The sequence below is a fragment of the Talpa europaea genome, assembly GCF_964194135.1.
Source record: "Talpa europaea genome assembly, chromosome: 14".
Classification (NCBI taxonomy): Eukaryota; Metazoa; Chordata; class Mammalia; order Eulipotyphla; family Talpidae; genus Talpa; species Talpa europaea.
Genome location: NC_140082.1, coordinates 18,881,667 through 19,170,024, shown reverse-complemented (window position 1 = coordinate 19,170,024; position 288,358 = coordinate 18,881,667). Strand labels below are relative to the sequence as shown.

The following is a 288,358-nucleotide window of genomic DNA, read 5'->3' as shown; positions in this document are numbered from 1 at the left end:
TTCTGCCCAAACCTTCGCAGAGAGGGTCACCCCTGCAATCCCCGCGCTGACGCTTCTCCCGCCAGGTGCGTGGCGCGGAGGCAGCCCAGGCCCGACCCCGCCGCCGGCCAGCCCGCAGCCGCTCACCCAGGTTCTGCCCACGCAGCACCGCGTACGGCCGACTCCGCTCCGGCGGCCCCCCGGGGCTCGGGGCCTGCGCCTGCCCCAGCAGGAGGCCGCACAGACCGAGGCGCAGCCACAGCCTCACGAGCGGGCGCATCTTCCCGGGCCCGCAGCGGCCGAAGACCACTTCCGCCCGACGCCCCGCCCGTGCCCGCCGGCGCCACGCCTTCCGCCGCTGCCTCCGCCCCCGGGCGCGCGCGGTTGCCGGGGTAACGGTACCCCCCCCCCCCCGTCGGGGTTCCTGTAGGACCCAAGGTCCTCCGCGACCACCGTTTCCGCCCGGGCAGTTTTCAGCAGACTCTTCCTTCCGCCCGGAGCAGTGTCCCCCGGGGTCACCGTCCCCCCGTGAGCGGCGTTTCCCCCTCTTCTGAGCTCTACGCGGGCTTCTTCCTCTAGCGATTTCGTAGGGCCTTTTTTTTTTTTTTTAAACAAAACAGTGATTTTTCTTTTTAACCTTTCTTTTTCTTTTTTTTTTAAAAGATTTATTTATTTATGCATACAAGAACTGGGGTACAGGCCAGAGATTGGGGGGTGTGTGTGTGAGAGGATTCACCAGAGACAGAGTGGGGAACAGAACAGGCAGAGTGACTGAAACACACTGCTGAGGGTGTTAGGGGGAGAGGATGTCCTGAGCTAATCCCATACAGGCTTTGTGGACTCCACCCCCACTCCAGACTAAAGCCATCAAGACATTAAAAAAAACAAATCCCGTCACCACCAAAGGGAGGGTGGCTGGGACCTGAGGGTGGAGTTAAGCAGTCAGGTTAGGTATAAAAACCAAACACGTGGGCCTTGAGCTGGTTCGCTATTGCTCGCCTCCTGGCTTTAGGGCTCCTGGCTCGAGGCCAGCTCTCAGAGCGCCATTTTGGGATTCCTAATTGGAGGATGGGGTAAAACTCATTTAAAACTTTGTCTCCCACTATGCTCCGTAAGCTGTACATTTCCTCATTTCCCCTTCCCCTATAAATAAACCTTTTATTAACCTTTCAGGTGTGCCTACAGTAAAACATTGATAAGTCCTTTTAAGCACACAAGTGAGGACCCACAGTCAGGCACCCCGTTTTGTATCGGGGTTGCTCTACAACAGTTTGGCGCCCAGCGGATGAGGCAGGAGAGGTCTGCTGCGCCGTGGGGGTATCTCCCTCGCCGGGGATGGAACTCGTGCTGCAGTGGCTGTGGACATCTTAACTTTTTAATCACAGGCCTGAGACATAAACGCTGTATTCCCATTTTACAAATCCCATCCTTCCAAGAAGCACTTAGCTGGAAATATTTTTCAAAAATTGCAACCCGTTCCCCCCTCAACATAAACAGTGACTGCCTTTGTTCCTGCCTTCTATCCCCCCACCTAACTCATCACTGTTTACCTTGTACATTTTTTAATTTTTATTTTGTATATTTTTGACATCGTTTTTCTTTCATTTTTGCACAATGTATGCGTTTTCATTTTGGTTATAGTCCCCATACAATTCCCACCCCCCCTTATTTTGACCGTCATCCCTCAGGAATTAGGCGTAATTCTTTTTCTTAGAGATTTTTCTCATGGTGGGTCAGTCAGGCCACCCTGAGATTCATGCTTCCTGATGTCTTTTAAAATACAGCTAGTAAAGCAAAGTGACAAAGCTTCCAGTCTCAGTCTTGGTTGGGTCAACTCTCTGAATCTCAGTGTCTGAATCCATAAAATGGAGATGGTAATGAGAATTCTGAGTTAGTAAAGGATTGAAGGAGATAACAAATGTAAATGACATCATATATTGAGATGTTAACTATTATTTTTCCTGGAAAATATAGTCTTAGAAACTTGGGTTTGAAATGGTTCCTAGAAATCATGTAGTCTAATTGTTTGTGGACTATTGAAATGTCCAGTTTTGTCTCCTTTTTTCTGTTACCCATCATTTACCCATTTTCCATTGAAACTCCCTTCAATTAAAGAGTGAGAGGACCTCCCCTGGTGGCGCAGGTGGTTGAGCACTGTGCTGTGAAGCTGTCCGCAGCCTCTGCAGCGCAGGTTCGATCCCGGCTGGCGAGGGTCGCACATAACGGGGCAGACCTCTCCTGTCTCCCCCGCTGCCCTCAGCAGTGTAATTTCGTCAGTCTGCCTGTTCTGTTCCCCGCTCTGTCTCTGGTGAATCCTCTCAACTTCCCACGCATCTGGCCTGTACCCCGGTTCTTGTATAAACAAACAAACATAATAAATAAATAAGAGTGAGAAAAAGAAGCAAAAGGAGAGTAAACAACTGTCTAAAGACAATGCACTGTGTGTAATTATACTCCATGCGCTTTCACCTACTTTCTGTTCCTGCCTCAAGATCTTTACTGTCCCTTTGCCTGCTATTCCCTGACGTTAACTGAAGCTTTAAGCTGAATGTCTGTTTCTCAATGTCCTTTCTTGATACCCTAACACAGCCTCCACAATCACTCATCTTCACAGCCCTTGGTTTCCCTTCTGCATCATTCTTACCACTGTCCTAAGTTCTTTTGTTCTATTTTTTCCACTGTTTTCTGCTGTCTAAACTGTGAACCCCATGAAAACAAAACAGGGTCTGGTTCATTACTCTGACCCTGAAACAAAACAGTGTTTATCAGCTACATATGGAACAATAATATACTGAGTAAGCAACAGAGAAACGTGTTTGTCAAAAAATGGGTGAGGGAGGAAGAAAAACAATAAAAATAAGAAAAATATCCCGTTTTCTCTGCTTAATAACTTCATATATATTTCTACCAAATTCTCACAGCCCTTCTGATGCATGATTCATTGTTCTTTGCATTATGTGGCTGCTGAATATCTCTTACCTCCTTCTGTGCTGTGAAGTTGTCCACAGCCTCTGCAGCGCTGGTTCGATTCCCGAGTGGCCAGGGAGATTCCCACATGGTGAGGCAGACCTCTCCTGCCTCACCTGCTGCTCTCCTCAGCAGTGTACTTTTGTTCTTCTGCCTGTTTGTTCTGCTCCTTGCTCTGTCTCTGGTGAATTCTCTCACCCCACCCCCACCGCGCCTCTGGCCTGTACCCCAGTGCTTGTATAAATAAATAAATCTTAAAAAAAAAATTAGTAAAAGTACATCCCAGGGGCCTCCCCGGTGGCGCAGCGGTTGAGCGCTGGGTTGCGAAGCTGCCCGCGGCCTCTGCGGCGCCGGTTCGATCCCCGGCTGCTCCCAGGCCACTGGAGGAGGGTCCCACATGGTGCGCAGACCTCTCCTGCCGCCCACTGCTCCCCTCAGCAGTGTACTTCGGTCCTTCTGTCTGCTCTGCTCCCCGCTCTGGCTCTGGTGAATTCTCTCACCCTCCCGCGCTTCTGACTGTACCCAGTGCATGTATAAACAAAACAAACAAACAAACCAGCAAACAAATAAAGCATGCCTCTATAAAAAAAAAAAATTAAAAAAAAAATTTAAAAAAAAAAAAAGTACATCCCAAATACTGCATGGGATATTCTATTTGTTATTTATCTGAAATTCAAATGTAATTGGACATCCTGTATTTTTATTTGCTAATCTGCCATCTCTATCTTCAGAATACAATCTGAAAATCATCCCTTTTTTAATGCTTCAAGCCCCAGGTTATAGCATAATGTATAATGTATATAGATGATCACTATATAGTGAATAGTTGCATGATCATAGACTGTAGTATTTATCTGTGCATATCCACGTCCCTATATTTCAGATTATAATTTACATTTATAATTTTCTACAAAAACATAAAAATGGCAAAATTTGGGAGATGCCAATTAATCGATTAGCTAATTCATCAATATTGTACAAAATATGTATAACATGTATCATTTCTAATATTCACAAATATGCAATCCCGTGCCATTAAATGTATTCACAATGTCATGTGACCATTACCACTAACTATATTCAAAACATTTTCACCAGCCCTAATAAAACTCTACCTATTAAATAATAACATTCCCTTCCTACCTCCCTCAGTCACCGGAGGCCTGTATTCTATGTTGTTTCTATAAACTTGATTATTGTAGGTATCCCATGAAAGTGAGGGTCCCTTGGAGGGTCTTGTCTTTTCCTTAAGATCATGACATATCAACTCATTCACTGAATTGGTGAGTGAAGGACACACCAAATTTTAGATTTGAAGGAGTTAAATGAGACATTTGCACTGCAAGAGAATTGACAGCAATTCCATCACCCTAGAATTATGTGACTCAAATCCACAGTTTTTCTTAGAACATTCTAAGGTCTGGAAGGTTGCCACAACCCTATAATTTTCCTTACCACATGTTCCTAACTTTCCTTTTGGAAAGTCTGTTTATTTTCCTCTCTTCTCAGAGCTGCTCCATGTAAAAGTAGCATGAGTTACTTCACAAGCATGGAAACTAGAGTCAAGGACTTTGGTTCAGGTACTCACTTTGCTTCTTTTTAGCTATGTTGCTTAAACTCTAGATGGCCTCAGGTGTCTTTTCTGTAAAATGGATGTGGTAACAGATTCTGTTTTGTTGGATCCAAAGGCATAGAGGTGCTGTCTTTTTGAATGATCTGGACATATACAAAGTGTGAGAGACAGCACCAAGGGGCACCTAGGGACACCAAGCTTTTAAGGGATGCATACGCTAAAGCAATTCTGCCATCTGCTGTATGAAGATGAAGGAAGCATACTCTCAGTGTGATAGATCTTTAATAGAATTAGTGGGCACATAAAAAGAAGAAAGGATATTCCTAATAATAGTTTCCTAATAAAACTCCCTAAATTTGCCCACATCCTTATGTGGGCAAATGCTCAGCTGAACAGAGTACCTGGAAGCAGGGACACTGAGGCCTGAAAGTTTACCCCAAATCCAAGGCACCCTCTGGCAGGGAATTGTAGGAATGGGGCAAAATCACAGGAATGGGACAATAGGGACCAGGCAAATATGGGACAAAAGGAGAGATGCAAAACTTCAGATCAAAAGAATGGGTGCCGTTATCTCTGCCAAGGACAGTCTCTCCATGTGTCTCTCACTCACATGTCTCTGTTCCCCACATCTTCGTCCAAGTCCCCTAAAGTCCCTGGGTGCAAGTCAAAGCCAGAGAAGCACCCAGAGCCCACCTGCTTTCTGTGTTTTATAGATTCACCTGGCAGCTCAGCTCTGCCCTTAGCTCCCTGTAGCTTCCCCACGTGGAAGTCTTCTCTGGCTTCTCTCTCTCCTGGCACACTGGGACTTGTAACCCAAGGTGGCTGCATGCAAGTGGGGGTGAGAAAAATGGTGCAAGATGCATTCCATCTAACAGGCAAGAGTCCTTCCTGTTCTCTGCCTCTGTGAGTTCTGTAGCCCCCAAAATATTGATACATTTCTTCACTAGGGTCCAGGAGTTCCACAACTGACTCAGGTCCTGAGCCCTGATGGGTCATTGCAGTGGCAGGACGGGCACTGAACAGGTTCTCTATGATCTGGTGGAGGGGTAAAGGAGAGTCCTGGAGCCCTCGGTGGGTTTCTCAGGCTTTTATTGCTCTTTATATGCATTGCAGCAACCCGGTACACCACACACAAGGCAGGCCTCCAGGCCCCAGGTAAGTCTTCAGTCTGGGCTTCTCTGGCTTTCTCCCCTGCCTCTGCTTCACTCCCTGACTATATCAACACTCCTCCTTGTTTACAGAAGTAAACAAGACAGTTTGCAATAATATAACAACTGCAGGTACCCCCCCATCAGGCAGGGCAATCCTAATGGTCGGAGGGAAGAAAAGCCTGAAAAACCATTTACCCTACAATCCATCCCCTCAGGGTTTTCTGCTATATAATCTATATACACGCATATACAATTTTCCCTTAACAAACATAAATACTGCAGGCACGGCCCACCAAAAGAAAATACAATTGAGTAATGAAACAATACAACAGAAGATAAATAATTCCAGGCAGGGCACCAACCTAGTGGCAAAAGACGACTATTGGCACCAGCAGATGATCCACCACTTCTGCCACGGAAGGCACTGCTCATACAAGGGAGGGGAACCACCCAGATGTAGTCTCGGCCACAAGACACAAACAGCATCCACCCCCAGGACGCACTCATTCTTGGATTGGCGATTCTATACTTTGGGGATAATCAATCGCCCAACCCCTCAGGGTTTTCTGTCTACGGTGGCTCCAACACTCGGCTTTCACAGCCACCAATGCGACATGCAGACCCCTGCACTCAGGCCAACCCACTGCACAAGCACATGGGTCAGGGATCCAAACTTCTACATGTGGCCTCTCCTGGGTCCCCTCCTTGGCTTGGGCTCCACCCCAAGCCACGTTCCCCACCTGTCCCCCAAGGACGGGTTCTTCAGTTCTTCACCCTCACTCAAGAACCAGCAGGGCTTTACCCACAGGTGATTTTAAGAGACTCACTGGTCTTCAGCATACTCAGGCTGCTTAACAGCCGCTCAGGGCTTCTCAACTTAGCACCAGCTTTTGCCTTCTCAAAATTGGCTTTTTTTTCTCTGCCTAGCTGCTAGGCAATACACAGGCTGCTTTTGGCCATCAAGGCCCACTGGCCACCCTCAGATTCCCATCTCCTGGGGTGTACAAACAATACCATTCTCCCCCAGAGTCCCCAAAACAAAGTATTACCCTGCCAAAGTTCCTCCACCTTTTGGTGGGACTGTCAGTCCATCAGTCTTTTCCTGCATCAGCACTGGCGAGCTCTGAATCATGGTCCTTTCTTTCCCAACGGTTCTGCCGCCTCAGGGGTCCTGGGCTGGTTCTCTCAGGCCAACCACTCCTCCAGGCGAGGTCTCCTCCCATAGCTCCCGGGCCTTGTCCACCTCCTGTGCTTCTGCAGTGTCTCCAGCTCTTCCCACGGCTCCTGGACTCTGGTCACCACCTGTGCTGCCATGGCACGTCCAGCATTGTCACAGGCAAACACAGTCTACTAATCAGTCCCTCCTGACATCTTCGGAGGGTTCCATACCTGTCTGCATCGGAACATCCTGTGGACTTATGCCAATTGTCGTGGCAGGAATGGCACAGAGCAAGTTTTCTGATCCAGCAGATGGGTAAAGGAGAGTCCTGGAACCCTCAGTGGGTTTCTCAGGATTTTATTGAGCTGTTACATATAGAGCAGCAATCAGGTACATGGCAGGCAGGGGTTCTGGAGGACCAGGAGGCCAGTAGGCCTCCAGGCCCCCAGCAAATCTTCACTCTGGGCTTCTCTGGCTTCTCTCTCTCCTTCTTCTCTCCTGCTTTTCTCCTGCTTCTTCTCCTGCTTCTGCTTCTCTCTGTGACTATCTCAAATACCCTCCCATGGCCCACAAAAGTAGACAGTTTACAACAATGTAACAACTGCAGGTGCCCCATCAGGCAGGGCAATCCTGATGGTGGGAGGGCAGAAAAGTCTGAAAACCATTTACCCTGCAGTCAGCTTCTCTGACTGTGGATACACATCTAGACACTTGCAGTGAAGGATATAAGTTGTAGTTGGATTTACTCTTGTTAAAGATTCCTAACTTAGACATCTCTCTTTACAATTTTAATTCTTTTTTACATTATCAAGACAATGATAAATTTGAAATCTTTCTTTCTGCAAATATTTCTGAGCACTAGTGTAAAGTAGGAATTAGGCAGTCCATAACGCATATTACACTTCTTAAAACCTATTCACTCTGCATCTCATTAGAAAAGTTCATAGGGCCTCCCTAGTGGAGCAGGCAGTTTAGCACAGCGCTGTGAAGCTGTCCGCAGCCTCTGCAGCGCCGGCTGGATCCCAGCGGCCTTGGAGCAACCCACATGGCGAGCAGACCTCTCCTGTCTTGCCCACTGCTCCCCTCAGCATTGTATTTCATCAGTCTACCTATTCTGCTCCCAGCTCTGTCTCTGGTGAATCCTCTCACCCTCCCTCGCCTCTGGCCTGTACCCAGGTTCTTGTATAAATAAATCTTTAAGAAAAAAAAAAGTGCATAGATAATAAAATGAACAAAATGGTCATTTTCCAGCATTATTTTCCATAACCACATTATAAATGGTGACTCACATTCGGTGAATGAAAAGTTAGTTATTGGTTAGGCCTGAGCATATCTCCACAGAGTCATCTAATGCAAGGAGGGTAGGATGAGAGACCAGAGTCATGAATCCTAATCCAGAACTGCCCTTACAATGGTCTCCCTAACCACTCCCCCAAAGCTGTCCTGCTTATTTTCTCTCTAGCATTTACCACCATTACAAATAGTCTTTTCTGCCTGTTTGTTTGCTTTATGACCTGACTTCCAAATAGCACCTCAGCTCCAAAGAGAAGACCTTGAGTGTTTTGCTTCTCCCCCAGTCCTCTGCATGTAGATGAACATAGCAGGCACCTAATAAATATCTGGGAATGTATGAATTAATGCACCCACGTGTCCCCTTGCCTTGCCAACATCACACCACCACGCATTCCCTTCCTCTTAATTCTCCACCTGTTTTAGTTTGCCCACATCACTTCACGATTGTCTAGCAATCAGCTTTCTATTTTCTGTTTCAGATTAAATAGACTTAAATGCATGGCACACCAAGTGTACTTAAACTTTCTGTTTTCCTCTTCAAGTTCTTCAGAAAATTTAGGGGATATTACCATACTCAATCTGTTCAGAACATCTGAAGGTGAAAGTTCAGTGCCTCACAGTGTAAATGATTACCTAAGGCACTGCATCCCCTCTGGTCATGAAATGCCCCTTTCTCGGTGACTCCAGCAAGGCCCGGAATTCAAGTTAACATAGAAAAGTGACATCTTTATTTTGATCAGTGATGGACTGATCTAAAGATAGCTCATCTGTATATTGTAATACAGACATTTCCAACCCTGAGTATTTATGGTGCTACCTAAACATGTATTGTACCTAAAATGTGTGTGCTTTTCCCCCTTCCCCTTCTTGTAAACCACTGTCAGGATACTGAACATGGAGTCATCAAGTAATAACTGGAGCCATCGGGCAGTGGAGGGTTGGGTCCTGGGCACATCCAGGCATGTGCCGTGTTGGGGCATGCACGGATGTGTAGAAAACGAAACCACACCAGTAAGTCATGCCCAGGATTTGAAATTCCATCAATCCCCAGTTGACAAACTTTCCACCAGCATCACACTGACTGAAAACCTTGTTTGCATAAAGCCAACATGCCCCGCCTCTTTGGTCTATACAAGCAGGCTTTCCGTGGTGCTCCTTGGTATTCAGTTCAAGTGCTCCTTGAGTTTGTGTTTCAAGGACTACAGTACTAAAGCCCCAATAAGTGTTTGCTGTAACACTTCTGTGGTAATACTAGAGCTGTGAGCAAGAGTTGTAACACTACTGCTGGAGTGGCTTGGCTTAGAGGCATGGCCAGGTGCAGCTGAGCCCTGTGCTGCCCCCCACCCTGTGTCCTCAAGACAGAGCCAGGCAATGCTGTGTGCCTCACACAGCAGGACAGGGGGAAGAATTCTGTCGCCTGATGTCTAGATACAGCCCCAAGGAGCAATGCTCACGCTCGCGCTCTCTCTCTCTCCTCTCTCCTCTGTAATGGTAGATGATTGATGCCAGACCCTGCAGGTCTCTGATTTCCACTTCAGAAGCCACCCAAGCTCCTGAGGTTTGCCAGCTCCTGTCATGTGCCCTCAGGTCTCATCAGGCAAACCTCTCCACATTCCATAGGGTTCTTCCTCCACATGTGTCTGTTTTCAGTCTCTCCTCGTGGGCCAGCTGCCATCTTGACATGACTGGCTGCTGTTTGGACTCTTGACTCTAAACCACAGGTGCAATCTGTGGTTTTCACCTCTCTTTTAGCTCTCTTTTTTCTTATTCCCTGTTCATGAACCCAGCTATTTCTTCTCTCCATGTATCTGTTTTTGATTCATGTCCTGGAGTCATAAGCATTTGGATGAGGACCTACCAACCAAAAGTTTGCTTGATTTCACTACTGCTAAAGGTCAAGAGCTATTACACTACTGTTCTGTTACAGGAGCTATAAAGTGTGAACAGTAACTCCATTGCTATAACTCAACAGAATTCAGTATCATGGTTGACAATTTCTAGCTTATGTTTTTCTCTACATTTATCTAAATACATTTCCTGAACTATTAGTCCAGGAGAAGCAGAAATTAAGCTTTTGGTGTTTATTGCTCCCTCCCTTATGAGTATCTTCTTGTTTAATACAAGAGTGATCAGAAGTTTTGTCAGGTCACAGTGATATGTTGATAGAAGGCCCCTGCTGGAAGTTGATGCTGCACTGGCTACCCCGCAATGATGGCTCCTGTTCCTATGAATGTGTCTGCTTTGTCCTGATTTTTTTCTTACATTTATTTTTGTTTCCATATGTGCACATGTTCCACTCGCTCTCCACCAAACTACCGTTGTCCAGACTCCATTTGTCTCCCTCACTCACTTCTTCCCCACCCCTTGGCTCCCTTCTGTAACCATTCTATTTTTTCACTGAGTTCAAGATTTATTCCTACTGTAATTTGCCTGTGTACTTTTTTCGGTTATTTATATTCCCAAGATGAGTGAAATGATCAGAGATATGTCTTTTACTTTTTGACTTATTTCACTTGATCACCTCAAGGTCCATCTGTTGTGTCCCAAGTGCCACTATTTCATCTTTTTTCCTGCAGCTGTGTTGTACTTCATAGATTATATATTTCACAATTTCTTTATCCACTCATGTGTTTCAGGGGACTTGAGCTGATTCCATGACTTGACATTCGTTGTCTGTACTGATTCCTGATGCTGAGGCCATTCTTGGTGTGAAGATAAACCGAATGAAGTAGTTGGCATTCCATTTGCCAGCACTGACATCAGATGTATGACTATGCTGACCGTACTAATATGCTGCCTTCCGTGGGGACCAGGAGCTCCAACACTGTCCAAATCCTCTAGGTGTGAGAATAGGGCAGGCTTACACTCTTGGGTGACCTGGGCAGCAATACTATCTGTAAACCATGTATATGGGGCTGCAGGTGGTTGAGGAGCTGTTATTGGAATCTCCAGTGGAACTGCTCCTCACTGAGGAGCCGCAATGGGGACTGGTCAGGGGTAGACGTTTTACAATCCAGCAGCCCAATGTAAAAAATGTCATGGGTGCCCAGAGAATCACTGGAAATCTAAATATCATCTCCTCCCTGAAGTTTAGAATGTCTCACAGTTGACCTTTCACATGAGGTAAGATGAAGGATTTGGCTTGACATTTCTTCACAATGACTTTAAAACATCCTACTGGGCCTCCCCTGGTGGCGCAGCAGTTGAGCACTGGGCTGCAAGGCTTCCCGCAGCCTCTGCAGCGAGTGTTCATTCCCCGGCCACCGGCAAGGGTCCCACAAAAAAAAAAAAAAAATCCTACTTCATTTTTTTTTTAATGGGCTCCATAAATGGACTACAGTAGTACACAAAATGAAAATTATGTTGTCTCTGCAGTTCAAAGAGGCCCACTAGGCATTGTGCCTCATTTTTTATTGTTGGGGGGACCAGATATAAACACTTATTTTTCACTTTCGATGAGATGTGGGGGTCCTGGGTCACCTCAAGCACACCCATTCTCAAGCTGTGGTTCTATAGACTTTTCACATACACCAAAAAATCACACACAACACAAAATCTTGAAGAAAATTCAAAGCAATACTCTCCTGGGGTATGTTAAAGTATTATGGTAGCAAGTTACTTACATTTCTTTCCTATCTCAATTTTATTAATAAAACAAATATAACTGTTATATTTTTTAAAATGTTGTCTTCTGTGACCTTTACTTGCTGGAATAGACTAAAGCCATAAAATGTCTTATTTTAATAGTCAAGCATAATGATTTTCTTTTCATTCAAAGGCATAGGCAAAGTTTGATAGGATTTTTTTTAAAGATCTATTTATTTATGTATGCAAGAGCTGGGTACAGGCCAGAGGTGTGGGGGGTGAGAGGATTCACCAGAGACAGAGTGGGGAGCAGAACAGGCAGACTGACTGAAATACACTGCTGAGGGGAGCAGCGGGCGAGACAGGAGAGGTCTGCTGGGCCATATGGGTTGTTCCCCGACTGGCTGGGGATCGAACTTGTGCTGCAGAGGCTGCAGACAGCTTCACAGGTTGTATCTTAACCCCTTGCACCACCAGGGAGGCCATGATAGGGTTTTAGAAATAAAAGGAACATTACGAGAAAAGGGAAGAGCTCCAAGTGAACTAACACCCCTCCACTTTAATTTTATTTTCTTACATTATTGTGAAATAGGGGCAGACAGAGGCAACAGAGCAACAAGGCAGGAGGCCAGATGAAGGGATTCAACAGCTACCCACCTGCCCAGGCTCTGAGACCAGAGAGCCATCAAAAAAGGCCCAAAAGGCCAAAGGGCCCAAAACCAAAGCCAAGGGCTAAAGCAATACAGCACCCACACAATAGGGTCCTGTGGACTCTAGCCTAACAAAGGACAGTGCCCAATGAGAGGACAGGTCACTGTCTGAGGGTTCTCACCTTAGCACTCAATTGCGAGAGACCTCAGGTTCTAGGAACAACAACCATGGGGTTTATTTTACAAACAGGGGAAACAAAGAACTTACTATATCCCCAAGTGGTTGGCCATCTCACCCAGATAGCATCAATGATGGTCGCCATTGGTCACCAGGAGTGCTGGACAGCACTGGCCAGTAGTGATGGTCACTACTGGTCCAGCAGAGGCGGTGTCAGAGACACCTAGTGCTAACAGCTCTTTGTGAGTTGTTGGGTTATACCAATAACAAACAGCTTTTTGAGACAATAGGCCTAGGGCCTTTGGTGCTCCTTTCAGGCAATGTCAGAGACAGGATCAGAGGCCCAGTCTCTGACAGACGTATTTGGCTTTTCTTCCCTACTTCTGGATGCTTCTTTTCTTCTTTCTTCTTCAGAGGTCAAGAATGGAGTCTTCCCCTTCTTTCTTCTTCCTTTGGAGGCTGGAACCATCTTCTTCATGGGCTGGTGTTGTCTCCCTCTGATCTCTCTGACCCTGGCTTATATCCTCTTTAAGGTGCCCCATTCACTAGTCTGATTGAAGCATTTTTCAATCACCTTATAGCACCTGATGGTTCATTCCACAATCCAAAAGTACACTGTTACATGAAAGTCATACAGGGGCAGCAAGGGGCACTAAAACTGCCTGAGGACACTGCCCAAATAGTTTACCAGTCACTGAGTTCTTTACCTGTGCACAAAATTGCAAGACTACTCAGGCTCAGGGAACAACGATGGGATTTATTTAACATACCAGGGAAAACAAAGAGTTACTGAGGCCACAAATAGTCATTTACCTCATCCAAAGCAGTGTTCGGTGTTTTCCAGTCCTAAACAAAAGCAGCTAAAATGGCATCTTACCGCCACTGAGGATGCAGAGTTCCTCTCCCGAACAATAGGCCACGTGTCCATGATGGTGTCTTACTACCTCTGCTGACCTGGAGCATGCAGCAGCCAGACTCTAGGCCAGGTTCCAACTCACAAAGACAACAGAAGACGCAACAGGAGACACTCACAGAGCTGCTGGGACACCCCAGTCAGCACCAGACCGGCAACACTCAAGACAGCAGCTGCAGTGGCTGAATGACCCAACCAATGGCCACACTCACAGCTCAGGAGACACCTGGGCCTCCATCTTTCTGCCAGGCTGTAACTAGCAAAACTGGGAACAGTTTCAGTAGCTTGGCTACTTGCAAGGAGAACTTTTTCTTTCTGAGGTTGGCTTCTGGAGGCCTCCACCTTCAGAGGCCTGCAACAGCCTGCTTTAAGATCAGTACAATGGGGCCTGGAATCTGCTGACCTCAAATGCTGAAGATCCAGAAACTTGGAATCCTCAAGACTGAATCTGTGTCCCCTTCTGCAGTCACTTATATTTTTTTTTAATTTAATTTTATATATTTTTACATCATTTTTCATTTTTGCACAGTGTATGCATTTTCCTCTTGGTTATAGTCCCCATACAATTCCCACCCCCCTTGTTTTGATCCTATTCCCTTCTACCCCCCTGTAGTGTGTCTCCAGTTCACAGTTGCTTGTTGATTTCAATTTTTCTTTGTTATAATTAGTCTTTTTCCTGGTCCCTTATTTAGGTTTTCTAAATTCCTGCTACAAGTGACAGCATCTGGTATTTTTCTTTTTCATTCTGGCTTATTTCGCTGAGCATGATCCCTTCCACCTCCATCCATGTTGCTGCAAATGGCATGTGTTTATCTTTTTTGATTGCTGAGTAATATTCCATTGTGTACATATACCGCATCTTGATCCAGTCATCTATTTTGGGGCATAAGCTATGGAAACAACCCCAAATGCACTTATATTTCTTATCACTCGCCCCACCCCAAAATGGGATACTTTTTACCATTTTCCCTGGGGCTATCTATCCTCACCAACAACCCCTTCCAGGAGGCACCACCTGTAACAATCTATGGCTTCAGTCACCGGTTACAAAAGGACTCTGAAGAGCAACTGCCACGACAGACTTGCGGTGGAGCAGTTGGGTGAAAGAACGCCCCTGCTCCTGCGGGCTCCCACTGCTGGGGCGGCTAAGTCCTGATAACAAAAGTCTGATTGGACTGTTTTTCAATCCTGTGGCTGCTTGGACCATTTAGCACCAATCAGCTCATAGTTTGCACCTGACAGGTCTATGCCATGATCCAGGGAGTACACTGTTACATAAAAGGTCTGGGGGGCAACTACCCACAACTGACAAAATGGCAGTTACTGGGCTCTGAGGGGCAGGTGCCACTATTGACTTGTGTGGAGCGGCAGGTTGAAAGAACACCACTGCTCCCGCAGGCTCCCACAGCTGAAGCAGCTGGCTTTCCCTAACAGTGACTTGTTTTTGAAAACAATTGGTTTCTCTCTTCAGGTGTAATCCCCATAGTTCTCCCACCATATCGTCCATAAAACGTATGGATGTGCTCTTCCCTCCCCAGTTTTACCCCCCTTCCTTGCCGCACACCCCAGACGCACGGTCAGCCAGCAAGCTTTGTGCTTTTGCTGAATGAGGATCTGCGTTTCTGGACTGCAGCAGACAAGGCTGCTCAGATCACCAGGAACAACTGGGAGACAGGCCGTTGGGTAAAGCAGTTCAGGAACCTCTTAGAGGGCAGGTTTGTGATATGGCCAACTCAGACTCCCTGATTCCAGAACTTTCTAAGGAATAGGACATTGTCCCAGATTCCCCAGGCTGGTTGCTGGGTTTTGTGCTTCCTCTTCCAAACAAATTGTCCTGTCCATTCTGAGGATGGTCACATGAAGCTGCTTCAGGGTCTTATAATTCTGGTGATGGGAACCCACTTCCCAGCAAACGTCCGAGGGGAAGTTCCCTGAAGAGGACAAAATCCAGTAGGTTGTTTGCCCAGCCCCTCTCATCTCCTTTCTTGACAGTTCTGGAAACTTCCATGTTGTCCAGGATGAGGGGATGACGTTAGGACTTCATGGGCTAACTCCTCTAGCTCTCACAAGGTGTTTTCTCTTCCCACCAGAGGAAGAGGCGGATGCCTCACTCAAGCTGCAATCTGAATCGGGGACTTGATTCTTCAGACCCTGGGGGGTTGTGTAGATGGAACCCCTGGGGGAGATAACCCACATGATGAACTATCCTTTCTTTTTTTTTTTTTTTAATTTTTTTTTATAAATTTTATTGTTATATTCCCCATACAATTGCAGCCCCCCCATTCTGACCCCAGTCCCTCCCCTCCCGCCCCCGACCCCTAAAAGTGTCTCTGGTTCATAGTTTTTTGTTGATTTTGATTTTCACTTTCTTATATTCATTTTCCTGGTCCCTTATTTAAGTTTTCTAGATTCCTGCTATGAGTGAGACCATCCGGTATTTTTCTTTTTCTTTTTGGCTTATTTCGCTGAGCATGATCCCTTCCAGCACCATCCATGTTGCTGCCAATTGCATGTGTTTATCTTTTTTGAATGCTGAGTAATATTCCATGGTATATATGTACCACATCTTCTTGATCCAGTCATCTATTTTTGGGCATTTGGGTTGTTTCCAAAGCTTAGCTATTGTAAACAGTGCTGCTATAAACATAGGGGTGCAGGTGTTCTTTGGAATTGATGTTTCTGTGTCCTTTGGGTAAATACCTAGGAGTGGAATTGCTGGATCATATGGAAGTTCTATGTTTAGTAGGTCCAGAAATCTCCACACAGCTTTCCACAGTGGTTGGACCAGTTTGCACTCCCACCAACAGTGCAGAAGAGTTCCTTTTTCTCCACACTCTCGCCAACATTTGTTGTTGCTAGTTTTTTTAATATGTGCCATTCTCACTGGTGTAAGATGGTATCTCATGGTAGTTTTGATTTGCATTTCCCTGATGACAAGTGATGTTGAACATTTTTTCATATGCCTGTTGGCCATTTGCATTTCCTCTTCAGAGAAGTTTCTTTTTAGCTCTTCTGCCCATTTTTTGACTGGATTATTTTCTTTGTTGTTGTTGAGTCTCATCAGCTCTTTGCAGATTTTTGTGATCAGTCCTTTATCATTAGTGTTGGGTGCAAAAATGTTCTCCCAGTTGGTGGGGTTTCTCTTTGTTTTTGTTATTGTCTCTTTTGCTGTGCAGAAGCTCTTTAATTTGATGTAGTCCCAGCTGTTTATCTTTACCTTCACTATCACTGCTTTGGGTGATGTGTCTGTAAAGATGTCTTTGATGTGCAAAACACGTGCAGATTGCAACAACAATAACTTGGAAGAATTTCTGAGCCTTCCAGAAAGAGAATTTAAAATTGCCATGATTAAAAAACTGACAGAAGTCATAAAGGAAAACAATGATAAGGGAAAAATAATCAACGATCAGAAGAATGCAATTGAGTCCCTAGAGAGGGAAAACAATGGTCAGAAGAAAGAAATTGAGTCCCTAAAGAGGGAAGTAAAAGAAATGCAGGAGATCAAAGAATTAATGGAAGAACTAAAGAATTCTGGGAAAAGCAATGAAAGCAGAATAGATGAAATGGAAGAACGAATAAGTAATCTTGAAGACACAGAAATAAAAAGAACCAAAACAGAAAAGGAAAGAGAGGTACGAATGAACTATCCTTTCTTAATGGACATGACAGGTCCTGTCATGATGGGTCAGACTGAGTGGAGGGTCACCACCCCCACTATGTGTCATCAGACCTCCTGCTCCTCACCCGCTCAAGTAGGAGGGACTTGGTCTCCTTCCTCTGCACCAACTTCACTGTCCAGGAGACCGTTCATTTGAAAGCTGCCCGGCCAAACACCCAGGTGAAATCACTGTAGAGGACATTTCTAGACACTCTCATGTAACAGAGAATACCCTCAAAACAACAATCAGGTTGCACTGCCCTGTGCATCTGACCCTGGGGCATGGTGGCTCACAGTAACCTTCTAGGGTCCAAGGAGACTTTTGGGTTCTGCACACCCACCACAGGGAACCCTCACACTCTGTGTCTCCGCAGGGATTTCAGCACCTGTGTTTGTGTTGTAGATTCAGCTTTGACACCTGTGAAGGCCACTGTGCTTGCAATTGAATTGGCCTTGACAATGCTTGCTGTGTTAATATTCCATTCCCCAGATTTTGCTCTCTCATAGTTGCCTTTAGTAGAAATCTTAAGACTAAATTACATTAGATTGGACTCTCTTTAATATTACTTTATATATGTGGGGGGAAAAAACCCCATACATAATCTGTGAACTATACAATGTTAGGTCAAACTCTCATTTTAATTTGACTGTACTACTTTCTTAAGACCCCACACCTCTGTTTAATTAGTTTTTACAGTTAACTAATACCTGATTTAAGTTATTGATCATTTTGGCTCAACTCTTCAGGATGTGTGGGTCCAGGCGGATGGACACACATCTATTTGCTAGGCATCATGTGGTGTGAGGTGAGGGGTGATGGAATGTGACCTTGCTTAAATCACATTATGAGATAGATTTTCACTGCCACTCAATGCATAAAAATATCTTACAGTCATTACTTTGAATGCATAGTGAGATATAAAAATAAAGGTGTATGAAAATCATGAGGTTTAGTTAAGAAATTTTTGCAGATTCAAAATAGGGGAAGGTCCTAATGACAGTTAAAATATGTAGAAATTATATTCTTAAACTTCTCACTGAACACTCAAAGAAATTTGAGGGGTTTCTGTTGTTGTGTCCTAGTTAACTTAGCCTTTATTCTTCAAATAAAAAAAAATCCCAGTTTTAGGATTTTAGTTTTTGTTAATTAAAAAAAATTTTTTTAAATGTATTTATTTTTATACAAGAGCTGGGGTATAGGCCAGAGGTAGCAGGGCTGGGGGGAAGGGGGACAGGGTGAGAGGATTCACCAGAGACAGAGTGGGGAACAGAACAGCAGACTGACTGAAATACACTGCTGAGGGGAGCAGCCGGTGTGACAGGAGAGGTCTGCCATGCCATGTGGGTATCTCCCTGACTGGCTGGGAATTGAACCCACACTGCAGAGGCTGCTGACAGCTTCACAGTGCTGTGCTCAACCCGCTGCGCCACTGGGGAGTCAGTTTTTGAATGACTGTTGCAGACATATGGAGAGTTTGGTGAGTGATGTAATAATAAAAGTGCTCCAGGCCATCTCTCTGGTGCCCCACTAGGTGGAGTGTGTCTCATATTTAGATCAAAAAATGAGTGGAGATGTGTTCTTCAAAATCTCATCCTGTGGATACAAATCACTTCTCCCAAAATTTTTCCCACCATGATTGCAAAGATGTATTTAAAAAAACGGTTAAACAAATGGAAAGTGTCCTAGGGCAAACTGAAGCTGGACAGTAATCTGTTTCTTAAAATTTTTGGTAGAGAAGAATAGTAGAAATAAAATATAAAATATAATTATTCGTCCAACCTGGAATTTATTAGGTTATAAGCTGTCTTTATAACCTAATACTCAACCCTCTTCCATCACAGAGGGCATGTGGGTAGGGGTGAAATTTCAGACCTTGAATGGGGTGTTAGGTCTGTCTGGTGACCTCCCCCATCCTGATGTTATCTAAAATCTTAATCCCAAGTCACCTCATTAGCACTATAATTTGGTAGATGCAGTCCCCAGGAGATCTTTTTATAAATAACCAAATGTAACAGGGGGCTGAAGCCCAAGACTATTATAAGTGGCATCCCCTGGAAAGGGGTGCTGGTGAGGAATGATAGCCCCAAGTGAAACAGAAACAAAGTATCAGTGGGTGTGGCAACTTGATAAGAAATATAAGAGACTGCAGAAGCAGCCGCCAGGATTCAGCAGAGGGGATTTCAGCGTTTTAGGATCTTCATATATTCTGGGGTCAGCCATTTCTGCCTCCACCATGCCGATCTTCCAGAAAGCTGTTGCAGGCCTCTGAAGGATGTGGGGAGGCTTCCAGCAGCCAACCTCAGAGAAGAAATGTTCGGAGCCTGAAACTGTTCCCAGCTTTGCTGCTGTTGCAGCCTGGAAGGGAAGGTGAAGACCTGGAGCCAGGCTACTCGCTAATATGCGTGAATGTTGGCCACTGTAGCGGCTGTTTTCAAGTGTTGCTTGTCTGGTGCTGTGCTGGGGCATCTCGGCAGCTAGAGTGAGCATCTCCTGTTCTGTTGCTGAAGCCCGTGTGCGCAGTTAATTTAGCCCTTGAACCACCACAGATTCTTGTCCCACCAAGTCGAATAAAGGGATTTGCAGACTTTTTAGATAAGTAAGCAGAAACAAACTATTCAAGAATGTCAGAAAAAGTTTATTGAGAGGAAAAAGAACAAGAACAAAGACTCCAAGGCAGCGATCCCGAGGAGGGGCAAAAATCACAGTTATGGGCCATTTTTTTCTCTATTCTAAAATCTCATCATCCTGCTTTGTGACTGCTCTTTCTCCTAGTGGCTATATTCCTCCGGACAGATGTGCCCATTTTCCCAGCTCTTATCTTAGAGTTTCTCTTTTTACTTCTCCAGGCTAAGGTCTCTTAAAATTTACTGTCCCAGTTAGCCTTAAATTTTAGCCTTAAAATTTATTGCCCACATTAGCCATCCTGAATTTCTCTGCCCTTATCTCAGAAACTTCTTTTAACTCTCCCCAGGTCCCTGCCTGCACTGTGCCTGAAGCTGCCTAATTAACCCTAACTTGCCCTGGGACTCATCTCCTGCTGCCTCCATGAGTTGGATCCTGGCCTATAGTCTGGCTGCCATGTGCTCCAGGGCCACAGTGGTGGGAAGACAATATCTTGGGATCGTTTGTGTTTAGAACTTTAAGTCTGGACACTGCTTTGGGTGAGGTAAACAGCCATTTTTGGCCTCAGTAATAATAAAGGCCGCTCAGGCCTTGCAGGGTTTTGATCCCACCCATTCCTGTGAGGTAGACGAGCATGTCACTTAGGAAGGGTTTGGCTGGGCAATCTGGCAGCAATCAGAGTGGCTGCAATAGCCCATTGGGTTCTGGTCCCAAGTCTGGAAAGGGGTAGAATTTAGGTCGTCCTTAGTTGATTTTGTTTTTTGTTTTTTCTAATAGTTTTTTTTTTTTATATAGAGGCATGTTTTTATTTATTTATTTGTTTGTTTGTTTTTGTTTATACAAGCACTGGGTACAGTCAGAAGCGCGGGAGGGTGAGAGAATTCACCAGAGCCAGAGCGGGGAGCAGAGCAGACAGAAGGACCGAAGTACACTGCTGAGGGGAGCAGCGGGCGGCAGGAGCGGTCTGCGCGCCATGTGGGACCCTCCTCCTGTGGCAGGGGAGCAGCCGGGGATAGAACCGGTGCCGCAGAGGCCGCCGGCAGCTTTGCAACCCAGAGCTCAACTGCTGTGCCACCGGGGAGGCCCTAGGTCTTCCTTAGTTGAAAAGCAGCTAGCTGCAGTGTATGCTGCTTTACTAGCTAACTGAAAACATAACCGCCACAGCTCCTGTCCCAGTGTGGACCACCTACCCGATAGCCAGATGGGTATGGGATTGGGCATCAAAAGCCCCACAGCGGTACTGCTCAGACACCCACTTTGGTGAAATGGGTGGAACAGCACAGGTCTCTGTCAACTATCCCCTCACAGATGGAGTTGCAAGAGGTCCTTGTTTCAGTAACATGGAACCCACTTCAGATGCCTGAGTGGAAGCTGAGACTGAGGCCAGTCCCAACAAGAAGGGATCCCAGCAGAGGCCTGGTACATGGGCAGCCAGCATCATGGACAGCTGTGGCTCTACACCTGGAAACAGACACCATTTGGCTTGAAACAGGGACAGGACAGAGCAGCCAACGGGTGAACTATGAGTGGTATGGATGGTGGTAGCCCCTGAGCCTTCCTCTCTGGCGGTCTGTACTGGTAGTTGGGCATTGTGCAGGGGCCCAACACTGTGAGTCTCCCTGTGGAGCTTAAATGACTGGAGAGCTATGTATCAGTCACTGTGGGGCCAGGCCCTATGGAAAGATCTGTGGAAACTGGGACATGAGAAGCAGGTGACTGTTTACCATGTCATAGGGCACGCCCTGTTGGCCTCAGCAGGCAGCAATGGAGCAGATACCCTCGCCCGAGTGCAGTGCCTTGAAGCAGCTCCGGGCCAGGATGCTGCACAGTGGCTGTGCAGACGCTCCATGCAGGGCAAAAGACAGTGGGGCAACTGTGTGTGCCTGGGCCTACCTATGACTTTAGAGGTTCAGACTTACTTTTAGGTTCAGACTGACTCTGAACAATGTGTGGTCTGTTCTAGGATTCACCCATGGCAAACTTTGGCTACTACAAGCCAGGTGTTATGGGAGCAGGTGCCCTGACATGCTGGCAGATTGACATTACTGGACGGCTACCTGGCTCTGGTGGACAGCAGTATGCGGTCACCTCTGTGGATTCTGCTGCTGGTTTATTAGCAGCTTATCCTGCTCCACATGCAGACCAAAAGGCAGTTTGGGCAGCACTGGCACGCCTGCATACGGATATCCTCTGATGGTGGAACCCATTTTACAGTGGGCCAAGCACAGGGGTGTTGAATGGAAATTCCACGCACCCTACAATCCCAAGTCCGCAGGGATCAAAGGGCCCTACACAGGCCTGCAGAAGCAAGGACTGAGAGCTAAGTCCTCAACTGTGATGCTGGCTGGGTTGAGCCAACATCTGTGGGATGTGCTGTGGACACTAAACAAGAGGAGCAGGACAGGGGGCCTGGCTCCTGTGGAGGTGCTGCTGCATTGCACCGCTGTTCCCATGCAGCTGCAGATACAGACGTCAGTCATTTTGTTTAAGTCTGGGTTTGGGCAGTAGGGCAACATTTTATTGTCAGCCCCGACCAGGTTGGATCAAGGACACACTATGAACTGACAGTAAAGACTTCCCACCTGTTTTGGGTGGCCCTGCTCACCCCTTGGGGATGCGACCTGGTGGCCTACAAATAACACCTTGGGTAGCTGGGTGATGGCTACCCAAGTGTGTACATGTTACCCACCCTGGGATGGCAGATCAGAGAGCAATATTTTTTTTCATTTTTATTTATATATTTTTATTTTTATTATTTTTTTTAATAGAGGCATGTTTTATTTATTTATTTGTTTGTTTGTTTGTTTGTTTATACAAGCACTGGGTACAGTCAGAAGCGCGGTAGGGTGAGAGAATTCACCAGAGCCAGAGAGGGGAGCAGAGCAGGCAGAGTAACGAAGTACACTGCTGAGGGGAGCAGTGGGCGGCAGGAGAGGGCTGCGCGCCATGTGGGACCCTCCTCCTGTGGCCGGGGAGCAGCTGGGGATCAAGATGGAACCGGTGCCGCAGAGGCCGCGGGCAGCTTCGCAACCCAGCGCTCAACCGCTGCGCCACCGGGGAGGCCCTATTTATATATTTTTACATCATTGTTTTTATACAATGTTTGATTTCTTTTCTTTTTTTAAAAGATTTATTTATTTATGCATACAAGAGCTGGGGTGCAGACCAGAGATGTGGTAGGGTGAAAGGGTTCACCAGAGATAGTGTGGGGAGCAGAACAGGCAGACTGACTGAAATACACTGCTGAGGGGAGCAGTGGGTGAGATAGGAGAGGTTTGCTGTGCCATGTGGGCTGCTCCCTGGCCATCTGGGGATTGAACTTGTGTGGCAGAGGCTGCGGATTGTTTCATAGTGTGGTGCTTAACCCCTTGCACTAGCAGGGAGGCCCCCATTGTTTGATTTCTCCTCTCAGGTGTTGTCCCCCTAAAGTTGCCACTATCAAGGCACCCGTGAACCATTACTATAGACTCTTGTGCTCTTCCCCTCAAGGGCAATCTTTTTTTTTTAATAAATTATTTTATTTTATGTAATTCTTACATCATTTTTCATGTTTGCATAATGTATGCATTTTCATTTTGGTTATATTCCCCATGTAATTTCCCACCCCCCTCTTCTGACCCCAATCCCTCTTCTCCCCCCCACACCGTCCCCCACTATAGTGTGTCTCTGGTCTATAGTTGCTTGTTGATTTTGATTTTTACTTTATTGCAATTAGTCTTTTTCCTGGTCCCTTATTTAGGTTTTCTAAATTCCTCCTATGAGTGAGACCATCCGATATTTTTCTTTTTCTTTCTGGCTTATTTCGCTGAGTTTGATCCCTTCCAGCTCCATCCATGTTGCTGCAAATTGCATGTGTTTATCTTTTTGAATGCTGAGTAATATTCCATGGTGTATATGTTCCACATCTTCTTGATCCAGTCATCTATTTTTGGGCATTTGGGTTGTTTCCAAAGCTTAGCTATTGTAAATAGTGCTGCTATAAACATAGGGGTGCAGGTGCTCTTTGGAATTAATGTTTCTGTGTCCTTTGGGTAAATATCTAGGAGTGGAGTTGCTGGATCATATGGAATCTCCACACAGCTTTCCATAGTGATTGTGTAACAGGGTGGTCCCCAGGAAAGGGGGAGGTTCCAGGTTCCCTGCCTCACCCAAGGAAGGGTGGAGCTGAGCAGGAAGAGGAGAAGCAGCAGAAGAGACTGAGGAAGGAAGCAGGATGGAACCAGGAGACCTGGAGGAGGCACATGGAGCCTAGAGACATGTGAAGAAACTGCGCTTGTCTTTTGGTCGTGGACTGGGTGACACAGATGTGGGTGAGACCCATGGGGAGGTGACAATGGCAGCTTTTATCTTGATGTTGATTTTGCTCTTTTCCTTCCGGACTTGTCTGGTTGTTTCTGACCCTTTTCTGTGGGTCCCCACTGGAAGATGCTTTAGACTTGTGGCAGGCTTTGGGGCCTTGCTCTGGACCATTCCCATATGGATGGACTTTTACCCACGAGGGGACGGGTAACTTTGGGTGCTTCATTTAGAAACTAGACTCTTTGCCTTTCCTGTATTGTTTCCTAGTTTTATTAAAGTTCCTTCCCATTAAAGTCTCATATGTTTTGTGTTGATGCGGCGGATGGCAGAACCCATTTAGAATAGGCAGGTTTGCGGGGTTTGGGCTACCCCTCTCCCTGTCCTGTAACAATTGGACCAGTTTACACTCCCACCAGCAGTGCAGAAGAATTCCTTTTTCTCTACATCCTCGCTAACATTTGTTGTTGCTAGTTTTTTTTTTTTGTTTGTTTGTTTTTAAAGGAAATTTTTTTTTATTTATTTTGATTTATTTATATAAGCACTGGGTACAGTCAGAAGCGTGGGAGGGTAAGAGAATTCACCAGAGTCAGATCAGGGAACAGAGCAGGCAGAAGGACCAAAGTACACTGCTGAGGGGAGCAGCGGGCGGCAGGAGAGGTCTGTGCGCCATGTGGGACCCTCCTCTGGTGGCCGGGGAGCAGCCAGGAATCGAACTGGCGCTGCAAAGGCTGCGGGCAGCTTTGCAACCCAGCACTCAACCGCTGCGCCACCGGGGAGGCCCAGTTGCTAGTTTTTTTAATATGTGCCATTTTCACTGGTGTAAAATGGTATCTCATTGTAGTTTTGATTTGCATTTCCCTCAAGGGCAATCTTAAAGGGATCATTTGTGTTAACTCTGTGGCCTATTATTGATACTGGAACTGAATCACCTCAATGGCAGCCGTTGGCAGCTCCCAGTGGTGTTCTCTCACCCTGCTGCTCCACCACAAGCCAGTTCTGGCTGTGGCACCTCAGAGGCCAGCAACTGCCCTTTTACGTGTACTTTTTGAATCATGGAGTGGACCAATCAGGTGCAAACTATGAGATGATTGGCGCTAAATCATCCAGTCAGTTACAGGATTGAAAAACAGTCCAATCAGGCTTGTAGAGGCTGTAAGCCAGGGTTGGAGGGAGCTGAAGAACAATGTTCCAGCCTCCGAAGAAAGAAAAAAGATGACTCTGTTCCTGGCCTCTGAAGGAAGAAGAAAGAAGAAGGACCAGAAGCTGAAAGAAGAAAGAAGCAGCATCCAGTAACTGACCTCTGAGGAGGGAAGAGAAGCCGAAGACCTCTGTCAGAGGCTGGGCCTCTGGTCCTGTCTCTGACATCTTCTGAAGGGAGCATCAAAGGCCCTGGGCCTGGTGCCTCAAAGATCTGTTTGTTGTTGGTATAACTCAGCAACTCACAAAGAGCTGTTAACACTTGGTGTCTCTGACATCATCTGAGGGACCAGTAGAGACCGTCTGGCCATTGCTGTCCAGAACTCCTGGTGACCAGCAGTAACCATCATTACTGGCTAGTGTGGTCCAGCTCTGTTGACTAGTGTCCAGTGCTCTGCTTGTACTTCTGGCAAACACTATCTGTGTGAGATAGCCAGTAAGCTTTTTGTTTCCCCTGTTTGTAAAATAAACCCCTGAGTCTGTGATCTCTTGCAATTGTGCCTGGGGGTAAAAACCCATCAACAGTGATCTGTTCTCTATTGGGCACTGCCCTTTGATTTGGCTATAGCCCATAGGCCTCTATTGTATGGGTGTTCTATTGCTATAGCCCTTGGTTTGGTTTTCCGCCTTTTGGCCTTTTGGGGCTTTTTGGCTGCTCTCTTGTCTAGGGCCGGGGTGGATGGGCATTCTGACCTTTCCAGCATCTATCCTACCATCCAGCCTATCACCCTGTCCACTGGTTTCATTATGAACTTGCCTCTCTTGTAGAACCATTTGATACCTCTTTGCTGGCAAAGTGTGTGTGCACTCACCACCTGGGAGGCCACTGTTGCTGGCTATGGTGTTGTCTTATGACAAAAAATTGGCTGTATATAAAATTGGCTGTATAGATCTCTCCAGATGGGAGAGATCTCCCATTGCTGGTGCCAATAACTTGTCTTTTTGCCCTTAGGTCAGTATGCGCTAACACCTTAGTGTACTGGCCTCATACCCATGAGAGTAGTGGTAATCAATCAAGAATGGTGGGGTCTCCTCCTACGTCTGGCTGGCAGACCACCTTAGCTTTTATAGGAAGAATAACCTGCCTCCTAGTAGCATTCTGTTTACTTTTGCATGTTATGGGTACAGTGTTCCACACTCCTTGCCAAGGGAAACTTGCGGAAGAATGAAGAGTATATTGTATTGTTAAAAAAAAAAAAAGCCCTGAGAGGTGCAGTGTAAGGAACACAGGGTAATTCAGGCTCTTTTCACCTCCTGCTGCCAGCTTCTGTGGCTGCCACCTGCAGCTTTGTTTTCTTTCCAGGCTTCATTACCCACATGTGAAACTGCATTATTGCAAAAAAGCTGAGAAGCAAGAGCACAGGACATGTGCACCTGTAACTCAAAGCCACTTAGGCAACTCTTAGAACCATTTCTACTTTCTAGAGTGATGGCAATAATGACAGTAGAAGCCCAGGCAAAAAGATATAACATGAAAGCTGGAGAAGTGCCCTAGGAGGTCCAGCTGCCAAACAGGTCACTTTAACGCAGTTAATTCTCCTAGTTAAACCCTTCAAGGACAAATCTCTGAAAGGAGTCAAAGAGGTCATATAAAAATATCAGCATTTACCCTGGATTTTAAAAAGGAAAAATCTGATTGTAACCATCACTAGGATACTCTGTGCCTCTCTCACAACAGTAACGTGGCAGCACCAGATGATTTCAAGTAAATATTAGCTTAGTTCCATGAAACTCCCCATTATGTAATAGACAAGCTGTTTAGTATATTGAATCAACAGAGATGGGAAACCATTAAAAAGAAAGAAGAGGTTATTTGGGGAGCACATGTACGTGATCCTTTGGAACAAGCTAATGATGATGGATATGAGACAACACCAGCCAACATATTGGACGAAGAACTTCATTTGGTTTCTGTAGGGACAGGAACAGGGCATAGAGCAGGTTTTCTGATCCAGCAGACTGGGTAAAGGAGGAATCAGAGTCCTCAGTGGCTTTTGCAGGTCTTTTATTTTGATCTACCAGGCATCCGGCAGGCAGGGGTGCTGGGGGGCCTGGAGGATGGTAGGCCTCCCAGCCCCCAGCAAGTCTTCACTCTATCTGGGCTCTCAGGCCTTCTCTCGTGTTCTCTCTGCTTCTCTGCTCTCCTGCATCTGTTCGTTCTTGGCTTCTGCTGGCGCCCCCATGACGCCACCCTTATAAACTCAGTCTCTCAGCCCAGGTGTACGCACTCCAGGTGCCTGCCATCAGGCATGCATTCAGGACCACAGGGCTCCCTCATCTATCCTAATGGCGGGAGGGCAGAAAAGCCTGATACAGAAAAGCCCTATAGTTTCTTTGCTTTTTTTTCCTATGTAGAATAATTCTCATTTTCTATTGACTCCTTGTTACCACCCACCAATCAGAACCAAGTAACTCCATTCTACCTTCATATTTATCATTAGCGGAGAACATCATCAAGCAGCTGTCACTGCTCTCAGTCTTACTGACTGCTTGGTATGCCACCCATTACCAGACTCTTTATAAAAGAATGAGAAATTGGGGGCCCCCTGGTGGCATAGGGGTTAGTCTCAGCACGATCACTACTGGGGCCTGAGTCCAACCCAGCCATGGAGCTAATGCACATATCGAGCAGCAGACCTCTCCTGTCTAGCCTGCTGCTGCCCTTAGCAGTATATTTCAGTAGATACACCTGTTCTGCTCCCCACTCTGTCTCTGGTGAATTTCTCACCTTTGCACCTCTGGCCTATATCCCAGTTCTTCTATGCAAAAATCTTAAAAAAAAAAAAAAACAATGAGAAATTCTGGTTTTATCATTGAGACCGTAGGCAATCACAGCTAACTGCATTATTACTTCTACCTCCATGATCAATTAACTCTAAGCACCTCATTCTGTGATTTTACTTGACTAAACATTGTTTTGCAACATTTTATTTATTTAAGGGAACGGGTTCATACTTCACCAGATGAATGTTACCATGCCACCATTTAAGTACGCGTAGCCAATCTGTGACATTTCTACACTCTCACCCAGAAAAACACACACATACACACTGCATTCTTTTAATAAGTTTCTAGATAATGACAAATTTTAATTAATAATATTTTTAAGAAAATGGATCAAATGTGTGTCACTTAGGAGTAACAGAGATCTGAATATTTATAGTTAGGTTCTTGCCTAGTTTTATTTCTGTTATTTATTTTTTACATCATTGTTCATTTTTAAATGATATTTGCTTTCCCCCAGGTGTAGTTCAGGTAGTTCCTATAGAATTTCCTTCACCAATGTACTCCCTCCCTCTCTCCTTCCCTCCCTCCCTCTGATCCCTCTCCCTCCTCCTTCCCTGCAGGATGTCTCTGATTTATAATTGCCTGCTTTTGATTTGTTGTGTTTTGTATTATTATTTTTTTACACTGATGTCTTATTTGGTTCCCCTATATTCCTCCTATAAGTGAAAACATCCGATATTTTTTCTTTTTCCTTCTGACTTATTTCACTGAGCATAATTCCTTCTAGCTCCACCCATGTTGCTGCAAATGTCTTTTTTATTAATATTTATTTATTTATTTATACAAGAACTGAGGTACAGGCCAGATGCGCGGGAGGGTGAGAGGATTCACCAGAGACAGAGTGGGAACAGAACAGGCAGATTGACGAAATACACTGCTGAGGGGAGCAGCAGGTGCGACAGGAGAGGTCTGCTGCACCATGTGGGACCCTCGCCGGCCTGTGGGGATCGAACTGGCATTGCAGAGTCTGTGGACAGTTTCACAGTGCTGCGCTCAACTGCCTGCACCACCAGGGGAGGCCCTGCAAATGTCTTGACTTGTTTTATGAACAACTCTTTTCTCCCATATTTTCTTGCTGGATACTACTTCCTTAGTGGCCAGGATGCTACTTCATGTTTGTTCAGAATAACATTCATGCACTTATGAATATTATTTTAAGACTTTTATTGACAAGACTTTTCCCCTCAATTTATGCATGATGCCTAAAATGAAGCTATTTTTGATTATTCAGGCACACAGATTCATTGTTAATACAGACAATTAAACCAGTATTCCTTTTGGTAAAAATAACAAAAGGGCTATCAAACATATTGTTAATTCTGACAAAAGTTGCTGTCATATAGTATCTGTCCTACATGGAAAACAGATTTGGCTCAGCTCATTGGCATGAGTATTGCTAGGCAATCACTTGGTTGTATGATTTTGTTGTTGGCTAGTCAGTATGGCAGATGTGCCATTGCTAATAACTATTGTCCTTGGACCAACAGAGCAGGGTAGATGAGACAGACTGTAACTTGCTTAAGTAAAAAGATATCTGACTCTCCCAATGCTGACTTTCAGGGCTTATTGCATTTGTTGTATTGTCCCTGGTTGGACAATTGTGCTTCCTGGTTTTGAGCCACTGTACATGGAGTACTAATTGCTCTTTGTTTTTAATTTTGGACACAATACTGGTCTATTTTATTCTGTGCATTCTTTTTTTTTTAAAGATTTATTTATGCATACAAGAATTGGGGTTCAGGTGTGAGGGGTGAGAGGATTCATCAGAGATGGACTGGGGAACAGAACAGGCAGGTGTACTGAAATACTTCTAAGGGGAGCAGCAGGCAAGACAGGTGAGGTCTGCTGCACCATGAGGGTCAGCTCCCTGGCCGGGCATGGAACTCATGCTGCAATAGCTGCAGATAGCTTCATAGCGCTGACACTAAACCCCTTATGCCATTCTTAAATGCTGACTTATGCAGCCTCTCTTATCAGCTGACTGCCATGACAGCAACAAAAATGTCAAGATGATCTTTCAATGCAGTTGACTGTGAAGATGATAGGACAAAGTCCAGCAGTGGACTTTGACTGAGATCTTCAGGGTTTTGTTGTGGGGTTTTTTTTTTTTTTTTTGGTTTATTTTTGCATTTGTCAAATTTTCACAAGTGAGATAATGACAATAATGGGGGACTGAGAATGGAAGATACAGATGGACATTGGCCAGACCACATTTGTAAATGGGACTCTGATGCTCACTCTGCAGCAAGCAGCTGTGGAAGCCAAACCATTATCTGCAGATTCTAGTCTATAGCTCTAAGTGAGATATATAGCAAGTCAATCCAAAATCTTGAACAACCACCCCAAGAAGCTAAGCTATATCTTTTGCAATAATCACCCCAAAATGACTAGGGCTTGAATGAAAATTGAAAGTGTCCTTAATATTTGTCTTGCTTATAACATAGGACAAGCAAAAAGCAAATATGCACCCCTCAATCAAATCGGGATACTCCTCCTTCTGAAAACCTGCTTATAGCTTCCTTTTGGCATCAACCTCCAATCAAAGGATGCCTGACTAAAGTCTTTGCTTTTACCCCTACAAGGTTTCCCCACTCCTCTGCCTCCCTTTAAGTCTCTAGTTATATGTTAATGGTGGTGACTCCCATACTCCAGCAAATTCTCAATCACCTTCAATTATTATCACCAGGTTGGCCTTCTTTTATTTCTACAGCAACAAGGACTTATGCTGAGCAACCCTGAATGGCCCAGGCAGAGAGCTCAGCTGGAAGTCAGAAGTGCTGGATCCACCATGCTGGAGGGCCCAACGAAGTCTGGTTCTGATCCAAAACCATGTAGCTCGGCACATGCACACTTGCTCATTCCCCTTCCCCTCAACTCTCTAGACTGCCCCAGCAGGAGTCTGGCTCAGAAATTGTCTTGGTTTCAAGAGAAGTTAAGGAAGTTAGCAAAGAGAAAGAATAAGACGATATAAGTATGTAAAACACACAAGAAGAAAGAGGCAAGCAAAAAAGCTTACAAAACCCCCAATATTCTCGGTAATTCTTTTGGCACTTCAGTAAAAGGCAACAAAATGGAGCAACAAAAACCAAGGTCATGGCTGCATGAGATCATGTGAGTGGAGACAAGAGGATGGTTAAAAGCAGTGCAGGCAAGTGCAGGATACCCCAAGAACACCTACCCTGAAAATGGAGAGCTCTAGTCCATAAAAACTCCTAAGTTGCTTTATCAAGCCCTCCAATGGCTCCTTAATTTGGAGAAGAGGGATATATGTTCTGAGGTCACCATCTGTGTGACTTCAGGGGATAGAGTTTATGTTGTTTTCTCTATGAAAGTCCCCTGGATTAGTAGAACATGTTGACCTTCAGACCTGAAGTTCTCTCTCCCAATATCCTTAATATCAAGGAGAAGTGCTCTTGAATGAGATCTAGTGCTAACTTCCCTATCACTGGGTGTGGGAGTCAGTGTGTAATGACAACCTCTTCCTCTTCAGGCCTCCTGAGAAAAGGGTGAAGAGGGCAGGAACTCGGACAACTCACCTAACCAGCTTTGCATCCTTCCTTGAGCCAAGAAATGGGGTCCTCAATGGCAAGCTGGGAGGTGGGATGCCACTCCCCATGACCCACCATTTTCCATACACTGCAATGACCCACATTATCCATGCCCAGAACCTACTACCTGAGGCTCTGGCAGAGATGAGGAGACAGGGCCAAGGGAGGCCCCCGGTGCTGGGACAAGTGAACTTGCACATACAAAAATGAAAATGAACCTCTACCTGCCACTATGCACAAAGGTTAATTCAAAACAGCTTAGAGATTTAATTAAATATAAGTGCTAAAGCATCAAAATCTTAGCATAAAAAAGGGGTAAACCATTAATGACAGTGGATTTGGCAATGAACTGTCAGATGTAACACCAGAAGTGTAAGAAGCAGAAAGGAAAACAGGCAAAATTCCATTGGAATGAAAAACTTTTGTGCTTCACCAAATGGAGGGAAATATTTGCAAATCATGTATTTGCTAGTCTGTTATTTTGAAAATACAAAGAATACTGGTGACTCAACACTGAATTGTAAAATCACCAAATTTATAAAGTAAAAAAATGTTTTCTACAGACATTGCTCAAAAAAAGACACACTAATTGCCAATAAGCACACTTTCAAAATAAAGACACTTTCAAAATCTAGTCTTTAGGGAAATACAATTCAAAAATGCTATGGATACCACTTCATACTCACAGGACAGCTTTACTGAAAAAGAAAAACCTAACAGGTGTTGACAGTGATGGGGAAAAACTGGAACATCATATATTCCTGCAAATATAAAGAAGAAAAGATTTTGGAAATGCCTAGAAAATTTACACAGACTTATCATGTAAATACTTATCATGTATTTACACAGACTACATGATACTCCTAGGTATATACCAGGATAAAAATTTTTAGTACATTTTTTTCACACAATAACTTGTATTTGAATGTTCATAGCAACACTATTCATCATTCCAAAAAGTGGAAACAACCCAACTGTCCATTAACTGATGAATGGAAAGACAAAATGTGTTATAGCCATAGAATAGATGCTAATCAACCACGAAAACCTTAAAGTACTGATATATTCTCAACATGGAGAAGACTTGAAAATATTTTGCTTATTGAAAGTCAGGTGCAAAGGGCAAAATTTTTTTAATTCTATTTCTATAAAATATCCAGAACAAGAAAATGTGTTGATACAGACAGTAGGTTAGGGATTGCCAGTACTGGGGGTAGAGGGAGAATGGGGTTGAGTGATAATGTGTCTGGGTTTCTTTTCAGGATGATGATAGTGTACTGGAATTAAGCAGTGGTGAAGCGTATGGATACGGGTGCCTGATGACTGGGAATCAAATCCCAGTTGAAATCCCCATCTAACGACGGTCGCTTAGTGCCCTGTTCCTTAGTTCACTGTGGAAATACTAATAGGACCTGCTGAATACTTTAATGAGGCTAAAAATAATATAGTGAAGCCAGAGCAACCATGATCTCTACTTCAACACTACCTCAATGTTTGCTTATTACATGTAAGGATGAATGAGCAGGAAGATCACACCAGTTGCTCCAGAGAAGACATCTGGGAAGTGACATGATTGAAGGAGGGAACTTGTCCATATTGGCCTAAGATGTCTCAGAGCTCATGGGGAAAAAAATGTGTTCTTTCTTGTGATGCTTATATCAGCATTGTGTTTTGGGCAGAGCAGGGGCTGTGACCATATTTCATGCCGCAGGGCACTGAAGTATAGGAATGAAGAGATGTTCCCAGAGTCACGATACCGAGGAGTGATGATCCGAGGGAGGGGTGGAGTTCCTGGTTCCTGAGGACAGCGGTCCCTGACATCTGAACATGAGATTAAGCCCTGGACACCCAGACAAAGGCCTTTTCTCACTGCCTTGCCCACATCCTACTGCCCCAAGGTTTCTACACGGAGACAGTTGAGGCCGTTGAGGACCTGCCTGACCCAAGAGAATGACTCAAGACTAGACCCAACTCCTTAATCCCTGGCCCAAAATACAATGCCTTTACTCCAAATGAAGACCCCCCCATAGAAGATGGGGATTCAAACGTGTCCATCTCCCCTCACTAGCCCTCCTTGATTCTATCAGCTGCTTCGCAGTGTGACTTCCTGGTGGTCAGGTGAGCCCCTGGATGACCAGTAGTCTGCCTAACTCCTTAACTGCCTTAGAACCCAGAACATTCCAGACCAACCATCCGTATAACAGATCCACACAGAATTAGCTTCACCTTAACTGGCAAACTCTTGATGAGCAGTTAAGGGTAAAACTAACTGGCATAACAGTCTGCTGGACTGGAGCTTGGATGACTTAATGAATCAATCCCACTGGCCCCCACTGTCTCACTGACTAAAGCTCTGACTGATAGTCTGAGCATCAGGGCTGAGACTGAGCACAGACAGTGGTTCAAAATATGTACTGCTCAAGCCCTTCCTCAGCAAAATCCAGTCTCTGCTGTGCTCTTGACTCAGCATTACTCTTGACTCTCCTAATTGATGTTCTTTCCACAGTACCTTGCTTCAGTGGAGTGGTTGGGTATGGGGGGATGATAATTTGTGGCTCAGATGCCCCATTTGCTGCTGCTGAATTGTCAGTAGGTTTTTTTGGAACAGCAGATACCTTCATTGTAAAGACTGTGTTTGAACCCCTTAAGAACATATCTTTTTGTAATGAGTCATGATCCTGGAAAATACATTTAAATAGAACTGCTGACCTGTTGCTAGCAGAAGACAATGGAAAGTGTTAATTTATTCCCAGGTGTGCTTCTGTTCTTCTTGTTCAGCAGCTGCTGAGGAGAGCCAACTGGTCCAAAGTTGGGCTGAGGAAGATCCCAGCATGTTGATTGAGTGGGGGAATGTACTTGACACAGATGAGACTATATAGAAACTCTGCCCAGCCCAGTGACTGAGAGAATGGGGGCTGGTGTCTAATGACCTGTAGCAAATCACACTAGAAGTCAGGAATTTGAAAAAGTTACTTACCCATCTGTCTTCAATTCTCTATTCTAGGAACTTACAGATAATTCTGGAGGGAAAAAGTGGACTTCCTAAGTGCTACATAAATGTTCCTATATTAAATATCTGGAGCATAAGCAAGAAATGTAGAGATACTCCCTCCAGGGAGGAAACTTGGGTGGTTTCAGGGAAGGGGAGAGTATAAAAGGTTACTTCCAGCCTTTACATGAATACAATGCTTTATACCTCCTGGCGAGGATCTGTTATCTCCTGTTGTTGCTGGAGGTGGGTGTCTGACTGCTTGCTTCCAGAGAGTCAGTACAGGGCCGAAGTTTGGCATGAGGAAAAGCAGCTTTGACCAGGGGCCGGCTGCCTGAAAAGTGGTGGACTTAAATGTTCCAAAAAACCATCTTGCCTTCTCAGTCTCAGCGAGGTGATTATATGGGGAGGTGGGGTTCACGTAGGCTGTCTCGCTGGCATCTGTGGCTACTTTTCTCTCAGAGTGTGCCTTGTCAAGAGCTTTAGATAACACCAGGTTTTTAGGGACTTTGGTGTGCTTATGAGTGCCAGACCAGCTAGTCCCCCCTGCTAATTCCTCCAATGAGGCATTTATCATTAAGATGTGAGAAGCAGTCCTCAGTTTCTGAGTCCCCTGGAACCTGAAAAACACAAGAGAGGGATGAGGGGTCTTGGATGGGTGGAGAAAGAATATGCAGTAGAAATGCACCCTTACAACCCCTACCCCATTGTCAATGTCTTCTTCCCTATCTTTGGGAGTGGGATCTGCCATTCTCCTTCAGCAATTCCTTTTGAATGGAAGAGATGAATTTGGCCTAAGAAATGATGCCCTGTCTCCTTGCTGTTCCCCTCTACGGCATGGAGTGTGTTCCACCCAACTTGAGTCACCTGGCAATTTGAGCACAGGCCACCATACGCAGGCCCCCCTGCACTGCCTGGCAGATGGTGCTAGTGTTACGGAGCAGCCCCGATATAAAACGAGTTGCCTGGCTGTGGGTCCTCACCCGCGCGCTTGAAAGGGACTTATTAATACTCCATTACAGGCACACACAAAAGGTTAATAAAAGGTTTATTTACAAGGGAAAGGGAAATGAGGAAATGTACAACTCAGGAAGAAAACAGGGAAATAAAGTCTTTAATGCGTCCTACCCGATCCGCCGACCTGGAATCCCAAAGGCACTCTCAGAGCTGGCCGCGCTGCGAGCTGGCGGAGAGCCAAAGAGGGAACCCCCCAAAGCCCACGTGTCTGGTTTTATACCAAACATGGCTTCTTAACTTCACTCTCAGGTTCCAGCAACCTTCCCTTTGGTGGTGATGGGATTTGTCTTTCCCAATGTCCTGATGGCTTTGGTCTGGAGTGGGGGTGGAGTCCACAAAGCCTGTAAGGGATTAGCTTTAGGACATCCTTTTCCCCCTAACACTAGGTGCAAGCTGTATCTCTTGACCATGGCCTCCACTCGCAGGATAGGGCCAGGGCTGCCAGGCACTGAGGAACACTCCCTTTTTCCCTTTTTGCAGGGGTTGGGGAGATTTCTCGTCCAACTGCTGCACCCACTGTCCAACTCTCTGTGATTGAGCCTGAGTTGGCTCCAGGTCAGCTTCCCAAGGGTGGCACAGGAGCCAAGATTCTCTTATCCCTGCCACCAATTCCCCACAGGGGCCAGCACTCAACACATGTTTTTCCTCCTCTAATTCAAAGTCGAGATTTGCCTCCTCAGCTGTCAGAACGTTAAACTATTCTTTATATTGGGATATTGTTTTAATGTTTCCTCATTCTATTTTATTGCTTTTTGAAGATCATCAGTCTTTCTGTTTATAATTTCAGTGGACTCAAAATATTTTTTTCCTTTCCTGGTTCTGATTTTGTATCTATTTCCAGTTTTTGCATGACAATTTCCCCTGCAAGCAGTGCTTTTTATGCAACAAGTCTTTTTCCCTTTCATGACTCTCTGCAACTGCAGACTTTCTTATCCTCTGAGCCATTTCTATCTCCTTTCATTTGCAAAGGTAACCTGGTCAGAACTCTATCTTGTTATGCTCTGGCTTTCTGTTTTTGAGAAAGTTGCCTCTGAATATTCGTTCTTTCTACAACTGAAGCTGGAAACTAAAGGTCCAGCCACTCCTCTCATGAAAACCAAAACGTAGGAGCCAAGATTGGGTTGACATAAGGAAAGCAATTTTTAAACAGGTGCCAGATACCTAAGATGATGCACTTAAAATGTCCCAAACAACTATCTTGCTTTTTCAGGTTCAAGGAGGTGATTATGGGGCGTAAGGGTGAGAGAGGAGAGGGGATGGGTTGGGAGGTGGGGGTGGGAGAAAATGCAAAAGCTGGGTAGGCAAGGGGGAAGAAGAGGGGCTTGATCAGGTACGCTGGCTTCCCCTGCCTTTCTCTTAGTGTTTCCTGTCATGGTCTAAACAACACCAGATTTGCAGTGTTTGATGTTCAACTGGGTGCTGGAACCAGCTAGTCCCTCCTGCTAGTTCCTCCAGATTTTAACAATAAGATATCTGAGAGCTAGTCCCAAGAGTCAGAGGGGAGGGCAGGGTGGGGTCAAAGCAGGGGAAAGAAACACACAGAGAAACTTACTCTCTCACAGCCTGATGCTTTTTCTCCTTACAGTCCTCAATTCCATGCATTACTGGTGTTTGAAGAGTAAGGTCCAGTTGCTTCACTTCAGTTTCTTTCCTGTTGCTGTTCTTTATTTTTTAACTGTTTCCTAATTCTTCAGGTACTATCTCAGCATGTTTTCTTGTTTCAAGACAAATCCGAGACTGCATTCTTGTTTCCATTGCACTGTTCAATGCTCTGTGATCTTACTTCTTTTTTTTTTTTTCTGATTGCTCCTTTGTGGTCCATTAACCTTGGTTTTCATTTAAAAAATTTTTCCTGTAAGCAGTTCATAGAGATTTTTTTCAAGTTCTCTCCATCTTTCACAATATAGGACTGTATCTTAGCTAAAAGAATCTTTACAGTTCACAGCTTGCTGTTCTGATCATTAGAGGAAAGCAATTTACAATCCTTGGAAGCTCTTTCAGATGGCTGATGTCATCATCAGGATCACCCATAGAATTAACTTGCATTTTGACCTTGTTCTTTTCACTGGCTGTTTTCTTCCCAGGGAGCCGTCTTCTGAGCTCTCATCTTCAAATCTTAGCAGATTTGAAGCTCAGCTAACTAGCGACTGAAAGGGAAGGCAGGTAGCCATGTCACATCACCATGGTGACAGTGAGGGTCCATGATTCCTTCTCATGAATATAGGATTTTTGAAATCAGATTCCAGATGAAAAAAATCTTTTTTTCTTTCCTGAACTGTGTAATCTTGATGACTTAAGACAGAATCCAATAATCAAGTCCCGTCGAGAGCAGGAAAACACTCATGGAGAAGGCTACGGGATGTGTTTTCCAACTCAACTTTCCAGAAGGACCCAGGGACATGTGGAAACACTGAGAGGAAACACTCCCGGGACATCCTTAGCCAGGAGTAAACATGAGCACATGACCGGTGCTGAGGGAACAGGGACCGCGTCTGCTTCTCCTCAGCACATAGCACATCTAGAGCTCTAGAGGCTCAAGTGCGTGTGAGAAAGCTGTGCCCACTAGATGGCCCCCATCACAGGTCAACACAAAAACCTCACAGGGAAACTCTGTGCTCTGTTCCCAAGGCTTTGATGATCAGCTATAGCAAAGGTAGTAAGAACTGGTCTTCTGGCAAAGATCATCTTTAATTAGCAAAGCAAGAGAACATGATTGCAAACTTAGCATACTCAAAGCCCAGAGGCTCAGTTGTTCTCTCTATTATGTCACTAAAATATAAGAGAAATAAAACAATCTCCACAGGCCTTTCCTTTGTCTCTGAAGTCATCCTACCTTCTACCCTCAGTCTCCCTAGCAACAGGTGTAAACTAGCACTCCTCTCCCCTTGGACCTGAAGTTCTTTTCTGGAGTCTCTTCATTGTCACTCTCCAGGCCGTCCAGGATCAGTGGAATCCAACCTTTAAATGAACACACGTGAATTATTCAAGAGAGGGACCCACCCATGCCTCCCCTGCTTCAGCGGTTAAGGACATATGGCGCACACAGCCATACCTGCTGTTTGTTCTGGACTCTTCGATCTTCTCTGAGATGTGGAGTCAGAGATTTTCAACAAGACAATACACTTGCAGGTTGATCCTCCAACTTCTAGACCCTCCTGTTCCTAGAAAGGAAGCCATGGGCCCACCCTGACACTCAGTCCTGAAGGAAATTTCTTATTTCTCTTCTCACTTACATAATATTCTCACCTAGAACTCAGAAATCGTGACTGGCATAAGTAATGATTGACTGGCTTTCTACATGAGAATGACATTTCCTACTCTGGAAACATTATCTGAAGCAAGATATTAGAACTTATTTGATAGATGTTGGGATGAAATTGCCCCAGCTCGATCTGAAAGTTCCTCCTTTCTGATTTCTCCAGAATTGGCTGTTGGCAGTGGCTATACCAGCTGGCTTCCTGTATAAGGAAGAACCTCATCCAGCACTCCAGCTAAGATGGGGAGGATTAATTCTGAGACCCCTTTTGTCAAAGGCCTTGGGATTGAGGAAAAGGCAGGAGAGAAGCAGCACTGGGGGAAATATCCATTTAATGCTAAAGTGTCTGAGGGATCAAGCACTGGGATGGTGGCAGTCTCAGGCTTGGCAAGCAACCACGCGAGGAGGAGCAGGATCATAATCATAATTGATGCCAAAACACAGCAGAAGTTTAGAATCTCCCCTAAGTAGCAGAGATATGAATAATGTGCTTGGGGTTTAGGGTCAAACAGTTGATCTTCAGGGCCTGGGCCCACGTTCTCTGTGTGCACAGCTCTGCATAATTCAACCACATTCTCAAGGCTCCCTTTTTTCATAAATCACATACACTTGTTGACTCTTTCTTGTTTATGGCCAATGCAAATGCCATGAGGGGGACATGAAGACCTATTCAAAGTTGGTCATTAACCCAATATGAGGGATTGGGAAGCATGGTTTTGTTCATTTGGAGCTCTGTGAGTTTGTCCCTGTGCAGGGACAGAATCTCCTCACCACCACCCGTACTTGCCCCCGGCTTACTGAGTTGCACTTAGCCTATACTGTACTGCACGTATGTAAGGTTTGCATTTCTTTATATATGGCCCTTGTCCCTGATTCCTTGTATAGAGCTTCAATGATCCTCAGAACTCTCTAAGTGTCAAGGTTGCCCTTGTTTTGCCAATGACGTAGCTTACTGTCAGGTCCTAGACAGATTTAGTATGGCAGTGAAAGACCAACCCTATGACTTAAGGTTGTAACTCAGCCAAGCTGACCTCCAGGGTCAGGAGAGGGCTGGAGGGTGACCTCACTCAGAGGGTCAGTGATTAAATTGACTTGTATAATGAAGCCCAATAAAATCTCTGGACACTGGCGCTCAGTGGAACTTCTTGTGAACACATTGACATGATGGGCAGTTGATGTGCTAGGACCCCTGGGGGAGAAGCATAGGAGTTCCATGTCTGCAAGCCTCTCAACCCTCACCTATGTCTATCCTGGATAATAAAGCTGTAGCTGTAAGTGTTTTCCTTAGTTCTATGAATCATTCCCAGAGAATTATTGAACCTGAGGAATTGTGGGTATGCTTGAATATATAAGCAGTGTGTCAGAGTGCAGGTGGCCTGGGTACTCCTGAATTGGATCTGGAGTCTGATATGAGGGCAGCCTTGTGCTGGACTTGTTCTTTACTTCTGGGACCTGAGGCTAACTCTGGGAGGTCAGTGTCAGAGTCGTGCTGCAGGGCATCCAGTTGGGGAAAAATACTTTCTGTCAGAAATGTGAGATTCACTAAAGGAATTCTGACTCACTGAGCCTTGGGATTTAGGAAGAGAAAGGATGAAAGTGTGGGGGATGAGGATCCTTTGATTTTTGAGTGGTAAAATATCACCCTGGCATAGAATGGTAGCTGTGCCTTAATCATTCACTCAAAAGTGAACAATAGAATTTAGAGGGGATGGGTCCAATTCTAGGGAGTTGGCTCACTGGATGCATAAGGAAGTGTAAAATAATAAAAAAAGGTGAACTATGCAATTTCTTGCTTATTTTCTGTAATTGCTAAAATGAATTTAAAAGAGAATGCTGGGTCAGACCTGGATGATGACCGTGGTCCGATTTCAGTGGCTCTGAGTTATGTCTTCTAGCCTCAAAGCTGCCCCCAAAGGGGTTAATTATACTTGGACAACCAAGAGTACCTCTGAGATCTCTTGTCACATAGAAGCTATTCTAGAGTAGGGGAGGACAAAATCAAGAAAGCATTGAGACCAGGGGAGTAGAGTGTGAGGAGTTGTCACATCTTGTGTCCCCCTACCATCAGCTTCCTGAAGAGCCTTTGCTACAGTGGAATATCAAAGTAATTTGATGACTGTGTCTTTAGATTTTATTGCATCTGAGATTAAGAGCATGTTTGAGTCACTCACAAGACCCACAGCTAACTATGGAACGGTCAAAGATGATCTGGCAAGCCCAGCCATACCAGCTCTCCCTGAGAGAAAAGTTAGCCTGAAGAATTGGATAAAAGCCACTATAAAGATTGCTTACCCTGAGACAGAGGGCTGTCTGACTCCCCCTATAATTGCCAAATACATCTCAGACAAAGTAGCTGATATGCTTTTTATGCAATTCATGCTGGACTGGCTATATGATCATTGAAATGTTAGTCCATCCAGGGTAGGGTAAATGCTACGATTCAAGATCCCCTTTTGCCTGGGAGACAGGTATCACACTGTGGAACCTTACCCATGCAAAATTGAGCAATTGCCCCAAACAATTTAGTGGATTTTTCTGTCTCTTTCCTCTTGAGTTTTATACATGCTAACAATGTAGAATAACTAACAAAAAAATGGGTAAAGGCAGAAGGGAAAATAAAGGGGCTCATCCCAGGAGAATGAAATGTCCACCTCTTTCTTAAGGGATGAAATGAATTAAGTAGACATTTTGTGGTTGAAATCCAAGTTTTAATGAAGCACTATCAAGGGACAAGTGCACTCATGGGACTTCCTGGGGGCTGCCCAATGTTAAGTTCCCTCCAAAAGTCTGTCTATTTTATTTGACCCAGTTTTGAGGATGTTTTAAAAAGTAGAAGTGAAAGGTTACAATGAGAAACCCAACCAGGAATCACCTGGAACAGTCAAGCAAATTTATCAAGATAAAGGTTGTTGGGAGGGAAAAAGGGGCGGAGCAGCATGGCGGCGAGGAGACGCTGCGAGTAAGATCTCCCATTAAAAAAAGTTAATAGGGAGGAAAAGCGGCAGGTCCCAGTGAGAACTGGGACACGGAAGATAAACGGACGACTCCAGCAAACTACCCGAAGAAGAAAGTTGCCACAAAAGAGGACCAGAAGGGAGGGAAGCGCAGAACCCTGCTCCCCTCCCCCGCCCACAAAGTCGGCAAAGTCGGCACTCTCCGACCGGCAGAGAGGAAGGAAACAACAAACCAAAACGGCCAACAAGAAAAACGGACGCAGCAAGTGGGACTGTGAGTGGAAAGGAACTATTTCAGCCACCACACCCCGTGAACGGGAGCTGTGGAGAACCCTGCAGGATCCGCCGCGGAGGTGAGCTCCAGGCGCCATTAAAGAGAGCCCCGCCCCCCAGGAGGAGACCAGCACCAGCACACAGCCCCGGCCGCCCGGTAAGCTTGCGCGGAAAGTGGCGCGGATCCGGACCGGATTGCAGCTGCCCAGGTCCCCGCGCCTGCGACCTAGGCTTGCGGGGAGACCGCGGAGGCCCTCCCTGAGTGAGCAGGAACCAGGCGCCCAGGCAGGGAAGCGGGATTCAAAAGGCGCCATTCCCGCGCCACTGATCTGGACTAGAGCCAGCGTCCTGGAACTGAGGGCTTTGGAACTGAGACCCGGGGCACGAAATTAGGGGTGTGGGTTCCCCACGACGGTGGGGCACAAGGCAGACACAGCACCCCAAAGCCGTTGAGGTGTACCCTACCATCCCCGCTCTGCTCCCTGTCCCACGGGGTGGAAAATCAGCTCCCCAAGGGCTCTAGGAGAGATCTCTGGCGCCACCTAGCGACTTGAAGCCAGCAGAGGCTCCTGAAGGAGCTAGTGGCCAGCTGGGGAGTTAGCCCACACCGGGCCCCTTCCGAACAAGTAGCCTGAGCCCACAGAGAGAGCGAGCACCCACAGCCGGGGCAGACCAGGCGCGCAGAAGAGTGTGCCTGAGACCAGACGCGCAGGGAGTGTGTCCCACATCACCATTTTAGAACAGGGACATTTCTTCAGTAAAGACTACCTGCAGAAGGCTTCCTCAGGAGCCAGAGGTGAGCGGGGGAAGTTCGCCCACGCCAGACCCCCTCTGGCCTGCAGTCCAAGCCCAGAGGGGGAGCAGGAACCCACCGCCGGGGCAGACCAGGCGCACAGGGGAGTGTGTCCCCACATCGGCATTTTAGAACAGGGACCTTTCTCCAGTAAAGACTGCTTGAAACTGACAGATGACTCCTGGAGGAACCAGAGGGGAGCAGAGAAGCCCACCCAAGATGCCGGCCAGTCCCAACAACACAGTGTCCCAACGCATACGGCAAATTAGAAAACAGACAGCAGGGAGGAGAAGAACCACACGGAACCTAGCAACTCTCCAGAGAAAAAGCACACCACAAAAAGAAAACCAGCCCCCAGATTGCAACGACAATAACTTGGAAGAATTTCTGAGCCTTCCAGAAAGAGAATTTAAAATTGCCGTGATTAAAAAACTGACAGAAGTCATAAAGGAAAACAATGATAAGGGAAAAATAATCAACGATCAGAAGAATGCAATTGAGTCCCTAGAGAGGGAAAACAATGGTCAGAAGAAAGAAATTGAGTCCCTAAAGAGGGAAGTAAAAGAAATGCAGGAGATCAAAGAATTAATGGAAGAACTAAAGAATTCTGGGAAAAGCAATGAAAGCAGAATAGATGAAATGGAAGAACGAATAAGTAATCTTGAAGACACAGAAATAAAAAGAACCAAAACAGAAAAGGAAAGAGAAGTACGAAGGAAAAAGAACGAGGAAAGACTTCGGGAACTATCTGACTCCATGAGGAAAGGAAATATAAGAGTTATAGGAATACCAGAAGGAGAGGAGAGAGATGTAGGAACAGAGAAAATATTCAAAGAGATAATTGAAGAGAACTTCCCAAATGTGAAGAAGGAGCTGAAAATTGATATACAAGAAGCAAGAAGAACACCAAACTTCCACGACGAAAGGAAAAATACAGCAAGACACATAATAGTAAAGCTCCCAAGAATCCAGGACAAGGAAAAAATAATGAAGCTGGCAAGAGGGAAGAAACAGATAACATTCAAAGGAAAACCAATCAGGCTGACATCAGACTTCTCCGAAGAAACACTACGGGCAAGGAGAGAGTGGAGGGACATAGTCAACAGACTCCAAGAAAACAGATGCCAACCAAGAATACTCTATCCCGCAAAGCTCTCCTTCCTCTTTGAAGAAAGAATATGGACCTTCCCAGACAAACAGAAACTCCGGAATTTCATTGCAACTAAACCCTCACTCCAAAAAATACTACAAGGAGTCCTAAAGCCAGAACCTCAGAGGGATGAATAACAATGAAAGAAGGCCAAAAAAAAAAGTTATTAAAAGAATAAATAAATAAAATCAAAGGAAAGACAAACACAATGGCAAATACAGATGTTAACATATCAATATTAACTCTAAATGTAAATGGACTAAACTCTTCAATAAAAAGACACAGAGTTGCAGCCTGGATTAAGAAACAAAACCCAACCTTTTGCTGTCTCCAGGAAACACATTTAGCTACAAAAGATAAAAATAGGCTCAAAGTTAAAGGATGGAAAACAATCCAAGAAGCAAATGGACCAAAAAAGAAAGCAGGAACAGCTATACTTATATCAGATAAAACAGATTTCAAACTCAAAAAGATAAAAAGAGACCCCAATGGTCACTACATTATGATCAAGGGGACAATACTTCAAGAAGAAATAACACTCATTAACATATACTCACCAAACGAAGGAGCACCAAAATATATCAGACAACTATTGTCCTCTCTGAAAACAGACATCAGAGAAAACACATACGTAGTGGGAGACTTCAACACACCACTATCAACAATGGATAGATCAACAAGACAAAAAATAAGTAAAGAAACCAAAGCTCTAAATAAGGACCTAGAGCAATTGGGCTTAACAGACATCTATAGAACACTAAACCCCAAAAAAACGGAGTACACATTTTTCTCAAGCGCACATGGATCATTCTCCAGGATCGATCACATACTGGGGCACAAGACAAACATCAACAGATACACCAAGATTGAAATCATATCAACCATCTTTTCTGACCATGAAGGCATCAAACTAGAAATAAACCATAAAAAGAAGGCAAGGAACTTTCCTACCTCATGGAGATTAAAAACCACACTACTGGAAGACCATTGGACTAATGAGGAGATCAAAGAAGAAATTAAAAAATTTTTTGAATTGAACGACAAGGAGGACACCAATATCCTAAATGTATGGGATGCAGCAAAAGCAGTAATAAGAGGAAAATATATAGCAATAGAAGCTCACATCAAGAAACAAGAAAGAACGCAAAGAAACAACCTAATCTCGAAGCTCAAAGATCTAGAAAAAGAACAACAAAAAACCCCAAAACCAGTAGAAGAAGAAAAATAATAAAAACCAAAGCAGAAATAAATGAAATTGAAACTAAAAAAACAATCCAAAAGATCAATGAAACCAAGAGCTGGTTCTTTGAAAAAATCAATAAAATAGACAAACCCCTAGCCAGGCTCACAAAGGAAAAAAGGGAGAAAGCACAAATAAACAGGATCATCAATGAAAGAGGAGAAATCACAACGAACACAGCAGAAATCAAAAGAATAATCAGTAACTACTATGAACAGTTATATGGAAACAAGTTTAACAATCTAGAGGAGATGGACAAATTCCTACAACTCTACAATCACCCAAAGCTAGATAAAGAAGAAATAGAACACCTAAACAGACCAATTACAATTAGCGAAATTGAAATGGTAATCAAAAACCTCCCCAAAAACAAAAGCCCAGGACCTGATGGATTTACAAATGAATTCTACCAAACATTCAGAGACGAATTAGTGCCTATCCTTCACAAACTCTTCCAAAAAATTGAGAAGGAAGGGACAATACCAAACACGTTTTATGAAGCCAACATTACACTAATACCAAAACCGAACAAGGACAACACAAAAAAGGAAAACTACAGGCCAATCTCCTTAATGAACACTGATGCAAAAATCCTCAATAAAATTTTAGCTATCAGAATCCAACAATGTATCCATAAGATAATTCACCACGACCAAGTAGGATTCATTCCAGGGACACAAGGATGGTTTAACATCCGAAAATCAATCAACGTTATCCAACACATCAACAAAAAGAAATATAAAAACCATCTGATAATATCAATAGATGCTGAGAAAGCTTTTGACAAAGTGCAACACCCATTCATGATAAAAGCCCTTGAAATTCTTGGGATACAAGGAACATACCTCAACATCATAAAGGCCATCTATGACAAGCCAACAGCCAGTATCATTCTCAATGGTGAAAAGCTGAAAGCAATTCCATTAAGATCTGGAACAAGACAAGGATGTCCACTCTCACCACTGCTTTTCAATATAATACTGGAAGTCCTAGCCAGGGCAATAAGACAAGAGAAAGACATCCAAGGAATCCAAATAGGAAAAGAAGAAGTCAAACTATCACTATTTGCAGACGATCTGATATTATACATAGAGAACCCCAAAAACTCCACAGAAAAGCTAATTCAACTCATCAATCAGTTCAGTAAAGTGGCAGGATACAAAATCAACACGCAAAAGTCAGTAGCCTTCCTATACACAAACAATAAATCTGAAGAAGAAGAAATCAAAAAAACCATCCCTTTTGTTATTGAAACAAAAAAAATCAAATATTTGGGAATAAATCCAACAAAAGAGGTAAAGGACCTATACAAAGAAAACTATAAAACACTGTTAAAAGAAATAGAAGAAGACACAAAGAAATGGAGAGACATCCCCTGCTCTTGGATTGGAAGAATAAACATTATTAAAATGGCCATCCTTCCAAAAGCAATATACAGATTCAATGCTATTCCAATCAAAATTTCAATGTCATTCTTCAAAGAAATAGAACAATTATTGATGAAATTCATATGGAATCACAAAAAACCCCGAATAGCCAAAGCTCTCCTGAAAAAAAAAGAAGGGAATGGAGGCATCACACTCCCAGACTTCAAAGTATACTACAAAGCCATAATCATCAAAACTGCATGGTACTGGAACAAGAACAGACATACAGACCAATGGAATCAAATAGAAAATCCAGAAATAAACCCACAGATTTATGGTCAACTAATCTTTGACAAAGGAGCAAAGAATATGCATTGGAGCAAAGAAAGTTTGTTCAATAAATGGTGCTGGGAAAACTGGGTCGCTACATGCAAAAGAATGAAACTTGACCACTACCTCACACCATACACAAAAATCAACTCAAAATGGATTAAAGAACTAGACATAAGACCTGAAACCATAAAATATATAGAAGGAAATATAGGCAAAACACTACGTGATTTGCACATCAAAGACATCTTTACAGACACATCACCCAAAGCAGTGATAGTGAAGGCAAAGATAAACAGCTGGGACTACATCAAATTAAAGAGCTTTTGCACAGCAAAAGAGACAATAACAAAAACAAAGAGAAACCCCACCAACTGGGAGAACATTTTTGCACCCAACACTAATGATAAAGGACTGATCACAAAAATCTGCAGAGCTGATGAGACTCAACAACAACAAAGAAAATAATCCAGTCAAAAAATGGGCAGAAGAGCTAAAAAGAAACTTCTCTGAAGAGGAAATGCAAATGGCCAACAGGCATATGAAAAAATGTTCAACATCACTTGTCATCAGGGAAATGCAAATCAAAACTACCATGAGATACCATCTCACACCAGTGAGAATGGCACATATTAAAAAAACTAGCAACAACAAATGTTGGTGAGGGTGTGGAGAAAAAGGAACTCTTCTGCACTGTTGGTGGGAGTGCAAACTGGTCCAACCACTGTGGAAAGCTGTGTGGAGATTTCTGGACCTACTAAACATAGAGCTTCCATATGATCCAGCAATTCCACTCCTAGGTATTTACCCAAAGGACACAGAAACATCAATTCCAAAGAACCCCTCACCCCTATGTTTATAGCAGCACTGTTTACAATAGCTAAGCTTTGGAAACAACCCAAATGCCCAAAAATAGATGACTGGATCAAGAAGATGTGGTACATATATACCATGGAATATTACTCAGCATTCAAAAAAGATAAACACATGCAATTGGCAGCAACATGGATGGCGCTGGAAGGGATCATGCTCAGCGAAATAAGCCAAAAAGAAAAAGAAAAATACCGGATGGTCTCACTCATAGCAGGAATCTAGAAAACTTAAATAAGGGACCAGGAAAATGAATAACTCTAAGAAAGTGAAAATCAAAATCAACTAAAAACTTTGAACCAGAGACACTTTTAGGGGGGCGGGGGTGGGAGGGGAGGGATTGGGGTCAGAATGGGGGGGCTGCAATTGTATGGGGAATATAACAATAAAATTTATAAAAAAAAATAAAAGAAAAAAAAAGATTTATTTACGCATACAAGAGCTAGAGTTTAAGTCAGAGTGCAGTGGGGGTGGGGGAAGCTGAGAGGATTCACCAGAGACAGTGTGGGGAGCAGAACAGGCAAATCTACTGAAAGACACTGCTGAGGGGAACAGTGGGTGAGCTGGCCAGGGGTCAAATTTGTGCTGCAGTGGCTGGTGATAGTTTGATAGCACCCAAAAAAAAAAAAAAAAAAAAAAGGTTGTTGGGAGGGCCAGTGCATCTTGGCTCATCGCCCCACTGGAGACTCAAAACCTTGTATCCAGCAGTGGGTGGAATAGTTGGGGAGCAGAAGAGAGAAGTTTGTCATATACCTTGACAAGGGAAACCCAGGAACTGTGTAGTACCCACAATCTTTAGGTGAGACCCTAATGGAGCCTACAATTACATCACTAAGTCATTGAAGTGCAAGAGTGGATGGGATTAAGGTAAAGGTTTGTTTACTCAGACTTTGTGTGAAGTTGATACCAAACTCAGGTCCTTTAACTATCACTTGCAAATAAAATGCAAGAGACAAGAGCTGGCATTAGGAAAGCAGACTTCCTAAGGGCCTGATTGAGTGGACTGTGCTTTCATTCCACCCAGTGAAAGTGGGGTTAATGATGAATGTACCCTCTATCACCTAATGATTGGTAGAGTCCATTATTTCTGTATAAATGGAAAGGCAAGATAATACCTGAGGGTAAAGGCATGAATGCATGGGTTGTGCAATTAGGGGGATCCAATATTCTTTCCAAAAGCTCTTTGCTCAATTATGCCAGATACTAAAAAGTTGAAGCCATATGTAACTGCGATTACTCTTACTTTTGGAAATATTAAATGGAAACCTGCAAGACTTAGAGGTCTCTCTCTGGCAGGCATTCTGGTCATACAAGATGATGATGGAGTAGACTAAGGACTGAACAGAAGGACTAAGACTAAGGACTAAACGGAACTTTAGTAATATGCCTTTGACTTTAATTTTCAGGTTACATTTGCCATTTTGCAATGTGGTCTAACACTAGCATTGGTGATAAGGTTATAATGCCAATATTGACAGTAAATGTATTGGAACATTGAGCTAAAAGCCTATTATTTGGACCCCACACTCACTGCTCCAGATATTAGGTATATTCCCGTTGGCACTGCGGCTTCATCTTATTTAATGCTATACCGGTTCATTTTGCTAAAAAATGAAAGACCAAGAGAAGGGAGGGTAGATAGAAGCTGCCTTTCAATCATGTGCCGCAGTGCTCTTAAACAGAAAATGGAAGGTGGCATCAAAGAATTCAAGCCCCCTGAGCAACTCATGCCAAGCAGATTCATTAGGAAAAATAGCTCTGTTCCAGCCGGTGCCTGGAAACCAGAAGACCACAGATGCACCAGACATTCCTGGGTCTAGAACAGTGTGCATGGCCTCTCCTGCCTGCGTAAACTGGCATCACAGCCAGTGGTCAAGACCACTCCCCCCAAAAAAGAATGGGCTCACACCTTTCACATGTATGTCCCCCCATTGCACCCACCACCAGAGCACTATAATCCTGTAAACCCATAACCTATCATTAGATCACTGAGTTTAATTTTCAATTAGCTCTTCTGTTTTTCTTTCCTTTGGTCTGTTTAGCTCTTTTGCCTATTTTTTTATTTTTTGTTGTTTTCTTGTTGAGTTGTATAACTCCATTGTAGATCTAGGATATTGGCCCCTTGTTGGATGTATGATGTGCAAATACTTTCTTCCATTCAATAGAATCTTTTTTTTTTAAAGATTTATTTATTCATGCATATAAGAACTGGGGTACAGGCCAGAGGTGTGTGGGGGGAGCAGTGAGTGGATTCACCAGAGACAGAGTGGGGAGCAGAACAGGCAGACTGACTGAAATACACTGCTAAGGGGAGCAGCAAAAAAGACAGGAGAGGTCTGCTGCACCATGTGGGTTGCTCCCTGGCCAGCTGGGAATCGAACTCATGTTGAAGAGGCTGAGGATAGCTTCATAGTGCTGTGCTTAACCCCTTGCACCCCCAGGGAGGCCATAGAATGTCTGTGTTTTAATCTGTGCCTTTCACCACGAGTGCTTTTTAATGTGATGTAGTCACATTTAGTTTTTACTTTTGTTTCTCTTGCCTTTGTACTCAAGTCCCCAAAAACATTCCTGAAGCAATGTAGAGTATTTTGCCTCTGTTTTCTTCTATGCATTTTATAGTTTCAGGTCTTACATGCAAGTACTTGAGACATTTTGAATTAATTTTTGTGTTTGGTGTTTCTCTTGAATTTTTAATTTGATGTAGTCTCATTTGGTTATTTTTGTGTTTGTTTCCCTTGCCTTTGTACTCAAATACTGTTCAATGTTTCCCCAACAGTTTATTGAAGAGACTTTCCTTTTTTCATTGTATCTTTTTAGCTTCTTTGTTGTAGATTAACTGTTCATATGTGGGTTTGTTTCTGGGTTCTCGTCAGTGTATCTATTTTTAGTCCAATACCATACTGTTTTGATTACTATTGCTTTGCAATATTGTTTGAAGTCTGGGTGATTCATACCTCCTTCTTTCTTTTTCTTTTTTTCTTTTTTTTTTTTTGGTCAGAATTGCCTAGGCTATTCTATATCTTTTTATGATTCCATACAAATTCCAGTAATGTTTGATCTATTTCCTTGAAGAAAACTATTGTAATTTTGTTAGGGATTGCATTGAATCTATATATCACTTTGGGTAACATGGTCATTTTAACAATGTTAATTCTTTTTTTTAACATTTATCATTTTTTTACATTTTTTAGACAATATTTGCTTCCCTCCACCCCCTCAGATTGAGTCCCCCTAGAATTTCCTTCCCCAAGGCACCCATGCACCATCACCACAGTCCCCTGTGCTCCTCACTCCCTCCCTCTCACCTCTTTCCCTCCTCCTTCCCTGCAGGATGTCTCTGGTTTATAATTGTGTTTTTGCTTTGTTGTGGTTTTTACTGTTACTGTTTTTTTACACTGATGTCTTATTTGGTTCCCCTATATTCCTAAAAATGTTGATTTTATTACTCCAAGAGCATAATTACCTTTGTTAATTCTTAGGAACTTAATTCTTTTGGTTATAAATGGGATTGTTTTATTTCTTAGTTTGTTTGCATAGAGGGATGCAGAGACTTTTATATATTGATTTTGTAGTTTGTGACTTTACTGATTTATTGTTTAAAGAGTTTAGTGGAGTCTTTAGGATTACCTATGTTTATTATGTGATCTGTAAGTAGTGGTATTTTTACTTTTCTAATTTGGATTCCTTTTATATCTTTCTCTTGTCTCACTGCTCTAGGTAGGACTTCCAATACTATGCTGAACAACAGTGATAATAATGTTCTGTTCTCCGCTCTGGCTCTGGTGAATTCCCTCACCCTCCCATGCTTCTGGCTGTGCCCAGTGCTTGTATAAATAGATAAATAAATCTTAAAAGGACAAAGATTTTAAAAAAACAACAACCCTGTTTTAGTTAATTGTTTCCCAAGGTGTTATGTCTTAGGAAGTGTGATAACTGCTATTTGTTTCTAATGGAGTTGAACGTGGCTGACAGGTGGTAGGAGCCAGGTACATGGCAAATGAGGGAGTAAGTCCCTTTGTGGGGTCTTTAAGTATCAGAGATGTGATATTATATTTTTAACAATTAAAGAGCATGCTGTACACATTGTTTTATAATGTTTGCTTTTTACTCAACCATCTTGGTTTTTACCAATCAATAAACTTGATCTCATCTAATACCTGAAACACAATAAAATACTTTCCAAGTGTCAAAAAAAAACAAAAAACTAATGGGCATCCTTTTCTTGTTATCTGATCTTAGAGGAAAAGCCTTCAGTTTTTCACCAGTTAGTATGATATCAGCAGTTGGTTTGTCACCTAGCAGTCTAAGAAAAATCAAGTGCCCTAGTCCCCTAGTCATAACATATGGTCATTTATCTTAGGAAAAAGAACATTTTTTCCCTAATCAGTGGAGTAAGAAGACTAAGGCCAACATAGATTTTTAAATGAAACAATTCAATGAGTTTAACATGAATGCCTTTATTGAATCACATTTTAAATCTACAGAACTAGAAGTGTTATGAATAAATGATGTTTGTATTTATAGGACACATCCAGGAAAGTCTTTGATAACTACTTTGAATTTGTTCCTTCCAAGTTTTTATATATCTCTTACAAATGTATTATCATAAATCAAATTCTAGCTCCACAAAAGAACACGCTGCCTTAACTTGTTGTTAATTATAGAACCATCTTCTACATTTATCATTATTGGTTATGTATCATTATTTTGATGACTTTTTGCATCTTATAAGACAGTTCAAATTACAAATGTAAATTGATTAACTTATAATCAAGATAATTATATTGTCTTAAAAAATAAGAAAGGGTATGTTTAAGGTTAATCTTATTCTCCCCACTTCCATACCATTCTATTGAGTATAAGAGGATGGAAAGGCTTTACATATTATTTCTTAAGTACATTGAAAGAAAGCTTTAAGTGGAGAGGAGAAAAATATGTCTCATTTTCAGGAAAAACATAATAGCTGTCTTTAACACCTTACTCAAGACACTTCTGATTATGACACTCTTGGATTTGTCAAGAGAATGAATTAAACAGAAATGTTAATAGAGTTCTTAATTTCCCTTCTTTGTGGAAAGAGTGACAAAACATTTTAATGTTCCTAAGCCACCAACTTTTTAATCACATAGCTCTCATTACAGTTCCACCAAAAATACACTCAAATTCCTACCTTAGCAGAGAACAAGCATATTTCACACATAGTTTTTTTTTCATTCAAAATAAAAATTGCTATTTTTAATATTTGCTATCCCTGAAAACAAAATAAATGTTTCAAAAATAAATATAATTTTCCAAGGAATTTACTTGTTCACAGATGTAGTCTCTCTTCATCTGACTAATGTTCAACATTTGCCCCCCAAAAAATACAGTAGTATGGCTTTGAGTGTAAAGTGTTAAGGCATTTTTAGTGATAAAATGGTCATAATAATTTGAAAGGTCAACTGCAAAACAAAAGCCCCACACTCAGTTCTCCAGTCTGGAGAATAGAAGTCTCCCATTAGTGGGACTATGGAAAATAGCAATCGTCACTGTAAATCTTCTCCAAGTCCAATCAAGAATAATTAGTGTTTAAAATTATGCATCTAGGAAAATTAGATGTACAGCTTCAAAAGGAATAAAAAATTTACAAATTGTGGTTTTCAACATCCCATCAGGCTTTTTTTCTGTCGGTCAAAGGTAAAATAGACGGTCTGTCAGGGAAAGATGTGGCTCTTGGTGAATGCTCTGACCCACAAGGTAAGCCAGTTTGTGGGCATAGTGGCAAGGAGCAGGAACTCTGATGATACCCTTGAGGAGAAATAAGAAACACCCCCACCACCACACACACAAATTTAAGTTTGTATCCATTTTCCATAAATTTAAATTCGCAGATAGTAATTCAAAGATTCAAAAAGTATAGATTCAATCTTGAACAATTTTATACATCTGAAAAAAACCCAGTATCAAAAGATACTTACTGACATATTATAATACATGTGGCATAGTTTGTAAGTTAGACACTGTATTTTATCTGGGCTGAACTCAAATGTGTCGTAGATGATATTGTAATGAGTGGGGGTGACAGTACCATCTTTCACATGCTGACTTATGATAAAAAAGTCATACCTGGAATTACAGAATAGGAGAGTATCACTTATTTAAGAAGAAAAAGAACACAGCAAAGCCTATTATCTGAAGTGACATTATAGAAACCCATCTCCTAGAAAATTTTCTTCGTACTTAAGAAGGCTGGCTATTAAGCAGTCGTTTCATAAAGCAATTCTACAAAGGACAGTGAAATCATTGACCCAGGTAAACACTCCTAGGATGGAGACTTAAAAGCACATGTACTAATCAAAATCAACAAGCAACTATAAACCAGAGACACACTATGGGGGCCAGAGTAGAGGAGGGATTAGGGTCAAAACAAGGGGGGTGAGATTGTATGGGGAATATAACCAAGATGAAAATGCATACATTGTGAAAAAATGATGTAAAAATATATAAAATAAAAATGTAAAATATAATAATAATAATAAAGCTTATGTACTAATGCCTAGAGGAAGAAACATAAAATGGGCACATCTGATCTGTTCATAAGTAACTGGATTCAGAGATCCAGGGGTGGACAATTCCTGCCTCTCCCTAAGAATCACCAGAATACAGTCAAGCTTCCTACCTGGTAGAACTGCAAGGGTTTATAACTTATTATAAATACTGGATTTATTTTTATGTGTATCTTAATGTTCTTGATGTTTGTCATGCCTGTCATTTGTTTTCATTAATCTTTCTCTGCCTCCCTGTAATTTGACTTCATTTCTCCCTATCTGCTGATATAAATGTCCTATTTTGTATCCAATTGTAGTTTGCAAAGTTTTCATAATTGACAAGTCTAAAGTGTGCCAGAAGTTCAGCCATACTTCCTAACAGCTGAAGAATCTTAGACTGATATATTTTTTTCTAATTTTATGAGAAAGTGATTGAAAACAGAAAAATCTATAACCCAACTTATCAGTCACATAATTATTAACCTTTAGATCAGCTCTTCAACTCATGCAAATCTTAAAAATTCCTGTTACTGTTTAAATAAAGGAAATTTTTAAACAGAAAGATGGCTTACCATTCCCTATGTGTCAACTCTACATCAATCACTGTTCCTGGAGGTGGATTTCCAAATCTTCCTCGAGTCTCAATAAAAAATCTGGTATTTATTCGTTTCTTCACCACAATAAAAGTTAGTGCGAAACTTAAAAAAATTATGATCAGTGTCACTATGTTTCTACTCAGTCCTTCTCAGCAGCATTCAGCTGAAACATCACCTATGGGGGATACACTAAAAAGGCTGCAGGTGGCAGCTCTCTGCACATCCCAATTTTACTGTTTTAGCATCATGTGCCTGGCTCAAGGAGGAGGTTTCTACTCATCTGCCTATGTACTAGGGGAAGCCTCTCTTCCTCACAAGGTCAGGGGCTCTTCTCTCTATGCTGGACACTAGGCTTCTCTACAAACAGATGACGCCTGAGGGCTTCCCAGTCCTGGTACCTACAATACTCCAGGATAAAAATGTTGAATAAGTGCAAACCATTCATAGCTTATAGGATTTAATGTATTTCTGAGATGAGCAGGCCCTCCAATATCAAGTCTTGAAGGGATATTAGAAAAAAAGGATTCAAAAGGGTTCTGTGGGGATAAGCAAACTGCCACTGCATGTTCCAGTTCTGCCTTTTTCTCTGACATGGAAGGTGGAGCACAGAGTCCCAGGGGGAAGTGCTTATTTTCTCCCCCACCCACACACAGAGGCCCTCTGTACCAAGATCTGGCTCTTATCATTCCCATGTCAAAATTGATGCGGATATGTCTCAGAGACTGAAATGTAGAGCTTACACAATTTACACTTTACATTTTATATACCTACGGTAGTGACTTGAAAATCTCCTCTAAGGCAGACTCAAACTGTGGTATTTCATGGTCAATCAATGCTTGAAGCTGACCATCTCCCACTCCATCCCGATACACAATAACACCATGTGGCAGAGATGCATTATGTTTATACCAGAGTCTCAAGGCAGCTGAAAGGAAACATTAAAATAAGAGGTAATTTGGGATAACAGACCAATGCCATTTTCAATGAAATCTAGGTTCATTTTTCAACACCTTAGCATTCAAGAGTTTTATTGCTTCAGTCTTCAGCCTAGTCCAAGAATTTTCAACACTATTGAAATATTGAGCCAGAGAGTATTTTGTGGTGATGAGGAGGAGGTTGCTGTCCTGTGCAGGGTAAGCACAGGATGTTTAGCAGCATCCCTGGTCCCCACCCACAAACAGAAGTGTCTTCAGTCATTGCCAAGGGTCCCCTGGGGATCAACATCTCCACTCTTGGAGAACTACTGGTATAGAGGGTCAGGTTCTCCAGTCTCCCCAGGGTACTGACCTTGCAAGCAAGCTCTCAGTCCACTCACAAGTTCCTGCCCTGTTTCCTGGAGAACACATTGGGAGAACCACCTGTTTGGAGTAAAATTAATCATCAGTCTGGAAAAGAGGACTCTTGAGGTATCTTAATTTTAATTTAAAACTAATCTATTACCTCAAAAAAAATCACTCTAGCTGAGGATCCACTTAATTTTCATTTCCCTGCAGAGATCAAAGTATCGGTCTTTTCTGATAACTTACAACATTTTCTACAATTTTGAGTATACGGAACTATAGAGTAGAAACATGCACCGACATTACTGGAAGTCATGTGCTTTCAGGGTAAAATGAGTGATATCCTTTCACCTAATGGAGGAAGCCACAAAATGAAAACTTGGTATTCCTGGGGATCTTCCTTGTGGACTGATGTCTTAAACAGTGGCCCATTCATCATAATGTGCTTTGAGGAAGCAATTTGCTCTGGAAGAGTAATAGCTACTCTGACTGTGTCTCAACATATCACATAAAAATGACCTTTGTGTCAAGTTTCCATCTCCTTAGTGCATTTCAGTTTACTTCAGAGTATTAGGACAACCTGGCATGATGTGCTGTACTTGTCTGCCTTTTCACCAGAATGTACACTACAGGGCCTCCCCTGGTGGCTCAGCGGTTGAGCGCTGGGCTGTGAAGCTGCCCACAGCCTCTGCAGCGCGGTTCAATCTCCGGCCTCCTGGGAGGGTCCCAAATGATGCGCAGACCTCTCCTGTCGCGCCCGCTGCTCCCTCAGCAGTGTACTTCGTCCGTCTGCCTGCTCTGTTCCCCACTCTGGCTCTGGTGAATTCTCTCGCCTTCCCATGTTTCTGACTGTACCCAGTGCTTGTATAAATAAATAAATAAATCTTTAAAAAAAGGATTAAAAAAAAAGAATGTACACTACGTGGGATAGGCACTTTGGCTCTAATTTTCACTGTTGCCCTCTCTGCATTTGAACAGAGCAAGCACTCAAAAAATCTACTAAATAAATGAAAGCTTAATTCTTCCCTATGCTTACAACATTAGTTTCTAAATCTAAAACAAACAAACAACAACAACAACAACAAAAACCAGAGCAAGACAATGTAACTCTATTGACACAGAGTACAGCCGGGGAAAAAAATGTCATTTGTGAAATAAAGATGGGTCTTCCTTAAGATTACATTGGAATTATACTTTGTGGGCCACACACATCACTAAATATCCGGCTGACTTGTGTTGGTCAGATGTGTGGTAATACACAAGGAATGACAAACTCAAGAGTGTACAAACCTCTTGAAGGTGGTTTTTATTTAAGCTCAGAAAATGAAAGGAGCCCAGGAAAAAAGGAGCAGCATGAGACAGAGAAATGTGCCTCCTTTTACAGGCTTATTAGACATAAATGTATGAGAAGGTCTATCCTTCTAGGCCACTGGTAATGTTCCCATGTCCTGTCTTCATCCATGTACAGCCTAATTGTTCCCCCATGTGCTTGTGATCCCTGTGGAAAGACTCACTAAATGAGCCCATGGTGGGCAGAATTCTACCTGTCCTAATCCCTTCCCCTGGCAATAAGGTGAGATATTGCTCCAGGGAATATGTTACATGGCACAGCTCACTTTGATAATGAGGTTTTCCAAATGGGGCTTATCTACTTCATGAGTCCCTTTAAAAAGTAGGGGGTTTTCTCTAGCTTCTAAAAATTAAAAAAAAAAAAAGGAAAAAAAAGAAAAGCAGGGAGTTTTCTATGGCTAATGGCAGAAGAGGGAGTTGGAGATCTTGTAAGCAGAACAAAAACTCAGTGTGCCCTGGGGTGTGGGAGTGGGGAGTGCCAGAAGGACTGTAGATGAAAGTCTAGGAGTGGAGACTGACCCATCACTGACAGCGAGAAAACGGGGACCTCTGTCCTACAGCCGGAAGGAAATGGATTCTGCCACGACTATGGGTGCTTGGAAGAGGATCTCATGCCTCCAGATGACAACACGGCCCACTTTCTTTCTGACACTTTCTTCTCTGTCTTGTCAGACTCCAAGAACCATGCAGAGACAGATGCCTGACCCACAGGACAGTGCATGGGCACTGGGTATTGTTTTCAGCTGCCATATTTGTAGTACTTTTTAAGGCAGCAATAGAAAATGATGTAGAAACTTCACATAAAATGTCCTGGGAGAATAACTTTGCCAGAAGATCAGGAAAGCACATTGTTAATATGGACAACTTGTTAATATGGAGCTTGTCAACCAACATTCGTTAGGTCCACTTCTCCTATCTGGCTTATAGATAGCGACTGACCAAACAATAACCACCAAAGTTTACTCACTGTGTTAAGTCTTCATTGCAACTTGCCACAAATGCTGCAATTGACTTCCGTCGATTGACAATATCATGGAAACAATCAATACCAATGAACATTGCGTTCTTCACCTTAAATTTTAAAATAGATAGTAAATTGAGTTAGGGAAGAATACAAGCAAAAATTAATAATCAAACTTTAAAAAAACAGCTAAATAGGATCTCACATTCCACTAAACACATACAAAATAAAGGGGAGGCAACCAAACCCAACGTACTCCAGTGTCCACTTTCCAGAGGGCTCCCCCCATCTTGCAGTTCATCTGCTGGGCAATTTTTGTAGCAATGGTCTTTTCCACTTGGGGTCTTTCTAAGGTCCGTGCCACCACACACTGGCTTGGAATTGGGCAGCTGACACACAGGTATTTTTTTATGCCATCATACACTTCTTTCTTGTCACTGGACAGCACACAAACAACCTTGAAAGAAAGTAAACATGAAATTCACCAAGATGCAGTAATAGTGATAGAGAAATGCACACCATGTTGAGGAAGCTATTTAGGTATTACTGACAAAGTACGGTCTAGATTCACATTAAACAATGATGAGAGAACTTGGAAGAACCAGACTGCAAAACAGCTTATTGAGCAATATGCATCAGCTGCTAAAACTTGAAAAATCCTTTGCTCTGGTTTATTTAAATTCCAGGAGTTTATCATGAAGTTAAGGATGGGTTAAAACAGAGACTAAACTATGCTGTCAGGATAGTCACCATTTATGGGATGATTGTTATGTGTGGGATGATTGTTATGTGTGCGATTATTTGCCTTGGTTCATTCTTTCAACCTACTGAGATAAATACAATTATCCCCATTTTACCACTGAACAAACAAGCTTGAGAGTTCTGGAATCTGCCTGCTTTAAAAGAAGCAGAACATGTTTTGAAATATTCACCAGGATATCCAGTAGGGCACTGAGCACTTAGAAAAGGTACTACTTGGTTTGATCCTGACTCTCATGGAAAAATGATCCATACTATTTTTAGAAGATGTTTTGGGAAGACATCTTTTATCAGCCACCTAAGCAAAGTGTCTCATTCTAGGCTGAGTTTCTCTTTGACATGGAGAGGTGCAGATTTTACCAAATGCTTAACCAACATAGAAACATTTTCCCCATAATTCACCACACATCGACCATTTAATCATTTATCTAAAATTTATCCAAATTTACTGGTACACCCTAGACCATGGTGTTCTAATATCTTTAATCTCCAGTGAATCTACACTGCTGATATCTGCCCCTGCTGGTGCTGAGACTTACCTTCTTATCTTCACTCTCAACATTAGATTTTATTATGTCAGCTTTAGGTTTGTTGGATGTTTTCTGTTTAGTTTCTGCTTTTTTTGTTTGTTCCATTCTTCTTTATTTCAATTTACTGTGTTCTCAGTAAATTAAAATTCAGACTTTATTCCCAATGCCTTCATCAGGCGTTGTGGGTCCTGGGATGCTGTTTCTTTTCATGTAGGTTTTGTTTGGTATATAGGACTTATGTGATCTCCCAGTTCTAAGAGGTTGTCTGTTTTAAATTTCTATTGGTGTTATTCTCTTTCACATATTGTTACTAGAAATAATTATTTGGTTCTTGAATGTGTATGATTTAATGATTTCTAGCTGTAAAGTACTATGGTTAGTTTATGGTCTATAGGATACCAATCCTTCATTGTTTTCCTGGGAATTCTCCAACCCCATCATGACCAGTTAAATACAAAGACAAATCAAACCCCCAGACTTATTTTAAAGAAGCACAGATTTCACACACCCACACACACACACACACACACACACACAGAGAGAGAGAGAGAGAGAGAGAGAGAGAGAGAGAGAGAGAGAGATTTATATATGTATGCTTTAGTAGGTTAGTTGCTCAAACTTTTAAATTTGAGTTTTAAATCACATAGACTCTATTTGTCTATGGATCTGTGTTTTCTGAGAGTGGTTAGCTAACATTGTTTACTAATATTTCAGCTTCTGGAATATCATGGACGTGTCTCTTCCTGAGAAGATTCCTGAGAAGAGCTAAGCTATTCAAGGTATCCTTCAGAACAGCCTAAAAAGTTCCTTAGGGAAACTAAAAGAAAGAAAGAAAATCTGGCCTTTATGTTTCGTGATCAAGAAACCAAAGATCCCTTTTAAAAAAGAAAGACTCCAAGATGAATTAGGGGGAAGGAATCAAGAAGGAAGAAAAGAGACACTGCTTCAGTAATTAAAACACCACATAATAATAATGATCTAAGCCATAGAGTGGGAGAAAAGAAAGGGAAAATCCCAAGAACAATACAAAGCAAAGGTACAAACACATGCTAGAAGAGACAGCTCACAGATGGTCATAAACATGGTAGGTGACAACTGGGGAGGAAGATGGTGAATGGCATGATTACCAGAATCTACATGTGTAGAGTATTTTAGCTTACGAGACTTTTTATAATTCCAACTCCTCAAACCAAAAGAATTAGCACAACATGTGACAGTTAGTAGCTAAAAACCAAAAGTCTGCATTAGCTATCTTATAGACGTAAACTTCTATTTGTTGGCTAGTTTCAGAAACCAACGACAACATTCTAAATGCTAACATTTTTACAAATGCAGTTTCAGACAATCACTTAGGGTCTGTTCATAAAGCAGACACTTACCATCTGTGTTCTTTCAGCATTTTTTTCTATGGTGCTAACATAAGAATCAACTGAATCATTCACTTCAAACCTAGAAAATAATTGATCATCTATATTCAAAAAGTAATGAATAGTAAAATATATAACAGATATTTTATCAGCTAATGAAACATGATACCAAGACAAGATAAAATATCATACTAGACCATTTCAATTAAAAGACATTGGAGTTGAAAGCTCTCTTTTAAACAAAATAAGTTTAATTTGGGGAACATGACTGGGAACAAGTCTTTAGCACCAACCCCCCACCCTATGTCCATAAACATCATATTGCTTATTCTCAAGTCTTTGTCTCCATCTATCCCAATAGCCACAAAGCATAAAGCACAGAAACCTGTTAATATTTGTTGACTAGAGTAGATTTTACTTTTTTTAAAAAAGATTTATTTATTTATGCATACAAGAGCTGGGGTACAGGCCAGAGATGTGGGTGATAAGAGGATTCACCAGAGACAGAGTGGGGAACAGAATAGGCAGATAGACTGAAATACACTGCTGAGGGGAACAGCAGGCAAGACAGGAGAGGTCTGCTGCACCGTGTGGGCTGCTCCCCAGCCGGCTGGGGATCAAACTCGTGCTGCAGAGGCTGTGGACTGCCCCATAGCGCAGTGCTCAACCTCTTGCGCCACCAGGGAGGCCCGATTTTACTTTTTTGTTTACAAACTTTCAGTTTGGTAAGGTGACTGGTTCCTAGAATTTAATATTTTCAGTTATCCCAATTTCAGTTTGCTAACAACTGATTTTTTAAATCAGAAACAATTTCTACTCACATGGTTGGGCGCCTCATAGTTATATTCATGGTGGGTGTCACTTTATATAGATTCCTCTCCAAGGATAGGGCGGCATCACGACTTCTCTTAGTATAGAGCAGTAACCAATTATCCAGTGACTTTGCATTAATTAAATGTGTAGCTCTAACATCTCTGGACCACTCTGCATGTTGTGGATGGGGCACGAACTGGAGGAGAATTCCAAGACATGGTGTACAGCATCATTGTAAAATTACCTAAGATCCTTCCCACTGAAAAACTACTTCCTATTGAAATAGTACAATTTTAAACTGTAGTCATGATTGAATTAGGTCTTTTTTCCTTCAGCTATAGGCTAGTAACACCGGAATTCTATCGTGGGTCACTCTGGATTATTCTGATTCTAGGTTTTTTGACTCTTAGGATTTGCCCTGATAAAATAACCACAATACTAATAGATAATGGCACGTGGGGCATTTACTATATGCTAAGCAATTAATGTGTTCTTTTTTTTAATTTTATAGAGGCATGTTTTTATTTTATTTGTTTGTTTGTTTTGTTTATACATGCACTGGGTACAGTCAGAAGCGCGGGAGGGTGAGAGAACTCACCAGAGCCAGAGGGGGGAGCAGAAAAGGCAGACTGATGAAGCACACTGCTGAGGGGAGCAGCGGGTGGCAGGAGAGGTCTGCACGCCATGTGGGACCCTCCTCTAGTGGCCGGGGAGCAGCTGGGGATCGAACTGGCGCCGCAGAGGCCGTGGGCAGCTTTGCAACCCAGCGCTCAACTGCTGCGCCATCAGGGAGGCCCTAATGTGTTCTTTTTGAGTGCTTACTTATTCTCTCATGCAGAAAGAACAGGCACTCTGAGAACAGAGGTTACCGAGATGCATGCTTTAGTTCCTTTTTGTGTTATTCGTCATTTGACCAGAACACAACATGACAATTTTGAAACTGTCTTACTTTTACACTTCCTTGGGAAATCGTTACTTCTTTCAAAACTCTTCCTGAGAGGGACAAAAAGTTGGTATCAAAATTCAAATTCCAGCGCTGAAACTCCGTTTGCGTAATCTCATGTCTAAAAGTTAAAGTATTTCCCAACAATCAAACCAAACAAAATAAGCAAAACAATCATCCATTTGCAAAACATGGACATTTTCCTCTAATCTGAGGTTCCCTTTTGCTTGTTCTCAGATAAACTCCCTTAAACTGTGGAAATAGTCTTGTCCTTTTTCTCCTGCTTGTGCAGGTACTCAGAACCTCTTTACTTCATTCCCCCCCTGGAGGCCTCCTCTAATACTGCAATAGAGGAAAAAATAGAGTTATCCCTCAACACGGTGTTTTCTTCACAGTCATTTCTCCATTGAAAGTTCTGAGATACCAAGGGACCTACATAGGCCTCAGCTTCAGTGCGTGCACACAGTCCAAAAAGTAGCACTTACTTAAGTATTTTATTGATGAAATGTTGTAATTCACACCGTCTTTCTTCTGGATCCAACCTCATCTTTTCAGCTAATTCTCTCATCAAAATGTTGTTTTTACGAATTTTATCTGATAGACCTTTAAAGGAAATAAAAAAATAAAGCTGAACAAGCAAGAATAGGTTTATATTAGAGAAGACCTCCTTGTCACCTCTGGGAGAGGAAAAACCAAGAGGCCACAGGCCTGGTCTGTGGAGTACTGTGAAAAGCCTGCAATGCAGCATTATACCTGGCCCTTTTTTTATTGATTAAACTTTTTTCTTACATTGTTCATTTTTTTTTTCAAAGATTCATTTATTTATTTATTTATTCAAGCACTGGGTACAGTCAGAAGCGTGGGAGGGTGAGAGAATTCACCAGTCAGAGCGGAGAGCAGAGCAGGCAGACTGACGAAGTACACTGCTGAGGGGAGCAGTGGGTGCTGCAGGAGAGGTCTGAGCACCATGTGGGACCCTCGCCCGGTGGCTGGGGATCAAACTGGTGTTGCAGAGACTGCAGGCAGCTTCGCAACCCAGGGCTCAACTGCTGCGCCACTGGGGTGGCCCTACATTGTTCATTTTTATATAATATTTGATTTCTCCTTTCAGGTGTACTCCCACCAAATCTCCCAACACCACATTCCCATGAACTGTCACTATAGTCCCTTGTGCTTTTCCCTCCTGTTTTGACCCTTCTCCCTCCCACTCCCCTGCCGTGTGCCTCATAACTATAGTTTGCCTGCAAGTTTTGTGGGTTTTTATTTTTACCCTTTTTTCAGTTTCCGTATATTCCTCCTATAAGTAAAACCACCCAATTTTTTTCCCTTCTGACTTATTTCACTGAGCATTATCCCTTTCAGTTCCATTCATCTTGTTGCAAATGGCACAAATTCATCTTTTGATTGCTGAATAGTATTCCATTGTGTGTACAGACCACATCTTCTTGCTCCAGTCATCTGTTTTGGGGTATTCAACACCCATCCCTTTTAAGAGGGGTTGTCTTCTCTAGAAACTGCATAGATCCACAGTACCTGTCAATTTGCACAACTGAGGAATCAACTGTATAGGTTGATGGGCTATCCCCTGTAGGCTTTTTTTCCATTTTCCTTTGCTGATCAAAAGTGGCTGAGACACGTCAGTGATCTCTGTATTGTATTTCTGCTCAACAAAAGAAAAAACGCTGGCATGATTTATCAGCAAAACCATAGTAACATTATGTAAATATGTATTAAGTATATTTTAGGATCACAAAGGAGCCCATAGGTATGCAGGTGATACTGTTTCCTTAAGCTTAAGAATGCATTAAATATTCTCTTAATTTTGATGTGCCAGGGATTCACATCTCTCTTATAAATATTCCTGGGCAAGGGGAGTAGGACACCTGCACAACATATTGGAGTCATTGGGCTACCCTAACTCATATATGTAGATGAGAGAAGGACCCTTAGAGTGTCTATTTCTCACCACAATATTGCCTTAAAATTTCCTTAAACACAATAAAAAAATTTTCAAGAGGATTCCTGCACATGAAACAAAATACATGGCTACTTTTTACAGTTGTGATTCCAAATCTCTTCCCAACAGTTTTCCTGCCTCTGTCCCCCAAGATCTTACTCTCTGCTTCCAGCAGAGAGAGGTATTGTCAAAGCACATACAGAATGCTGCCATTCTCATACCACGGGGCTGCCTTTACTCTTCACAGAGGCTTCTCTGCTATTTATTAGCAAGGTCCTCATCAATGACAGTTAAGCTACATGAATTCTAGTTTCACCTGTTTTCAAACCATCAGGAAACTTCTCAAGGAGACCCCAATTTGGAAAGAAGACAGCTCAGTGGTCATAGCTCTTTTCACCCTGAGCTTAGCTACTATTGTCACTTCAGGTGACATTGTTACAGTTTTTTTTTTTTTTTAAATTTTTCAACTGGTCTATAGTCATCTGAAAGACAGTTGGGATTCACCTCCAATCCTCTGTCCCAGAGCATTCTCAAGGTGGGAGCTTGTGTATATTATACATGTATGTGTAGAATCATGGATAAGTTACAACAAGAAAATGTTACACATAACTCTACCAATCCTAAAAAGAGTCTCAATTTCAGTGTATATCCAGACATATAGCCTTTCAGATCTTTTCTCTCTACGCACAGCTCTGCTTAACCCTTCGAAATGCACTTATATCACAATTGACTAGAGTATGAGTTAGGGACCATGACTACTTTAAAAACCCATTAGTGTGGGTTTCTGATAAGTCTACTCACCATTAATGAAGGTGGGGCTGCTAGCAGCTATGGTGTGCAGAGCTTCTGGATGCCCCTTTGATCTTAGCATACCTCCTCCTCAGGATGCTGCCCTCCTCAGGGTTCAGCATGACTTTTCTCATTCATATCCAGGAGCAGAAATGGGGTGACAACAAGGAGGACGTGCCCTCTCCTTTGAGGCCACTATGTCCAGCACCATTGCACACTCCAGTTTTGCAACACATCATGGTAATATATCTCATTCCCATGCAGTTCCCAAGCCAGCACCTCCCACAGACTCCCACTCTGGTAAATGATGCCAACATTCACCTACTTCCTTAAAGAGTTATGTTGCAGACTCCTCTTTCCATCACATTACTACATATGAATTGTCAACAAATCCTGTCCATTCTTCACCATCTACCCCAATCCAGGCCACTATCATTTACCCAAGCCAACTGAACAGTCTCTTTACTGGTATCCCCATCTCCATTTTAATCTCCATTTTATCTCCATACAGCTCATGCTCTGCACATTATACAAAATCATATTTAGAATAAAATATATCACTTCAATCATTTACATATGACCATTCAACAATAAAATCCAATCATCTTTCCTAGAAGATAAACTGGCCTGTTTCTTCTCTAAAGAACATACTGTGATCTGCATCTATCTAGAGTTTTATACTTTTAGCTCTAACATTTAGGTCTAAAAATGTACCTTTGCACTATTCTCTTCTTATCTGCATACAGCTCACGCCTTTTTGGCATTTACATAACAGCATCTCAGAAATTTTCCATGACCACCCAGTCTAATTAGCCACCATGCATTCTCCATAATACACCCCCCCCACTTTAATTATCTGCATATCTGCACATCCCTTATAACTTTCAGAATAGTTTTCTTCTTGTTTACCCACACTCTGTCTGTCAGGAGAATAAAAGTTCCTAGAAAGCAGAGAATTCAATTGCCTTTCCAATGTGTATTCAAGATATGTGATACTCACTAAATGTTTTTCAGATTGAATGAACAAGTATTAACTGTGGAGGTTAAATGAGGAAAATGTTAAATAGAACCATTTCCTTAAGAGATGTCAGAGGGTTGTGTTTTCAGTGGTTCTGAGTAACTATGCTTCAGGTTCCAATATGAAAAATGCAAGCTGTTCTTTTTCAAATGATCCATTTACAAGTTCTTTCTATTTGCATCAAACAGTTGCAATCCCTTTGCTTCTTTCTCTTTTGGCTGCCAAAGCTAGAAAACCAGCCTCTGTAACTGGTGTGTTTTAGTCTCCTAAGTTTAATTGGAGTTTTCATGAAGAAATGAGTAATATCAAGAGATATATGAATTATGACATTTAGCATATAATTGACATTTCAGGTGGTAATTGGTCATTCTTTTTGATCTAAGCTCCATAGATTGAAATTTATATAAAAGGTTTTTTCTTATCTGAACCTGTAACATATTTTATTTTTTACCTAGTAACCATCTACATGTTTAAAACTACCATACCCATTTTTAAGACTGACAGGAGTGGCCATATGGAACCCATTCCAATTATGTGACATTACCTCATATACAAGGCACTTTTAATGCACAAAAAAAGATCTACATAGATACGTTAAGCTATAATACCCAGAAGGGAGAATATACAAATATGCACATGACTTCAGAGAAACACAGCTATGTAATATGAAAAAATATAAGATTTAAATATATTGAAAGAAATAAAATTTCAAACCTGTTTGCAGTATTCTTGATAGCTAATTAGCGTGCCCCTTGATGTTGTAAATTTAGATGTAGGATGCTCCTTCCAATTAACAGCATCCACCCTGTAGGTTTTGTTGTTGTAACTATAAATTAAATCACAACATGTATTATTTCTGGTTTTTTGATTGCCTGGGTTTTACATGATGCAAGTAATTGCAGGATATATTTGTTTTAAGATTTATTCACGTAACTATTCAACCACGTAAGTTTTCAGTACATTCACAGAGTTGTGTAACCATTAACACAATCAATTTTAGAACATTTTGTCACCCAAAGAAGAAACATCACAAACATGAACGGTCACTCCCCATTTCCAACCAACTCCTTAGGCAACCTCTAAATTACTTTTTGACCCTATATACTTGCTTACTCATCACATTTAACATAAATTGGATAAAATACAATACTGATATTTCCTGACTGGCTTCTTTCACTTACCATAATATTTTCAACGTTCAAGTTTGAAGCTGCAGCATGTATTGGTACTTAATTCCTTTTTAGTGCCAGATAATATTCCATTTTATGATAGACTACATTTTTGTTCATCCATTCTCTAGCTGATGAAAATTTGGGTTGTTTGCACTCTTGAGCTATGATGAATAATGATGTTATGGACATTCATGAGACTATTTTGGTGGACATTTTCATTTTTCTTGGGAATACAGCAGGGTAAGAATTGCTGGGTCATGCAGTAATACTATATTTAGCATATTGAGGAAACACCAGACTATTTCTCAAAGAGGCCATTTTTTTTACAGCAGCGGTGCATAAGGGATGGTTTCAAATTTTCTACTTCCTTGTCAACACCTATTGATACCTTCCTTTCTAGTTTTAGCCATTCCAGTGGGTATGAAGTGGTATTTATCTCACTGTAGTTTTAATCTGCATTTCCTTAATGGCTTATGATGTTGAACATCTTTTCAAGACATCACTGGGCATTTGTATATTTTCTTTGGAAAAATGTCTATTCAGATCATTTGCTGATTTTTTTTAAACTTGGGTTACCTTTCCATTACTAAGTTGTATCCATATACATAAAGAAAACTTACAAGTTATTTATGAGATGGGAGGTACAATATATCTATATTTTTCTTTTATCATCATTTGTGCTTTGGGTGTCTTATCTAATAAGATTTGTTTGCCTTATCCAAAGTCTAGAAGATTTAATCCTATATATTCTAAGAGTTTTATACTTTTAGCTCTAACATTTAGTTCTAGTTAATTTTGTATATGTGAAGTGCAGATGGATATCCAGTTGATACAGTAATATTTGTTGAAAAGACTATTCTTTCCCCAAATAGTCTCAACACCCTTGTTGAAAATCAACTGACTATAAATGTGAGGGTAAACTTCTATATTCTCAGTTCTCTTCAAAATCTATATGTCTACTCTTATACAAGTACCATGCTGTCTTTATTATTGCAGCTTTGTAGAAGTTTTGAAACTAGGTATGAGTCCTCCAACTTTACACTTACAATTATTTTGGCAAGTAACTTTAAATCTATTCTCTATCAACTTAAAGTTTCTGGTGAAAGGAGATTAAAAATAAAAACTTCCTTCAAATGGAAATTTGTTAAAAGGATTATATAATTAAGTACTGACTTTTAAAGCAGCTAAATGCAAAGAGAAGGGAAAGAAGAAATTCAGAAGGAGTAAACTATTACTATTCAGAAGGAGCAAACTAAACTGTGAGAGATCACAGCAAGTGACTAAATTAACATTAGGAACTTCACAAATAGCAAAGTCTACAACTGACACACATTCCTCTCCCGAATTTATTTATATATGTAGATATGTAGATGTATATGTACACATTATATATACACACACATATATACACACACACACACACATACACCAAATGAGAAAAAGTGTCCAATGATTCTTGCCATTTTCATACTCTTTCCACTCCTAAACCTCGATGTTTATTGCTTAGAAAATTACAGGATCATCCCTTATAGAAAAAAGTTATCAAAGTGATTGGATAGGTTTCCAAAGTCAACTTACGTGGTAAAAACAATTGATCCAACTAATTCCTTATCAACTAACTCTTGAGTCTCTTTTGTTGCTTCTCCTTCTCCAACAAGCTTTCTTATTATATCGAAGGCAGTTTCTATTCGAATCAGTTTATGGATCACATCAGCACAGAGGGTAATACTGTTCTCATATTGAAGAACAGAAGTAATATAACCACACCAGATTTTCAGACTGCAAATAGAAGAAGTTAGATGTAGTTATCAAAGTTCAAGCTTTGAACATAAAAGCAAGTGTTATGGAGCCTAACTCATGGTCCAAAATTGATACTTAATTTCTTATTTTTAGTAATAATTAGTCTTTAGAAGGGCCTGCAAATGGAGATTTACTAGATGTGCTAGTTATAAGTACTACATCACCTTTGTTAAGTCATTTTTATTATCACCCAGATAAATGTATGAGAAAATATATATGATGTAATCATATACATATGTGCCAATAAGTAATATATATATACACACACATATGTAGCTATAATAGTTATGATTAAAAATATTTTCCAAGAGAAGTGCCCCAAATTGGGGTGATTATTTAGGTTTCCTATGAGGTTTACATACTAAGTGAATATCTTAAGGGTTATGTTTTTCATGCTAGGATTTTAAGAATAAATCTTTCACTTTAAATATAAATTAAACTGTAACTTAATTGTTCACAGCCTTGGGTGCCACTGAAAAGGTCATCATTTATAAATAATGTCACTTCAATGAGAATAACTTTCTCAAAAACACTTTCATGATTATGTCTACAGAACATGTAACTTTCCATTTATACAAACTTTTCTGTTCGGAAGTCAATTTTTTTATCATTCCTGTAATAGTTGCGACCAAGTTGTTTCATTTTCATTTTCTTCAAAATTCTAGAAATTGAAAAACAAAGTTTAGTTGAACTAGCATTGAATATTCAGCAGGCTGCAACACAATGGACACATTACAAGGGTAAAAAATCTGTTACTTTATGTTAACAATTAACACAAAGTACCTGACATAACAAGTAAATTATATTATAAGGTAGATATTAAAGTTCTTTTAACTTCAACAATGTCTCCTTTACATAATATAAAATATTGTACAAAGACCATCAGAATATCCTTCAGTACCAGATATGGACCAAAACCTCTTTTTTACATTAAATATGTCTCAGATGTTTATTTTGAAAATTTGTTCATCATAGTGAGTGCAAAATTTAAAGTATTTGCCTCAAAAAGGAATGTTGCTTTGCATATCTGACATCTGCTACTCCTCCTAGATGAATACCAGATATGGGCAGTGGGGAACATAGGGAGAAAAAAAATCTAAGAGAATGTACCACATTAGTACAAGACTAGTGAGTCTCAAGTGTCATCTTCAAATCCATTACTCTCTCCGTGCATAAGGACTAAGAGCACAAAATGCTACAAACAAATGGCTATGTTCACCACCCGTACCACATAGTAGCACACAATCAAACCTCATGCAAGCTAATCTCATTAACATACCTTCTCAAGAGAATGTTGTAATAGCGTAGGAGATCAGGGTCAGAGGGCTGGAGTTCTTTGGAGAATTCTATTGTGATCACATACATCTGATTATTGAATTTTCTAGACAATGTCATATCCTGAAATAAAGCAAAACAAAGGTCCAAATTTTCTTTCAGGGAAACTAAACTACATTCTCTACAAGTCAGTATCACTTAGTCATCCAGAACCCCAACATGGCAACAGCAATCCTTTTTCCCACATGTAGAAAACGTGATTTATAAGACAACAGTGAAGAATCAGAATTATATAAGTCACAACAATTTTTTTTTTACCCAAACAAGTTCCTACACACTTATTTGGTTAATTAATATAGAAGTTGAAGAAAATAACATGTCCTTTCCCCATTTTTTTTTTTAATTTTTGCTAAAGCTTTGGAGGAAACAATAAAAAAGTAAATTATCCAAAACTTCATGATCAGCATATTTGTGACGCACTGTGCTATTAAAAAGTAAATGATTTTTTTTAAAGATTTATTTATTTATACAAGAACTGGGGTACATGTCAGATGCGTGGGAGGGTGAGAGGATTCACCAGAGACAGAGCGGGGAACAGAACAGGCAGACTGACGAAATACACTGCTGAGGGGAGCAGGAGGCGAGACTGGAGAGGTCTGCTGCCCCATGTGGGACCCTCGCCAGCCAGCCGGGATTGAACCGGCGCTGCAGAGGCTGCAGACAGATTCACAGCACTGTGCTCAACCGCCTGCGCCACCAGGGGAGGCCCGGTAAATGATTTTTTGACTCCATTATTAAATAAAGCTTAAACCCCAAAAGTTGGGACATTAGATATCAATGATAAACATAGCACATGGGTTTCATTACAAGACAAATGGGTAAGAGATCTTCAGAATGGCTCCACAAATTGTTGTACAGAATCATTGAAAGTTTTGCTGTAATGAAATGAACATGCAGGAGAATGAACAAAGTCAGGGAAATGTTAAATAATGTCACTTAACCCCTTCATCCAGCTTGTGAGGTAATAATAAAGAGTTTCCATCAAATATCTGGTGATTTCCAAATAATTTTTCAAGTTCTACACGTAAATGTTCCTGTAACATTTCATCACCTTCATCTGGCTGGTAGTTAACGTTGTACTTATACGTGGCAGTCTGGAGGCGAGATCTCATTTGGAAATGATTGGAAAATAGCTTTACCATTCTGCCTTCGGAGCCTGAAAAACAAGCCACATGTCAATAATGAAATGAGTTTGGACCCCTCAAATATTTTTTTCTGTAGAAGAACTGGGGTGAAGGCCAGAGGTGCAAGGAGGGGGGTGACGAGAGGATTCATTAGAGACAGAGTGGGGAGCAGAACAGGCGGATCCATTGAAATACACTATTGAGGGGAGCAGCAGGCAAGACAGGAGAGGTCTGCTGCACCATGTGGGTTAGCTCCCTAGAGGGGGATCAAACTCAGGCCAGAGGTGATAGCACTGAGACTTAACCCCTAGGCCACCCGGGAGTCCCCTGAAGCCCAAACAATTGAGACAGCACAATATTGAGAGGTAAAGTTAAGTCAAAGAAGGAGATTAACAACACAGAAACATGTCCATCTGACATACAGAATGCCAACATCAATATAGATGAATTCTTATGTAATTATAACTTAGGAAGTTAAAAATATAAGAAAGATATATTAAACAAAAAGAGGTCAAAATAAAACCTCTGCAACACCAGGCTTTCAAAAGAGGGCCTGGTTGGGGGAAGCAGATGCCACTGCATGCAATGATTTTTAGGTTTCTTTAAAAAACAACAATAACAAAAAACTCAGCGCAACCAAAGAACTAGGTCACTCTAAGCAGCTATAAGAGGAAAAGAGAAAAACAGACAATACTTGAGGATCTTAAAATGACTCTTCATTCCTGCAAAAGTGAATGTTGCTACAAAGAGGTGAGCTGGTGAGGGGATCCCTCCACTTAGAGGGATGTATGACATTTCATAGGCTCACACACAAACATGGATCTTACCAAACATTTAAAATGAACAAGTCCTTAAAACTGGATTGCCAGTGGCCCGCATACCTGTTTTCGACTCTCTAACATGTTCCATGTACTGCCGCGTATTCACCACCAGGTCTCCAAAAACTCCTCTGCGAACCCTCCTCTCGCTCAGTGATGCCTTCTGCAATCTGGCTGAGAGTTGCTCTTCTTCTACATTTAAATGTGAAAGACGTGGGATTATATAGTTAAAAGGGGAAAGTTTTAGAAAGGATAAGATTAATGGCAGGTACTAACTACAATAGCCAGGGTTGTTTAAAGTATTTAAAGTCCAAGCCATGACGTGAATGAATACATACATTTTAGTCGTGGGTCACCAGCGAAGGGGAGTGTTACCCAGAAGACTCTCCCAAAGAGCCCCAAGTCCCCTTCCTTGCTTGGCTTCACCTCTCATTCATCCCTGCTGTGCTATTTCATTAGGTGTTTGCCCAACATGTTACAAGACAGGGAGAGGGGCAGCCCAAACCCTGCAAACCTGCCTATTCTAAATGGGTTCTGCCATCCGCCGCATCAACACAAAACATATGAGACTTTAATGGGAAGGAACTTTAATAAAACTAGGAAACAATACAGGAAAGGCAAAGAGTCTAGTTTCTAAATGAAGCACCCAAAGTTACCCGTCCCCTTGTGGGTAAAAGTCCATCCATATGGGATTGGCCCAGAGCAAGGCCCCAAAGCCTGCCACAAGTCTAAAGCACCTTCCAGTGGAGACCCACAGAAAAGGTTCAGAAACAACCAGACAAGCCCAGAGGAAAAGAGCAAAATCAACATCAAGATAAAAGCTGCCATTGTCACCTCCCCATGGGTCTCACCCACATCTGTGTCACCCAGTCCACGACCAAAGGACAAGCGCAGTTTCTTCACATGTCTCTAGGCTCCATGTGCCTCCTCCAGGTCTCTTTCTGGCTCCATCCTGCTTCCTTCCTCAGTCTCTTCTGCAGCCTCTCCTCTCCCTGCTCAGCTCCACCCTCCCTTGGGTGGGGCAGGGAACCTCCCCCTTTCCTGGGGACCACCCTGTTACAAAAGTACAAGATTCTTCAGGGCAGAACCATCCCTCTCTATACCTTGCTAGACCTAGCACCACGCTGCCCTCTACTGGGCAGGGCGTCAGAAAACACTGACAATGAACAACCCATTCAAAAAAAGTGGGGACCTATCTACTTTTTCTGAACAGCATCTGGGAAAGCCTCTCACACTATTTTTATTACATTCTAATGTTCGTACAGATTTAAATATTTCTTTTACAGGGTCAATATTTGAATAACAGTACAAAGCTCTCTCTCAATGAGAGCTTAGAGCGCTGTGAAAAATAGACTCACAGTATTCATGAACCCTTCTCCCCTGAATGGCGAATACACTATACCATGGGGTACAAAAAATGTTACTTTGAGAAGCTATTGTCCCTATTTATGATGATCTCATAAAGTATTAGTCCGAATATTTTTATAGAAAAACTCATACATTTTCTACATAAAAAATGTCTACATGATTTTATCAAAATAACTCTCAACTCATTCCAGACACATCCAGCAGTCAGTCACATCAGTGAAAGGTAACAGCAGCTAGCATTTGCTCTGTAGAGCACTTTACATACAATATTTAATCACAACTACTCAGCTATGTCCTATATGTGATAAAGATAGGTGTTTTAATTTTTGTATGTAAATTTATAACTTCATTTTATGGAATTGAGATTTTGCATCAGCTTACTATAAAATATTTACCTGCATTTTTCTTTTTTTACTGTTAAAGCTTTGACCCCCTGATAATATATTTTGCCATAAGAAACAAGTGAAGGATATTGGTATCAGCAGGATGGCAGAGCAGGAACCCTGGACATGCCTTCTCCCAATGAAAACACTAATTCTGTACCATTACAAAGGATCAGTCTCTTTGTATAAATACAGAACTCGGTTGAGAAACTCCTATACTCTGAGCAAGTGTAAAACTTGCCACAGATATCTTGCTCTAATTCCCACCCACATTGTACCATGTGATAAGCAGCTTCTCTCTGCTAAGGAATAGTTAGCCACACATTCAATGTCCCAACTTTTCCAAGTGCTGCCCAAAGGGCTGGCTTCCATCTTGCTGGTCTCTATGCAGTGATGGGACCCAGCCTACGCAGACCCCAAGAACTAAGGAAAACAAAGGCACTGCTTTGAACTGGTGTTCTGTTCCTCATAGCTCCTCTCCACCCTGACTCAGTGCAGAGAGAATGGAATCACAGGAGACTGTTAATAAACAACTCTGTGCTAACTAGATAACCAGGAATTCCTATACAACCTACTGAGATGAAATCATAAATATAAAGTCCAAGTGGACCAATAACTAGAAAGAATACTGAATCAGTAATTCAAAATATCCCAAGAAAAACCCAAGAGAAAAACTCAGACCAGATGACCTCATTGCTGAATTCTACTAAACATTTAAGAAGACCACATATGAATAAGATGAACAATCTAAACTCTGCCCCAAATTCGAGAAGGGAGAACACTCCCTAATTCATGCTATGAGGCCATTATTATCCTAATTCCATTATTATCCTAATTAGTCCTCCAACAATGGACTATTATTCAGTCATAAAAAGAAGGAAATCCTACAAGAAAACTGTATAGCAGTTTTGGTACTGCAAGAAAACTATAGCAATACCCCCAATGAATACAGTGCTAAAATACTCAACAAAATACTAACAAACTGAATCAAACATATCACATACAACAGCACAGTGAAGAGATTATATGCTATGACCAAGGAGATTTGTCCTTGGGATGCAAGGATGAGTCAACATATTTAAGGATAAAAAATATACAATTGTCTCAATAGAAGCAAAAAAAAGAGGGGGGGTTGACATTTAACAGAACTACAAAACACTGATGAAAGAATTTAAATAAGATACACGCAGAAATATAGCTTATGTTCATGGATTGGAAGAATTAGCATTGTTAATAAGTCCATACTACCAAAGGTGATCTATAGATTCAGTGCAATCCTTATGAAAGTCCCAGTGGCTTTTTTTAAAAGAAAAATAGAATCAGAAAAACAGGTTTAAAATTTGTAGGGAATAATGGCCTCCACTAAACACCAGAACAATCTTGAGAAAGAACGAAGCTAGAAAACCACACTTCCCAATTTCAAAATACACCTCAAAACTTTAGTATTTAAAAGGTATGGTAGTGGCTTAAAGGCAATACCATATTGCACCAATGGAGCAGAATAGAAAGCTCAGAAATAAGCACATATAGTCAGTCTTCAGCCAGAATACACAATATGCAACAAATAGTGATGGCAAAATTGAATATCGCACGCCAAAGAATAAAATTGTGCCCTTATCTTACACCATACACAAAAAACACTAAATGACTAAAGGACTTAAATATAATACTTCAAACTGTGTTGCTCCTAGAAGTAAACAGGGGGAAATCCTCAGGACTTTGCTCTTGGTGATCATGTAATGGAAATGACACCAAAAGCTTAGGTAGCAAAAGCAAAAATAGACAAGTAAGAATTCATCAAATTGAAAAACTTCTACACAGCTAGAGAAACGTTCAACAGAATGAGAAGGCCACTCACAGAAATAGTAGAAAAAATATTTGCAAACTATGTATCTGATAATTTCAAATGCATAAGAAACACCTAAAACTCAACAACAAAGAAAGCTAATAAACCAATTCTTAAGCAAGGAAAGGACTTGCATATTTCTCCAAAGACATCACATGGGTACATGAAATAGCCAACAGGTACATGAAAAGATGTTTGAGGTCACTAATTAGAGAAACGCAAGCCCAAGCCATAATGAGCTATGACTTCACAACTGTAAGAATGGCTTTATTAAAAACAAAAGCAAAAAAGCAAAAGGCAAGTACTGGTGAAAAATAGAGAAATTGGAATCTTTGCATACTGGGGTAGGAATGAATATGGCCCAGCAGCTATGCAAAACAGAATAGAAATCCCTTTAAAAATGGAAAATAAAAGTACCATACAGTCTAGAAATCCTTCTTCTGGGTATTTAAATAAAAGGTTTGAAATTAGGATCCTGAAGAGATATCAGCACTCCCATGTTCATTGTAAATATGGATTTTTAAAGTACTAGAAATATTTTTTTTAAAAATCAAGTCACGGATGCAACCTTAAAATCCATTAATAGGTAAATGGATGAAGTTAATGTGGTATACATACAATGGACTATTATTCAGTCATAAAAAGAAGGAAATCCTACAATATATAACATGAATCTTGAGGACATTCAGCGAAGTGAAATAAGTCAGTCACAGAAAGAAATACTGAGTAATTCCACTTATGAGGTATCTAAACTACTCAAACTGATAGAAGTAGAAAGTAGAATGGTGATTTTCAGGGGATGTGGGGAGAACATGGGGAGTTGCTGATGAAGAGGTGTAAGATTTGTTATGTAAGGTAAGTTCTGGAGGTCTGGTGTGCAAAACTGTGCTTATAGCGAGCAGTGCTGCATCGCACACTTAAAACAGCTAAAGAGGATAGTTTCATGTTAACGTTATAAATATTCCAAAGTTTAAAAAAAAAAGAAACTGGGGAATCAGATCTGAGTTTTAATTGAATCAGTCAAATCCTTGGCAAATCACAACAGCTGAGCTGTGTGCTCACCTATACACAATAATCCTCCATCTATGAGGATAATCTCAGGTAAACACTGAGAAATTCAAGAAGCTGCTCAATCTTTCAGTGCAGTGATTTACAAGCCCAAGGACTGATGTTCTAAGAAATCCTAGTTAACTCAGAATTACTGAATACACAGGCATTATCTAAATGTGAAAAGCAATTACAATGAATTGGCTACTGAATAATGATCTCCGTTTATTTTCCATAAGCCTTAAAACACCGAGGGAATAAAACACGGATAGCCAATAATTCGTTACAGGCTAGGAAATAGTGACAAACTAGCTGCACCTCCTTCTCATCCTGCCAAACCATGAAAATACCAAGACTTCTGTCTAGAATCTTATCATCACGCTGTATTCTTATGTATCAAGTGCACCCCACCCCCACCACATTCTTTCTTCCCTCTTTTTTTTTTTTTAAGATTTATTTGTTATGCATACAAGAACTAGGGTACAGGTCAGAGGTGTGGGAGGTGAGAGAACTCACCAGAGACAGAGTGGGGAGCAGAACAGGCGGATCTACTGAAATACACTGCTGAGGGGAGCAGCGGGCAAGACAGGAGAGGTCTGCTGCGCCATGTGGGTAGCTCCCTAGCCAGGGATCGAACTCATGCTGCAGAGGCTGTGGACAGCTTCACAGTGCTGTGCTCAACCCCTTGTGCCACCAGGGAGGTCCCCTTTCTTCCCTCTCTTTACCTGAAAGTGGAGCTGCTACTTCTGTTCCCTTTGGTTGTCCAGTTTGAACCACTTGCCTCCTCCCTTGCCGCGACTGACGCCTAGGTGGAATATGACGAGGTTGCTGAGCCTGTATATTTTCAGAGAGAGAAATGAAGAGTGATGCTCTCTATATGTTCTCATCAGCCAAAAATTATTGTATGCCTGCCATGGGCGAGGCACTAGCAGGGCATGTAGCAAAGGATCTTCTCTTGAAAAATTCACATCCCAGGGACGAAAAAAAAAAAAAAGTATATAATTGCTAGGGAAATGAAGAAAAATAGAAGAGAGCCAAGAAAATTTGGAGCTAATGGGAAGATAGGGCTGGTTGCATTAGTTGATGGGGGACAAAGCAGGTCTCTGAGCAGTCGACACTGAACAAAAGACTTGAAGGAGGTGAGTGAGTTAAGGTCACACAAGCCATTGGTGGAGGCAGAACAGAGTCCCTAAGCTTGGGCCATTCAGTGAGAACAAGGCCGGAGTGGCTGATGCCAAGTGAATAAGGGGAAGAGAAGCAGAAGGCAGAGAGGAAGGAAGGCCATTTGAAGGAATTTCCCTCTGACTCTGAGAAAATGGGGATCCTTACAAGGTCTTGGAGCAGGAGTTAGGTGACATGATTTATCTGGTTCTGCGCTGGGGACAGACTGAAGTGAAGACCAGGGCAAAAGCAAGAAGACCAGCTAGGAGGCCACTTGCTTTGGACCAGAGGGTAACAATAAAGGTGGTGAGATCCATTTTCAAGATATCCAGAAGCTGACAGAAAACAGTATTTCCCGGTTGTTCATGTGAAGGTTCTGGTGTCAATCACTGCAGGAGAAAAGGCAAGTGGTTGAGCCTGGAAAACCAAGAGGAGCAGAAAAAAACATCTTAACCTCCAGGTAGAAGAGGAAAGAAAGGGGATGAGGAACAGAGTCTAGGATGAAGCCAAAGACTTTGACCTGAAAAACCGGAAGAATGTGATTTCCTCAAAGGTGAGTATGAGTTGGTGGGGAAAGCAAATCAGGAGTGAGAGACACCTGCATAGTTCAGGGGGGCGATAGGCAGAGTGCAGGGGAGGGATCTGTTAGCCATTAAAGCAAGGACACCAACAAGGTGACCAGGACACTGATAAGATGAGAAGGGGATCAAATTCATGCAGCAAAGAGAACATGTTTAAGGACAAGGTCCTGGGCCTATCAACAGGGCAGGAGAGAACTCAGCAAAGGAAATTTAGAATCACTGGACACAAATGCCCTATCTAAATTTGAAAAGCAATTACATTGAATTGACTAGTGAATAATCTCCTTTTCTTTTCCATAAACCTTAAAATACAGAGGGAATAAAGCATGGATAGCCAGATGAAACATGACAGGAAAGGAAATAGAAGCAAACTACTTTCTTTCCATCCTGCGAATGTCATGGAAATGCCAAGGATAGTTTATGAATGAATTCTCTCACTATGGTGTAACCTTATGTATTAAGCATGCCCTGTTCAGCGGGCAAGCGTCCTAGGCCAGTGCATGGTTGATTTGGGCAAATGGAAAAAGAACCTTGGATAGACATGACAGGCCTTTAATGCTGAAGTGGGGAGCCAGGTACGCAGGCACACCAGCAGGGAGGGAGGCAGTCAGGAGGGAGGCCAGGAGGCTAGCAGCAACCGAGTCTCCCAGCCTCCTGCCCCTGACGATCTCCATCTCCGTGCTTTCTCTGGCTCCTCTCTCTTCCAAAATCTCTTTTTCTCTCAATCTCTCTCTCTCAATCTCCCTTTTTATCCCTTGCTCCTTGGACCAGGTAATCATATATACCCCGTGTTAACGCTCCCAAGCGGCTTTTTGCATTAGCATGCTATCAGGTGCAGGTAATGCATCCTGGGAGGAGAGCAAGTCTGCAGGTAGTGGTTGTAGAGGCTAGTGGCAGGCAGAAAAAGCCTGAGTAACTCCATTATCCTTACGCCCTGCTTCTCGGGGGACCAGTGAAGAGGCAGGCAAACCAGAAGTGTGCGGTGACCTGAATACCACAAGGACAGAGTTTATCAAAGTGAAGAAGACTCACCTGTTCCAAGCATGAGGAGAACCAAGAACTAGCCTGTGGTTCTGCTGCTTGGACACAAAAATGGATATGGGATAAGAGAAGACAAAAAATGTATGCAGAGAGCAGGGATGACAAGTGTTAAACTGAAAATTCTATGCAATTTAGGCTGTCTGCATACTTTAAGGAAGTTGTACTTTTTGAAGTCACTCCCGAAGAGGAGTTATTGGTTGAGGCCAAGAAACTTAGAAACCCATCTACTGGGAGTTGAAAGTAAATCTGTTTGCATTTGTGAAAACAAGAAAGGGAAGCAGAGGATAGCAGGTAGATAAAGGTCACCTATTTGGACACCTGGAGAATCTAACTTTAATGATTTGTGTTATAACAGCACTACACTGGTTCAAACACCAATTCTCCATCTTTCCAACAGAGGCAGATCTTTGCATACAAAAAACAAACATTACTGAACTCACAGCTGCAACTGCTCCAGATGCTCCCCAGGCTCCAGATGCAGCAGGTTGGGGGTATGCTGCTGAGACTCCAGGCTCAGCAAGTTGGGGCTGTGCTGCTGATACTCCTGGTGCAGTAGGTTCGGGGGGGGTCCCCCAGGCTTCTGATGCAGCAGGTTGGGGGCTTGCTCCCCAGGCTCCAGGTGCAGCAAGTTGGGGGTGTGCTGCTGAAACTCCAAGAGCAGCATGTTGGGGGAGGGTCCCCCAGGCTCCAGTTGCAGCATGTTGGGGGCGGGCCCCCCAAGTTGCAGGTACAGCAGGTTGTGGGGGCGCCTCCCAGGCTCTAGGTGCAGCATGTTGGGGGCGGGGCCCCCAGACTCCAGGTGCAGCTGGTTGGGGGTGTACTGCTGAGACTCCAGGTGTAACAGGTTGGGGGCTTGTTCCCCAGGCTCCAGATGCAGCAGGTTGGGGGTGTGCTGCTGGAGTTCCAGGTGCCACAAGTTGGGGTCGGGTCCCCCAGGCTCCAGGTGCAGCAGGTTGGGGGCGGGTCCCCCAGGCGCCAGGTGCAGCAGGTTGGGGGTGCTCTGCTGAGACTCCAAGTGCAGCAGGTTGTGGGCTTGCTCCCCAGGCTCCAGGTGCAGCAGGTTGGGTGCGGGTCCCCCAGGCTCCAGGTGCAGCAGGTTGGGGGTGCTCTGCTGAGACTCCAGGTGCAGCAGGTTGTGGGCTTGCTCCCCAGGCTCCAGATGCAGCAGGTTGGGGCTGTGCTGCTGAAGCTCCAGGTGTAGCAGTTTGGGAGGTTACTGGTCGTTGTCCTCTGCCTCTGGCTCTAACCCTGGCCCTGCCAGTCATTGCTGTGCTGAAGATAATGACCCTGGAGGAGAGAGGCCTCTAAAGAACACAGTTATATTTGACATCTCTGTATAGTTGCCTGGTAACTTTCTTTTAACTATGACTTCAAAGGAAGCAGTTACTAAGTAACTACACACCAATCACACCAAGAAATTGATCCTAAGTTGTAAAAGAAGTGCCCTGTTGTAAAAGACAGGGAACCTGATGAAATATTCATAGAAATTGAAATGTTCATTGTGATTTTATTCCCTGGCTTCACAAGACACTGTGGATTACAATGCTGCCTTGGATGACTCCGGTTTGTGTACTGGGTTCTTCTCACCAACCAGGTATCCCCACAGCACCACAGTGCAAAGCCCAGGAATCCCCTGGAATCTCCACCCGCTTTACATCCCCCAACCACTCACACATGAGCTACTGCAAACGGAGCTGGTCCTCTGCCCCCACTGGGCCTTGATAGTCAGGACTCCACTCTGAGGACCCACCTACCTTCTTCCCTTCTCTGCAGTTTGGCTGATCTGTGTGTGATGCACCTTGCTCTGTAGACTCAGGTTCCTTTCCTCAAGCCCCAGGTATCTGAGTGCTCATCTCCCAGGGGCTAGAGGCACAAAGCTCCTTTCCAAGAGGAAGAGCGCTGGGGGCCAAGCTCAGCCCCTGGGGCACACAGCCCTGTGCCCTGCAGCAGTCACCAGGTAAGGGTGGGGAGTGGAGGAAGCCAGCCTGACCCCCAGGCAGAATGGGCTGCAGTCAGCAGGGCACTGCTGGGCTCTGCGCCCACCCTGATTTCAATTTCATCCCTGCTGGCCAGGCCCCTTCCGGCAACGCCTCCATCCTGGCCTAAATGAGGCAGCCCCTGAGCTGCACCTGGCAGTTCAGCGAAGCTCCCAGTCTTAGTGGGATGAAAGCAGGGGCGGCTCTGCCTGATCTCTTGCCCACCCGCTTATTTCCCCCATTTATCACCCCAGGATTAACCTGCCACCTGACCTTACAAAATGAGGTGCATTTGGAAATCCAGAAACTTACATCTTTACCAGTTAATACTTTTAGCCAAATGCCTGCTGTTGCCAATATAACTAAATTGTAGCCGCTGGCACTGTCCTTGGGATCACGCCTAGGCTCATCCGTGATCATCTCCTTGGCACCTCCCTGACAAGTGGATTCACAGTGATTTGCAAGTTTTTCAGTTTTTTTTTTTGGGGGGGGGGTTATTTTTTAAATGTTATTTGTTATAGTCTTTTCCTTGGTTGCTTTCAGGTTTCTATGATTGACTTTGTAACCTGAATTTTTTTTAATCAACAATCTTTTAATGTTTAATAGTTGTGTGCCTTTGCATTTGAATTTTGAGGTATACCCTGAATGCTGATTTTAATAAACGGAGTTATTTGACACTTTTTCCTTGAATAATTTTTGGAAATTCCACTATTATTCCATACAAACCTGGGTGCACCCTCATCTCTAAATTTAAACTCATTTTGCATTGTCCCTGGTGCACCTGTAACACTGGTTTACTTCCTATATCTTGAAGTTATTCTAGTGTCCAGAAGAGCTGACATCTGCTAAGTGCTCAAAAACTCCTGGCTATTCTTTCAGATGAATTTTGAAATCACCACATTGAGTTCTAGAATATAACAAAATCTGTTATCCTAGTAGTTGGAGGTTTGTTGAATTGAGACACTGATTTATTTCTTCAAGATTTGCATCCATGTTATGGGCCAGTTGGAAGTGTGACCTGCCCTGGGTTGAATGTCAGCATGACCATTTAGCATCCTTCAGCCGCCAGCAACATACTACAGGAAGGAATGGGGGTAACATGAACTTACCCCAGTGGATCTCCAACTTGAACCTGTGCCAGAATTATCCTACAGTCTTGCTCAAACATATATTTCTGGGACCTTACATCCTCTAGTTTCCAATTCAGAGCTTGAGTTCTGGCTAAGAGCAACCAGGATGAAAGCTGCAGCAACTTTTATCCCTAGTGTCAGAAGTGGTGCCTGTCACTTCTCCCATACTGCTCAGATCTCCCAGACTACCCTGTAGACAGTGGAGAGGATACCAGCACATGGAAGGCATTGACGCTATTTGGGAATATGGTTACCCCTCTACCCATATCCCTGTTCCTCAGACAGGGATGCTCAGATTTCATTTTGAAAACAGCTGCCAGAATAAGGCAGAAATTGGGCCTTTTGAGATGTCCTTTGAATACTATCTTGTGTCTGGAATACCTGCCAAAGTGTCCCTGAGCTGGAGAAAATTAAGAAACATGCACCCTTAAGAAAGATAAATCCTGAATCAGGATCCATAGATGGCAGCACTGCAGGACCAGAAGGCCCCTCTGGGACTGCCTGCTGTAGTTGAGTCAACAGAGTCCCCAGTGATGGGGACCCTTGATTGCTCCATGATGGGACAAATACAAGGTCATAGGACTTCCTCTGTCCCACACTGCCCCTCCAACTCAGTGAAAAAAGTCACCAGACACAAGTGCTAATTGTATGGTCTGCAGCAATTCATTTGCTTATCGAGCCTTCACTGAGGCCTTACTATGTGCCATGCTCTGTGAAAGGTGCTAGACATGTGAGTGCTGCCCTTAAGTTTCCCAAGAGAGGGCACAGGATAAACCATCCACAGAACAGCTGTGTCTCATTCACCTCTGTGTTCCCAGTGGCTCACCCAGTGCCCAGCACATCACAGGCAACTGCCTTGCACAGTCAGACAGCGTAGTGGTCAAGCCTCTGCATTTGGAATGTGGGAAGCTGGGTTCAAACCTCAACTCATCCATTTCTGTGTTGGGTGGCTCAGGGCAGAATGCATCCTCTCTCTGAGGCTCAATTACCTCATGTGCAGGATGGGAACTCATATCACAGAGCCCATGGTACTTCAGGAACTGGTCTGTGAAAAGGACACACCGAGTCCTCTTGAGTTATAGCATCTGGAGTTAACACTGTCACCATAATTTCAAAGGTCCTAGTAAATGCTCCCATTCCGAATCACCTCCTGAAAACAAGGGCAACTGACCAGGTCACCCCTCTGTCCTGCGTACACGGGGACCCTAGGAATCAGACATGGTAATTGTTTTATGTGGGTGTAGAGCAGCATCTAGTGGAGAAGAAAACTGACAAAGTGGCACAAGGACATTTGGAAGAGAAAGTTTTTTTTTAAAGATTATTTATTTATACAAGCACTGGGTACAGTCAGAAGCACGGGAGTGTGAGAGAATTCACCAGAGCCAGAGCGGGGAGTAGAACAGGCAGACTGACGAAATACACTGCTGAGGGGAGCAACAGGTGGCAGGAGAGGTCTGTGCGCCTTGTGGGACCCTCGCCAGTGGCCAGGGATTGAACCGGCGCTGCAGAGGCTACGGGCAGCTTTGCAGCCCAGCGTTCAACCACTGTGCCACCGGGGAGGCCCTGGAAGAGAAAGTTTTAAAGGCTGGGACAAAGGTAGGTAGAGAAGCCAGAAGGCCAGAAGGGTGCCTGCCTATGCTGGTGTCCCCAGCAGGGGAGGTGAGTCAAGTTTGCCTTCACAGGGCCCAGGACCCCTCATGTCCCAGCCCTGAGAATGAATGAACCAGGAAGCTCTCTCATTACCCCACCCTCTACTTCCTCTTCCCCACTTCTACTTCTTCCCTGGGTGCTGGGTCTTCATGTTCTGCTCTATGTGCGCATGTCCAGCAATTGGCTCTGCTGCCATCTCCCCAAGTCTTCAATGCCCGGGGCCAGGGCAGAAGAGGGCTCTGGGCCAGTGCATAGCCAGGGCACCTGCAGTGCCCTGGGCATCACCTCCCTCTGGTATCAGATCCCTGGGTTTCTGGCTCTGCTGGTCTCTGCTGAGCAGGGCTGGACACCATGCTATCCCCTCTCTTCTCAATCCTTCCTCTGTCTTTCGTTGAGCGCTGTCTACTGCCTCCTTCTGTCATAAGAATTCAGAACAAACCATTCTTGCTGGTCCTTATCTGCCCTGATGGACACAGTTCAGAGCTGTCAGGGGCATGAAGAAGTGGAGCGAGCACCAAACACACAGTGAGTGCCCAGGACTGGAGGCCTCTGCTGAGTCCTCATCATCATCAATGAGAGGAGCAAAGAGCTTGCTTTTCCTAAGAACATTTGATAGAATGTTCCTTTGCTATTTATCTTTTCCAGTTTTAAGGATATAGATGGATGTACATATAAACATAGTAGTATGTTTTAAATGTAAGGAATAAAAAGTAGATTGTTAAAGAATATCTACAAGATACTCCAGATTTCTTTAATGTCCAGATGCAAGCTGAATCCATTGCTGTCACTTTCCAATGTTGTAAGAAATAAGTATTTTCCAGTGAGAAGATAAAAATTGGGGGTTTGTCTCAATGATAGAAACTTTAAGGGAAATCAAATATATTCAGTAATTTTGATGTGATTAAATATTTACATTATATATCGTGAGAGTAATATATAAGCAGAATTGTTTTCCACATTCACATTTGGTTAACAATCCTTTTACTTAAATTCTTTATAGGTATCTCTACTGTCAGTGTGTTTTGCTCATTTCTGAGGTGATTTTTAAATCTTCTACCCTAGTTTTCCATGTCCAATCATCTTTACTTGCATCTATGTGGTATGAGAGACAGGATTTTTTGAAAAAAAGAGTTACTGAGGCCACAAATGGCCATTTACCTCATCCAAAGTAGTATTCAGTGTTTTAAAGTCCTAAACACAAAAGCTCCCAAGATGGTGTCTTCCTTCCATTGAGGGCCTGGAGCACATGGCAGTCAGAATATAGGCCAGGATCCAACTCACAGCAGAAGACACAACAGGAGATGTTCACCGGAGCTGCCCAGATGTGCCAGCACAGCACCAGACAAGTAACACTCAAAACAGCAGCTGCAGCAGCCAAACGATCCGACAAACGGCCACACTCACACAGTTCAGCGAGTAGCCCAGCTCCAGGTCTTCGCCTTTCCTTCCATGCTGCAAATCTGGGGACTGTTTCAGTTGCTCAGCTACCTGCAAAGCCTCTGAAACCTTCCTCTCTGAGGTTAGCTGTTGGAAGCCTCCTCATATCGTTCAAAGACACACAACAGTCTTCTGGAAGATCACCACGGTGGGGGGCAGAAATGGCTGATCACGGATTCTCTAAATATCTAAAAACGCTGAAATCCCAAATGCTGAATCCCTTATATTTCTTATCATAGTCTCCACCCCCACCAATACTTTGTATTTCACCTGAGGCTATCCATCTTCACCAGCACCCCCACCCCACCCCAAGGTGTGCCACCTGTAACAGTCTTTGGCTTCAGCCATTGGTTACAGTCTCACTTAAACCAATCATTGACAAATGGAACTGGAACTCTGTGATTGGCTTAAACCAATCAGGACCTGTCCAGAATGAGAAGGGAGTACCTCTTCCCAGGACTGTGAACAGATACCTGAACAATTTCAGTTTCATTAGGAGGTGGAGAAGGGGAATGAATATTGATGTGACAACAGTATTAGTGGGAACTCTCTAGTAAAACAGAAACAACATGGTATACATTTACATATCTATATCAACAGATGTAGAGAATTATTTTAGAGAATTGGCTCTAGCAATCATGAAAACCGAGGAGTCTCAAGACCTGTGGTCAACAAACTGAAAGCCTAAGAAAGCTAATGGTTTATTTCCAGTCTACATCTAAGGTCTGAGATGCAAGAAAAGCTGAGATTTCCATTTGAGTGCAAAGTACAGAAAAGGCTGATGTCCCAACCCAGCAGCCAAGCAGGAAGAGTTTTCTCCTACTCAGCCTTCTTCGTTCTATTCAGGTTATTAATTGATTGGATAAGGCCCATCCACATTAGGGAGGACAATTAACTTTATTCAAAAGTTAATCGAATCCAGTGTCATCAGAACATGCCCAGAATGTCATTAGAACATGCCCAGAACAATACTTTACCAAATGTCTGGGCACCAAGACCCAGTCAAGTGGACACATACAATTAACCACCCCAGCAGTATACAGCATCTGCTGTCCAGGACACACAACACAATGCAATCTAAGACCTCTCCCTTAAGTTGGTTAAGAGTGCCTTGGCTAAGAGAGTTGGATCCAGCTCGCTTACATTCTAGCCACACATCTTTGGTTAAGCAATTTAACTTCTCTGGGTCTCTAATAGAAAAGGCAGATGACAGGAGGAAGTTACTTCATGAAGTTATTTAGTGAATTAAATGTTTGTGGGAAGTTCAAGACACAGTACCAAACACATCAAGTGCTCAACAAATTGCAGCCATTATTACCATTATAATTATAGTATGGATCGTGAGGTTATGCATCGTGCCTCTTAGTGTATTACCTCTCAGCATTAAATCCTTTCTTCAATGCTTGCCCCTCCATAATATTATTATAGGCAGGATTTTATTATATAAGCTTTTCTCATTTATGCTGAGCACTGAGCACAATGGTGACTTTTCTCAGTAGAGGGCATTGAAGGGACAGTGCAGGAGAAAGCTTTTTCTTACTGATGTTAGCTGCTGCACCTGAGGTCAGTGGTGTGGACATAAGGTGTAGCCTGGGTAGCATGGGTCAGGCGGTGGAACTCTCAGATCCTGGGGAAGACTTTGGGACGCAGTTTTCCCCACTGTGGGGGGATTCTCAGAGGAGTCCCATTCAGTTCCAAGCAGATTGTAGGTGATGGCGCCCCTAGTGGCGAGTGTTCCAACTACAACATGGAGCCAAGCTCCCACTAGAAACAGACTTCAGATTCCATTCATGCCCCATTTCCTATAGCTATTAAACTAAACACCACAAACCTTTACCTTGGAATAAAAGCTCGAGGTTTTAAGGAAGCACAAGACATCTTCTCAGTCTCATTGTTTGTCAGGGAAAGTAAAAACGTTGGTCAGTAAATGGTTTCCTAGAGTGAGACTTAGGTATCCTACTTTTCTAAAGCACTCCAGTTAACTTTGGGGTGCAGCCAAGGGGGGAAACCACAGATGACGGCTTGGGCCCTGCATTCTCACCACCCACTCACTTGCTGTGTGAACTTGGACAAAACCCTTTCTAGTCTTGACTTTCTTACTATGATATAAAATCATAGGGTAATAGAGGGGAGGTCAGTAAGATGATGCAAGCAAAGCCCAACGTCCTGAGCACTCTGCCTGGCATATAAAAGTCCTGTATAAATATGTGTATATCCACATATTTATGTGTAAATATATGTGTACATATGTGTGCACACACACGTATATAATATTGCTATCAGCCATTTTGCATTCTCTGAGGAACTAGGGTGGGTAGTGGGCTATGACTGAAAATTTCCTCTCTCAACAAGGGCAGGTGTGTGTACAGGTGGGGTATATCAGAAGGTCCCCTCCCTGGAATGGGAACCTCAGACAGATGGCCTCCTTTCACCTAAGCAGTGGTGTCCGAAAAGCACTCTTTGCAGGTTATTGTTCTCAAGAGTCTCCCCTTCCAATCTTCTGGAGTTACTATGGTTTCACCCCATTTTCCAGTTTCCCAGGCTCCATGAACTTTGGGAATGCCCATTATCCTTCTAGTTTATTCCCTTAGCCTATCTTGGCCAAAGTTGGCTTCTATAGCTTATGACTAAAGATCCCTGTTACTGACAAATGAAAATGGGTCACAGGATCCACCACTGCAAGGACAGCACGCAGTCTGAGCTGTCCCCTAGTGCTTCTGAAAGCAGGACTGAATAGTGGGGGACCATTGGGGACAGATGTAAATCCTTAACATGACCTCAAGGTCATACAGAATCTTGGACCATGACTCGTGCTTCTTGCTCATGCCACCCCAGCCCCGCAGGCCTCCTTGCTGTTTGTCACACTCATGGGCACTCTCCCACTTCAGGACCTTTGCATTTGCTGTTTCCTTTGCCTGGAACGTCCTTTTCCCAGAAATCCCCATATCCTACTTCTTTTCCTCTTTGCTCAAATGTCATCTTGCCTGTGGGGCCTACTTCATACACCCTACTTCAAAATACAAACTCTACCTAGTCTGGGCACCCCCTGTCTCCTTTGCCTACTTAATTTTTCTCCATAAACTTCCAACTTACTATACGATCTGCTTATTTATTTTGTTGCAACCCTCCTAAGTTTCACCAGGGTGGGCCTTTTGGCCTGTTTCACTCACTTCAGTAACCCTAGCACAGTAACCTGGCTCATAGTAGGTGTTCAATTAATATTTGTTGACCTGTGTTGCAATCTAAGTGGACTTCTTGGTGGAGCAAACCTTGGTCCCACAAGCGCACGGCCTGCCTAGCCCTGCAGCTCTTGGCTGACAGGTGCTCCCATTTCCAGGCAAGCTCCTGGAAGAACCCCACTTTCCCAACGACTGCATGTGGGGGGAGGATCCATTTACATTCTGGTCTCTCCTGGCCTGCAAGGCAGTCTTGGAAGCCTCTTTAATAATGGTGATAACGACGGTGGCAGTGACAGCAGCAGTCACAGGAGAAGCAGCAGCAGCCGGCTTTCAGGGAAGCTACCCCGGGTCTGTGCTAAGTGCTTACGTTCAACCTCTAAGTCTCCTCACATTCCTAAGAAGGTGATCCCATTATACCCATTTGACAGACAAGAAACCTGGCACTCGGAGGGTGTCAGTCGCAGCATCATCACCTTCTGCCATCAGGTTCTGGGGTCTGGCACCTCACAGAATTGCACACTCACGCTGTCCTTCCTGCCCCATATAGGGGGGCGGGAGGGTGGACAGGCGACCCTGGGCCAGGAGCAGGGGCGTCTTCGGAGGTCGGGGTGCGCCTGTGCGGAGGCGCAGGTGTGTGTCGCGCGGGAGGAGCCTCCCGCGGAACCTGGGGGGCCGGGGGCGGGGCGGCCGGGGGCGGGCCCTGACGTCACGCGCCCCCGCGGTCCGTCCCCCCCCACCGCGCTCGCCCCGCCCCGCCCCGCCCCGCCCGGCCGCGAAGCTGCCGCCACCCGGCCGAGCCCCGAGGAGCCGCAGCCGCCCGCGCGCGGAACGCAGCGCCCAGCTATGGCTTCGGGCCCCGCGGGTAAGGGGCGCGGGGCGCGGGGCGCGGGGGAGGCAGGGGGCAGTCCGGGGGCGCCCCCACCCCTGGGCTGACCGGCCGCCCTCCCGTCTTGTCCCACAGAGGCGGAGACCCGGCAGAGGCTGCTGCGCACGGTCAAGAAGGAGGTAGGTGCCCGGGCTGGGGCGGGGGGCGCCGACCCCCGGGGGGCGAGGCCGCTGTCGCCGCTCGGGAAAGCGTCTCCGAAGCCGGGGTGGCCCTGGCGGCCGGGAGCGGCCACCCCAGCTATGCGGCTCACCTGGGTGGGAATTTACCTTCCAGGGCTGGAGGCTGGTGATCGGGGTGGGGGGTGGGGCGCTCGGGGATGAAGGGGTCTGGATGTTTTCTGCCTGGTGCAGAGCGGGGGCCCGTGCTGAGAGGACCCTCCAGGTGTGGGGCACACCTCGGTGTGTCTAGGTGGGACTCCCTCTTGTGGAGGAGCAGGAGGGTCGTCTTAGGCAGGGGTCTTCAAGGTGAGACAGTGGGGGTCTGCGGTGCTGGGGGTGCGAGGCGCTGCTGGAGTCTGTAGAAGGAGGACCAGACTTCAAGAAAGGGAAACCCCCAAATTCTTGGTCTTTGGAGGCACCCCAGGGAACTCCCTCCTTCTGAGTCTGGAGTCAGCCAGCTGCTCCCCTGTAGGCCTGATCCTGTGCTCTCCTGTCCCCTCACATCACCCCACACCAGTCCCCAATTACAGGAGAGTGAGCGTCAGACAGGGTTCAGCTGCCCCTTCACTTCACTGCCCCAGAGGCCCTGTCTGTCTAGCTTTTAGAGTTAATAGCTGATGACTTCCTGCAGTGGGGAAGAATTTACAGTGATGAGAGCCTGGGGAAGCATTAGGTGTCTGCGTTCTGTGTGTGTGTGTGTACACGTGTGTACATGTATGTGAACATGCCTGTGGACCGGGTCAGAACATGTGTCTCTGACTGTATGTATTTGGGAATGTGTTTGCATCTGTCTGGAGATAAGTATATCTATTGTGTGTGCATGTACCTGTGTTAATATGTTTTGTAAGAGAGAGTCTATATATGTTTCTGTGATGCAGGAATCGTGCCAACGAGTGAGGCTGTGACTGTGTGTGGGTGACATGCCAGGCATGAGTTTGTGTGTGAATGAGTAAGGCTGTGATCATGTATGTGTTTGCGTGTGTCTCTGTGTCAGGCCCTCCTCACGTCACCCCATAAATCTCAGCCTGGGACACCATCTCTGCCAGCCTGCACCATCTCAGCTAAACCTTGGGGCCCCAGCTTGAGCGCTGTGTGTCAGGGGAATTGGCCTCTGGTGTCAGTGCCTCCGAGCACGAGGACGGTAGCCATCAATGGCAACTTGGGGACAGGGTCCTGTGTGGCCCTTCCTCGGGAAGCGTGGCGTGTCTTTCTCTGTGTGTGGCGTGTCCCATATTGTCTAAAGAATTGGCCCCAGAGCTGGTTCCATGTTCTAGCATATCTGAGTATGGAGACTTACGAGATGCATTGAGTCCCTCAGAAAGGCGCTGAAGTTTTCAGCTCAGCTCCCATAGAGCACCCTGTGGGACTCTGAAGAAACCTGTCTAGAATGTGTGCAACAAAACACACACATTCTGGTGACTGTTTCAGGGGAAGGTATGTATGGACCCCACCTCCCAAATGTCTTCAGGTGAAAAACCTGCTGTGTTTCTCTCGCTCATTGTTTAACCAAACCTAGATGTAATATATGCAGATGTTTTCCCCTGAAATAACTGTTTTTAAGGAGATGGTTGGTCAGTTGGGAGGGGGCTTCAGGCAGAAGAGTGAGTCAGCAATGCCTCTAGAGAGGGCAGCGCTTCCTGCGCTGGGCAGGGCTTTGCCTGGGGCCAGGTCCCCAGCTCTGCCACCAGCTCCCTCAGTGCTGGACAAGTGCCTTCCCCTCTCGAGGACTTCATTTCGCCATCTGGAGAAGGAAGCATTGGTCCAGATGCCCTAGGTGGGCCTGTCCATGTCATTCTCCCCTGGGTTTCTGTGCAGGCTGTGGGAGTCACGTTGCCCTGGTGGCCAGCTCTCGGGGCCTGCATTCCTGTCCCTAGTTTGGAGCTGGTTCAAGGGCAAGGCCATCTTCTGGTTAGAGTGATCTCTTGGCATCCTGCTTGGTGCCTATATAGGGCAGAGACACATCTTATAAGTTTGGACAAAGGGCCTCAAGTGCCCATGGACCCCAGATCTGCAATCAGAAAGCTGGAGTTACACATTGATGGCTGTTTCTAAATTCTGCATTTCTTGGGGCAAATCATGTTAGCAACCAGAGCTTCCGCGTGCAGGGGCTACTTCGCGCCACATCCTGTGCGCACAGTAATTTTATGAGGTGAATGAGGTTCCCATTTTACAGATAAGGAAACTGAGGCATGGAGAGGTGGAGGGAGTTATTCATGAGCACAGAGCCAAGAAGGGGCAGAGCCAGGGACTTACTCTCCAAGTGCATAGCCAGGCTCTTAGCCCTACACCACAGACATGCCCATGTACTGCACAGCACCACAATCTCAGCGTGTGTGAGTGGGTCACTTCATTGTACAGATGAGAAAACTGTGGCCCTGAAAGGAAGTGAAGTTTCACGGGCACAGGACATGTGAGGGGGAGCAGGTTCAAGTCTTCTATCTGTGAGCTCTTATTCAGCATGGGTGCCTGAAGGGCACGGTGACAAGTCCATGCCCCCTCCCCTTTCCTTCCTCCTCCTTCCCCTTTTGGCAGGTGTTGCCCTCCAGTAGCAGAGAGCCAGTCTTCAGTAGAATGATGGAGGGAAGTTCTATGCTTAGAAACCTGGAGGTCATGTCAGGTCTTCCCTCTCCCCGCATCGCTGCCTGCCACAGTCCCACCCATAGGCTTCTTCTGTCCTTTCTGGAAGCAGTGTCTTAACCACCAGCTTCAGTAGATAAGCCAGGCAGAGCTGCAAGCATTGCAGTAGCCCCTGCAGAGGCTGAAGGTCTGGGAGCTCTGTCCAGTGCTGACTGGGCAGCTAAAATGCCCCAGGGCTGACAAGGCAGTTCAGGAAAGAGCTGTGGGCTCAGCCACAGCAGGGTTCAAATCCCAGTGCATGCACTTACTGAGCTGTGTCTGTGTGCCAGACACTGGGCTGGGCTCTCTGGATACAGCAATTAAAAAGACCCTCCCTTCCTGAGGCTGACATTCCAGTACAGTAGGTCGAGGCTGAGAGACTTTGTGAATGTAATTAAAAGTACAATTACAGGCTGTGTGCAGAGGTCTGAAGGAGAGGCACTTGGCGCCATGAGAACATGTGACAGGGAGAAGTAACCATGTGCAGGGGGCCCAGAAGGCTCCCTACAGGACGTGATGTTTAAGAAGCTATGTGAATGATGAGTAGGCCTTTCAGGTGAAGATGTGGGATGGGAAGAGACAGGGAAATCAGTACAAGCAGAGGAACCCCATATGCAGGATGTGTGGCTGGGGGGAGCAGAGAGGAGGAGAAGGGGAGCGTGCATGATCTTCTGAAAACAAGGGGAAGAGAGGGGAGAACAGGAATATGGAAGGAAAGGCTGAGCTGGGTTGCGTATTAACTAGACAACTTGGTGCATGTGCATCTGTCTTTACCTCCACAGGTGTCCGAGTTTCAGCTTATTCATAATGGGCGTGAAAATTTCTTACCGGCTAGAATAACACGTGTGAATCACGCACCACGTTAGCCTGAGCTTCCCCACAACAGGCATCGTTTTCTTTTCTTTTTCTTTCTTTTTTTTTTTTTTTTCAGTCTCCCCAGTGCTACCCATCCAGGGAAAGCTGAAGACAGCTTGACCTCAGCGTGATTTCCGTCAGCAAAATCCAGCCAGCTCTCCTGGCTCCTTCCTGGCTCTCCTTACCCTCCCCTCCTTTTCCCTCTCCACTGCCACCCTTTAATTTTGTTTTGGTTCCCAGAGCCAGCAGGGACTGGCTTCCCGTTGCCATGACAACTGCCATTAAAGGAGCCATCCACGTGACTCAAGTTGATAACGGAAGCAAAGTGACTAACTGCCTTGTTTTCCTGTCTCCAGGCTGGGTCTGGAAGGTCTCTTAATTGGAGGCAAGAAGGCAGGGGCTTATAGGGTAGAAGAGAGACCTGGGGATGGAGGCAAGGAAGGGAGGCAGGTCCTGGAGAAGAAGCTACATTTAGCTCTGCAAACTAGAGCTGGTATAAGAGCCACAGTGGGGAGCCATTTTTATAGCAGCTGAACTGCGTGTGTTTGGGAAGCTGAGCCTCCCTGGGTGAGAGCAGTGGGTTGGGGGAGGAGGGCAGAGCTTGCTAAGAAGGTCGAGGGAACTGAAGTTACTACAGGGACCCTGTGGTAGTTTTGTTATAGGACAGCCCCGATATTGAATGGGTTGCCTGGCTGTGGGTCCTCACCTGCGCACTTAAAAGGGGCTTATTAATACTCCACTACAGGCACACACAAAAGGTTAATAAAAGGTTTATTTACAAGGGAAAAGGAAATAAGGAAAATGGACAACTCAGGGAGAAAATAGGGAAATAAAGTCTTTAATGCGTCCTACCCGATCCGACGACCTGGAAACCCAAAGTCACTCTCAGAGCTGGCCGGATGCTGCGAGCTGGCGGAGAGTCAAAATGGAGGACCCCTCCAAAGCCCACGTGTCTGCCTTTTATATCCACCTGGCTGCTTAACCCCACCCTCAGGTCCCAGCCACCTTCCCTTTGGTGGTGATGGGATTTGGAGTTCCCAGTGTCTTTGGCTTTGACCTGGGGTGGGGGTGGAGTCCACAAAGCCTGTATGGAATTAGCTTTAGGACATTCTTTCCCCCCTAACAGTTTCACTCTAACCCAGTGGTTCTTAATGAAAGAGAGGGCACAGTCTTGGCCCACACAAATCAAATTTGAATTACAGATGAGCAATCAATAATTTTTAGTAGAAGTATGTATTGCTAAATCTGCAGCCTTACCCCAGGGCCTATGTCTGGAGACATTTTTGGTTGTCACAACTGGCGCTGTTACTGGCATCTAGAGGAAGAAGTCAGGCATGCTGCTCCCTTCCCTGCAGTGCACAGGATGGCCCTCCACAGAGGTATCCAGCTCAGAAGGCACTCATGACCTTGGCTGGCAGAGGTAGTGTTAGGGAGCCATGAGCTTCTGCAGAGGCCCTGGATATATACTTGGGGTCAGGTGTGTGAGCAGGGAGAAAGGAGGCAGGAACATCCCTCAGCCCCAGCTTGGGCAGCACAGGCTGCAGCACTTGCTCTGTCAGATAGTGGGGCGCTGTAGAGGGTTTGTTACTAAGAATGGGTCTTGCTTGGAGTTGAACTTCAGGAAGTTTCTTTCAGTGTCGCAGAGGCCAGATGTTCCCTTTCTCCCAGTTCTTAGAAGAAAACGTGCTACCTCCTTTCCTCTTTTCTCCCCTCTCCCTTTATTCTGTCCTCCTTTCTTTTACAAATATTTATTGAGCACCTACTCTATGCCAGACTAAGGGTTCTGCTTTCAGGGGTGCAGAGTGTGCCCACACTAAAAAGCACCTGCTGGGTGGCCTACGTTTCTACAGCCCAAAGGTTAAGGGCTTAGCCCCAAGAGACTTTCTACTCCCCCCAACTCCAGATGCCAATGAGCTACCTCAGGTTGATTCCTGAACATCTCATCTTCCACTCTAAATATGAGGTTCCAAACATCCTCTCTTCAGGTTCGATTGTCTTGGTGGAGTGACTCACAGAACTCAGAGAAACATTTGACTTACTGTAGCACCGATTTATTACCAGGTGTGTAACTCAGACACAGGCAGGCAAAGGAGATGCGTAGGGCAAGGTATGGGGAGGGAACGTGGAACTCCCATGTCCTCTCTGGGCACACCATGCACCTAGCTGTTCTCCAACCCAGAGGCTCTCCAAAGCGGTCCTTTTGGGTTTTTATGGAGGTTTCAGTACAGAGTCATGAGTAATGAAGTCACTGGCCATTGGTGAGTGATTCCGCCTCCGTGCCCTGTCACCTCCCTAGAGGTGGAAATAGGAGTAGGTGGGACTGAAAGTTCCAACTCTAGTCACAAAGTTAGTTCTCTTGGCAACCAGGCCATAACCCCACCCATAGCTGGGGTGTGGGGGGGTGTCCAAAGTCACCTAATTGGCATGACAGAAGACATCTTTCTCACCATTAGGGCTTCAGAAGCTCTGTGCTAGAGACTAGAATGAAGACCAAATACATATTTATTGTAATTCACAATATCACACGGACACTGTCCTAGAATGTGCAGATTAAGAAGTGAGCAAGTAACACCCCTGCTCACCTGCTCTTGTGAAGCATGCATCTCCTGGGGGACAGGTAGATAAACCATAAATATACATCAGAAGGGATCATTGCTATGGGGAAAATAGAGCTGGAAAGGACTGGAGAGTAGTGGGAAGGGCTTTCCAGGGGAAGTGGTCAGGGACGACCTCTCTAATGGGGTGACATTTGAGGAGAGACTGTCATGAAGGGTGTTTGTGATGGAGGGAACAGAATATGCAAAGTCCTTGAGTCAGAAATAATGAGGCTGGAGCAGAGTGAACAGGAATGGAGGAGATGAGGGCCAAGAAGGAATAGGAGGCCCACCTGCAGGGCTTGTGGTCCTTGGGAACTTTGGCTTTTACATTGAGTGAGGTGGGAATTGGGGGAGGAGAGTGAACTCACCTATGTAGTAGGCTGCTCAGGCTGCCAGGTCAGCAGTGATGTGTAGGCGTCAAGTGTTGGGGGCTCAAGTCATTAGGCAAGTCAGGAAACTTCTGTCTTGTTTTTTGCTAAGCTGTCAATGCTTGGGCTGCATATCACAGCCCCCTTTCCTCCCCAACACACACAAACACACACACACGCGCACGCACACATACTTGCGTGCCCGCTCGTGCTTGCACACTCCTTCACCCTGCCAACTCCGGGTTCCAGAAATGCTTGCCAGTGAATGAATGCAGGGATTCTGGTTGGGATATTTTTGGAGACTCTGAGGCGTGCAGCGTTGACTCAAACTTTGACTCAAACCAGTTCGTGTGTGTCGTGTTTTCAGACTTCAGAAGCAGAAATCCTCTTCATGAATAATGCAGCCATAGCCACTCCATGTGCTTTGCACTTTTTTCAGGCTTCTGGCAAAGTGGCTTCTGGGAACTTTTGATAGTGATGGGTTTGGGTGTCCTGGGTAGACTGGCTTTCTCATTAATTATATCTCCTGTGCAGCCAGGCCGGGGCGGGGGGTCTCCCCTGCAGTGTCTTCATGAGGGTCCCTGGGAGATGGTAGTAGCACTTGTTGCTGGTTGGCAGATAGGAAAGGACATTTTTGTCACCCCACTGCCCACCAGTGGGCCCAAGGTTGCTGGTTGTGGACCCCAGAATACAGGGAAGTCAGGGCCCCTGAGTTCTTGTCCCAACTCTGCCCCCAACAACACATGGCAGCCTCTCCTCCCTGTTTCATTCTCCTGCTTTCTAAGTGGATGAGGTTGGACAGCTCCAGGATTCGAAGAACCTCAAGTCATCTGATTTGGCTGGTGATCACTTTGTAAGAGCCAAGCCAGCCGTGTTCTCTCGACCCCAAATTTGCCAGGCCCGGATTTAAGACTTATTAAAACTCAGTAGCTGATAAGAATTTCTGAGAGCCTTCATTCTGCTCAAGAAAAACAAGGGCTCAACAAAGCCTCTCTAATGGAATAAAGGGTTGTTTTTTTTTTTAATGACTTTTTTTTTTTTTTGTAAAATAGCGTTTTATATGAATGGCTTCATTTAATTAGCCCAGTACCTCAGGAAGCATATTAAGCCATTCTTCCTTAGAAGTAAGGAAAATGAGGCACAGAGACGGCAAGTAGCTTACCCAGTGTCACAGAGATTGTCAGCGGCACAGCTTGGAGAACCCTGTGCTGGAGCCAAACCAGTCACCCACCTGTAATTAGTAACCACCTTGGGGAAGGACCAGATTTTGAAACAGGACAACCCCAAGTTCAAGTTACGATTCTCCCCTTAGTAGCTGCATGAGCCTCTATGGCTTCAGCTTCTTGTGTATCAAATGGCGAAAGCATCATCTGTGGCGTGTTATGCTGTCATCCCGGGCATACACAGCTGTATTTTTGGAGGGCCAGGTGCCGTGCTGGCTTACCCGCCTGGCTCACTAGCCCAGCAAGATGGACTCAGTTGCAGATGGACATTTTGCTGCCCTTCCTGATCACAAAGGGCCTTGCAGATCTCTTAGCTTGGAATCTTGTTCCCCAGGGTAAGCTCTGGGCTGCAGTTGCTGGGGCCACAGGAGCAGTGTTAGACTGGGAAGGGGTACTTCTTGGGGTCCAAAGGGATGAAGTCTTGAATGGGAGTCAGGAAAGCTGAATCTTGACTGGCTACATTCACTCCTGGATCATCCTTCTGGGTCTGGTTGCTCCTAGCCCCATGGAGATAATCCTGCAGCCTAAGGAGGTAAGAAGCTCCAGAGAGCTTGCTGGCCCAGCCTCCTAGCGTTCTAGGCTGAGTACCAGTGGGCAGCAGCATTTCTTAGAATTACAAGAACATAGGAGAGGAGTAGACTTGTGCTTGCTTTCTTTTTTTTTAAATGATTTATTTTATTTATTTATGCATACAAGAACTGGGGTATAGGCCCAGAGGTGTGGGAGGCGGGGAAAGGATTCACCAGAGACAGAGTGGGGAACAGAACAGGCAGATTGACTGAAATACACTGCTGAGGGGAGCAGCAGGTGAGTCAGGAGAGGTCTGCTGTGCCAGGTGGGTAGCTCCCTGGCTGGGGATCAAACTCATGCTGCATTGGCTGTCGATATCTTCATAGTGCTGGGACTTAACCCCTTGGACCACCTGGGAGGCCGTTGTGCTTTGTTCTTACAAGATCTTGAAGAAACTGAGATTGTGGGTTTTGATAAAGGATATAACAGGTCCTTTTGCAGAAAGACCCATTTAGAAATCAGATAGCCACAGGTCCATTTAGAAAGCCAGATAACTGACGCCCCAAAAGTTCAAGAGACTTGGTACTACTTGGGGTGGTTAAATTATTCTTCTTTAATTATTTAGTAAATTATTACTCCTTCTTTTATAATTATGTATTATATAATGTGTAATATAACACATTGTGTATCATAATTGCTTTAATTATCATTTAGTAAATTTCATCTAATTAGCTAAGAAGTATAGCAGCTACCATTTATCAACCACTGCTCTCAGTGCCTTACTTTACCTCGTTTAATAATCAGAATAGTATCCCTAAAGTGTAAGTACAGACAGAACTGCTCTTCACTGATGACAAAATTGAAGATCAGAAGTTAAATAATTGGTGGAAGGTCATACAGCTGAGAATGAGCAGAGCAGGGTATTTTAACTAGCTCCATCTATTTCAAATATGATAATAGCTTGCTAATAAAACTAACTAGAATAATAAATAGGTAAATATAAGGTGAAAAGGGAAAGAGAGGTGAAACGGGATTTATTGGTTTAAGGATTTGGAAAGGTTTGGGGTAAATACAGTTTCAGGTTCAGTTGTATCCAGGGGTTTTTGTGAAGCCATCAAGACCCTGTCTCTCCCCACCTGTCTGTGCTGCCTTTCTCTGTGTTGGCTTTTTGCTCAGCCTCTCTCTCTGGGAAGGTCAGTGTTGTCTAGCAGCCCTGGGGCACAATTGCCAGCTTGGCATCACAACACAATGAGGCTTTGCCTTCCCATGTTTCTACCAGAAAGCTTAGGATTAGGTCTCATTGGACCAGTCTGGGTCATGTGCCCCATTTGTGCCCATGTCTGTGGATTGATTACCAAGCCTGAGGGGGTGAAGTACGGGTTTAGGTCTGTGAGAGTGAAGGAGGGGGACCCATAGAAGAGTCAAGGTGAAATTACCATTTGGGGGGGTGCAGGCGGGAGCAGGGAAACAGACAGATAAACCATCCTCCATCTGGAAAGGGTGGGGGCACCTGGATGTGGATGTGCACTTGTCTGCTCTTATGCTGGGTGCTGGCGGTGATCCCAGGTGCTGCCAGGGGGCCCAGGCCCTCTGTGTGCCATGTGTCTGCTGAATCAGGATGTAAACCTCTGAAATTGTGCAAACACTTTGTACCTGTTGCATGGAGAGAGTACCCTCAGCTCTCGTCAGTGTCTGAGGGGACCACAACCCAAACATCCAAATGTGGTTCAGAATCACCCTGCAAGATTGCAGTTTCCCGGTCTCACCATACTCAGAAATGCAACGGTACTTCCTGTTTCTACCTTAGTGAGCTGCTTCTAATAGTCACTGAGGTCCTGAGGATAACCACAGACCCCTTTTGCTGGGGTCCTGCTGTGTTCCAGACCCTCGCTCTCAGGACATGAGCCACTGGTCACGTGCGCCGGTTTACATTTACATTTAAATCAGTTATAATTAAATTCAAAGTAGAATTCCTCAATTACACTAGCCAGGTTTCAGGAGCTCAATAAAAACCACATGTGCTCATGATCCTATATTGGACAACACAGAGACAGAGCATTTCTAGAAAGTTCCAACCTGTTTTAGACATTGTGCTTCATCCTAAACATGCATTAGTATATTTGATCTTAAAAGAGCCTTCAGAGGGGTAGGTCAGATTTATTATCCTATTTCATAGATGAGTAAATGGAAGCAGAGGGGAAGTGCAGTGGCTTGTCCAAGGTCACACAGCTGGTAAGAGGTGAAGCCAGGATTCTAACCCAACCCTTTGTCACAGTATGCATCTGTTTCTTCCTTAGGTTGCCTCAAAGTGGTTATTCCATTTTCTGACTCTCCCTGTGTGTGTGTTTTAAGTGACCATCTGGGAATTCTGTTTCTTACTTTCCTGCGACTGGCCAACCCCTGTGGTCTGGACAGCTTTTCAGAGAGACTGGCACACTCTGGAGTCTGTGTGCACCCCCTTTATCCGGGAGGCCTGTGGGTGTGTGGAAGTGGGGCACGTTGCCAGGGGAGTCGCCAATGCAGTCAGCCAGGCACCCAAGAGAAAACTGGCCGGTGTCCAGGGTGTAGGCTGGGAATGTGAGACACGCAGGCTTTCTCTGGGTGTGGGGTGAGGGGGTGTCTTCATGGATACATCATCTCCCTTGGAGCCTGTGCCTGGGAGTGTTGGCTGGAAGGACCTTTTTGCCAAGATGACCCAAGTGAATATTTCAGAATCAGGTTCTTGGGCACCGGAGGCACCTTTGTGGGGTATGACAGGAGGCCTGTTTATGGGATCCCCATTTTCAGCCTTCGAACACCACCCCTTCCAGATGTTGGCAGGTGGGCAGGCCCTCATACTGTTAGGAAACAATGCCTGGCACCTATTTATAGCACACCGGTGAACGATTAACAAGAGCCAGGATGGCAGCAGCCCAGTGAGAGGCATTTGCTTCTCCTGAAGCCAAACAGCCATGTCTAGGGCAGGTTAAGAGGATGGGGAGAAGGAGGGTTTTCCAACCATCTGAAGGTTATTATGCCACTGCTTTATCATTTATGTCCCCCTCACCCCGCCACCCACCCTCATCACAGGAGTGGTACTACAGAAGGACAATTCTATGGCTTCGCTTTCCTTGTCTTTCTGCATTGGTGGGCAGCAGTGTGCAGCTGGTCTGTCCTGAAGCCCTTTGAAAAGGACGTTTCCAGCCTTTTCACCCATGTTCGTGAGTTCCTCCTTTGTGCCAGTCACTTTAAAACAGCGTCTCTCTCAATACCTGATGGGCAGAATCCTAATCCTACCACAATTAAAAGAATAAACTATTATTAAAAAAAAGACAATATCTCTGTACAGCTAAGCCCACTGTGGGCCATGATGGACAAACTCAGACGAGCCCATTAGGAAGGAGGCCTTAAACCTGCTAATAGGCTGAGCTCCCTGCTGACAGCCTCCATTAGTGGCAGAGTAAGCGAAGGACATTTCTTTCTTCTTAAATAGACTTTGTGTTTCAGAGCAGTTTTAGGTTCACAGTAGAATTGGATGAAAGTACAAGGCTTACCCATATATCCCTGCCCCCACACAGGTATAACCTTCCCCACTAGGGACATCCCTCCCCACCCCAAGACTGTGACATGTGTTAGAACCCACAAACCTATGTTAACTAACCATAGTTTAATTTTTGGCTCACACATGGTGTCGCACATTCTCTGGGATTAGACAAATGCATGATGACCTGCATCCACCACTGTAGTGTCACGTCCATGCCCTAAAATTCCCCTATGCTCCTCCTGTTCATCTCAACCTCTGGCAGCCACCGATTCTTTTACTGTCTCCATAGCTTTGGTACTGAATGCCAGTCTCCCTCAGCCAGTAAAAGGAAACAGAGTTTGAGGAGAAGGGAAGTACTTTGTCAACCAACCAAGGAAGGCAGCAGGCTTATGTCTGAAAGACCACCATCTTCCTCTTTGGCAGAGTGCAGAGTTATTTATACAAAGGAGTACAAAAAAGGCGGGGTGGGAGGAGATGGGCAAGAGTCTTCAAAGGGGAGACAGGCAGGGTTGACCTGTCCTTATGATGCAGGCATATGGAGATTTCAGGTGGGCGCCAGCTTGCTTTGTTAACATCTGCTTTAGCTTCCTTGTTATGTTCTTGGGGATATCCTCCCTTTTCCTTAGACTGCAAGAAGACAAACTTGTTTTTTTTTTTTTAATAATAAAAAAAGTTTATTGAAACAAATAGGATGCAGATGTTTTTAGTGATTTAGCCCTCAGAACATATTGTCTTTTTATGGCCTGTAAAAAAGAAAATCTAGAAACTTTTTTGTATGACCTGATGTATATTTTTCTTGGTCAATATAAGTATATATAGATTAGGTTTAAATGTATTACTCAATTGACAATTGTCTCTTTATAATCTTTATATATCTTTTATTTAAGCTCTTTTTATGCAAAATACTGTAAATAATGAAACTTCTCACTGAATTATATTTTCATTTTTGGAGATTAAGAGAATGTACAAAACAGAATCTCAGTGCATATGCTAAAATCTTATACCAGCCCCTCTCTTTAGTTTTAAAATTAGTAATTCTTGACTCAGTCAATGGTAACTGTAAGAAATGTCTATTAAGAAGTTAAGTTTAAGTCAGCAATTTAAAAGTTAACACTTACTGTTTTATAAAATTAAAAAAAAGTTTTGCCATATAAAATTAAAAAATGATCTAAATTTCTTGCTGACATTAACAAATACAGTGAAAACTCACACCGGTGAGTTTTCCCACTTCTATAAGTGAATGATTTGGACTCTTAGAGTTCATGTATATAAGAAACTCTGGAGCAACATTTCCAAATTTGACAATTCTAAACATTTACATGTTACCAATGGTGTGTTGCAAGACTAAAAGTAACTATTCCTAACTTATTTCAATCAACCATGCAAGAAAAAAGGCTGACTTATGTTCTTCTATTTTCTCTATAAATACTGGTTTTTCAAATGTACTGTCATATGACAAGTCAAAGAAGCCCCCAAGAAATTTGGAGGAAAAAAACCTGTTAAAAAGATTTGTTAGCCAATTAAATATCAATAATTGTGTTTTCTTGCATTTTATGTTTGGGTATTTTGAAGAAGACAAACTTGTGAAATGCAGTGGATGGGAATGCTTATCTGATGGGGCAGGAAAGAGAGACCTGTCCTGTTTCACTACATCAGTTTTGCCATCTCCAGAATGATGCAGTTGGAATTATACAGCAGGTATCCTTTTCAGATTGGCTTCTTTCACTTAGTAATAAACACTTACGTTTGGTAACTTCATTTTGTTACCACCATTTGCCTTTGGGACCAACATGTGGCAGGGCAGTAGCTGTGAGGCACCAGGGGTGCTGGGATAGGTAGGGGAGGAAGATGATGGCTGGGGTGGAGGTTTAGCGGGCCAGTACTGCGTGACCCTGGCTTTGGGGCCAGACAGTGAACTCTGGCTCTTGCCCTACCTGGCTGGCGTGGCCACTTGGCTGTGGGGGTCCCCACCATGGCTTGGGACTCCTGACAGGAGACCTTGATTCAAATACCAGCCTCTTCACAGATGATCTGTGCTCCTCCCAGGTGAATTGCTGAGTTGGGAAAACAGAAATTAGAGAATGACACCTATCTGTAATCCCAATTCTAGATTGACTCTTTGGGCTTATGTATGTGAAGCACCCACTCAGCTTGTGACGAGCACCTGCAGGTGTGTGTTGAATGAACAGATGAATGGATGAACCTTCTATGTTCCAGGCTGGATGCAGGGCATGCAGTCATGGGTTTGAAGCCCCCTTCTGTCCTTTGAAAGTTGTGTGAAGTTGTGTGCTCCAGGGCAAGTCATTTACCCTTAGTTTTCTCCTCTGTAAAATAAGGAGGGTAATTGTACACATCCCACCATATTACCATGAAGGTTAAGTAACATAATGCTGCTAGCCACAGTGGTAGTCACACAGCAGACACTTAATAAATAAATGCTGTTCTTATTACATGAAACAAATGTATAAAGCAGTTACTCTGTGACCATGATTGTGTTTAATGCTTTAAATGTCAGTGTGCTTTGGAGCCTCCCAAAATATTCCTGTACCCCTTCCTACTCTCTCCCAACTCTTGCCCCTGCTCACACTGCACCCATAACAAATTAAAAAAAAATAAAAAGCTGCCAGTTATTTCTACATCATTCCTCTCCCTATCACTTTGTCCTTATATCTTTCCCTCCCTTTGTACTCCAAGGAGGTTTGGGGAGGCCATTGCTGGGGGAGTTCTTTTCCTCTGCTTTAGAGTCGGAGAAACCAAGGCCCAGAGCATTCATTTCTACTTGTCCTTAAGATCCTAAATACCACCTCACCTCCTCCAGGAAGCCCTCCTTGACCACCCCATCTACCTGGTTTCTTTGCTGTTTGCTCTCATAGAACCAGGTCCTTTCATTGCAGAGAACTGGTCTCATTTTGTAATTTACCCAGGTGTGTGCTTTAGTTACTGTTTTTCAATCTCTCTAGACTGTAACCTTCCTGAGGACAGGGGCTCTATCTGCTTGCCACCTGGTGCCAGGAACATAGGAGTGAGCACATGTTTCGTGAATGAGGGGCAGTTTCAGCTTGTATGCTAAGTGCTGGGAAGGCAGGTGTTAGTGAAACCCAAAAGTAGCACACTTTGTCATGCCCTTCACCCCCACCCTCACCCCCCTACTCCCGCCAACTTGGGAGATGGAGAGTGCAGGAAGGCTCCCCTGAGGAGGCAAGTCATGGGCAGAAACCAGAAGCTGGAGTTGCATTTGGCCAGGTGGAGCATGCAGGGAGGGCACTTGGCAGGTGGCACCAAGCGAGCGCAGACATGGATGTGGGGACCCGAATCTGAGGGTCAGTGGTCCCAGGCAGAGCTGGACATGATGGTCTGCTGAATGGTCTGCATCTTGTCCACAGCATCCAGGGTGCCTGCAAGGAAGCAGAGTGACAACAGCCTGTCCTCCACTCACCTGCTAGCCCCACTGGTTGTCCAGGGGCCTTTGAGTCACTCCCCCACACTCCCCCCACTTCCCCACATGCTGAGAGTTATTTTTAAAGCCGCTCTGAATACCCTCCAGGCACTGTCATTTAGCTGTCCCCTTCCTTACAGACTAACATCAGGCTGCCTGGGGGACTCCCCCTCCTGAGAGGAGCTGGCTCAGCATCACTCACCCACCTCCACTGTCCCCGAGGTGCCTGTGAGTCAGGACTGAGGCAGCAGCCTCAGAAGAGCAGGTGGCTGCTCAGGTCGTTTTTATTTAGGCCTACTGTGTGCAGCAGGCACTGTGCTGGGTGCTTTAAACCAGGGGTAGGCAGCTAGTGTGAGGAGGGGAGAAGACAGGAGCTCCCCTTCTGACTTTGCAGTGGGCTGGGATTTCCCTGCACCAATCCCCTGACACTAATCCTCCTTTTATGCTGTTTAAATATTTGCAGAGGGAATTCGGGAAGGCAGGACTGGTTTCTGAATGGTTGCAGGGTGGAACTGGAGGTTGCGTGGGCAAGTGCTCAAGAGGCCTGACACCGAGGGGTAGGCAGTGCAACAGCCCATTTACAGACAGAAATGTGTCCAGCATTGTGCAGATAGTGAGTAGCCAGAGATTCTACCCCAAGTTGGTGACTCCACATTCTGGGCCTTATAAGCTGCTTCCAAAAGGAGTGAGCACCTGATCACTGGAGGAATGCAAGCAGAGGTTGGAGGGCTCCACAGAAGAGATAGAAGCTTCCTGACCACTTTCACCTTTGAGGTCTACCTGAAAGGCCCCCACAGGGGATGGTTAGCAGTCACATCCAGGCCACCCAGTTTGTTGCTGCTCTCAGTTTGTTGCTTTTGACCCCCCAGTTTGTTGCTGCTCTCAGTCCCCAAGTTGGGAGAGACTATGGAATTCCTTCTCCCAGGTTTCTCAGCACCCTGGGATTTCAGAGGGTCTGGCCCAGCACTGGGCTGGCGAGGGAGCTGTAAGTCAGATAGTCCTGGGTTCAAGTTCTGACTGTGCCCCTTCCTGTTGTGTGACTTAGGGACAGTTGCCTAAACCCTGACCTGAGTTCATCCATTTCTAAAATGGGGCTAATAATGCTCTTGTAGGGGTTAAATAAGGTATTCTACACAAAGCACCTGCACATAGTAGATGCTCAATAAACTTTCTCTCTTACTCAAAACTGGGTAATAGCAGAAGCTTTGATTCAAAATGACCTCCAGGTTCTGCTGTGAAAGTATTTGTTAGAACAAACCCTTGGGTTTGAATCCCATGCCTTCTGTCTGACCTGATCTCTTTGTGCCTCGTTTCCCTCATTGTAAATTGGGAATTATTTGATAGCCTACCACATTAGGGTTGTTGTCAGTGCCCAAAGAAAAGCCCTGTGAAGCCCCTACTGTGTTCCACCCTGGCCTGCCCTGTCACAAATTGCAACACATTTAAGCCTTACCACAGCCCTGTAGGATGACTGGCTCCATTTTATAGGAGAGGAAACTGAGGCTCCCAAAAGGGCCTGACTAGACTCACACAGGATGTGTGGGCCAAGCTGGGACTGCAGGTCTGTGAGGCTCTGAGGTCGTCCCACCATGCTGCCCAGTCATGCTGCATGATCCCTGGGCCCCCGCTAAGAAAAACACACAGGCTGCGTAAGCCAGGATGCCATCATTTCCAGTCCACCTAGGGGTCCTTCCAGTCTGTTGACCTGCAGAGTGAACCAAGCCCACACCCGTGTCTGGGAACCTGAGATGGGGAGGGTAGCTGGGCAGAATCCCAGCGGCCTCCTGTGGCTGCCTGGCCACATGCCCTGCCCGTGAGAAGTGTGACCCTGGGGTGGGTCCCTTCTCTCATGAGTGGGCAGCAGCCTCTGTTCCTGCAGCAGACAATGCCTCTGCTGCCACAGACCTGCTGGGGGGCTCCCACCCCATTGCCTTTGTCATTTCCTCTCCTGGCCTCCACTGTCAGCCTGTTATTAAATTCTGGGGAGATGTTCTCACCCGCAGCTGGGAGCTCACGGCTGGGAGCCAGGAGGCAGGGAGAAGTCCTCATTTGCTGGAGCGCCTCCCTCAGGCCCACCACTATACTCTTGGTGCCACATTCCTACCTCCACCACCAGCCACTCCGGCTCAGAATCCATCCCCAATACAAAAGGCCTGAAGCCAACCTGCAGCCTGTCTCAGGGCTGTGTGACCTTGGGAGAGGGGCTCCGCTTCTGAGTTCCAGGACCCAAAGCTGTAAACAGACGACCTCCTCCACTCTGCAGTTTGAACTTGAGACAATGTGCGTGTACAGTCAGAGAGCCCGTAGGAAACAGATGGTTCCTGCAAACTAAGTACATTAAGGTGAATTTAATAAAGGGGCTGGTGACCAAGGGGGCTGGGAGGATGCACACCCCATGGCTGCTGGCAGTGGGGAACCAAGGACCAGATCTGTTAACTCCAAACACAACAGGCGTGGGAGGGAGAAGCGACCCAGAGGGATGGCTGTGTGGGGAGTGTCCCTCATAGGAGGTGTGACTAAAATCTCTCCCTTGCAGATTTCAGGACAATTCCAGGAGAGACATGACTGTGGAAAAGGGTCATTTGGTCCAGGGAAGTACATGCAGGATATTTTTTGATGATAGAGCCAGCAGGTTTTACTGACTCTTTATAAGTTGGTACTAGATAAAGGCATCTAGTACCTACAATTATTGTGTGACTGAGCCAGGTTGTGAATGCAGACCTTTCTGGCCCCAATTCTTCACCTGCCCTTCTTTTAGTTATTCTGACCCTAGTGGAAACATTTTCCATTCAGGATATTCAACACTCCTGCTTGGGTTCCCATAGTGACTCCTTTTGCCACCCATAAGATTTATAATGAATTCATCAGCACCTGTCCTCCCTCTGGCTGTGAAGGACCTCACGGGGGTGAACACTGTCATATATCTCCCTGTTTTATATGCTCAATGTAAAACAGGGAGATATAGAGTGTTCACCCCCGTGAGGTCCACAGCCAGCAGGGAGGACAGGTGCTGATGAAATCATTATAAATCTTATGGGTGGCAAAAGGAGTCACTATGGGAACCCAAGCAGGAGAGTTGAATATCCTGAATGGAAAATGTTTCCACTAGGGTCAGAATAACTAAAAGAAGGGCAGGTGAAGTTTTAGGAAGGGTGATGACCTACACACAGCTAACATTACCGGCACACAGCACCAAGCGTTGTGCTCAGCACACGGCATACGTTTCCTTATTGGGTCCTCCCATAGCTTCTTTGGGCAGGTGCTTTTCCTACAAACCCTTTAACCAGTGAGAAAACTAAGATTCAGAAACATGATGAGATTTGAGGAAACAGCCATTAGCTGGAGGGAACAGAATATGGCATCTGGAGCCAAGATGGAAAAAACCTGTTTTCAGTTGAGATTATAGCTCTGCTGCCTCCTAGCTTCCACGTCTTTAAATGGGGTTAATTCCATGGGCCTGAGTAGACATTTTTTGGATCTAGAAATGCCGCTGGCAAAGCCCAGCTTGAAGGTTGGTGAGCTGGGTTTGGGAGCTGTCCGTGGGGCTGGTGCTGACTTAGTTGTGTGGCCAGGCTGGTGTGCCAGCTCTAGGGCAGTGCTGTATGTTTTTCCAGAAAACGTGGTCAGGGACATTCAGAGTTCTGTCTTTCCCTCTGGGAGACAATCAAAGGGAAGGAGAGAAGAATGTTTATTCAGTAGAGCCTGAGGTTGCTCTCAGTAGGGTGCATTGACATGCCCACCTGCATGAAGCTGGGTGAGCCACAGGGCAACTGGCAAAGCAGTAGGGGCCTTTTGGCTGGGTGGGAGGATTCTCATCTTTACTCTTTTCATCCGTATGTTACAACCTTGGTGATTCAGGCTGGGAGTGGCCTTTGAGATGTCTCAAACTCAAGTTGGGGAAACTGAGGCACAGAGGGGAGAAACTCTTGAACAGCATGACTCTGGGCAGAGTGGATCCCTGAATCTAGCAAGCAGAAGGGTGTTCAGGCCAACAGAGGATTATCTCCATGAGTCGAGGCACAGCTGTCCTTTCACACTGTCCCCATGGCTGGCACGTGAAACACTTGTTGGTGCGAGCGTGGCAACAAGAGCTCCCAGCCTGCACAGTCAGACCAGCTGGAATTCCACCTACACTCTGGTCTCACTCTTCTCTCTGGGCAAGTTGCTTCACCCCAATGAGCCTCTGTTTTCCAGTATAAGATCACAAATCCAGCTGGCAGGTACCTGAGCAGGGATTTGAATACAGGTGTACCAGACTCCAGGACTGATTTTTCACACTTCACCCTCCTGATTATTTTATATACCTTTTGCACTCATTCATTCATCTATATCTTTAGAAAGTAGCTATTTAGCACCTACCATGCACCAGGCACTGTTTAGTCTCCATGGACACAGCAGTGAACAAGACATAGAGAGCTTATATTCTAGACGAGGAAGACAGTAAGCAATAGGCAAGAAATAGCTGTAAGGACTCTAACAGGGGGACCTGGTATGGGGGGAAGTGCCTTAAATGTTGATAGAGGGGGCAGTGCCTTAGATAATGTGGTCAGAGACTCCTGAGAAGCAGCCCACCTTGCAGCGCCTGAGATGGTATAAAGTAAAATGTGTAGTGTGGAGCTGGCTCAGGCACAGGCCTCCCAGGGAAGACTCAGTGAGGAGGGTATGGAAGGAAAACAGTTGTCAAAGTATCCCAACCCCCCTGAGAAGATCCTGGGAATCTGTGCAGCCCTTTGGGGTGTCCATGCCCTGGGTTCCACTTGGGTCTCCCACTCCACTACCTCTGTCTTCCAGGTAAAGCAGATCATGGAGGAGGCTGTCACGCGGAAGTTTGTCCACGAAGACAGCAGCCACATCATCTCCTTCTGTGGTGAGTCCATGGCCCAGGACCTTGGAAACTGGCTTTTCTCTGTGACTGCCTTTTTCGTGGGAAGCAGTGTCTTTGAACCAGGTTTCCTTAGCATTTTTTGGCTTTGTAAACCCAGTGTTATTTTTTTGGATTCTCAAGGGATGCCATTAGTGAATTTGAAAATAAAGGAAAGTCTAGAGAAGAAATTAAGAAGGAGTTGTGACCCCAGAAAAGGGGGATTGTGGTTTACACTGAAGATTCCACCTTCCCACCTGTGGACTCCATTCACACCCACCCACATTGCCAGTGCCAAGTGGGCCTGCCTCTGAGAAATAGGCTTTACATCCTTCCCTTACTCTGCCTAGGGCTGTTGCTAGGTAAAAGGGAATATGGGTGGGGACCTTAATAAATATAGGGGATTAACAACCATTGACACCTCCTGAGGGGTCATGTCCAGCCGGCTGGGCAAAAGAGGTGGGCCCAGGACTTGAAGCATAACTCAGACTTCTCCCCTTGAACCAGCTCTGCTCACAGGGTTCCACAAATACCCCGGCTGCCCGGCTCTCACTGTACTTTCACAGCAGATGGAGACGTGTGTTTTATGTGTTCCTGAGGTCAGGATCCCGTTTGTAATCAGTGTGTGCACTTAAGTGGTCGTGACAGGAACTTTGTTGCTGCTTACGGTGAGATGCCAATGACGGACACAGCAGTCATGGAGCAGGTTTGCAAGGCAAGACTCTGCTACTTGAGCAGAAGTTCTTGCGCCATTTATTGAAAGCATGCAGGCTGGTAAAAGCTGATCATGTGACAATGGTATGAGGAATCAAGTCCAGAATGTGGGATTGGAATGGGGGACAAAGTTTTATGAGGGACAGGGAGGGAGACATTGTGACCACACGTCAAGAGCCATTTACGTCAGCAAAGTATTCCATGTTATCACAGGCAGAGTTATCCCGAGACCACCATGGAGGTAGTCACGTAATCAGCTCAGCAGCTGATTAGGTGTCCCTGGGCCTGCCTCATGATATGGGCTATGCTCCGTAGGTAGTCAAGGAATGCTCTGCTGTGATTTGCAGATAGCAAATAGGTCACAGTTGCCTATGAGTGGCCAACTAGTAGCAAACTCATAGGAACCCATGTTAAGTGGGAGTGTTTCTCTTTGAAAACTTTATTTTTAATTTTTGAAAGATTTTATTTATTTTTGTGTGGAAGAATTGGGCTAGAGGTGTGTGTGAGAGGAGTGAGAGGATTCACCAGAGACAAAGTAGGGAGCAGAACAGGCAGACCTACTGAAATACACTGCTGAGGGGAGGAGCAGGTGAGACAGGAGAGGTCTGCTGTGCCATGTGGGTAGCTCCCTGGCCAGGGATTGAACTCAGGGTGCAGTGGCAATAGCATGATAGCGCTGAGACTTAACCCCTAGGCCATCAGGGAGGCCCTGACTCTTTGAAAACTTTATTTGATGATTGGAATTACATAACAAAGGTCCTGCTATAATTCCCTTCTGGTGATCTTGCTCCTGTGAAGAAGCCTGAGTGAGGAGATGAGGGCAAACTGTCAGCCCTCTACCAACAAGGGCCCCCCCATGCAGAGCACATGACGTGACATGGGAGGCCAGGGATCAGTTCAATCCCTTTGCAGTCATCCCTCTTCAAACCCCACCTCTGCCACTTATTTATTGGGTGACCTGGATGAGATCTTATTTTTAAGTGTATTGTGTGTATATATGTATACATACATAGTCATCAAATATATGTTATATACATAACACATTTATGCACACATACACATTTATATGAGAATATAGATAATCTATAAAATTTTCCTCCAGTTTTTTTGATTCTGGACATATTTATTTGCAAATAAAATGATATGCATGTCCAATTAAAGACTTAAAGGAACAGGAAGTGGTAAAAATCATAATTCTCTAACTCCGATCAAAGTTTTTGGGTGAGAGAAATTTGATGGCACTAAATGAGGCCAATCTCCCTGAGGTTTCTTCTATCCATTATTCCTTACTCACTGTTGTCAGAAAGATTTGAACCAGGTCCACAAGGCTGGGGTAGATAATTAACTTCTTTCTGCATAAACAAATGCATGTACTCCACAATGAAAGTATCTAAGAAGTCCTCCCCCAGGGTCTTTTAAATGCATGGGCAGTTTAAGGCACTATGTGGACATTCATTTAAAACCAAGTAATTGCTAACAACAAAAGCAAGCAATTCAACCAAACTTCTCAATATTTCTCCTCACATGTCACATAAGCTTGGCCAGGCTTTTAACCTCAGAGTGCTAGTTTACTCTCCAGTGAAGTGACAATGATTAGAACACTCACTTCATGGGTTTTGTCACAGGATTAGGTAAAGTCCACCTTAATTCTTGTTGGACAACAGCAGGTGCCCACTAAGGAGTCACTCTTATTGGATACTCGTTTTTTGGTAAACCTTGACTTACTCCTATTGCATATGGGTGAGCTCCCAGTCTGCTGTGTGTGACAGGAGGTAAGAATAAGCTTAGTAGAGGGCTCTAAAAGTACCATGAATAACATAAGGGCCATCAGAATGGCCTGCACAAAGTCCCTTTCTGAGAAGGAGCCCTCACTGAGGCCCAGAGAGGGAAAGTCTTTTGCTTGAGGTCACAGCAAGTTAGTTGGAGAACGCAGGCTATACCTCAGTTGTCCTGTTTGGGGAAAATTTGACAGTGCCCATGGGAAATACAGAATGGGAAATAATGGCAGAATCCTCCCTTCAAACATCCTTGTGGAACACAAGTGTTATGAACACTTGGGCTCAGACCTGGGTTTGAATCCTAGCTCCATCTCTTATTGCTAGATGACCCCAAACATTTCTGTTCACCTCTTGGAGACTCAGTTTCCACATATGAAAAATGGGGATGTCACCCCTTCCTTCCCTGGCTGGGGTGGACAATGAATAAGATCCATACATCTCAACTGTTACTGGACTCATAATAGGAATGAAGATGATGAAGATAAGCCTGGAGAGTCCCATGGCCCAGTCTCCCCTCCCCCGGTGACAGGAGTCATGGCTGCCCTTCACAAAGCTCTCACTGCATGCCAGGGCTTGTGCCACATGCTTTCCATGCATTTTCCACCTTATTCTATTATCAACCTTATGAGGTTAGTGGTTATACTGTCCCTGTTTTACAGATAAACAATAAACATTAATTAATAAAAATAAAACATTAATTACAAGTAAGCAATATGAGATGAGGAACCTGAGGCACTGGAAGAGGAAGTGATTGGCCATGTCACCCAGCTGGCTGTTGACTGGGCGATGGTCTGGCCTTGGGTGGCAAGTATGATTTAACCTTCCTCCCTTGCAAGGGGGTGGTAGGTAGAGGTGCATACACACCTTCCTTTGTGATGTGGTCTGGAATTTAGTTCAGGGGTCCCTGGATCTCCAGGGTGCCAGTGTGTGACTGAAGCTCTGAGCTGGGCGGTAGGAGCATGGGCAGGGCAGGCCTGCTGACCCTTGTGTCTCCACAGCTGCTGTGGAGGCCTGTGTCCTGCACGGGCTGCGGCGGCGGGCGGCGGGCTTCCTGCGCAGCAACAAGATTGCAGCTCTCTTCATGAAGGTGGGCAAGAGCTTCCCGCCAGCTGAGGAGCTGAGCCGCAAGGTCCAGGACCTAGAGCAGCTGATCGAGAGCGCGTGAGTGTGGAGCACGGGGTGCAAGCTGTGGCTGTCCCGGGGAGGATGGGCCATGCTGCTCCCCAGAGTCTGTGCGAGTCCACCCCTCCTGGCACTCTACTATTCTCAGCTTCTCAAAACCCCACCAGAATCTCCCACCCCAGGGCCTTTGGAGGTGCTGGACCTGACACCCTCATCTTCTATGGCCAATGCTTGTCATCCCTCAGGCCTTCCCCTAACTAGGGGTAGAGTCCAACCCTCACCCTATTTCCTTCCATATCATCCTGTTTGTTTTCTTCCAAGTTATCTGTCTAACTATTCACTCATCTGTTTATTGTTTACTTGATTGTCTATCTCCCCCACTTTAAGCTCTGAGGAGAGATTACACCTGTTATTCCCCATTATGACCCCAGCATCTGGGCCAATGCCCAAGAAACAATTATTGAATTAGTAATTGTGAGCCACACCCTGTGCTAAATGCTAAAAAGCCAAACTTTAATAAAACTAACATGGCCATTGTCTGCATGGGCCAGATGCTAGGGGCTCTGGCTAAGCCCCACATTGAGGCAGCCAATCAAGGGGAGAGGTGGCTTCACTTGCTCTTCTTAGCAGATGATTGTATATGTTCTGGGGAGGCTGATGGCCTGAGTGTGTGTATGTGAGCACCTTCCCCAGCGCCACCCTCTAAAGTCTCAGCTGTACAAACCCCCAACCTGGAGGCTGGTCAGGGATTGCAAATAGATTTCAACTTCAGTTAGTGCTAGTGGCTGTTGTAAAGGATTTTGGGGCTTCAGTAGGGCTTTATGGAAACCTGCCATATCTGTTATGAATTAGGGAAGGGGAAGAAGAGATGCATGCCAGTGTAGGCCTGCTCTCCCATGCGTGATCATACCATTGCATGAGAAATGGCTCTTTCCCTGCCTTCCAGGCCTGGCCAGCCCAGAGCTGCTGGCCAGAACTGCATGACGGCATTGGATTTGGCATTGCCAGTGCCCATTTGGGATCTGACTCCTCAGCCACCTGGTCTTCAGGTTTGTTCTGGTCCATCCGCTAAATTCCCAGCTGCTTGCTGAGAGCATCTGAAAGAGATTAATTTCCACAGGTCTTCCATAATATTTGGTGGGGGGGAATTAGAGATGCCTATGCTGGGGGCGAGGGAGAGGCATTCATTCATTCATGCAGTCGCTCAATCATGAATGCATATACGGACCCCCTCCTCTGTGCCAGGTGCTCCGCTAGGCCCTGGAGATTCCGAGATGAAGAGGGCCCTTGCTGGCCATGTCGTAGACTATTTTACTAGAAAAATAGTTGAATCGCTTACTTCCTGCTCTCAAGATCATAGCATGAAGCAGAAGACAGAAAAATGAGCAGAAAGTTAAGCAACAGTGACTGAGGGAACACAGAGAAGGGGCTCCTCCCCCAGTTCTGGATGATCCAAGAGGGCTTCCTGTAGGAGATGATCCCTCAGCTGAGACCTAGAGTGAGAAGTTGGTCAGCCTGGGAATGGGGTGGAAAGGGAAACCAGGTAGAGGTAGAAACTCATGGAAGTACTCAAATGAGGGCCTGGTGGCTTGAGGGATCTGCAGATGTTTTCCTCTGGCTGGATCATGGGGTGGGGGTGGGGAGAGTGGTAAGGAGATGACTGGAGAGGTGACCAGGGGCAGGGTCATGGAGCGCTTACCTGTCATGTTAAAGAGCGTGCCCTCAACAGTGGGAGCATTGTGGGATTACAATCTGAGACTTCTCTTGATTGGCACCCTCTCCAGCAGAGAGAGGGTGGGGAAGGTGGAGAAGAATATCAGTATGAGAATCTGGCTTGCCCATCTACTGTGTGTGACAGTCTCTGTTTTACCACATCCTCACGCTCACCAGTTATTATTTTTTCAACTCTTTACCCATTGGCTAGAAGAAATATGGACTCTTTTACTTTAATTGCCATTCCTTCATTTCCTACTGAAGTTGAGTATTTTCCCAGTTATTTGTTGGTCCTGTGGATTTTCTCTTTTGTGAATCTCTATTCTCGTTTCTTGATCTTGAAGGAGAAACCAGATCCAGGGCCTCCAGGAGAATGTGCGGAAGCTGCCAAAACTGCCCAACCTGTCCCCACTTGCCATCAAACACCTGTGGATCCGCACAGCATTGTTTGAGAAGGTCCTGGACAAAATTGTGCATTATCTTGTGGAAAACAGCAGGTAAGCCGACTGGACAGCTGGGGTGCTCTGCCTCCCCCTGCTGACCCTCATGAGAATTGCACCATTTGCGCAAAGCAACTTTCTTTCCCTGCTGGTCATGCACTGGATTGGAAAGAGATCCAGTCTGGATATTTGACTATGAACTAGCCTAGCTTAGAACCCTGGGGAGACTCAATTATTTAATAGGATCTTAGGATTTAGGGTGGAGTATAGGGATCTTGAGTTCTTAATGATCTTCCTTCTCCCATGAACTGAGCTAAGCTCACAATCTACTGTCTAACTGTATGGCCCTAAGCGAATTACTTAAATTCTCTGTGCCTTGGTTGTGTTTCTTAGCAAATTGGACTGGGATTGCTGCTACCCAGAGCTGAGGTAAAAAAAGGGGATTTAGCAAGTACATGGCATTTTGGAAATATATTCTGATACTTTTCACATTTTCTCTCCTAGCTCAGATTAACCTGCTACAAAGGTCTTCTCCATGTGCCCTCTTGGCAAATATTCATTCACTTATCCAATATTTAATGAGCATCTGCTGTGTGCCAAGCACTAACCTAGCTATTGGAAATATATTGATCTTGAATATTATGCCAAGAACACTGGGGAGCCACTGGATAATATTTTATGTGAGCTTGCTCATGCAGCACTTCTTTCCAAAAAATACCCGAGAATCTCCCTATCTCTCAGTGCCTGTTTAACCTCTTCTTCAAACAGCTGGTATAATTATTTTTTCATTCTTTGCCATTTACTAGGGAATAAATATGAAAGTCAGGACAAAAGCCTCCTTCTAGTGAAGCTCACATTCCAGCAGGGAAAATGGGCAAAACACTGACCACATTAGATAAATGTCCCCAGGTGGATGGGTGTGTTCTATCTCCTCTGGGTGCTCAGGGGAAGTGTCCTGGGAGACGTGACAATTAAGCTTCCATTTGAGGGCCTCCCTGATGGCCTAGGGGTTGAGTCTTAGTGCTATTACCGCTATGGCCTGAGTTCGATCCCCAGCCAGGGAGCTACCCCACATATGGTGCAGCAGACCTCTTCTCTCTTACCTGCTGTGCCCCTTAGCAGTGTGTTTAAGTAGACCTGCCTGTTCTGCTCTCCACTCTGTCTCTGGTGAATCCTCTCACCCCCCCTGCATCTCTGGCCTGCATCCCAGTTCTTCTGTGCATTAAAAATAAATAAATAAAAATAAAGTTTAAATAAAAGCTTCCATTTGAAGGAGGTATAGGCTTTAACCAGGGAAATGGATGGGAAAAAGAGGGTTCTCGGGTCGGGGGAGAGGAACAACAAATGCAGAGGCCTGGGGGCAGGAAAGAAACAGAAAGAAATGAGCTCTGAAGCTCTTCAACCTTCTGGTAAATTGTCCCTTGTCTCTGCCCCCTGTCTTGTCATGGTTTGGAATCTTTTTAGTTATTGACTTTAGTGTGTGACCTTGGGTTTTCCTGATGAACAAGTTGGTCAAAAGGGTTTAGTCATTTATCTGAGCAGCAATGCCAACCTGCTCTTTCTTCATTAAACATTTATATTTTGAATTTTAGAGTCAGACACAAGTTGTAAAATAAATAGAAGTTTTTGTCTGTTCTCCAGGGTAACATTCTATATAACAATGGTACAAGTTTTAATGCCAGGAAGTTGCTATTGGTACAATGCTGTTAACTAAACTGCAAACTTTATTTGGATTTTATCAGTTTTTGCATGTGCTTTTTTTGCTCTATAGTTGTATACAATTTTTACAAATGTATTATAAAATGTATACATTTTACCAATATATACAAATGTGGTGTTATCAACACCACAATCAGGATACAGAACTATTCCAAAGAAATCATCACCACCCCCTGCAAAACCCCCTTAGGCTATCCTTTGTAGTCACATCTGGCCCCCAACTCTATCTGCTGTTTTTTTTTAAGGCAGCATTTCCAAGGTTTCTAGAAATATTGCCTCCAGATTTGACACCAAAATGTATGGACTTGATATTGAGCGTGTCCAGTACATGGCAATCCTGGGCCAGCCAGTATTCTGGTTGATAGAAAATTCCCTCAGGGTAAAATTAGAGAGATGTGGCCACCATTTATTGGGAACTTCCTGATGTTGGGTCTGTGTTCTTGCTATACATGGAGGTCAACACTGAATCTTCCCCAAAGCCCAGGCAGGTGATGTCTGTCATCCTTCCCATTTTATAAAATTCAGAAGGAGCATCCACCTGCCCAGGGAGGAGGGGAGCAGCCAAGCTGGGGTCCCACTCAGTCTTTCTCACTCCAGCTCCTATGTCCTTCACTCCCTCCCTGCTGTAGGTGGGAAGGGCCAAGTCTGGCTGAGTGTAGCTCAAGCCTGCATCCATCGCTTTGTGGCCTCCAGCAAGTTACTAACCCTCTTAGTCTGAGATTCCTCAGCCTTTCCACTCTGAAATCAGTTGTTTTCTGGACTGTATGAGTTTTCAAGGAATTATAAAGCGCTACAACTAGAACAAGCAAACAAAGCACTCAGCATTATTTGTTATTTTGAAGAGCCAAAAACCAAGGGACACTTTGAACATGTCATCCTCATTAGTCATCAGTGCCAGAAGGTTGTTAATACAGCTGTTCTGTACACACCACAGCTAAAAAGCACTTTATTGCCTCAGTAATATTAGAAGGGCAGACATCATTTAAGTCTCTAAGCAACTTCCTGTCTGAAATGGAAGGTGCATTAGAAGCAGCTAGAACCAACCGGGCCTCAGTAGCCTTCTAATTACTACTCCTGCTATTCTCAGTAGACTTTATCCTAGCCATGTATTAAGCACTTACATACAAGCACTGTGCTATGTGCCATACATCTGCTGTCTCTCAAAAAGTCCTTCTGACAGCCCTATGAGATATATTATTATTTTATAGATAAGGCAGCTGAGACTTACAAAGATAACTCAGTGATAAGAGGGGGATTGAACCCAGGCTGTCTGCTCTGAACCATTTGCCATGGGTAAGTGTGCAACCAGTGTCTGCTGGTTGCCATTCAAATCTGCATGTCCTTCCCTTTCTTGCCAGTAAATACTATGAGAAGGAAGCTCTCTTGATGGACCCGGTGGATGGCCCCATCCTCGCGTCTTTGTTGGGTAAGTGGTTCAGTGCTCTGAGCTTCACTTGCATCTCTGGTCACAGCTTTTGGGGGCATGTCCTAAGGATCTCTCTCACTTCTCTGCAGCCTCCCTGTCAAAAGTTGCCTATTTGCCGTCCCTTGCTCCCAGGGTCGTGTTTCGTCTCTTCTTAGCAGGACTCAGGCACCCTAGCTGGCTGAATGGGATCCAGTCTGGTGGTGGAGGGGAGGGTGGACTTCTCAGGCCTATGGATTCCCAGCCCCACATGCTCCGCAGTGGGACCCTGTGCCCTGGAGTACACTAAGATGAAGACTGCGGACCACTTCTGGACCGATCCCTCGGCCGACGAGCTTGTCCAGAGGCACCGCATCCACAGTTCACACCTGCGGCAGGACTCGCCCACCAAGCGTCCAGCCCTCTGCGTGAGTGGGGTGGGCAGTGGGTGGTGGAGAGAGTAAGACTCACTTCTGAATTTGATGTGGGGCAGGGAGTGGATTGGGATGGGACGTTGACAGTCACTCCAGGCCTGTCTACCACCCCCTCTCACATTACTAGATCCAGAAGAGGCATTCGAGTGGTAGTATGGATGACCGGCCATCTCTCTCTGCCCGTGACTATGTTGAGTCCCTGCACCAGAATTCCCGGGCCACCCTGCTTTACGGCAAGAACAATGTTCTGGTTCAGCCGGTAAGAGATCATCTTAGGCCCAGATCTTCCACTCGGGGGGTCAAGATCCAGGTTACAGAGGAGGGGTTCCCTTGGGCTCCAAGTTGCCCATCCATCCGCCCACCCACTTATCCATTCATTCATCTGCCAGTATTGCCATTCGTCCACTTGTCAGTACGGCATTTTTTCTATTCATGTATCTAAGGATCCATCCATCCATCACCCAGTCAACTGCCAAGAACTCCATCTATCCATTCATCCATCCATACAACAGTATTCCAGTCCATCTATGTATTCACATGACAGTATCATCATCCTTCCATCTGTTCTTCCATCTGTCAATATCTCCAGCCTGCCAACTCTCTTCCAACTTGAATATTCACCCATCCCTCCATGCATTCAGCCCCAATTCCTTCACCCACCAGCCTGTTTATATCCCTCCATTCACTTGTCCATTTATTTTCCAGTTCATCTCTTCGTGCATCCGTCCACCCAACTGTCTCTCCATCCATTCTCTCTTGTTCTTTCTCAAACTCAGTCAGCAAGCATTTATACTGAACCTATGTGCTGAACCATGCTGATCCTAGCTATGTGCTAGATGCTTGCGATACCAAGATAAACATCTTTACAGGTAATAATTACTGATGCTTCCTATGTTCCAGGCACCATTGTGAGAATGTTGACTGTATTAACTCTTGTAAACCTCACTGCAGCCATTTGAGGCAGGTGCTGTGATCAGAGATAACACTGAGCTTCATCCAGGTGGAGTAAGGGTCAGAGCTGTGATTTGAATTCTGGTCTGCTGGTGCCAATGTCTGTGCTATTTACCTACCTGGGGCCAGGCCTCCAGGAGGGGTGGTGAGCCTGGTACCCAAATCTCCCCTCTCATGTGATATGGCCTTTGCTGTCCATTAAGCTTAGCATGGTGTTTGGGCTCAGCTGGGAGGAAGCAGAGAGAGAGAGAGGTTTTAGCCTCTGAGCCTCAGCCTTCACAGCAGGGTGGGTTTAAGACCCAGTTTCCTCAGACCTAAGAAGACATGGATTTAACATGTGCCATTTTTAACATAACTATCAGGATATAAAAATGCTATTAAATTATATTCAGAGTTTTCTTACTATATATTAAATATATTCATTATAAAGTCCTTTGTAGCTGCTCTGTTTTCACTAGGTTGTTTTTTTTTTGGGGGGGGGAGGTGTTAAATTCTTCTAGACTCCTCAAAGTAGCTGACCGTCCTTATGCTGGGTTAACAGCAGCTCACTGCTCACCCTTTGGTGAGTTATCTTATAACTTTTGAAAAAAGCTCTTTGAGACTTCTTTGGATATAGCTTTATTAACACATACATTACTCTTAAAAGTACCTACAGGAGAACATAACTAAAATATATTAGTTAAGATAGTTCTCAAACATCTTTACATTTCAGGGTCCAATCTTTTGTATCACTTTTTGACTTGGAATCATCGTTATTCTTATTTTTCCACCAAATATCATTTTCTGCTCTAACATGAAAAGGGTCAACAAACTATTGCCCTTGGCCCAATGTGGCTCTCCACCTGTTTTTAAAAATAAAGTTTTATTGGAGCATAGCTACGCCCATTAGTTTACACATGGTGTATGGCTGCTTTCACACTACAACTGCAGAGCTGAGTGGTAGTGACCCTGCCTTTATGGCTCCAAAAGCCCAAACAATTACCTGTCTGAGCTTTTTCAGCACAAGCTTGCTGGCCTCTAATCAAGAGCATGGAGATACAACATTTCTTGTAAGCATGTGCACTCAACTCAGTCTCTGGAACCTTCTTAAGTATTGTGAAGCACTGGGTTGTTGCTTTGCAAGAAAATCTGTACTAGTAGACATACCTGCAGTGGTGGATAATGTATCTACTTTGTCAGCATTGCATTAGTACTTCATTGCTCTGTTTTCAGCCTTTCTTCATACACTTTCAGTAACTTTTCAATTCAAAGCTGAATCACAGTCTGACCTTTTTGAAGAAACTTAAAATCCCCCCCTCCCCTATTCCCATGGGAAGAAGTCAGTGTGCTCACAGCTTAATTGAAGTGACAGCCATATGGATGGCTATGGCCAGATTTGCACAAGGTCACTTATTATAGCTACACTGCTGTTGGGAGATGCACTTAGTTATCAGAGGCATCCTGTTTTTGGTGCATCACAATGTGAAACACAACTCTGCTCTTGGAGTCGATGGGGTATTGCAGCGGCGCCTCCTTGTGGTTGGGGGCACATGCAATTAGGTTATGATGATCTGTGTAAAGCTGAGCCATGCTTGGTACACTCTTGGTGCTTAGTGTCTGGTCCCACGTGCTGCTGAGGTGAGTTTCACGGAGTGGCTGCCTCTTCTGTGTGTGAGGCTTGGAGACAACCCCTCCATCCTCCAACACACCCCACTTAAGATAAGGCAAAGCAGACAAAGACCAAAGGGTCAGATCAGGCTGATGGTGCTGTTTGGGGAGGGGTTCTGGGTAATGCCCCTGTGCTGAGATGTGGGGCTCAGCTGTTATCTCTTTCTCCCTCCACAGTGGCAAAAATAATGCCAAAGAAATGCCTTCTGTTTTGAAAAGGGTGCTGTGGACAGGGCCCCTGGGCTTCAGGAGGGAGGTTGGGGGTGGACCACTTGCACAGGAGGCTGTAGCACCCACCCAGGTAGTTGGCTGAAAACAGCTTCGCTCAGCACAGCCACCTGGGAGGAAGGCCAGGGTCTTCCGGGTGGCCATCCCCCTGAAGGGAACAACCCAGCCTCTTGATTCTGGTTGTAATTTCTTGAGCCAAATGCTCCAGGGTCATGTACACTGTGACTCTGCACTGTGGTCAGGCCTGAGTCCTTGTCTCTCTGCAGAGGGACGATATGGAGGCTGTGCCGGGGTACCTGTCCCTGCACCAGACGGCTGACGTCATGACCTTGAAGTGGACGCCCAACCAGCTGATGAATGGGTCTGTGGGGGACCTGGACTATGAGAAGAGGTAGGATGTTGAACTGCTATGTGTCCCCTGGGTCCCTGGGTCCCTCCCTTCTCTGGGCAGGGGATGTTCCCCTCCTGGGCAAGGCGAGGAGGGGTTGTGCTTCATGAGTGACTCAGAACTCAGTGATTCAGAAACCTACCACAAGAATCTTAGGGCATGGGAATTAGGCAGAGCCCTGGTCAAAACTCCACATGCAGAGAGAAATCTTAACCATCTCAGAAACCCACAAATGGCAGAATACTCTCTAGTTTGCAAGATACCCTTCCACCCACTACAGAGGGAAGCAGATGTTGGTTGGTGAGCATCTGGCCCAGGGCTGCACCCCCTATAATATTCTGCAGTTGTCTAAGACTCAGCAAAGGTTGTGGAATCACAGTCCAAGCAAGCGCGGGAACAGTGGATTCCCTCATGCAGTCCCATGTTCTAGCACAACTAAGGAAGCCTTTAGAAAGAACATGGGGAAGACAGTGTGCAGAACTACAGCTGGTCAGTCATTTCAGCTTAAGGAGTCTTGGCTGCTGTGGGGGAGGAGAAACAATGGTTCTCGCTGCTCTGAGTCCACATCTAATCCTGTTTTTCTTTTACATTTTCTTAATTTCTTTTTTTTTTAAGATTTATTTATTTATACAAGCACTGGGCACAGTCAGAAGCGTGGGAGGGTGAGAGAATTCAGCAGAGCCAGAGCGGGGAGCAGAGCAGGCAGAAGGACCGAAGTACACTGCTGAGGGGAGCAGCGGGCGGCAGGAGAGGTCTGCGTGCCATGTGGGACCCTCCTCAGTGGCCGGGGAGCAGCCGGGGATCGAGCTGGCACTGCAGAGGCTACGGGCAGCTTCGCAACCCAGCGCTCAACCGCTGCGCCACCGGGGAGGCCCCCCATTTTCTTAATTTCTTAACAGTGTTTTATTATGAAGGATTTCCAGAATAAAAATAGGCAAAGCAGTTCCCATCATCTCCACCCTGGCCTCCTCTCATACATGTTATTTCTGAAGCAGCGTGCCGGCATTGTAGGATTTCCTCTGTAGAGACAGGAAGCAAGGACACTTCAAGGACCACAGCGAGAACATTGTTGCTGTGCTCTATTCCATGTGATTAGCAGCAGGCCTTGGTGTGATGAATACTAGCTCTAAGCCAGTCACTTCCTGTGCAGAGATGGCCTCTGTCCTCAGAGAGTGTTGGGGGATGGTGCAGTTGGTCCTAGACTGGGCCACACAGTTCAGCTCCAGCTGGACTGAGAGTTTCTGATCAAGAAATGGTTGCAGGAGAACAGTGTGGGGCCAAGGAGGTGTTCCTGGCCAGGAACCTTTTCTGAAATTACTCCTCTTCAACTTTGGTCCTTTGAGCAGCCACCTGAGTTTGGGTCACACAGAGCCCTGAATGTCCTTGTTAGCCATATGCAAAGTTGTAGTTACATAATGAATCTGTTCTTGCTGGACCTGTTGCCTCACCCTCCAGACCTCAGTTCCAAGGAAGCAGGAACTTATTTTGTCCATGTCTTTTCCCAAAGCACCTGCCACAGATGGCGGGTGCTCAGATAATCTTTATGAAACAAAGCAAGGAAGGCAGGGAACCGGACTCATTCATTAACTGAGCACGTACTATATGCTAGGTACTGTGCTAGATACAAGAGAGAGAACAGCTGAATATGATCAGAGGGATCATATTCCTTTCAGAGCTTATACATTATACCAGAGGGTGACCCCAGTAAGCAAGTCCATGGAAAAATATGTTAGAGGGCCTAGTGCTTGCTCAGCCCTCACCTCAGTGGGTGACCTGGCTGATGTCATTCCCCCTTTCTGGGCCTCATTCCTCCTACTATCAGATGAGAGGGTTAAACAAGCTGACTTTCCAGAACTGGGAGGATTCCCCAAAGGACTTGTAGGGGTATCTTCTGCAGGCATCGAGCTTCCAACAATTCACCACCCTATAGGTTGGACCTAAGCCCAGGCTTGTGTGGGCAGGAAACTTTTGGTGCTGATGTTTGGTAAAGGCACTGGGCCAATGACTGCCATGCACCACCCTCCTACCCATGACCCCACACCCCACAAATCACAGGGAACTGTTTTTCTGCATTGTCTTTTCCAGTCTGTGACCCAGCACCTCATAGACATTTTAATATTTATTTCCAGCAGACTCAGGACTTCCAGGGTCACTGATGGGGCTGGAGACCTCCTCGGCCCTGGGCTCTGAATCCCATCTATCCTTGATTTCTATGCCTGGGAATGGGGCTCAGTGAAAGAGAAATAGCCAAGGATCAGAGATGGGAGGTTATTCTATGTATATTCTCTTACCCAGGGGCTCCAGCACCCCCTTGGAGACTAAGGGACAACAAAAATAAGGGGGAGTTGTCTTTCTCTGAGGAGGTCCAGGACCTCTTTTCCCAGCCAGCCTGCCTCTTGCACAAACAGGATGGCAGCTCCCTGGTGGAATTCCCTGATGTTCACAAGGAGCCGTCACCAAAGGTGGATCTCTGAGCGCCAAGCTCACTCTGCACCTGGCTCTTCTCAGTCCTGCTACGTAGCACAGCTGGAACCCCACACACTGCTGGTGGTGCAGCCACTCACAAACCAGTTTGGAAGATTCTATAGTGTCCTCTTATCATGTGATCCCACAATTCCACTTTTAAGGAACTGTTAAAACATCTAAAGGAAATCCAAAGCTCTCTCCCAGTGGAGTGATCTTGGACTACCAATTTTACTTCTCTGAACCTCAGTTTTTTTCATCTGTAAAGTGGGAATGTGGGAATGGATCCGACTAGGCATGTGGGGAGGGCTCAGTGAGAAAGTGGATAGAAAACCCTTAGCAGGGAGCCTGGAGCCTGGAAAGGCCTCCGAATATCGGGGACTCATGGTGTTAATCTGTGTGGACCTCAGAGGGACTGTTGCCATGGAGCTGCTCTTTGCTGGGGTGGGGGCTGGAGAATTGCTTGGCTTCCTGGACATCCCCAGGGCCTAGCATTCACTGTTTACTCTGCACATTCTCTGAGCATCTTGCCAAAGTGAATGAAACCCAGGTGTTCTGCACCCCTTGGGAAGATGGGAGAAAACCACCAACTGCAAACCTGTGTGATGGACACGTTGTGTGAGCCCAGAGGACCTGCTGACCAAGACTCCATATGTGAGGGCTCAGCAGAGGCTCTCCTCTAATAGCACTTGTGTACTGGACTTTCTCCAAGCACACGCCCCATGGGCCCTGGGGAAACCAGAGTTGGTGCAAACCAGTGCAGCATGGGCCCTGGTAGAGCTTCTGTTCTGACTTCCTCACGCCCCAACTGGGGAAACTGAGGCACTGAGAGAGGGAAGGGCTGGTTTAATGTAAATGGCAGAAGTGGGATTTGAACCCTGTCTGATCTTGGAGGCTGTGTTAGTTTGGGCTCTCCAAGAAGCAGACACCAAGACAGGGTGAAGCCCCGGTCAAGGAGGAAAGTGAAGAGCAGGTGGAAGTGGGCAGAGTCTTCGGACCTTGAGGCTGGCCACGTCCCTGTGAAGGCATGGGTGAAGGAAGGAAAATTGGACAGGAAGGGTCTCAGCTCTAAGAGCATTTGACCACATCAGTTGGGAGTGCCCGGCTAAAGCTGACCATTAGGGGAGTCCCTACCCCACAGGAAGGCCTGCCTGGTACTACAAGAGCTTGGTCCTGGCTGAGCAGCCCATGGGAAGTGGGCCTTGGCATGAATGTGGCATGGGTCCAGAGAGGTGGCCTCTGAAGCTGCTGGTTAGCTCTCCCCACAGCACGTGCTCCTGAAGGAGACCTCAGTAATACGTCCCTGGGGCTGCTGGAGTCCACACAGGGGCACTCTCCTCCCAGTGTGTTCTGAGGAGGAAAATAATCAGTTTCAAGACACCAGTAGGCTTTGAGCCAGAAATGGAAAACCTTGAGTAAACAAACCCAACAACCACTAACCAAGGGCTTTTTTATGTATCTGTGTTGGGCTCTTCAAATATGTGATTCCATTTAACTCTCCTAGAGACACTCTCAGGTGGATATTGCTATCACCCCCATTTTGCAAAGGAGAAACTGAGTCATAGAAGTCATGCTGTTGAAGTCATAGAAGTCAAGTCATGCTGTTGGCCCTTGTGAAGTTAAGGCTGTTGAATAGCTGTTGTAACACCTACCTGTGGACACATGACCTGGAGTTAGAATCTGTGTTAATCAAGACTCATAGAGGGCCTCCCTGGTGGCGCAGCGGTTGAGCGCTGGGTTGCGAAGCTGCCTGCAGCCTCTGCAGTGCCGGTTCGATCCCTGGCAGCTCCCCGGCCACCGGAGGAGGGTCCCACATGGCGCGCAGACCTTTCCTGCAGCCCGCTGCTCCCCTCAGCAGTGTACTTCGGTCCTTCTGCCTGCTCTGCTCCCCGCTCTGGCTCTGGTGAATTCTCTCACCCTCCCTCCTGCACTTCTAACTATACCCAGTGCTTGTATAAACAAACAAACAAACAAATAAATAAATCTTAAAAAAAAAAGACTCATAGAGAACAAAAATCAAACTCATTCTCACCTGGACTGAAAAATCCAGAGGCAGTAGTTTCAGGCATGGCTGGATCCAGGGACTCAAATGATGAGGACTTGAATTCGTTTCATCTCTTGGCTCTACATTCCCACTGTTGAATCCATTCTCGGCAGGTTTTTTCTTACCATGACCCCCTGCATCCCCAGACTTCATTATCCTTACCACTAGCCCCAAGCAGAAAGGACCATTTCTTCCACAGTAATTCTTTTTTTTTTTCTAAGATATTATTTATTTTTATGTAGAAGGACTGGGGTACAGGCCAGAGTTGTGGGGGGTGAGAGGATTCACCAGAGACAGAGTGGGGAGCAGAACAGGCAGATCTGCTGAAATACACTGCTGAGGGGAGCAGCAGGCAAGACAGGAGAGGTCTGCTGCGCCATGTAGGTAGCTCCCTGGATGGAGATCGAACGCAGGCTTCAGTGGCTGGGGATAGCTTCACAGTGCTGAGACTTAACCCTTTGTGCCATCAGGGAGGTCCTTTCACAGTAATTCTTACTTAAATACAACAATTGAATCTTGTTGGTTCTGCTCCAATCATGGGGCCATCCCTGAGCCTGTTACTCTGACCTGAGCGGTGGAATGTGCTGATTGGCCAGACCTGGATCAGGTGGCCATTCCTGGAGTCCTGGGTAGAAGGTGGATGAAGTCAACATCAGCCACATGAAGTGGGGGGAGGGATAGTCTCCTTGGAAAAGTGGGGTGTGGGGACCAGAAGCAGGGGGAGTCAAGTTTGGCAAGATTGGAATGTGGATGTTGGCGACAAGGTGTTCCTGGTGACAAGGGCGAGGAGCCCACAGGTGTAGTCTTGTTTTCCTGGGCACTTCCCCAAGATGGGGTGGGCAGGCATCCTGTGCGCTTAACACTTCATCCCTTCCAGCGTCTACTGGGACTATGCCATGACCATCCGCCTGGAGGAGATTGTCTACCTGCACTGCCACCAGCAAGGTAGGGACCATGCAGGAACATGGGCTGGTATTGCTCCTGGATGCCCTGCCTGGCCCCACCCCCTTATTGCCTGTGCAACCACAGCTCTAAAAGCATTTGACCACATCAGTTGGGAGTGCCCGGCTAAAGCTGACCATTAGGGGAGTGCCTACCCCACAGGAAGGCCTGCCTGGTACTACAAGAGCTTGGTCCTGGCTGGGAGCAGCCCAATGGAAGTGGGCCTTGGCATGAATGTAGGCGTGGGTCCAGAGAGGTGGCCTCTGAGGCTGCTGATTAGCTCTCCCCACAGCACGCGGGGAGAGCCTCCTGAGCCTCAGTTTCCCCATTTGTAAAATGGGGATCATAGCCCTTGTTCATGGGGTTGAGAATCAAATGATGTTTGTTATATACTCAACATCAAACCCATGGTTTAGTTGCTGATACTGATTAAGTCCTTGTGTTCTAAATATTCACATGTCTGTGAACCCAGGGACAGGAGCACCATCATTCCCATGTTAGAGGGGAGGAGACCGCTTGGCACAAAGTGATACATCCTTTAAGCTCTGGAGCCTGGACTAGAGCCCGGGTCTTAGTGATTCTAAGTCAACAGTGTTCTGAAGATCTGGAATCAATAACTAGAGTTCTTGAAAGCTCCTGCAGAGCAAGCTACATTCAGAACAAACCAAGAACCAGCCTATTTCAGAAAGCAAGGGGTCTGTGCCTCAGCACACACACAGCAGGCTTATTCAGTGAGGATTCAGATCCAGACCCTGCCACTTAGCAGCTGGGTGACCTGGGGCAAGCCCCTTAACTCCTCTGAGTCACAGTTTCATCATTTGTAAAATGTTTGGGAGAGGTATTTTGAGTATTAAAATAAATGATGATAATAAAAGAGTGCCTTTAAAGTGCTGTTCTTACGGAGAGTGTTCAGGGCATGTGAGCTTGAGTCAGCAGCTGCTCTGAGAGGGCAGAGGTCTGACAGCCTCCATGCAAAAATGGGTCAGAGGGGTCTGTGAGAGCTCTTGAGGGGTTATAGGTTATTCGGGGCACCTTTTTCCATCTTTGGTGACTTCATGGAGGCCAGCCATACTCTTCTTGACCTTGTCCTGAGGTTCACTGGTCACAGGCCGTGGTGGGTGGAATGAAAGGGAGTCAGGAAGTAAAATTTCCCCAATCTTCTTCCCAGCCTCCCCAGAACCTTAGAGCAGGGTCCTGGGTTTGACCTAGCATGCCTGGGGAATGTGTTGGGAGGGTCCCATCGATGCCTCATAGTGACTTCCTGCTGGATCTTCTCTGGCCGGGTTGTGGTGGCAGTGGACAGCGGCGGGACGGTGGTGTTGGTCAGCCAGGATGGGATCCAGAGGCCGCCCTTCCGCTTCCCGAAGGGTGGTCACCTCCTGCAGTTCCTCTCATGCCTGGAGAATGGCCTGCTCCCTCACGGGCAGCTGGACCCGCCACTTTGGTCCCAGCGGGGGAAGGTGAGTGTAGGGGCCCAGGGATGCTGGTGGAGGTCAGCCAAAGGGCAAGTCTATTCCACCCGCCAACCCTTGTGAGTTTGTGGATTCATGCATGCTCTCCCCACCTCCATGAGAGACAAACGTGTCCCAGGGATGGTGCATTGGGACATGTTCTTTCAGGGCAAAGTATTTCCCAAACTGCGCAAGCGAAGCCCTCAGGGTTCCGCCGAATCCACGTCTTCGGATAAAGAAGATGACGAGGCCACAGATTACGTGTTCAGGATCATCTACCCTGGCATGCAGTCGGAGTTCGGTAAGCTGCCCTGTTGCTGTGCCCCAAGCATGGGCCTGTTAACTGATCCTAAAAAGGACTCCAGGCATTTGAAACTACAGAACAACAGGTCTGGATTCTGGGGCCAACAGAGGGATCTGGAATCATGTAAATATCTTGGGTGCCTTAGTGTCTTCCCCAAATGAGAACAAATAACCAATTTCTTCTTAGCCTGGAAGGAGGGGGCCTGGGGTAGTGACAGTGACACAGGTTCTGCAATCCCAGTTGAACCTGGGCAAGTCCCCACACCCCTGTGTGCCTTGGTTTCTTCATCTGTAAAATGGGCACATTCATAGCACCTATTTCATGGGGTTCTTGCGAGGATTAAATGAGACAAGACACTTGACACACAGGCTACTCATATTAGCTGCTGTTCTGATTTCATTTGTTTATTTTTTAATTTTTAAAATGTAGTACTTTTTTCTTATATCATTGTTAATTTTTGGACAATATATGATTTCTCCCCTCAGGTGTGGTCACTGTAGTTCTCCTATCACCAAAAACCTTGTGCTCCTCCCCACTCTGTTGTCACCCCTTCCTATCCCCTCCCCTCCCCCCTGGATGACTGAGATCTGTGGTCAGCTTTCAAGGTTTGTCTTTGTCTAACCCTTTGGTTTCCTTGTATTCCACATAGAAATGAAACCATCCAATATTTATCTTTTTCCTTCTGATTTATTTCATTTGCATCAGCCCTTCTGGCTCCATCCATGTTGCCGCAAATAGTAAGAGTTTATCGTCTTCATTTTATTTCAACATATTGTAAGGAGTCAATGAGCTAATGAGGTGATCAATGTAGAACCCACAGAATTAGGTCTGGTACACAGTAGGTCCTCAATAAACAGCAGTCAACACAGCTGTGGGAAGGGAGCATTAGGCTCCAGCACCAAAGATGATGTAGGGCCAACAGTTTGCACAGAGCCTGCCATGAACTAGACTTAGTTGATGGAAACCGTTATTATTAAGATCAACATTATCATGGGGCCATTATGAGAATTAAGTGAATTAATATTTTAAAAGTTCTCAGGAGGCCTGGCATTTTACTAAGCACCATGTGGATGTCTATTAAATTAATATTAAGTTCCCAGTTCTGTTAATCTAATTTATTTAACCCTCAGTGACCCAGTTGTTCCAGTGATGGGTCATAACTCGGGGCCGTGCTTGGCTTAAGTGGCTACAACTGGGCAGGGAGGGCTCTTTTGGAGCAGGAATGCTCCCTGGCAAGGCTGAAGTAATCACACTGGGCACTAAGTGCTGGGGCTCTCATCCTTGGCCAGGTGGCATCTGGGCCACGGGGCAGGCATGGTGGTAAGGTCTCATGTTGCTGAGTTAGCATGTATCTTCAGCCACATATTTCTTCATGACTGGTTAAGAGCAAAGCCTCGTGTTCTTGCATCATTAAGAGTCACACGATGTCCCCGAGTGTTTGTTACCACATCCATTCCTGCCCAGGCTAGGGTCTGGAGCTGTCCCAACCTCTCTGCCAAGGGTATCTGCCTGAGACTGTCTCTGTACTGTTTCCATGGTCACCTTGAGCCATCTGTGGCTGCCAGGCACTTAAAATGTCTCTCATTCAAATTGAGATGTGCTGTGAGTGTAAAAATACACACTGGATTTGAGGAATTTGTACAAAACAAAAAGAATGAAAAATATCTCAGTAATTTTATATTTATTATATATTAAAATGATAACATCTTGGATGTACTGAGTTAAGCAGGATATATTGTGGAGATTGACTCAACCTACTCCTTTCTACCCTTTTAGTGTAGCTACTGGAAATTTTTAAATCATGCATGTGGCTCACATTGCCTTTCTGCTGGATAGCGCAGATCCAGGGCAATCTCTCAACCTTGGTACTGAGTAATTGCTGGGGGCGGGGGGGGGGGATCATGTGTATTATGGGATGTTGAGCAGCATCCATGGTCTCTACTCACTAGATGTTAGGAACATACAACTAATTCCCAACTAATGGCCCCAAACATCACTGATGTGCCTTGGTGACCATCATCGCCCTGTGAGAATTGCTGGTCTAGGGCAGGGGTGGTAATATGGTCAGCCCCCAAGGGAAACAGCTAAGGCAGTGTGAATACAATCTTGGGGTCTGCTCCTTGGGTTGGAACCCCAGCTCTACCACTTAGTAGCTGGATGGACTTGGGCATGCTATTAGGAAGCTTGTGCCTCAGTTTCCTAATCTGTAAAAGTGGATAATGATAATATTTGTGCGCAGTTAAAAGAGACATCTGTCCCAAAGACCAACTGTGCCAGTGACTACCTGGTGGGACTTTTGAGTGGTCAAGTTGTCATCATTCTGAGCCTCAGTTTCCATTTCTGTGAAATGGGGAAAATGCCTCCCTTACAGGGTCACTGAGGACCATAAGTGCCCTGACTTGCACTATGCGCAGCACATACCAGGCACACTTTACATATCAGCATTCTTTCTTCCTCTAGTTGTGACGGCATGTGGGAGCTGTGTGGAGCAGCCCCGAGGAACTGGCTTCTGCTGTTCCTGTTTGCCACCCGCCTTGGACCTCCCGTTTCACCAGCTCTTTTCATTTTGTGTCTCAAGTTGCTCCTGACCCCTTGTGCAGCACTTCCCCTGTCTCCATGGGCCCTGCCTGGATGGTGGTTCCTGCGGGCCGCTCCATGCTGGTGGTGGCCAGGGACAGTCAGTGGGCACGAGCCAGATGGGATACCACCCTTCCCACACCGGGCCTGAAGCAGCAGCCCCCCAGTAATGTTTGGGCTTCCCCACCCTGGTGCTGGGTGCTGGCCACCTCTGCCATGTTGTCATTTGAGTCTTGGTCCCAAGGGAGATGGAGGCAGTGGACAAACTAGTGCCATCCAGCCCGCACCCTGCAGCTTGGGGTGCTGTGGGTTCAGTAGTGAAGGGACCTGTGGGTGATATCTGCAGGGGGTGATGTATGAGGAGCTAGGGGTGAAGGCATGTTTGCCACACCTTGGAAAACTGATCAGTGCTTCCCTGAAATGGGCTGAGAACTGGGAGCGTTTTTCTGGAATTTTTCACCGGGGTTTTGGCCTTTTGTGGCTACCTCATTGGTGAGTGTATAGGGAGGAGTAGTATAATAAGCCGCGTTTTGGTGCCAATTCTATTGGTAGTTTTCAGTTCTGTCAGTGGGTAGATACAGGCTGTGTCAGCCACTGAGCTCTGGTGACAAGCAGGACCACATCCTCAAGTCCCCTTCCTGGAGAGCCTGAGGGAAAGGGATGGGTTTCCCAGTGCTTGGCGAGGCATGGCATATGGGGCAGATGTGCACATCTCCTAATGGGGCTGGGCAGACTTGGCTTGAGCCACATCTAACCTCATTCTATACAGCCCGTGAGCTAAGAAATGTTTTTACATTTTTAAATGATTGAAAATATCAAAAGGGGAATAGTTTTTGTAATGTGAAAATAACATGAAATTCACATTTCAATGTCTATAAAGTTTTGTTAGAACATACTTATTTTACTAGTTTGATTTTTGTTTATCTCTGCTTTGCTCTGTGAGCAGAGTTGAGTGGTGGCAATAGTGAACAGATAGTTCTGAAGCCCAAAAATATTTGCTATCTGACCCTTTGTAGAAAATGTGTGCCAAGCCCTGTCCTAGAGAAAATTTTTTAACCTAGAGCTGCTAGGAGGCCAGGAAGTTACCTATAGAAGTTGTGATGCGTATGTCATTGGGTTTTTTGTTCCATAGCACTGAAGATACTGCAGGTTTCATGAAGAAGGGAAAAGAGGGGAAAGAAGTAGGGAACTATAAGTACTGTATCCTAAGAGGAGCTGATTGGAATCACTGAAGTTCAAGAGTTAGGACATCAGTCTTGGTTCTTCAGTGTGGCTGTTATTATCAAAATTGTTTTTGAAATACAGACTCAAAGGCCCATATCTGCAGGGGGCTATATTTCAATACAATGTGGGTAGGATGTAGGCATGAGAATTTTTAGCAAGCCCCTCCCTCCACCCCCTACATGATTCTGGGGTGTTGCTTACCTGTTTGAGAGCCTTTTGGTGAAGCAACTGAGTGACTCAGGACCATGGACAGCGAAGGTGCCCTCCACCTTCATCAGTGGGGACTCAGCAGTCCCCTGCTTCTGTGTGCTCTGACTCATCTTTGAATCAGACTCCTTTCCATCTCACTGCCAGGACCTCCCCATGAGACCTATCTCATGGCACTTCACGCCATCAGCCTTCCACAGAAGTCTCCAGCAGGCTCTCTTCCCCTCCCATCAGCATCCTATGAGGACAACTAAATGACAACATGGCAAGGCGAGGCTGCCTACTCTGGGAATGGATGTTTTCTTGGCTCTGATCTTTCTGTTTTCTTCCTCTTTCTCTCCAACTTACTGGCTCTGCCCATTCCTGGGAATCCCAGATCTTGGTGGTGGCTTTCATTGGATCAGATGGGCTCAAGGACCTGGGTCAGACTATGATTGACATCATTGTTTCCTGCTGTCACCTTCAGGGTCTTTTCCTATCCCTGTGCTGGCCGGGGGTGAGCTGCTTGCTGTGGGGTGAGGTTGCTCTGCCCCATGTAGGTTAACCAAGGCTCTCCCTCTGCCCTTATACCCACCACAGTCCCCCAGGACATGATGGATGTCTCCGTGAGCAACCTGCCATCCCTGTGGCAGCCCAGCCCCCGGAAATCTTCCTGCTCATCCTGTTCACAGAGTGGCTCGGCTGATGGTGGCTCAACCAATGGCTGCAACCACGAGCGGTATGGGGCTTGAGCTGCAGATGGAGGGAACTGAAGGATTTGCCAAAGATATGTAGATAACCTTTTCTTCTCCTGCACTGAATTCAGAGGAGGGATCATAGGCACTGAAACCAACCAGGTCTTAAACTCTGACCTTGTGAAGTCTTAGCTATTGGAGTGTCCTTACATACATCAGTCATAAACAAGGTTATGTCATAGTAACAAGTAGTCCTGACATCTCAGAGGCTTATTGAAACAAAGGATTATTGATCACACATGTTGTGTCTGTCTCCTGGGTCATCTGGTGACTCTGCTTTTGCCACATGGAAGACACAGTTGATGGAGCAACCACCGTCTTGACTATTACCAGTAACTCAAAGGGAAAGTTTGCTCTAGAGGGACCTAAAGCAGGATTTCCACCATCTCCTTGACTGTCTGGGTTTAATCTGCTTTCTAGAGATAATGAGTTGTGCTCTCCAAAAAAACCTGGGTTATGTGTGTGTCTATCCTAAATGTCTCCCTCTTTACCACCCGCAGGGCTCCCCTGAAGCTTCTCTGTGACAATATGAAGTACCAGATCCTTTCCAGAGCCTTCTACGGATGTGCGTATTGTCCTTATTTGCCACTGTGTTCTCCAGGGAGCATTTACTGAGTGCTTACTATAAGCCAACAGTGTCGGAAAAAATAAGCCTGACTCTGGAGTTCAAACTTCCCCTTCTCTATTTCCTATGTTTAGTTTGGGGGCACCTCAGTTTCCTTACATACAGATGGGAGATAAAATTTATCCCTCGGTCCTCAGATTGGGCAGTAAACAATGGGGCTCCTTGGTGGCCAGGATTGGGATTTATCACTGTTGTATCCCCAGTGCCCACCTAAAGGGAGTTTGTTTTGGGGGCTGAATGAGAAGTATGCCTAAAGTCCCTAGCAGCTAGCATTTCGTATCACAGATACTCAATAAATGTCACCTCCTTCTCTGGGCAGAAGCAGAAGAGTAAATTGTCCTAATCTCTTCCCAAGAATTTAAAAAGCCAAATCTGATGATTGCCATTGAACAAATGAGACTAAGGCAAAGAGAGGCAAAGTGACTCATCCAGGGTCACACAGCCAATAAGCAACAAAGGTAGGACTTAAACCCAGGCCTGCTTGACTACAAAGATTCTGTTTTTTCCCCTTTCTTCAATATCAGTTCTTAACAGGTCTTCTTTTCTCAGATTCTCAGCCTAAATGGGAGAGAAAAAAATGTGTGCTTACCTTCAGGGATTTTAATTTTAAGTTGTGTTAATGTATCCTGCATGGGCTTGCAAAATAGTGGTGCAGGCCATATCCCTGGTGCCTGGAGAATCAGGGAGAACACGACTTGCCCAAGATCAAAGTGTTTGCCCATTCTGTTACCATCCATCCCTAGTATCTAATGCAGAAATTGGCATGGGGCAGGCAGTGGGCAAGTGTTTATGGAACCAAAATAGAAGAGCTTCCTGGTGGAAGGGGTGGGGTTGAGATGGGTCTTGAATGATGTGATTATACAACATGGCTTCTGATGGTGGTTGAGAACCCAGGTTCTGTATCAGGCAATGCAGGTTCAAATTCTAACTCCATACTTCTAGCAGTATGATCTGGGCAAGTAAGGACATCAGTCTATGACTCGGTTTCCCTACCTATAGGGGTACCTGCTTCACACAGCTGTATTGAGAATTAAATGAGTTACATAAGCTCTGGGAACAAGTCCCTAGAACATAGTATAGGCTGTGCAAGTCTTCTACATTATATCATCATCATCCCTATTATGAGGAGGGCTGATCCTCAGATCCCTGGAGGTGCAGGGTCCTCTCTGGGAGTGGAGAATGAGATGGTGGGGGAGAGCCAGAGGAGGGGACACAGAGTGAACACAGGTCAGCAATTTGCCAAGCGCTTGCCATGTGCCAGGCAAGTACCCAGGTGTCCATGGTGGAGCAGGTAAAGGGTGGCAGGCTGGCAGACATCCCTAAAAGGTACAGAGCCATCTTTGAAAGCAAAGCAGGCGCCCTCAGCATCTCCGCAGTTGCTGACACTGACTTGTTGGGTCGCTTTCATTCAGCTGCAATTTGATGAGGAGTCATCCACCTCTCCCACCCTCTTTCCTCTTGGAATGAATTGGAGGTGCCGAGGCACAGTAAGCCCGAGGAGACTGACCCTCTCCCTGCCTGTTCCCTTCTGCCTTCAGCCCACGGAGTCAATGCCTTGGCTTCCAGCAGAGGAGGCATCGTGCCGACCGAGGCTGAGAAAGGCGATTGGACTTCCCCAGGGTCACAGAGCTATTAAATCTAGCCAGCAAGTGACTTCACCCTCTGATCCTACCTGTCCTTAACTGGAAAAGGAGCATGATGGGAATAGGCTCAGTCATGGGGGTTCACTAAGAGCCAGTGGGGCAGCACTTTGGGGACTTAGTGAGATAAAGATTATCAGACATTGAATGATGGCACTTTCCTCCCTCCCTGGCAGGGCTTGCCTACTGCAGACACCTGTCCACCGTGAGGACCCACCTGTCAGCCCTGGTCAATCACATGATTGTCTCTCCGGACTTGCCCTGCGATGCTGGACAGGGGCTGACGGCTGGGATCTGGGAGCAGTACCTCCAGGACAGCACGGTAAGGCCTAGCTGACCTGACCTGCAGTGGGGCAGAGACTGCAGGCATCTGAGAAGTGGAGCCACTGCTTGTTGCGACTTAAGGATGTAGTAACTTCCTTGGGTTCTATGTATGCAAATTGAAATTCCCTGCTTTGGCTCTTGAGATTTCCAGACCCATAGCTCTGCCCATTGGAGTGAGGATCAAGGAAGATGGAGAATACATATAAGTAAAAAATGACTCAGTCACAGGGCATTTAACTGTCAGCTACTTGCCTAGTCCTGCACAAGGTGTTCGGAGTCCCCAGGCAAAAGGAACTGAATCTATAGCTAGTCTTCCAATAGCTTTGATTCATTTAAAGTCATTTCATGAGAGCATTGATGAGAAAAAACAATACCTGCCAGCACTGAATGAAACATTCAAGGACCTGCTTGCAATATATATCATTGCACATAAAGTCACAGTTCCCAAGAGCTTATCCATGAGGTGCAGTGAGGCCCTACTCTACCTGGATTGATGAGCACTCTAAGTTAGGGAGAGGCAGCGGGGCCGAAAAAACCCCACCACTGTTTGAAACTCTTGTCTCAGGGCCAACAAACTCACTCTTTAGATATTTTCCCTGGAAATAGCTACCTGCCTTTGCTTAGGAGAATACAAATGTCCCTGGAAGGAAAGTGTTTATGTTTGTAAAAAGCGTCATAGTCAGAGAGTGTGGAAAAAAGGTTGAACAGTTTTCTGTATTCTGTTGTACCTTTCAAAACCTTGCTGTCTGTCTGTCACACTCCAGGGAGCATGTGGGTCACTCCTGCTGGTGTGTTTGACCACAGGGACCTTTGTTGAAAAGATGCCCTCCTGGCTGTTGGAAGGTAGAATTGCCTTTGAGAAACACTAACTTCTGCCAAGAGCAGGGTCTGGAGGCGTTGCCTCTTTCCTGCAAGCTGGATAAATTTCATGACTCAGTCAGGGGGTGCCTCTCCACCCAGACTCTGGGGAACACCAAGCTGGAGAGCAGCTGGTGGGACTGGCCTCCCCACATTGGAGGAGGGTGCTATTTTCTGCATCAGTCTGGGAACTCCAGGGGATGGGGTGGGAAGGACAAATTGGAACCTGGACAAACAGAAGGGTCATTTTACTTCTTGCCAAAAATTGTCATTTTTTCTTTAAATTATAGGAGGAATTCCTGCAATGCAAAAAAATGAAGAATGCAAGTGTATAGAATATAATTTAAAATATTTATCTTTCTATTTCACTCTTCTATTTCTGATCCCCTGAGCTAATGAGTCAGATCCATTTTCTGTGGACCCTGCTACTGTTCTGTGCTTATACATGCACAGAAAGTGATATGTGTGTTTTAATATATCTCTTACTGTTACAAAATGAGCTGTTGTATTTGTATATTAAGTGACCGACTTACTTTTATATCTACGGTGTCTCTTAACTCTCTAGGAGAAATGTTAAATGTTAGAACCTTGGCACCTCATACATAATTTATTCAAATATTCTCCTTACTGATAGACATCTGATTGCTTCCCTTTTTTCGTTATTATTTCAAATAGTGTTGTAGTTGACCTGACTTCAAGCACATGTCTTTCTGTACTAGAGCTTTTTATTTTGAGAGTAGATTCCTAGAAATAAAGTTAACTGATATGCATTTAAAATTTAAATACATATACCAGCCTACTCTCCTAATTCCCAGAAATCTGCAGGAATGCACATTTCCTGAGAAATTTAAAGATTCATAGACTTCTGGGCTCTGTTCCAATCTGACTGATTAGCATTTCTGAGAGTAGAACCCAGGAATTTATGTTTCTTGAAAGTTCCCCAAATGCTTCCAGTGATCTCCCTGATTTAGGAGTTACTAGTCTAAATGCAAATTGGTTGAAACAGTAAATCATTAAAAAATAAATAGTTTTTATGAAATGCTTTTGTAATCCCTTTACAACCTATTTGACCTTGTTTTCACCCTTAATGGCATTGTTGAAGGCAGAATGAGGGTAAACTGAGCTGCAAAAACAAGTAGTCCCTGCCGTTTCAATTGCTTGACACCCTGGAAATATATTCCTTACTCATTCAACCATCCTGGGTGCGCCTGCCTGGTGAGTGGCCATCTCTCTCCTTCCACTCTTATGGGCTCACCATCCTCCAGGAATGCAGGGTCATCTCTCTCTGGCCAGCAGAGGGAAAATGGAGAGTGTAAAGGGGGTACACCTCTTCTTAAAACCCTGGCCTGGGAATGGCTTACATCCCTTTTTCTCACCTCCTATTGGCCAGAACCCAGCAACACGACCCACCTAAAAGCAAGGGAGTCTGGGAAATGGAGTCCAGGTGTGACTCTGTGTCCTCTGGGAGATGGGGGGCATAGATTTTTGGTGGAGAGTTTATAGCCCTGGCCACAAATAGTTTTCTGAATTCTAAACAGCTTTCACAAGGCTGTCTACATAATAAGGGACAGAATTCTCAGCAGGGACAAAAGAATGGCTGGTTTTGCCATTGTGTGGTGAAGATGTGAAGTATGCTGTTAATTCCAAGATATGAAGTAAAGAGATGAGAGAAAAGCCATCTAGTAGTTATTGGTACTACTCGTGTGCATGTGCACATGCACACACATACACAGCCTCATTGCCACTGCAAAACTTTTGCCTAAAGATTAATTTTTAAAAGAAAGCAGACAAACTCCAATGCATAATATAGCCAATAGTTCTTAAAAACATCCTGGTATACACAAAAGTTATTAGCATGTGAAGAACCAGTAGGAAATGCTCATTTTGGGTTAATTCACTTTAGAGCACAGTACACAAAATTTACTAAAAATTAAGTAGAAATGTTCATGCATTGTCTACCTGCCCTTTTCTTTTTCATGAAAATGGGTTCATACTATCTCACAAGATGCTCTATATGTTGTTTGGGTGTGTGTGCGTGTGTGTGTGTGTGAGTGTGTGTTCACTTACCAGCACCCATTGAACATCTTTTTTGTAAGGTCTCGTAGACACAACTACTGTTCTACTTGCTCTGTGTGGCATTTCCAGGCAGGGATGCCCTGTTCTCCACCTGGTGGACAATGGGCCCCTCTGGGGGTTCTGCTTGCATGAGATGCTGAGATGGACATCTGGGCTCCTCTTATTCACACCACGATCTCTGCGGGTTAGGTCTGAGAAGCAGGACTGCTGGGTCAGAGCTCATCCCTTGGTTTTCTGTTAATCAAATTCATTGCTCCCACCCACAGAGTTATGAGGAGCAGGAACTGCTTCGCCTCATCTACTACGGGGGCATCCAGCCAGAGATCCGCAAGGCCGTGTGGCCCTTCCTTCTGGGCCACTACCAGTTTGGAATGACAGAAACAGAAAGGAAGGAGGTTGGTTACCCTCTATGCCCCTAGGGCCTTTGGCAGCAAAAGGAGCCAGGTATTGTGCAGTTGTGGGGGAACTCTGGTCCCGTATTGGACCACGGTGGGGTGAGAGGTGTGGTGGAACCAGGAAGCATGGAGCTTGTCTTGTCCAGTAGAAGCACTATGCAAGCAAGCATATGTTATTTTTTACAATGGCATTGGAAACATTTTAGAAATTTTTGAACTTTGTATTTTGACACAGTTATAGATTCACGTGTTGTTAGAAATAATGCTGTGAGAGCTCATGTAGGCTTTATCCAATTTCCTCTTACAATAACATCTTGCAAAACTATAACACGGTATCACAACCAGGGTACTGACTTTGGTGCAGTACACCAATCTTAGGTGAATGTGTGAAGGGAGGGGAAAGGAAAAAGCAAAAGAAAGAAATAGCCTCGCCATGTTCAGGTATCCCCAGGGCCTAGCGAGGGCCAGGCACACAGCAACTGCTCAGTACTGTCTGTTGGGTGCAAACTCTACAAATGTTAGATGTGTGTTTCCAGGGCCAGGGCCCCGGGAGGAGCCACCTGCTTCCAGTTGGGCTGACACCCAAACCTGTCAGGTGACCTTGCTTCTGCCCCGACAGGTGGATGAACAGATGCATGCTTGCTACGCACAGACCATGTCTGAGTGGCTGGGCTGTGAGGCCATCGTGCGGCAGAGGGAGCGGGAGTCCCACGCTGCTGCCCTGGCCAAGTGTTCATCGGGGGCCAGCCTGGACAGCCACCTGCACCGGATGATGCACCGGGACTCCACCATCAGCAACGAGGTGATGGGCAGCTCACTCAGGGTGCCTGGCAGCGGTGAAGGTCAGGGTCAGCTCTGTCAGATATGTAGGAATGCTGAGCGTGAGGCAGGGTGTCTGGGGTCTTGGGACAGAGTCTCACCCCAAGCTTTTGGCTCGAAGGTAACAATGGAGTTATATAAATCTGAGTTTGAACCCCAACCCCTTCATTTCCTAGTGTTGGGGCCTTAAGCAAGCACCTTTACTTCCAACCCTCAGTTTCCTCGTCTGTAAAATGGGAATAATCATTCAATAGGGAGGATTGTGGACAGCTCAAATGAGACTATATGTATAAAGTGCTTAACACAGTGCTAGCATTGAGTTTATTGAATAGAGCTTACTGAATACCTCCTGTGTGCCAGGTACTGTCAGGAATGTCCTGGAACATCAGGATACTCCCATCACCACCCCAGACGTGTCTGTCCTCACAGAGCCTCTGGTTAGCATCCCAAAGCAGGAGTTCAAAAGAAAGTCAGTTCTCTTGACCAATGCTGTACCAGTCATCAGTGGCCATAATAACTCTGTATAATGAACAACCCTCCCAAAGTCAGTGACTTCCAGCTGTGCTTGTGTCATTTTATTCCTGAGTCTATGGGTCTGCTGGGTGGGCACTGATGTGCTATCAGTGTCGGTCAGCTGAAAGGTGTGTTGATCTTTGCTGGGCTTTCCAATGTCTGGGGTGACTCTGCTCTTCTCCTCCTGGCTCATCCTCCAGGAGGCTAGCCCGGTCCTAGCCCAGTCGTATTCTTACAGTGAAAGCAGATTCTAAAGAGACAAAGCAGAAATACAAAAGCACTTGCTAAAGCTCTGCCCTCTGGCTGAAACTGGTCACATGGCCAAACCCAGCATCAGGGTAGACAGGAACTACAAGTTATAGGGTGAAAGGCACATACAGAGGGCGTAAAAACTGCCGTGAGTGCAGTTACTCTGAGTTGAACTAAATATTAGAAGTCTCCAGTAGAGAAGTATAGAGCAATTAAAGATGGGGCTCTGTGTTTGTAGGGGTGAGGAGGTGGGGGCCCAGTGGCTGGTGTGGCCTCTGAGGAAGCTCCAAAGAGCAGGACGGGAGTCTCCCCTATGACTCCATTTCATTTTGCAGATAGGAAGCTGAGACCCTCAGAGGGGTCTTGCCCAAGACAGGAACCAAGAAGAAAACACACTAATGATCCCCCAGCCCTGCCGCCCCTCTTGAGCTAAGTGCAGGGACCCTGAGCCAGGATGCAGCCTCACGCAGGCTCCCTTCTGCTCCTTTTCCTCTCAGTCCTCCCAGAGCTGCAGTTCTGGCCGCCAGAACCTCCGCCTGCAGAGCGACTCCAGCAGCAGCACACAGGTGACTGCCCCGCTCTCCCCACCCCTCCCTCCCACCTGGAGCAATGGGAGTGGATGCCCATCATCTACAGGTCATTTCTGGCTTATTTGTTTTAGCATTAGAAATTGGGTTTTAAGTTATAAAAAGAATATGTGACTCTTTTCCCCCTTAAAAAATTAAAATATTGCCAAGAAAGCCAAATTTGGCTTTGACTATCTCTAAACCCCACTGGCCCTCCTTAGAAACAACACTACTGTCATCAGTTTGCTGTGTATCCTTCCAGAGCATTCTGTGTGGCTTTACATGCACAAATGTAGCAGATACAGTGCAGTGCTGACAGACTTTTAAAATCCCTGTATAAATGTCCGTGTATTGTTCAATGGTTTTCCATTTCATTCAATGAAAAATGTTAATTCTGTTTCAATCAGTATTTAAAAAGCGAAGTGAGGGCCTCCCTGGTGGTGCAAGGGTTAAATATCAGCACTATGAAGTTATCTACAGCCACTGCAGCATGAGTTCGATCCCCAGCCAGGGAGCTTGTCCATATATGGCACCGCAGACCTCTCCTGTCTCGCCCGTTGCTCCCCTCAGCAGTGTATTTCAGTAGATCTGCCTGTTCTGCTCCCCACTCTGTCTCTAGTAAACCCTCTCACCACCCCCCAAACTTCTGGCCTACCCCCGCAGCTCCTGTATGTATAAAATAAATAAACCCTAAAATAGGGAAGGCAGAGAAGCTGCATTTCCCTGAATATGCCTTGTTTTGTAGTTTGGAGATAGGGCATTTTTTAAATGTAACTTAAAGCAAGTTTAATCAATTACTCTTAATTAAAATTAAAGAACTTTTTATTAAAAAGCAGAAACACATGAAACTAAATCAAGTTGATGACATAACGACACAGAGAAGAAATATTTTAAGCCACCTTGCAACATGCTATTTGTCCTTGATGGAATATAACCGAAGGGCCCAAAGAATCACAAACAAATCTTTGAGAAATAATCTGGAAATCTTTCCATATTTCTATATTTAGCACTTTTTAAAGTTGATCCATAATAGTTAACCACATGAATATATTAATAATTTTAGCCTTCCTTATAATTTTAACTAATGTTTTACTTTAAAAATTACATGTACATAATTTTATATGATAAAAGTTACCTTCTTCCCCCTTCAACTCCCTAGTACGCCTTCCTCAGAGTCGAGTGCAGTGCTTCCTTGTTTCTTTCTGGATTATTCTGTGTATTTCCATGCTTATGGGTCACTTTTTTTTTTTTCACAAAGGGAGCGAGTATGTATTACACCTGTGCTGACTCATTCTTTTATTGTATGTAGTATTACCCTGCATGCATGTACATGAATGACAGGCATAGGTTCTGAGATATGCACCATTAAGCAGGTATAGCATTATGCCAGCAGCATAAGGCTAACCACACAAACCCTGATGGTATAAGCTGCTGCTATCCTGCTACAAACCGAGGCCTGTTGGGACTCCTGTCATGTATGTAATCCATCAGCCACTGAAATGTCATTAAGTGATGCATGACTATTTGAACGAGTCACCTATTGTTGGGCATTCAGGTTGCTGGTGAAAGCAGTGCCACAGTGGACATCCTAGCTCATCTGTTTTTGTGCACCTTGTCTTTAGGTATTTGAGTCGGTGGATGAGGTAGAGCAAGTAGAGGCAGAAGGCAGGTTGGAGGAGAAACAGCCCAAGATCCCTAATGGAAACCTGGTGAATGGCACCTGTTCCCCAGACTCCGGCCATCCTTCCTCCCACAACTTCTCCTCGGGGCTCTCGGAGCACTCGGAGCCAAGCTTGAGTACGGAAGACAGTGTCATGGACGCCCACCGAAATGCTGCCCTGGTTCTTCGACCTGGTGACAGCAGCGTGGAGGATGGGCAGAGCAGCGAAGCCACCACTTCCCGGGACGAGGCCCCCTGTGAGGAGCTGGCCGTGCAGGACAGCCTGGAGAGCGACCTGCTCGCCAACGAGAGCATGGACGAGTTCATGTCTGTCGCTGGCAGCATGGACGTGACTCTGCCTGAAAAGGAGGGCCCCTCCCTGGAGAGCTGGGGGAGCAGCAAGGTCGAGAAGCACAGCCAAGCAGACAGTGAAGACAACCTCTCAGAGGAACCCGAGATGGAAAGTCTTTTCCCCGCCCTGGCCTCCCTGGCCGTGACCACTTCTGCCAACAACGAGGCATCCCCCGTGTCTTCCAGTGGCGTCACCTATTCTGTAAGCCACCAGCACGCTCCTCCTTGACTCTCCTCTCGGTTTTCTTATGCAACATCTCAGGAGGGTGACAGTGTCCCACAGATCTCAGTTACCCAGATCAGAACACGCTGGTTCATTGCATTTTCTCCACTACAGAGGATTTGCTGTTGGAGCCATTGGTAGAGAAGATAGTAGATAATAGAGCACTTAAATGATGTAGACTTTGCAGCCAAATGCTTCTGGGTTCAAATCCCAGCTTAGGCACATACTTTATCTTTTTGAGCCTCAGTTTCCCTGTTTGTCTGGTATCTAAGGGAGATACCCTTAGATTCCAAGTTGTTTTTATCAGAGTCAGGGTTTGCTTTTTTGCTTTTTCCTAGTACCCAGAAATATCACCAACTCAAGATAACTTTAAATTAAGTTCTCTGCTCTTTCAGATTTTATGGGTTGTGGGAATTTGAACCATCAATATGTATAAGTTATTAACCAGATTTCAGGCTCTTACTTATTCAGTGAGATAGATTTTAGATTTTATTTGGAACCTATGTTTGAGATAAGCCATTGTTTTTGAGCCCCAGATGTTAGTGTTTTCTAGCTTTCCCTCTATGCTGCATTAGGACAGGACCCCCAAAACCCACATCCTTGCTGGGCTCCTGTCCTAATGCAGGAAAGTCTCTTATTCAATTCCTTAACTTGGAGGTTGGTGGGGTCACAGAACCATGAAATCCAAGTTATATTTTCCCTATTAGGCAGCTTTCCTCAAGGCAAAAGCTAGCTTTGGTATTTTCTTACCTCTCTGGGTTTATTTTTTGCCTTTAAATGTTCCTTATTTCCTTACCATTATCACTGAACCATTTCATCAGGATTATTGGGTACTGCATATCTAAGAATTGAACTTCTACTGAAGTTTTCCATTGTTCTTGTTCAATTTTTAGCAAAAAATGAATGCATTCCCAATTAAAGTTGTAATTCTTAGTTTCTTTACCCATGAAATGGGGTAATAGTTCTGTACCCCTCAGAGAGCACAGATTTTTTTTAAGAATCAGAAAACAATAATGCAAATGAAATCAAATACCCACCTGGTCCTGGTAGAGGGCATGCTTTTCAGTGATGACAAGAGAGGGCTAAGGGGAAGAGAAAGAAGCTCTGGAAGATGATCACTGTAAGGGGTTGGATGTAACTGTTCTTTTCTCACCTCCTGGGGCCCATAGCCAGAACTGCTGGACCTGTACACGGTGAACCTGCACCGCATTGAGAAGGACGTGCAGAGGTGTGACCGCAACTACTGGTACTTCACACCTGCCAACCTGGAGAAGCTACGCAACATCATGTGCAGGTGGCTGGAGCAAGGGTGGGAGGGTGCGTCTATAGGGAATCAGTGTAAGGTCATGGCAGAGGTGGGGGCTGCTGGGAGCTTACACCATGCCCACCTGGAATCTTATTCCAGATTACACTGACAATAAAATAGCAATTATAATAATGTTAATAATAATGAACATTCATTGAATGTTTACTATACACCAGGCACTATCCTGAGCCTTTTACTAACATCATCTCTCTTAGACATTATAACAAGCCTATGAGGATCATATTGTCTCCTCTTACATTGGTGAGGCATTGGAGGCTCAATAGGGTAACACTTTCATCCAAGTCGCCCAGCTGAACAGTGGCTGAGCAGGAATTCATACTCATGTCATTCGAGCTCTAGAATCTGTGCTTTATTTCTTTAAGCCAAGATCTGGGGTTATTTACCACTTTTCATTAAAAAGTTATTATTGTTATTTCTTAAACTATAAAAATAACCTGTGGTTATTAAAAACCTTAACCAAAGAAATCAGAAGTTCATAAGGTATAAAGAGAACTTCTTTCATTTTCCATCATCAGTGTCTCTCACTCAAAAGAAGTAATGCCTGCTAACAGTTTAGTGAGCATCCTTCAAAGCCATATGTATGTGTACATAGACACATTTGGCATGCAGGTGAGGCACACGTACTGAGGGTGTGACCGCCTGAATTCAAACTCTGCACCTGCCATATATACATTCATATATATAATGGTGTGTAATAGAGTATATTATATAATGTATTCTGTAATGTATCATGAATGCACACATTTTCAATTTTTTAAAAATGTCTACCAACATGGGATTATACTGTAAACATTTTCTGCAGTCTGCTTTTTACACTCAGTAATACATCCTATACTTCTTAACATGCTATTCTAACTCAGGCTTGCAGACTGCTATTGTAGCTCATAGGCCAAGCCCATCCCGCTACCTGTTTTTGTAAATAAAATTTTATTAGACTGCAGTCATGCCCATTTTTTTTGCATATTGCCTGTGATTGTTTCTGCAGAGTTGAATAATTGGCACAGAACATATGGCTTTAAAACTGAAAGTAATTATTATCTGGACCTTTCAGGAAATGCTTGCCAACCCCTACTCTAATGCAATCTTATTGATAAGTGCTCTCTCTTAACTGTCTGTCTTACATTCTCACAAGCAATTGCTGGCTCTCAAAATTTAGTGTAAGGAATACAAATATAATTAGTGTTACTGTAGTGTTTTACATTGAAGTGAAAAACTGCTGAGGAAGAAGGAAAGATAGATTGATTTTTGCTTGGTTATGGCATTGAGAGAAATTGTGGAAGACCTCACAGAGATGGACTTTGACAAAATTAGGAGACACTGAAGAAACCATTTGCCTTATAGGTTAGGAACACATACCCTGGGGTGAGGCCACTTGTGTTTAAACCCTACATCTGCCACTTATTATTCAATATATCATTTATCTCTCTCTGCCTCAGTGTCCTCATCTTTGAAATGGAATAATAATAGTACCTTTTTCATATGATTATTTTGGGAATCAAATAACATAATGCATGTATAGTGGGCTGGGTATACAGTAAATATTATTAAGGGGTAGATGGGCATTCTAGAAGGGAACTGCTCAAAGGCACAGGGGCCTAAATGTGCACTGTACTTGTACAAAGGTGACTACCTCAGTGTGGTTGGAGAAGAAGAAATACTGAGAAGCGATGTAGGAGACTGTGAAGATGGATTGGGAGTTGAGGAGTTTGGACATTGTCCTGTTATGCCTTGGGGAGCCTGTGAAGGTTTTTGGGCATGAAGTAGCCTCCTTGTGCTGGGCTTTTGGAAGGTCATGCTGGTGGCTGAGCATAAGATGTTTGAAGAGAGTGAGACTGGGGACAGGGATACAGGTGGGAGGTTGAGGGAGTGGTGTGGAGGAGCAATGGAGGGCTGAGCCAGGGTTGGGGGGAGAGAGAAGAGGGTTGGAGAGGCAGGTAATGGGTGCCATCACTGGACTCTTGTGTCTCTCTTGTAGCTACATCTGGCAGCACATTGAGATCGGTTATGTCCAGGGCATGTGTGACCTGCTGGCCCCACTGCTGGTCATTCTAGATGATGGTGCGTATGTCCTCCTCACCCCAGGGCGGGGAGTGCAGTTTGTTCCCACTTCAAGGATGGGGGTTAGTCTTACTTTGTGGGTCTACAGAGGGCCAGTACAGGTGCTTAGAAGACCCCTGTGATATATCAAGTTCCCAGTGTAAGATTTGTATATCAAAAACTACAAAAAAAATTGTTGGAAGAAATGAAAGAGCTACGGCCTCCCCTGGTGGCGCAGGCAGTTGAGCGCAGCTCTGTGAAGCTGTCCGCAGCCTCTGCAGCACCAGTTCGATCCCGGCTAGCTGGCAAGGGTCCCACATGGCGCTGCAGACCTTTCCTGCCGCACCCGCTGCTGCCCTCAGCAGTGTATTTCATCAGTCTTCCTCAAAGGACACCATCAAGAAATTGAAGAGAACCTAAAGAACGGAAGAAAATATTTGCAAGCTAAATACATAATGAGACTGGGCCTCCCCGGTGGTGCAGCGGTTGAGTGCTGGGTTGCGAAGCTGCCCGCGGCTTCTGTGGCGCTGGTTCGATCCCCGGCTGCTCCCCGGCCACTGGAGGAGGGTCCCACATGGCGCGCAGACCTCTCCTGCCACCCGCTGCTCCCCTCAGCAGTGTACTTTGGTCCTTCTGCCTGCTCTGCTCCCCGCTCTGGCTCTGGTGAATTCTCTCACCCTTCCGCGCTGCTGACTGTACCCAGTGCTTGTATAAATAAATAAACAAATAAATCTTTAAAAAAATAAATAAATACATACATAATGAGACTTATATTCAAAATATATAAAGATAAAGAACTCTTGCAAATCAATAATATAAATAACACATTTAAAAATAGGCAAAAGATTTGGATAGCGTTTCTTAACAGAAGATAGACACATAGGCAATAAACACATGAAAAGATGCTCAACATCTTTAGTCATTAGGGAAATGCAAATTAAAACCACAATGAGATACCACTTCACACCCACAAGATGGCTAGAATCAAAACAATGGAAAATAACGAGACACTATGGAAAATAGTTTGACAGTTCTGCGTAATGTCAAGCAGAGTTACCATATGACCCAGCAATTCCATTCATAGCTATATTCCTAAGAGGACCAAAACATATGTTCATAAAACACTTGTATATGAATGTGCACAGTAGCTTTATTCATAACAGCCAAAAAGTGGAGACAACCCAAGTCTTCATCAAACGACGAATGCACAAAGTATGATCTATACAATTGAATATTCTTTGGAAGAAAAGTAAAAGAATGGACTAATACATGCTGACATGCTGCATTGTTGATGAACCTTGATAACACTATACTAAGTGAAAGAAGCCAGATACCACCCATGTGTGATTCCACTTATGTGTCCAAAATAGGGAAATCTATAATGACAGGAAATAGACTAGTGATTGACAGGGACTGCATCAGGGGGCAGGGAAAGGGATATGACTCTGCTGTGTATAAGGTTTCTTTGGGGAGGGGTAATGAAAATATTCTGAAATTAGGTAATGATGATGGTTACACAACTCTGTGAATATACGAAAATCACTGAATTGTACATTTAAAAGGTGAATCTAGAGGTATGGGAATCTCGATGAGGCTGCTAAAAATCTAGAAAACATAAATCTCTACTCTTTTTTTAAAAGGTTTATTTATTTATGCATACAAGAGCTGGGGTACAAGCCAGAGGCGCAGAGGTACAAGCCAGGAATTGAACTTGTGCTGCAGTGGCTGTGGATAGCATCATAGGTTGTGTCTTAACCCTTGCACCACCAGGGAGGCCCTAAATCTCTACTCTTTTGACAGAGTTGATATGGGCTGTGCATAGTGACTTCCTTGTGAAAAATCCAGTGTAGAAGGGGGTGGGGTATGAGAGAAACTATACGGGGAAGAAGCCTCACTAACTGCCTCAACCCAGTGACCAGGATAGCGTTCAGCAGTTATAAATCACGTTGGTAGTATATACCTTTATATCATGTGGTTAGCATGGCATGTTACCTGTGTAGTCTCCCAGTAACTCCGAATCCCAATCTTGTCATGAGAAAACATCTGACACACTCCAATAGAGGCATCCTGTGGAACACCTGATAGGTATCCTCAACAGTCTGGATCATTAGAAACCAGGAAAACCTGAGAAAGTGTCATAGCCACACAAAGTCTTAGGGGGGACAATTGTATGTGTTGTGTGTTCCTGGATGGGTTCTTGGAACATGAAAAGGACATTAGGTTTAAAAAAAAGGGGGGGGGCTTTCCTGGTGGTGCAAGGGGTTAAGCACCACACTATGAAGCAATCCACAGCCTCTGCAGCAGCATGAGTTCGATCCCTGGCCGGCCAGGGAGAAATCCACATGGTGCAGCAGACCTCTCCTGTCGTGCCCGCTGCTCCCCTCAGCAGTGTACTTTGGTCAATCTGCCTGTTCTGTTCCCCACTCTGTCTCTGGTGAATCCTCTTACCCCCCGCATCTCTGGCCTGTACCCCAGCTCTTGTATGAATAAATAAATAAATCTTTAAAAAAGAAAGCTATGAACTTTAGGTATAATGTACCATCACTGGGCCATTAATTTTAACACATGTACCATACTCATGTAAGATGTTAATTGTGGGGGAAAGTGATTGTGGAGTCTATGGAAACTCTGATCCCTTCTCAATTTTCTGTATATTTAAACTGATCTGAAAAATAGACTTTAAAAGATGAATCCGATCCCACCATACCTTGGGTCTAGTGTAACTTTCCCTAAAGTTACTGCCAAAACTTTTAAACACTGAGTTAAACAATTATGAAGCAGGTTTCTAAATTGCAGGACTTCTCAGAGCCTTTACTTAATATATGCAGTTACTCTAAGCAGCATTTCACAGTATTTGACCCTTTCTTTGTACAATGCCTATAAATACCCTTCCACCATTAACAATTGCTGCTGGAATACAGGGGTTTCTAGACTTGAGAATTTTATAAAACAGTAGAATTTAAAAAAAAAAGTTTGGAAAAGCAAAACATTGTGTGTTATAGCAAATAGAAATATCTAAACAAGTATCTATTGTCACCATCACTTCCTAAAAGAAAGCCAATTTTGACATCTATAGGTTGGAAGGTGTTATTTAATTTAAGATTGGAGTGCATCCCCTGATACAGAGTGCAGTGACAGTCATTCCATTGTGTTTCTCATTTGGCTGTGACTTGGTGAACCAGTTCAGGGCTTTATAACACCATTTGGAAGCTCTAGTTCCTTGAAAAAGTAGAGGCAGAGTTGACGTTTCTCCTGTGCTCTTTCCCCAGAGGCCATTGCCTTCAGCTGCTTCACAGAGCTCATGAAGAGGATGAACCAGAACTTCCCCCACGGAGGAGCCATGGACACACACTTTGCCAACATGAGGTCACTAATCCAGGTACGATCTGCTCTTCTGCAATATTACAACTATTCCAGCTCAGCCCAACAGACCTTAGGTCAACTCCATAGTCAGCCTGAATTTAATTTAGCTCAATAAATCAATCCTGCTTAACTCAATTCAGTTCACCCAACTCAGCCCAACCCAGTTGAACTCAAAAACTCAATTCAACTCAATACTGAATTGAACTAGAAAACAAAACTACAAAACTCAATTTGACTCAACCTCAACTCAGCACTCAAATTAACTCCATTAGATTTGTTCTCACTGAGTATTTATCAGTCCAGACACTGATCATGAACAAGATAAGCCATCACTCTTAAGAGTATATTTGATTATATCAGTCCTTTTCCTCAAAGTAATGTTTAGCTCTATTATACACACACACACACACACACACACACACACACCATTATTGAGATATAATTTATGTGCCATAGAATTTATTCTTTTAAAATGTTACTAAGTCAATGGTTTTTAGAATATTCAAAGTTGTAAAACCATCATCACTATCTATTTTCAGAGCATTTTCATTATCCCTAAAAGAAGCCCCATATTCACTGTCTACTCACTGTGGTTACCCTCTCCCCAGCCCCTGGCCACCACTAATCTACTTTCTGTCTCTATAGATTTACCTATTCTGGACATTTCATATAAATGGCATCATACAATATGTGGCCCTTTTGTGTCTGGCTTCTTTCACTTAGCATAATGTTTTCAAGGTTCATCCATGTGATAGCATGTATCGGTATGTCATTCCTTTTTATTGCTGAATAATATTCCTTTGCAAGGATATACTTTATCCATTCACCCATTGATGGACATTTGGGTTGTTTCCACCTCTTGGCTATTTAATAATGCTGCTGGGCACATTCTTCTATCAGTTTGTATATGGACATTCTTATATCAGTTTTATGTATTTTCTCTTGGAAATACACCTAGAATGGGACTTAGAGCTTCACCATTGTACATTCCTACCGGCAACATAGGAAAGTTCTAATTTCTCTGCCTCCTTGCCAATATTTTGTTGTCTTTTATTGTTTTTTATTATAGCTGTCCTAGTAGGTGTAAGTGGTATTTCACTGTGGTTTTCAAATTGACATTGTATTTTGCTAATGACTAATGATGAATGTTTCTTAGATGCTTATTGGACATTTATTTTCATATCTTCTTTGGAGGAATGACTGGGTTAGGTTGAGATAGGTTGATTTTCACTTTGAATACTTCTCCTGTTTTTTTTTTTTTTTTAACACTGCCTGATTGTTAAGCGGTGGTGTGTTGTCTGATATGGGGATGTGCCATCATTTACTCAGCCATCCTCTCTGGCCCAGCCTTGTCCCAGGAGGGTAAAATGTGTCTTCTCTTCCTGCAACAGATCCTGGACTCTGAGCTCTTTGAACTGATGCATCAGAATGGGGACTACACTCATTTCTACTTCTGCTACCGCTGGTTCCTGCTGGATTTCAAACGAGGTACCAGCATCTAACTGGAGCCTTGTCTCTTGGCTCTTGTAGAACCTAAGTGGAAAAGATATCATGGAGCTGGGGTTGGGGGGTGTTGGAAGAAAGCCAGTGAAAGAGGTAATCCCCATTTATTGAGTGCTGATTATTGGGTTACTGTGCAGTAAATGTTGTTTCAACCCTCAAAACTAGGGCTGAGAGTAATTCAATTCTGAGCTAGGAATAGTGAGCCAGAATCTGAGCCCACCTCTATTCACCTCCTATGCCCAGTGTTTTCCATTTTATTAAACTGCTTATCAGAAAAAACAACCTTGAAGCCCATAAAGCATGTTGTACACATGACTCAGAGATGATGTGTAACACAGCATGTTGCTATTGTGCAAATTTGGGGTGATGCTGATAATATCTAACCTTTGTGGAGGTGTTTATTAAGTGCCAGGCACTATGCTGAGCCATTTCTGTGCATTAACTCTTCAGTCCATTACTAGTATCAGCATCACCCCACTTTGCAGATGAGGAAATAGAGAGGCTCATGGAGGGAAATTAAAAATTAGCCAAGCAATGAGTTGAGATTAAGGCTGTGTTCATTGGACATAGGAAGCCATTGCTCTGTTCTGTATCTACTAGGCCCAGGAGCAGCAAGCAGCTCTACCTGTGTACAGGGGGTAGGAGAGAATGCCCTGTTAGGCTCTAAAGGAGATGGAGGGTTCAGAAAAAGAAGGGGATGCCATCAAGGGACAGGGCAGGGACAAGTCAGTGTCAATTACACATGTTTAGTTCCTTTACCTACAGAAAGTCGCAGCTGGAAACTTACAATGCACCTGGTTTGCATAACCTACAGATGGGGAAAATTGATAACTTCTGATGGTCCAGTGACAGAGTTCAGGTCTCCTGGCTGGTGGTCTGAGCTCTGGGCACTGCCCTCAGGCAGAAGCCCAGAGCTCAGCTGCCTGGGTTTTCCCAGAGGGAGGCAGCAGCGTGAGCTCTGTGGCTGACTCCTTCCCCGTACATGTGCCTGTCTTGGCAGAACTCGTGTATGATGATGTCTTCTCTGTCTGGGAGACCATCTGGGCAGCGAAACATGTCTCGTCCGCCCACTATGTCCTGTTCATCGCCCTGGCACTGGTGGAGGTCTACCGTGACATCATCTTGGAGAACAACATGGATTTCACAGACATCATCAAATTCTTTAATGGTATTATGTGACTAGGGTCTTATCTAAGGGGTGTGGCCTTCTGGAGGGCTCCCTTCTGGGGCTTTGGGAGGGACGGAGGTTCACTGAGATTTACTCTCACACAGTGCAGGGGACAGTGGAGGGATCTGCCCACCTTTGTGGCTATTTCCAAATGGATGAGTTGATATCTTGTAAGACTGAGCATGTGTTCTCAAGAATCCGGCAGGAGGAATGTGGTAGTGAAATCAGTCTCGGGGGCAAACCCTGGCTCTGCCACTAACTGCTGTGCCCACAGACAAGTTACTTTCTACCAGGCTTGACCTTCCTCATCTCTGAAGTGGGGTAATAGTGTTGATATGCACAGGAAAAGCCCGCACAGCATGACAACTGAAGTAGCATGAAAAAGGCAGTCTTGGAAATCAGACAGAATTGGGTTCGGATCTACTGCTTGGGGGCTGATGACCTTGGGTGAGTGACTTCTTGTCTCTGGGCTTCAGATTCCTAGAGGATAAAGTGGTGCTAACAGCTCCTCACAGAGACATCCAGAGGATTAACCAAGATGAGAGGGATAAAGCCCATCACCTGTTACCTGGGTCACTTTAGCTACTATTATCACTACTCAAAAATTTTAAAAAACCAAAGGTGGTATTGAAAAAACCAAAAGAAGAGAAAATCAAGCTGTGACCTCATTCTGGAAACATTAGATTTTTTTAACAAGTTTTTTATTTTGGAATAATTATATCTGTGCTACAGGAAAGTTGCAAAGACAGTACAGAGTTCCTGACACACTTCCCCCAGCTCCCCCTGGTGTTAATATAGTGCCTGTTAATATAGTACATTTGTCACAACTGAAAAAATTAACATGGGTACATCACTATTGACTACACTATAGATTTTTTTATTTCACCTGTTTTTTTTAACAATATCCTTTTTCTGCTCTAGAATCCACTCCAGGAAATCACATTGCATTTAGTGGGTTCATTAAAAAACTTTTTCAGCCATTCTTTTCCATAGTCATAGAGATATGTGTGTATTTATTAGGTTGTTCCTGTCACAGAATCCTGTCATATCTGGGTTTTTTCCACTTCATAATTTTAAAACTGCCTTCCATGTAATCTTTTTTAAGGCTGCAGATCATACCTCATGTGACTGTAACTTACTGACTCACCCTTCCTGTTGGCATCTGGGTTTTCAGGTGGAGGCCGTTATGAAGAACCAAAGCAGGGCCTGCCTTCACCGTGTCCTCCACCTCCTCAGTGCACAGCGCCCCTGGTGGCTCTAAAATGTTCACACACACACGCACACACGCACACACACATAGGCTACAAATTGCACACAGTGGCTGTAGCCATCAGTTGCAAGTGTTTAGGTCCAAACCACTTAATAAATATTTATATCCTAACAACTTAGCCATTTGAAAAGAAATACAGATACATTGAAAGAAAATATTTCTTTCATTTTAAAACAAGTGCAGATGCTAGTGGGGCGCGTGCACCTGTCTGCTTTGCATAGCTTCTCAAACTTAGGAATCGGACTGGAGGCCCTGCCTCCACCGCCTGTTGCACTGACTTTTCACGTGATTCTTGCTTTTCATCACAGCAACCTCTGCTAGAAACGTAGTTTTTATTCATTTTTTAATTACAGTTTTTGAAAACGTAGCTTTTAAAGATAGAGTCGTTGACAGGAACTCAGCACAGTTTGTGGACTCGCTTGTGCTGGCTGTTTCTCTGGCGCATCGCTGTTTCCCTCAAAATTTCTGAGTTCACAGTGATTCTCTGGGTACCGTGGCACCGAGTTCAGGGACTGCGGCCTCATGCCTCTTTTCTCTACTAAATGATTTCTTGCTGATAAATGTCTAGGTTTAAGATTATTCTGCTTTAAAGATCTGATCATTTTGTGTGCTTCTTGATGAAATGGTTTTTGCTTTCTCTCCTCCTTTCCCCTCCCTTCCCCTCTCTTTCTGTTGCTTCCTTCCATCATCCCTTTAAGCACCTACTATGTGTATTGCTTTCTTGGAAGATTGCTAGCCACTGAATTTGTGGGCGAGGGATGGGAAGACCTAGCATTTTTTAAGCACGCACAATATCATCTTATCTGATCTCATAGTACCTGTTTCCTTGTGAACTTGGTACTGTTGCAAGCCCCATATTAAAGAAGGGTAAACTGAGGTCAGGAGGTGTAGGTCTTTCCCCTGGGGGTCAGCTTCTAGAGCTACCCTGTGATGCGGATGCCCCAGACACACACGTACCTGCCCCCAGGGTGGGGGGCTGGAAGGGTCCCTGAGGGTATCCTGAGGGTGGACACCGAAGGGGGCTCATGAAGTCTTGCCTTTTGCTCTTTCAGAAATGGCCGAACGACACAACACCAAGCAGGTCCTGAAGCTGGCCCGGGACCTCGTGTACAAGGTGCAGACTCTGATAGAAAACAAGTGAGGCCCTGCGCACCCAGGCGGCATCAGCCCAGCTGCCACCTGCCCTGGTGCGCGCTTGTCCTCCCGGCCCTGGGAGAGGCTCCGGTGTCTGTTCACAAGTGTGGGCTTCTGTGCACAGGGAGACTGCCCACCTCTCACCATCAGGCAGATGGGGTGTGGGGTTGCCCCTTCAGTTCAGCCTTATGTTTTCCTGCTTGACCAAAGATCGCCCCAGCCTGGGATTTCTTCCTTGTAGGAGTTGGGGGTTCTTGATGGACAGGAGGGAAGGTCATTGCACATGGTCTAGAGAATGCTCTCCTCTCCTCTACCCCATCCCTCCAAATGGGGTGAATTTGAGATGTGGGGAGGGAATTTTGGGGGGAATTGGTGGAGGGGAGATCTGTGGAGCTACCTCCATGCTCTGAAAGGGGGCTTGGAGATGTTCCGGAGCAGTTTGCAGCAGGATCAGTTTGCAGCAGGGTTTCTGCACTCAGTATTTGGGGTCGGTGGCATCCTGTGCACTGAGGGATGTTGAACAGCATCCCTGGCCTCTACCCACTAGATGCCAGTAGCACCATCCTCCCTGCCCCAGTTGTGACAACCTAAGATGTCTCTAGGCAGTACCAGACGTTCCCTATGGGACAGAATTGCCCCATTTGAGAAGCACTGGCTTAGAGGAGGGGTTCCCCAGGCATCCCCCCCACTTTTACCTAAGCCACTGCTGTTCTCGAGGCTTCCACCCATTCAGAAAAGGCACAGGGGAGTCCTGTGCCTTCTCTGGGGCCGGGGATTCCATTTGTTGTGTTCTCAATTTTTCTCCTCCACCTGACCCCAGGCCATACCTTTATTTTAAAGTAAAGTGTCTCCTGGCAAAGGCGATGGAACCCAGGGAGTGTTTACAGGCTGGAGACAGCTCCTCAGGGTCCTGCTCAGAGCCCCGGGCCTGGCAGATTCTGCACCCCTTCCCCTCTTCCTAGGAAGCTTCCCTCTCCTTGTACACCTGGGGTTGGTGTGGCGGCGCTGGAGGTGTGTGCTAGTGGGAGCTGCTTGGTCAAGGAGGCCGACTTTTCCCTAAGTGCCTTTGCTCCCTCAGGACAAAGGAAGAGAAGGAGGTCAAGGGTCGGCTGGGGTGGTGATAGTGTGTGTTTTCCTTGGTTACCGGCTAGGTCTGGAAATGCTCCCCTCCACATCTTCACACCAGGGGTCATCAACCCACAACAAAGCCCCAGTTAGCTAGGTCACCTGTGGTGCCCCCCATAGGGCCATCCTGCCAACTCCTCTATCCTGAGAAGGCAGGGGATGGGGAAAAAGGTGAGAGTCGGGGAGGAATGCTCTGGCCAAGAACAGCAGTTAGGGTTCTGGAGCGAGGAGGGGGCTCATGAAGCGCCGTGAAGTATTCACAGAGCGGGTATCCTGGGGATCTGAGCCAGCCAGGCCAGGGAGAGGCGCCTGCCCCTGTGCTCCCCTGTGCCTCCACCTGCATCTGAACTGCACCTTCTGCCCTAGTCGGGCCTCCAGGCAGGATGGGCGAGGCCCCGACGCCCCTGCTGTGAACTGTCCGTGCCCTGAACCCCAGCTTCCCCAGAGGGGGGAAATGTGTGACAGGCTCCTCTGAAAGAAGTTCATTTTGCCACCCAGCAGGCCACTGCAGAGGGAGTTACGTTAGCCAGACCCAGGCCCCGGAGCTTCTGATTCTTATTTATTTTTTTGAGACTGGTGACAAAGCACAGCACAAGATCCCTCTCCCCGTGCCCTCGGTGTTCCAGACGCGCGTCCGCGGCTGCCGTGTGGAGTGGCTCGTGTTTATTCGACTTTCCGTGCTTATCCAGGTCCCCGTACGTGGCGTGTGTCCTTGTGCCCTGGGACTGAACCGTGGGGTGGTTCTGTCCGTGAAGTGCCAGCCCTCCTTTTCTCAGTGTTGCCAACATACCTTGTTACTGTTTACTAAAGAGTTGTGTCTATATACAGAGAAAATATATATAAACAGAGATGTGTGAATCTGGCTCACTTTTTGGTTCTTTGGGGGTATTTTTTTTTTTAAAGAAAGAAAGGAATATTCTGAAGACTGTGTCTTCCCACCACCACCCCAGTGGCCCTTACCTAGGGGGGGGACAGATTCTTATGCTGCCTGAAGGGTCAAGGAGAATCCTTTGTCACCGTGAGTGATGCTGTGTTCTGGGCCACCCCAGACCTGGTGACTTCAGGTAATCATCTCCGCAGCCTCCGGCCCTGTGGGTTCTTCTGGTCTCAGCCATCCATCTTCATGCCTTGGAGCTCAGCTGATGGCCAGGTAGGCTGCCCTGCTTCTGGACATGGAATGGCTGTGGGCTCGGGCACTAGGGAAGCTGGGCCCTATGTCTCTCATCCTCCAGCAGCCTGGCTCCAGCTCATTCACATGGCCATGCGGCAGCTTCTGGGAGAGCAGATAGAAGTGTGCAAAGCCTCTTGAGACCGAGGCTTAGAGCAGGCAGAAAGTCATTACTGCCATGTTCTCTTCATCAGAGAAAATCACATGATCAAGCTCAGATTCAAAGGGTGGGCGATAGACCCTGCCTTTCAATGGGAGACACTCATCTGGTGCCAGGAAGGGTACAGTTCTAGGCAACTATACTGCCTCCACTCAACTGTGGTCTTCCGGTGAGACTGCTGGCATGCCCCTCACCCCTGAGGATGGACAAGGACCCAGTCCTGGCCAATTGGAGTCCTTCTCAAGATATGTATATACCAAGAAAGAAGTTCACTCTTCTGAGGCAGCCAGGCTAGGGGGGATACTAACCTGGCTGTGATTGTTTCCTGCCGGCAGGGGAGCAGGCCTTGCTGTATCCAGGTGTTCAAATGAAGTCCTTAGACTCCATCTCTGTGCATCTCATGGTCCCATTCCTGCACACTGGCTCCACAGACCCATGCCCATCTCTGGACCCATAGTTTCAATCATGCTTGATTGGCTAGAAAGGCTCATTTGTGCTTAAAAGTTTGGGGTAGCCAAGAGTTGCTGAGGATCATTTCCAAAGGGAAGACTAGGGTGTTGGTATATACCCTATATATTTATGTAACAACAGAAAGGCAATGGGTTATGATGGGCAAAAGCAGTAGGTGGACCCCAGCATCTCTTCCTGAGAGAGCAGGAAGAGTGTCAGTGGATTATTTGCATGGAAGTGTGGGGCAGGTCCTTAGCTCCTGTCTCCCCACCCCCGCTCCAGCACTGGGAAAACTTTTACACCTAAAGGGCACTCACTAAATGTTAGATGGGAAAGTGGATTTTCAAATTCTCTAAGAGAGGAGTTATCAAAAGGGAAGGAAGGAAGACCATGCATATGCCCCACAAAGATGGAGTATTCGAATGACTAAGGGCTCAGGATTACTCTAGGTACTTTTTTTAATTGAAGTATAATTGGCAGAAAACTTCATGAATAGGATTAATTCTCACCACAGTGCTATGAGATAGAGACTATAATAGTAGTATCTAGACTTTGTTCACTATATTGTGATCACATTATGGTATGTGCTGATTTACACAGAGCATCATAAGTTAATTCCCCTAACAACGCTGTGAGGCAGGGCACACACACCCATTTTGCAGAAGAATACACCAGGTCCAGCGACGCTTACCTATGGTCACACATTATGGCAGCAGCAGAGGTGGGATTTGAACCTGGGTATTTGGTAATTTCATACAACTCTAGTGTGGACTCTTTTTGCTCCTGCTAGAAAATTTTTATTTGCTCCTTTCTGGCACAAGGAAGATTCTCTCAGTGTCACTGGAAAAGAAGATGGTCCTGCCCTGGACGTGGGTCCTGTGGGGCCTGCCTATCATGGGGAAGAGGCTAGCCAGGACTGCAGTGAGGATGGCGGTCACGTAGCCCCAGCCCAGCTGACACTGCCCACCGTGGTACATGGAAGAGGCTCCACAGGCTTTCTTGGCGAATGCGGAGGCCAAGCTGACTGGGAAAACCAGAAGGCCCACAACAATGGCAGTGGCTAGAGAGCAAGAAGGAAACCAGGGTGTCATTCAAGGGACACTGGGCTAACTCTCCACCCTAGGCTCACTGATCCAACCACCCACCCCTACACCCACTCACTCATCCATCCACTTGCCTCTTCATGCATTCGTCTGTTTGTGACTCTTTCATTACTTTTATCCACCCATCACTCAATCACCTTCCACTCATCTGTCCATCAGCTCATTTTCATTCAGCCATATTCTAATCCACTCATTCTCTCCACCGTTCATCTAACCACTCTTCACAGTCACCTGCCCTCCGCCCATCCATCCGTCCATCCATTCATCCACCCACTTACCCCTTATTCACTGATCCATTCACCAACCCCACCAATCCATCCATGTGTTCACTCATCAAAACTGTGACATGGTGGGCAAAATAACGCTAGTGAAAAGAACTGGATGCCTCTTTACCTTCAAGACACTCCCATGCAGGAGAATCAGATGGCCCTTAGGTTCTCTTGCTGCTCTTCAACCACACTGGTCTACTTGCAGTTGCCTGCATATGCCTGGCTCTCTTGTTTCCATTACTTGGTCTCTGATATTCCCATTACCCGAAATGCCCTTCCACATCTGGCTTACTCCCACTTGCCCTCCCATCTCTCTCCACTTGAAAGTCAAATCCACAAGGACATGGACATGTCTGCCTTAATGTCATCAGCATCTAGCATAGTGCACCTAGACTCAGCATTCGGACTCACCTTAAGTGATACCTTCTCTAGGAATCCTTCCTTAACACCCTCCACACACTGGGTCGGGTACCTGGAGTAGTTCTTTGCACCCTATGCTTATCTCCATCATATCAAATATCCAGTAAGTTATAACTCCCTGATGCACCCACCCCCACTAGCCACTGTGCAAGCCTATGACAAAGACTGTATCTGCATCCATTAAGTCAACACATATTTAATGAGCATCTATTATATGCACCTGTACTAGGTGTTGGTAATCAAATAGCAGATAAGATATTTCAAGTAAGTGTCATGAAAAATATAAGGAAGATCAGAGGAAAGAATTCAAGGAGAGGGAGGCTCCCTTACCTAGTGGTCATGGCTGTCCCCACAGAGGAAGTGACGTCTGAGCAGAATACTGAGTGAAGTGGGAGAGCAAGACACATGAAGATCTGAGGAGAGAGTTCCAGGCAGAGGGAACAAGCGTGATAGAGAGGAGCACAGAAAGCAAGGCGGTGTGGCTGCAGCACGTTGAGCTTGGTAGAAGGGGAAGAGAGGAAGCAGTGAGGGAATGGGTGTTTGGCCAGGCAGCGCCTCACTGGCCATGGTAAGGAGTTTGCATTTTACTCCGGGTATAACAGGAAATCATAGGAAGGTGGCTAAGCCAGTCTATGACATGATCTGATTTCACTTTAACAGTGCTTGTGGCAAACAGACTCTAAGAGGCAAGAGTGGCAACAGGCAGACCCACAAGGTGGTTATTTCTTAAATCTAGGTAAAAGATAGTGAGCAATTAATTGAATGAGTATTGCAATAAAGGCCTGGGCTATGCCATCTAGTGCCTATGTATGAATTTTAAAAAAAGCAATGCTCTGGGCATTTGCAGCCCTTCAGTTTCATAGCTCAGCAAGTGGAGCATAGTCATGTGAACCCTCAGCTCAGCACTCTTGTGCAGTGCACAACCTGCCCAACTGTATGGTGATCCAGCAAAGATGATGCAGTATGAATAGATGAGGGAAAAACAATGGGAGAGAGACTATTAGGTCTGGGTTTGGCCAAGGACAGGAGAGGGTGCTGTTATAGGACATCATTCCATCCTCCCTATATCTGGCTTACTAAGGACCAGGGAGAGTCTGTAATCTTAGGGGTTATCGCAAAGATTCAAAGCAGAAGACCAGATTCTTTTCACAGTTTGCTTCATTCATTCATTCCATAAACATCTGGAATGTTTATTATGTGACAGTGGATTTACCTGCAGCTGCCTGCACCCCTGGCATTGGGCCACTGCCTCTCCTTGGGCACATCCCTTTGGGGGCCAGGGCCCAGGACAGGAGGAGAATTGCATTGAAGGCCAACAGGAACCAGCCTCCGAGAAGAATCACAGCTGAGACCTGGCAGGAAGAGGGAGAAGGGCAGGCATATACTTGTTCTGGTTATTGACATATGTGGGTCCTGAAACCCCAGGAGGTCTGTACTACCATCATTCCTGTTTCACATGTAAGCAAACTGCTGCCTAATAAGGAGGTGTGTCCCTTTGGCTTAGGACACATAGTTAACATGTGATAGAGCCAGAATTAAGATATAGATCTACAACCTTCATACCCTGCCTTGCTGAGTAGCTTCTACACAGCAGGATCGCCAGACAGGCCCCCTTGTAATTATCCATTGAGGCCTGTACAAGCTTCCTCTGAGCTGCAGTCCGGACCTGTTGTGTCCATTATTAATTTGGTAATGTGCTTCGTAACCGGGACTCTCAACACCTACACTGTGGTTTTCAACCTGTCAGTGCTTATAGGTAGGCCAGATAGGCATGTGCAGGTTGCACCCTGCACAATCCTGAGAGATGTGTTTGGGGACCATCGTAGATTTGCTTACTGGTTATAGTAAATTTCCAGTAGATGGCAGCATGGTGTCCTGAAGGAGTGCCACCTTTTCCAAATTTGAACAAAGGCTCTACTAGGCCTGGCAGCTGTCTCCAGAATCTTCCTGGGTATTTGTTTAAATGCAGATAGCCAGATCTCACCCCATACCTTCACAGAGACTGGGGGATGTGGGCAGAACTTCATATCAGCAAAATTCACAGGTGATTCCTTAGAGCTGTCAGGTTTAAGGATTTTTGTGCTTAGTTTGAAAAAAAGACTGAGATTGGTAGACACCAGGATGTGAGGAAAGGTCCCGCAAACCCCACTCTGCAGGCACTTGCTTCTCTGCCCTGGTGGTCTGAACCCCCAACAGCCTGTGAATGGATGATCCCAGGTCTCACCTTCCAGGCGAAGTCAGGAATATCATCCAGGGACCTGAAGACCCCACAACTCTGGTTCCAGCTATCACCCTGAGGCCAGGAGCAGTAGGTGAGGATGCCAAAGGAGAAGGTAGGGGTCTGGAACCAGGCAGGGGAGATGAGGCCCAGGGCTGAGATGCAGGCCAGGGAGATCTCCAGAGCTGCCCACACACTGCCCACCATCAGGAACTGTGAGTGACCTGGGGATCGAGGGGCAAGATTAGCAGTGGAGAGAAAAGGGCTGAGATGGTGCCCCCCCGCCCCCACCAAGGCAGGCATCTGGTCCTGTGTTTAGATCCCAGTCCACAGCCCTTTTCTGGCCAACAGATGCAATGGGAGGTGTTAATAACTGGGTGGAGATGGGGCTTTGCCCTAACAAATAACCAGAATTTGAAGGCCCAAATCCTAGAATGAATGTTAGTGCTGAAACAGACCTTTGCACATCATCATCACTGGTCCATATGAGGCCCCTCAAGTGTTTCATTCAGTCATTCATTGAGGGAGCTCCTTTTTCTAAACCACACAGAGAACCTTTGTTTCTAGCAACCACGCTGTCTGTGAGTTAACCCCTACCACTCAGGGACCATTTCAAGTATTCAAGGTGCATCTTTTTGTTTAGAGATATTTTTGCAAAATCAATATTGTTTGTATGTGTATTTTTCATATATATAAATGGCATTGTCCTATGTGTTGCATCCTGCTTCCCACTTTGGGCACTAAGCATAACATTTTTAGAAGCGTTTATGATACCCCTGGCATCACAAAGACCTCTATAGAATAATTATTCTAGAACTTGCCATGGAAAATGTGTATGTCATGGTGCCTCAGATGGTCCTTGGGGGGCATTCAGGAGGTGCCTGACCCAGTCTTTTTTTTAAATTAAATATTAAACTTTACTAATTAGAAAGTACAGAAGAAATAACCAAAAAGTAATGACTGTTTTTAAAATTATTATAAAAAGCTTTTTTTTAAGTACAGCATCTTGGGCCTCCCTGGTGGCACAAGAGGTTAAGCACAGCATTATGAAGCAATCTGCAGCCTCTGCAGCATGAGTTTGATCCCCGGCCGGCCAGGGAGCTACCCACATGGCACAGCAGACCTCTCCTGTCTCACCTGCTGCTCCCCTCAGCAGTGTACTTCTGTCGATCTGCCTGTTCTGTTCCCCACTCTGTCTCTGGTGAATCCTCTCACCCCCTGCATCTCTGGCCTATACCCCGGCTCTTGTATGCATAAAATATTTATTTATTATTTATACAAGCACTGGGTACAGTCAGAAGCGCGGGAGGGTGAGAGAATTCACCAGAGCCAGAGCGGGGAGCAGAGCAGGCAGAAGGACCGAAGTACACTGCTGAGGGGAGCAGCGGGCGGCAGGAGAGGTCTGCGCGCCATGCGGGACCCTCCTCCTGTGGCCGCGGAGCAGCCAGGGATCGAACCCGCGCTGCCGAGGCTGCGGGCAGCTTCGCAACCCAGCGCTCAACCGCTGCGCCACCGGGGATGCCCAATAAATAAATATTTTTAAAAAATAAAGTACGGCATCTTAAAGGGTACACAATGAATTTTCATATGCCCATCACTTAGATACAAGATTTTGTAATATTTGCTTCATCTATCTCTTTTTTTACATTTTTTAAATTTTATTTTATATATTTTTCACTGGCCCAGTCTTAAACGTACAGATGACAGAGGCTAGAGTTATTTCACTTTCCATTCTTCAATACTTCTCTTCACATCAAGGAGAACATCTGTTGAAGCTGGTAGGTTTTAAACGCCTCCTGAGCATCTGGCACCCCACTTATACCTGCACAGTCAAGTGAGGATGGGGAGTGGGGGGTGTGGGGATTTTCTTCCTGTGGGTTGTGGTAGCTTTGTCCTGCTTTTCAGTGTGAGACTGGTCGCCCTGTTTGCTGGCACCAGCCTAGTCACTGATGTGACGGCCATGACTGCAGAAGATAAGAACCTCAAGGGGACTTGAGTCTGCACCTCTGCTCAGGCTGTCTGGGGTTCAAGCTGTGCTGCCCTGCTTATGATGCCGCCCTCCCAGGTATGTGCTACAGCCGGGGTGCACCTGGCCTGCCCCTACCCCTGGTCAAAGGAGCCATGAGGCCTGCCAGGGGATAATAAATAATAAACTGCTCTCGAATAGTGCAGAAAGAAGTGCAGTCGTCCAAATAATAATAGAGGTGTTTGGGTCATAGGGCCAAGGCCGGAGAGAGCCAGCTAGTAGCCAGCACTGTCACTGATGGCCAGAAGTGAGGTCCAGAGGGCTGGGCACCCAGGGTCAAAAGGACCTGAGCTGCCAACCAAGTCAGGGAAGTAATGCAGACTTCCAGGGGTTGGCCTTTCAGCCTTGGCTTTCCCTTTGGGAACCTCAGGGGGCCAGCACTTTAAATGTGGCGGGAATCCTGGGCTTGGAGAATGACCCGTCACTCTACCACTTGCCAGCCTGCTCCACTGCCCTTTGCTGTTTGTGCTATCGTGCCTCAGTTTCTCCATCTGTAGAAGCAGATTAGAAATCCCAGGGGAAGGTACCTTGCGCTCAGTCACTGCGCTGGGTGAGGGAGAAGAAAGCCAACAAGGCTACATTCTCCCCTCTTGTGCACCATGACCTTGGGGAGGTCGCCTCACCTCTCTGGAAAATGGGGGTGGGGGTTGTTGTGAAGGTTCAAGGTGACAAAAACACACTAAGTGTTATGGGGGTGGGGCAGAGGTCATCTCCCCTCTTCCCTCCTCCTCCCTCCTCTCTCCTCCCCCCAGGTAGGTCAGAGTTAGGTTGCTTAGACTTTATTCCCAGGATTAGAAAAACCTCCTGGCTGCAAGCCAGCAAGGGAGATGCGGCCCCTCGAGAGAAGGGGGATGAATTTTTCTTTTTTGCCTACACCAAAATCAGCCTCTCCTTTGGAGTTGGCAGGCTCCCCAGGGGTGTAATTCCAGCCAGGAAGCTGGGGAGCCCAGAGCCAACCCAGGCCAGTGATTTTGCCTCTCTCTGGCTGCCCAGTGGCTCTCCAGGCGTTTCTGACCTTGAAAGGAGTTTTGTTCTCCAGATAATGTGCTCAATGTCACCTGGGAAAATCACCCAGACTGTCCAGGTGCCCAGAAACCTAAATGAGGCATTAGAACCCGAAACCACATCCGGCCAGGTTCCAAGGAGCTGGAATCCACCTAGAGGAAGCTAGAAAGGGACTATTTCCCCCTTCAGTTCAGCAGTTAACCGTGAGTGGCAGTGGGCACTCCCCGAGCACTCACCAAGTCCACAGAGACACTTTCAGTGCCTCGTTTCACTTAAGCCTCATGGCCACTGGAGGGGAGGCGCTGCTATCGTAGTTCCCATTTTACAGATGTCAGAGTCAAGTCTTGGAAGTCAGTGGTGCACCTGGGCTTCACATTCAGGGACTTGGACTCCCGACTCTGGGCTTTAAACCCAAGTGATCTTAAGGGGTTGGATTCAAAGTCAGAGACCCCAGGGCAGCTCAGGGCTAAGGCTTGCAACCCTCCCACCTGCTCTGGCGTGGATCACACCAGGGAGTCATGGTTCCTCACGGCAGACAGAGAGCTGGGGTTTAGGGGGTTAGAGGTGACTGTGAGTGCCTTGGTGTGTTCCCAAGTCTCTTTCTTCCCCAAAGTCCACACCTGTCAGCTGCAGGGGCTAATCATTCATTCATTCGATGTTAATGTGTCCAGCCCTACATAACCCTCATGAGTAGATAGAGGAGTGAACAGAACACAACGCTTGCCCTCAAGGAACTTAGAGCTTTTGGGGCAAGCTGAATGAACCAGATAGGATAATTGGTGGATCCATCCATTCAACTAATATTTATTGTATATCTATTCAGTACTAAGCTCGAGGAAGTGTTCTAGGTGCCTGGGGCTTAGCACTGAGGAAAACAGACAATGCTTCTGTTTTCCTAGAGCTTATACTTTAGCGAGCCCTACGAGACTAAGTCATATAAGAACACCCAGGGTAATAAATGCCATAGAGAAAACTGAAGCAGGGAAGAGAGATGGCAAGTGATTGGGGGATGCTCAGAGAAAGCCTCGTGACGCGGTGATCTTTGAGTGGGAATCTGAAAGAGCTGAGGGAGGGAGTTATGTGGATCCCGGCAGAGGAATACTCCAGGCAAAGGGAGGAGCAGGTGCAAAGGTCCTTGGTGAGCAAGCAAAGAGACCTGAGAGACTGGAAGAAATGAGGAAGGTCAATCCAATCAGATTCACTTATGGACTAGACAGGCAAGAGGCAAGGTTGCCTACAGAGCTTTTGACCTTGGCACCTGGGAGGGTGGAGCTGCCATTACTGAGATGGGGAAGCTTTTGCAGGAGCAGGCTTGCTAGGGGAGGGGCAGGTGTCTGAGTGTGATGGAGCCTGAGTGAAGTTTGAGATGCACCGTCCATCAATGGATGCACACAGGCAAGCCCCACACCAAGGGAAAGCCTGGGTGAGGCTGGGGCCAAGCACAGAGGACAGGCAACTGATCCATCCTTCTGGGACCAGTAATGTCCTGGCTGAGATCTGAAGCTAGGCAGGAGGGACAGGGGAGGTCCTGGGGTGCATTCCTTGTCTCCTCCCAGCAGAGCAGCTGAGTAAGCTGGATTTCTGGTTCTATTCCAGGTCTGTTACAAGTCTGTTACAAGTCTGTTATAAATTATGTAATGTGATAATTTACACTGAGCCTCAGTGTCTCTCTTGCAATGGACTGAATGTTTGTGTGGAATTCTTATGTTTTATTTCTTATGAAATCTGGAACCCAAGAATCTTCCCTGCAGGCTGTGAACTTCCAGACAGGGGGCACCAAAGGAGGTTGGGACTTTGGAAGGTGATTAGTGTCCTGAGGGTGGAGCTTCAGGGACAGGGTCTGTGCCCTTGTAAGAGACCCCATAGAGCTTCCTGACCCCTCTGCCACATGAGGACACAATGATAGGACAGCTGCCTCTGAACCAGGAAGCAGGCGCTCACCAGACACCAAACCTGCTGGCATCTTGACCTTGAACTTCCCGTACTAAAGGCTGGGAGACATAAATAAATTCCTGTAGTTTATAAGTCTATGGCACTTGATTATAGCAGCCTCAGCAATAAGCCACTCATCTACAAAAGGATGACCATGTCCCGGAGCAGTGGAATATCAAAGGATTCTTTTTGAAAATATGAATTAAAATTATAAATGAATTCCCCTTCCCTTACCTCATTTCCCCGCCCCTCCCCCACACATGCTGTATGCCATTTCAGAGTTTCATGAATCTCTGAAGTCCATTATGGCCTCTGGAGAGTATGCTCCTCCCTCCCTCTGCCCTCCTGACCTCAGATCATACTTTCCGCAGACTCACCACACTTCAGATCAAGACCCTCCTATGTGGCCTCTTCTGCTTAGGCTCTAGCCTAAACAATCTGTGACTTCATGGAAGTTCTCCTTCTCTTTGAAGGAACATTCAAGTTGGCAAACAAAGCCGGGTGCATGATAAGCTGATTTGAGGTGTGTACATATGGGTGTTTTTTCCCAGTTCCTTAAACCGACAGACTTTCACTCTGGGCTGCTGGGTGTCCTAGGCAAAGAGGGAAAAGCCAGCCCTCCGTCAGGCTGGGTGAAGGTTTGGTGTTTCCTGGGTGAGAGACACATGAATAGGGATTAACTGATTACAATTAGACACCAGGTGTTGCTATTCTTGCCAGTGTGCTTGCTACCTTTTTTTCCATTGGTAATTCTGGTCCAGAAAACAGGCTTATCTATTTATCTGGAACCCAAGAATCTTCCCTGCAGGCTGTGAACTTCCAGACAGGGGCACTGGATCTGATAAATCTTTATCCCCAGTATCCAGCATTAGGACTTGACCCAGAATAGGTGCTTGTCTTGTTTTTGCAAAAAGTGATGGAAGTGCAACTCACACTGGTTCAAATAGAAATGCAAAAATGTATTGGCATAGATAACTGAAAATTCTATGGTACAGCTTCAGGCACGGCTGGATCCAGATGAACAAGGTCCAGGTCTTTGGGACCTCTCTTTCTCAGCTCTCTTTTTTGCAGGGTTAGCTTCTCTCTCAGGTACAGTCTCTCTCACAACGTTGGCTTCCATAACTCCAGGTTGACATTTTGAGATTTAGCAACCCAAGGAAAAGAAAGATGCTCTTTGTATGTAGTTGCAACTATGCTGTGATTAATTTTCCCTGGACAACCTTGGGTAACATTCCCACCCATGAGTCATTCACTGTGGTCAGGGGAATGGGATGATCTGATTGACTAGACCTAGGATTGGGGGTTAGGGGTTGGAGATTAGGGATAGACTAGGGATGTGACAAGATTCAGTAGAACTACATAACTAACCATGGGGGTAGGTGATTTCTAGAAGGAAAACCAAGGTGCTGGTAGCAGAGGAGAGGGAACAGATGCTGGGCAGGTAAGAACTAGAGATCTCACTGTATAAACGCTGACATGACTAGTTGGTGCTGTCAGAGGTAGGAATGTCCAGTAAAGCCTGTGATTGAGGCTTAAGTCCCAGCTCTCCTGCCTACACTCATTGTGGACTTGGGCAGGGCAGGGCATCACTCCCTCTGGCCTCAGTTTCTCCACCTATCACATGATGGCATCTGGAATAGATGATTACCAGGGTTTTCCCTCCGAAAGTTCATGCATTTATTCATTTCCCCTCCTACCCTTCTTTCAGTCAGTATTTGTTGAAGAACCCTGGAGTTAGTCCAAACTGGATCTGAATTCCAGCTCTGATGTTTACTAGCTCTATCAGGCTTGTTTAATGCACCTTCTCAGGTGCACTCAGCTATGTCCTTCCTGGCCACCCGGCAGCACTGGACATGATCCAATATCCAGTCACCTCCTACTGCGCGTGGCTTGGGTCTCTTGCTGCAGCTACTTGGCCATCTCAGCCTGCAGTAATGTGGCCTGCAGAGCCCCGGCCCAATCTCCCAACACCCCAGCTAGCATCCAAGCTGGCCTGACTGGACCCTTGGCAGGGGAGGGGGCGCTGGCTCTTCTTCCAGACTTAGATCAAACTCTGTGTGTGAAACTGCTTCTCCAGCAGCTGCCTGGAGGCACAGGTAACACAGCCCAGAAGTAAGAAGCAGTGGGGCCCGGAGTGACTCATGGAGGACAAGAGATGGGTGGTGCCAGCAGGTGAAGTTCTTGCCCTTTACACCCCTGCAAAGATGCGTCTCACATGACTTCTCAGAGGCACCCTGAGTGAGGGACCTCCTGGCCATGTTTTCTGGAGAAGCTGTGGCTAAGCCAGTAAGGCATATCTGTGCTTGCTTTCCCTTCCTCTCTACTTCAAAATCCCTTTCATTTATCTTGGGTTGGGATGACATCCCCAATAAAGCATTAGCATATAAGGTTTGCCTCAAGTCTTGTTTTCTAGGGAACCCAGACTGAGATGTTAGCTGTGTGACCTTGAACAAGTCACTTAACCTCTCTGAGCTTCAGATCCCCCAGCTGTAAAAGGGTGATAATAACAGAACATCTTTATGGGATTGTTGTGGGACTTAATGAGACTGCAGAGGTCAAGTACATACTTCAATAAATGGTAGCTTTCATGGCAGCATTACAATGAAATAGGCACTGGATCATATCATATGAAAACATTTCTTCAGCGCTGAATTTCATGAGTGTTGATTGTCAACTCTACTTCAGTTACTAGGTAGTCTCTGCTCTCAAGGAGCTCACAGTCTCAAAACTGACACATAGTAGTAATTGGACAATTGTACACAGTGTCAGTGCTGGTGGGGGGAGAGGTGGAAGATTGGAAGATTCTGCAGCTGCACATGGAGTCAGGGGTGACGTCCCTGAGGAGTTGCTGTTAAAGCTAGGATCTGAAGGATAGGTAGCTGTTATAGACAACTGGCAGGTGGAGGGCACAGCCTGGCCAAAGGCCTGGCATTGAGGGAAAACATTTCAAAGAACATAATGACTTTCACCCTCAAGAAGCAGATAAATTACAGAAGAAACAAAATGGATAAATATGCATTAATGAAGAATGAATTAATGAAGAACATGGTTTTTGCCAAGGAAGGTGTGGGTTCTAGAGCTACACTTTTCAATAAGGTAGCAGTACTCCATGTGTGGCTATTTAGATTTAAATTAATTAAAATGAATAAGGTTTGGAATTCAATTCCTTGGTCATGCTGGCTATATTTCAATTGCTCAGAAGTCATCTGTGGCTAATTCTGGACAATGCAGATATAGAACATCTCCTGAAGAAAGTTCGACTGGACAGAACTACCAGGAGTCTAACAGACAGCTAAATCAGGACATTTCCTGGGGGAGGAGGCAGAAGATGGCAGAGAAGGGGTTCTGGGAAAATCCCTGGTTGGCACTGTCCTCTATCCTCAGGAAGAAAAACCAGGGCTGGCCATGGGAGTGGGGATGTTGGCTCTGGAAACTGTGTATAACCTGACACCCCTTTGGTCAGGGTATAACCTGTGGGTGTGTGCTGGCTGGCAGCCTCTCACCTGCAGGGAGGCCACAGGAATGCAGGAGGAAACCAGCTAAGGTGGCGCTGAAACAAGAAGTCCCGCCCCTTCTGGTTCAGGAGGACTCTGGAAGTTGTAGTTTGTGGTTTGAGGGTCACCTCAAAGCTTGACAGGGGTGGAAGAGCTGGGACTGGGCTGCACGCATTTTGGGGTGAAGAGTTGGGGGAGGTAATGGTCAAGACTGGAGATACATCTGGATTTGAGGCTTTTGGTGGGGGGATTGGGCAGGGCCACTGTCTTCTCCTCTCCCATGCTTAAGTTCTGGCATAGAGAGGTGCCAAGATGGAAGACTAAGTTGGCTGGGGAGCTGAGAGATGTGGACCATACAGTGAAAAAGAGCCTTCAGCCCCTCGCGTTCTGGTTAACAGAGATTTGCCCAGGAGAGACACGGCGTTCCGGGAAGGTTCGGGCGGAGAGGGAGCAGATGGTATGCTATCAGTTGTTGGGTTTTCATCCATTTAGCCCAATATTTACGAGCTTCAGATTGACTGAGTGCTGACTATGTGCCAAGCCCTGCTCTTGGAAGTGAGGAGTGAAGAAAAGAGACAGAAGCCGGTGCCTTGGGGAAGTCCAAAAGGAGAGCTGACAACAAGCAATGATTTGCCTTTGGTCATATAACACGCACGTGTCCTGTAAAAGCCCTGATTAAAGGGGGCTTCCAAGGGATTTCACTGGCAAGCCACCCATTCTCTGTCTCCTATCTCTCAGACTTCCCCACTAGGGAGTGCTAGTTATATTTAAAAGCTGCTGAGTTGGGTCCTACTGATGACTGGATTCAAGGCTTCCAGATGAGAAAGGAGACTATGCCGGCGTGAGACTTGATCTGGTCTCTACCTCACTATCTGGGCTCCATCGCTGTGGGCAATTTTATGAGGGAGACTTAGGTAGCTCCCTGGTGAAGTGGGGGGTGGTGGTGACCCTAAGTTCAAAAGGATTGCTGTGCAGATGAAATGAAATAAAGGATATGGTGTGTCAGTTCTGTACAGGAGGGTGCTTTCTTCTCTCACACACATAGCAACATATAAAGATGAGTAAGAGCTCCTGGCAGTTCTGGACATAGAGCGATATTCTTCTCCTCTCCCTGCCTTACAGTAAGTGCACCTGGTTGGAGATCCTCCAGTTATTCTTGCTCTTTGTATTTCCTTAGAGGCACATGTCACAAATGCAATTCAGTTTACCTGTGCAATTATTTCTCTTGAGTCTTCAAGGTTGTCTTTCTTTTTATACAATAGCTGGGGTACAGGCCAGAGGCGCCGGAGGGCTCTTGAGTCTTTAAGCTCTACCAGAGCTTGCATCCTGCTAGCTACTTTACCGCTGTGTCCTGAATACCCACATACAGATGGTGTTAAGGATAGCGAAATGCATTTTCTTGTCCATGCATTCTCTTGTCTAGAGTGTCTCAATTTGTACAAAAGCCTTTATATTCGCGCTCCCCCCGCCCGGCCCCCCACCCAAGCAATAGCAACAGGCCCAAATAGAAGGTCACTTACAGCAGGCGCCCCAGAGGGGCCAACACCCTCCTGCCAGGCCCACCGATCCCACGTGCATCCCCCAGACCGCCGCGAGGGGGCGCCAGCACTTTGTGCAGACCCCGCAAGCCTCCCGGTCTGCACACACCTCCTAGCAATTCAACAGACAAGCCTCTGCGGGGCGCCTCCGGAATTCCTGGGGGTGCGCTAGGCTCTCGGGGTGCAGACCCGGCGGCGGGTCGCTGTGGGTTGGGAGGATTCCGGCAGGAGCCTGGGGATGGCCGCGTGAACTGGGGTGACCGGGACCATGAATTGGGCGCTGCCGGATTGGGGCTCGGTGGCCCGGTACACTTCCGGGAGGAGTGTCGGGGCGCAACGGCGACCTCTGACCCGCCGGATCGTCCCCAGCCCTACAGCCAGCCAGCGGGGCTCCCGTCCTGCCCACCGCGCTCCGCCCCGGGCTGCTCGGCGCAAGCGCCGCCGGCCGAGGTTCCCATGGCGACGGGGGCGCGTCCACGCCCGAGGCCCCGCCCCCAGCAGGCTAGGCTGCGCGAAGCCGGGCGCGGGCAGGTGCGGCGCGCTGCGGGCAGGTGGCGGCCCGGAGGGCAGGCGGCGGCTCCAGGGTAGGTTGCGCGGCGGCCGGGGGGGTGGGGGTCCGCCGTCAGCCCCCCAGGTCCCCGCGGGCCACCGGGGTGCGCAGGCGGCGGCGGGCGAGGGCCGGCAAGTTTCTGATCGAATGAGGCCCCTGGAGAAAAGTTGGCAAAGTTGACCCGGGAAGAGGCGGGGACCTGATGGATCTCCCCGGGCTCTGGGTCCGTGAGCAGGGGGTATCCCGACTGGGGAGCCCGGAGAGGTGTATCTTGAGAGTTAGAAGTGGATCACGCGGGATGAGCCCGCACCGGGCAGCCGGGGGATCCCGCGCCACCCCACTGAAGTCGATCCCGGGGAGTCGATCCCGGGGAGGGATCGGGCGCTGCAGCCTGGGGTCCCCAGGATTTCCAGCCCGGGGGGACGGTGGCCTGTGATTGGAGACGGGAGCTAGTTGGCCCGTCACTCCCAAGCTGCATTGAGTCTTGGGGAGAGGACACCGAGAGGAGAACTGGTGACCAGGAGGTGGGGGGGGGGTAGCCGGAGATCCGGGGTCCCCATCACGGGGCTGCTAGGATCTAGACATCCCTGCGTATGGAAACTTGGGGTGGGGGCGCCGAGGGAGGCTGAGGGATCCGGTGGGTAGCAGAGGCTGCAGAGAGCGGTTGTGCGGAAGATCCCAGCCACCGGACTACCATGCGCCCTACGGGCCCGGCCTGCTTTTCTTCCCACGCGCCTTCTCATTGTAGAGGCGCCCTGAGGGGATTAGGATCAACGCTGCCCCATCCCCCGCCAGTTCCAGGATGTCCCGTCGGGTCCCCCCACCCCTCGCGCAGCCCCGCCCGGGGCTACAGGCGGGGCCCTCCCAGAGGGAAGCAGCTCATTGACCTCCCACCCGAGCTTGACCTTTACGCACCCTCCTGACACACTCGCTTCCAGCTGGGTGCGGCGCCCTGAACCCCGGCCCTGGGTTCCGTAGCGGGGCTGGGGACCTCCGCGTGCCGCTAAGCGCCTAGGCGGCCCGGGCTTCCTGCCTGGCGGGACAGAACTTTGTTTAGCCAGGAGTAGCCATTACCTTTGGAAGGAAAAGGGCTGTACCTGTTGCACAAAGAACTTTTTTTTTATAGTTTCTTTGTGACCTTGTGCCAAACACTTAACCTCTCTGAGCCTGGATCTCCCCTCTGGACAAAAATGGGATTGCATGGGGGGAGGGGTGCCACACTCCTGGGTGACTGGCAGGAGTACTAGGTATTAAAGGTATGAAACAGGCAGGGCTCTGTAAATATTGGAGGGCCCTCATTCTGTGGTGCCTCCCTTCCTGTGTTCCATCCCCTGTGCTTCCCTCCTGTATTCCAGGGAAGGCTCCAGAAATCCAACTTGTCTTATCTAACTGCAGGACTAAAGTGATGTTTAACTTGAGCTTTCTTTTAAGGAGGGTGTGTGAGAAGGCTGAGAGGTGAGTGAGGAGGGGTAATTGCCCCTCTATCCCCTCTTGCTGGGAGAAGCTCTGGACTTGGGCTAATCAGTAACCAGGGCATTTGGACAAGGCTTTTCTTTTGGCCCAGCTTTCTCTTTGTTAATCTACTGAGGCTCCTGGACAAACATGTGTCCACCCGCAGACACTGTGTCTTATCCCTGGGACAGTTCCCCAGGGAATCCTGCAGACCCTAGCCCTGGCCTTGGTGGCTTTAGGAGAAATCCTTGGGTGCAACTATTGGGGAGAAGTGAAGATTTCAGTACAGTGTCTGGGCACATGTTTCATCTAAGGACAAGTCGGCTCATTCGGCGAACCAGTGTGTGTATTGAGCACCTACTATGCGGCAGATACTACAGCAATGTAATTGTGGTCCAGCGCAACCAAGGATCTGCTCTCTTGGCATCAGTTTCTAGCAAGGGAACATCCAGCTGGTTCTGCAGTCCAGCGTGGCCGCTGTGCTCATTCTTGATGTTGGGAGTACTGCCTTCACCCCAAGTTTCTGAGATGGGAGGGACCCCTCCTTGGAGGTCCTAGGGCTGACTTTTATTCAAGGCTGGTGAATGGAGCAGCCCCCTGTATGACCCTGAGTATTTCTCCCCTTAGCATTCCCAGAATATATCTCTGACCAACACCGAAAGGAGGGCCTCGAAATATATGAAATGTGTGCGCTTTCATTCACCCAGCACTTATTTCAAGACACTGTGTCAGAGAGCTAGCAGTCATAGCTGTAAGGATAAACTTATGAAAATGGGAAGTTACCTGGAAAGGGAGATCTGGGCTAAGGGGAGCAGGGGCTGATCCCTCTGGCATGGGGAGGGGCAGGGGCAGGGAGTTTGATTTCTGAGAGAGCTGCTGGTCAGGACCAGATCAACCATTCTCAGGGGGATGGACTTTATTCCAGGGTAGAGGGGCATGGTGGGAAGCTTCTGCAGAGAGTGATGGGTCTGTTGTGTGTGTTGAAGTTTGCCCTGTCCTTCCTGTGCGGAAGTGTACGGAGGTTGGATGGGAGAGGGGTGTGTGAGGTTGCTGACAGGAGAGTGAGGAGGCTGCTACAAAAATCTAGGTGAGAGATGATGGAGGAATAGACTTGGATGGAGACATAGGCCAGTGTTATAGAGCGCCTCTCAGATGAACGCCCCTCCCTCAAGGCATAAGTGTGGTCTGGGATGGAAGCTCTCCCCAGGAGAGGGTCTTAAATACTGTGTGAGTATTTAATTCAATTCAGCAAACCTTCTGAGCACCCACTGACTGCCGGCTGCCCTAGGAATGGCCCCTAAAACATCCCAGTCTTCAGGGACATCACACTTCTAACCCTTAAAGGGGCTGGGACTCATTATTCCCATTTCACAGACTCAGGACTCAGTGGTGTGGTGAGGACTTTTCGAACCACCAGTGGCAGAGAAGGGATTTGAACTTGCTTCCAACGTGCAACTTGTGGACGTTTGCAGTCCACCAGGTTTTGTTGAGAGTCCCAAAGGGTGGTAAAATTGAGTTAAGGTACAGCAGGGGTAAACCTCATGAAGCTTCTAGAAGGTGACAAGGATAGCAAGGAGGGAGCTAGTCAGGAAGACTTGGGGGCAGACCCTTCTGTGGCATGTCTTGGCTGTGGCCTTGGGCATGGTACTTGATTTGAGACTCAGCTTCTTTATCTGTAAAGTGGGCTCATGATAGGACATTTCACTTCCTTAAAGGGCTGTTTTTGGGGTTGAGTGAAACAGCGCAGAGAAAGTGCCAGGCATTCTGTGCTCACTAAGTGGTGGGTGTGATTGTTGTCATTATAGCCTGTCATCAGGATGTGTTTCAGGCAAGTGGTGCCTCTCCCAACCTGGGGTGTGCATGTGTGTTGTGCGTGCGATGTTCAGGGGGCCAGGACCACAAGTGACACTTGAGTGAATTTTACACTTGATCTTAGCCAAAAGGCCGAGAAGCGATGAGTGAATTTTAAAGGATGAGTAGGAGGAAAAAAGAAGGGGGACATTTCAGATAGAAGGAGCAGCACAGGGAGAAGGCATTGCCCCTTGGGAGAATTATGTGCTACTCAGTCTGCCCAGGAACGAAAGGTGTGTTGAATGACGGGCCAGGAAAATTCTCTTTATGGCCCCTGCCACTCCTTAAATGCCCAAGGCTGCAAGGAGGTTTGAGATGGAGAGGAGGGCTGGAGGATCCCTTTCCAGGAGTTCATATTGCTTCCCCCACCCACCCATCCAGTCATAGGAGTGTGAACCCAGATAAATGCCTCCCTCTCTTAGAGCCTTGGTTTCTTTGTAAAATGGGGTGATTGGAAAGAAGGGAGGTAAAGCACTGGGTACATCAAAACAGTGCTGTTCATTGAACCCTTCTTTGACCAGGCTGGGCTAAACTCTGTGTCCCTGTCTTCTCTTTTACAAGCCCAGGCGATGCCTACCTTGTGGGCCTTGGGCAGTTCATGAAATGCAGTTGGACAGATTCTGCCACCACCACTACTCAAACGCCTCCTTTCAAAGGAAGTTGCCGAACTGTTTAAATCAAGGGTCCATGTAGGCATTTTCCCCCTTCAATGTGATGAATATTATGAACAGCTCAAAGTATAATTCAAAAGAACTGCCCTCAGGAATTCACTCTTCAGGAATCTGGTCAGCTGGATAGGAGGGAGTGGGGCCGTGAGTGTGGAGATAATTGTGGACTTGACTTCTGGAAAGAGTTATCTCTGCTGCATTAGTTAATTGCTCAGTTAAGTAGCCTTTGAAATGTCCTGTAGCCTGGTCTCCAGTATATAAACCTGTCCCCATCGAGTGACCTTTGGGTGTTTACATCATTGAGTCAGAAGTGACACATACACACAGTGCGCATGCCTGTATATGTGTTTGCATATTGTATGTGTGCGTGTATATGTATATTGTGTTCTGGAAATAATGTGAAAAGCACCACACATCAAAGATGGCAAGATGATATTGTATCAAGTGAGAGTGAGTCTCCCACCCCACCCCAGCCCTTATCATACTCTGCTGATTATCCAAGTTATTTTTAGGTCCACTCTGGAAACAGATGGAGGGCATTGATCTTGGGGCTACCACTTACTGTGTGACCATGGGCTGGTGACTTAACCTCTCTGATCTCCAGTTTCTACGTCAATAAGTGGGAATAATAATGGGTCCGACCTGAGTGCTGCTGGAAGGAGTAAATAGAAGGGTCCCATTACTTGTGGTGGCCTGAACTTTATTAAGCTCCATGAAGGCAGACATCCCAACTTGTCCTCACTGCTGTTTATGAAGCTATATGTAGACATACCCTTTTAAAATCAACAATCATAAAGAATTTCACACATAAAATTAAAGATAGATTTGGGCACATTCCAATTTCAGAACGTGTTGACTCACCCACTCTTTTAAAACGATGAGTAATGCTCCAGCGCATGAAGGTACAGGAGTCATGGACCAGATGCCCCCATTGGTGGCCATTGAGTTGTTTCTGTTTTTTTTGCTGTGACACATGACACTGGTAAACACATCTTCGCGGGCAAGTTGCCGTCGGACAGATTCTGAGATGAGGAGCTGCTGGTGGATTTGGCTCTGGATTTCCTTCCAGAGCAGCGGCACCATTCACTCTCCTACCTGCCACCCCTTTGTATCTTTCCGAATGAGGGGAACAGTGGGTGACTGTCTTATCAGTGGCTATGGGACACAGCCTCTGGCGTGACAGTAGGGACGGTGCTACTTCCTTTAAGGGTACCCTGTTTTGTGGCCCTTGGGTTTTAAGCCAGCCTGCTGGGGACTGTGGCTTGCAAGTGTACTTGTTTCTTTCTGGAAATACATGGTTCTTATATTAGTTTTTTCTTTATGATAATATGGTATAACAAATATCTAAACTGTAGTGATCCCTAGCAGCAAACATCTGTTTTCAGCAAGGGTCAGCTGGTGGCTGGCCTGATCTGAGCTGGGCTGGGCAGGCAGACTGGACCCCAGGTTTTGGGGTGGGTTCATGTCTCCCTGCATATTCTTCACCTTGATACCCAGGCTGATGGTCAGCAGCCAGACAGGGCATGCTGCAATGTGGTGGACAGTAGACCTCAAGAGCTCCACGGGAACCCCCACCATCTCAGTGAGTCTCCACTGGGAACCCCTGGTCCTCACATCTGCCCACATTCTGTTGGCCAGAGCCAGTCACATGACCAACCTCAAATCAAAGAGTCGGAGGAGCCCTTGACTCCTCTTCTGGAGGCTGGGAGGGAGGGAATGAGCATGCATTTTCTGAGCAATAATACAACTCTCACATCAGGTTTCTGATGGGGCAGCATGGATGGTTGCAGGGGTGGGGGCCCTGCCAGGAGCGGGGCATTGAGAATCTAGCAACAGGGCTCTGGGTAAGGAGGTCTGATTTGAGTTTATAACCCAGAACAGCACTTCAACTCCCTGAGCCAAGGTTTCTTTGTCTGGAAAATAGAAATGATGTGCCCTCTTGGGCAGAGCGGCTGTGAAGCTTGAGCATGGTCGGATAAGTAGCCGCTTGGCTGGGCAATGTGAAGTCTGAGGGCGAGGGGCGATTGTCTTCAGATGATGTTTCTCTGGACTTGGTTTATAACTCCCGGAGCTGTGGTTCCGTAGCCAGTGGGCAGGGAGAGCACAGTGAAGCCAAGGGATGTTGCGGAGGGATTGATCTAGGTGTATCTCCCAGCTATATGGCCTATAGCGTGACCTTCAACCAACCTCTTCACCTTCTGAACCTCTGTCTTTCCAGATGCAGGGTGCTTGTGCCCTGAACAAGAAGGACTGGGCGCAATAGATGATAAACAAATGGTCATTGTGAGTGTGGAACTGAGGGGGGTGGAAGGAGCAATTCTGAAGAATTGGATATTTCCAGTTTCCTTTGGAAATATTGCTGGGGATCTGGATTTGTTACAGATTAAGAAGGTCTGGGTTCAAATCCCTGTTCCATCACTTTCAAGCGTGTGACCTTGGGCAAAGCAGTTACCCTCTCCCTGCTTTAGTTTCTTCATTTGTAAAATGGCAATAATAACAGGAGGTGGATGAGCATTGACTGAGTTAATACACTGTGTCTGCTGATGAATGTACAGGTGCTAACGAGTATTGTCATCATTACCAGTAGTATTATTAGTCTATGAAGGCCCAGTGTGGTTGCTGCTGGTTCTGGGAGCCACCAGGGCCTTGGGAGAAGGCATGAAGAGAGTGGTTTTAGGCTTCCTGCTTCTGAGCTAGGGTTTCCCCCTCTTCTGTAGGGTAGATTGTTAATGGGTTACTGTTCACCTGACTTTCTCTCCCCAGGACAAGCCTTTTTAGCCAGAGAGGGACAAAGGGCCTTTACTCGCTGATCAGCACTTTGGAACCTGAGGCAGGGTTCCACTTTGGAACCCTGGTCTTGAAGGGAAGTCATGGAAGCTCTGCATTTAAGGGGTGATCACACAGCCCCTGGTGTAGAAGCATGTAGCTGACTTCAGGGAGAACTTGGTTTTGGGCATCTGCCAGAGGTCAGCTGAAGTAGGTGTAGAGTTAGAAGTCACTCACTTGTCCCTTCATTCATTCACTTGATAACATTAATCTTGTATCAATCACATGCCAGGCCTGTGCTGGTGACTTCGGGGAAATGGGGTTCTGCTGGATGTTAGGGGTGGGATTCTGAAGGAAGCTGAGGGATAGGTGGGGTTTGAGGGCTCAGGGGTGGGATTCCTGTGGGATTCCTGTGTGATCCCCTGGGCAGGCTGGTTCACCTCTCTGAGCACTTCCTCTTCTGTGGAGTGAGTCTCAGATGGGCCAAGGTGTGCTTGGAGGTCACCCATGGATTTGTCTGTACCTGGTGGTTTCTGCCCTGGACCCTTTGTGTTCAGAGGTTTGGGAGAACTGTTTGAGGGAGGCCACCTCTCCTCCATCTGCTAAGGACTGGCTTTTGGAAACACTAGTATCATTTATAGTAAAATAAAAATAATATGTAGGAAGTATTCATTCAGTCCTGGGCGTTGTGCTTATTTTCTATACATGATTTTATTAGATTCTCATACTCCCATTTTACAGATGAGCAAACTGAGCCTCAGGAAGGGAGTCACTATCCTGGTCACTAGTAGGCAGGGGAGATGTGGCTCTGTGAACCCTGACTACAGCCCCAGTGCCCTGACTCTGTCCCTTTGCTGTCTTTCTGATGGTAAATACCAGATTTTCTAGAACTGGAAATTCCCCTTGTTTGGTCCTATTTCCAAGGTATCACTGATGTGTGACTCTGGGAAAATAACTGCCTTTCTGAGCCTCAGTTCCTCCCTTCTGCAGAAAGATGCTAAGACTTACCCTGTGAGGCTGTTGTGGGATCAGATAAGACCCTGCACATAGTAGGCACTTTAAAAATGGGAGCTTTTCCCCATTAAAAAAAAAAAAACAATTTAGGGTTTTAAAAGAATACGTGTAAGTTACCCCAAAGAATTCCTGTATGAATTTTCCTTGTTTGCAGTAGTAGCAGAAATAGAAACAATAACAGTCATAAAAACTGATAAGGAGCATTGATGGACTGGCCCTCATATTCCAGTTCCTTTCACACATGGGTTTGTGCATTATTCCACCGAGTCCTTTCTTCATCTATAAAGAAAGGGGCTAGTGTCCCCATTTTACATGTGAGGAAACTGAGTCTCTGAGTTGCAGTGCCTTGCTGGGAGTTCCAGCTGGTGGCAGGCCGGCACCGGCCCTTATGCGTGTGAATCTCGCCAGTGGGTCCTGCCTGCTTGAGGCACAGCTGTGTCTTCAAAGGCTCCAGGTCAGGGCTGTGGCTTCCAGCCAACTCAGTGTTGATATTTCTTTTCTTTTTGTTTTGCTTCCTCAGTGACAAAAGCCCTTTTTGGGGACCGTCCTGTTTACCCATGGCACGTGGTGAGACACTGGCGGGTGAAGGAAACTCAGGGCGTTCAGGGCCTCCCGGAGGAAGGGGAGGTCAGGAGGGTGTGATGGGTAGCCGAGGTCACTCTGTGAGCTCATGCTCCGCCTGCCAGGACATGAAGTCTGGGCCACGGTGATCCCTGCGCCCGATGAGCCCTACCCAGTGCCCCGGGCAGGGCAGGGAGTGACTTGGTCGGGGACCTCCCAGGGCCCTTTGGCCTGGGCAGCTGCCCAAGTCTGTCTCTCCCTTTAGTGTTAGGCCACAGCACTGGAAAACTCCTGTCTTTGTTTCTGAAACTGATTGCCTTTGTGCCAGGGACTGTGCTTGGCACATGAAGGGGGCCTCCTTCAGGGGAGAGAACAGAGAGTACATGGGAGTAGGTTCAGGGCGAGTGTCAGGAATCCTGAGGGCCAGCACTGGCTTCTTGCTGTGTGTCCTTGGATAAGCTCCTCCCCCCCTCTGGGCTTTTTTTCAGTACAGGGGAATTGAATGAGTAGATAGAAGAGCCTCTTACTCCTGCTCCACCTTTTGAGGAGAATCAAAATCAGTCCTTTAGAAGGTGGGACCTGGAAAAACCGCTGTTTGCTGATCCTATGCCAAGTGCATTGTAAGGGGAAATAGGAGTAAGCAATTCTCTCTCTGGGGGAGGTATTAGCCACACATCCTCTCTTCAATCCTCAGAATTACTCCCATTGTTGGTATTACTAACCCTGTTCACAGGTGAGGAAACTGAGGCTCCAAGAGGGAAAGCTGTCCCCAGTGCTGTTCAGCTTGAAGCAAGAGGTGGCAGATTTAGGGTTTAAACCCCTGTTCTGCTTCCTGCAAAGCCCGGCCTCCTATAGAAACAGCGCAGCCACCTCCTTCTTCCCAGCTCCCTCTCTGCCCAAGGGTCTCCTGTCATCCTGTCCTTTCCTCTTTTGGAGAGTTGATCATTTCTGCCCACCCCCCTTTTTTTTTTAAAAAAAAAACTGTGCATTTACTGTATAACAGGGTCTGGGCTAATGGAGGAGAGATGGGGAGGCTGAGAGCAGGTGCTGGGGGCAAGGATGTTGGTGGGAGTGGCGGGGGGAACATAGGCCCCAGGGCGTGCTGGGATGGACCTACCTTCCCCTCAGCCTTGAAGCTAAACCTTGAGGATGAGGGGAAGCCAGGGATATGTGCCTGGTTACTGTCAGCTTAAACTCTGGGGGGAGGCCAGCACTTCCCAGTCTTGCCTTCCTCACAGCCCCTCTGCTTTCCTCCTCTTTGTTCTTTAGGAAGAGGGTTTGGGGGTGGGGGAGGCAGCAAAAAGCTTTGGAGGAATTTTTGGAATGTCCAGAATGCCAGCTGATCCAGCCCAGCGAGTGAGCCATCTTCCCTGGCTTTAGTTGGGATCAGCTGGGCTTTTGTGGGGGCTCCAGGTGTCACTTAGTACCTGTTCAGGGACCTGAGTCGTCCCCTGGAAGGTGACTCTTTGGTGGCCACCCGCAGGGAAGACCCTGCCTGGTTTGGAGCCATGTAGCCCAGGGGTCACCTCCCGCCTCTGTTTCTCACCTGCCTTGGGAGTGGCTTCCTACCCCCTGCCTAGGTGTCCTCACCTGTGGAATGCGGGTGCTGAGGCCTGCCTTCCAGCCTGGGGGAGATCTCAGTGAGGTCACTGGGGCAACTGGAATTTGATGTCAGGTGGGTGTCTGTTAGGTTGGGTGGTGATGTGAGATAAAGTTCCCACTACGTGCATGCATGTCTCTGGAGGACTGTGGGATCCCCCTGCTTTTCCTGTTTACCCTCGGTGTCCCCTCTACCTTACGAGGCGGTTACGTCCACACCTGACATGTGGTTGCAAGAGAAAACTGTTTAAGCGAATGACAAACTTTCTGTCCATTTATTGACGTAACATTGCATCATAACCTCACGTCAGTTTCCAGTGTGCTTCGTTGAGAATTGACGCCAGAAGTCACTCCTAGCTGCCCTCTTATCATTGTCCCCTTTTTCCTGACTTACCACCCTCCTTGCCTCTGATAACCGCTAATGGGTCTTATAGTTCAGAAGTTTGTTTTTGTTTTACCTAGTGCATCTGTTTGTTTTCTCCGAATAGCACACATGAGTGAAATCATCCGGTGTTTTGTCTTTACCTGCCGGGTGAAGACATACCTGTCGGTTATGCTACTTCACTAGCATAACCCCTCTAGGTCCATCCATGTTATTGCAAATGGCAGGAGTTCCTCTTTTTATTAACTGATTAGTCTTCCATTGTGTATATATCACACATCTTTATCCATTGCCCAGCCAGTGGGCACCGAGGTGATAATAGTCTTTTAACCCCACATTCTAAAGATGGCCAGAGCCGCTATTTTGGGTGTGATTCTTAGAGCGGCGATCACCCGGCACACTTTCATATCGATGCAGAGGTGTCGCAGCTTCCATACTGATGGGCAGATGTCAGCACTGCGTCTTGGGGTCCTGACTGTCATCTCCCAGCTCGGTGACCTTGAACACGTCGCTTCTCTCTGAACCCAGGTGTCCTCTGCGGACTGTGCGGATTCAGTGAGTTTTTGTCTGTGAAGTGGGGAGACAAGCCTGGCACACAGCAAATCCTTCTCGCTGGCTCTGTTTTGGATGTACACATAGCGTTTCTTCTCTTGGGATACCAGCTCCTTTCTAGGAAGGCTCTAATCTACAGTGGGGGGATTAGGCTGCAGAGGGGGCTGGCCCAGCAGTGCTCATATTCATTTCTGAAGTGAGGGCTGCTCAGAATGGGATTTGGGCCTGGTGCTTTGGCCCACACAAAGCCCTCTGGGCACATTCACAAGCCAGTTCTGATCTCTATCACTCAGAGATGCTTCCTATTCCTGCTGAGGCCTGGTCCTGGTCCAAGCTGAAGCTGCTGGACAGTCCTGGCAGGCTGGATGGCCCCAAAAGATGAACTCACCGGGGACCCTTCCTTCTCCAGCAGCAGTGGCTTCAGGGGGATGGGATCAGCCCCACCTGGGAAGGGGGTAGGGTCGGCCAGCCTTCTTTCAGAAGGTCTGAAACTAGGAGGTCACCTGGACCCCAGCAGGGACCCAGGGGGCTGGAGAGAGGAAGGGGTTACTGGAGTTGACGTTCAGAGGTGAGTTTGGGGTGGGGGACATCGCGGGCGAGTGTGTGCTGCCCATTACTATTTCTGTTCATCCTCTTCAGCTGCTCTGTAGGATGGCTGCTGAGCCTTGGGGGTACTCCTGGGGCCCTCCGGATTGACTGCTGTACCTCCAACATGGTAGCCTCTCCCAAAACTGGGGATGACCAGTATGGCTGGTGTTACGGAATGGGCATTAAGTTTGCACACAGAAACAGTATTTTGGGGGCGTGGGTTGTGAAGGAAGGATTTTGGCTTGTAGGCAGAGTTGGGAAGGTAACTGGCCTGTGTCCTGCAGGCTTGGACTGTGGCCTGGGTGTGTCCTTTACGTGTTTCCAGAGGAACTTTTTTCGACAGTGCTTCCAAAGTGAAAGTGAACCTGGGGGAGAGATGGCTTCCAGAGCTTGTCCAGAGTGAGGTGGGGGGGTAAGGAAGGCTGCTGGAACAATTCGGGGTCTCAGTTGGGCTTTCCTTCCATTAGAGATCCAAACTCATGCTAGAGAGGGATGCTCAACTTTAAATATAACTCTTTAGGTGGTTCTTATTACAAAAATTAAAAAAAAAATACAGAAGCATTGTAGATTATAAATAAGAGAAAAAACAAAATAAAAATAAAATCATCCAAAATGTTACTACCCAGACAGGTATCATAGTGGATAACACTAAAATCACAAGCTTAGTGTTCACTGAGCACTCATTAAAGGCTTTACATGCTTTATCTCATTTCACCCATGCAGAAAGTAGTTCCCATAAGAGATTTGAATTCAGGGCTCTATACTCATGAATACATGGTCAGAACCACCCCAAAGATCTGGTCACCTATCAGTTTTCCTGTTTACCATCTATCTGCTTTTTCTATTCATTCTTCTATTTACCTCTCCACCCATTCATCCAACCATCCACCCATCCACCCACCCATCCATCCATCTGCCTATCCATCCACCCTTCCTTCCATCTACCCACCCATCCACCCACCCACCCACCCATCTGCCCTTCCTTTCATCTATCATCCATCCATCCATCCATCCATCCATCCTTCCACCCATTTATCTGTTCATTTAGTCCAACTATTTATTGAGCACCTACTCTGTGTCAGGCACTATTCTAGGTTTCGAGGAGACAGCAGGATTCAGTGCTTTCGTGGATCTAACGTCTAGCATGGAGAGGCAGGCACACAAACCTAGTAGTAAAACAGCATTTTAGATAGTAATTAAAAGTGGTGATGAAAATAAAAGCACTGTGAAAGATGGGTGTCTGTTTTAGGTTGGGTGATAAGAGGGATCTTTGAGGAATTGAACAGTGCTGAGTCCTGAAGGAGCCAACTGCAGCAGGGACAGAGTTTTGGGCAGAGGGTCTGGCAAGTGCAAAGACGCTGAGGCAGGAGTAAGTTGGGAGTTCAGGAAGAACCAGAGGAACAGAGGGATGGAGGTGGAGGCATTCAGGAGGATTATTTCAGGCCTCTGGGGCCAGGCAGGGCAATGTTAATGGTAAGAGTGGTAGCCCTTGTGGTAGGATCTGATGTGGATATTAAAAAAGATCCTCTGGCTGCTGAGTAGAGAATGGACTTGGGGTCAGGGGCAGGAGTGGAATCCTGGAGGGCAGTGAGGAGGCTGCAGTCTTGCTGGTAGGAGAGGATAGTGGAACAGGGTGGAGGACAGGCCTCCCTTTCCCCTACTCCAGGTTATCAGTGTCTGCCCCAGTTTGCAGTCATATGACTGTATATTCATTCCTCTAATGTCTGCCTCCCCTATAAAACTGTAAACTCCAGGAGAGCAGGGACTTTGTCCTGCTCACCACTGTGTCCCAAGTAAAGTGCCTGGCATATTGTAGGCGTGCTCCATAAATATTTGTTGGATGAATAACTAGTGAGTCTCCAAGAAATATTGGGTGAAAATAATGAAAGTGAATAATAGTAATGACCAAATAATAGTAGCAGCCCAGCCTGTGTTGAATGGACCATGCTAGACTCCTCTCCCTCCGGTGCCCCCTGGTCCACCTGCTAGCCACCTGCCCCTCCTTGGCTGGCCTGGACTGCAGGAGTTTGGGTAGCTCTGGGAGGCCCTGTCACCTGGCAGGTCCCCAGCAAATCCCTGTCTGATTTTCAGGTTGTGCTCACTTTCAGGAAAGGACTTATCACCCGGACTTGGGTGTGGGTGGGGCAGGCTTAGGTGAGGCCTGTAGGAGGGAAAGCTGGGCAGTGGAAGACTGAGGATCAGCTTTCAAGCCCGACTTTTCCCAGCTAGAAAAAGGCAGGCTCCAGCCCCTCCTTGTGCCACCATGTGTCTGCACAGAGATGATGGTGACAGGTGACTTGCTACTGTCTAACGAACCCCTGGGGTGTGCTAGGCACACTTGGATTAGCTCAGCAATTTCTCAATGCAACTTCACCAGGTCTGAATGCTTCTTGTTGCCATTTTCCACATGAGGACACTGAGGTGAAGTCACTAGCTCAATGTCACTGAGATGGTGGGATTTGAACCCACCTGGAGCCTGCTCTTTGAGGATCGAACACATGAATTCCATGTTTCCCAGACTCCAATCACCCTTGTAGCACCTTGAAAACTTTTCATATTGTGTGCCATCTGGATTCTCATTCAGTTAACCTTTTCATGAACTTGATTCACTTCTTTAAAAAAAAAATCAGCTTTGTGGAGATATAATCCACATACCATACAACCCATCCATTTAAAGTATACAATTCAGTGTTTCTAGGATCATTTTAGGGTATTTTTTATGATCACAAAAAGAAATTCTGTATCCATCAGCTGTCTTTCCTCCTTTGCCTCTAGTGAGCCCAGCCCAGGAAACCTCCTCAAGGACTCTCTGACTCTATACATTTGCCTGTATTGGACATTTCATAAAAATGGAGCCGCACACGATGAAGTGTTTTGTGACTGGCTTCTTTCACTAAGCGTGTTTCCAGCGTTCACCCATGTTGCAGTATGTCAGTGTTTCACTCCTTTTGATGACTGAATAATATTCTTTTCTATGATAGACCACATTTTGACTCATTTTCTAAAACGGAACATAAATACCACTTTAAAAGATGTTTGATGGGTTAGTTACACTTGATCTAACATGCATGGAAATACATCACTTATAATAATAAAACATCTTTATCAACCTGTTAACCATCATAGACATCCCACATGCTGGTATATTTGGGGCCTTACCTTGTAAACTTTAAACCATCCACAGGGGAGCTGTTGGGTTGTATGATTGTTATATTTTGGGTGATGTTTCACATTTTGCCCCATGAATGAAGAAAACATTCTGCTGGAACAGAGGAGACATTTCAATTTCTCCTGTTTCTGTTGCTTCTTCAAGCAGTGATCTTGCTGTTACATTCAGTTTTGACCTGTGCTGTGGCTGTCACACCGTGTGCTGCCCCATCTGCAGATCAAGTGGAAGGAGAAAAGTGGCATTTTGGTAGGTCAGCTCAGTTGGGATGTGGCAATTTCATATAGCTCAACCTCAGGGGGACCCCACCAGGTGGGCAGTATTGATCCCTTTTTTGAGTTGAGAAACTGAACCTCAGAGAGGGAGGTGGCCCTGGAAACAGCCACGGCAGGAGGATCTGGGATCCAAAGGCCCTGCTCATTTCATACGGCCTCCCAGCCTCTGTTGGCGATGACACAGCTGACTCACCTGTAGAGGGTGGGAGCTTTGGCTTACTAATTTATTCAGCCGTGAGGATGGGTTTCCCTGTGCCATCTGCCTGATTTAGAAGGGCTCTACTGTGTGCCTCGTGGGAAGTGGCAGGCATTGGCGAGGCAGCTGGCTGGGGGCTGAGCAAGTTTATTGAACTTTGGTCTCCAGGGCCTTAGACAAACTGGTCCTCCCTGGCCCTGTTCTGAGCCAGCCACTGGAGCTCGGCCCTGCTGAGCCGGGACTGAGCCTGGCCACTCCCCTAAGGAGGGTCGTCATTCCCTGTTTATGGAGCAGGACAGGACGGCAGGATCCCCAGGGGCAGGCATTGGCTACAGGCCCTCCCAAGGCTGTCTGGATTTTTGTGCTTTTCTTTTGGAGGCTTTCCTTTCTAGCAGAGGGACCAAAAGAGTTGGAGAGGGTGAATGTTTCTCTTGAGGTCACTTAACTGGGCAGGGACAAGATGTCAGAATTCCTGCTTTCTAATTCCTGCTTCTTTTTACCTGACACCCCAACCCTCTCATCCCTTGCAGGGACTGTTTGTGCTGCCCCATCTAGCAGGAGTGAGCTAAAGCTGACTCCAGTGCTAAAGCTCAGGAACTGTCTGGGTGGAGCTTGAAAACCCACTGGCTGCCCGCCAGTCTTGGGCGCTCCCAAGTGATGCCTGCCCACCCACCAGACAGGTCACAGCACGAAGTTGCTCTCAGCACCCAGGGACCTGAGGGTGGAGGAACGGGTTTGGGCCCTTCTCTCGCAAGCTGGGGTGCACCTGCAGCTCAGCCCAAGGGCCGCTGTGTCTAGCTGGGCCTGAGTCTGCTGGACTTTGCAGGAGAATGCCACCAGGAGGGACCTGGGCTGAGAAAAGCCAAGAGTGAAGACCTTGGGCTTCCCTTCCCCAAGGAACAGAGGCTTCCAGGGGCCCTTTCAGTCAGAAGGGGGCTAGGCTGCTGGATCCTTGGGATCCCCAATCTAGTGAGGATGACCACAGCTCCATAAAGAGGATGCCAAGTCACAACACCCCCATTTCCATTTCCTTAGCTGCTGAATGGGTGTGAGAGGGGTGCCTGATTCAAGGACTGTTCAAGGACAGCATATAGTAGGTGCTCAGTAAATGGCCATGTCATCAGAGGAGAGAAGCAGCAGAACAGGCGGGTTCTGGCATCCAGTAAGCCTGGGTTCAAGACTTTGGCTTCACCACTTGCTACTTGTGTGACTCAAGTGCACCCCTCACTCTCTGTTTTTCCCTGTCTGTGTAACAGAAGTGACAGTAGACATCTACCCCCCTCCCAGGACGCTGTTGTGAGGGTTGATTGAGAGACTGCCCGTGACATTCTTACCCCTTGTCAGTGGCAGCTGTGACTATGTTACTAGCAGTAATTAGGACTAGCACTACCAATGTTTCCAGAGCGTGAGCATCCATGTGTATTTGCTGGAGGACCTGGAAACCAGGGCAGGTGTACTTTGAGAAAGAGGTGGGTGATGGGTGGTGGGTGGTGGGCTGGGTGGGTGATGTGACCCCTTAGAGGCTCTTGTTACCAAGGGCTTATAATAGGATTTGGTCTAGTCCGGGGACTCTGGTTTCTGCTCCTGCCAAGACTGGGTGGCCTGGTGAGACCAATGGATAGATGGTAGCTGGGTCTTACCCCCAATGTCTGCCTGATGGGAGCAGGGGGCATTTCTCAGGGAAACTGTGAGTCTGGAGCAGAAAGGCCTGAGTATATTTGACACCCTCTAACCCTCTGGTTACCTGGCTTCCTTCCTTCATCCCACCCTTGGGACCCTGGGGTCTGATGTGCTGATAGTTGGGGCCATGGACTGGCTTCCCCTTAGATCATAGGTTGGTGGTGTGGGAGGGAGGAGGGGGTGCTGAAGCCCAGAGAAGGCGAGTTCTTGGCCTGTGTCACCCAGCAAGCAGAGAACTCTTGGCCCTGGGCTCCGGGCAGGGACATACCATTTACTGCCAACTTGGCCTCCATCCTCACTGGTTTTAATTTCTCCTCTTCTTCACATGCAGCGTGTAGTTTTTATTCCTTACTCATACAAGACACCTGCTACTAATCACACCCCAGGGCCAAGAATCCACCCCCCTGGACACATATTTTTTCATGTAGGTGTCCTCCAAAGCTCAGCGCTCCAGCAGGCAGTGGAGGAGGGCTGGTAATAGCAACTGGCACTGTAATAATAGCAGTAAACATACATAACACATCCGGTGAGCTGTGTACTCTGCAAAGCACTCTAGTTCCTTCCTTTTACCCTCCTGTGGCCCCATGAGGCAGGTGATTGATTATTTTTTTTTACTCATTTTACAGAGGAGGAAACTGAGGTATGCTTAGGCAAAGCAACTTGCCCAGGGCCACCTAGGCTAGTATAGGGTAGAGCTGGGATTTGAACTCAAGTAGCTGGATCCCAAGCCTGTGCCCTGGAACCAGATTTTAAAAATCTCTGTATTTGTTGCGATGACATGCACACATACCTTTGCCATCTTAACCATTTTGAAGTGCAGAATTCAGTGGCAATAAGCCCTGCACGCTGTTAGGCAACAATCACCACCATCCATCTCCAAAATGAAAGTGCCCCTGTTACGTTCTCACTTTCCACTGCCCACTGTCTTTGGCCCTGGTAACTACTCTTCTATACCTTCTGTCTCTGTGCATCGACCCCACTCTCTTCTTCACCTTCAGGGGGCTCCTACAGTATTTGTCCCATGTACCTGGCTACGTGCACCTAACATAGAGACCCTCAGATTCATACAGACTATCACGTGGGTCAGATCGCCTTCCTTTTTAAGGTTGATAGATATCCCACTGTGCATGCACACCACCTTTCGTCTATCCATGCGTCCACCAGAGGCCTCCTGGGCTCCTCCTGTGCTTTCATTATTCTGCACAACGTTGCTGTGATCATGGGGACATGTGTCTCTTCAAGACCCTCCTTTTTTTTTTTTTAAAGATTTATTTATTTATACATACAAGAACCGGGCTACAGGCCAGAGTTTGGGGAGGTGAGAGGATTCACCAGAAACAGAGTGGGGAACAGAACAGGCAGATCAACTGAAATATACTGCTGAGGGGAGCAGCAGGTGAGTCAGGAGAGGTCTGCTGCGCCATGTGGGTCACCTCTCTGGCTGGGGATTGAACTCGTGCTGCAGTGGCAATGAGCTTCATAGGTTGCATCTTAACCCCTTGCACCACCAGGGAGGCCCAACAAGACCCTGCTTTAAGTTCTTGGGGGTAGGTACGCAGATCTAGAACTGCTGGATCATATGGGAACTCTGTCTTTATTTGGGGGAGGCACCATACTATTTCCCATAGCGACTGCACTATTTTATGTTCCCACCAACAGTGTCCAGGGCCCCAGTTTCTCCACATCCCACTGACACTTATTATGTTCTGGGCTTTTGATACCAGCTGCCCTCATGGGTGTGGCTGGGTGCCTGATATTTGTGGGAGAGTTTTAGGATACATACTTGTTGGGTCCTGCTTCTGTTAGAATGACTTTTGCATCGTGGTAAGTTTTCTGGATGTATTTTGACCACTCCCCCTGGGATGAACTTTCTCAAGATGTACCCCAGTGACCCATGGGGACTGACCTAGGTTGGAGGCTGAAGAAATGTTAAAGAACCACTTCTCACTGACCCAGGGCATGTGTCTTTTTAGGAAGGAATGTTTAAGGCCCAATTCTTCTGTAGTGTGTTCAGGGCACCAGCACCCCTGATCCTCACTCTTAGGGAGAAAAGAGGCAACAGAGTCCCTTGGACTTGACTGTCCAGTTCCCCTGGGGAACTTTTTAAAAAGTACAGGTGCTGGATGCATCATCTAGAAGCTCAGACTCAGTGGGTCTGGGGTGGCAGCTGAGTCTCTGTATTAAAAGAAAAAGAAAATACTCCAGGGAATTCTTAGGGGCGCCTGGCCAGAGAGGTACAGCCATGCAACAGGTCACTCAACTTTGGCTAAAAATGAGGAATTTATCACCGAATTACCATCGGGACCCTTGTGAGTGCACATCTTCATCTTTGCTAGAGTGACTGGGTGAATAAATGATTGAGTGCAGGTCCCCAAGCTCCATCGTTCACACCTTGTTAGTGATTTCTACCATGTAAATACACCTCCTATGTTATTGCTCACCTACTGTTTCTTTACTTTAGTTATTTAGTTTTTGAGTTTTATTGCTTTGCCTGTTTATATAGCTGCCTAACTTTGGGAGGACTTCACCCCGCCATATGTGATTAGGCCTCCCCCTCCACAAAGCTCCAGTGCCAACACCCTGCCCTCACCTCTCCCCCACCCTCCTCTCTCCCTCACCCCTTTAGTAACCACTATATTATTCAAAGACACGAAGAATTTGTTCTTGTATCGCCTCACCTAATATCTAGTCACTTGACCTAGTTACTTCACTGTCAGTATGTATTCCTGACTTACTGTTGATTGAAAAAACTTGCATCTTTGAGCATAAATAGAAGCTGACCTTAAAATTACAAACAAAAAAATAAACCAATAGCGTCACTGGATTTCAGTTAAATAAGTGCTGCTGTGGGATTTGAACCTGAGGCTTGGCTCAATTTGTTCAGAAGAGTGATGAGCAGGTATTGCCCAAGTGTTGGGGACGGGCAGGCACCCAACAGAGACCTTCTCCTGGCTGGCCCTACTTTCCTCCCATGAGTCAGAGCTGTGTAACGTCCAGCGCTTGGCGTGTGTGCCTCCCACACTGGAAATGCAGTTACTCCAGGGCATGGGCGGGGGTCCCAGTGGGCTAGGCCTGTTTCCTCGCATGGCTGTCGCTGGAACTGCCTAGTGGGTTTTGGGGTAACCTGAGTCCACACCCCTTGCCCTGTGATGACCCCATAACCTCAGAGGAATGCAGAGGTTTTTATCTACAGGTTCGCTGAACTGAGACAGTCCCGGCCAAGGTCAGGCTCTTGGTCGGGCGTAGAGCCCAGTGGACACGGGCCTAGCAGCGGGGAGTCAGCAGGGAGAAGGAGCCTCTCCTGAAGGGCCCCAGGATGCAGTGGGACCTGCATCCTGGTTTCTTGGATGACTGGTGGGGAGTCCCGTGGTCTGGGTGTTGGCTTCTGCTTCCTGGTGTGTGACCTTGGGTGAGTCCCTTGACTCTTTGAGCTCCCCTTGGTGCACCTAAGAGGTTAGTTCATTTGTAAAGTACCATTCCTTGCTTGTGGACCAATCAGCTCTGAGCTGGTTGCTGCAGGAAACCCTCAGCAGAGATCCCTTCCTGGAGGGTGCTGGCCAGCAAGGAGGCTGACATTGCAAATGAATGGGAGAGGAGCAGGATAGAAGCCTCTGAAGAAAGTCTGGGGATATACTTTAGCAGAGGGTCACCTCTAGCTTTTATGAGTAAGGTATAATAATCACAATCATTATACTGAGGAAGGTTCATTAAAGTTGAGACCTAGGAGCCTCCCTGGTGGCGCAGGGGTTAAAGTCTCAGTGCTATCAAGCTATTGCCATCCATTGTGGCCTGAATTCCACCTCCAGTCAGGGAGCTGACCCATGAGGCACAGCAGACTCCTCCTGTCTCTCCCGCTGCTCCCCTCAGCAGTGTATTTCAGTGGATCCAGCTGTTCTGCTCCCCGTTCTGTCTCTGGTGAATCCACTACCCCCCCCCCCACCTCTGGCCTACACCCCAGTTCTTATATGAACAAATAAATAAAAATGAATCTTAAAAAAAATTGAAGTTGAGATCTGAAGGATGTGTGTGGCAGGGGGTGATGGGGTGGAGGGTGTTATTCCTGGTAGAGGGAACAGCATGTGAGAAGGCTTTCCAGTGGGAGCACAGCAGAGGTCCGTGTTACTGGAGCAGAGTATGCAGAGGGGCAGTGGAGGCTGAGGATAGAATCTGTGGGACTGGGGCACAGAGCCATGGAAAGCAGTGCATTTAATTCTAGGCATCTTTGGGGGATTCAGCAGGGGCATGATATGATTGGATTCCCTTTTGGAAAAAGGTTATTCTGACTGTAGGCTGGGGAGGAGTGTGGCAGTGACTGACAGGTGTATCTGCTTAAAAGTTAACCCACAAGCACATTTACTTCCCTTGAGTGTGGTTTTTATCTTCCCACCCCTGGCAAGTAGGTAGGACAGCACTAATATTCCCTGAGGAAATGGAAGCCCAGAGACGCTGAGTAGTTTTCCTGGGATCACACAGCTAGAGTGAAGAGGTTCGGGTCCCTTGCCAGTGACTTCAGTTTGTGAATGGTAGACACACCTCGAGGTGACTGTCCTCGCACCCAAAGGACACCTCAAGGACAGCTGGGGTTCTGGGGCCAGGGAACTGGCCCAGAAAACGAGCATCAATTTTATACCTGTTCCTGCCTATGCTGGGTCATTTCCTCAGCCACGAGGAGGTTTAGCTATGAGACAGGGATAAGAGGACTTCAGCAGCCTCATAAGGATGGAGTTAATTCCCCGCATATCTGTAAGCTGTTGTGATTCTCCCCGTTCAGAACAGAGCTCCAGAGGAGAAAAGGCAAAAAGCAGAAAACACTGATCTGTGCAGCGAAGGGCATCCTGGAGGTTTGGGATAAATCTTGGGCTAAGACCCAAGGGAAATGACAAGATAATTCCAGCCGTTCCAGAACCTCTGAGCTGATGTTTCTCTGACTTTTGGGACATATATCCTCACAGAAAATAACTTTTTTCTTCATGGGAAATAGCAACACATACCTATTCAGACACAAAACATTCCCAAATGTCAACATATCAATTTTCCCTCTGCTGGGATTTAAAATATAAATTAGGTGAAGTCTCCCAGCTACTGAGGACACTAATAGTCTCCTAAGAGACAGGCTAATTAGCTGGATCTGAATTGCCCTTCTTGCCTGCTCAGTCTCTTGTTTCTTTAGTTCCCCCTTTGTCTCAGTTCAGGGGGCCAGTGGGTGGGGATGGCTCGGGAGGGGGGATTATTCTGCAATACTCTTTCTGTTCAGTGACTTGAGAAAGCTGTGAGATGTTCCTTTGGGAGAAAGCTGGACCCATAGCTGCTCATGACTCTCCCACCTGGCTGCTGGAGTGGACTCCTTAAACAAAGTGGAGCGATGCTGTGTGTGTGTGTACATGCCCGAGTGTGCGTGCGCCCGAGTGTGCGTGCGCCCGTGTGCATGTGCGTGTATGTGCTGTTGGAGGGAGCAGGGTTGCTGTGCTTGGGGAGAGGAGTTAAATTTGGTTCCGGATCTGAGGCCTGGTTTCCTTCCTCTCCTGGTGAGAGGCCCTGTTGAGTGAATCATATCCTCTTCTTAGAGCTCACGGAATGTCAAGGATGGGCTGGTGATTCTGGAGGCACTCTGGCCCAGGGGAAGTCTAAAATCTACTCTCTTGTAGCTCTGAATGTCAGAAGTCTGAAATGAGTTTCACTGAACAGAAACCTGTGTCCACTCCTTCCAGAGGCTTTAGGGGAGGAAGCATTTCCTCACCTTTTCCAGCTTCCACAGGCTTCTGCATCCGAGACCCCTTCCATCTCCAAAGCCAACCCCTCAGCATCTTCAAGTGCCTTTGTTGAGGTTGTGATGTGGCCTTTTTCTTTTTTGCCTTCTCCTACAAGGATGGCTGTGATGGCACTTGGAACCCACCCTGATCATTCAGGACCATCCTGTCCTTTTCAGAGCTTTAACTTAAACTTATCAGCAAAGACCTTCTCCCCATGTATGGCATAGAGATCCTGCTTCCGGACACTAGGACCCAGATATTTTTGGAGCTGTCATTCAGTTTGTGCTCTTGGTCCTGAGCCCATAGTCTATGGAGCTTGATAGCTCTTCTTAGAGACTTCTGCATGGTTAGACTTATTAATTCTGCTTTGCAAGTGGGGAAACTGAGGCACAGGGAAGGAAAGTGATTTTCTGAAGCCGTGCTGGATTTGAGCCTGACCTCCCAGTCTCTGAACCCCAAGTCATGTTTGCCTTTGCTCCACTGCTCTCCTAGAGGAGAGAGAGGCTCTCTGTCCTGTAGCTCTCCATCTGTAGGTTACAGGACCCTCAAGACTCCAGCCGTGGCCCCAAGCCTGAACTTGAAGCTCCTTGTTATTTTTAGGGTGTCTCTTTTTTGGACCCCCCTCAGTGGGAAGAATTCCCATTTCTGCTTCATATGATCCTTTGCAAGGAAAGTCACTCTATGTTAGTTGTTCAAAAATGGGCTTTGGGGCAACTGAACTCATTTGAGGGTTGTGGACGGGCATGAGACTTGCAGGGGAAGTGTCGGGGCTGGTTGTACTAGGGTTTGTGCTGGGGCTTCTGGCTTGTCCAAAGTCATGCAACTAGTAACTGGCGGAGCTGGGATCTGAACTGGGTCTCTCACTCCTTCCGGATTGTGCTGGTGTTGAATTAGCAGGCTCAGTGAGCTTGTGGCTTCTGAGTGGTGGGAGGTTTGAATTGATCCTTTTTTGGAGTCCCAGGGGTTTTGATTTCTTCTCACTTCCTACTCAGTTCTTCAGCTAGTCCTCCCTGGGTCTAAATCATGCTGTCTCTTCTGTCTATCTCTACTGTCACTGAACCTGTCCTGGCCACCCCATCTCCCACCTGGGAGCCGGTAGGGGTATCCTTACCAGCATGGTCCCCACTCAGCCTCTGCAGCTTATTCTCCACTGGACATCGGGAATGAACTTCCAGAGGATTTCAGCCCTGCTCAAGTGCTCCAGGGACTTCCTCTGGCTTGTAGGAGCCCATTACACTCCTTTCTGCAAGAGTCTCTGCCTGATGCAGCTCACACCTGCTCTTCCAAGGACCTCATCCCTTCCCCCTTTGCTCTCCTGTCCTGGTTCTCCAGGCCTTTGTTCTGGAATGCTCCTCCCCTAGTTGTTTGTATGGCTGGCTCCTCCTTTTCATGTAGGTCTTAGCCCAGATGTCATCTCCTCAGAGTCCTCCTCATCCCCCTAGGCTAGAAATGCTCCCCTAACCCCTGAATCTTATCACATAACCCTGCTGTATTGCTCTCATAACCTGGTTGACTCAAAAAAAAGCAGAGACTTGGACAGTTTGCTTTGTGGCTGTATCCCGAGTGACTGGTTCTGGTAAGGTTCAGGCCCTGGTTTCCTGGATGTCCCTGGGCAGCTCCTGGGTTCATCACAGGGCTCATTCTCCTTGTTGGTGTAACTACAGAGCTTGGACTATGTGGTCTTTAAGATGGAAGATTCTGGGCTTCTAGGCCCCAGGAATTCAGGGATGGTCAGGGTTCTGGGGGGGACATGCTCGCCCAAGGCGTGGGAGGCAGGCTGACCCCAGGCCACAGGAAAGGGAGTGTCCCTGGGTGGGGTAGAAACTATTTGGGATGAGTTCCCGAGGCTTAGAGGCTTAGCAAGAGCTCGGAACCCCCCTTCTCGTGGCTCCCCAAGAAAACATTCACTGTTGTCTTAGCTGCAGTGTTGGTGCTGGGAGGGTGCTCAGGGTGAACGGCTACCCACAGGATACCTCTGCCAAAAGGGCTCTTGTTTATGTGAGATTTGAATAAAAAAGGGTGGTCCTCTTAAAAACACAGTTCCAGAAACCTTGCTGGGGTTTTGAGATCTGGGCAGAAGATGGCAGGGAGCTTTTCTCACTCTTTGTTAAACCTTAGAAAAAATATTTTGATAGAACATTATAGGTGCCAAAGAGCAGGAAGAAGAGATGTCATCCAGAAGCTCACCCTGTGGACAAGCCGTGAAGTTTCGCAGGAGGGTCTTTGTATTTGCGGGGGCACATTTATTTTTTTGTTGATGGATTATGCAGATTACAATTATTTCCCTCCAAACCCAGATTTAAACAACTTTGCAGCTTCTGTTTTTTTTTTTTCAGTTAACACTATGGCATGAACTGGTGTCTCCCATCACCAGTGTTTGCAAGCTTCATTTGGGACAACTGCATAAAATTGCCAAAGAAAATACTGCAGTGTGTTTAATCCATCTGCAGTCACCGGACTTTAGAGTATTTCGCACTTCTTTTTTTTTTTTTTTTGTTGTTTGTTTGTTTGTTTGTTTATTTATTTATTTATTTATACAAGCACTGGGTACAGTCAGAAGCGCGGGAGGGTGAGAGAATTCACCAGAGCCAGAGCGGGGAGCAGAGCAGGTAGAAGGACCAAAGTACACTGCTGAGGGGAGCAGCGGGCAGCAGGAGAGGTCTGCGCGCCATGCGGGACCCTCCTCCGGTGGCCGGGGAGCAGCCGGGGTTTGAACCGGCGCTGCAGAGGCTGCAGGCGGCCTCGAAACCCAGCGCTCAACCGCTGCGCCACCGGGGAGGCCCTATTTCGCACTTCTTGACCCATTTTTCCTGCCTCACGAGCTTCTCGTACTGGGTGCCCTGTGCCCTGGCCTGCTGCCCTTTGGGTTTTTTCAAACTCTCCTGCCTCAGGGCCTTTGCACACTCCTGCTGCCCCTTTCTCTGTTGTACCTTCTTGATGTGCCTTTACTATCATGACAGTTTGAAACCTTTCCTTGGTTTCTGTTTGGGTTCTGCCTGTCTCCCAACTCCACATTGTGAGCCGCCCGAGGGTAGGGGTGTGACCGGCCTGCCATTTGTTTCTCTAACCCATGGTCCAGCACCAGATGTCTAGGAGGGTCAGTAACAAGGAGGACTGTTAGTTTCATGCTTGGTGTCAAGAAAACGGGACCGTGGTTTCCTGTGTGTTTTAACTTGTTGAGTGGGGTGGGGGGTGAACACGTTTTATGATTGGGGTGGGGAATAACATTTTTTTCAGTGCCCAAAGCATGAAGCAAAGACAAAAATGACCCCATAGACACCCCATCTAGTTTCTCCATTGATATAGTGCACACATGTGGACCCACGTAATGATGGCTGTCACCATGGAGAAGCACAGACGTTGTCACTGTGAAGACAGTGAGCGCTGCTCTTTCATAAGCACATGTACCAGGCACGGTGCTAGTGCTCTTCGAAAATGGGCCACTTCCATCCTCACAGCCTCCCCCTGAGAGGTGCTGTTTTTATTCCCTTATCAGAGATGAGGAAACTAAGGTTCAGAGAGGTGTGTTAGCTTGCCCAGGGTCACACAGGCTGCAAGTGGCTGAGGTGGGATAAAAACCCCAGGATGTTTCCTGAGTTGTGCAGTAAAACTCTGCCCTACCACACACACTCACATACGCACACACTTACTCTCACGCCTCTCTGTATATATAACCACTCAGACCCACGGCTGCACACCCTGCTGGTGAGCCACAACACCTCCCAGGCTCCCCCCACTTCCTGGACCTCACTGTACCTGGCTGCCTCCCTCCCTTCTCCCTTCATTGCTCCCAGACACTCTACTCCACAGCTCTCTTGCACCCTGCTCCCCACCTTCATGGGCAGAGCTGACCAGCAAATGTTTATATCTTTTTTTTTTTTTAAAGATTTATTTTATCTGTGCATATAAGAATTGGGATGTAGGCCAGAGGTATGGGGGGCGGGGGAGGTGAGAGGATTCACCAGAGACAGAGTGGGGAGCAGAACAGGCAGATTGACTGAAATACACTGCTGAGGGGAGCAGCAGGCGAGACAGGAGAGGTCTCCTGTGCCATGTGGGTTAGCTCTCCAGCCGGGGATTGAACGCATGCTGCAGTGGCTGGCAATAGCTTGGTAATGCTGAGACTTTAACCCCTACACCACCAGGGAGGCCCTATTTATACCTTTTGTCATCCTACATGTGCTTGTCCCCAGACATTCCACAAAAGAGTGGGCGCACCCAAATACACCCACACTCATCTTGTACCCACGCAATCACCTGGAAAGATGTTCTCTGGACCCGAGCATACAGCACGACACCTGTCTGCACATACATGTGCACACATGTGCATGCTGAACACGTGTGCCCAGCAGCAACAGCAGCAGCCTGGGGTCGTGGCCTGGGGCTGCCTCCGTCCAGGCCTCAGCGTGATCAGGCCACCGTGATGACAGGCCTGACCCAACAGACACCATCTCACTCTGGCTTTGCCCTTCCTTGTGAGGTGGCAGCAGGGTGACCCTGCATTGCAGTGGACAGCTTCAAGCCCCACACAGTGGTCGCCTGAGTGCCTGGCTCCTCTGTGGGAAGGGCACACAGCTGAAGTGACAAGGCCAGGCCACCGGCCTCTTTGAACACTCCGCCACGCCCCCTTGTGGCAGGGCTGGTCTGGGCCGCTCTCGACACTCAGGCCGGCTGTGGACACCTGCCCTCCGTAATTTTAGGATTGTCCCCTCTTGGTTGAGGCTTTTGGTCTCTGGGATTTGACAAGATGCGTGACTGGGAAGGAGGCCTTTAATCCCCTTAAGCCTCAGTTTCCTCTTTTCAAGAGAGAAAAATAATAACACCTGTACACACAGGGCCATCACGAGGCGTTAAGGCGATGACCCCTGTCCAGAGACTTGGTTTTGCTGTTGGGCTTTCTATTTCTGCTGATTTGGGGGTGGTTGAAGCCTAGGTGTGCACCCTCTACTCATGTATGTTCTCTTCACCTCCCATCCTTCCCCATTGTCCCATCAATGAGGGTTTTTTTTTTTTTTTTTTGTGGGACTCTCACCGACGTCCGGGAATGAACCAGCGCTGTGAAGCTGTCCGCAGCCTCTGCAGTGCCGGTTCGATCACCGCTAGCCTCGGAGCAACCCACATGGTGAGCAGACCTCTCCTGTCTCGCCCACTGTTCCCCTCAGCTGTGTACTTCATCAGTCTGCCCGTTCTGTTCCCCGCTCTATCTCTGGTGAGTCCCTCCCGCGCATCTGGCCTGTACCCCTGCTCTTGTATAAATTAAAAAAAAAAAAACTTAAAAAAAAAGATGTACCCCTGCATCATCTCTAAATGATGCAGAAGCTGCGGCAGCCTTGCAGCCCAGCGCTCAACCACTGCGCCACCAGGGGAGGCCCTCATCAGCTTTTTCAAACGTTGTCTGTCGTCATCCTTGTGGTCGTAGTTGTTGTTGTTGTCGTTGTCGTCGTAGTTGTTGTTGTCGTCGTCGTTGTTGTTGTGTCGTCGTTGTCGTCGTCTCCTCGTCCGGTCTGGGGGCCCCCTCCCCTCTAGGGAGCGTCAGGATGTGATTCATGCCTGCGATGGCAGGCACCGCCCTGGGCATGGCTGGCCACACCCAAAGCTGATCTCCTGAGATCAGCTAGCAGCGGCCTGGGGGCTGGGGCTTGGACCCTGCCAGAGCCAAGAGTGGGTTCTGAAGAACTGGATTCTTTAACAATGCACGTGCTCTGGCAGGGTTTGCTGTGTGGCTTTAGGCTCTGGGCTTACAAAAGGGGGGCGCTGGGTCTCCAGTGGAGGGCCCATGCCTCCTGTGTGCTGGAAAGTCTTGACTTTGTAAAATCACTGACTTGTGTCAGCATCATATGTCTCCCACTATTCTCAGTATTCCTCTTGTTCACAGCTGCATCCAGGTTCTCCGGCCATGCCTGGCACATAGTAGGTGACCCATAAAAGTGGAATAAATAGACAGGGCTAAGTGTTCTTATACGGACCATTTTAGTAAATATCTTGGCAGCTTTTGGAAAGTAGGTAGGATTAACCCATTTGGCACATGAGGAAACTAAGGTGAAGAAAGTTAAGAAACTTGTGCAGATACATAAAGGCAGGACTCGAATTCAAGTGTGTGTTCTGTGAACTGTTCACTGCAGGCCTCTTTCCACTGCGAGGCCCACTCACTGGGTGCTGATCTCAAAGTGACTCTCTCTGCCTTCCCAGCCTTCATGCCAACAGTTCTCACCTGGATGCGCAGGATGAATGATGCTGACATGCTAGAGGCGCTCCCCCGGGAGTGGGGGACTCAGCAGTCTGCTGGCAGGTGGGTGGTAACTCCACCCTCTCCCACTCAGGAAAGCAGATCAGAATGCAAGAAGTCAGGGAGAGGGAGGTGATTCTGTCAGTGGCCCAAATGTTTTTTCTCGGGGGTGTCAGAGTACTGCAAGATCTTCCCACTGGCCCCTCTCTCAACCCATGCCACTTGCCTTCACTCCTGCCATGACTGCAGAAATATCTGTTCCTTCAATGTTTGCCTTTGCTCCACCGCTCCCTGGAATAGAAGGAGGCTCCCTGTCCTGTGGATCTCTGCCTGTAGGTCACAGGACCCCCGAGACTCTAGCCCTGACCCCAACCTTGGAACTGGGAACACACTTGCTACTTTTAGGGTGTCTCTTTTTGAATCCCCCCTCAGTGGGAAGAATTCCCATTTCTGCTTCATATGATCCTTTGCAAGGAAATTCACTCTATCTATGTTAGTTGCTCAAAAATGGGTTTCAGGGCAACTGAATTCATTTGAGGTTTGTGGACAGGAATGAGACCTGCAGGGTAAGGGGACTGCTTTCTGACTCTAGACTTCATAGTTTTCCCTTGGCTGGTTCCCTCTGATCTTTTAGGCTGTGCACTGAAATGTCACCTCCTCCAGGTAGCCTTCCTTAATCACCTAATCCATGGGGACCAATCATGATTCACATCACAGAGCCCTTCCCTCTCACCTCTCCTATCACATACTGCCATATTTGTCCTGGCATGCTAGCTTATCCATTCCCTGCCTTTTCTACTCCCTAACTCTATAAACAGGGACCCCAGCTTCTGAATTTAACAGTATCTCACCATCACTAAACATAGGGTCTGGTGCATAGTGAATCGATAAATCTTTGGAATAAATTGGCAAAAGAGCAACTTTGAAAAATTCAGCAAGTAAGTGGTGACATTGGGAACTCACAGGTTTTGGCTGCTGGTAGTCTGTGACCCACTTCATGAGGCAGTGTTCATCACCACTGTATCACGACTCCCTCAGGGAGAACAGGTGTTGTGAGCAGGTCCATCCCTGGTGAGTCAGTGGTTCTAGGAAAGAGGGGTGTCTTAGGTGGGGCTCCCCCAAAAGCAGAGCGAGGGTAAGTGGTTTACTTGGATGGTGGTACACCAGTAGGGTTCTCTAAGGAGCATGTTACCTCTGGGGGCAACTGGCGTTTAATGTTGCTGGGAACTCAGGGAGACTGTGGAACATGTCTCTCAATTGTCCCCTGAAAGTGGGGAGCTTGGGTACTTATTCAGCTGCAGAAGAAAGTTGTCCACTGACCGGGAGAATTGGGGCACGGCTCCCACAGCATCTACTGTGACCATCAGGTTCCTTCCCTATGCACAGTGTGGTGAGCTCTGCTGAGGGCCTGGCGGGCTCCGGGGACAGAGGGTGACTGTGGCTCAGGCGAACTAGAGCATGAGCTCAGAGGCTGTGACTAGGGAGAGGTTGCCTGTTCCTGCCTCTGCCGGAAGTCTGGGGCTGTTTGCACAGAGTTGCTTCTTTGGCATAAAAGGATCTCTGATCTCAGGGAAGTTATTTTTGGGGGTTTACCTTCTGAGAGAACTTTTATAGCAAGCTCCTGTCTCCCAAGCACCTGCTGTATCTGCTTTCCAGGCTGCTTGACTTTCCTGTCTTTTTTTTTTTTTTTAAAGATTTATTTATTTATTTATACAAGCACTGGGTACAGTCAGAAGCGCGGGAGGGTGAGAGAATTCACCAGAGCCAGAGCAGGGAACAGAACAGGCAGACTGACGAAGTACACTGCTGAGGGGAGCAGTGGGCGGCAAGAGCGGTCTGTGCTCCATGTGGGACCGTAACCCGGTAGCCGGGGATCTAAACCAGCGCTGCAGAGGCTGTGGGCAGCTTCGCAGCTTCGCAACCCAGCGCTCAACTGCTGAGCCACCGGGGAGGCCCTCTTGTTTTTTTTTTAAAGTTTTTTTTTTTTTTTATTTATACAAGAGCAGGGGTACAGGCCAGATGCACGGGAGGGACTCACCAGAGATAGAGCGGGGAACAGAACGGGCAGACTGATGAAGTACACAGCTGAGGGGAACAGTGGGCGAGACAGGAGAGGTCTGCTCACCATGTGGGTTGCTCCGAGGCTAGCGGGGATCGAACCGGCACTGCAGAGTCTGCGGACAGCTTCACAGCGCTGCGCTCAACCGCCTGCGCCACCAGGGAGGCCCTTAATTTTCCTGTCTTGTTTGGGATGCTGCATGAAGACTGTCCCCCTCCTTTCTGCCTCTTTCCTGCACACGTGGATGAGCAAATGTTCTGACCCTGCAGGCTGCCGCCTAGTCCCAGTCTCTCATCTCTAAATGATGACTATTAATACTGTTGTTAAGGACAGTAGTTGATGCCTGTGGTAACCAGGGATGTGCTAAGCACTTCGCTCATGTGGTCTCCTTTAATCGTCAAATAAAAGCATTCCAAAAAGCATGTAAAGCATGTATCCTTGGTTCATTTATAGATGAGGAAGCCAAGGCCCAGCGTGGTGGTGTGACTTGCCCAAGGTCGCACAGCTGGTAGAGGTTGATATGGGGTTGACAGCCTCTGGCTGACTCTGGAAGTCACCCTCTGCATGGTCACACAGAGGGACACAGACAGGGCAAGGAGATGGATTGCGGGTGGGGGGACTCTTGGGCGCCAATCCTGTGTGCTGTCCCCCAAACACGGTGTCCTTTGAGCTCTTAACTGGTGATTACGCTGGGCAAAATTAGGGCCTGGGAGAATAGAGAGCAGGTGGTGTTTATCCAAATTTAGGAGATTGCATGGTGTTTTCTGTAACAGGTCGTGCTCTATGCCTGGGTTGGGGGTAGGGGGATTGCAGTGACTTATTGGGGAGCGGACCCCTTTCTGTCCAGGTGGCAGTTCTGAGAGCTGATGAGGGGCAGGTTGTCTCAGCGGAGGGCCCTCTGTGGACTCAGAGGGACATTTAGTGCTTCATTGCTGGTGGCTGAAAAGCAAGGATGTTAAGGGTGTTTGGGTGGATGTTTCTGTGTATCTTTTACAAGAAAAGTAGGGGGTGGGGGCCCCCCTGGTGGCGCAAGGAGTTAAGATGCAACCTATGAAGCTATCCGCAGCCACTGCAGCACAAGTTCGATCCCAGGGAGCAATCCACATGGCGAGGCAGACCTCTCCTGTCTCGCCCGCTGTTCCCCTCAGCAGTATATTTCAGTCAATATGCCTGTCCACCACTCTGTCTCTGGTGGATCCTCCCACCCCCCATGCCACTGGCCTGTACCCCAGTTCTTGTATGCATAAATAAATCTTAAAAAAATAGTAGGGGGTGCTGGGAACCAAAGGGTAGACTCTCTCCCAACAGGTACATACCAGCTCTGCCTACGTCTCCCCTGGCAGCTGGGCCCCCTGAGTTCATAACTGGCATTGTTCATTTTTTTCGATTACTGCTTTCTTTATTTATTAAGTTTATTTTCTTACATAATTATGAATTTTTAGACAGTATTTGATTTCCCCCCTCAGGTATAGTCCCCATAGTTTCTAACCACCACAGCACCCACGATTCATTTTGAGTCCCTGGTGCTCTTTCCTCCCCTGTGTGACTCCTCTCCCTGCTCCTCTGCTGTATGCCTGAGATCTATGTTCATCTTGCAAGTTCTGTCTTTCACCTGACCCTGTGTTTGGTTGGTTCCTCTATATTCCACATATGAGTGAAACCGTCCACTATTTTGGACTTCTAACTTAATTTCACTGAGCATGATCCCTTCCAGCTCCATCCATGTTGCCGCAAGTGGCATGTGTTTATCTTTTTGTATCGCTGAGCAGTATTCCATTGTGCATATGGACCACATATTCTTGATCCATTTGTCTATTTGGGGGCATTTATGTTGTTTCCCTATCTTGGCTGTTGTAAATAGTGCTGTAAATAGTGCTATAAATGTAATAGTAAATATAGGAGTGCAAGATTCCTTTTGAATCAGTGATTTTGTGTCCACTGAGTACATTCCCAGGAGTGGAATTGCTGGATCATATAGTAGATCCATCTCCAAGGTTCTGAGCATTCCCCCCACAGCTTTCTGTGGTGGCTGGACCAGCTTATAGTCCCGCCAGCGGTGTGAGAGTGTTCCTTTATCTTCACATCTGGCATTTGTTGCTTCGAGTTTTTTTTAAAAAGGGTCCTTCTCACAGCTGTGAGGTGGTATCTCGTTTTGGTTTTGAATTGCATTTCCCTGATGATAAGTTATGTAGAACAATTTTTCATATGTCTGTTGGCCATTTGCATTTCTTCTTTGGAGAAGTGTCTTTTTATCTCTTTCTGTCCTTCATTTTAGACTCCCATTCCAGAGGCTGTGCCTCCACCAGGAGCCAGGCAAATTGTCCTGGCGTGGGTAGAGCCCAGAGAAGCCGAGCTTGCGACGCGCGTTCTGTAAGAGTGACTGGTGCAGGCTCGTTGGAGTGACAGGAGAGGGTAGCAAGAGGGGCAGGGGAAGGGATGTGGTCTCAGCAGAATTTAGCTCCAGTCTCATACTGTGTGTGTGGGGGGGGTCGGTGAGGATTGGTGATGGGGGAGGGGGTCATTCGGGGTGGAGGAAAGGCCTATGGAGCCACAGAGCTCATGTCCTCATCCAGCCCAGCTTAAGTCATGGGTAAGCAGATTTTTGTGTCCCACATAAGTCAGTCATTGGTTATGGATGACCTGGTTGGGGTGCAGCTACCAGGACAGCCTTGAGCCAGCATGTTAGAGGACAGCCATGCTGGAGAAGCGTCTACCTGTGAGAGTTAGAAGTTGACCCTCAAAGCAAGTGGGACGAAGGATGCAGCACCAGAAAAGGGGGCTTGCTGGGGGGAGGGAGTGATGGTGGTGCAGCAGCATTTGCCCCTAATTGACTGTGACCCCAGGCAAGCCACTCATCCTCTCTGGGCCCCATTTTCACCTTCTGTCCACTGAAGGGATTGCATAGAATACCTATTGGCCTCATCCCATTCTTATCCTCCATTAAATGATTCATTTTCTGCATTCAACCATTCATATTCAAACATTCATTTGTCCTGGCAGATGTTTGTGTGTTCCTATTTATGTGTCTTTTTAGGTTCTAGTGATAAAACAGGGAACAAGACAGAGGGGATCTCAGCCCTCAGGGAGCAAAGCAGGAGAGTAAACAGGCTTACAGTAGGGTTCATGTGACAAAGAAGCAGAGAGTTGTGGGACCCAAAACCTGCCTGGAATGGGGCAGGGGTCTGGGAAGGTGTCCTGGAGGAAGAGGCATATAATCTGGGACCTGTTGCTGCATTGGTGCACACAGATCCTGACATTAATCAGGAAAAAGAGAAGCCAACTAGTAATTCCCTGCTGGTTTCTCTACCCATCCATGGGTGGGATTCTTCTAGACCCTGACTCTCTTCTTGTCAAAGCAAGCTGAGCTCTCTAGAACGAGCAAGTTAGGAACTAGTGGGGTGGGGCAAGAGATGAGGTCCTGGGGGTGGGAAGGCAGATCATGCAGGGCCATTCTGAGAGGTGTGGCTTTATTTCATGAGCACCTGGAGGCCACTGGAAGTTTTGGGTTTTAGGCATAAAACTTACATATTGTAAATTATACAAATTTCAAATGTAAACTGGATGGATAGTTTTGTATGACCATGTGATCACCATTCCATATCAAGATACAGAGTTTTTCTAGGCCCCCAAAGGGCTTCCTTGGACCTCCCCTAGTTAAAAACCCCAAAGGTTATTGCTGTATCACCTCGAGGTGATAGGTGGTTTTGCCTGCTTCCTGAACTTTGGATAAGTACAATTTTATCGCTTTGAGTCCTGCTTATTTTGTTCCCCACACATCTGTGATTATTCCCATGCTTTTTTGCATGCCATGATAACTTGGTTTTGCCCACTGCTGTATTCTATTCCAGCATATGTTATGCTCCAAGTTATTAATTTCATCAACTATTGATGCACAGTTTATTGATTTCCAGGTTTGGGCTATTATGAATGAATTGCCAGGAACACTCCTGAGTGTGTTTTTCATGGACCCCAGCACTCATATATTGGGTAATTTGACAGGTCGTGGATTGGGTGTTGGTCCACTTTAGTAGGTTTTGTCGAGGATTTTCCCAAGGTGTATATGCTGATTTAAAACCAGTTCCACTTCCACCTCCGTAGGGGCACTTGCTAGTGTCAGTCTCTGTAATTTTGGCCATTATGACTGCAGTATCTCGTTGTGATTTTAATTTGTGCTTTGTCAGTGACCAATGATCTTTTCTTTTGCTTATTGATCATTGAAGACTTTTCCCCCTCTCGCAGTGTGAAGTGTCCATTCAAATCCTTTGCCCTTAACAAACCAGGTTGTCTTTTCCTTATTAATTTAGAGTTCTTTATTCAGGTTGTCTTTTCTTTATTAATTTAGAGTCCTTTGTGAAGTCTTTGTGTGTGTGTACATATGTGCATACATATATGTGTATATTTTATATAACATTACAAATTACAACTTGTAATATAGATAAAATATTATGTATTATATAATTTATATAATATTTTATCCCAATTTATGTCTTGTTTTTTAATTCTCTTAATAGTGTCTTCTGATGAACAGAAGTTTTACTTACCCCATGTTTTCTTCTAGAAGTTTCATTGTTTAAATCTGACTGAAAGGTTTCTGTGTAGCAGATGGAATATTTAATTAGGCCCTTTGGAAAGATCTTATCTGTTTTAGTGTGGAGGCTGGTGGGGTCCTGACCGCAGAGAGAGTGGTGGTCTGGCCTGGGGTGGAGGCTTGCTAAGGATCGGGTGGAGAGAAGTGGGAGGTGGAGAGTGATGTAAAACACAGAACACAGATTGAATAGGATTAGATGCAGAGTGTGATCTCTTAAAGTCCTTTAGGACACCTTCTGTTTAAAAAAGTGCTAACTCATGAGTCTCTAAAGAGGCTTCCCTGCCTCTCCAACCTTTCTCCTAAGCTGGGCAGGGCCAGTGGCTTATAATTTTCAGATGATGCCTGCTGTGTGGTCCTGTGGGCAGTTAACATAGGATTCCTGTATCTGGGAGAAACTGAATTTATAGAACCCTTATTGATTTTTTTTTTTAAAGATTTATTTATTTATTTATTTATACAAGCACTGGGTACAGTCAGAAGCTCAGGAGGGTGAGAGAATTCACCAGAGCCAGAGTGGGGAACACAGCAGGCAGAAGGACCGAAGTACACTGTTGAGGGGAGCAGCAGGTGGCAGGAGAGGTCTGTGCGCCATGTGGGACCCTCCTCCAGTGGCCGGGGAGCAGCCGGGGATCGAACCGGCGCTGCAGAGGCTGCAGACAGCTTCGCAACCCAGCGCTCAACCGCTGCGCCACCGGGGGTGGGGGGGGCAATTACAGAACCCTTATACTAAAGCAACCTCTGTATCATATAAATAAGTATTTATGTGTATATGTTATATAAAAATATACTATATATAAATATGTAACATATACTACGTGATAATGTAATACCTATATAATATGATTTATATAGAGTAGTACATACACATATATATTTCTATATATAATTATATGTATATGTATATATACACACACAAATCTCAATTGCATCATGACAGGACCCCCAAGATTGCTTGTGCCCCACTTCTGGGTTGGTGAAATCACTCTGCTCTCTGGTACAGACACATCCAGTACATCCTTTTACTGTAATGTCCTAAAAAGCAAGCAGGGCGTCTCATTTCTGGACTCAGCATTTGTCATGGGGGTGCTGTGGTTTAATGATGCAGGAAGGAAATCGGTTTGGAGTTTTCCCCTAACACCGAGGGAGTGCCTGGCAATTTGGTTGTCACCATTTGGTTGTCTCTGTGACCTGAGGCATGGTAACCATTGGCTACCATGGCAGGGGCAGAGAAGCTGAGCACCTCAGGGGCTTTTGGCTGGGCTCTCCCAGCAGGGGCCCTGAGGCACGGATGTGAGCTGTGCCTTGGGGAGGTGACCTCCGGAAGCACTACTGTCCTGTGCAGGTCAGATAGGACAGGCAAGGAGGCAATAGTGTGCTATCAAGTCAGTGAGATGGAGCACCAGAGTTTGCCTCCAGAGAGGGAGGGAGCTGGGCACTGATACTCCAGGTCCTCTCCAGATTTGGTGAGGGCTGTGCCTGTGCTTTTGCTTATACAGTGTTCTGGAATCTGGGGCTTCTGCTGCGGGGACCCAGGCCTTCAGCCAGAGACTCTCAGGCCTCTCCTGCGTGGAGGGGTGAGTGCTGAGGGCAGAGCACCCAAGGGGTCAGCTGCACACACCTTGAGAAATGCTAGGAGGTGTGAGGCCCATCTCTTAAGTTCGTGCTGTCATTTAATTAGTATTTCATAAACTTTACCTTTTTTTCTATTACAAGCACATTAAACTTTATCAGAAAGCAGCACAGCAAAGGAATCAAGAGGATGGGTTTTGTGGTCTTAGCCTCTCTGAGCCTGCTCCCTTATCTGTAAGATGGGAGAATGGTACCTGCTTTAGCGGTGGCTGGGAAACATGAACTTTTGTCCGTCAAGTGTCTCCCACAGAAACTGTTACTCATGCTGTTAATAGAAACTGCCTTTGTTGTAATTATTGCATGAAAATTATAAATAATTGCTCAGGAATGAGAAGACTGGAATCACCTGTAGTCTCACCTGCCTGCATTTAAGAGTTAACCTCTGTGAACCTGTCATATATTCTTCTGGCACTTTCTCTAAGCTTCGCTTTATTCATATTCATATTTATGTACCCATCCCTGTGATCTGTAGAAAGCAATCAATGGAAACTTAATGGTCCACGTGGTACCAAAAGGCTTTACATTCCAATTTTAATTATGTGTTTAGCTAAGTAATACTGTCTTAATATTCAAAAGGAACATTAGCAAAGTGTGGAGGCCTCTGTCCCATCTTTGTCCTCCATATCCACCCATTTCCCTGCCCTCCTTCCCCCTAAAGGATGAATTTAAAACTTATTTTTAGGGCCTCCCCAGTGGTACAGCGGTTGAGCGCTGGGTTGCGAAGCTGCCCGCAGCCTCTGAGGCGCCGGTTTCATCCCCAGCTACTCCCCTGCCACCGGAGGAGGGTCCCACATAGCGCGCAGACCTCCATGGCCCGCAGACCTCTCCTGCCGCCCGCTGCTCCCCTCAGCAGTGTACTTCTGTCCTTCTGCCTGCTCTGCTCCCCGCTCTGGCTCTGGCGAATTCTCTCACCTTCCCGTGCTTCTGACTGTACCCAGTGCTTGTATAAATAAATAAATAAATCTTTAAAAAAAAACAACTTATTTTTAGTTGTATTTCCCCCCTGAAACTCTTTGTACCTGCCTCTATCTAACAGTGTCAAAGGTTTGCTTGTGCTCAGTATAACTCATCCCTCAGGGAATCCTAGGGGAATTCCGCATAGGTGGCCAGCGTGGCCTCAACACTGACCCATGTTACTGTGATAAGGTCCGGTGTAGTTCTGACTCTGCAGGTAGAGATTCACTCTGTCCTGGATGCCAGTTAGTAAAGGCGATGGGCTTGGTAACTGGGCTGGGGTCAGTGGCTGATCACCAGAACACGTGGCACTCCTCAGCCTCTACCACAGATACTCTGTGCCCTCGTGAGTCCCTTCATCCCCTGGAGCCTCCATGAAGCAAAACCTTTCATTAACAAGGCCTCTCTTCTACCCACTTCATTTCACTACCTGGCATCCTGCCTTAAAGACAGAGAGACAAAGAGGTCAAAACAAACTGTTCTCAGTGATGATGCTACAGGTCATGACCCCTTACAACCAGGGAGTAATTTGTGCAGATACCTAAAGTTGTGCCTGGGGTGGGGGCAGTCAGCCCTGTGGTCTAGGCCCTCTCCACCCCCTCCCCAGGCTGCGCTGAGAAGGCTGAGGACAAAGTTATAAGATCCTGGGATGGATCCTGGGAAGTGCCACTTTTCCTCTTCCCGCCCTTGTGACTTCCTCTCCCCAAGCCTCAGTTTCCACATCTGTGTATTGGGATTGTACAGATAGAACTTTCTGGACTGTCCAGTAAGTTACTGCTCCTCAGGAGCCTGTTGAACACTTAAAACAGGACTAGAGCAATTGAAGCACTGAATTGAAAAATTTTTTTAAAGATTTATTTTATTTATTTGTGCATACAAGAACTGGGGTGTTGACCAGAGGTGCAGGGGGTAAGAGGATTCATCAGAGAGAGCGGGGAACAGAAGAGGCAGGTGTACTGAAATACACTGCTGAGGGGAGCAGCAGGCGAGACAGGAGAGGTCTGCTGTACCATGTGGTTCAGCTCCCTGGCTGTGGATCAAACTCATGCCGCAGTGGCTAGTGATAGCTTGATAACACTGAGACTTTAACCGGTGCCACAAGGGAGGCCCTGAATTGAAATTTTTGCTTAGCTTTTATTGACATTTACATTCTAGTAACCACAATGGAAAATGCAATACCAGGATCTGCCTTGCAGGATTTGATGCTGTTAAAGACCCCAATGAGCAGGAATCGGGGGTGCGGGGGTGCAATGCGAGAGGAAGGCCTTTGGTGGCACCAGGGATCAACTCAAAGAACCTCATAGAGGCCTGAGCATTGGGATTATTGAGATAATCATTCAGTTCCATGCCCCCCTCTTCCAAACAATCTCTCTTCCTTTCTTCTCAGCCAGGTTCAGCTCTGTATGAGTTTCCTTATTGCTGTTTTAAGAAGTTCACAATTCAGAGGCTTCAATAATACAAATGTGTTGCCCTTAACAGTTTTGGTCAGCACAGGTGCATTCCTTCTGGAGGGCGAGGGGAGACTCCTTTTCCTTGCTTTTCCTGCTCACAGAGGCCGCTCCATCCCTTGGCTTGTGGCCCTTCTTCACTGTTTCTTTCCCATTTCTTTCCCAAAATGTTTCACATTTTCTCTTGGACTCAGTTTTATAAGAACCCTTGTGATGACATTGGGCCCATCTGGACAATTCAGGCTACTCTCTCCATCTGAAGAGCCTTCATTTTATTTCATCTGCAAAGTCTCTTTTGCCAGTGAGCTAATGGATTCACAGATTTTGGGGGTTAGGACCTGGACATCTTTGGGGTACATTATTCCATCCACTAGACTCTCTCTTGCTGATGGACCTCAGTTTCATCACACCGTCTGCATCCCCCACTAAGCTGTGCTTCAAGAATAAGTGTGTTCTGCCCTCAAACCTGCTTTGATGACCCTAGGTCAGGCCATAGGGGTGAATAACAAAATGTAAAGAGCTTATATTCCAGAGTCAAGACACCTTGATTGAATTTACTAAGTGATAACTTTAGCAAATCACTTTGCATTTGAGAACTTGGCTTACCTGCCTTTTAATTGAGGATAATAATAGTATCAGCCCCAGGACCTCTTTGGAGGGATTAACAGAAATTACACACACAGAGGCCTGGGCACAGTACTCAGCACATGGGTAGCACCCAATAACACAGCAATACAAGGATTAACAGGGTGGGGTGTGAAGTTCAAATCTTGATTTCACCCCTTGACAAATTGCTGAATCTCCCAAGTTTTGTAGTCTTCATTCAGCAAGTGGACCTCATCATGTGACCTGCCTCAGGGTGGATTAAATGAAGAAATTCATCTATTATGCAGTCTGGCACAGAAATCAGCACTCAGTTAGTGTCAATGATTTGAGGATGGTGCTTATTAACCCAGCACTTAGTGGGTCGAAGGGTGAAGCCATTGAACAGACTTAGAGAGTCCATTGGCTTCTCCTTCGGGCAGTTGGACCAGGTATATTTTCTCAGCTACACAGAAGCCCAAGTTTAATGCCAGGAGCAGGGCTTGCCTATTGTGCCCTGAGGCTGGTAGTGCCAGGCCCTGACAGATTTATGGGGGTGTTGGGAAGCTGGGCTAGGAGGAGGAGTCAGCTCTTTGCCTGAAGGGTGTGGGAGGCACAGTTATCCTGGGAAAACCGAGAGAGGACATGTCCATCACTGCTGGCTTCTTGCCATTGAAGGCATGTGAAGTGGACTGGCTGGTGGGAGGTGGCGTGGGATGGACCTGTCCCAACCCTTGGGGCACAGGTTGAATGTGGACCATTCTTTTAGGCTTTTCTGTCGCCCTGGTTTCCTGGTTTGGGGGGATGTTTGGTGTATACATTCTTTGGTATTTCCACTTGTCAGTCAAGGCTTACAGAGCTGACAGGCTGGTACTGGATCTTAGCCCAGGCTTGCAAACAGTGTTCACCTAACCACTTGGTCTTCTTTCCACACTACCCAGCTGTGAAACTGGGGTACAACTTGAGAATGGGTAAGGGTAGACTTGTGAATCACTTTCCCAAATTCCTTCTACAGAGAACGATTCTTTTTGGTCTTAAAGAATTCAGAGATCTTCTCTCCACTCTTGCTTCTCCCCCCCACATCCTACCGACCCACACACCATTCCATTAGGCTTCATGTTCTGTTTATTTGCTCACTCATTTATCATGCATTTGCAGAAACCTACTATGTGCTAAGATCAGTGTTTTACATGCACTATTTTTAATCCTCAGAATCCTTTGAGGAAGGTGTCATTGAATTTAATTTACCCATGAATTCAGAGATCTTCTCACTCTTATTCCTCCCTCCCATATCTCACCAGCTTTCAGAGGTGAGGTGACTTGTCAAAAGCACTGTGTTTGCTACATTTACTTAAAAGCCTAATCCACTTAACCATTTTGTACCAAATTCCCTGTGTCTGTTAGGGATGCTTTTACCTGCATGTCATAGAAACCTTCCCTAACAATGGCTTAATCAGTGCATTATAGTTATTATATCACAAAACCAAAAAATCCAGAAGAGAGTGATTCAGAGTTAATACAGTGGATTAGCTATACATGAAGTTCTCCTCTGGTCTCCTCAACAACTATTCTTACAGTATCTTAATTATTCTTAAAGTATCACTTTTGATCTCATGGTCCCAAGATGGCTGCTTGGCTCCAGCCATCACATCTTTGTTCCAAGCAGGGAGAGGGGAGAAGAATGCCATGAGCTGCGTATGTTTGCTTTATCAACAAGCCAAAGTCTCCCTTGCTCTTCCAGCCTTGACCCCTTGTGTCTCTTTGGTCAGGGCTGGATCACCTGGCTGCTCCTGCAAGCTAAGGAGGCTAGGAAAGCTAATCTCTGGTTTGTTAACCTTGGAAGGGAAACAGCCTCTTCCATTGCCAGGAGGGATCCAGACTCACCTCTCTCCGAGCTGTTCTAATTGCCCTTGCAACCCTCATAGTCAAGTCTGTGATGATCCTGCTGTGAAAATGAGTCAGTAAAGTTCCCAATAAGGGTAAGGCCTGCCAGGTGCCTTGGTTTATTGCTCATTAGACTTCTTTATCGGATCTGCCTCAGAGGAGGGGTCGAGAACCCTGACCTCCGAAGCTTTGAATGAAGTCAGCGTGGGACGAGTTTCCCTTCATTGTGAAGGTCTATTCTGCCTATAGCAAACACTTTAAAAAAGGGTGCACACCCTTTGAACCAGCCACTTTGTGGCAAAATTTACCTTCAGGAAATAACTGCTTGTGGTGTTGTTCATTGCAGTGTTTGAATGGTCCATGGTTGGAAACGATCAAAAGATCCAGTGTTGGGGGCTGGGCCATGTAATTATAAGATAGACTATGGACTGTGGACCTGCTAAGGATGTGGCATTTTCCTCTTTTAAAAACCCAAGAGCCTGACACTTAGCCCTTTGCTTCAGGGGCTCCATGTGATAACTACAGAAAATTAAAAAAAATACAATTGATTAGCGGTTATTTCTAATCATCCTAAATGCCACCATCCAGAGCCAACAGCCAGAGGAACCTTCTGATGGGCACCAACCTGGGATGCCCAAAGGGAATTTTTGTCAAAATAAAATGGAATCAGACTTGTGCATGTCATTTAGGAACTTTTTTGTCTGTAGTTTCATTCCAAAATAGGTCATGGTCATTCACCGCCACCACTGCTCAACTTCCCAAGGGCTAAGTCTCAGCCTCAGTGAGAGCTCTTGGGTTTTTAAAAGAGGAAATGTCACATCCTTAGGACTGAGTTGTCTACAGATTAGAGCAGGTGTCTGTCAACTCTCTCTGTAACAGGCCAGATAGCTAAACAGAGGACTTTAAAGCTGAGCAACTTCTCAGCTCTGTCTTCCTGCCTTGAAAGAAGCCACAGATAATCTGTAAACAAGTGGGCATGACTCTGCCCCAGTAAAACTTTATTTACAAAGCCAGGCAGTGGGCAGGATGTGGCCTGCAGACAGTAGTTTGCCCATCCCCTATCCAGAGAAGAACAAAACAAGCATCTTGATTAATGGTTACAGTGAGTGGTTTAGCCAGTCCAGAAATAGCACAAATAGCAGGAAGGAACAGGCTAATGAAAATTGAAAAGGCGGATGTTTAAGCAGAGGGGTAAAGATAAGTGGTACATTCTTTCTCCAGATCAGCGGTGGCACCTAGAAGGGATGTTGGGGTGAAGCAGTGTGGATGGTGCTTTGGAATGTCTGTAGCATGCAAATCAGCACACTCAAGTTTCTGTAGAGTCTTCAAGGAAGGAAGCCAGTTCATCATTATTGAACCCAGCACCCCCCAAACCTCATAATAAACCAGAGCCTTTCAGTGAGTGTGAACGTGCCCTAATCACCTCTGTTGGAACAGGAACTTTTGAGGAAAAAAACCCCTCCAACTGTTCTTCTGGATTCTAGACTCTGAATGTCACATGGGCTGAACTCAAAATTGACACAGAAGGCAAGACTCTACTCAGTAAGGCAATTCTTACAGAAATAGGGCAACTTGGTAGGAAACTTAGCTCTCACTACTTCTACCAACAGGGGAGTAAGACTTTTATATAGTCCCACAGCAATCCTTTACAGAGGGCCAGGTATTTGTAAGGAATCGTGAGGGACGAGGACGTGTGTCTCAGCATCAGGAACCCGGACCCCACGGGGATGGGCCAAGCACAGAGAAAAGGGGTAACGCAGGCCTGATGAGACTTGGAGTTGAATCAAACTGGGAATTGCGGACACATTAAAATCACAGGAAGTTTAGTGACTGCTTGTTCGATCTCTTATTTCACTGGTGGGGAAACTGAGGCCCAGAGTGTGGCAGGAACTTGCCTGACTCCTCATTGCAAGTAAGTGGAGGGACTGGGACCAAAACTAGGGTGAGGGATGTACTGTGTGATTCTGGTTTTAAGAACTATCCAGAAATGGCAGCTCTGTGGACACAGGAAGCAGAGTGGTGGTGGCCAGAGGCTGGGGGAGGGGAGGGTGAGAAAGATGACTTGATGGGTGTGGCATTTCTTTTGGGTTAATGTAAATGTTTTGGAACTATGTAGCAGTGATCTTTGCACAAGATTGTGAATTTACTAAATGCCACTGTGTTGTACGCTTTGAAATGGCTGAGATGGTGAGTTTTATGTTATGTGATGTCTACTCCTTTTTTTTTTTTTAAATTTATTTATTTATGTATACAAGAGCTGGGGCACAGGCCAGAGGCAGGGGTGGAGGTGGGGGATGAGAGGACCCACCAGAGACAGAGCAGGGAACAGAACAGGCAGACTGACTGAAATACACTGCTGAGGGGAGCAGCGGGCAAGCCAGAAGAGGTCTGCTGCGCCATGAGGGCTGCTCCCTGGCTGGGGATCGAACCCTTGTGCTGCAGTGGCTGTGGACAGCTTCGTAGTCCGCGCCTTAACTCCTTGAGCTGCCAGGGAGGCCCTCTACTACGTTTAAAACAAAAATTAGGGTGATGAAATGATGTGCCCCCCAGACCTGGACACGTTTGAGTGAAAAGGGTCTGTCCCAGGTAAACAGAGATGCATGGTTGCCTTGACCAGAACCACCAATTCTGATTCCCAGACCAGTGTTTTGTGCTCTCCAATGGGACTCTGACTTAAGTGTACACAAGTTTTGTTCTCAGGGTTTTCACCAGGACCGCCTCACTTTGCCCCAAGAAAAGAAAACAATAGGTTTACACTGGAGGACCTTTGCCCCTTGGCGCGTGTTGTTTCCTCTGCTGGCACTGTATTCTTCCTCTGCTTGCTGACTCCTACCAGTCTAACCTCTTCCAGGAGGCATCCCTGTCTACTCCACCTATGGGCTGTACAGTTGCCCTTTCTGCTCCCAACCAGATTGCCCCGGATTTCATCCTCCCCACTAGATTGTCACTCCTAGCACTCAGGAATGGGGTCTTCTTTGATTGCCACTATATTCCGCGCGCGCGCGTGTGTGTGTGTGTGTGTGTTACGTAACATAAAATTTACTCTCAGCTATTTTTAAGCATATAGTTCAGTGTGAAGTGCATTTACATTGTTATCCAGCTGTAAGGGCAGGAATGGGCATGGAGCAGGTTTTCTGATCTAGCAGACTGGGTGAAGGAGGAGTCCTGGAACCCTCAATGGCTTTTGCAGGATTTTATTGGGATTTACAAGGTACGCGGCAGGCAGGGGTCTTGGGGGACCGAGAGGCTGGAAGGCCTCCCTGCTCCCAGCAAGTCTTCACTCTTTCTGGGCTCTCTGGCATTCTCTGGTGGTCTCTCTTCTCTGCTTCTGCTGGCGTCCCTGTGATGCCACCCTTAAAAGCCCAGTCTTAGCCCAGGTGGATCCTATCTACATATGCGCACACCCTACTCCAGGTGCCTGCCATCAGCCATCAGGCATGCATTTAGGACCACAGGGTTCCTTCATCCATCCAAATGGCTGGAGGGCAGAAAAGCCTGATACTTTTTACCTCACTCTACACCCACTGTCACCACCATTCATCTGCGGAACTTTTCATCATCTCAGACTGAAACTCTATCCTCATTAAACAACGACCCCCACCACCACCCCCTACTCTGGCAATACGCATTTCTACTGCTGTCTCAACCAGTAGGACCATTCTAGGGACCTCACATAACTGGGGTCATGAAGTGCTTGTCTTTTTGTCACAGGCTTCCTGCACTCATGGTAAATGTATGCACGTTGTGGCAATTGTCAGGACCTCTTGTCTTTTTCAGGCTGAATAATACTCCGTTGCATTTACAGATAGACAAAGCTTTGTTTATCTACTCCTCCACAGACAGTCACTTGACTTGTTTCACTTCTTGGCTATTGTGGATAATGTTGTTTTGAACATGGGCATGCGAGGACATGCTGGACTCCCTGCTTTCAGTTCATTTGTCTATACCCAAAAGTGGGTTGCTGGGTCGTGTGCTGATGCTTTGTTTAACTTCTGAGGAGCCGCCATGCTTGCCTGCTGCAGCTGCACCATTTCACATTCCCACCAGTGTGCACAAGGGTTCCAGTTTCTCCACATCCTCACCAACACTTTTTGGTTTCTACTTATGTGGTAATAGCCACCCTGGTGAGGGCGAAGGCCATAAACCACAGTTGTAGTTAAGTCTATGTGGGCTTTCAAAGAAATGTGACAGGAAGGAAGGTGGTGTCAGCATTATCCAGCCTCCACCGCCAGGGCCTCGACACTCCCAGCTTCGCTTTCTTCATCCATAAGATAGGGGTCCTAATAGGACCCGCTTGTTGGGATGGTCAGGAGGGCAAATGGATAATCCTTCGCACAAGGCCTGGCACATGATGTGCTTAATAAATAAGTTATTTTTATTCTTAGCTTTCGGAAGCTCTGAAAATAGGCAGAAGTGAGCCTTAACACCTCTGTGTTCTCAATTGATGGGGAGAACACCACTCCGAGGGAAACCTCTGCTACTGAAGCTTAAAAAGAAGTCTATTTGCACAAACAACATTAGTTGAAAGAAAAAAGGAATTTCAAAATAAAAAGAAATTGAAAATGTTGCCAACAGTTCTTCCCCAAGTCCCAAAGACTTTTTTTCTTTCTCCTTTGTCCCTTTTTTCTCCCAGACCTTGGCCACTAGTGTAAACAATCTCTGCTATTGTCAGAACCTTGAATTCAAAAAGGTTTCCTGTCGGCCTCCTCCCCCCCAACAGGGTTATCATAAGTTCTTTCCATCTCACTGCATGGACCCCCTCGAGCCCGCCTCTCAAGAGCTGCAGAAGATCTCCTTGCCTGCAGCTGACATTCTTGCACCATTCATGGCGAGTGGGGATTACTTCTAGGTTTTGCTCTTGCAGCCACGCCAACCATCTTTTCTGACCACCAATTTGTGGATGTGGATTTTCGTACCGTTTGCGGGCTTCAGGCAGGCTGGGAATTGGCATCTGCCCTGCCTACCTCGTGACTCTTGTGATATTTCAAATGGCTTATAAATTCTGGGTTTTTTTCAAATAAATGCTGTCACCCTAAATCCAGGTATATGATGGCTATGCTTGGATGTGCAGATGACACTGCAGGGACATCTTTGTGGATGTGGCTTCTTTTTAAAAATTCCTTCCATAAGTTGGAAGTGAGATGATTAAGTCAAAAATAAACGGATGTTTTGGGGGTGAGATGTATTGGGGGGAAATGCTTGATTTGTAGTCAGAACATTTCAACCCTCGTTCTACCCTTAACTGGAGTGCGACCTAAGCTGAGTCATCCTCCTCTGGAGAATGGGAAGTCCATGGCCGTAGAGAATGCTGAGAGAAGGCAGAAGGAGACAGAGTATGTGTCTGACTCTTCACAGAGTCTCAAAAAATGTTAATTGAATGAATACTGCCAAATTGCTTTCTAAATTACATTGTCCTGGGAACGGATGAGCATATCAATTTTCCCACTCCCACACCTGCATTGCATGTTAATATTTTCTTTTCTCAGGGATGCTTTCCCATCAAGTATTTTCTGCACACTGTCAAAGTTGTGAGACACTGGGGATATAGCTGTGAACTGGACCCAGGATCTTCCTGGCCAGGAGTTCATAGTTTAATAGAGAAAACAGAGGCAGGTGCCACATGTACCATCAGTGTTGGACTGATGGTACCGGAGAGCACATAGGATGTTCCTGAACCCTGGAGCATCAGGGAAGGCTTCCTGGAAGAGGTGATGGCATTAGAGCTAAGAATTGAGGGGTGAGTAGGGATCAGCCAGACAGTGAGGAAATGACAATGTGGAGATAATGAATATTAGGAACAGCATAGTGTTTCTTGTGTTGAAGCATGTATGTTAATGTGTGTGAGAGAGACAGACAGATGGGAGCTGCCAGACAGTAGACTGAAACTAGAGAGATGAAGCTGTGCCTCAGCTGAGTTTGATCTTCATCCAGAGGGCAGTGGGGAGACATAGATGAACAGAGGGGTACATGATGACACATATCAGAGACTCACTCTGGCTGCAGCTAGGAGGAGGCTTCAAAGAGGCAGGAATGTCATCAAGGGGGTGGATTTTATTTGTTTCATTTAGCTATATTGCCCTTTATTTTTTAAAAATTTATTTATTAATATATATTTTACATTACTGTTTATTTTTGTTTTGGTTTTTTTTTTAAATTATTTATTTATTTATACAAGCATTGGGTACAGTCAGAAGCGCGGGAGGGTGAGAGAACTCACCAGAGCCAGAGCAGGGAGCAGAATAGGCAGACTGATGATACACTGCTGAGGGGATCAGCAGGTGGCAGGAGAGGTCTGCGCACCATGTGGGACCCTCACCCAGCGGCCAGGGATCGTCCAGAGGCCAGGGATCGTCCAGAGGCCAGGGATCGAACCGGCGCTGCAGAGGCTGTGGGCAGCTTCGCAACCCAGCACTCAATCATTGCGCCACCGGGGAGGCCCTACTGTTTATTTTTGTATGAAATTTACTTTCTCCTCTCAGTTTTAGTCCCCGTATAATTCCTGGCACCAGTTCATTCCTGCGCCATTGCCATAGTCCCTTGTGCTCTTCCCTTCCCTGTTCTTTTTTTTTTTTAAAGAGTTATGTATTTATGCATACAAGAGCTGGGGTACAGGCCAGAGGTGTGGGGGGTGGGGGTGAGAGGACTCAACAGAGACAGAGTGGGGAACAGAACAGGCAGACTGACCGAAGTACACTGCTGAGGGGAGCAGCGGGCGAGACAGGAGAGGTCTGCTGCACCATGTGGGTAACTCCCTGGCCAGGGATCGAACTCATGCTGCAGAGGCTGCGGATATCTTCATAGGTTGTGTCTTAACCCCTTGCGCCACCAGGGAGGCCCTCTTCTCTGTTTTGATCCCTCTCCTCCCAGTCCCCTGCAGAATGTCTGATTTATAGTTGCCTATTAGTTTTGGTTTTTTATTTATTATATTTTCCTGATCCCTCATTTGGTTCAAGGGGGTGGATTTTAAATGTCCTTTCTCAGCAAAATCTTCCCTGACCACCCCATTTCAAGCCCTTACCTTTATTATAGTCATTTAGCTAGACTTCTAAGGATTTTACTTGTATATGTTGTTTATTGTCTCACTCCCTCTTCTTGCTCATCAGCTCCATGGGAACAGGGCTTTCTAGATGTTTTGTTCATTGTGCTGTCCCCAGTGTCTGTCCCAGAGCCTGGTACATTGGTACAGAGCCTGGTCAGTTGCGTATTAGAATGAATGAATGAACAAATGAATGAACGAGTGAATGAACGAGGAAGGGTGTAGGGTAAGGTAAAATAGTATCAGGCTTTTCTGCCCTCCTGCCATTAGGATTGATGATGGATCTGAGGACCTGAATGCATGCCTGATGGCGGACACCTGGAGTAGGGTGTGGGCATATGTAAGAGGGTACACCTGGGCTGAGAGATTTGGCTTATAAGGGTGGCGTCACGGGGATGCCAGCGGAGTAGAGAAAGAACAGCAGAGAGAATGGAACAGACAAGAGTGAAAGGAGTAAAGAGGCAGAGGCCATGAGAAAACGCCAGAGAGCCCAAAAGAGTGAAGATTTGCTGGGGGCTGGGAGACTTGCCAGCCTCCCGGACACCCCTCCTCCCCCGCTCCAGGAACCCCTGCCTGCCATGTACCTGGTAAATCCCAATAAAAGCCTGCAAAGCCACCAAGGACTCCAGGACTCTCCTTCACCCATCTGCTCAATCATAGAAAACCTGCCCTGTTCCCTTCCTGCCTCTACAGAGGGCCACAGCCTTGGGGCAGAGGAAAGAGGAGGCAGCGCTCCATTGCCATTAGACACTGGGCTCTTTCCATCTGGGGACTGTGGGTGGATGTACTGCAGCGTTACTTACCCCTCCTCTTCTGCGAGGACACCGGCGTGCACTTGGCCTTGGCACGAGGCACCACACAGGATGAATTTGCAAATTTGGGAGCCCAGGTCACATTCCCGGGTAGCTGAAAGGTGTTGGGACTGGCTCACCCCCCTCACCAGATGGTGGCGTTCCCGGGAAGCAGCACCCAGAGACTGCCTAGTAAATGACTGGTGAGCTCCCAGATAGGGTTTAAGGGTGTAATTATGAAAGATCAGCAACAGCTGTTAGAATGAATCAACGCCTCTGAATCCGAGAGAAGAGCTGCCAAACTGTTGGGTTTTGAATGGAAGTGCTTCTCTTCTGTCGGGGTCTCTGGGATTCCCCTGAAGACGGTGGACGGCCGTGCCTACCCTGAGCACCGAGCACCGAGCCTGGCTTGTGGAAAGAAGTTTCTCAGGATGGACAAATGTATGCTCTAGAATGACTCCTGTCTAATTTCAGCTACTGTTGCTCTGGAAAGTGACTCCATTCTCAGGAAAATGGTTTCCTCTGCGTAAAATTGCAGGATATGGGAATTCAGACTTTGCAAATCAATTCCGGGAGATAAAGCTTGCAGTCTTGGCATGTTCAGCAGCAGCAGCAGAGACTTGTCCAAGCCTACCCCCACGGTGAGGTCAGACTGAATGCCTGTGTTTCTTGGCCCAATGTAGGGGTCTACTCTGACCTCCAGGAGAGCCTTCCTCTGTGGCTGTCCTCCCTGGCCCCTCATGACGATTAACATATGTAAAACCAGAGGTGGGCTCACTCTCTTGTTGCTTTCTTTCTTTCTTTGTGCCACTACATTAAAGAGGGACTGAATGAAATGTTGCCATTTACAGCAAAATGGAAGGAGTTGGAGGGAATGATGCGTAGGAAAGCAAGTCAGAATGACAAAGACAAATACTGGACGTTTACATAGCAGACATTTGACAGAGCAAAATACTTACAAAACCCAGGGGAAGCTAATAAATATAGTGAGGCTCTGAGATTCAGAGGGAAGCGAGAGGAGAAAGGGTCAAATGGGTGTAAGGGATGGTGGGAGAGAAATAAGACACAGGTGGAGTAATAAATGAGGGCTGTTGACAAATTCAACTTGAAGCATTATACCTAGGCAGAGACAAATAATGTTCTTAATCAAATAATAGCAATTATAATAAACATGTATGAGTTAGAAAAAAGAGTGATCGAGGCCACCTCAAGAATAAATAACAGCTGGCCTCTGTGAGTGGGCTTCCGAAATCTTTTGGAAGAGACTAGCATCTCTTAAATTAAGCATAACATATGTGATGCATTTAAAGTAGGTTTTAATGCATATATTTCAATCAGTTTTTTTTTTGTATTTTACAACAGGTTAAATGAAAACCTGAGACTCGTGGGTTTCTAGGTTTGGAAAGACTTAAAAAAATGTATTTAAATGTCCACCACAGTAATTTACAAACAACCTCCCACCTCCCCACCCCCGTCCACTTTGTTCCTTGATTTATTAATTAATTCATTGATTCGTTTGTGCAACCATATTTACATACCAGGCATGCGCCAGGCATTTCCAATGAAAACTTGAGAAGAAGCCCAAAATAGGAGATTGCTGAGAACAGAGACACTACTCTGGTTTCAAGGGGTTGGACGAGGAATCTTCTTTCTCATCTTTCCCCTTTTCCTTACCTGCAGTATGACCAAAGTGGGCAGCCATTTGGGTACCTTTGATCCTAATTCGGCAACGGGTGCTCTTGGTGACTCTCTTACCAGGAAAAGCTGGATAGAGAAGCATTCATTCCATGTTTGGGAATGTTTAACCAGATAGGTCGGGTTAAATGGTCACAAAAGGTATCCAACGGTGGCCTGTCTTAGGAAGAGAAGCTCCTGCATGGGGCAGGGAGGAGGCGCCCCCCCCCAACCCCTCCGGCCCCATGGCAAAACCAGTGGGCCTCTTGATGGGACAGGTAGCCTGAGCAGCCAGCTGAGTGCTTCACAGCTCATTGGTTCTGGCATCTGGGGGAGGTGACTTATTATGACTGCTCCAAAGCTTGCCAGAGCCAGAGTAACTCATCTTATGCCCTGGTGCTTGGTGTCATGAAAACCCATGACGCCTGTGCTGACTCAGAATCTTAGAAGAGTGGGGAGCAAGACCGGGAGAATATTTCTTCATTCATTAATTTTTTCAATCAATAATCATTTATTTATACATTCAACAGTTATGTTCTGGGTGTTATTAGATGTCAGGGCTCTGTGCTAGCGATTGGGGATTCAGGATGTCCTTGGGGGGCTTGTCATTCAATGGAAATACTGGTGTGAAATGAAGGCTCAGGGCCTCCCCAATGGTGCAGTGGGTTGAGCACAGTGCTGTGAAGCTGTCCACGGCCTCTGCGGTGTGGGATCAATTCCCGGCCAGCCAGGGAGATTCCCACATGATGCAGCAGACCTCTCCTGTCTCACCCACTGCTCCCCTCAGCAGTGTGTTTTGGTCCTTCTGCCTGTTCTGCTCTCTGCTGTCTCTGGTGAATTCTCTCACCTTCCCGCACCTCTGGCCTGTACCCTGGTGCTTGTATGAATAAATAAATCTTAAAAAAAAAAAGAAATGAAGGTTCAGACACTATTAAATGTACTGTGTAACAGTGACTGGGTCCTGCCAAGTAGCCATGGTGATCCATGAACTTATAAGAAGATTGCATTGGGTTGGGAGGTTGGGGGCAGAGGTGTCTGAGCCATGGTCTGAGTACAGGCCTGTGTCTTTGGGGGCAAGAAGTGTATCTCAGAGAGAAGGTACAACATGTGCAAAGGTCCTGAGGTGGCCTGTGAGAGTCTCCAGGAGATGCAATGTCTAAATACTGCTGAACAGGACAACCAGAAGCAGCCTCCAAAGTAGCCAGCACCTTGAGTGCTCAGGAATCACCTCTAAATTCAGGGATTTATTCAGAACCATCACTCCCAATTTTAGCCTATTAATTCTATTCCTGTGCTTCCACATCTCCCTTTATATACTGTGACATTTATACCCAGTGTTTAATTGTGTGTGCGTGTGTTTCTTACAGAAGACTGAGTTCTCTGAATAACGGGGATATTTTTTGTTCATCTTGGTGCATCCAGTAGGTGCTCAATAAACATGTCCCAGAGGGATGGGGGACATTTTCATTGAGCACTTGCTGTGGACTCAGCACTCTTTGTACACATGTGTCTATAGAGAAAGCTACAATATTGAAAATCCAAAGGGAGCATGAGTTTTACAAGCTGGAGATGCCAGCGGATGCAGTTGGCGCTCCAAAGCTTTTGCGCCGTCTGTGCACATATTGCCGGAACTCCAGAACTGAGGCTGTCGTCCTGTGTCTCCCCAGACCTGCCAAAACTCAGCCTGCTGGGAGAGCCTCTCCTCCTCCGCCTGCTTCTGCCATGTAGTGTTCAGACAGCCCCGTTCTCCATGAGCTGTGACCCCACTGGCTTTCTCCGGCCGACACACACTCCCTGAGCCGGGTCTGCCACCTTGGGTGAGTAAGGCGGGTGCTGGACCCAAGCACAGGGGGGCTGGAGTGTCCGGGGTGGAGGGTGCCTGTGCATTCTACCAGTGAATTTCCTCTCTGCAACTTGAATCCTGTTGTTGTCCTGTGTCTCCCTCTGGGCTCTGTATGGCTCTCAGAGGGTTTCAAGAGGTAATGGGGGCTGACCCTAAAGGTGAACAGTCCTGATTTGGGGGAGGACCCCAGGGAACCTTAGAACTCAGCTCAGGGTCTCTGCAGGTGAAATTCTCCCTCCTGTTCTCCGAATCCTTCGTTTCTCCAAATCTGTCTCTCCCTTATGCCTCGAACTGTGTCTAGACAGGGTTCTCCGCCTTGGAGAGAAGGAATCTGTTAACACCATTGGGCTTGTAAGGAAGAGAAAATATCAAAATCTGCCGTTCTTTCCTGGAGGCTGCAGAGTGAGTCACAGCCGGGGGCAGCAATGTGAGGCCCCAGGAAGGGAAGCAGGGAAGCGGAGACTGGCGTTGAACTAAAATACCTTCTGCTTTTAGTCCACCTAGATGGGGGCAGGCAGGGGGCAGTTTTGCAGTTCTCAGAAAGAGAACACTGGTGGGGAAGCAGGGTGAGCAAGGGGGGACCGAATCAAGAATAGTGACTTGTCTGGTACTTTTTACGACCAGAAAGGAGTAAGACATAATTCTTTAAAAGGCAGAGCTGAAGGGAGCAAGAACTTGTCAAATTTCTGCTGTGTGATTATAGGCAAGTTGGGTGACCTCTCTGAGCCCTTCAGCTCCATGAAGGATATAAGGATAATCCTCATCTCTCAGAGTTTTTGGAGGGTTAGTAAGAGAGGAAGTTCTAGCCTTGAGAGAGTAGAGCTTGTAACTAAATAAACAAGAGGACTCATGCCTGAATCTCTGTAAAGTGGGGTTTGATAATTGTTGTGCCCACCTCCTAGGCTTGTAAGGAGGGTGTGATTTATTAAACATGCCAAGCACTTGTCATACCTTGCTGCCATACTCATGGTAAACCTGTACCGTTAATTGCTACTCTTCTTTTTTTTTTTTCTTTTAAGATTTATTTATTTATTTATACGAGCACTGGGTACAGTCAGAAGCGTGGGAGGGTGAGAAAATTCACCGGAGCCAGAGCGGGGAGCAGGACAGGCAGGCTGATGAAGTCCACTGCTGAGGGGAGCAGCAGGCGGCAGGAGAGGTCTGCGTGCCATGTGGGACCCTCACTGGTGGCCGGGGATCGAACCAGCACTGCAGAGGCTATGGGCAGCTTCGCAGCCCAGCGCTCAACCGCTGTGCCACCAGGGAGGCCCATAATTGCTACTCTTCTTATTGAGACTCTGAAGGCAGCCAACATGTAATAGGTGTCCAAGAGTAAAGGAACTAAAGGCAAACAATGTATGCAGGTGGAGTGAAAAATGAGGGTAGTGTTCGTTTTTGAGGGAGGGGAAATGTAAGGGACAGTCTGATGGAGTTGGGGGCTGAAGTTTGGGTTCCAGGGCCACTAATCAAATCTGGGACCTCAGGGACTCTGACTTTATGTGTCTGTGTGATCTGGGACTGGCCATTTGCCCTCTCAGTGCTTGGCACTCAGCCGAGGGCTGTGACCAGGATTCAATGGGCTGCTGATGTGTGCAGGCTGTAAAATGGGGAAATACTTAGGATTACAGGGCTTATGCTGGGGGTGTGTGGTAAGACCTGGGTTCGAATCCCAACTTGAGTCCTTATTCTCAGAGTGCCTTTTACTTGGCCTCTCTGAGCTGGCTTCCTGATATGTACAGCAGAGATAATCATTTTGAACTCTAAGTGCTGGCCTGGAGATTTGCTGAGTTGGCCTAGTCCTAGGGAATGTTGGCTCCCTTTCCCGACCCCATTGAGCTGGAACGAACTTCAGAGCTGGTGATTTAGTCCACTCCCCTGGCCCGGAGCTCAGAAGAGACTGGCCCAGGCTTGCCCGGTGAAGTCAGCAGAGAGCTGCTGTCCAGAACCCAGGCCTCCAGCCTGCTTTAACAGAGACACTGACCAAATTTTATGTTTACTCTTTTTTCAGTGGTTGCTTGTCCATTTCGGGTGTTCTTCATCTCCATGGAGCCACCACCGTAACCATGGTGACGCGGGTCGAGGTCGGCTCCCTAACTTCTCTGACAGGAGTGCCAGGCCTCGGTGAGATCACCAAGGAGGAGACCCTAAAACGTACCTATTTCCTCCAAACCAGCGACACCTCTGGGGCTTCCTCAGGGCCACTCTTGGAAGGAAAAAGCCTCTTCAGGAGCCCAGCCCGCTTACTCCCTCTGCCAAGACTCGCCCCAAAACCCTTCTCCAGGGAGAAGGACTTGGGCCTGAAATCCCCTGTTGCATCCTCGGGGCCTGGCCAGCTCAGGCCATCTTCTTCCTGTGGGTTCTCTGAGGATAAGGTGACCAAGTCTCTGGGTGAGAAGATGCCCAGCTTGGTGGAACAGGAGTCAGGGAGTGGGGAGGGCCTGAGAAGAAGCTCATCACTCTTCAACAAGGCTGAGTTTCAGAGGCCCAGTCCAAACACCATGATTGTTTTTGAAACCACCAAGGTTGGCCTCACTTTGGGGAAGGGGACTCGGGAGGCCAGTGTAGGCAAGTCTAAGGAGCCCCCTTCAGGCTCCCGGCCTGAGGTGGCTGCCAAGCCCGCCCTGCCTGCCCGAAAGCCGGGAGGGATCCTCCCCCGACCAGCTTCTCTATCTCAGGACATAAGGCCAGCTGCTACCCAGGAGGAGATAGGCTCAAAAGAGGCTCTCTCAAAGTCCAGCAGTATGGAGGACACAGGGGGCCCTGCTGTGGAACCCAAGCCTCACCTGAAGATAAGGCCCAGGTCGGCCATTTTCACCGAATCCATTCAGCCTCAGAAGTCAGGCTCAGGAGGAACAGCCACAGTAGGGAAAATACCCCCTACTCCTCCTGAGAAGACCTGGGTGAGGAAGCCCAGGCCTCTGTCTATGGATATTACGGCCCGGTTTGAGAACAGAGGGGAGGCCTTGCTGAAAAAGGGAGCTCATGAAGTCACAGTGATTTCCACTGCCCACCATCGGAGGTTGGAGAGGTCTGACCCGGAGCTCAAAGTGGACAGGGAGTGTTTTGTCAAAGCAGAGGCTACCTTTCAGGACCTGGATTCAGGCCTCCTGGAGGTGGCCAAGAAGAACCGAGAACCAAACGAGAAGATGCTTTCTAAGCAGGCAGAGATGGGCAGCCTCAGAACTGCCGGGGACTCAGCTTGGGTCACCCCCACAGAGGACCAGAATCTTGGGAAAGAGAAAGCCAAACTGGACAAGGACCTGGAGAAGGTACCCAAGTTCCCCTCATCCAGGCCAGAAAAGGGGCAAGAATTCACTGAAGTCAAGAGCAGAGCGACCGACAGGGAGATCCTGGCTGGGAGAGAGCAGACCTCCCAGAGCAGCATTAGGAAGCGCATCAGCCAGCATGAGGAGGAGCGTGGGGTGGTCTTGGCAGTGGTGTCTGAACCTCCACCGGCCACTCCTGAGTCCCCATGGGCCAAGCCAGAGGCAGAGAAAGCAGGTATGAGTGTCCAGGAGCGGATCAAGGGCTGGACTGCTGAGAGCTCCGAGGCAAGGCCAGTGACCAGGAGGAAGACATTCCGGGAACGCCCACAGTCGGCAGACGTGACCAAACTGTAAGTGGGGATGTCCCATGGGCTTTTCCCAGCCTCCAAGGGGCTTTAAACTACCCACCAGAAACCCTGGGGGTGCCAGACTCCATGTTGGTCACCTCACTACCCACTGTAACATTTCCCCATGGTCCAGAGAGCAAGCGGCCTTATCTTCCATTTCCCTGATGAGGCAGCAGAGGTGTGGAGAGAGGATGCAACTCCCCTCCAGGTACAGTGGGGCCGGCAGCTTGATATCTTTGTCCCCTGTCATCAGTGCACTTGGCGGGGAGGCATTGTGCCCACTTCACAGATGTGCCAGGAAAGGTGATGGGCGTGAGGAAGTCAGGAGACCCGTGTAAATCCAGCACGACCTGCCTCTAGAGCTAAGCTTTCCTTTCCTATAGCCTGAGGCTGCTTAGGTTGCACCCTCTGTGAGTGACCCTCAAATTAAAATGAGATGTGTCAAGTGGCATGTCACCTCCCCTCTTGTCTCCGTCTCTCCTCAAAATGGAAATGATTCTAAGGTCTTCCTTAAAGGATTACAGCAGAGACTCAGAGAGTGTATTGTGGGAAATCCTCAGCTCGTAACTCCAAATGAAGTTGTTAGTCCTCTTGGTTAATTGTGATCTTCTAAGCTAGCCAGGCCTCTCACATCTCTTGCTGCTATTATGGGAAGATACCCCTGGGTGTGTCTGCTACCTGCTTGATGGCATGCATGCCACTAACATACTTTGTCAGGGTTGGGGCTTCTAGGGGGCGGGACCACTGGGCATGCACTCCCCCAGCCCTGGGAACCAGAGCAGCTATTCCGGGCCAGAGTTAGCCCATGGGCTCAGCATTTAGAATCACCTGGGAAAAATACCGATGCCACCCCCACCCTCTCCCTCTGCATCTAATTCGTGTCTGGGGTGGGGCTCATATCTCGGTTTTTAAAAGCTTCCCCATGATTCTCATGTGCAGCCAGGCCTGAGAATTCCTGAACTCAGATAACAGAGAAAGCGACGCCCCACACTTCCTCTCCCTCCACCCCTGCAGCGCCTCTGAGGGGTCATTAGACCATTTCCAGCCAATAGACAGGGAAACTGAGGTTCCAGATTTAGAAACAACTGGTCCACAGTATCAGTCCTCCCCTGGAATGCGGAGTGGGGGGTCAAGTATAAGTGATTTGCTGTCTCCTCCCTGTTCCCTGTAGCTTGTATCCCTGAACTAATCTTTTGGCATCTACAGAAAATTCTTCAGAGATGGGAAAACTACCCTATTCCTCTCTTTCCCTTTACAAGTGGGGAAACTGAGGCTTAGGGATGATGACCTGCCCACTGAGGAGGCGGAGGCAGACTCGCGCCCTCACGCATTCCCTGACGGCCCACTGCCCCCTGAGTCCCGCAGCTCATCTGTGGCACGGCTTCTGTTGTGCCCACAGTTGGTAACAACAACCATTAATTATCCCTCCCCGGGCATCTTCACTCTTCCTTAAACGCCCTCATATAGTTATTAGGACCTATGGGTCGCCTCTTATCTGCCCTACAAAAGACAAGGGGGAGGTGTTAATTATCCCCATTTTATAGATGAAGAAACAGAAGCAGAGGTGAGGTCAGAAGCCAGACCCAAGCTCCCGCAGTGGGAGGCAGTAGTGCTGGGACTAACACCCAGGCCTCTTCTCCCGAGCCTGGGGCTCCTGCTACCCCGCTGATGCTGTGTCTCAGGTAGGCTGTCCCCCCTGGGCCCTGCTAGCTTTGGCCACTGGAAAGGAAATGTTCTTTCTCAAAGGAATCAGGCAGTGAGTGTCACTTTGATTATCTCAGTGCTGACTTCACCCTGGGCTCCTGAGCTCATTTCAGAGTGTGGGCTGGAGGGAGTCCCGGCTTCTGTATTAGTAACTTGGGTCTCTGTACCAGGTTTTCAAGTTCAGCGTCCGGCCATGAAGTCAAATATGAGAAGTGTCCTGAGCTCAGTGGTGAACCCAGAGAAAAGGTAAGGAGCAGCTGGCACATCTTGCATCCCAATGGCTGGGTATTTATACTGCAGAGAGAGATTTCAGAAACCCCAGGAAAAATCAAAAACCCCTTGTGAACAATGAGACATTTTCCCACTGCGTTTTGGGACTTTTAAAGTCCTTCCTGGCAGGTAGGTTGTCATTTTCCCCTTCCTCCTTGTTAAATCTTGTTTAAAAAATGGAATCATCAGGTATTTATTTTTTTTCCATTTAGATAGGAGAGAGGATGTGGCTTTTCTATTTAAGAATGGCTGCTTTATTAAGAACGTAAAATCTAGGTTAAAATTTTTTTTTTTTAATTTTTGTGTAGAAGAGTTGGGGTGTAGGCCAGAGGTACAGGGGGTGAGAGGATTCACCAGAGACAGAGTGAGAGCAGAACAGGCAGATTGACTGAAATATACTGCTGAGGGGAGCAGCGGGCAAGACAGGAGCTCAGGATTCCTGGCTGGGAATTGAATTTAGGCTGTAGCCATGATAGCCACCAGGGAGGCCCTAGGTTAAAAATTGTCAATAGAAGTCCGTCAATTTCCCTCATTTTGGCCCCTGCTCCCGTCCCCACCCTGACTTATTACCTAGCCCAGAAGAAGGAGAGGAATTACCAGCAATTAAATTGCTTAAAAAGCATTTTTATTTAGTCTGCTTAATAAGAAAAAGCTCATAAAATAATTGGTAGGGGTAACTGGCTTGTGGTTGATGCTTCCCACAGAGTTTTAATATACTTTTAAACAGCTGTCTTGAGGTATAACTTATATACAGTTAGCCACACATATTTCAAGTGTACCAGCAGGTGAGTTTTGAGATATGTGCACACCTGGGAAATGGTCAACATAGTCAGGATACTGAAATCTTCAGCACACACATGACTCTGTGTAATCCCCCAGGAAATCCCTCGTCTGCTGGCTGTTCCATTTCTAAAAAAGTGTTCTTTTTGGAGGCTGGCTTTTTTCACTCAGAATAATTATTTTGGGATTCATCATGTTGTAGTATCTTTTTTTTTTTTTTTTTTTTTTTGCTGAGTAGTACCCCATGGTAGAGGTAGACCAGCTTGTTCACCCCTTCACCCTTTGATGGACATTTGGTTGTTTCCAGTTTCAGGGTCATTGCAAATGAAGCTGTCGAGAATAGTTGTGGGTGAGGCTCTGTAGGACATCTGTTTTCTTTTCTCTTGGGTAAATGTTTAGGAGTGGAATGACTCCATTGTGTGGTAGGTGTACATTTTGCTTTTAAAGAAATTTGCACAGAGTTTTAAACACCAGAACTCGGTTCCTGGCCCATTTGTAGACGTCCTGTTGGGGGATTTGTACATCCCAACAAGGGGAGGCGATTTGGAATGATTTTCCACCGGTCTTGGGATTGACAGCTTGCTTTGTATTTTTATCCTTGGATCTTCTGAGTCATTTATTTCAAAATGATCGAGACAGTCCATTTTAAGTAAAACCCTTTATAGTCATATTAAAATGTCATAGTGACAAGAACAAAAAGATAAAAGGACAATGTGAAGCAAGTGGGGTAAAATGTTTATTCTCATTGACTCTAGGAGATTGGTTGAAGCAAATTTATTATTATCTCTGTGAGTCTATAGATGTTTGAAAACTTTCAAATTGTGAAGAATTAGTAAAAAAATTCTGGCTTTAAATACAAGATTTCCTCTCTATAAATACATCTTTTGTGGTAAGTTTGAGAAAGTTGTGGTAAAATACATATAAAACATACCATTGTCACTATTTTTTTACAGTGAAAAATTTAAATCTACATTTTAAATTTAGAATAAAAATTGTGTATTTCTACTGTTATACACACATGTATGTATATATACATACAAGCAATAATGCAAGGACAAAGGATAATGTAATAAGGCAAGGAGAAAGTTCTAGAAAGTTCTTTAAGGATACACATCTCATTTTGACAGTAGTTGTTATTCCAGAAGGGGACTGGTATTTGAATGTAGAAAGAAAAAAAAACTTGAGTTTTGTCTACATTGTTTAGATTCCTTTACAATGAGAATGGATTCATATCATGATTCATGTCATAAAATATAAACAAAACTTGAAAATCTGATTTTAAAATTCTTCAGTAATGCTCTATTTTCTAGAGTAGGGGTTAGCAAACTATGGCCCTGCCTGCATTATAACATTTCAAGGTGTACAATTAGTGACATTAAAGTGTATTCTCAATGTTATACAACTGTTATCGCTATTCAGTTCCAGAACTTTTCATACTCCCAAATGGAAACCCCTTAATCAGTCCTCTCTGCCACCTCTGGTCTCTGGCAAACCATGAATGTGCGTTCTGTCTCCATCACCTTGTCAGTTCTGGACATTCAATCTAAATGGTATTCTAAAGTACATATTCTTTTGTGTCTGGCTCCTTTTACTTTGCATAGTATGTTCAGGGTTCACCCATGTTGTAGCATGCATCACATCATTCTTTTTTATGCCTGAGTAATATTCCATTATGTATATAGGCTACATTTTGTTTATCCATTCATCTGTTGATGGGCATTTGAGTGGTTTCCACCTTTTGACTTTTGTGAATAATGTTGCTACAGACATGGGTATACAGTGTTTGCTTGAACACCTGTTTTCAATTCTTTGGGGTATATCCCAGGAATGGAATTGGTAGATTATGGTAATCCTATGCTTAACCTGTTAAAAGTAGACTTATTCCAACAGAAAAAAAAAAAAAGAAAAGAAATGTAAAGGTTACTAAGTAATACATGCATGTTATAAAATGGAAAAGAACGTCCTACTTCTTTTATTCACTGCTGTTTCACAGTCTACTTTTCCCCACATTGGACACAGCATTTGTACATTTTCATATGTGAGGACATCAGGACCCCTGATGTAACAGAACCTCCTAGAACATAGCCCCACCTGCATCTCCTCATTCTTTGACATCTCCCTTGGTGTCTCTTAACTCTGAAGAGCCACTAGAGATCAGGGGCAATAATAACTGGGCTAAGGACAGACAGCATGAAAATGTAAGCTTCTCAAAAACTCAAAAGCCAAAACATCATCGATTGTCTCTAGGGGACAAGATTCAGGACCCCCGCCCCCTTTTGTGGATCCAAAGGCTCCTGTAGTTTCCATCATGTATGTATGTATCAGCATTTACTTAGCCCGTTTTTGTGTTCTTTTACTTCCACAAACAGTGCTGTTCGAAAATTCTTGTTCCACTTGTGTACATGGGCCATAAAAGAACCCTGAGAGGAAACTGACTGGATTAAAAGGAAATGACATGCATAAGCAGTGCCCAAACATCACACCCACTGATGCTTTCTCACCGCAGAATTCTGGAGTGCTCATTTCCCCACCCTGCTCAGTCTTTACAGTTTTAGGGTATTTCGCTGCGGTGATTTTAAAAGGGGCCCTTTCAATCATTTCACTTCCTTTCCATTTCATGTCCTTTGACTTTCTTTGTTGTTGTTTTTGTTTCCCAGCAAAAGGAAGGGCATGGATTAGATGGAGCCCCCTCCCCAGCACGACCCTGGAAGCCTGTGCCGCTCCGGGAGAAGCCCAGGCAGACGGAGTGGAAAGACAGTTGTACCCGTGTCAGGGGTAACAGTGGGGATGACAGCGCCGTGGGTGCCCCAAATCCTTATGACATCACTGCAGGGGACAATGGAGGCTTCAAGACCGTGCGGGCCACCATGTTTGAGCATCTCGTGGAGAGACACACTGTGGCCACCCCTCCAGGCAACGTGGCTGCTGCCCGCCTGTCCGAGGCCAGACCCAGGCCCGAGTGGGGCTCCTGGCTGGGGAAGGATGCACCAGAAAAGACAGACTTCAAGAGAGAAAGCTCCAGGGGATTTGAAAATCCTGACCCTGAAAAATGGGCACGGACCACGCTGTCGAATGGTGAGCCCAAACAGTATCACATGCCCCTCGGGGAGAAGTACCCTTCGGGTGAAAGATACAGTCACAGCCAGTTCCTCAAGCGCTCGGAGAACCCAGCACCCTCCCAGAGGGTCGAGCCCAAGTTTGACACCCTGCAGGCGGTGGGTGAGGGCACGCTCAGCAGCGAGGCCACTTCGGCGCTGGATGCAAAGGCCCCGGCAGCCGGGAGCAGCAGTTCCCGGCCCTCGCCGAAGGGGAAGCAGCTGTCCCTGGACAGCATTGCCGTTGACCCAGAGTGCAGGCTGGAGGGGCCCGTGCAGAGGGCCAGTTCCATATGGGAAGCTCAAGGGACACATGAAGTCAGCCCAAAGCCTGACTTCCGAGAGCCGAAGGACACGTTTGGGAGCAGCTGTCAGTCCCCCAAATGGACAGGTGGGCTGACTGTGAACTGGCATAAAGCCCCCATGGTGATCAGTGAAGAGAAAGGCAGGGGGCAGAGCCCCGAGGTGGCCAGGGAGCCCTCAGGGAAGCCCTGCAGCAGGGAGGCCATCTTGGCGAAGGCTGTCCAGGCTACCACCAGGGAGGCTCCACAAGAAGCTCGCCAAGGGATCGTTGGAGCAGGCGAAAGGGGTGGCCCCCCAGGATACCCTCTGGATCCTCCTTCCAGGCCTAAGGATGTGGCCTCTGACTTCCGAGCACGGCCACATCCAGACATGCGGGGGCAGACATCGGCCCTGGCTGTGGCTGCCTGCAAGGGTGAAGACAGGCCGGCCCCAGTACCCCTGCCAGAGACCAGGATGCGCAAGGCCAGCTCCTCAGACCAGAGAATGGATAGGTGGCGGCGGCGGACTTTACCCCACGATGTGAAGTTTGATGAGTTTAACATCCTGGCGCCACAACACTCTCCGAAGGTGGAGAAGAGAGGAATCGATTATTTGATGCATTCCGACACTGGCGCCTTAAGAAAACCTCAACTGTCCCACAATGGGGTTCCGACCCAGGAGGGGAGCCCAGGTGTTTTACAAGACCCGACTCTTCCAACTGTGAAGCCAGGGTCTTCTGTGGAACCCAAGGCAACATTTTTTGCTGTGACATATCAGATTCCAGATACTCAAAAATCAAAGAGCATTGTTAAGCCAGGGCCCCAAAACGTAACAGAACCTCCTAGAAACATAGCCCCACCTCCATCTCCTCATTCTTTGACATCTCCCTTGGTGTCTCTTAACCATGAAGAGCCACTAGAGATCAGGGGCAGTAAAAACTGGGCTAAGGACAGAGAGCATGAAAACGGAAGCTTCTCAAAAACTCAAAAGCCAAAACACCATCGATTGTCTCTAGGGGACAAGATTCTGGATCCTTCTAGTGAAAAAATCAGTGCTGATGCCTTATGGCGTCCCCGGGGACAGGAAGATGGTGCTGGTTTTCAGAACTATTGGAAGGACAGTGGGAGCAAGATGTCCCCCAACAATACTCCCCAAATGACTCCAGCTTTCAAAAGTCGTCAGAGATCCAGTGATCTTGTCAGGAGGAGGACTGAGGTGGTGAGTGAGACATTCCCAAGCAAAAACAAACATGGCTTCAGGTCCAGTGTCCTGGACCTGGATGCCCTGATGGAGGAGTACAGGAAGCAGCCCACGAGAGACCCCGAGGAGGCTCAGGAGGGGCCAGCCACAGACCCTCGGCATTCTTGTCCAGACAGGCAGGGCCAGCAAGGCGGAATGGAGCAGCCAAGGAGGAACCTGAGGGAGGTCTCGGAGGCTGAGGGTCACAGGAAACAAGCCAGTTTTGCTGAAACAAACCAAGGTTCTTCTCCAACTCAGACATGCTCCCTGCGGACCACCATGAACACCAAATGCAACTCTCCCCTGTGGTCTCTGCCACCCTCAGCTTCTTCTGAAAAATATCCAGTGGCCTCTTCTGGCTCCGAGGGGCCCAGGAAAAAAGTCTTAGGAGTTGCTGAAGATGAACAAGAGGCCTTTGCTAGTAAACACGGTGGTGGGAAGTGTCTGAATTACCCAGCTGAGTCACAGCCCCCTGCCCGAGAAGATCCAGGCAGTGGGGCCAGTATTTCACTCATGTCCTCCCCCACTGACCAGAAAAAAGGCACCCCAAGGAAACGCATCGGGAAGGAAGAGGAAGGAAGTGTAGCTCATTGGAGTGACCACCCACATGGCCATGGAAGGTCCCTGCTGGATGTCAAGAGGACTTACTCAGACAAGGGAGCCCCTTCCAAAATCCGAGAACAACTGTCCATCCTACAGGAAGCCAGAGAGAGGAGGCAAGAGCAACCCAAAGGGAGGCACAGCCTCTCCATGGAGAGTTCAAGGGATAAAGAGATCAAAATTGAACACTGTCCGAGAGCGTCTGGGATTCAAGATAGTCAAAAGGTGAGTTTGAAGGCAGTTTTGCCAAACATTGGTTAAGTCTGTAGGCCAAGGTCTCTAACTCAGAACCTATGCAGGTCAGATGGTATGTATATGGATCGAGTCCAGCTGAGTGTGTGACTCTAGGGAGTGGTGGGGATTGTCGCAGAGAGTTCATGCCTTATCCCAAAGAGCAATTGCTGCTCAATCTCAGCTGATTCTTGGCAAGTGAGATTGGTGGTCCTGAGATGGCAGAAGTGACTGATGAAGAGACGCTGAAAAATCCAGATTTTTGCCTGTAATTCCATTGTAATGTGAGGACAATTTATAAATAATGATGTTAAGCCCAAAGAAAACATATTTGCTGGTTCCGCACAACTTGTGGGAAACCTTTGTGAGACCTCTGGCCTAGAGTGATGATAGGTATCATTTGATGAGCACCCACTGTGTTCCATTAGATCGTATCAAGTTCATTATTGTATCCCCAGTATGCAGCAGCAGGAATGACATCCTCTGAACATTCAGGAAATATTCATTGCATGAGTGAATGAGCAAGCTAGGTCATCTTCATGAATTTCCATGGAAGGAGGCCCATGCAAGTGGTAGATTTTAGGAAGTGATCCCCAGAACTGGTAAGGGACTAGAGCAATGAGGCTAGAAGGGAAGCAGCAGTTATCCAGGTGGGTTGCTGAAACTTAGACTCACTGGACATTGCTGGGAAGCAGCATAGCTCACCTCTGAGCTGTTCTGTCCAAGGAACAAGAAACTGGCAGTATTTATTTTCCAGTTTCCCTCTGTCTTTGCCCGAGTCTGTTTCTGAGGTTAGCTACATTCAGACTCTTTTGTCCCGGCTGGCATCATGCTCAGCTGTGAGGGGAAACCCTCACACTGCAGGACGCCACTGCCATACGTATGTAATTGAGCATTGGGCAGGGATCCCACATCTGGGCTGGTGTGATCATCTCTTACAGATGGAAAAAATTGAGCTCCAAAAAGGTTAAGTGACTTGTCTCAGTCACACAGCACCAAGTGACAAAACTTGTGTTTGAACCCAGGTCTGGCCTCATACTCAGGCTTCCAAATGAGGAACCATAAAGGTGAGGAAGAAATCTGAAAACTGGAGCTTGCCCTAGGGGAGATTTTGATCTTTGTGGGGACAGAGGACACAAGAATCTACTAGGAAATGACAGGATGCAGAGTGAGGTGCTGTGGGAGAAGCCCACCGGGGTATCCTAGAGGAGGTGCTGGCTTGAACCCACCCTTGAGGAGTAGATATGCGTTTGGATGCCTGATGAAGGGTGATAAGGGCATTCTTGGCAGGAGCACCACATGTGCAACATTTTGGAGATGGAGAAAAAACATAATGTGCTCTGGGGGCAGCATGGAGACTGACTCACCATGGGATGTTGCAGCAATTAAGCAGCAGGATAATAACAATAGATTAGGAAGTGAAGGCTCACCTACATTTAAGGGTGAGTAATGGTGGAGTTGGGCCTTGAACCTACATCTCTTCTAAGAGTCCCAAGATCTCTGACTACCAGGTTCAGATTTGCGTTTGGGGTTACCAGTTACCATCTGTGTATAAAGCAGTGGCATCTCCCTGTGCCTCAGTTTCCTCGGAGTTAATAAACACCACTTTAGGCTGAGTGGAGGTGAAGGGCTCAGCTTGGGCTGGCACCCAGTGCAGGGCCAGCAGCGGGTCCTACAGAGGCTATTCCCAGAGGGATTTCACCATCCCCCTCCCCCAGGCTGTTATTGTGGGAAGGGAGGAGGGAGGGAGAGGGAAGAGGCCGCAGAAAGGTGACACTTCATCCGCCTGCCAGAGCCTTGTTCAGGGGCCCCCTAGCAGCAGGACTTTGGGGCGTTGTAGAGCGGCCCCTGCTCAGCCTTGGACACCTGCCCAGGGCAGGGGCCCCAGGAGTGCTGGTTGTCAGGGGATCTGTTTTCTCACCAAGGGATTGGGAAGCCTTGGATCAGCTCTCTGTTTCTCTTCTTTCCTGAACCAAAGATCTTCAGTTCTTAAAAGAGAGATGAATAAATAAAAGCAGTATAGAAGTACAAAATGTTGGTTGTTGAAAACCTTACAGGAGTGTATAAAAAAGTGTCCCTCTAGACCCCCCCTTTTCCTTTCCTGTCCCCCAGATGCAGCCCTGGTTACAGTTTTTGATGTCTTTTGGAATTTTCCTCCACTACCCAGTTGCTCAATAATCATATATGCATGTGTATGTAAAAGGAACTATGACAATTATAAATGCATAATATAGTGATATAGATGAGTATATCCTTTATTATTATATATTATATTAAATCTACACTATAAGGAAAATATGACAATTTTAAATACACACATAATGGATGTCATTGAATATATTTATTGTAATATATGCTAAATATCATGTATTGTTATATTAATATAAATATATTTATAATTGTCTATGTTCCTTATCACAAAAATAGTGAATGTCTGTTTAACATATTATAGAAACATGTGGTTTAGAAAGAAAATTTCCCCAAAATGATGAGTTTGGGGCACAGATTCCAGGCTGATGTATGGCCCTCAAGCCTGGGCAGTTTTGCACTTTTTTTTTTTTTTAACTTGATGGCAAAATTCTGTGCATGCATCATCACCTTGTTTTTAGTGACTGCAAAGTATTTTCTTTTATCACTGAGCCCAGGCCTTTTAAAAAAAATTATTATATTTTTTTAAACCATCAGACACTTTATTGCTATTATTTATTTGTTTATTTTTTTGAGTAGAAGACCTGGGGTGTAGGCCAGAGGTGCAGGGGGTGAGAGGATTCACCAGAGACAGAGTGGGGAGTGGAACAGGCAGGTTTACAGAAATACACTGCTGAGGGGAGCAGCAGGCGTGACAGGAGAGGTCTGCTGTGTCCTGTGTGGGTCAATTCCCTGGCTGGGGGATGCAACTCAGGCCATAGTGGTGATAGCACTGAGAATTAACCCCTGGGAGGCTCCCTGAGCCCAGGCTTTTTAAATCCAGACTCTTGCTCGTGGACAACTGGGTGGTTGGTTTTTACCTTGGAAACGGGGTGTCCATAAGCATCTTGGTGTACCTCTTTGCTGCCTTGGGTGAGGATTTCTCCACTCAGCCAGTCTGAGTGGCCCCCCCTACCCTGCCTCTCCTCAGTCCCACACCCTCCTCCCCTCCATGTCTCTCCCCCTCTCATTTTCACTTCACAAACATTTATCAAAACTTTATCCCAGACTCAATTATAGTATTTCACTTAATTATTTGTTTTAGTTTCAAAAATAAAAGTATAGAGTCAAACTTGCCGCATGCGTCCTCCTATTCCTCCCCAGGTAGTCATCACCTATTTTTTTTTTTAAATAATAAATTTTATTTTTATATTCCCCATACAATTGCAGCCCCCCCATTCTGACCCCAATCCCTCCCCTCCTGCCCCCGCCCCACTAAAAGTGTCTCTGGTTCATAGTTTTTTGTTGATTTTGATTTTCACTTTCTTATAGTTATTCATTTTCCTGGTCCCTTATTTAAGTTTTCTAGATTCCTGCTATGAGTGAGACCATCCAGTATTAATCACCTATTTTCTTATCTGTCCACATTCTTTCAGAATTTGCTTCTGAAAATACAAGCAAGTATGAATCCACACTCTTATTTTTGCCTCCCTTTTCCACAAGAGAGCGCTCTCTACAGAGGGGTGAAACTTGGGTCCCCTAAGGGAGCAACCTGGAGAATTCTAAAAGGTAGCAGGGCAGGGGGCTTCTGCCCCAGACCAATTTGGGTAGAATCTGTTAGTTTTCAAAGCTCCCCAGGGGGTTCTCTGCCAAGGTCTTAGCTGACCCCACATATCTGCTGCCCACCCTCTTTATACAATGAACCCTCAAGGGTTTTGGGATTTAGCCCACAAAGAGCACCTCATTCTTTTGATGGTTGCCTAACAGAAGTGGGTGATATTTCTGATCTTTGCTATTTTTAAGGTATGGATGCCTGCCATTTTGCACCTGTGCAGGCATGTCTGTGGTTCAGCCTGGCCATTGCCTAAGGGTGAGTGCGGTTGTCACCTGCAGGACCATGCCAGCGTGCCCCTCAGCTGGGCTGCGCCTGTTTAGATCCTCCCTGGCAACACAGGGCTCTCTCCCCTCAGCCTGTGTCCAGGGTGTCCTCTGCTGCTGGAGCTCCTGCCCCTCACCAAAACCTCGCTCAGCTCATGCTGGCCATTTGTAGTTCCTTCCTCTGACCTGCTTCCTTATGTCCCGCCCTCCCTTTGGAATGTCAGTCCTTTTCTCAGTGAGTCCTTGGAGTCCTTTATTAGGAAGATGAACACTTTGTACCCTTACAATTTGACTTTTCCCTGGAAACAACCCTGGACTGCAAATTGGACAGGTCTGGGACCGGCCTGTTTGTGACACTCTAGCTGTGCGGCTCCAGGCACCTTGCCAGGCCTGTCTGAGCCTCTTTTCCTCTTCTGGAAGGAGAACCTGCCAGCTTCATGGACTTGTTGGAGAATTTTCACGAGATACCATATGGTCCAGTTCCTGGCCCAGAGCCTATATAGGAGGTTGGGGGAAACCAGAAGTTCCTCGAGGCTAACCTCCCTCCCTCCACTCACTCACTACAGTGGCTTGAGGTACTAACCTCAGGACAGGGCCGGTTCTAGGCTTGAGGTTCCAGTCCAGCCTCCTGTGTCAGGCTGTGCCATCCAACATGGCAGCCACCAGCCCTGAGTAGTCATTAAAATTTAACTCAGTTAAAATGAAATAAGATTGAAAGCCAATTCCTTAGTCTCACAGCCCAGATACAGAGCAGCCCCATGAGGGTGTGGCAGTGGACGGCACTGGTGTCGGGGACAGCAGACCTCAAGTGTGTGAGTGGGATCCTTCCGGGTGGACCAAGTCCAGGGAGATAGAAAAGGGGGTGACAGAGTTTGCTCTAAAGGGGTGGTCAGGGAAGGTCTCATGGGAAGGGATGGAAGGGATCTGGCCAGGATGATGAGATCTGTGGGGAGGAGGAAGAAGGGGCAGCTGAAGATGCCCAAGCATGGGGATGAGCTGGTCCTAGGGGTGCTAGAGGGACCCCAGTGAGCTCAGGGGGCTGACCAGAGCTGAGCTGGAGAGGTGAGCAGAGGTGACCACAAGGGAGCTACTTCTAGTCTTTGGGACCCCTGCCCTGCCGGACTGATGGGGTGAGAGTGGAGGCGGGGAGCCCAGCAATGGTCCCCAGACAGGAGGTGACAGGGCTTACCGAAGGTGGTAACAGTGGAGGAGTTCAGAGCACTTTCCACAGTTTTTTTTTAACAGCTCTATTGAGATATAATCCCATACATATAATATCCCATACACTGGATCCATTTAAAGTGCACAGTTTAAGGGCTTTTAGTCTTTTTCACAGAGTGGTACAACCACCATCACACTCCATCTTAGAATATCACTCTTCCCTAACAACCCTGTACTTGTTATCAGTCACTTTCCATTTCCTAGTACCCTCCAGTCCTGGGCAACCATTAATCTACTTTTTTTGCTATAGATTTGCTTATGGGGGACATTTTATATAAATGAAATCACACTTTGTGTGGTCCTTTGTGGCTGGCTTCTCCTACTTAGTCTAATGTTTTAAAGGTTCATTTGTTTTGTAATATACACCAGTATACTGCATTCCTCTCTATGGCTGCATAGTATTCCATTATCTGAATAGACCACACTTTATTTACCTATTTGTCAGTTGATGGGCATTTGGCTTGCTTCCATTTTTTGGCTTTTTTGAAGAATGCTGCTCTGTGTACAAAGTTTTGTGAGGTTCTATACTCACATTTCTTTGGCTCTCTACCTAGGAGTGGCCTTGCTGGGTCATATTGTTACACTAGTTTTCAAAGCAACTGTACTATTTTATATTTCTACTCGCAGAGTATGAGGATTTAATCTCTGCGCATTCTAGCCAACACTTGTTATCATCTGTCTTTGATTATAGCCGTCTGAGTGGGAGTGGGTGTGAAGTCGTCCGAATGGGTGTGAAGTGCTCGCTCATTGTGGCTTTGACTTGCATTTCCTGTTCAGCATCTTTTCATGTACTTATTGGCCATCTGTATACCCTCTTCAGAGGGTATAGATCCTTTGTCCATTGTTTAATTGGGTTATTTGCCTTTTTATTATTGAGTTGTAATTATTCTTTGCATATTCTGCACTGAAATGCTTATCAGCTATATGATTGCCTGGGTTGTAGAAATTTTCCTCCAGTCTGTGGTTTTCCTTTTCACCTTGTTAATGGTGCCATTTGAAACACAAAACAGTCTTCCTTTTAATCAAATCCAATTTATTTTTCTTCTATGGCTATTGTTTTTGGTGCCATATTTATGAAACCCTTGCCTAATCCAAGGTCATGAAGAGAGATACCTATGTTTTCTTCTAGGAGTTTGCTAGTTTTAGCTCTCACCTTTAGGTCTTTGATCTAGTTTGAGTTAATTTTGGCATGCAATGTGACTTTTGCAGCAGGTTTTGGAGGGAGGGCCTTAGCTTTGTTGATGGGATGGAGAGAAGCAGAACAAAGCATGCCCAAGGGTATTGGCCTGCAGAGGTGGGTGACAGGCAAGCCTGCCGGGTGGGGGAGGGCAATTTTGGAGGGCAGGAATTGAGAGGCTTGTTCTGGGCACGTGGAATCTGAGATGAGCATGAGCTGTGAGTAGAGATGTTGAGCAGGCAGTGGGATTCGCAGGTCTGGAGTTCTGGCGTGATGAGACAGAATGGGAGTCATCTGTGTGCAGATGGGGTTTATGTACACCCTGGGGTGTTTGAGAGACCCTTGAGGAAATGATGTAGCAGGAGAAGAGAAGGTTCTGTGACTGGCCTAGGACACACTGGCCTTCAGATATCACTCTGACATGTGGGGAGACTGAGAAGGAACAGTCAGCGAGGTAGGAGGAGAACCAGAGGGTCTCATACGTCATAAAAAAAGAGACTCCAAGGCAAAGGGTTAGGAATCCAGCCTTGCTCTTCACTGATGCTGTGTGTTTTTAAGCAGATGTCTTCCCTCTCTGAGCCTTCCTTTCTTTGTCTGTGTCAGGAGAATTTAAGGCATCTAAAATCCTAATTCTGGAGTTCTGTATTTACTGGATTGTAAAAGTACCCCCTCTATATAACTGCAAGGGGGAAAAAGATGGGATTCAGACTAGTGTATTGTACGGTCCATCATGGGCCATTTCTCTGTGTACCTGTGCATATGTGCATGTGGGTTGGAATGTCTGTGAGGTTACCAAAACTTACTGGTGGCAGTAACGAGGTTGGCTAATATTTATGGAGGGTTCCCCACTTGCCAGGCATGGGTGACTAGGGTAAGCAAGCCAGAAACCAGAGCACAGTGCTCCCCTCTGCCCCCTGGCGGCGGCACTGATCCACACACTTTCTGTGTGCTCTTCCTGGGTTCTCTAGAAGCTGAGTAATGTTATAGTGATCTTTTCCCTGGTGAGGTTCACGCACTCACCTGAGGTCCCGCAGTAATTAAGTTGCTGAGTTTGGTCTGAATGCAGACATGCTACCCCCACACATCACCAGGATTTCTGTCTCTGTTGGTGGTGTGACAGTCTTCCCAGCAATGAGAACACCCCAGTAACGTCTCTTTCTTGTATCCTGTGCCTCAGGTGCTGCCACAGGGCCTGGAGAAGGAGGACACCCTCCAGCACAGCGAGCAGCCACTCAAGCAAGTGTCCGCTGGGACCTTGGCCCCTCAGAGAAGCCACAGCTTCTCCAAGGACAAGAGGAACGGACTCTTGGTGGTGAGTGAGATGGGCATGGCTGGAGTGGAACTCGCTGGGCACTGCTGGGAATTTGGCCATGGAAGAGTCAGGTGGACTGAGAGGCCTGAGGGGTCACAGATGGGCATCTGAGTTGCGCGATTGGACCAGCTGTGGTTCTCAGCGTGAAGGGTGTCTGGTTTGGTGGCTCTGCAGGGAAAGCCTTCCTTCCAGTGGTTTCCAGCTGAGTGCAGGTCACTGCCAGGCGTGGAGCAGTGAAGCGAGTGTCCCACCTTTGAATCCCTGCAGCCTCTTTGAGCAGCTCACTTAATTTTCCTACATTTTTGTTTCTTCACCTGGAAATCAGGATCACGATTCCTGTTTCTTTTGCACTTTTGGGGGGGATGGAGTCAGACTGTGTGTGGGGTCCTCCCTGTGTTGGGACACTAGGCGGCCTTGGTGAGGAGCTGGTTCCCCAGTGCCGTCGCCTGTGTTCAGGCCCTGGCTCTGCATGCAGATAGGTATCTGACCTCAGTTTCCTCATCTGTAAAATGAGGATAATAACAGTATCCACTTCCCAGGGCTGATGTGGGCCTCGGATAAGAAAATGCGGGAAGTGTTTAGCATGGTCCCAACAAACACTCTAATAAGTGCTATCCTTGTCCTCATCATCATTATCTTGTTTGTGAGTCTCCATTTGACTGCACTTAGTGCATCTTCCTTGGGGTGGTGCTTCCTCTCTCTCAGCCTGAAAGGAAGTGGGGGTGATACGTTAGGACCCTGGGGGAGTTGCCACCTCCCTAGTCTTGGTGTCACAGGGCCATTCTGGGGCTTTACCACGTTCAATTTTCTATGATAATTTTTTGGGGGGATTTAAGTTCGATGATACATGGAGTTTTGTACTTGCTCATAAAGTCCTTTCTGGACACCAGAAGGGGCATTTAAGAGGTTTTTCTTTCATGAGGCAACACCAGTTCTACTCACAAGGTCCTTTTTGGTTGCTTCTTTGTGCTTTCCGTGATATCTCTGCCGGGGTCACATCTTGGAGAAATGGGATCTTCCACCAATTACATCCTAAGTTTGTTCCTAATTACACCCTACAGCTTTAGGGCCTGGGCAAGACCCTTCAGTTCCCTTAACTGTAGTTTCCTCTTATGTGAAATGGGGTGAAAATGCCCCTGGCAGGCTTGGGCCTGATTGTAGGTTGGTGGGGGTGGGGGAAGGTGAGAGAGCCAGGGGAGAACTCGGACTTCAGGGAGATGTCTCTGAGCAGACCTGGAAAGTTTTCCCAAGTGTTCAGATGTCAGCCACAGACCTGCACACATTTGAAACCTGCCTGATCTTCCTGTTAAATGTTCCCTTCCCCCGATTTCTTTCTTTCCCTTTTCTCTGTTCCCTCTCAGGTGGCGCTGACTCAGCTTATCTGATTGTACTTGAACTTTTGTGTATGTGTGTAAAGGCAAAGGTTATGGAGAGAAGAGCATTTAAAACTCCCCTTTTTATAGGCTCTGCTTGCCAGCATCCTCCCTGCTCATCCGGCTCCTCCATTCCATTTTCTGTCATTGAGGATCCTTTCTCCCTGGAGCCTTTGGTGACTTGCCCAGGCTCCCTCTTTCTGCTCCAGTGCTGCCTCCTTGATTTCCTCTCCTCCAGAGGCAGATAGAGGCTTGGCACTTATGCTGACCTTGAACCCAAGAGGCTGGAGCCTTTGACCTCATTTCCTGGCTTTCACGACTCATACCTGCAATTCTAGGGAGTGACCACCAGGGAGTGGTGGTGCTCAGCTCACTTCCTGATGGTGCCAACACCTGCTGGTGGGGAGACCTTAGTGCTGGACTCTGGAGGCTGAAAGAAGTGGATTCAGATTCAAGCTCTGCCACTGTGTGGCCTTAGGCAGGTGACTTCATGGGCCTCATTGAAACTCAGTTTGTAGTTCCTAAAACGAGGATGATGCTATCTGAGCTCAGGAGTGTATTTGTGAGCAGTACAGGAGATAACTCAGCACTCAGAAGAGGAACTTCCCAATGAATGCCTTGGCTGTGGTGGTAGTTTTCATTCCCTCTTCCTTCCCTTCCTTCTTTATCCCTCCTTCTGTTCTGCCTGTCTTTGCCTCCTCCTCCTCTTATTCCCTCTTCTGCTCCTCTCCCTTATTTCTCACCTAGCTCAACTTTCTTATAAATGGGGAAACAGACCCAGAGAAGGATCCTGATTTAGCCAGGGTGATCCTACAGGTGAGGACTGACTTCTGGGCTCTGACATAATATCAAGCCCCTTATATGGACCCTCAAGGTCTGCTCATCCTGGGATCATCCTGCCTCATCACCAATATTCCGCTGGCAACCCCCTCATAGCTTCTGGAGGTCCCTGAACCTGCTAGCTATGCCTCCTACTTCTGGAAGTTGGTTGTATCTGCATTTTGTACTTGATTGAGGTTTTGAGGGGACTCATTCATCTGCGTTGCCTGCCATTATTTTTTTTTAAAAGATTTATTTATTATTTATACAAGCACTGGGGTACAGGCCAGAGGTGCGGGAGGGTGAGAGAATTCACCTGAGACCGAGCAGGGAGCAGAACAGACAGAAGGACTGAAAGCACTCCTGAGGGGAGCAGTGGGCAAGACAGGAGAGGTCTGCTGTGCCATGTGGAATCTCCCTGGCCGGCTGGGAATCAAACTGGCACTGCAGAGGCTGTGGACAGCTTCACAGCACTGCACTCAACCCGCTGCGCCACCAGGGAGGCCGCCTGCCATTATTTCTGTCACTGTTTTGATGAACAAGTTTGGTTTCCTACTTAGGTTCAGGTTCATTTCCATTTTATGAGCCCGTGTCTCAGGCCTTGTCAATCTCCACTCCACCCCTATTTTAGGGGGTGAAATATCATGCTTGGCAGAGGAGAAAACAGGCTCAGAGAAGTAAAGTCACCTACCCAAGGCCACACAGTTAGTAAGTGTTGGAGCGACAATGTGTACCACTTCCAGCTTTGAACCTGGGCCCTTTCTACCACAGAATGTGCTTTTGGCTTGTTATCAGCCCCTGCCAGCCCTTTGGGCCTGTGGTGCTTGGAGCACTAACTAGCTTATGAGGCAACAACACACTAGAGTCCTGGGGCTGCAAATATGATATATTTGTCCAGCCCTGGTTTGGTCGCCAGCTGTTCTGCCCCTACAGCCTTCAGAAGGGTACCTGGGACATACCAGGACTGATGCCCCACTGATGCACACAGCCCATCTGGCCTGAACCAGGCTGGTCAGATCCTGGGCTCAGCCCAGTCTGGCCCGGCCTGACCACTTGATAGAGGCCATGAACAAATGAGTTTACCACTTGGGGCCTCTCACGTTCTCCTCTTAGTAAATCTTAGTAATAATGATGCTTAACATCAGTAGTGCTGACTGTGTGATGTCGGTACTGTTATCACCATTTTATAGATGGGGAAACTGAGGCTCTCCAGGGTCGGATCCTGGATCTAAACCCCATACCATCTGCTGAACTTCCAGGTCACCCAACTTTGTTACGGTGGGAGGAGGGGGCTGAAAAGAGATGATGTTATAAAGTACTTAGCTCCGTATCTGGAGCTAAGAGAAACTGCCTGAAAGTTTCCACGCAGGTGAGGGAACTGAGGCAGAGCTGGGACAGAATCCTCCCTTTCTGATTCTTCGCTAGTGCTCACTGCTCCTGCCTTCCTTCCTGTTTTTTTCAGAGGTAATCTTAGGCTTGGGTCCTCATGGCAAATCAAGCCCTAGTCTGGCCTCCTCTCTCCCCATCCATGGGTGGACACACCCTCTTTTCCTCATAGTGAGCCTTTGGTCTGCACTGGTGCAGGCACCATAAACACTGTGACTCATGTGGACCATGACTTGGGTCGCAGTGTGCCCAGAGGCCCCTGCCGTGGCTGTGCAGGTACAGGCTCACCAGCTGTGCCCTATGGTGGACAGGCGGGGCCTTCTGAGAATGTTCTCTCAAATCCCCAAGCCCCTTGGCCAGGATTTGCTGGCTCATTTGGTTGACTCCCTTGTGGACCTACAGTGTGCCAGACCCCCAACTCAGGGGCCCCTGAAGATTCTCACTCAGCCCTGCTTCTCCTGGGGTTCACCATGCAGGGGGGCCTGAAGATGGCCTGGGAGGGGCAGTAAGGAAGAAGGAGCAGAGGGAGGGCACGGAGACTATTTGGGTGACCATTAGTGAATAGCTCATGTTAGCTGAGGAATGTTTGGGGGATCAGTCTTTCTTTTGACAAGTATTTAGCTGCACGACCTCGGTGCTGTGTCAGGACTGGCTGTGGTTATGAAGGAGATGTGGGTAAATAGCAGGTAGGTAGACAATGGCTGCTGTTCACTGAGCACATTGCTACGAGCCTGCCCGGTGTCCTGTGCTTTCCCTGCTGCCCCTCTTCTGCCCAGAGCAAGGGGGACATGTCTTTCTTTGGGGAGATCTCACAGAGAAAGCCCTTGTTTTGCATCTTGATGGATGAAGAGGTGTTTGCTAGATGGGTATGTCTGGCAAGTAATCGTTGGCCCCAGCTGGAGGGAACAGCTTGGGCAAAGGTTCAGGGCGTGAAAACTGTTCTGTTAAGGAGTCCAGAGTCCAGGGGATGACCTGGGGTCTCTTTAAACTTTACCTTGACGCATCCTTCCTGGACACCTCCCTGCGTGGTTTTATGCTGCCGTCAGACTTTCCCTATGACCCTTACTAAGGAAACAGTGGTCCTTGTGTCTGAGGAATGGCGCCACCTCCTGGCTGCTGCCTTTGTGGGCGACTCTACCAGACCAGGGCAATCACTGAGCAATGGAAAGCATTGGAACCCATGAGTTTTTTGTAATGACTGGAGAATGGGAGATCAAAACATTTGGACCAAACCAATGACAAATCCTGGAAATCTGTGAATTATAATACGGGGAGGTGGAGGAGGGAAGCGAAGTAGAGAGGAAGCACAGTGGATGATGTTGGGGCCTAAGGGTGCCTTAATGGGGAGGGGTCGTTGTGGGGACAGGCATCTGAGAAGGTGCCAGCCTATGCCTCTGAATCCCATAGAGTGCTGCCAATATTTTAAAAAATTGGGAATTCTACTGACAAACTGGTACTTCTGAAATAAGAGGGACCTCGTGAAGTGTCCCTGCCATGGACACATTTTGGATCCTAGCTAGAGATTCTCTTCAAATTTCAGTCGGCTGACTGGGAATTCAAGTGAGAAGGGAAAATTCGAAATGAAAGATCCTATGTGAACTGTTAGAAATAACTTGTCAAGGGTGGTGCTTCAAAAACAACAACTAGAGATGTTATACTTTCGATTTCCTGGGCTGTGACTCTCCTGTCCATAATGTGTTGCCTGAATTCCCATGTGTGACGTGGGGCCTCTGCTCATATCGCGTTGGGTTGAACGTGTATCAGGAATGTGGCTCACTGACTTATTTGCCTCACACAGCAAGATGGAATTTGCCAAGTGGAAGGGAATCAGATGAGGGGGAATGGTGTGTGCACAGAGGCATGAGAGAATGTGGGGTTTTCCAGGAGATGCCAGAAACACAAAGTAATCCCTGAAGTTCGGACCTGAGTTATACCTCATCACAGGGGCAGCTTGGAGTGCCCTCTAGTGGACACAGAGGAGAGGGTCTCTGGAAGCAAGGAGACTGGGTAGGCAGGAGGTTGTTCAGCCATAGTCTAGGCAAAACCGAAGGAACAAATTATTGTGATTAAATATACATAACATAAAAGATAGTGTATTAAGCATATTATCCATAGTAATTGAGTACATTCCCAATATTGTGCAACCACAGCCACTGTTCATCTCCTGAACTTTTTCATCTTCCCAAACAAAATCTGTACCATTAACCACTAACTCCCCAGTGAGCCCTCCCACCAGCCCTGGTAACAACTCAGTCTACTTTCTATCTCTGTGAATTTGCCTTTTCTGTATAGTTCATATGAATGGAATCATACAGTAAGGGGCCTTTTGTGTCTGGCTTATTCACTTAACACATCATAGTTTGTGTCAGTATTTCAGTCCTTTTTAGGGCTGAGTAATATTCCATTGTATGTATATACCACGCTTTGTTTATCCGTTCATCTGTTGGTGGGTCCTTAGGTTGTTCTACCATTTGATTACGTACGGAAGCTCATGCTGCTAGGAGCCATGGTATTGATGTCCCTGAGATGAGTTATTTGGGGTATATACTGAGGAGAAGAATTGCTAAAAAACATATGGTAATTCTATATTGAACTTTCTGAAGCCCCATCAAACTTTTTACCACAATGGTTTCACCATTTTACATCCTCCCCAGCAATACACAAAGGTTGTGACCTCTCGATACCCTCATTTGAGCGAGGTTTTATTTTTTATTTTATTTTTCAGTGATAGTCGCCCTAATAGGTGTGAAATGGTGTCTCACTGTGCTTCCAGCTGGCTTTTCTCTAATGACTCATAATCTTCAGTATCTTTTTCATGTGCTTGTTGGCCAGTTGCATGTCTTTGCCCAGTTTTGAATCAGGTTGGTTGTTATCTTGTTATGGAGTTGTGAGAGACCTCTTTGTCTGTGTGCCTGCCTATCTATCTATCTATCTATCTATCTATCTATCTATCTATCTATCTACTTTTTAGATAGTCACCTCATATTTGCCCATTCTATATGTTTTCTTTTCATTATCTTGATTGTGTTCTTTGATGCCCAAAGTTTTTCAATTTTGGTGAAATCTAGTTCATCTCAGTTCTTTCTTTTGTTGCCTGCAAAACAGTTTTTTGAATTGAGGTGTAATAGTCATAAAGAATAAATAAATATATATATATATTTGCATAGAAGAACTGGGGTGTAGGCCAGAGGTGCAGTAGATGAGAGGATTCACCAGAGACAAGAGTGGAGAGCAGAAGAGGCAGATCTACTGAAATACACTGCTGAGGGGAGCAGCAGGTGAGACAGGAGAGGTCTGTTGTACCATGGGGGTTAGCTCTCTGGCCAGGAATCAGTTTCAGGCCTTAGCTGTGATAGTGCTGAAACTTAACTCCTAGGCCTTCAGGGAGGCCCCCATAAAGAAAATATTTTTAATTGAAGTATAATATGCATCTTCAGCCAGAAGCCCTGGGTTTGAATCTCAAATCTGCTACTCCATCTGTGAGTGGATTAATATTTCTTTGCCTCAGTTTTCCCATCTGTAAATGAGAACAAAAAGAGAACTTGCTCATTAGGAATGTGGTGAGGTTAGAAGGACTGATGTATATAAGGCTCTGTGAACTCCTGTCATTTTTTGTTTGCTGTTATTACCATGACTATATATTGTATATTGTCTCTATGGACACTATGCTAAGCACGGTGCAAACATTATCTTTGAATCTTCCCAAAGCCCAGGAGATGGGTATTTATTGTCCCCACTTGTAAATAAGGCCTGGGCACTAATCAGGCTTGTCCAGTGTATTTCCTGGGACTTTGCCCTAAGTGACCTCATGCCATCCTGATATGCCAGAAGATGCCCATTTTAGAGATGTTAAACTTGAGGCTCAGAGACAGGTAATCACTGGCCCCAGGACACACAGAAAAGAAACTGTACTACCTGGATTGAATCCTAGCCTGTGGACTCATCCTTTGTGCTGGGGAGGCGTAGTAGTGTCCTTTGGGTCAGGATCTCCCCATTTTAAAGAATGTCTGCACCCTGATGGGCTGGATTCTGTTTCTTTGGGGTTCTCGGGATCTGTGGGTCCCAGGACCAAGGCTGTGTAGGGCCCCCAGCTGGGTGCTGACCTGCCCGTAGGAAGTGGGTGAATGATGGGAACACCTGCTTCCCTGGAAAAGCCTCACTACTGGACTGGCGACCCGTGCCCCTTTGAGGAGATCTTCAGGATGGTGGGTGCTGGGGTCCTTCCCAACTGGGAGGAGGAGATCCGGGAGCAAGTTAACCTTTTCCTGGTGATGGATTGCCCATCCAGTCCCAGTGCATTCCCACCATTTCACAGGTGAGGAAATGGAGGCTCCAAGGAGTGACGTCACATGCCCAGCACGGGCTGCCAGTCATCCTTCTGGAGAAGGAATGAAGGTTGCTGGCCTGCGCCCCCACATACAGATGCCATGAGGCCTCTCAATACCTTCCGTGAGTTCACACACCTGGGAAACTTCCAGGACAGGTTGCAGGCAAGAGGGGGAGCAGAGGTGGCTGTAGTGGTGCCTGCTCTTGTCAGATAGTCAGAGAAGCCCTGTCTGCTCTTTCATTCTTGAGAGGCACAGTGCTTCTGGGTATTCGAACAAGTACTGCTCTCACAGGGCAGTAGAGAAAATACGTTCACCTGGGTTAACCCAGTGCTTCCCAGGTTGGGGCTGCTTCTACTCTCCCTTCTTTTTGAGGTATATTTATACTCATTCAAATGAGCCAGCCCTGCCTGCCCTGCTCCATGCATTTCTCTCTGTGTACACACCTGTACCTGTGCACACCTGTACCTGTACGCACCTGTATCTATGCACACCTGTACTAGTCACTTCACAACAAAATGCATAGCATCTCCAGCCCTCAGAATGAGCCCCTGAGTCCCTTCCAGTCACCCCCTGGGATGGTTTTGCTTGTTTGTGACCACCATAAAGTGGAATCAGAACACTCTTTTACGTCTGGCTCCCGCTGAATGAAATGCCTTGAAATGCCATGTAACACTAGTGTGTGTCTCTCCCCTGCAGTGGATATTCTGTGACATGAATATATTGCATTGTGACAGGAACTTTGTTACCGCTTGCGATGGGAATGCGATGAGGGACACGGCAGTGGTAGAGCAGGTTTGCAAGGCAAGGCTCTGCTACTTGAGCAGAAGTTCTTGTGACATTTATTGAAAGCATGCAGGCTGGTGACAGCTGATCATGCAACAATGGTTGGTATGAGGAGTAAGGTCCGGGGGGCAAGGAGCCCAGAGTTTTACGAGGAACAGAGAAAGGGACGTTGTGACCACATGCCAAGAAACGTTTGTGTCAGCACAGTGTATGTGTTGATGTTATCACAGGCAGGGTTATCCCGAGACCACCATGGAGATAGTCAGGCAATCAGGGCAACGGTGGCCTAGGCGTCCCCGGGCCTGCCTTGGGATGCGGGCTCTACTCTGTAGGTAGTCAAGGAATGTGCTGCTGTGATTTGCAGATAGCAAATAGGTCACAGTTGCCCATGAAAGGTCAGCTCATAGGAACCCACAATGTCGCACTGCCTCGGCCTGTTCAGTGGCGCTAGACATTGGGGTTGTGGCCTGTCTGGGTTGTCACAATTCCTGGCCCTGTTCCTATGCTTGGATGTTATTCCTCAGACGTTGGCACTATCTCGTCAGGGATGGAGTTGCTGGGTAAAAGGCCTCACGTATTTAACGTAAGAGGATTGTGTGACATGAGAGAAAGACTAGAGAAATCTGAATGGCACCTTTTTGTTATAATTGATGAACTAATGGTTACACATTCTCATTAACTGAAGTTCACAGTGTATTCAGATTTCCTTGATCTTTCTGTCACATCACACAGTATGTAAGCTTCAGATTGACTTCTTTCCTTGTCAGTATGGAGAGACGCTTCCTCCCTGTCTTTGCACGCCTCACAGCTCATGCTTCTTAGCCCTGAATCACATTCCGTGTCTGAGTGGACCACAGTCTGCTTATCCTTACACCTACTGAAGGACGTCTCGGTGGCTTCCAAGTTTTGGCAGTTTTGAAGTTACGCACCCCTGCACAGGTTTTTATGTGGACCTAAGTTTTTAGCTCCTTTGGGTAAATACCAAGAAGTGCGATTGCTGAATCTTAGGTTAACAGCATGTTTAGTTTTACACACTTAAAAACATCTTATCATTGGTGTTTAGTATATTCGCAAAGTTAGGTGTCCATCAAGCATTCATATTTAGAATCATATTTTATCATCCCTCAAAGGCACCAAGCACTCTCAGCTCTCAAACCCCACTCCCTACCTTGGTACCATTTCTCGACCCCCAGGCTGTGCCTGGACTTGAGCTCGGTTCATTTCTCACTGTGATTCTACGCAGTAGGAACGATTCTTGCTCCCCATTTTCCAAATAATAAAGCTGAGACTACTAGGGGCAAATGCTTGACCACATCACTTAGCTCTAAGGTGGTGGAGCAGGGATTTGAACCCATGCCAAGCTGTGCTTTCATCCTGGAACTCCACTCTTTCGCCTTGAGAATTTTTCATAATCATGAACTATGGACTAATATTTAGTGAACTGTTTTTTTTTTTTTTTTAATTTGCCTCACTTGTGCACAGCACAGCTGTGTTGAGTATAATAGTCAGTGGGCTGGCTTCCGAGCCCCACAGCCCCAGGCTGATGCTGTCCTGCTTTTTGTCTCTGAGTTTGCCTATTCCAGGTATCTCCTAAAAATGGAATCCTGCAACATCTGTCCTTTTGCACCTGGTTCCTTCACCTTGCTTAGCAAAACGGCCTCAGTGTTCACCCCTGCTGTAGCAAGTGTCAGTACTTCATTCCTTTTCATGGCTGAGTAGTATTCCCTCTGCACGCCTCAGTCCATCAATGGACATCTGGTTGTGTCTTCTTTTTTTTTTAAGATTTATTTTATTTATACAAGAACTGGGGTACAGGCCAGATGTGCGGGAGGGTGAAAGGATTCACCAGAGACAGAGCAGGGAACAGAACAGGCAGACTGATAAAATGCACTGCTGTGGGGAGCAGCAGGTGAGACAGGAGAGGTCTGCCGCGCCATGTGGGTTGCTTCGAGGCCGGCGGGTATCGAACCGGCACTGCAGAGGCTGTGGACAGCTTCACAGCATTGTGCTCAACCGCCTGAGCCACCAGGGAGGCTCTGTGTCTTCTTTTTGACTCTCACGAACATGCTCATCATGTTTATAATCCCATTGCACTGGCTTAATTTCTTTCTAGTTCTAACTTCTCTCTGTATCTACTGTTTCCTGGCTTCTCATCTCCAAACAAGAATTACAGGCTTGCGGGGCTCTGGGCTCCTTGCTGTCTATGCAGAGTTGAGACTCAATCAGGGTTTGTGGAATGAATGAGGGGGTGAGTCAACAGCTGAGTAGGGGAGACAGACATGTGCACAACTAACCCGATGAAGGGGTGAATGATTGGTTTCCCTTATGTGGTTGTGGGGAGCCAGAATGGCTCAAGGTACCACTGAAACCACATCTCAGTGGGTGAGTAGAGCAGACCAGGTAAGGAAGGGCAGCCCTGGCAGACAGCCCAGGCAAAGCAGCAGCCCAGAGGCTTGCCAGCTTGTGTCGCAGAGGTGGTTTGTTGTCTTTGCCACATGGAAGGGAACCAAGCCCTAAGCTCTCGGGGTAGCTCCTCATCACTGAGCAGAGAGGAGAGGAGGGATTGGAGAGAAAATGGGGAATTTAGTTGGGGGGCGGGCAGGCAGAGTCCGAGGACCAAGCCCCCCTCCATCCACCTGGACTGTCCCCTGACTGGTGACTCCTCACTGCCTGGCCTCAGGAAGATGCGCCGGGTTCTCCCAGATTTTCAGGCCCTTTCCCTCCAGATTCTGCATCAGGATCTGCAGCTGGAACAAGGCCCAAAAGCCAAGGAGGTTTAGTAACAAATGGGGAAGAAGCAGAGGGACTGCTGCTTCCTAACCCTCTCCTGCCCAAGAGTGGCTGCACCATCCAGTGTTTCAAGCAGAACTGAGGATCTTTATCTTAGGTGAAATCTCACCATTCTGACTTGTTATATGCAAAAAAAGAAAAAAATTACATTTAGTGGTTCAGGCCACAGACAGTACACAGGCATTGGCAGTCTCATCTCTGCACATGGTCTCCCTGAATCCCCGCCACTACTCACGGCGGAGCAGGCTTGGGGCAGTCAGTGGCTTGCCTAGGCTCTTACAGTGGGCAGGTACCACAGGTGGGCCTCAGTCCAGGGCTGTCGGACTCTTGGTAACTTCCACATTCTGGTGGCATCAGAGATGACCCAAGTGTCTCCTGCATTTCTAACTGCAGTCTTTGTTTCCATCCTCTGTCCTCAGCCCTTCTATCCTTCCAAATTAAAGAAGGCACCCGTCATGCAGTGTCCAGCAGTAGCCACCAGAGGGCAGGATGGAGGGACCTATTTTCAACATTTTCTCTTAGTTTTTAACTCCTGGATCAGGGCCTTCACTTTATTTATTTATTTATTTATTTATTAAATTTTATTTATTTTTTGTGTAGAAGAGCTAGGGTACAGGCCAGAGGTGCAAGGGGTGAGAGGATTCACCAGAGACAGAGTGGGGAGCAGAACAGGCAGACTGACAAAATACACTGCTGAGGGGAGCAGCGGGCGAGACAGGAGAGGTCTGCTGCGCCATGTGGGTAGCTCCCTGGCCGGGGATGGAACTCAGGCCGTAGTAGTGATTGTGCTGAGACTTAGCCCGTAGGCCACCAAGGAGGCCCCTGGGGCCTTCAGTCTAAACCTGAAAACGTCATGTTTTCCATGGCCATTTGGATTTCCTTCCAACTCTTGCCCCAGACTGTGGTTCATGTGTCACTCAGCTCTGCTCCCCACCTACCCACACATTCCTCTCCTTTCTCTAAGCCTGACTCCAGAGCTGTGGTGGGACATTCTTCTGTAACCTGCCCCACTGTCTCACCGATGGTGTTTCTCTTCTGAACAAATGACCTTTTGGGGCAAAAAATTCTGGTTTTATTTCTAAAGCATACCGTGGGGTATGTGTGTGCCTGGCGGATGGGTGGTCCCTAATGAAAGCCCTATGGATATAGAAGTGGCATTTCTGACTTAAGCAGATGCGTTTCCAGAGATAGGACTCTTCTTCTTGAATGCAGGGTCTCTTAGCAGAGGAACTTTTGCCATATTTTAAGCCTTAATTGCAATGTCACCTCCTCCAGGAAGCCATCCAGGTTGTACTGTTTCCCATGAACTCTGGGCCCAGTAGCCTGCACAGGCCCTGGGCTCCCCGTGGGCAAGAGTCGTACCTCCCTCAGCTCACACCACCTGTCTGCCCCTCTTCCTCCAGGCTCTCTAGGTTAGTGGGGAGAGCTCTCCAGCCGGGGCCCAGGGCTGCTGACCATGGGGGTACTCACCTCAGGCCTTTTTCCTCTTTGCTCAGCCCTTTGTAAAGCTGACACCACCTCCTCCTCCCGGCCTCTCTTCCCTCCCCCTGCACTCCTCTCACTTCTCTTTCCTTCTCTATTCCTCTGCCTTCTTTCCTCCCTCGTCTCTCTCCTTCTCTTCCAGTGATTGCGGGAGACTTTGCACACTATAAAATCAATTCCGTCTAAGCATACAATTTAATGATTTTAAGCATACAATTTTAATAATTATTAAAAATAATATAATAATTTTACTGATATAAAATTTACCTTAGTAAATTTTCCAGCCATCACCACTCTCTAATTCTAGACACTTTCATCACCCCACAGAGGAACCCCTTAGCACCCATTCCCCGTTCCCTCCCCAGCCCCTGGCAGCCCTGCTCTCTGTGCCTATAGTTTTGCCCTTTTCTGGATGGTTCCTCTCCACAGAATCCTACAGCACATGGTGTTCAGAGTCAGGTTCTTCCCCTGAACGGCGCCTTGTGGTGCTGCCATGTGGTGGTGCCTCGGGCGCCGATCCTTTGTGTGGGCTGGCTTCTTCTTGTCCTTGGGTCTCTTCCCTGCTCGCCTACCCTGCCTGCCCCCCCCCCTCAATGGTGGGGAGAAGCCACTGGGGCCTGAGGGCCGTGCCAGGCCAGGCCCACACCAGGAATGGAAGGCTTTCTGCTTGTTTGCTCAGTTGTGTGCTTAGGTGACTTCAGTGTACTGATAACAGCGCTGAGGGGTGCCTCTGCCCTGGGATGGGCTCAGAGGCACTTGTTCAGGGGAGCTCTCCCCTGCCTCTGCCATGGCTGACCCTAGCTTGGCCTCCTCCCAGCTGCTGCCGGCCAGGGCGCCAGGGTGTGCAGCCAAACTGGGGGTGTCACCGGCACTCATGGCCTAGGTGTTCTGAGCACTCACCAAGCTGTGGACTCTGCATGCTCTGCCCCATTATCTCATCTCCTCCCACCCAGTGGCCCTGTCTGCAGGCAGGCGCTGTCACTGTCCCTATTTTACCCGAGGGAGCTAGGGCAAGGGAGGTCAAATACCAGTCCATTTTCGCACAGGTAGCTGGTGCTGGAATGAGGATCTGCACGGGCAGTCAGCCTCCAGGGCGGTGTCCAAAACTGCGAAGCTCCTTGATATCCCCAAAGAGGGAGCCCTGGGGGTTTCCTGGAGATGTACTGTGGCATTGGGCCTGGTGGTGGGATTTCCCCAGGGAAAGGGCATGCTTGGCGGGGGGCCCTGCTTGAGCAAAGGCGGGAGGCCGGGGGTTCTCGCATGGTTGAGGAGCGGGTTTCCCAGGGCAGTTCAGGGAGGCCCCTGTGGTGAAAGGCACCAGAGCGGGGTGCTTAGCACAGGCGCCTCCTGATGAGTGATGGCGCATGGGGTGGAGCAGGACCCGCGTGTCCTTGGGTAGGTCCCTGCTGCCCCTGCTGGCCCAGCTCCTGGTGCAGGGAACGTGCGACCACCAGGTGGGCCGCCTGAGTTCCTAGGGGGTCGTAGATTCAGATGCTTCCCGGGGCTGGGGCTGTCCAGCCTGGGCTGCGGGTCATGGGAGGAACGTGGAGCAGCCCATCCCCGGCAGCACCATGCAGTTCCTGCCGTGTCCCCATGCAGGGATGCAGGCCCGGGGGCCAGGCATGCAGCTCTGTGCCAGAGCCCCCAAGTCTGCATTGCTCCATGTGCTTCTGATGACACTTCCATGTTGACAGCTAATTCAAATAAAACAAAATAGTGCACCTACCTTCCACATCCCCCAGATAAAACTGCAGAGCCCACACAAAATCACATGGTGGGGGTGGGGGAGGCTGCTCGGTTTTGATCTGTTTTCCTTGGAGAACGCGGATGTCAACTGTCACAGCCTGATGTCTCGTCACAGACAGGAGGTTTCTGCTAAGAGCTAAGCGCTGGAGTCAGGTGACAGGGCTGGAGGCCTGTTCTGTCCTGGGGGAATGAGCGCCATAAGGGGGCAGGGCCCAGGGACCTGCTGGGCCACATTGGGAGCCAGGCTGGGGGTGGGGGGACCTGGCCTGTGAGAGGGATTGGATGAGGAATCACGGAGGTGCTAGGGGCCGGGGTGATGGGGGGCTGTCTTTAGCGGGGGTTGGAGGGTGCAAGTTAGAGGCTTCAGCGTGAATGGGAGTGAAGCAGGGGAAGAGGAAGGGTGAGTGGAAGAGTCCAGGAACGCTGTAGGCCCTGCCACACTCTGTGCGGCGTAAGACAAGGCAGAGGAACCAAATGAGGGATTGGGAAAAAATAATTATAATAAATTAAGAGTCAAAATCAACAGGCAACGATAAATCAGAGACATTCTGCAGAAGAGGAGGAGGGAGAAGGACCAAACCAGGGAAGGGAGGAACACAAGGGACTATGGGGATGGTGCACAGGTGAACTGGTGGTGGGAATTTCACGGGGACAACACCTGAGAGGAGAAAGCATACATTGTACAAAAATGAAGAATAACGTAAAATATATATATATATATATATATATATATACATACACATATATAAAAAGACAATAGGTACTTGTTTTCTGACAGTCGGAAAGCTGGTGGTCTGTGATCAGGGTGTCAGCAGGACATGATCCCTCCAGAGGCTGTAGGGAGGGGATTCCTTACCTCTTCCAGCTCCTGGTGGCTCCTGGCTCCTTGGGGTGTGGCCATATCACTTCATTCTCTGCCTCAAGAGGCCTTCTCTGTGCTTGGTCTTCACACACTGAGTTTACAGCCCACCCCAGTAATCCCAGGTGATCTCATCCCAAGGTCACCAGCCTAATGACATCTGCAAAGACCTTTTTTAAATAAGGTCACATTTATAGGTTCTAGGTAGACATACTGCTGGAGACCAGCTCCAGCTAGAAGTCGTGTCAGGGGTCTCAGAGAGGAGAGGACGGCGTTGGCCAAGTTTTCTCTCGGAGGGCTGAGGGGAAGTGGAGCGAGGTAGAAGTGAGGTAGACACAGACACCCTCTCTGGTGCAAGTATCTCCTACTGAGGGTCTCAGCAGGTCTTTATTTATACCTTGAGGCGAGCAGTGAGATTATATCAGCATAAGCATCAAAGCAGAACAGAGACAATCATTATATATTTTCTCGTGAATATACAAAGACCCTTTTGATCTCATACTACGAAAGGACACTTCTTTAATCTGATTAAGAAAAACAGCAGGAACAATGACTCTCCTAGGTGCAACTCTTTTTCTAGCAATACTCAATTGTCTAAGGCAGTACAATGTTCAGTAACAATCAATCATCCTGTCAAGCCTCCCTAAATTTGGGGTGGACATGAAAGCCCATTGTGATGCTATACTACTAAAATCAACCCATTCTCTAGCACTCAATTAACTTGGTTAATATATATTAATTACTTTAAAGTGGTCTAAAACAACTCATCAAATCTATGTAAGTTCTACTGAAGTCTAACTCTTAACTAGAAATTCCTAACCTCCACACAACCTGTGAACTGCTGGCCTTTCGCATACACCAGGAGATGTATTGTTGCCTCAAACAGGTACCCCCCAGGTTAGGCTATGGTTTCCAAGCACAGCTGGTTCAGGGCAGCTTGTTCTCCATAGTTCTCAGGGCCGAAACATATCTTTCCTAACTATACCTTTAACAATTTTTACTTCTTTTGTGATAGTTCATGCGTAAGAACAATAAGCCATTTGTCACCTGGGTCCTAATTAGGTTTTCACAAGCCAATGAATAACTAACTTACTTCAGCATTAACCAAGAACAAAGAGGAGAGCATTAGCAGGCCTTGCCATGGAGATTCCCTAGTTCAGATCTTCTTTGGGAAGTGCAAGAACTCCCCTCTTCTAGGAAATACAACTTTCCCTCTTCAGGGGAGCACAGGAACTCCCCTCTTCTCAGGAGTCTCCCCCAATGCCCGGACCATGTCAAGAGACAGCATGGGAGGCGCAGCCTGCCGCAACATACCTTTTGGGGGACCACCATTCAGCCTCCTGTGGTGAGGAGGAATGCTTCCCTCCCAGGAATGGCATGAGCAAATGTCCTGTGGGCACCTGACTCACTGAGTGGGGGTGGGGCTGGTATGGGGTCAAGTGGTGGAAGGTGGGCAGGGTCTTGGGGGTAGGGGGCAGCTTGGATTTTCTCCCATGAGCAATGGGGGCGGGCAGTGAAGACCTCAGGATGCATGGGGGAGTACCTTTGTCACATTTGTGCTACAGGTGATCCCCCCCAGCCAGGTGGGGGTGGGCCCCTTGGGGTAGGTCAGGATCACTTCTGGCCTGGAATGGGACTGACGTGAGCGCAGCTGCTCCTGGGGACAGTGGCTATCTCTGGGCGGGGAGAGCTGGGTTTGGGGGGGCTCTGGCTTGGTGCCTGCCCACCCCACCCATCTGGTTTTGGGTTGACTTTGTCTCCATCTTGGACTTGCTCGGTCTCATTTATTTTTCATTTTTCTTTTATTCTTACCACCCTACCCTGTCTCCATCTGTCTGTCTCCCTCTACCCCTTCCCTGTGCTCCGCTCTGTCCCCAGTGGCACTCTCTTTTCTCCTGCCCTCACTGCCTCTCGGGTCTCCAAGATGTCGCCGGTCTCCCTTGGGATCACCTTGGCTCTCTGTCAGCAGTTAGGTTTGCCACCTCTGTGCTCTCAATGACCATACTCCCCTCTCCTCCCTTCGCCCCTCCTCCTCTTCTTTTCCTCCCCTTCTCTCATGTCTCTTTCTTCCTTTCTCCCTCCCTTGTTTCCTCTCCCTCAGTATTTCTTGTCAGGACCTGACCCTCCCCACCTGGCACTTTGCTTTTCCTTCCTGCCCCCACTCCACCTGTCGTCTGTCTGCTGAACCCCCTCCTCTGGTCTCTGTTGTCTACTCACCCCATCCTGGTATCTTTCTCTCCTAGCTCTTGTCAGGCCCGTGGGAGGTGACCCTCCCCCCCATTGTGGCAGCAGATGGTTACCAATTATGCCAGTCAACAGGGACCACCTTTCCTGCTGCTCTGTTAGCCCCTCTCTGGCTCTGTTAGCCCCTCACTCCCAGATGTTACTGTCATTCTGCTAGTCTGCACACCCCCCCTCCACTCCCCCTCACACCACATCTATAGAGCCAGTCGGCAGGCTTCATTCAGTCCTTCAGTCATGCCGTCAGTCAGGAGCAGGCCCCAGCCCTGAGGTGGCCCTTTGTCAGTCACAAGCCAGCCCTCTGGCTGAACCACCAGCTGGGACCACCATCACTGCGCTGTCAGCCTGTCCGCCGCCAGCAGGACCCGGTGTTCAGCTGTACTGTCAGTCAGTCACACAGCAGGACAGGTGTGCTAGTTGAAGGTAGCAAGTTAATCAAGGAGCATGACTCCACCTTCCGGCTGCATCAGTCAGTGAGCTGGACCTGGCCTTCCAGATACACTGTTGGCCAGTCAGTGTCACTCTCCCTGGCTGCACCTTTGGCTGTTCCAGCAATTGTGCCCTCAGAAGGGGACCAGCCCTCTGTTGACCATCAGTCGGGCAGTGGCGGCTGGAACCCATTGCCGGATGTGAGGCACTGAGATCAAGGAAGCCACAGGCCTGCATTTGAAGAGCTTTGAAGTTTACTGTGGTTTCTTCAAGCTGACGAGCCAGCTCTCCCCTGTTGATGGAGTGGGTTTCCTGTCTGCTGCCCTGTGGGTTCTGGGTTGTGACTGGATGGTGTCTGTCTCTCTGTCTACTCATCAGGAACATTCACTGTTTACCTGCATCTGGTTCTACCTGGACTGATGGGGAGGTGGTCTTGAGCATGGTCTTGAGCAAGGAACTCTGGGGTTGCCCCACTGCTTAACCACTCACTGCAGGCAGCCCCCTTTGCCTCTCTGAGCCTCAGTTTCCTTATTTGCCCCGTGAGATGACTCCCTTCCCTTGGAAGCCCATTGGGAACTAAACTAGATGTTTTGGTGTCATTTTACTGAGTGATATTATCATTTTGGTATTATCACTGAATCCACGAAACTCTGAATGCACCATTCCATTTTACAGAAGAGGTAACTGAGGATGGAATGACTTGCGAAGGTCATGCTCTTGTGAAGCAAGGTCACCTTTGGGTCAGCCTCACATAAGTTAGGATTTCCACTTAATCGCTGAAAATTCATGTCCCCCACGCTGGCAGATGGTGACTCTGGGAGCCATCTCTCCCTTCCTCATTACTCCTCCCGCAACGGGCCCTACCCTACCCCCTGAAACCTGGACTTGTGGGCTCCAGCTTTGACTTGGTTTCCGACTTGCTGTGTGACCCTGACCATGTCCCTCAATGTCTCTGGGCTTGTTTTCCTTTCTGTGAGATGGACAACCAGGCCCTCTTCTAGGGCTACTCAGAAACGTAGGTGAGTCAGAAGGCACTTGGCTGAAATCAGAGAGGCTGTGTGCAGCAGTGGGACCCCGAGTAGATTTATTTCATTTCCAAGTAAGGAGACAGGGGCTTGCTTCTCCATGTGTGGTTTGGAAAGATGAAACACACCCTCTTGTGGTTACGTATTCACACTCACACACACACATTTTTTCAACATTTGCACACCCTCATATACAAGCAGAAGCACAACTTTGGGTAAAACACACACACACACACTCGCCCCTTCCTGTTCTGTCCTGCTGTTGAGAACCCCATGCCCAGAGCACGCGGGGAGGGAGGACCCCAACAACTCATCTGGGTTTGGGAGGAGCCACCCCTGGCCCCACCCAGCTGGACCAGCCTCCAGAGATGCTGCAAGCAGGGCTGGCGGTGAGACCAGAGCAGTGGCTTCCCCGCCCCAGAGGCGGCCCAGGCGGTGAGCTGGGCTGTCTGGCCTCCTGGCTGCGAGCCACTCTCTGAATGATTCATGCTGTCTTGAAGTCGACTCCGGGTGACAAGCTGAGCGGGAAGAGCTGCCCCCTCCAGAGGAAAACTGGAAGTGTGGACTGTGCTTGCAGCATAACCCGGGGCACCAGAAATGGAATATTACTATTGCCCCAGCCTGGTGAAGCTCTTACAGTACCTCTGGGTGAGTGCAGCCGCCGACCTGTCTTCCCCCCCTTGTCTGCTTCACGCCCAGTTTGCTCTTTGGCTCTGTCTGGCTAGCGGCATCGGTTTTCTTTAAGTAATGCTGGCTGTTTCAACAAGGGGGTGTGTTGGGGAAAGAGACCGGTTTTGGTTTGGGACACAAGCAGCTGGAGGAGAAGCAGGAAGCCCTGAGCTACGGTGGAGACTGGGGGTTCCCCAGAGCCCTCAAAAACCGCCTCTGTTCCTCTCCTCGGAGAAACGAGAAAAACAAGGGCAGACTAGTGAATCTTCAGAAAGCGACATTTCTTTGATTGAAACGACTATTCTTTCTTCTGAAACTAGATCCCTCTTGTCTTTGTGTCTGTGGGGAAATATCCTGTCTTTCATGAGATGAAAAGAGTAGATTTTGGTTTTCTTCACAGTGCACTTACAAAGCAAAAGTAGAAAGTTGAAATCCTCACATTGCATTCATTCCTCTATGTAAGAGGAAAAAACCAAAGTTTTTCCTGGTGAAATGCCAACGTCTGGAAAACCATGCCTAGAGATATATACAGTGCTTTTCAAGTCTTGTTTTGATGCTGAGACACACCTGCTGTGTGTGTCTGGGTAACTTGATTCCCTGTCCTGAGCCTCAGTTTCCTTGTCTGTGACTGTGGGTGTAGATGACGGTGGGTTTTGTGCCATCCATCAGGGCTCTGTGAATGGAAGGACTTAGAGGGGAACCACCACAGGTGAACCTTGAGTTTTCTAGAAAATTCCTTGTTGAGTTGAGAATGCCCTGAAGGGAAAGACTTGGGAATTGTTTTTCCCCCTGCTGAATGTTTGCAAATACTTTAGATGCCTTCTAACCCCAGGGAATTTTCCTGTGCTCCTAAAAATATGTTAGGAAATGTTCTCCTGCAGCTGGCTTTTCCCGCCTGCCCTCCCTCTGAGCCCCGGAGCAGTTCAAAGTCTAAGACCACCTGGTCCACACCTTTTCAACTTGGGCCTTTGGACACCATCATATTACACACACAAGGCTGCTTGTACTGCTTTTATCTTCATATTTGTTTTTTAGTTCTAAAAATAATATGCGAACATGGTAGAAAGCTTAGAGAGTCCTGAAGATGACATGGAAGAAGATAAGTAACTCATGGTCATTGGTGCTTACGAGCTCTGCCATCTAAAGGGCCTGATGATCTTGGCACATCAGACTCTGGGTTTGGAGACAGGGATGCTGCGAGCCTGTGACTTAGAGTAAGAAACATCTACTTGGTCTTTGCCCCTCTGTTCCTGCCACAGAGCTCCTAAAATGCTTGGAATTTCCTAAATGATAATAGTGTCTTGACATTGATAACAGAGAACCCCTCTCAGCCATACCCTGGTTCAAGTGAATGAGGTGATTTTTTTCAAAGGCCCCAAGGAGGGGTGCTGCTTGCCAGGGGGACCCGGCCTGGAACTAAGGGTTGGAAGTTGAACTGATTGTTGGTGACCAGGGATATGATCAATTGTGCATATGTAGTGAGGCCTTCATGAAAACTTTAAAAGATGGGAGTTCAGGGAGCTTGTGCTGGTGAAGACGTGGAGGTACTAGGGGAATGGTGGTTGGGAGACTGGGGAAGTTCCCCGCCTTTCCCAGGTGCCTTAATCTCTGCGTCACTTCCCTCCCTGTTCTCTCCTTTTATAATAAGCAAGATGTTTCTCTCAGTCCTATCAGCTGTGAGGCTTTCTAGCAAATTAGTTTCTCCTAAGGAGGGAGTTGTGGGAACTTCTGGTTTATAGCATCAGTCAGGATCACAGGTGGCAAACGGGGCCTATGATTGGCATCTGAAGTGTGTGTGGTTGTGGGTGGGAGGCAGTCTTGTGGGTCTGAGCCCTCAGCCTGTGGAATCTGGGGCTTCCCCAGGTAAAGAGTGTCCGAATTCAGCTGGTGTAGGAGAATTATGTTGCAGAAAAGCACACACATTGGCATGGGTGTCAGAATTGAGATTCACAGGTGACTAAGCTACAGTCCACCATCCCCAGGAACTTGAGGCTCAGCGTGGGCACCGGGCACATCAACACAGTTACCATCATATGTTCATTCAACACATATTTACCAGCAGCAGTTTCGAGCTGAGCTCAGACACTCGGATTGCAGGGGCAAGAAGACAGACACAGCCTCCTGACCTCATGGACCTTGCAGCCTGGTGGTGACATGGCCTCTGCCCAAGGAATTGGAGCAAGGTCCATGTGTGTGTGAGGACAGGGTGATATACAGACCATGGGGCACATGGCCTCATCTGGGATGGGGCATCCAGGAGAGCCTCCCGAGGATGCTGAGCCCTGTGTAGAAGCTAGCAGGTGATGCCCAGGTAGGGCTGGGGAAAAGTGCATCAGGCAGAGGAACAGCACTTGGAAAGGTCGGTGGCAGGTGTGAGAAAGGCCAGTGAACAGGCCCATGGCGGGTTCTGGGAAACGGCATGAGCTCAGCCTGACCGATGGCTGGTGGGAGGATGGGGGAGGCTCTCAGCCTCACAGGAGCAGCCTTGGGGCGACACAGAAAAACACGTCCTCATCTCACTTTGCCCTAACTCTTAATAAGACCTTGGACAAATGTCTGCTCTTGGTGCCTCAGTTTCCCCATCTGGATCATGAAGAGGTGGGGTTGAGGTGATTTAGGAGGTATGCTGTGATGCCGAGAGAGATTCTACTCTGTCACTTGCCCCCTGTGGGTGACCAGGCCCTAGAGAATCGAGGAGCTATGGGGTCTTGCTGCTGGCTTTTCAATTTACCCATAATTTCTAGGGCCTTCTGAGCCACTGCAGACATGGTGGCAGGATTAGCTCTGTCTGGAATGGTTAGCTAAAAAATCTTGAGCTCCCAAGAATGCCTGAGATGTGGAAAATCCATAGCCTTTGGGCCTAGCTGCTGCTGGGTGCACACCTCTTTCCTCTGTCCACTGACAACATGAACATTTCCTCATCTCATTTAAAAACACTTGGTAAAACTCTGTTTAACGGCAACTGAGTGTCATCCACCTGTCATCGACCTTGATTTATTAGCTCTTCTCCTGCCATTGGACACTTGGGCTCTCACTGTAGGTGCAACGTAGTGATCCCTGTTCTCAGCCTTAAATCTTACTTGCCTTTCAGGTTATTTCCTAAATCAGCTTCTTAGAAGGGGCCACGCGTGGGCTGCAGCCGGTGTCTACAAAGTTGTCATTAGTTATAATGGGATATCGGTGGCTTCCTGTTGTTGGCTGAGTCTGGGGGGAGAAACTTCCCCTCACGTCTCCCCCCACCCACTGCCATCAGGTGTCGCTGGCCCAGCATCAGCTGGGAAGTGGGGGAGGGAGATCAAGTTTCTGTTTCAAATCATTAGTAATTGTAGCTGGTGGCTACGCCTGCCATAGCTGTTTTGAGTCACTTAATCTCTTTTGTTGCTGGGGTAACCTGACTAGACAGTGGCCTTGCTGGGGCATTGGCACCAAGCTGGTCTCTTTCACTTGTCAGTTACAGCATGTGATGGCCTCCCTTACCACCACCATTTCCACCAAGCACTTGCAGCATCCAGGCCTGTGTGAAATGCCTCTCATGGGTGTCTCATTATATCATCATAAGAATCCTCTGACTAGATCTCATTATTATCCTAACTCACAACTAGGGAAACTGAGGCCCAGAGAGGTTAAGCTGCCATTCGAGGTCTCCCTGCTAGGAAGTGTCAGAGCCTAGATTTGAGCCTGGTCTCCCTCTATGTCTGTGGAGTCTGATCTTCTGGTTTCTCACTTGGGGAAACTGAGGCCCAGAGGCTGGAGGTGACCTGCCAGCTTATCGAAAGCTTTTTATTCATCTCAAGCTTTGCTCCAGCTGGCTGGTGAGCCTGGAGGCTGACTCCTACCTGGGCTCCTTCCTCCCTTCATGTCACCACAGCGAGGGGGGTCGCTGGGTATAACTTCTGCCTTCTCCAGGAAGATGCTCTCTGACATGGAGACTGAGACCAAGGAGGCCGCTTGTGCTGGTGGCTGGGGTCCCATGACCTCCTTCTCGGATGCCTCCTCACCAGGATCTATGGGTCTGCGGGTTCCATGGCTCAGTCTCCATGGAATGATGGGAAAGCCAATTTGTTTTTCATTGTGGTTGAGTTTCATCTCATGTTTGACTTCATGCCCCCCCTTTTTATCTGTGGAAAAATGTCTAAATGTGGTTGGTTTGGCTGTTCTTCCCTCAGAAAGAGAGCTACTTGTTTATTTCGCTTTATCCCACACTCAGCCTGTCGTCACCTCCAGGAATAATACTAACAGCCGCGAGACAACAGCACGCATTGTTCTCTCTTCCTCCAGCACTTCCACACGTGGCATCAAGAGCAGTTCTCACAATAACCCCAAGAGGGGGGGATTATTACTTTACAGAAGAGAAAACAGAATCTCAGAGTTTGAGTCCCCACCTGATATTACACAGCCAGTAAGGGCAGAGCTGGGATTTGAACTTGGGGTGTGACTGCACACAGCTTCCCTCAAGCCAGAGACTGCTGGTCTCTTCACCGCTGAGGCCCCAGCCCCTGTGCTGTGCTTGGCACATAGTAGGTGCTTCATGGCTGATGGGCCACCACTGACCCCCTGTGTGGAGTGGCTGTGGGCTTTCGTGTGGTGCCTGGGCCCAGCAGCACCAGCCAGTGATTACTGTTGCCAGCTTGAGGTTGACTAGCTCTTGATTCAAGTCTTGTGGCTTCAGTTTATGCTAATGGTCTGGTTTAGCCTTTGACTGGTCTGTGGCTGAACTGGAAGAACTGGATGTTTCTGTGCTGCTTGAGTTGGGCCTGAGGTTTGGGGATAGGACAACTTGTATCTGGAGAGGTTTGCATCTGACGAGGGTCGTGGGCATCTAGAGCAGAGAGCAGGGCCTGGAGTCAGGCTGTCCCGGTTTCTGATTCCCACCTAGCTGCTTACCAGTGGAGTGTGGGGTCTCAAGCAGTTCTCTTCACCACCCTGAAAGTCAGTTTTGCCATCTGTAGAATGGAAATAATGAGAGCACCTCCCTCATGGAAGGTCCCGAGTTTCGATGAAACAAAGCAGAGTTGGCCCATAGTAAGTACTGAAAAAATGTCAGCAGCTGATCCCATGCTAGACACTGAGTGTGTCGTCCTCAATTCAGTCCAGTTAGCCACGTGTGCCAGGCCCTCTTTGAGAACTTGGGATACACCAGAAGGTATAGATATCTGCCTCGGGGACTAGTATTCCAGTGAGGGGGTTCAGGCAGCAGACAATGGGCGTGTTACCTAAGATCACGATGTGGAGTGTCAGAAGGTGGGGCTGTGGGGAGAAGGGAGTAAGTAGGTAAGAAGGCTAAGAGGATTTGGAAGGGCTGGACTACATGGCCTTCCTGAGAAGACAGCATTTGAACAGACTTTGAAAGGGGAGAGGGAATAGGGAAGAGAGAGCCACCAGTGCAAAGGCCCTGAGGCCTGAGTGTGCACAGGGCACTTTATAGAACAGGAAGAAGGCCAGGGTGGCTGGAGCAGTGAGTGAGGGGAGATGACTGGGCCTGGGTTTGCAGGGCCTCATGCACAGGGCCACTCAAAAAGCTTTGCCTCGTACTAGAAGGTGACAGCTATAAATGACTGTCACACTCTGACTTGGTTGGTTGCATAGAGCTGCCTCCCACTCCCATCAGGAAAACTGCTGGAGGATTAAGTCCTGTGGGACACATGGGGATTCGGCTTTGGAATTGTTGGGTTTGACATATCTATCAATGCCAGTGTCATTGCACATGCCCCATCCTTTCCCAAGCCTCTTCCCTGATCACCTGCCCTCCCAGGTCTCAAGGTTTTGTTGGATGCTTGGGAGGGGATCTTAAAGGCCCTCTCACGAAGGTTAAATCACCAAGCTCATGTTATGAGATTCTCTAGCTCCTTAGACATATCCCAGCATTTCTGAACTGCAGAAAGAGGCATTTATAGCCTTTTAAGCTCAGACAGCTCTGCTGTGTTCCACTGTAGGGTTTATGAATATTCAGTTGGACCAAGGCCAGCACCCTTGGCACCTGGCTCATTGTGACAACTCCCCACACTTTCCCATCTGTTATGATCCCCCTACCCCAGCAGGACCATCTCCCCCCCTGTTAGTTTGCCTGATCCTTGATGTAAAATGAAAAGAGAGACATGTGATGCTGGTGGCTCCCAGGCCTGGACCCACTGGCTGATCCTCGGTGGGCCTCAGCCACTGGCTGTGCCATCAGAACTTTGTGCCGAGGGGTGACATGACCCTGCTCTTGGAGGAGGTCTTCTAGGCTAGCAGCCCTGGCTTGTCCCAAAGGAGCCACTGCTGGATTTCAGACATTCCAGGGCTCAGAGCAGCTAGAATGCCAATCCTGTGACTGCCTAAAGGAATGGTAAATGCAGAGTAGATGCTCTGGAGGGGTGGGCATTTGGGCAAAACTTCCGGGAGCCAGGAGTCCAGAGTGTAATTGCTGTGTGATCCTGTGACAACTGCTTGCCCTCTCTGGGTCTCACTTTCTTTATTGATATACTAAAGGACTGGACTGGATTCTCCCTAAGGTTTTTTCCCTGTGCACTATCTCCCAGTTCTAGGAAATCAGTAACAAACAGAACTTTGGAGTAAGACAGACCTGGATTCAAATCTACCATTCCCTGCCTTGGGACCTTGAAAGAGTGACTTCCTGTCTTAGCCACTTTTCTCATCTGGGTTTGAGAAATCCCCCTTTCTCAAATGGGGACTTATGTCAGCCTCTTGTTGTGGGACTAGTAGGTAGAGCCCCTGGCACATAGCTTACCCTCCTTCCAAGGGTATTGTTTGACCCACACAGTAGATGTTGCCCCCTTCCCAGGCAGAATGAGTTCCAAATCTGGTCACTAGAGGGCGCTCCTGCCTGACAAATCAGCGCTAGGGCTGCCTTTTTTAATAAGAGCGCTGGGCACATTTAGGCCCTTGAGGCTGGGTAACTCCATCCAGGCAGGTGCGCTCACCCCCATTTTACAGATCAGGACACATGGGAGAGACTTGACTTGACTAAGGTCGTACAGCGGGGAGGCGTCAGAACTGTGTTTCCGAGGACAGGGCTTTTTACACACCAGAGCTCAGGTGTGTGTCCCTTATGTCTCTGTAGCCTGAGTTCTAAGGTCCACAAAGGCTGAGAAGTCATGGAAAAACCCCCAACATTAGCCTTGGTGGGATCGCCTGGCCTCAGGTCGTTTCCGCTCTAGCATCAGGATAGTTTGTGGTGTGTCAGTGATGGATGGGAAGAGTTTTCTAAATCCTAGCATGTTGGTGCTTGGAGAGCAGCTCCACCTGTCTTTTGGTGGTTTTTTTTTTTTTTTTTTTTTTTTTTTTTTAGTAGCAAATCTGGCTTCAGACCATTGGGAATGAAGGGATCAAGGGCTTGATGCCGGCCATTGCCTGTTTGTTCTGCCACTGCTTTTGTCACTGGGGGGTAAAGAGATTTTTCAGAGCTGGAAAGGGATCTGGATTTGCGAGTTTTCAGATGTGATGGACACATGGTTTTGTGTTGGAGGAACTGATGAGTAAGAGGCAGCCTGGACTACTAACTGAGAATCACTGACTTGGGAGCCAGGATGCTGGGATTTGATCCTGGCTGTGTGACCTTGTGCCATGCTCTGGCCCTCTCTGGACCTGCCACTTCCTTTCTGACATGCAGGCCTTCGCTGTTCTCAGAGCTGGCTTGTGCTCACCCCTGTTGAGGGCCTGCTCTGGGCTGGGCCCTGGGCTGCCTCTCAGAGCCTGAGTAGGACAAGAGGAGGGGGAGATTTGAGGACCCCAAAGGGCACAATGCAGCTCTTGCCTCAAGGGTGAAGTAATGCATGCATGAGAGAGTTGTCAGGGAATTCGGTCTAAATTATTAGTTTAAAAAAACTTTGCCTTTTTTTTTTTTAAAGGAAACCTGATATGTACAAAAATTGAGGTGGGGAGGGCAGCTGCTTGCAGATGTGATCTATGTAATGGTATATTACTATTTTGTATTAAACATACTTATGTAAAAAGTAAAAGCATATTCATGTTACATAATGTTTCATAGTTACATTGGATTTTGGGAGGGGGAGTCATGATGTTTCCGACAACCTAAAACTATCAATGTAATATGGCATAATTATATGTAATATAGTAATATAGTATAATATAAATAATATAGTAATAGGAGACCCTCGCTTGCCATTCCAGTGAGCCAGTGCAGATATAAGCCACCACAGACTAGGGTGGGGGGAAGGCCTTAAACAACAGAAATGTATTTTCTCACAGTCTTGGGGCTGGAAACCCAAGATCAAGGTCTCTGCCAGGTTGGTTCTCCTTGCTCTGTGGCTTGCCTTCTTCTCACGTGACCTTGTCTCTGTGCACAGAATCTGTGTATGTCCAAATCTCCTCTTCCTGTAATTGAAGGACAGCAGTCAGGATGGATCAGCACCCATTCTAACAGTCTCATTTTAACTTTATCACCTCTTTTAAGACTGTATATCTAAGCACAGTCACAATCTGAGGCCCAGTGGAAGTACAGTTCAGCCAAGCAAAGCCTTTTCCGTTGCTTCATTTCATCCTCACAACAGCCCTGGGAGGAAGATGCTGCCACCCCTATGTTACAGGGGAAGAAACCGATGCTCAGAGAGGTTAGGCCACTTGCAGAAGACCACGCAGCGGGTCAGTGGTGGAGCTGAGCCTTCATCCCACCTGTCTTGTCTTGGAGCTCTGGCTATGTTAGTTTATGTTTATGATTTGACTTTAATCCCAGGGATACCTTTTTTCACCTTTAACATTCTTTTGAATTTTCTATTTCCTCATTGCTTCTCTGTACTCTGCCCTGCCCTTGTTTTTGGTGTGATTGAAAAAGACCCAGAGGGGGAAGGAAGGACCTTGCCAGACCCCAGTGCTGCCCCAGCATGCCTGGGCCTGATCCAGCCTGTTGGCCAGTTTCCCAAGGGTGTGTTGTGGGGGGCACCTGCTCCCAGCTCTGCCCCTGACTGCCCGTGTTTGCCGAGGGCAGCCTGGGCCCAGTGAAAGCCGCCTTTGTCCTCTGGTTCATCCCTCCCGGAGGCATGACCTAAGTCCCATCTTGGGAACAAAGCGATGACCTGCCACCCGAGTCCAGGTCAGCCCTTTAGCCCACGGTCTCCCAGGCTAATGAGGAAGGGGGGTGGCTTGGTTACGGGGACCAAGTGTCCTATTACTGAGGGAAGATTCTGGGGCTCCTGTGTACACAGAACTTTGCAGTTGATCAGGTTGTTCCATGGTTTCCAAATCAGTGGATCCTCCCAGGTCCTAGAGGGGGTACAGGGTGGGACGTAGAGAGGACATAGCCTGTGGGCTAGGTATCTGTTGTCACAGTGAACCAGCCTCTGTTTATCATGCTTGTATTATTAGGTGGGTCAGGAAATGAGGCAGGGCTTGGTGGGGACAACTGTGGTGCAGTATTTGGGATCTCAGCTGGGAGCCCTGAACAGCTGGGGCTGGACTCATCCCATCGCTTCTTCACCTGCCTGTCTGGAGCCTAACGTGTTTATGAGTTGACTTCAGGGGCAGCTTCCCTGGGACTGTTGACCAGGCTCCTAATTGTGGCCACTGCCAGAGCCTGGGCTTCCTCCCGACATGGCGGCTCAGGGCGAGTGTCAAGGCCAACTAGGCAGATGCTTTATTACTCATTATGACGGCAGCAGCCTTGAAGTCACGCCGTGCTCTCTCTGCTATTCTCTGCCAGTTGACGCCATCACAAGCCCCCCAGCTTCAAGGGTTGGGGTGTGTTTGTGAATGAATTTGTAACCACTTTTCAAAATAGTACTAGGACTAAAGTAAACATCCCAGGTAATGTTTTTGGAGCACTGACTATGTGCCGCAGGCCAAATGCTTCATGTGAATGAGCCTGTGTAACCCACCCCCCGACACCAGAGGTGGTGGATGCCAAGCTGTTGTTTCCTTGTCAGCCTTCGGCCCGAGAGGGTAGCAGGATGGAGGGAAGTGCACAGGGCTGCCAGCAGTGTGGTGTTGATCATGCCACCGTCAGAAGCTGTGGGATGTTATTTTTTTTCTTCCTCCACTAAACTTAGAATATTCCTTGAGTTCTTGAAAATTCTCACTTAGACGTCTGATTCATCTCCTCCTCACTCACCGGTTCTTCCCTTTGGTGTTTATTTCGAGCAGCTTCTCTCTCCCTGTGTGCTGTGTCCCCTCCACCACAGCCTTTTCTACAATGCAGCTGTACGGGAAGGGCGTGTTGCAAACTTCCAACTGCCTTGTCTACCTTGGAACTTTTAAGAAACCATCTGTGGAGACTTGTGGTCTGATGGGGCAACCAGGTCACCATGTACTCCTGCAGGTGCTGGTTCTTCGAGTCATCTGCCTCCCCAGGTCTGACACACAATAGCTGCCCAATCTGCTTTTGGTGAGCTGAACCATAAATGACGATGAATGCCAGCTCTTCACAAATATATCCTCCCTTATGCACATCTGTAGGCACACAGTAGACACCCAGTAAGTGTTGACTTCACTGAATGCATGAATACTGAATGGATGGGTGAGACTGAGCTCAGCGACCATGCTTTATGTCTGTGTCTCTGTCAAATGATAAAGTGCTTGTCACCCATTTATTCCATCAGTGAATGTTACACTGAATGAATGAATGAGCCACTAAAGTGAACTCTTCACCAGATGTATCTTATTTCACGTTTCTATCCATAGTGCTTAACCGAGGGCCATGCGCACAGCAAGTGCTCAATAATTGTTTATAGAACTGAATGAAAGAAAGAATGAATAGAAAGAATGACCTCTTCATCAGGTACCTTATCTTGTTCATCTATGTCTCTAGCTTTTAGCACAGTCTTACACACAGTAGGGGCTCATTAAATGTTAAATGAATTGGGTGACTAAGTGAACAAAAGTGACACTTCTTGAGGGTAGAGACATGTCTTATTTGTTTCCCTAGAACAGGGCTTGGCATGCAGTAGGTGCTCAATAAATGCATGTTGAGCTGAATATGTGAATGAGTGACTCCAAAAGAAATTTTTGGAGGGTAGGACCCATATGTTGTTCATTTCTTTCCTCAGGGCCGGGGATACAGCAGGTGTTTAGCAAGTGCTTCCTGTGCTGACCTTTGTAGGAGTGTCCATCCCTGAGAAGGGGTTGGGGTGGGAAGGTGGACTGGCTGGACCTCACCCGTCTCGGTCTCCCGCCTGCCTGGCCCCGCTGCAGACTTTTCCTGTTGTTCCTGTCTGCACAGGTGGACAGGAAATCCCCAAGGGCCCGCCTGAGAGCCACTTCCCATATTTGCTTCATACTGGACCTGCTTTGAGTGGGACCAAGGCGCCACGCTGAGCCCCAGCGCCATCTGGCCATGGAACAGTACCCCCCAGGGACCCTTCTTCCTGACCATATTAGCGGTTCTATTTTAGAATCGACTGCACAGCTTGTGCCAGGCAAGTGAGGCCTGGGAGAATTTTCTTCTCTGAGCCGCCCCTAAAGTCACCTCGTTCTGATGCTGGCCAGGCCTGTTAACCCCTTGACAGCTGAGTAGCAGGCCCAGAGCAGAGCCAAGACTTTGGGGTCTGAGGGAGGAGGGTTCAAATCTACCTGTGATTCACATCCACAAAAAAACAACAAAATTGCTTACTTCTGCTTTAGAGTCTCTCATTTATAAAATGGCTGTAGTAATAAGCCTTTGTTTTGGGGGCTCCTGTTGTTTCAAACTCTTTACGCTAAGGCTGTCTACCCCCAGAGATATGATTTCAGGAAATTCCCAGACTGTTTAAAGCACTGTATGTTCCCATCAGTTTTGGAAGGCAAGGTTTGGGTCCACATTCCCCAGAAGCAGAACCCGAGGCTGGGATTCCCATGCACACGATTTCAGGATGGACAGGCCGCCTGAGGCCTGGAACACCTCTGGATGGCGACTAGCATCATGGAAGGAGCCTGCCTTGGAGCCGCAGGGTGGCCCTCCCACCACTGGCCAGCGCCTGTGTAGAGAAGAGGCTGTGAGCTGTGGCAGGCAGCACCCCAGCACCCGCGAACCTGAGCAGGGCCAGCAGTAACAACTGCAGCCAGCCAGGCTCGTGGACTCGATTGAGTGAGATGCTGGGTGTACCTAGCATGTAGTTGATGCTCAATAATTCCTAATTTGGTAAAAATGGAAAGCTCTTAAGACAAATGGGCTGTCTCATGTGAATATATATGCCGGTTCCTTTAGGGGCCAGTGTATGAGCCCCCGAGGCCCTGAGGCTCTGTGGGGGGGAGGGTGCAGACGTGTGCCCCATGTTCCCTGCCCCCACTGGCAGACACTAATGTGTGGTCCTTAGTCTCCACGTACCAGAAGGAAGATGGGTCAGTTTAGGGGGAGAAATTTAGCGCAAATGATGTACAAGCATTTAACATAAGCAGTTTATGTTTTTAATTGCAAAAGTGATCCAGAGACGTGGTAAATATTTACAACCACGCACAGCAGTAGTCTAAGGAAAAATAGTCTCCCTGGCCCCTCCAGTTCACAGCCTCGTCCCCAGAACTAGTGACTGTGTCATGCATGACCTTTCAGGAATATTCTCTGCACACGTGGCGGTGCATATATTTGTACCCTCCTAGATAGATACACATTTTTAAAAACACATGCCAGGCCTTGCTATACGTAGTGTTCTTATGCCCGGATTATTTCCCCATGAGCACATCAGGTCTGTGTCATCCTTCCTGATGGGGTTTACTGAGCCCGTCCCCATTAAAGGGACGTATAGGTCACCCAGGTTCTTCTGTGCCTGCAAAACAAGCTGCAGAGACATCTCCGGCAGGCCTCTTGGTGCCCTCCTATATTGCTTCTGTGGGAGAAATGCCTAGCTGTGGCCTTGCTGCATCCTGTGAAGGTTGACTAGGGTTTTTCCCGGTGGGCTGGGGTGGGGGGCAAGAGGGTGAGGGAGCAGTGTTTTGGACACCTGAGCCTGGCCCACAACCTGAAACATCCCCAGCACTCCAACCCCAGTTGGGTTTCCAGGTAACTGGGAGGGTAAGTTAGCTCAGGGCTTGGCTAAATCTAGTTCCCTCATCTTCCAGTCTTTCCCCCACATTTGTTTTGAAAGTTGAAATCTCAGATGCCTCCCAGACTCCTTTAGCCTTTTAGAATGTGGCCGCCCTTTGGGAAAATCTCACAGAGAGGTTTCCAGAGGTCTATTTAGGAGAGTCAGCTGGGGGCTGGTTCCTACTTTCTCTGTAAGGCAAAAAGAATTCTGAATGCTTGCTGTATGCCAGACATGGTGCCAGGCAATTCCCTGTCATCTCTTTGGATTTCTATAGTTCCTTCATCAGATAGTATTGTCATCACTATTTTATCACAAGCTCAAAGGGGAGTGGTCATGTTACAGGGCAACCCTGCTCTAAAATGAGTTGCTTGACTGTGGGTCCTCACCCATGTGCTTAAAAGGGACTTACACTGCAGGCACACACAAAAAGGTAACAAAAGGTTTATTTACAAGGGAAAGGGAAATGAGGAAATGTATAACTCAGGGAGAAAAGAGGAAGATAAATTCTTAAATGTGCCCTACCCATTCTGCCGACCTAGAATCCCAAAAGACCTGCCAAGACCAAACTTGCCTGGCCAAGAGCAGGAGCCAAGGGAGCCCCAACCCCCCTAACATGTATGGTTTTTATTTACAAACAGAGAAAATGGCTGCTTAACTCCACCCTTAGGTCCTCGCAACTTCCCTTTGGGGATCATAGGATTTGTAGTTCCCGGTGTCTTGTGGAGTCAGGGTGTCATCCACAAAGCCTGTATGGAATTAGCTCAGGACATTCTTTCCCCCTAATAGTCACACAGCCAGTGAATGGGGGGTCTACATGATCCCACCTTTTCTCTTCTCCCTGATCCTCCTTGCTGGAAACGTTCTTCCAATGGATGTCTATCCTTTGGGCCGCAGACTCCAGAAGGACGGGATCGGCCTCCGTCTCCTTCACTGCAATATCCCCGGAGTCCAGCACAGGGCCTGATTAACAGGTAGGTAGTCAATGAATGTTTGTGGAATGACTAAGTGAACTAGTGAAGGTTAGACAAGTATTAGTCTGTTCCATTATAAATAAAGATGCTATTTGCTATTTGATGATTATTGGTTTTAGCTTTTAGAATTGGACTTGCATTTTTAAAAATAAGACCTCTTTTTTCTTTGCAAATAAGTTTATCTCATAGGAATCCGATATTTTGCATTTTATATAAGCCCAGTGAAAATGTCTATTCTGTAGACTGTCACCAGAGAAAAGAATTTCAATATTTCCTTTAGAAATCTTTGCATGAAAAGTTAAAGTGAGATGGAACCTTACTGGAAGATTTCAGTTGCCATGGCTACTGGGTAATCCAGTAACTCCTGTTCTTACATATGGTCTCTGCTAGACCTTCAACCATCGGATCTTACAGAATTCTGGCTTCTGAGTGTGTTTTATGAGTCCCTGCTGGCTTTAACCAGAAAGGCTTTGGGGGCTGTCTCCTGGGCCAGTGGCCTTAGGGTTTGCCTTCATCAGCATCCTGAGTGGTGGGGTTGTCACCTCCATTCTGGATATGAGCAAGCTGAGCCCTGTGGAGTCTGAATTATGTAGTTATTTCCTCCTTCATCTGTTTGTTCACTCAACAAGCATTTGTGGAGCCCTTCTCTATCAGGCACTGGTCTGGGCACCGAGCATCAGTGTGGAATGACTGGTAGCTCCTGCCCTGGTGGAGCACAAGTCCTGGGGGGAGGAGACCATCTATGAATAATTAATACACATACATGCGTGAAGACAGCAGATTGAATGGTGTGACCAAAAGGCCTCTAAGAGGAGGTGGCATTTGAGCAGCGGCCTGGAAATAGCCCTCCATGCAGGGATCGTGGGGAAGGTGTTTCAGGCAGCGGCAACCATGGGCGCTGAGGTCCCGAGGTGGGAATGATTTAGAGGGGGTGATACCGCTGACAAGGCCAGCATGACCAACCTAGTAGTGAGCCAGGGAGGGGAGCAGGTGGGGCCTCAGGGGCGAGGCAGAGCCTTTTGAGTTTATCCTGGTACCTGGGGGGAGACAAGGGAGGTGCTTTTGGTGGAGGCTAATGTAATGGGGTGGAGGGCTGTAAGGCTCATCCTGGCAGGTGTGTGTGGAGGGTTGGACTGGGAGAGAAGGGGAAGGACCAGAGGCAATGGGGGCTTGGATCCAGTGCTGAGGCAGGATGGGAGTGGTGAAGGGATCTAATTTGGGCAATAGTTTCGAGTTCCATCGAATGGGAATGAGGTGGCGGGTGGAGGAGCAGAGGAACTAAGGAAGATCGCAGTCTCCTGGCCAGGAGAAGGGAGTGGGTCATGGTGCTTCTGCAGCAGCGAGGGATGTCACTCTTGAGATGCTACCAGGTTTCCAAGAGGGGAGGGAGGTGGGATGGAAAGAAGTTCCCCTTTGACTTGAGGGCTATGTTGAAGCTGTTTTTCCTGATGGAACTGGCCCAGCAGAGGGGGGAGACATGGGCGCCACAGGGGACAGAGGGACAATCAGATGCAGGGATGATATCTCAAGTGAGGGAGAGACATTCATTGGGACCCAAGAGAGGTGCTGGCAGGTGGAGAGTCAGGGTGGGCTTCCAGATGGCGGGGGCAAGGACGCACGATCATTTTCTGATTGCCTTGATTTCTCTGAGTGAAGCAAGAGGTGTGGTCACCAGCTGAGTGTAACGAGGGAAGGAGAGGGGTCTTGCATGAGTGGGGGGAGGGAATTAACTAAGTTTTGGGAGCAAACAGTTTGCAGGTTTATGTCCAGTCATTCACAGAGCACTTATTACGTGCTAAGTGATCCCCGGACGCTTAAAAGCCAGAATTCTGTCTCACTTAATCCTCACAAAAGTCCTCCAAAGAGGTCAGGAGACTGAGCTAAGAGAGGTGAAGCAAATTGCCTGAAGTCCCAGTGCTCACTGGCAGGCAGGTCAGACTTGGAGACAGGAAGTAGGGCTGTGCTTTACAGCCTGAGAACCAAATTTGAGGCCCAGAACTCGTGGTGCTGTTGGTAGGACCTCAGTGGTAGGAGAGACGGGGTGACACCCTTCATGTGCTCAGTCCACAGGAGGGCATCGTGATGGCCACCCGCTCCCCGACCAGTCTCTACTCACTTGGTTTCTCTTCGCGACACTTACAGCCAGCATGTCAGTACTGCATGCCCTTCTCAGTTGGAGGATCCCTCCTCAAAGCGGCTTCTTTAAGTCCATTTAGAAATAAGAACACTTGTGCAGGGAGGGCGGGGAACTCTAGTTGTTACAGTTATTATTATACTCAGAAAATAAAATACTCCCTGCCACTCTGCCCCTCCCCTTCCCCCACTGTCCACACGCCCTGTAAGTCACAAGTCCCGGGGACACTGGTTTCCAGGCACCTCACTGACCCTCAGCAGTTATTGAGGTGGGTCAGCCTGAGGACCCTGTGTGGGCTTTTGCATCTGAGCATGAGAAGTGAGTGCAGCCCCCTTGTTTCCACCTGGATCCTGTGAAGGAACAAGCTGTCAACTCAGGCCTCTTGGAGAAAGGAGTTGTTGTGCCAAATGAATAGGATATTTCCGGTTGTCCCAGGGAGACCAGGGAGGGAGTAGGCTAAAAGGGAGCAGGAACGTCCCCTGTTCAAGCATGCACACAGCGAGGATTTTCTCCAGAATTCTGAATTTTCACGGGGACCGGTGCTCGCCCCTGCAGACCCTCAGGGTGGTTTTGTGGAGTCAATGAGTGGCTCAGACCAGAAGGGCTCTCGCAGGTCTCCAGAGGCACCGCCTTGCTGTGGGCAGGGGAGAGAGGCCCAGCAGTGCCTGGGTCTGGTCACACAGCAGGTTGGAAGTGGAACTGGGCCAGCCAGGGCTCCCGACCCCGCCCAGAGGTGGGAGGTGGCCAGAACATACCTCAGTGGCAGTTCATGGCAGCAAAGGTTGATGCAACTTAATCCCCTTGAGCCTCCCCCAGTGACCTCTCCAGGCCACCTCTCCTTTTGCAGAAGAAGGGAAAATTGAGGCTCAGGGCAGTGTAGTTAGCAAACACGTCATGTTTCTTGAGAAAGGCCATTGTGCAAAGGACACTTGAGAAGATCCTTGACCGGTGACGTGTCCTGCATTCTACGGATGACTGTGTTGTGATGACACGGTCTATGTAGGGCACGTCTGGAACGACTTGTGATCCAGCCCTTCCTTCAGATCCTCGCTAGCACTGAGTCTGCACCTGGCCCAGTCGACCCCCTCCTTCATTCAGCAGCTTTTTATGGAGGGCTTTCAAGGCTGGAAGTTGTGTGGTGGTGAGACGGGGTGGATTTGCCTGGTCCTGTGTGCAGTTTCTGGAGCCTCTGACAAAGACTCACTGCAGAACAAGTGTGTGAAAGGACATCAGCTGCAAACTAGGCAGACCCAGGCTCCAGACTTAGCTCTGCTACCTCCTAGCTGCGTGGCCACGGGCATAACACTGGTCACCTCTGACACTCAGTCCCCCCTGTAAAATGACAGAGATACTGCCCACCTCATAGAAGTTGTCTTAGCGATTCTGTGAGAAAGGCTGTGTGGTTCTTACAAAAGATGGAGCTCCAGTGGTCCAGTATCTACAGTGAATCACGTGCCAGCACCCATGAGCAAACAATAAAAACATAAACTTACTCTAATGTTTCTTCGTGTTTTAAGAGAACCTTAAGCAACATTCTAAGTGATAAGCCACAGTCACACAGATGACCTGTAAGTCTCCCGAAACTCACCCCTGCACGGCCAGTCTGTTTTCTCTCCTTTTGTCTGCACCCTGGCCCTTCGTGATTTAGTTCAATCTGTGCTTTGGTTAGTCTTTAGCTTCTCCCCCTTGTCGCTGGGCCTGTTGTTTTCTGGCCAGAATAGAAGTTTCCTTTGAAGGTGCAGTGTCTGAGGAAGGAAGGCTTTGCCAGGTCTGCTGGCAATGAAGCTCTCCCTGGGATCAGATGGAGACGGAGCATTTGAAACCGTGGAGACAGACTTGTTCCCTGCCTGTTGCAGATGGTAGTAGGGAGTTCTTCCTGTTCTCTCTGGGATGAGCGAGAAAGTTGTCTAGGGCTTCTGGGGGAATTCCCGTATGTCCCCTGGGTCTCATCAGACGAGAAGAGACCATCTGTGGTAGGGTGTTTGGTGAAGCGGGCGCCCCACACAACTCTGGTAACTTGGAATTCCAAAGAGTACTTATGGGTGCTCGGCACAGCCCACACGGGTCCTTAAGGCTGCGGTGGCAGGCAAGGGCACTTGTCTGTGAGCCAGCTCTGAGGCTGCCTCTGGGTACCCTGGTGACCAAGTGAGAAATGTTTCAGGGGCTAAGTTTCCCTTGACCTCAGCTACACTGTGGAGCTGGCAGAGCTGGTCTTAGCCCTCACTCAGGACACACAAGTCTGGTGGGGCCTCTGGCTTCACAGACAGGCCTTTTTTCCCTGCTTTCCTGCTGGTCCCATGTGGCAAGACTTACCCGGCCTAGGTCCCTTACTCCCAGACTACTGCTTATTATAAAAGCCATCACCTTTATTTTTTTATAGCTTTATTGAGCCTACAATAAGTTGTACATATTAAAACAATTCCATTTGATGAGTTTTGACATATATATTCCCATGGACCCATCACCACAATTAAAATAATATATCCAGCACCCCCAAAAGTTTCCTCGTATTCCGCCACAATCCAGCCCTGTCCTCAAGCAACCTCCCTCTGATTTGCTCTCTGTCACCATATATTAGTTTGCATTTTCTATGTTTTTATAAAAATGGAATCTCCCATGCTGCATAGTTATTGTGCCATTTTCCCCCTCCACCCCCTGCCGGGGTTGTGTGTATTGGCAGCTCACTCCCTTTATTGCTGAGTGCTGTTCCACCGCAGGGTGGGTCAGTTTGTGTGTCACTCAACTGTTGGTAGACATTTGGGCTGATTCCATTCTTGGCGCTTATAAACAGCAGCTATGAATGGTCATGCACGAGCCTCTGTAGGGCCATACACTTTCATTTCTTCCAGGTTAAAAACGCCAAGAAATAAAATGGTTGGGTCATATGGCAGGCATGTGGAAAACTATTTTTTTTTTTAAGATTTGTTTATTTACGCATAGAAGAACTGGGGTATAGGACAGAGGTGCAGGGGGCGGGGGTGGTGGTGAGAGGATTCTCTGTGTTAAACTTTTTAAGAAACTGCCAAACTTTTCTAAAGTGGTCATACTACTATTTTGCAGTTCATCCCCTAAGTTTTAGTTGCTTCAGATTCTTACCAACAGTTGCTATACCACTGTCATTTCATCAGGAAGAGCTTTTCAAAATGCTGAAAGTAACAGAAGATCCCTTAAAGATGGATCAAACAATAAGGATTTGTATTATTTCATGCAATTAACTTGGTGGAGGGACAGGGGAGCATGTAATGCAGGGTCTGGATGGCCTGTGAGCTAAGAACGAGTTTTACATTTTTAAAAGGTTGTGCAAAAATCCAAAAAAAGCAAAAAAGAAAAATGTGATGGGGGCCACATATATCCCATAAAACATTGCGAAAAGTGGGCCTCCCCAGTGGCATAGTGGTTGAGCGCTGGGTTGCGAAGCTGCCCGAAGCCTCTGTGGCGCCGGTTCGATCCCTAGCTGCTCCCCGGCCACCGGAGGAGGGTCCTGCATGGCTCGCAGACCTCTCCTGCCGCCCGCTGCTCCCCTCAGCAGTGTAGTTCGGTCCTTCTGCCTGCTCTGCTCCCCGCTCTGGCTCTGGTGAATTCTCTCACCCTCCCGCGCTTCTGACTGTACCCAGTGCTTATATAAATAAATAAATAAATAAATCTTTTAAAAAAATTACTAAAAGTTTGTCAAGTTCTAGATGAGTAGGTCAACCCAGGTTCTTTGCTTCTTCCTATTCGCTCCTCATGGTCCCAAGATGGCTGCCACAGTTCCAGCCATCAGGGAGATTGGTTATCATCCAGCCAAGGAAGAGGAGGTGCATTGATGAGAGATGTCTCTGTGTGGTCTACCTAGAAGACTTCCCCCATGTCCCACTGGCCGGAATCTTTACCCACTGTTACTGTAAGACAGTGTGGGAAATGAGCTGCCAGCATTTTCATGGCTTAGCTAGGAAGGAAGAATGCTGTTCATAGTAATTTTCCTGTGCTAGTCCTTTGTTAGTTCCCTGGTCTCCAGTTGTGTTGAGTTTGAGTTGGGTAAAGAATACCCTGTGAGTCTCAGCCTCAGTTTCTCTATCTGAAATTTAGGGAGAGTGATAGCCCTTTAAAGGGATAATGGGTTCCACAGTTTGAATGAATATGCATGGAAAGTGCCTAATGTGCCTAAGCACATAGTAGTTGCTTAATACATTTCCTCTCCCTGCCTCCTCAACTGTAATGTTGAGCCACCTGTGTGCTAGGCCTAGGGATGGGCTCAGGAAACACAGGATGGAGTTGACAGCCCCTACCTTCACCGCGTCTGCAGTTGGTGAGTGGAGGGAAGCTGGCCCTTATAGTACTGCACAGAGAATATGTGATGGAGGAAGCCTAGAAGCTGGAGCCTGGAAGAGGCACTGAACTAAATGGGGAAGGCTTCCTGGAGGTGGGGACGTCATCACGAATTCTTAGTAGATTGGTAGGAATTGGCCAGGCAAAGGGGACAGGTGGATATGGGGTATAACACAAATAGAACAGTGCATCTCTCCCCTCCCTTCCTCTCCCTCTTTCCTTTCTTCACTTCACGTATGTGTCCTTCACTCAACACTACTGAGTGCCTCCAGTGTGGTAGGCACAGAGGCAGGAGCAGAGAGTAAGGCACCCAGGGGTTCTGCTTTCATGAGCCTTCCTTAGGGAGAGGAATAGATAAGGGATCAGGAAAATACCAAGTCATGGTAAGTGCTGAGAGTGCCGTGATGGGGAGGGACTGGCAGCTCCTTTGTATCAGGTGGTCTCCTTAGCTTCTAGGAGTTGAGACTAGAAGCAGGAAGCATGATGGTATTGGGGGGAGTTGCAGGCAGTTCGG

At 46.8% G+C, this 288,358-nt stretch overlaps 7 protein-coding genes across 7 annotated transcripts in view; 4 read left to right on the top strand and 3 right to left on the bottom strand.

The window, feature by feature from the left end:
- The window catches only part of LOC311184377 (uncharacterized protein C12orf76 homolog), a gene marked incomplete at its 3' end in the record, with an annotated part of 3,899 nt that extends 3,491 nt beyond the window's left edge, over positions 1-408 (bottom strand). The window contains exon 1 of the mRNA XM_084254326.1: positions 127-408. Within this exon, the coding sequence (XP_084110452.1) occupies positions 127-259 (133 nt within the window). The 5' untranslated portion in view covers positions 260-408. The remainder of the gene's footprint in view (positions 1-126) is intronic.
- A 53,061-nt stretch (positions 409-53,469) lies between these two features.
- Positions 53,470-89,503, bottom strand: PIWIL3 (piwi like RNA-mediated gene silencing 3; the record flags this gene model as incomplete). Its single annotated transcript, XM_084253225.1, has 14 exons — positions 53,470-53,586; positions 53,757-53,904; positions 54,899-55,024; positions 55,694-55,847; positions 56,210-56,280; positions 58,520-58,623; positions 58,770-58,970; positions 69,517-69,640; positions 70,941-71,059; positions 72,136-72,152; positions 73,002-73,130; positions 80,256-80,311; positions 80,806-81,554; positions 89,336-89,503. The coding sequence occupies 14 exons, from the start codon at positions 89,501-89,503 to the stop codon at positions 53,470-53,472; spliced, it is 2,283 nt and encodes a 760-aa protein (XP_084109351.1).
- Positions 89,504-90,580: 1,077 nt separating this feature from the next.
- SGSM1 (small G protein signaling modulator 1) lies at positions 90,581-157,360 on the top strand (the record flags this gene model as incomplete). The annotated part of the gene is given in 27 exon segments (XM_084253224.1): positions 90,581-90,599; positions 90,699-90,742; positions 110,701-110,776; positions 114,261-114,423; positions 116,442-116,594; positions 119,615-119,682; positions 119,941-120,086; positions 120,220-120,351; positions 123,185-123,309; positions 128,691-128,758; positions 130,052-130,215; positions 130,375-130,507; positions 133,111-133,112; positions 133,115-133,253; positions 135,098-135,236; positions 135,753-135,817; positions 137,694-137,839; positions 141,042-141,170; positions 141,790-141,972; positions 143,249-143,317; positions 144,940-145,530; positions 146,721-146,845; positions 148,854-148,936; positions 152,185-152,294; positions 153,670-153,766; positions 154,782-154,949; positions 157,272-157,360. Coding segments are annotated over 27 exon segments (3,426 nt in total).
- Positions 157,361-161,053: 3,693 nt separating this feature from the next.
- On the bottom strand, positions 161,054-164,473 carry LHFPL7 (LHFPL tetraspan subfamily member 7; the record flags this gene model as incomplete). Its single annotated transcript, XM_084253486.1, has 3 exons — positions 161,054-161,316; positions 163,262-163,400; positions 164,273-164,473. 3 exons carry the CDS (start codon positions 164,471-164,473, stop codon positions 161,054-161,056), a joined length of 603 nt encoding a protein of 200 aa, XP_084109612.1.
- A 65,498-nt stretch (positions 164,474-229,971) lies between these two features.
- On the top strand, positions 229,972-231,645 carry LOC311183678 (uncharacterized protein KIAA1671-like; the record flags this gene model as incomplete). Its single annotated transcript, XM_084253223.1, has 1 exon — positions 229,972-231,645. The coding sequence occupies exon 1, from the start codon at positions 230,089-230,091 to the stop codon at positions 231,643-231,645; it is 1,557 nt and encodes a 518-aa protein (XP_084109349.1). The 5' UTR covers positions 229,972-230,088.
- A 5,614-nt stretch (positions 231,646-237,259) lies between these two features.
- Positions 237,260-250,748, top strand: LOC311183677 (uncharacterized protein KIAA1671-like; the record flags this gene model as incomplete). Its single annotated transcript, XM_084253222.1, has 4 exons — positions 237,260-239,833; positions 247,420-247,554; positions 249,675-249,743; positions 250,680-250,748. 4 exons carry the CDS (start codon positions 237,260-237,262, stop codon positions 250,746-250,748), a joined length of 2,847 nt encoding a protein of 948 aa, XP_084109348.1.
- Positions 250,749-267,412: 16,664 nt separating this feature from the next.
- Positions 267,413-288,358, top strand: part of LOC311184430 (uncharacterized protein KIAA1671-like) — a gene marked incomplete at both ends in the record, with an annotated part of 80,953 nt that continues 60,007 nt past the window's right edge. The window contains one exon of the mRNA XM_084254457.1: positions 267,413-267,463. Within this exon, the coding sequence (XP_084110583.1) occupies positions 267,413-267,463 (51 nt within the window). The remainder of the gene's footprint in view (positions 267,464-288,358) is intronic.